The following is a 288,358-nucleotide window of genomic DNA, read 5'->3' on the forward strand; positions in this document are numbered from 1 at the left end:
TTTATGTTAGTTAGCCAATTCTCTATCCATGCTAATATATTGCTCCCAATCCCATGAGCTTTTATCTTGTGCAGTAACCACTTATGTGGCACCTTATCGAATGCCTGCTGGAAATCCAAATACACCACGTCCACAGGCTGCCCCTTATCTACCGTGCTTGTTACATCCTCAATGACCTCCAGCAAATTTATCAAACATGATTTCCCTTTCATAAAACCATGCTGACTCTGTTTGATTGAATCATGCTTTTCCAAATGTCCTGCTACTGCTTCCTTAATAATGGACTCCAGCATTTTCACAACAACAGATGTTCGGCTAACTGGTTTATAGTTTCCTGCTTTTTGTTTGCCTCCTTTTTTGAACATTTGCAATTTTCCAATATGCTAGGACCTCCCCAGAATCCAGGGAATTTTGGTCGATTACAAACAATGCATCCACTATCTCTACAGCCACATTTCTTAAGACCACAGGATGTCAGCCATCAGGCCCAGGGGACCTGTCCACCTTTAGTCCCATTATTTTACCGAGTACTACTTCATTAGTGACAGTGATTGTAATAAGTTCCTCCCTACCTATAACCTCTTGATTGTGCACTTCGATATTACTCACAGTGAGAGTGTTTAAACTAATCTCGGACTGTTTCTGTCAGATATTAACTCCTGCACGGTCCCAGCAAACACTCCCACTCCCTCGTCCCTCCGATGTTTCTGCAGGATTGCTTTGTGAAGACGGGCTCATGGAGAGAGAAACACCCTGCACGGAATGATCCCAAATTGAGCATCTCCAAGGGACAAGGCTCCCAGCTTGAATCATTCTCTGTCCTTTCCCCCCAGGCGCAGTTCCTTTGTCAGATTCTGATAAAAGTAAATTGGGAAAGGTGCACTTTGATTTTTACAGCCTGAATTATTGCAGAGAGCTGCGCATGCGCGGCTCAGCCCCGCCCCCTGTGTCGATTCATAGTGTGCAGATGAGCGCATGCGCCCTCCCCTCCCCCAGTCCTGCCTGTGATCGCCATTCACTCAGTGAGCGAAAGAAAATGGTTTCAAACAGCCGGGAATGGAGAGCCCGCGGCCCCGGGGTAAGGCAGCGAGCAGCAGCCTCCTTACAGCAGCGCAGCGCTTTGGGAGCGTGTTCGCAGATGGGCTCAGAGACCGGCACTGAGTCCGGGGGGAGTTCAGGGGCTGTGTGTAAGGGGCGGAGTGGAGCAAGAACCAGTGTCAGTGCGTGGTGTGAGTCGGGGGAGGGAGAGGCCATTCTCGGGCTGTGTGTGGACAGTGTGTGTCCAGGTGAAAGGGAGACAGAATGGGCAGAATCTGCTGTTTACAATCATTGCTGCTTTCTCTCTCCTAACCAGGAGTGAACGTTCCTGGTTTAATTCCGTCGGGGGCTGTTTGTTTGTCAGAGGCAGAGTGGAGCAGGAACTAGTTCTGGAACATGGAGTGAGTGGGGGAAGGGAGAGGCCATTCTCGGGCTGTGTGTGGACAGTCTCTTACTTTCTACTTGAGGATAAAATGGTCCTCTGATGACTCTGGTTGTAAGCAGTACTTACAGTAGCATCTCATGGTTCTCCGGAGGCCGTTGCACATGAACCAATGAACGTTACTTGTCAGAGTTTGCTTAATGCTCCTGCATAAGGATGACACTCGTTAATCGTTTGCACTTCAGTCCCCCGCTCCTGATCTTTGGGCCCCCTGTGCGGAGGGGAGCGGGCAGATCGGAAGGCCTCCTCGTAGGACTGCTCCTGGGCGTGGCCAAGGTAGGCATTAACTGGTCCAGGCCACGGGCGGTCGAGGGGGTGTTCAGCCCGACTGCCTGCCTCTCTTCCACGGTTATGTTCGTGCCAGGGTGTCCCTGGAGATGGAGCACGCGGTGTTCACCGGTACGCTCGTGGCCTTCCATGAGTGGTGGGCGCCAGAGGGACTGGAGTGCATCATCACCCCTGGGAACCAAATTTTATTTTGATCCATTTAATGCCAAAGTTAAATTTGTCTGTTTTAATGCCCCTTTAATAAGGGGGCACTTGATTTATTGTTTTACTAAAATAGTTGTGTATACAGTGTGGGGTAACAGTGAAAGTAAATCACCTCGCTCTTTCAAATTATTGCTGCTTTCTTTCCCCAAATTAGTAGTGAATGTTCCTGATTCAGTCCCAATCTCACCGTGTCTGTTGTTCTTGGACAGTGAACAGTGGAAAACAGCCTGACGGTGAGGATGTGAGGAGTTTCACAAAGTTTATCTATTGCAGACACCAGGTGAGGAGTGTGGGAGAAGACATTTCAAGCATCGGTTATTTTGTTTTGGTGCATTGAGTTGTCCAGAACCGTGTTGCTGGTGATCGAGAGCCTGTCGCTCCCTCAGATACATCAGGATCCAGGCTCTGTGACATTCTGTTAACTACACAGGCCCTCAACTTGGTTTCAAAAGTCTGAAAACAATTGTTGTACAGCCCAGGTACTATAGTTATATTCCAGGAAGAGATTCAGAATTTTACAAGTAGTCCCATGGGAGTGGGAGATATAAACCTGAACTGTTTCAATCGGGTGGTCCTATTCATGGACCAGTGCTGTTTGTATCGTGGTTTCCCCTCTCCAGATACTTTACTTTATTATAAACAAACATGTTAATTATAACTTTACTTTTTATAGTCTCCCACTCACCTGTTCATATCATAACTAATATTGTTCTCGTATTATTATTCTCAGAGAAGTACTTCACTGAGCCTGAATAAATGTGATCTTTCCTCCACCCAGAACACAAGGAACAGTGCTGTCAGCACCTTCTCACTCACAGTAAGTATATTTTCACTTACAGAGCGCAGAGACACAAAACTGGTCTCAATCCTATTGTCATAGGCAGCAGAAGCTGTCAGTCCCACAGTGATCCGAATTTCCAGAGTTACATTATGAATCCCACAATCACTTGGAGCAGTACAATAAGATGTTGTTTCAAAGTCCAAACATATCGCACTGAGAGACAGATCCATTTTCACTCACTTACTCACAAACACAGGAACAGATAGACACTGACACAGTGTCAATCCACACTGCTGGCATACACGGACTGTCAACCAGTGCAGGCAGCTCCTTCTCACACACAGTAAGTACATTATCACTCAGAGCGCAGAGACACAGAACTGGCCTCAATCCTATTATCACAGGCAGCAGAAGCAGTCAGTCCCACAGTAATCCAGAGTACAAGAGTTACATTGTGAATCTTACAAGGAGCAGTAGAATCAGACGCTGTTTCACCATTGAAACAGATCAAACTGACATGTAGATTAAACACCCGCACTCACTTGCCAGAAACTGGCAGGTAGAGAATAAAACACACAATCACATACCTTAATATATAAGTTAGAAAGTAAAAACCATACTCTCATATCAGAAGCTGACGGGTACAGAGCAAAAGCAATAATCACATATCAGGAAAGGAGAGATTCAGTATTAAGCCATCTCGAATATACCAGAAAATGACAGGTGCAGAATAAAACCCACACTCCCGTACCATAGACTGACAGATACAATCTACAACCCACACCCACATAGATGAAAGTGACACGCACAGAGTAAACTTCACACGCCCAGAGAGTGACAGGTAGAGTGTAAATCCCAGAGTCACATGTCAGAAAACAGAGGTAAAAAGTAAAACTGATACTTGCATTGCAGAATCTGACAGTTTCTGAGCTAAAGACATATTGCCATCTCATAAACTGGCAGATGCAGAGTGAAACCCACACACACCTATCAGAAAGGTAAAACCTTTACTCACATATCAGACAAATTCAGGTAGAACATAAAACAGATATTCACGTTCACATACCAGAGACGGGCAGATACAGAGTAAATCCCCGCTCATATAGCAGGAACTGACAGGTACAGTCTAAAACATACACCCAAATTGCAGGAGCTAATAGGTGCTGATTAAACCCAGACTAACACACCAGAAACTGAGAGGCACAGATTAAACCCCCACACACATACCTAAATCTGACAGTTACAGAAATATACACAGACTCGCATATGAGAGACACATACAGTATAAAGCCCATATTCATGTATCATACATAAAAGCTGACAGTTACAAGTTAAACTACCACTCATAAGCCAGAAACTGACAGGTACAGATTAAACCAACACTCACATATCAGAAACTGACAGGTTCAGAATAAAATCCACACTCAGATATGAGAAACTGACAGGTACAGAATAAACCCCACTCTCACATACCAGAAACACCTGGCTCACTTTAATTGCCTTCTGCAGTGTGACCGTAGTGTCCACAGAGAGGAGGCACTCATGGCTGATTCCATTAACAAAGATGTCCCTCAGTGCTTCGGTGAGAGGGCCGCCCAAATCACATGGTGCAGCCATTCGTCTCAGGTCTGCAGCATATTTTGCAATTTCTTGGCCTTCGGGCCACCAGTGGGTGTAGAACAAATGTATGGCTGTGAGGATGCTCTCTTTAGGTTTGAGCTGTTCCTGTATTATTGTTACAAGCTCTGCATACATTTTGATTGTCGTCTTCACTGGGGCTAGTAGGTCCCTGACGAGGCCATGGACTGTGGGCCCACAACTGCTGAGCAGGATAGCTCTGCGCTTATCAGTCAGCGAGATCGGGTCGTCTCCTGCCAGGTCATTTGCAATGAAAACGTGTTCGAGCCTTTCCACAAAGGCATCCCAATCTTCCCCCTCAGCGAATTGTTGAAAGTTGCTAAGGTTAGCCATTTTGTGCATGGAAATTCATAATCTCCTCACGAGATGTTATGTGTGTAAGCACTCTAGTAAGGTAACACAAGGTAAGGTATTGTACTTGAACTGTTGTGACTGTGGAAGAAAGAATCTATGAACACCTGGCTTAATTTAGAGGGAAGGGTTAAATTCTGTTTTTTGCTATGCTTAAAGAAATAATAAGACTAGAAAAATAGCCACGCTTTTTAGCCTTGAAACTTAGAGATGCAATTAGGTGACCATCTGGTATTAAAAGGGAGTCTCCTTTTGCCTTTGCTTATCAGACTGTGAACAGAGAGAAACTATGCAAGGACAGATAGAGTGTGTACCTCCCGAGACGACCTTTGTACTCGCGGGACAAATGAATAAGATTCTTTTTCTATTTCTGTATTCAATTTCTGTATAAAGATAAGTGCAATTTGCTTGTACGACAGAGTTTTGCCTTGGTACAGTCCAAGCAGGCTCTCCGAGATATATCTTGCTTTTTAAAATAAATTCTCTCGAAGTGCAGTTCTGAAAGTCTCCGCCTGAGTTAATTTAAGCTAAATATTTCCTCGACAGTGACCTTTGTTCATTTATTGTAGCTCCTGAGTAAGGATACAGTGAGGTGCGCTCCCTTTTATACTTGGTTACCTGCAGTGTGCAGGTGAGCCTTAGGTCTCCACCAGTAGCACCCTCTGGTGGTACAGGTATAATGTATACAGTGTGAAGATACATTCAGTGGTCTAATCTTACAGTACATACTTTATACATACACAACAGTTTTGGTCTCCGCAATTAAGGAAGGGTATACTTCCATTGGAGGCTGTTCAGAGTTCTCTCGGTTGATTCCGGAGATCAAGGGGTTGACTTATGAAGATAGGTTGAGTAGTTTGGGCCTATACTCATTGGAGTTCAGAAGAATGAGAGGTGATCTTATTGAAACATGTAAGATAATGAGGGGGCTCGACAAGGTGGATGCAGAGACGATATTTCCACTCATAGGGGAAAATAAAACCAGAGGACATAATCACACAATAAGGGGCCGCCCATTTAAAACTGAGATGATGAATTTCTTCTCTCTGAGGGTTGTAAATCTGTGGAATTCGCTGCCCCAGAGAGCTGTGGAAGCTGGGACACTGAATATGTTTAAGGCGGAGATGGACAGATTTTTGAGCGATAAGGGAATAAAGGGTTTTGGGGAGCGGGCAGGGAAGTGGAGCTGAGTCCATGATCAGATCAGCCGTGATCTTATTGAATGGCGGAGCAGGCTCGAGGGGCTGTATGGCCTACTCCTGCTTATGTTCTTATATAAAAAGTAACTACCAAAATTACCAACAGGTAGGTGGGCCCATTACCAAACTTTACATAAACGGCAATTACTGAATTACCAACAATAGTGGGGTGTATCATTAATCTTTATATAAAAAGTAATTGCTGCAATTACCAACAGGGAGAAGGGCCCATCACCAATATTTATATCAACAGAGACACAAATATAGACACACGTGTACACAGACACACATATATAACAGACATATATCACACACACAGGTAGAGACATCCCCCAAACACACACACAGCCCGTACACAGACATATATCACACACACAGGTAAACGCACCAACCGCCATCCTGTGGGCTCGCGGCCATCCACGCCCCTGGTGCCAGCTTACGTGACGTCACACAGACGGGTTGCCAGGTTACCGACGTCACACAGCTTGCGTTGCTGGGTTACGGACGTCACTTGCGGTCAGACGGGTAAAATGCGGCGCGGATTCAAATCGGGAGCCACGTGGCTAGGATCGGCCCCGCCTCTGACTGTGGGAGTGGGCGGGGCGCCTGGCCAGCTGTGCCGGGCCGCGATTGGTGCGGCGAGCTATCCATCAGCTACTTGCACCCAATAGCAGCGATGGATCACGATTGACTCGCTGAACGAGCATGTCCCGGATCTTGACGGTTGGTGAAGGAAAAATCAAAATGGCGGATAGCAAGCGAAGGCAGCGCGGTCGGAGGCTGAGGGTGAATGTCCCGGGGAGAGAGAGCCGGGGGCTGAGGGTGAGTGTCCCGGGGGGAGAGGGAGCCGGGGGCTGAGGGTGAATGTCCCGGGGGCTGAGGGAGCCGGGGGCTGAGGGTGAGTGTCCCGGGGGAGAGAGAGCCGGGGGCTGAGGGTGAGTGTCCCGGGGGGAGAGGGAGCCGGGGGCTGAGGGTGAGTGTCCCGGGGGAGAGAGAGCCGGGGGCTGAGGGTGAGTGTCCCGCGGGGAGGGGGAGCCGGAGGCTGAGGGTGAGTGTCCCGGGGGGAGAGAGAGCCGGGGGCTGAGGGTGAGTGTCCCGGGGGGAGAGGGAGCCGGGGGCTGAGGGTGAGTGTCCCGGGGGAGAGAGAGCCGGGGGCTGAGGGTGAGTGTCCCGGGGGGAGAGAGAGCCGGGGGCTGAGGGTGAGTGTCCCGGGGGTGAGGGAGCCGGGGGCTGAGGGTGAGTGTCCCGGGGGGGAGAGGGAGCCGGGGGCTGAGGGTGAGTGTCCCGGGGGGGAGAGGGAGCCGGGGGCTGAGGGTGAGTGTCCCGGGGGGGAGAGGGAGCCGGGGGCTGAGGGTGAGTGTCCCGGGGGGGAGAGGGAGCCGGGGGCTGAGGGTGAGTGTCCCGGGGGGAGAGAGAGCCGGGGGGAGAGAGAGCCGGGGGCTGAGGGTGAGTGTCCCGGGGGGAGGGGGAGCCGGGGGCTGAGGGTGAGTGTGCCGGGGGGAGAGGGAGCCGGGGGCTGAGGGTGTGTGTCCCGGGGGCTGAGGGTGAGTGTCCCTGGGGGAGAGAGAGCCGGGGGCTGAGGGTGAGTGTCCCGGGGGCTGAGGGTGAGTGTCCCGGGGGGAGAGGGAGCCGGGGGCTGAGGGTGTGTGTCCCGGGGGCTGAGGGTGAGTGTCCCTGGGGGAGAGAGAGCCGGGGGCTGAGGGTGAGTGTCCCGGGGGGGAGAGGGAGCCGGGGGCTGAGGGTGAGTGTCCCGGGGGGAGAGGGAGCCGGGGGCTGAGGGTGAGTGTCCCGGGGGGAGAGGGAGCCGGGGGCTGAGGGTGAGTGTCCCGGGGGGAGAGGGGGCTGAGGGTGAGTGTCCCGGGGGGAGAGGGAGCCGGGGGCTGAGGGTGTGTCCTGGGATGGGGTGTGGGGTGAAGAGGGAGCCGACACTTGCTCTAGTGCTAGAGACTGGCGGGTACAGAATATAACCAACACTCACATACCAATTACTGACAGTTACAGCTTTAATCCACACTCACAAACCAGATACTGACAGGTACATATTGAGCACCACACTTATCTACCTGAAACTGAGAGATGCAGAATAAAACCCACACTCTTACATCAGAAACTGACAGGTACTGAGTCTTAAGAGAAGTAGCGACAGGGATAGTGGAACGCATTGGTTGTAATTTACCAAAATTCCCTGGATTCTGGGGAGGTCCCAACAGATTGGAAAACTGCAAATTTAACGTCCCTATTTAAAAAAAGGAGGCAGACAAAAAGCAGGAAGCTATAGACCAGTTAGCCCAACATCTGTGGTTGGGAAAATGTTGGAGTCCATTATTAAAGAAGCAATCGCAGGATATTTGAAAACGCATATATTCAGTCAGACAGAGTCAGCATGGATTTATGAAGGGGAATTCATGTTTGACAAATTTTCTGGCATTCTTTGAGGATGTAACGAACAGGGTGGTAAAGGGGAACCAGTGGATGTGGTGTATTTGGACTTCCAGAAGGCATTTGACAAGGTGCCGCATAAAAGATTACCGCACAAGATAAAAGTTCACGGGGTTGAGGATAATATATTAGCATGGATAGAGGATTGGCTAACTAGAGAGTCGGGATAAATGGTTCATTCTCGGGTTGGCAACCAGTAACTAGTGGGGTGCCACAGGGATCAGTGCTGGGGCCCCACTATTTACACTCTATATTAACGACTTGGAAGAAGAGACCGAGTAGAACATAGTCAAGTTTGCTGACGATACAAAGTTGGGAGGAAAAGATGTGTGTGATAAGTACACAAAAAACCTGCAAAAGGACATAGACAGGCTAAGTGAGTGGGCAAAAATTTGGCAGATGGAGTATAATGTTGGAAAGTGTGAGGTTATGCACTTTGGCAGAAAAAAATTGAAGAACAAGTTCTTATTTAAATGGAGAAAAATTGTAAAGTGCTGCAGTACTGGGGGTCCTGGTGCATGAAATCAAAAGGTTATTATGCAGGTACAGCAAGTGATCAGGAAGGCCAATGGAATGTTGGCCTTTATTGCAAAGGGGATGGAGTATAAAAGCAGGGAAGTCTTGCTGCAGTTATATTGGTGAAGCCACACCTGGAATACTGCATACAGTTTTGGTTTCCATATTTAAGAAAGGATATACTAGTTTTGGAGGCAGTTCAGTGAAGGTTCACTAGGTTGATTCTGGAGATGAGGGGGTTGACTGATGAGGGAACGTTGGCCTCTACTCCTTGGAATTGAGAAGAATGAGAGGTGATCTTTTCAAAATGTATAAGATTATGAGGGGGCTTGACAAGGTGGATGCAGAGAGGATGTTTCCACTGATAGGGGAGACTGGAACTTGGGGGCATAGAAACAGAAAATAGGTGCAGGAGTAGGTCATTTGGCCATTCGAGTCTGCACCACCATTCAGATGGCTGATCATTCCCTCAGTACCCCTTTCCTGCTTTCTCTCCATACCCCTTGATCCCTTTAGCCACTCCCTCTTGATCATATCCAATGAACTGGCATCAACAACTCTCTGTGGCAGGGAATTCCACAGGTTAACAACTCTCTGAGTGAAGAAGTTTCTCCTCATCTCAGTAAATTTAAGACAATTTCTTAACCGATAAGTGATTATGGGACGCGGGGAGGGAAGTGAAGCTGAGTCCATGAACGGATCAGGCAGGATCGTATTAAATGGCGGAGCAGGCTCGAGGGGCCGTATGGCCTACTCTTTCTCCTATTTCTTATGTAGACAGATACACACTCCCATACCAGAGACAGACTTGCACAGAGATAGATATACACTCCCGTAGTAGACACTGATGGGCACAGAAATAGATACCTATTCCCATACCAGAGACTGACAGGCAAAGAGATAGATACATACTCCCATACCATGACCAGCACACAGATAGATATATACTACCATACCAGAGATTGACAGCACAGTGACTGATACATACTCCCATTCACGACTCTGACTGGCACAGAGAATAGACTATTACTCCCATAGCAGACTCGACAGCACTGATTGATAAAGACTTGCATACCAGAGACCTACCGGCACAGAGATAGATACATACTCCCTACCAGAAACTGATCGGCACATGGATAGATACATAGTCCCATACTGGACACCACCGGACACACAGATAGTTACATTCTCCCACATCAGCGACTGACAGCACAGAGATATACACATACTCCTATACCAGAGAATAACGGGCACAGAGATAGATACAAACTCCCATACCCGAGATTGACAGGCACACAGATAGATACATACTCCCATACAAGAGACTGACAGGCACACAGATAGATACATACTCCCATACCAGAGACTGACAGGCACAGTGATAGATACATGCCTGCATACCAGGCACAGATAGATATATAGTCCCACACCAGACACTGACTTGCACAGAGATAGATACATATTCTCATACCAGACACTGACTGGCACAGATACATAGTCCCATAATACGGAGACTGACAGTACACAGATGGATACATACTCGCACACCCGACACTGGCACAGAGATAGATACATACTCCCAGACCAGAGAATGACAGGCACAGAGATAGAAACATAGAAAATAGGTGGAGGAGTAGGCCATTCGGCCCTTCGAGCCTGCACCGCCATTCAATAAGATCATGGCTGATCATTCCTTCATTACCCCTTTCCTGCTTTCTCTCCATACCCCTGGATCCCCTTAACCCTAAGAGCCATATCTAACTCCCTCTTGAATATATCTAATGAACTGGCATAAACAACTCTCTGCGGCAGGGAATTCCACAGGTCAACAACTCTGAGTGAAGAAGTTTCTCCTCATCTCAGTCCTAAATGGCCTACCCCTTACCGTAAGAATGTGGCCCCTGGTTCTGGACTTCCCCAACATCGAGAACATTCTTCCCGTACCGAACCTTATGTGTTTCTATATGAGATCCCCTCTCATCCTTCTAAACGCCAGTGAATAAAGGCCCAGTTGATCCAGTCTCTCCTCATATGACAGCCCAGCCATCCATGGAATCAGTCTGGTGAACCTTCGCTGCACTCCCTCAATAGCAAGAACATCCTTTCTCAGACTAGGAGACCAAAACCGTGCACAATATTCCAGGTGAGGCCTCACTAAGGCCCTGTACAATTGCAGTAAGACCTCCCTGCTCCTATATTCAAATCCCCTAGCTATGAAGGCCAACATACCATTTGCCTTCTTTACCGCCTGCTGTACCTGCGTGCCCACTTTCAGTGACTGATGAACCATGACACCCAGGTCTCGTTGCAGCTCCCCTTTTTGTAGTCTGCCACCATTCAAATATTCTGCCTTCATGTTTTTGCCCCCAAAATGGATAACCTCACATTTATCCACATTATACTGCATCTGCCATGTATTTGCCCACTCACCTAATCTGTCCAAGTCACCCTTCAACCTCTTAGCGTCCTCCTCACAGCTCACACCGCCACCCAGTTTAGTGTCATCCGCAAACTTGGAGATATTACACTCAATTCCTTCATCCAAATCGTTCATGTATATTGTAAAGAGCTGGGGTCCCAGCACTGAGCCCTGCGGCACCCCACTAGTAACTGCCTGCCATTCTGAAAAGGACCCGTTTATCCCGACGCTCTGCTTCCTGTCTGCCAACCAGTTCTCTATCCACGTCAGTACATTACCCCCAATACCATGCGCTTTGATTTTGTACACCAATCTTTTGTGCGGGACCTTGTCAAAAGCCTTTTGAAATAGATACTTACTCCCATACCAGAGAGTGAGAGGCGCAATGATAGACACATACTCCCATACCAGAGAATGACAGGCTCAGAGATAGATACATACTCCCATACTAGAGACTGACAGGCACACAGATAGATACATACTCCCATAATAGAGACTGACAGGCATGGAGATAGATACATACTACCATCATCGTCATAGGTAGTCCCTCGAGTCGAGGATGACTTGCTTCCACACCAAAAAGTTCAAAGGTGTTTCAATGAAGGACATAATATTCCAAGTCCCGAACTAAATCTTAAAAGGTGAAAGATTGCTGTGCGTGGATATTTTTAATGTTTGGTGACTGTTGCACACCAGCCGCCACACGGACATGACAGAGCTAGGTCTTGGTCCAGTGGCAAGATGACTGGAGACCAGCTCTGGTTCAAAGACATATTGCGCACACATATTGCAGTGTGGGCTGGCCCATGCTGCCCCTGGGCCCTCGCCTCTTCTGGGGCGATACTCCCATACCAGAGACTGTCTTGCACACAGATAGATACATACTCGCGTACCAGAAACTGACAGGCACAGTGATAGATGCATACTCCCATACCAGTGAATGGAAGACACAAAGATAGATACGTACTCCCATACCAGAGATTGACAGGCATAGAGATAGATACATACTGCCATACGCGACACTGACTGGCAAACAGAAAGATACATACGCCCAGATCAGAGAATGAAAGACACATAGATACATTCCCCCAGACCAGAGACTGACATGCACAGAGATAGATACATACCACCATACCAGACACTGACAGAGATAGATACATACACCCATACCGGAGACTGATGGGCACACAGATAGATACTTAATCCCATACCAGGCACTGGCAGGGACAGAGAGAGATACATACTGACAGGCGCAGAGATCGATGCATGCTCCCAGACCAGAGACTGACTTGCACACAGATAGATACATAATCCCATATCAGAGATTGTAGGCGCAGAGATAGATACATACTCCCATACCAGAGAATGGCAGGCACAGAGATAGATACATATGCTCATTCCAGACACTGACTGGCACAGAGATAGATACATACTCCCATACCAGAAAATGACAGGCACACAGATAAATACATATTCCCATACCAGAGAATAGCAGGCACAGAGATAGATACGTACTCCCGTACCAGAGACTGACCGCATAGAGATAGATAAATACTCCCACACCAGACACTGACAGGCACAGTGAAAGATACATACTCCCATACCAGAGATTGACAGGCATAGAGATAGATACATACACCCATACCGGACATTGACAGCACACAGATAGATACATAGACAAAGATGAAATAGCAGCACATTTGGAAAGCAGTGACAGAATCGGTCCAAGTCAGCATGGATTTATGAAAGGGAAATCATGCTTGACAAATCGTCTGTAATTTTTTGAGGATGTAACTAGTAGAGTGGACATGGGAGAACCAGTGGATGTGGTGTATTTGGACTTTCAAAAGGCTTTTGACAAGGTCCCACACAAGAGATTGGTGTGCAAAATTAAAGCACATGGTATTGGGGTAATGTACTGACATGGATAGAGAACTGGTTGGCAGACAGGAAGCAGAGAGTCGGGATAAACGGGTCCTTTTCAGATGACAGGCAGTGACTAGTGGGGTGCCGGAGGGCTCGGTGCTGGCACCCCAGCTATTAACATTAATGATTGAGATGAAGGAATTGAGTGTAATATTTCCAAGTTTGCAGATGACACTAAACTGGGTGGCGGTGTGAGCTGTGAGGAGGACGCTAAGAGGCTGCAGGGTGACTTGGACAGGTTAGGTGAGTGGGCAAATGCATGACGGATGCAGTACAATGTGGATAAATGTGACGTAATCCACTTTGGGGGCAAAAACACGAAGGCAGAATATTATCTGAATGGTGGCAGATTAGGAAAAGGAGAGGTACAACGAGAGCTGGGTGTCATGGTACATCAGCCATTGAAAGTTGGCATGCAGGTACAGCAGGTGGTGAAGAAGGCAAATGGTATGTTGGCCTTCGTAGCTAGGGGTTTTGAGTATGGGAACAGGGAGGTCTTACTGCAGTTGTACAGAGCCTTGGTGAGGCCTCACCTGGAATATTGTGTGCAGTTTTGGTGGTCTAATCTGAAGAAGGACGTTCTTGCTATTGAGGGAGTGCAGCGAAGGTTGACCAGACTGATTCCCAGGATGGCTGGACTGATATGAGGAGCCATGACCTTGTTGAATGACGGAGCAGGCTTCAGGGGCTAGATGGCCTACTCCTGTTCCTAATTCTTATGTTCTTATGAGAGACTGGATCGACTGGGCCCGTATTCACTGGAGTTTCGAAGGATGAGAGGGGATCTCATGGAAACATAAAATTCTGACGGGACTGGACTGGACAGGTTAGATGCAGAAGGAATGTTTCCGATGTTGGGGATGTCCCGTACCAGAGACTGACAGGCACAGAGATAGATGCATACTCCCATACCAGACACTGACAGGCACAAAGATAGATACATACTCCCATACCAGACACTGACAGGCATAGATAGATACATACTCCCAGACCAGAGACTGGGGATGTCCAGAACCAGAGGACATAGTCTTAGGATAAGGGGTAGGCCATTTAGGACTGAGATGAGGAGAAACTTCTTCACTGAGAGAGTTGTTGACCTGTGGAATTCCCTACCGCAGAGAGTTGTTGATGCCAGTTCATTGGATATATTCAAGAGAGAGTTAGATATAGCCCTTACGGCTAAATGAATCAAGGGGTATGGAGAGAAAGCAGGAAAGGGGTACTGAGGTGAAGGATCAGCCATGATCTTATTGAATGGTGGTGTAGGCTCGACCGGCCGAAAGGCCTACTCCTGCACCTATTTTCTATGTTTCTATAGTCCCATATCAGAGACTGCCAGGCACAGAGATAGATACATACTCCCATCATCATCATAGGCAGTTCCTCAAGTCGAGGATGACTTGCTTCCACACCATAAAGTTCACAGGTGTTTGAATGAAGGACCTAATATTCCAGGTCCTGAACTAAATCTTGAAGGGTGGAAGATGCCTGTGCGTGGATTTTTTTATCGTGTGGTGGACTTGACAGAGCTGGGTCTTGGTCTAGTGGCAAGGATTAACCAAGGCGACTGGAAACCGCCTCTGCTGCAAGGACATCGTGCGCACACATATCGCAGTGTGGGCTGGCCCGTGCTGCCTCTGGGCCCTCGCCTCTTCTGGGGCGATACTCCCAAACCAGAGACTGACAGCACACCGATAGATACATACTCCCATACCAGACACTGACAAGCATAGAGATAGATACATACTCCCACATTTGCCACTAACAGGCACAGAGACAGATACGTACTCCCATACCAGATCGTGTAGGCACAGAGACAGATACGTACTCCCGTACCAGATCGTGTAGGCACAGAGACAGATACGTACTCCCATACCAGAGATTGTAGGCACAGAGACAGATACGTACTCCCATACCAGAGATTGTAGGCACAGAGACAGATACATACTCCCATACCAGACACTGACAGCGCAGAGATAGTTACGCAGTCCCATATCAGAGACTGACAGATACAGTGATAGACGCATACTCCCATACCTGAAACTGACGGGCACAGAGTTAGATACAAACTCCCATACCCGACACTGTCAGGCACACAGATTGCTACATACTCCCATACCAGCAACTGACAGGCACAGAGAAAGTTACTTGCAGTCGGATTCAGGTGAATTTATAATGAGGAACAAAGAAATGGCAGATCAATTGAACAAATACTTCGGTTCTGTCTTCACGAAGGAAGACACAAATAACCTTCCGAATGTACTTGGGGATAGTGGGGCTAGCGAGAAGGAGGAACTGAAGGATATCCTTATTAGGCGGGAAATTGTGTTGGGGAAATTGATGGGATTGAAGGGCAATAAATCCCCGGGGCCTGATCGTCTGCATCCCAGAGTACTTAAGGAAGTGGCCCTAGAAATAGTGGATGCATGGTGATCATTTTCTAACATTCTACTGACTCTGGATCAGTTCCTATAGACTGGAGGGTAGCTAATGTAACACCACTTTTTAAAAAAGGAGGGAAAGAGAAAACAGGGAATTATAGACTGGTTATCCTGACGTCGGTGGTGGGGAAAATGTTGGAATCAATGATTAAGGATGAAATAGCAGCGTATTTGGAAAGCAGTGACAGGATCGGGCCAAGTCAGCATGGATTTATGAAAGGGAAATCACGCTTGATGAATCTTCAAGACTTTTTTGAGGATGTAACGAGTAGAGTGGACAAGGGAAAACCAGTGGATGTGGTGTATTTGGACTTTCAAAAGGCTTTTGACAAGGTGCCGCACAAGAGATTGGTGTGCAAAATCAAAGCACATGGTATTGAGGGTAATGTATTGACGTGGATAGAGAACTGGTTGGTAGATAGGAAGCAGAGAGTCGGGATAAACGGGTCCTTTTCAGAATGGCAGGCAGTGACTAATGGAGTGCCGCAGGGCTCAGTGCTGGGACCCCAGCTCTTTACAATATACATTAACGAATTAGATGAAGGAATTGAGTGTAATATCTCCAAGTTTGCAGATGACACTAAACTGGGTGGTGGTGTGAGCTGTGACTTGGACAGATTAGGTGAGTGGGCAAATGCATGGCAGATGCAGTATAATGTGGATAAATGTGAGGTTATCCATTCTGGGGGCAAAAGCACGAAGGCAGAATATTATCTGAATGGCGGCAGATTAGGAAAAGGGGAGCTGCAACGAGACCTGGGTGTCATGGTTCATCAGTCATTGAAAGTTGGCATGCAGTTACAGAAGTCGGTGAAGAAGGCAAATGGTATGTTGGCCTTCATAGCTAGGGGATTTGCGTATAGGAGCAGGGAGGTCTTACTGCAGTTGTACAGGGCCTTGGTGAGGCCTCACCTGGAATATTGTGTTCAGTTTTGGTCTCCTAATCTGAGGAAGGACAATCTTGCTATTGAGGGAGTGCAGCGAAGGTTCACCAGACTGATTCCAGGGATGGCTGGACTGACCTATGAGGAGGGACTGCATTAACTGGTCCTTTATTCACGCAGTTTAGAAGGATGAGAGGGGATCTCATAGAAACGTATAAGATTCTGATGGGACTGAACAGGTTAGACGCAGGAAGAATGTTCTCGATGTTGGGGAAGTCAAGAACCAGGGGACACAGTCTTAGGATAAGGTCTAGGCCATTTAGGACTGAGATGAGGAGAAACTTCTTCACTCAGAGTTGTTAACCTGTGGAATTCCCTACCGCAGAGAGTTGTTGATGCCAGTTCATTGAATGTATTCAAGAGGGATTTAGATATGGCCCTTACAGCTAAAGGGATCAAGTGGTATGGAGAGAAAGCAGGAAAGGGGTACTGAGGGAATGATCAGCCATGATCTTATTGAATGGCAGTGCAGGCCCTTAGTGCCAAATGGCCTACTCCTTCACCTATTTTCTATGTTTTTATGTACATATTGACAGGCACATGTAGATAGATACATACTCCCATGCCAGAAAGTGACACCACAGATAGATACATACTCCCATACCAGAGACTGACAGGCACACAGTTGGAAACATTCTTACCAGACAAACTGGCACAGATAGATACATACTCCCATACCAGAGACTGACAGGGACAGAGTTAGACTAATACTTCCATACCAGGCACTGACGGGCGCAGAGTTGGATACATAATCCCACACCAGAGATTGTCGGCACAGAGATCGATACATGCTCCCATACTAGACACTGACAGATTCAAAATAAAAACAACTCTCGCATACCAGAAACTGCCTGGTAGAATAAAACCAGCGAATGACAGTGTAAATTACTAACTTCCTTACTTGAAATCAATAGATGCAGAATAAAACCCACACTCCTACCAAAAACTGACAGGTAGAGTAAATCCCACAATATCATAACAGATACTGACAGATACAGAATAACTACCAACCTCACTTACCAGTAATTGACATGCACAGGGTAATAACTTCTCTTCCATACCAGACACTGACCGGCACACCGATAGATACATACTCCCATACCAGACACTGACCGGCACACCGATAGATACATACTCCCATACCAGGGACTGACAGATTCAAAGGAAAACCATCTCGGAATTAGGTCAAAAGTGGCAGTTTATAGCATAAGACCCACAATAATAAATCAGCAGCTGATAAGTCCAGAATAAAATCCAGACTCCCATAACAGACAGTGCTCGATATGAGTAAAGCCCACACGCACATACCGGAGACAGATAGATACAGAGTGATACTCTCGCTCACGTACCAGAGACTGAGAGAAACAGACTAAAACCCACAATCACAAAGCTGAAAATGGTAGATACAAAGTAGTCCCCTCAATTCCGTATCAATAATTGACAGTTAGAAAGGAAAATGAATACTGGTATATCATAAAGATATTGCTGGAAATCCGAGGAACAGAGTTTATGTTTCAGGTGGATGAGCCTTTATCATCGAACTGAAACGTTCTCACTCACTCACTCACTCACTCACTCCACAGAATGTGGATTAAAATTTGACTGGATCCTACGGCCGTTAATTGAACCCAGATCAACTAGCTTGGAAGGCAGCTGTGCTCACCACTCTACCACCATCACACGCATCAAGCGGGAAAGCATCGCTTTCTGTTTTTACATGTGCCTGTCAATCCCACACTGACACACTGTACCAGACAGTGACAGATAGTGTCTTTACTATACTCCCAGTCAATCCCACACTGATACACTGTAACAGACAGTGACAGATAGTGTCTTTACTATACTCCCAGTCAATCCCACACTGACACACTGTACCAGACAGTGACAGATACAGTATCTATCCTACACTGACCAGTGAATCCCACATTAGCACACAGAACCTGAGTGACAGAGGCAGTGCCTGTCCCACATTCGATGATTAACCCCAGCACAGTAGACCGCTCTGCAAAGACACGTTTGGTTGAGTGTTGGATAGACATTACTGGGCAATCCATTTCAGTGATTAACCCACTCGTCACACTAGAATTGGGTGAGCGCCTCCACCTGCTTTTAATGATTGTTTGGAGTTTTCAGCCGGACCAATAAAATACTTTGCGATCATTTAAGCTGAACATAAACATGGTTCTGAGCGATCTCTGGAATTTAAAATGGGTTCTGCTAAATGATTGTCACTTGTTGCGCACTCACTTTCAGCCAGGAGATGGCAGCAACCTCTAACAGTTAGGAGTATGCAGGTTGTGTCCACACATCTAGACGGGCATTAGTCTGGCACTGCCCGGGGAGCTGGCCAAGCACACCAGCTCGAAGTAAATCTCCACAAATTACTGACAAAAAAACAGAAAACACCACGATTCACATACAAGAAACTGACAGATGCAGGTTAAATCCCAACTCCAGTGATTCACAACCCTCAGTGAACAAATTTTTGCATGTGGAATTTTTTGTGGATGTAACTAGTAGAGTGGACAAGGGAGAACCAGTGGATGTGGTGTATTTGGACTTTCAAAAGGCTTTTGATAAGGTCCCGCACAAGAGATTGGTATACAAAATCAAAGCACATGGTATCTGGGGTAACGTACTGACGTGGATAGAGAACTGGTTGGCAGACAGGAAGCAGAGAGTCGGGATAAAAGGGTCCTTTTCAGAATGGCAGGCAGTGACTAGTGGAGTGCCGCAGGGCTCAGTGCTGGGACCTCAGCTCTTTACAATATACATTAACAATTTGGATGAAGGAATAGAGTGTAATATTTCCAAGTTTGCGGATGAGACTAAACTGGGTGGTGGTGTGAGCTGTGAGGAGGACGCTAAGAGGCTACAGGGTGACTTGGACAGATTAGATGAGTGGGCAACTACATAGCAGATGCAGTATAATGTGGATAAATGTGAGGTTACCTATTTTGGGGGCAAAAAAATGAAGGCAGAATATTATCTGAATGGCGGCAGACTAGAAAAAGGGGAGGTGCAACGAGACCTGGGTGTCATGGTTCATCAGTCACTGAAAGTGGGCACACAGGTACAGCAGGCGGTAAAGAAGGTAAATGGTATGTTGGCCTTCATAGCTAGGGGATTTGAATATAGGAGCAGGGAGGTCTTACTGCAATTGTACAGGGCCTTAGTGAGGCCTCACCTGGAATATTGTGTTCGGTTTTGGTCTCCTAGTCTGAGGAAGGACGTTCTTGCTATTGAGGGAATGCAGCGAAGGTTCACCAGACTGATTCCAGGGATGGCTGGGCTGTCATATGAGGAGAGACTGGATCAACTGGGCCTTTATTCACTGGCGTTTAGAAGGATGAGAGGTGATCTCATAGAAACATATACGATTTTGACGGGGCTGGACAGGTTAAGTGTGGGAAAAATATTCTCGATGTTGGGGAAGTCCAGAACCAGGGGACATAGTCTTAGGATAAGGGGTAAGCCATTTAGGAGTGAGATGAGGAGAAACTTCTTCACTCAGAGAGTTGTTGACCTGTGGAATTCCCTGCCGCAGAGAGTTGTTGATGCCAGTTCATTGGATATATTCAAGAGGGAGTTAGATATGGCCCTTACGTTTAAGGGGATCAAGGGGTATAGAGAGAAAGCAGGAAAGGGGTACTGAAGCAATGATCAGCCATGATCTTATTGAATGGCGGTGCAGGCTTGAAGGTCCGAATGGCCTACTCCACCTATTTTCTATATTTCCATACTCCCATAGCAGAGACTGACGGGCACACAGATAGATACTTACTCCCATACCCGACACTGACAGGGCACAGATAGAAACATACTCTCATACCTGAGGCTGACACGCACACAGATAGATACATACTCCCACACCAGCGACTGACGGGTACAGAGATAGATACATACTTCCACACCAGCGACTGACAGCGCACAGATAGATACATACTCCCATACCAGAGACTGACAGGCACAGAGATAGATACATACTCCCATACCCGACACTGACAGGCACAGAGGTGGATACATACTACATAACAGCTTCTGACAGGTACAGACATATATACGTGCTCCCATACCAGTGACTGACAGGCACAGAGACAGATACATGCACCCATACCAGACATTGACAGATTCAAAATAAAAATGACTCTTGCATACAATAACTGCCTGGTAGAATAAAACCAGCGAATGACACATACATTGTAAATTAATAACTCACTTACTTGAAATCAACAGATACAGAATAAAACCCACACTCGCATACCAAAAACTGACAGATACAGAGTAAAGGCCAACCTCACTTACCAGTAATTGCCATGTACAGGGTAATAACCTCTCTTCCATACCAGGCACTGACAGACACACCGATAGATACATACTCCCATACAAGACACTGACAGATTCAAAGGAAAACCATCTCTGAATTAGGTAGAAACTGGCAGTTATAGGATAAGACCCAGACTAATAAATTAGAAGATGACAAGTACAGAATAAAATCCAGACTCCCATAACAGACACTGCCAGATACAGAGTAAAGTCCACACGCACATACCAGGGACCGATAGATACAGAGCGACGCTCACGTACCAAAGACTGAGAGAAACAGACTAAAACCCACAATCGCAAAGCTGAAAATGATAGATACAGAGTACTCCCCTCTATTCTGTTTCAATAATTGACAGGTAGAAAGGAAAATGAATACTGATATATCATAAAGAAAATGCTAGAAATCTCAGCGGGTCAGGCAGCATCAGTGGAGAGAGGAACAGAGTTAATGATTCAGGTGGATGAGCGTTTGTCATCGAACTGAAACGTTAACTCTCTCTCTCTCTGCACAGATGCTGCCTGACCCGCTGAGATTTCCAGCATTTTCTGATTATTTCCGATTCCAGCATCCACAGTATTTTGCTTTTATACTCGACTATCATAATAAACATAAGAACAGAAGAAATAGGAGCAGGACTGGTACGGAATAAAACACACCGTCATATCAAACACTGACAGATACAGAGTAAAAGTCATCATCACATACCAGAGGTGGGCTGATGCAGAATAAAGTCCATAGCCACAAACCCGGTTCCAATACAGTACATAGAAACCCCCCACAATAATCAGAGAATGTGTGTAAAGATTAAAATCCACACTCACAAACCAGAAATTCACAGGTATTGATTAAAACGTTCACTTATATATCCCAAACAGAAAGTGGATTAAAATTTGACTGGATCGTACGGCCGTGAATTGAACCCAGATCAACTAGCTTGGAAGGCAGCTGTGCTCACCACTCTACCACCATCACACGCATCAAGCGGGAAAGCATCGCTTTCTGTTTTTACATGTGCCTGTCAATCCCACACTGACACACTGTACCAGACAGTGACAGATAGTGTCTTTACTATACTCCTCAGTCAATCCCACACTGACACACTGTACCAGACAGTGACCGATAGTGTCTTTACTATACTCCCAGTCAATCCCACACTGACACACTGTACCAGAGAGTGACAGATAGTGTCTTTACTATACTCCCAGTCAATCCCACACTGACACACTGTACCAGAGAGTGACAGATAGTGTCTTTACTATACTCCCAGTCAATCCCACACTGACACACTGTACCAGACAGTGACAGATACAGTGTCTTTACTCTACTCCCAGACAATCCCAAACTGACACACTGTACCAGACAGTGACAGATACAGTGTCTTTACTATACTCCCAGTCAATCACACACTGACACACTGTACCAGACAGTGACAGATACAGTATCTATCCTACACTGACCAGTGAATCCCACATTAGCACACAGTACCTGAGTGACAGAGGCAGTGTGTAGTGTCTCTGCACCTTGTTACAAACTCGCACGAGGCATGGATATATCAGACACGGTCACTCTATGACCTTCACTTTATTCCCAGGACTTAAGATTGTTGATCCTGGGTCGGACCTCCCCTTTTGTACCTGGAAGCCCAGGTGAGGAGCTAATTCCCTCTGGTCAGGGTGTGCATTACAAGGGTACAGATACAGTATGCGTGAGTTACAGTTACATACTTATAGCCATTGCAAGATGGTGAAATACATGACACAGTGTCTGTCCCACACTCAATGATTAACCCCAGCACAGTAGACGGCTCTGCAAAGGCACGTTTGGTTGAAATGGATTGCCCAGTAATGTCTATCCCACACTCGGTGATTAACCCTTCTGTTCACACTAGAATTGGGTGAGCGCCTCCACCTGCTTTTAATGCTTGTTTGGAGTTTTCAGCCGGACCAATAAAATACTTTGCAATAGTTTAAGCTGAACACAAACATGGTTCTGAGCAATCTCTGGAATTTAAAATGGGTTCTGCTGAATGATTGTCACTTGTTGCAGCACTCACTTTCAGCCAGGAGATGGCAGCAACCTCTAACAGTTAGTGTGCAGATTGTGTCCACACATCTCGATGTTCATGAGTCTGGTACTGCCTGGGGAGCTGGCCAAGCACACCAGCTCGAAGTAAATCTCCACAAATTACTGACAAAAAAAACCCAGAAAACACCACGATTCACATACAAGAAATTGACAGATGCAGGTTAAAATCCCAACTCCTGGTCCGGAAACTGGCAGGTACTGATTAAAACCCACACTCGCATAGTAGAAACAGACAGGTTGAGCAGAAAACCCATATTTATGTAACAGAGATTGACAGGTACAGATAAAATCCACATTCCCTGACAAGACACTGGCAGGTACTGATTAAAACCGTTACTCATTCATATAACAGAAATGTACAGGTACAGCACAAAACTCAGACTAAGGTATCACAACCTGACAGGTACACAGTGAAAAAAAGCACAATCACATCCCAGAAACTGCTAATACAGTGTAAGATTCACATAACAGAAACGGAGAGGTGCAGAATGAAACACCACTCAAATACCAGAAACTGACAGATACAGTGCATAACCTACATTCGTATACCAGAAACAGGGAGTAAAACACATGCTCACATCCCAGAGATTGGAAGGTGCAAATAAAACCCAACACATATACCAGAAACTGACAGGTTCAGAGTGAAACTCACACTCTCATACCAGAGATGCATAATACAGAGTAAAACCCTAACTAACACACCACAAACTGAAGATAGTGGGGGAAAAACATTCACATATCAGAGACAAACAGATGAAGATTGAAACCCACACTCATGCACCATGCACTTCGAGATTCAGAGTAAACCCTTCTCAGCAGAAATTGACAGGTAGAAAGGAAACCCCACACTCCTGTATCAGAAACTGACTAATAGAGTAAAACCAATATTTGCATACCAGAGACCGACGGGTGGAGAGAAGAATCCACGTTCACAATACAGACACTGACTGATGCAGAGTAAAATTCACACCCACATACCAGAGACAACTATGCAGTTGAAGTGGTGTACATGGATTTCCAAAAGGCGTTCGACAAAGTGCCACATATTAGGTTTACAAGCAAAGTTGAAGCCCATGGAATAAAAAGGACAGTGGCAGCATGGATAAGAAATGAGGTAAGTGACAGGAGTGAGAAGGGTTTTATTTTGGACTGGAGGAAGGTACACAGTGATGTTCCCCAAGGGTCAGTATTGGACCAGTGCTTTGCTTGATACATATTAATGACTTGGATGTGTGTGTACAGGGCACAATTTCAAACCTTGCAGATGACCACAAAACTTGGAAATATAGTGAACAGTGAGAAGCACAGTGATAGACTTCAGGATGACATAGGCAGGTTGGTAGAATGGGCGGACACGTGGCAGATGAAATTTAACGCAGAAACGTGTGAATGATACATTTTGGTAGAAAGAGCGAGGAGAAGCAATATAAACGACAGTACAATTCTAAAGTGGGTGCATGAACAGAGACCTGGGGGTATATGTGCACAGATTGTTGGACATGGCAGGGCAGGTTGAGGAAGTGGTTAAAAAAGCTTACGGGACCCAGAGCTTCATGAATAGAGGTATACAGTACAAAAGCGTGGAACATATAATGAACCTGTATAAAACACTGGTTCGGCCTCAACTGGGAACCATAATTTAGGAAGGATGTGAAGGCCTTGGAGAGGGTGCAGCAAAGATTAACGAGAATGATTCCAGGGATCAGGGACTTCAGTCACGTGGATAGACTAGAGAAGTTGGCGTTGTTCTCCATGGAGCAAAGTAGATTGGGAGAAGATGTGATAGAGGTCTTCAAAATCACGAGGGATCTGGACAGAGTAGATAGAGGGAAACTGTTCCCAGTGGCATAAGGGTCGAGAACCAGAGGACACAGATTTAAGCTGATAGACAAATGAACCAAAGGCACCATTAGAAAAAACATGTTTAAACTGCGAGTGGTCAACATCTGGAATGCACTGCCAGAAAGGGTGGTGGAGGCAGACTCAATCATACTCCCATACCAGACACTGACATGCACACAGATAGATACATACTCCCATACCAGAGACTGACAGGCACACAGATAGATACATACACCCAGGCCAGATACTGACAGGCACAGAGATAGATACATACACCCATACCAGACACTGCCACGCACACAGATAGATACATACTCCCATACCAGAGACTGACAGGCACAGAGATAGATACATACACCCAGACCAGATACTGACAGGCACACAGATAGCTACATACTCCCATACCAGAGACTGACAGGCACACAGATAGATACATACTCCCATACCAGAGACTGACAGGCACAGAGATAGATACATACACCCAGATCAGACACTGACACGCACACAGATAGATACATACTCCCATATCAGATACTAACAGGCACACAGATAGATACATACTCCCATACCAGAGACTGACAACACAGAGATAGATACATACTCCCATACCAGACACTGACACGCACACAGATAGATACGCAGTCAAATACCAGAGACTGGCAGCCACAGAGATAGATACACGATCCAATACCAGAGACTGACTTGCACAGAATTAGATACATACTCTCATACCAGGTACTGAAAGCACACAGATAGCTACATACTCCCAGACCAGACACGGACAGCCCTGATCGATACATACTCCTCTACCAGAGACTGACAGGGACAGAAATAGATACATACTCACATACAGAGACTGATGGGCACACATATAGATATATACTTCCATACTAGAGAATGATAGGCACAGAGATATATACATACTCCCATCCAGAAACTAATGCCACAGATCGTACATACTCCCATGCCAGAAACTGACAGGCACAGAGATAGATACCTACTCCTATACCAGAGACTGACGGACACAGAGTTGGATACATACTCCCACACCAACGACCGACAGGCACAGAGGTAGATACAAACTCCCATACCAGAGACTGACAGCACACAGATAGATACATACTCCCATACCGGACAGGGACAGAGATAGATACATACTCCCATACCTGAGACTGACAGGCACACAGATAGATACATACTCCCATACAAGACACTGACAGGCACACAGATAGATACATACTCCCATACCAGAGACTGACAGTTTGAAAGGAAAACCATCTCTGAATTAGGTAGAAACTGGCAGTTATGGATAAGACCCAGACTAATAAATCAGAAGATGACAAATACAGAATAAAATCCAGACTCCCATAACAGACACTGCCAGATGTAGAGTAAAGTTCACACGCACATACCAGAGACAGGTAGATACAGAGCGAAACTCACGCTCATGTACCAGAGACTGAGAAAAACAGACTAAAACCCACAATCGCAAAGCTGAAAATGACAGATACAGAGTACTCCCCACTATTCTGTATCAATAATTGACAGGTGGAAAGGAAAATGAATACTGGTGCATCAAAGAAAATGCTGTAAATCTCAGCGGGTCAGGCAACATCAGTGGAGAGAGGAACAGAGTTAATGTTTCAGGTGGATGAGCCTTTGTCATCGAACTGAAACGTTAACTCTCTCTCTCTCTCTCCCTCCCCAGGTGCTGCCTGACCCGCTGAGATTTCCAGCATTTTCTGTTTTTATTTCCGATTCCAGCATCCACAGTATTTTGCTTTTATACTCGACTATCATAATAAACATAACATGAGAAATAGGAGCAGGACTGGTACGGAATAAAACACACTGTTATATCAAACACTGACAGATACAGAGTAAAAGTCATCATCACATACCAGAGGTGGGCTGATACAGAATAAAGTCCATAGCCACAAACCCGGTTCCAATACAGTACATAGAAACCCCCCACAATAATCAGAGAATGTGTGTAAAGATTAAAATCCACACTCACAAACCAGAAATTCACAGGTATTGATTAAAACACTCACTTATATATGCCAAACAGAAAGTGGATTCAAATTTGACTGGATCCTACGGCCGTGAATTGAACCCAGATCAACTAGCTTGGAATGCAGCTGTGCTCACCACTCTACCACCATCACACGCATCAAGCGGGAAAACATCGCTTTCTGTTTTTACACGTGCCTGTTAATCCCACACTGACACACTGTACCAGCCAGTGACAGTGACAGATACAGTGTCTTTACTATACTCCCAGTCAATCCCACACTGACACACTGTACCAGACAGTCAGAGATAGTGTCTTTACTATACTCCCCAGTCAATCCCACACTGACACACTGTACCAGACAGTGACAGATACAATGTCTTTACTATACTCCCCAGTCAATCCACACTGACACACTGTACCAGACAGTGACAGATACAGTGTCTTTACTGTACTCCCAGTCAATCCCACACTGACACACTGTACCAGACAGTGACAGATACAGTGTCTTTACTATACTCCCCAGTCAATCCACACTGACACACTGTACCAGACAGTGACAGATACAGTGTCTTTACTGTACTCCCAGTCAATCCCATACTGACACACTGTACCAGACAGTGATAGATACAGTGTCTTTACTATACTCCCTAGTCAATCCCACACTGACACACTGTACCAGACATTGATAGATACAGTGTCTTTACTATACTCCCAGTCAATCACACACTGACACACTGTGTCCCTGACAGCCACTTCACTGATATGTGAGTGTGGGTTTTATGGTGTATTGTTCAGACTCTGAGGTGTGTGTGTGTGGATTTTATTTTATATGAATGAAACTAACTTTTTTTTAAAAGAGAAAGACTAGTAAATGTTATTGAGTGGAATTTGAGTGTTCTTGTACATGAATTGCAGAAAGTTAACATGCAATTACAGCAAACAATTAGGAAGATAAATGGTATGTTAGCCCTTAATGCAAATGGGTTGGAATAAGGTAGCGTTGGTACAATTAAATAGAACTGAGATTGGGAGAAATTTGTTCACTCAGAGGGTTGTGAATCACTGGAGTTGGGATTTTAACCTGCATCTGTCAGTTTCTTGTATGTGAATCGTGGTGTTTTCTGTTTTTTTGTCAGTAATTTGTGGAGATTTACTTCGAGCTGATGTGCTTGGCCAGCTACCCAGGCAGTACCAGACTCATGGACGTCGAGATGTGTGGACACAGTCTGCACACTCCTAACTGTTAGAGGTTGCTGCCATCTCCTGGCTGAAAGCGAGTGCTGCAACAAGTGACAATCATTCAGCAGAACCCATTTTAAATTCCACAGATCGCTCAGAACCATGTTTATGTTCAGCTTAAACTATTGCAAAGTATTTTATTGGTCCGGCTGAAAACTCCAAACAACCATTAAAAGCAGGTGGAGGCGCTCACCCGATTGTAGTGTGAACAGTGGGTTAATCACTGAGTGTGGGATAGACATTACTGGGCAATTCATTTCAACCAAACGTGCCTTTACAGAGCCGTCTACTGTACTGCGGTTAATCATTGAGTGCGGGACAGGCACTGCCTCTGTCACTCAGGTGCTGTGGGATTCTCTGGTACAGTGTGTCAGTGTGGGATTGACTGGGAGTAGAGTAAAGACACTATCTGTCACTCTCTGGTACAGTGTGTCAGTGTGGAATTGACTGGGGAGTATAGTAAAGACACTGTATCTGTCACTCTCTGTACAGTGTGTCAGTATGAGATTAACTGGGAGTATAGTAAAGACACTGTATCTGTCACTGTCTGGTACAGTGTGTCAGTGTGGAATTGACTGGGGAGTATAGTAAAGACACTGTATCTGTCACTCTCTGTACAGTGTGTCAGTATGGGATTAACTGGGAGTATTGTAAAGACACTGTATCTGTCACTGTCTGGTACAGTGTGTCTGTGGGATTGACAGGCACGTGTAACAACAGAAAGCGATGCTTTCCCACTTGATGCGTGTGATGGTGGTAGAGTGGTGAGCACAGGTGCTTTCCAAGCTCTTCAATCAATTCCAGTTGATCTGGGTTCAATTCACGGCCATTGGATCCAGTAAAATTTTAATCCACGTTCTGTTTGGGATATATGAGTGAGTGTTTTAATCAATACCTGTGAATTTCTGATTTGTGAGTGTGGATTTAATCTTTACACACATTCTCTGATTATTGTGGGGGGTTTCTATGTACTGTATTGGAACCGGGTTTGTGATTATGGACTTTATTCTGAATCAGCCCACCTCTGGTATGTGATGATGACTTTTACTCTGTATCTGTCAGTGTTTGATATGATGGTGTGTTTTATTCCGTACCAGTCCTGCTCCTATTTCTCATGTTATGTTTATTATGATAGTCGGGTATAAAAGCAAAATACTGTGGATGCTGGAATCGGAAATAAAAACAGAAAATACTGGAAATTTCAGCGGGTCAGGCAGCATCTGTGGAGAGAGAGAGAGAGAGAGTTAACATTTCAGTTCGATGACAAAGGCTCATCCACCTGAAACATTAACTCTGTTCCTCTTTCCACTGATGCTGCCTGACCCGCTGAGATTTACAGCATTTTCTTTATGATATACCAGTATTCATTTTCCTTTCTGTCTGTCAATTATTGATACAGAGTAGAGGGGAGTACTCTGTATCTATCATTTTCAGCTTTGCGATTGTGGGTTTTAGTCTGTTTCTCTCAGTCTCTGGTACGCGAGCGTGAATTTCGCTCTGTATCTACCTGTCTCCGGTATGTGCGTGTGAACTTTACTCTATATCTGGCAATGTCTGTTATGGAAGTCTGGATTTTATTCTGTACTTGTCATCTTCTGATTTATTAGTCTGGGTCTTATCCATAACTGCCAGTTTCTACCTAATTCAGAGATGGTTTTCCTTGGAATCTGTCAGTCTCTGGTATGGGAGTATGTATCTATCTGTGTGCCTGTCAGTCTCTGGTATGGGAGTATGTATCTATCTGTGTGCCTGTCAGTCTCAGGTATGGGAGTATGTATCTATCTCTGTCCCTGTCCGGTATGGGAGTATGTATCTATCTCTGTGCCAGTCAGTGTCGGGTGTGGGAGTATGTATCTATCTGTGTGCTGTCAGTCTCTGGTATGGGAGTTTGTATCTATCTCTGTGCCTGTCGGTCATTGGTGTGAGAGTATGTATCTAACTCTGTGCCCGTCAGTCTCTGGTATAGGAGTAGGTATCTATCTCTGTGCCGGTCAGTTTCTGGCATGGGAGTATGTACGATCTGTGCCATTAGTTTCTGGATGGGAGTATGTATATATCTCTGTGCCTATCATTCTCAAGTATGGAAGTATATATCTATATGTGTGCCTGTCAGTCTCTGGTATAGGAGTATGTATCCATCAGTGCTGTCCGTGTCTGGTCTGGGAGTATGCAGCCATCTGTGCGCTTTCAGTACCTGGTATGAGAGTATGTATCTAACTCTGTGCAAATCAGTCTCTGGTATTGGATCGTGTATCTATCTCTGTGCCTGCCAGTCTCTGGTATTCGATTGTGTATCTATCTGTGTGCTGTCAGTCTCTGGTCTGGGAGTATGTATCTATCTCTGTGCCTATTGGTCTCTGGCATGGGAGTATGTACTATCTGTGCTGTCAGTTTCTGGTTTGGGAGTATTTATATATCTCTATGCCCGTCAGTCTGATGTGGGAGTATGTATCTATCTGTATGCGTGTCAGTGTGTGGTATGGGAGTATTTATATATCTCTGTGCCTGTCAGTGTCTGGTATGGGAGTATGTATCTATCTGTGTGCGTGTCAGTGTCTGGTCTGGGTGTATGTATCTATCTCTGTGTCTGTCAGTCTCTGGTATGGGAGTATGTATCTATCTGTGTGCCTGTCAGTCTCTGGTATGGGAGTATGTATCTATCTGTGTGCATGTCAGTGTCTGGTATGGGAGTATGATTGAGTGTGATTGAGTCTGCCTCCACCACCCTTTCTGGCAGTGCATTCCAGATGTTGACCACTCGCTGTTTAAATATGTTTTTTCTAATGGTGCCTTTGGTTCATTTGTCTATCAGCTTAAATCTGTGTCCTCTGGTTCTCGACCCTTATGCCACTGGGAACAGTTTCCCTCTATCTCCTCTGTCCAGATCCCTCATGATTTTGAACACCTCTATCACATCTTCTCCCAATCTACTCTGCTCCATGGAGAACAACGCCAACTTCTCTAGTCTATCCACGTGACTGAAGTCCCTGAACCCTGGAATCATTCTCGTTAATCTTTGCTGCACCCTCTCCAAGGCCTTCACATCCTTCCTAAATTGTGGTTCCCAGTTGAGTCCCAACCAGTGTTTTATACAGGTTCATCATATGTTCCACGCTTTTGTACTGTATACCTCTATTCATGAAGCTCTGGGTCCCGGAAGCTTTTTTAACCACTTTCTCAACCTGCCCTGCCATGTCCAACAATCTGTGCACATATACCCCCAGGTCTCTGTTCATGCACCCACTTTAGAATTGTACTGTCGTTTATATTGCTTCTCCTCGCTCTTTCTACAAAAATGTATCATTCACACGTTTCTGCATTAAATTTCATCTACCACATGTCCGCCCATTCTACCAACCTGCCTATGTCATCCTGAAGTCTATCACTGTGCTCCTCACTGTTCACTATATTTCCAAGTTTTGTGTCATCTGCAAGTTTTGAAATTGTGCCCTGTACACTCACATCCAAGTCATTAATATGTATCAAGCAAAGCACTGGTCCAATACTGACCCTTGGGGAACATCACTGTGTACCTTCCTCCAGTCCAAAATAAAACCCTTCTCACTCCTGTCACTTACCTCATTTCTTATCCATGCTGCCACTGTCCCTTTTATTCCATGGGCTTCAACTTTGCTTGTAAACCTAATATGTGGCACTTTGTCGAACGCCTTTTGGAAATCCATCTACACCACTTCAACTGCATAGTTGTCTCTGGTATGTGGGGGTGAATTTTACTCTGCATCAGTCAGTGTCTGTATTGTGAACATGGATCCTTCTCTCTACCCGTCAGTCTCTGGTATGCTAATATTGGTTTTACTCTATTAGTCAGTTTCTGATACAGGAGTGTGGGGTTTCCTTTCTACCTGTCAATTTCTGCTGAGAAGGGTTTACTCTGGAAGTGCATGGTGCATGAGTGTGGGTTTTAATCTTCATCTGTTTGTTTCTGATATGTGAATGTTTTTCCCCCACTATCTTCAGTTTGTGGTATGTTAGTTCGGGTTTGACTCTGTATTGTGCATCTCTGGTATGAGAGTGTGAGTTTCACTCTGAACCTGTCAGTTTCTGGTATATGTGTTGGGTTTTATTTGCACCTTCCAATCTCTGGGATGTGAGCATGTGTTTTACTCCCTGTTTCTGGTATACGAATGTGGGTTATGCACTGTATCTCTCAGTTTCTGGTATTTGAGTGGCGTTTCATTCTGCACTTCTCAGTTTCTGTTATGTGAATCTTACACTGTATTAGCAGTTTCTGGGGTGTGATTGTGCTTTTCACTGTGTACCTGTCAGGTTGTGATACCTTAGTCTGAGTTTTCTGCTGTACCTGTACATTTCTGTTTTATGAATGAGTAAGGGTTTTAATCAGTACCTGCCAGTGTCTTGTCAGGCTCAACCTGTCTGTTTCTGCTATGCGTGTGTGAGTTTTAATCAGTACCTGCCAGTTTCCGGCCCTGGAGTTGGGATTTTAACCTGCATCTCTCAGTTTCCTGTATGTGAATCGTGGTGTTTTCTGTTTTCTTGTCAGTAATTTGTGGAGATTTACTTGGAGCTGGTGTGCTTGGCCAGCTCCTTGGGCAATACTAGACTCATGGCCGTCTAGATGTGTGGACACAATCTGCACACTCCTAACTGTTAGAGGTTGCTGCCATCTCCTGGCTGAAAGTGAGTACTGCAACAAGTGACAATCATTCAGCAGAACCCATTTTAAATTCCAGAGATTGCTCAGAACCATGTTTGTGTTCAGCTTAAACTATTGCAAAGTATTTTATTGGTCCGACTGAAAACTCCAAACAAGCATTAAAAGCAGGTGGAGGCGCTCACCCGATTCTAGTGTGAACAGAAGGGTTAATCACCGAGTGTGGGATAGACATTACTGGGCAATCCATTTCAAACAAACGTGCCTTTGCAGAGCCGTCTACTGTGCTGGGGTTAATCATTGAGTGTGGGACAGACACTGTGTCATGTATTTCATCTTGCAATGGCTATAAGTATGTAACTGTAACTCATGCATACTGTACCTGTACCCTTGTAATGCACACCCTGACCACAGAGAGTTAGCTCCTCACCTGGGCTTCCAGGTACAAAAGGTGAGGTCCCACCCAGGATCAACAATCTTTAGTCTTGGGAATAAAGTGAAGGTCACAGAGTGACTGTTTCTGATATATCCATGCCTCGTGCGAGTTTGTAACAAGGTGCAGAGACACTACACACTGCCTCTGTCACTCAGGTACTGTGTGCTAATGTGGGATTCACTGGTCAACGTAGGATAGATACTGTATCTGTCACACTCTGGTACAGTGTGTCAGTGTGGAAGTGACTGGGAGTATAGTAAAGACACTGTATCTGTCACTGTCTGGTACAGTGTGTCAGTGTGGGATTGACTGGGGAGTATAGTAAAGACACTGTATCTGTCACTGTCTGGTACAGTGTGTCAGTGTGGATTGACTGGAGTATAGTAAAGATACTGTATCTGTCACTGTCTGGTACAGTGTGTCAGTGTGGATTGACTGGAGTATAGTAAAGATACTGTATCTGTCACTGTCTGGTACAGTGTGTCAGTGTGGATTGACTGGAGTATAGTAAAGATACTGTATCTGTCACTGTCTGGTACAGTGTGTCAGTGTGGGATTGACTGGGAGTATAGTAAAGACACTGTATCTGTCACTGTCTGGTACAGTGTGTCAGTGTGGGATTGACTGGGAGTATAGTAAAGACACTATCTGTCACTCTCTGGTACAGTGTGTCAGTGTGGGATTGACTGGGAGTATAGTAAAGACACTATCTGTCACTGTCTGGTACAGTGTGTCAGTGTGCGATTGACAGGCACGTGTAAAAACAGAAAGCGATGCTTTCCCGCTTGATGCGTGTGATGGTGGTAGAGTGGTGAGCACAGCTGCCTTCCAAGCTCGTTGATCTGGGTTCAATTCACGGCCGTAGGATTCAGTCACATTTTAATCCACTTTCTGTTTGGGATATATTAGTGAGTGTTTTAATCAATACCTGTGAATTTCTAGTTTGTGAGTGTGGATTTAATCTTTACACACATTCTCTGATTATTGTGGGGGGTTTCTATGTACTGTATTGGAACCGGGTTTGTGATTATGGACTTTATTCTGTATCAGCCCACCTCTGGTATGTGATGATGATTTTTACTCTGTATCTGTCAGTGTTTGATATGATGGTGTGTTTTATTCCGTACCAGTCCTGCTCCTATTTCTTATGTTATGTTTATTATGATAGTCGAGTATAAAAGCAAAATACTGTGGATGATGGAATCAGAAATAAAACCAGAAAATGCTGAAAATCTCAGCGGGTCAGGCAGCATCTGAGGAGAGAGAGAGAGAGAGAGAGAGAGAGAGAGAGAGAGAGTTAACGTTTCAGTTCGATGACAAAGGCTCATCCACCTGAAACATTAACTCTGTTCCTCTCTCCACTGATGCTGCCTGACCCGCTGAGATTTACAGCATTTTCTTTATGATATACCAGTATTCATTTTCCTTTCTACCTGTCAATTATTGATACAGAGTAGAGGGGAGTACTCTGTATCTGTCATTTTCAGCTTTGGGATTGTGGGTTTTAGTCTGTTTCTCTCTGGTACGTGAGCGAGAGTGTCGCTCTGTATCTATCGGTCCCTGGTATGTGCGTGTGGACTTTACTCTGTATCTGGCAGTGTCTGTTATGGGAGTCTGGATTTTATTCTGTACTTGTCATCTTCTGATTTATTAGTCTGGGTCTTATCCTATAACTGCCAGTTTCTGACTAATTCAGAGATGGTTTTCCTTTGAATCTGTCAGTCTCTGGTATGGGAGTATGTATCTATCTGTGTGCCAGTCAGTGTCGGGTATGGGAGTATGTATCTCTTGGTGTGCCTGAAAGTCTCTGGTATGGAAGAGAGGTTATTACCCTGTACATGGCAATTACTGGTAAGTGAGGTTGGTCTTTACTCTGTATCTGTCAGTTTTTGGTATGCGAGTGTGGGTTTTATTCTGTATGTGGTGATTTCAAGTAAGTGAGTTAGTAATTTACAATGTATGTGTCATTCGCTGGTTTTATTCTACCAGGCAGTTTATTGTATGCAAGAGTCATTTTTGTTTTGAATCAGGCAGTGTCTGGTATGGGTGTATGTATCTGTCTCTGTGCCTGTCATTCACTGGTATGGGAGCACGTATATATGTCTGTACCTGTCAGAAGCTGTTATGTCGTATGTATCCACCTCTGTGCCTGTCAGTGTCTGGTATGGGAGTATGTATCTATCTCTATACCTGTCGGTCGCTGGTGTGGGAGTATGTATCTATCTCTGTGCCTGTCGGTCGCTGGTATGGGAGTATGTATCTATCTCTGTGCCTGTCGGTCGCTGGTGTGGGAGTATGTGCCTATCTGTGTGCTTGTCAGTGTCAGGTATGGGTGTATTTATCTATCTGTGCGCTGTCAGTGTCTGGTATTGGAGTATGTATCTATCTTTATGCCCGTCAATCTCTGGTATGGGAGTATGTATCTATATGTGTGCTGCAATGTCTGATATGGATGTATGTATCCATCTTTGCGCTGTCAGTGTCTGGTATGGGAGTATGTATCTATCTCTGTGCCTGTCAATCTCTGGTGTGGAAGTATGTATCTATCTGTGTGCCTGTCAGCCTCGGGTGTGAGAGTATGTTTCTATCTGTGCCCTGTCAGTGTCGGGTATGAGAGTAAGTATCTATCTGTGCGCTGTCAGTGTCGGGTATGGGAGTATGTATCTATCTGTGCGCTGTCAGTGTCGGTATGGGAGTAAGTATCTATCTGTGTGCCCATCAGTCTCTACTATGGGAGTATAGAAACATAGAAAATAGGTGCAGGAGTGGGCCATTCGGCCCTTCGAGCCTGCACCTGCATTCAATAAGATCATGGCTGATCATTGCTTCAGTACCCCTTTCCTGCTTTCTCTCCATACCCCTTGATCCCCTTAAATGTAAGGGCCATATCTAACTCCCTCTTGAATATATCCAATGAACTGGCATCAACAACTCTCTGCGGCAGTGAATTCCATAGGTCAACAACTCTCTGAGTGAAGAAGTTTCTCCTCATCTCAGTCCTAAATGGTCTACCCCTTATCCTAAGTCTATGTCCCCTGGTTCTGGACTTCCCCAACATCGAGAACATTCTTCCCACACCTAACCTGTCCAGTCCCGTCAGAATCTTATATGTTTCTATGAGATCACCTCTCATCCTTCTAAACGCCAGTAAATAAAGGCCCAGTTGATCCAGTCTCTCATCATATGACAGCCCAGCCATCCCTGGAATCAGTCTGGTGAACCTTCGCTGCACTTCCTCAATAGCAAGAACGTCCTTCCTCAGACTAGGAGACCAAAACCGAACACAATATTCCAGGTGAGGCCTCACTAAGGCCCTGTACAATTGCAGAAAGACTTCCCTGCTCCTATATTCAAATCCCCTAGCTATGAAGGCCAACATAACATTTGCCTTTTTTACCGCCTGCTGTACCTGTGTGCCCACTTTGTGACCATGACACCCAGGTCTCGTTGCACCTCCCCTTTTTCTAGTCTGCCACCATTCAGATAATATTCTGCCTTCGTGTTTTTGCCCCAAAAATGAATAACCTCACATTTATCCACATTATACTGCATCTGCTATGTATTTGCCCACTCACCTAATCTGTCCAAGTCACCCTGCAGCCTCTTAGCGTCCTCCTCACAGCTCACACCGCCACCCAGTTTAGTCTCATCCGCAAACCTGGAGATTTTACACTCTATTCCTTCATCCAAATTGTTAATGTATATTGTAAAGAGCTGAGGTCCCAGCACTGAGCCCTGCGGCACCCCACTAGTCACTGCCTGCCATTCTGAAAAGGACCCGTTTATCCCGACTCTCTGCTTCCTGTCTGCCAACCAGTTCTCTGTCCACATCAGTACATTACCCCCAATACCATACGCCTTGATTTTGTACACAAATCTCTTGTGCGGGACCTTGTCAAAAGCCTTTTGAAAGTCCAAATACATCACATCCACTGGTTCTCCCTTGTCCACTCTACTAGTTACATCCTGAAAAAATTCCAGAAGATTCGTCAAGCATGATTTCTCATTCATAAATCCATGCTGACTCGGTCCGATCCTGTCACTGCTTTCCAAATGGGCTGCTATTTCATCCTTAATGATTTATTCCAACATTTTCCCCACTACTGATGTCAGGCTAACCAGTCTATAATTATCCGCTTTCTCTCTCCCTCCTTTTTAAAAAAGTGGCGTTACATTAGCTACCCTCCAGTCCATAGGAACTGATCCAGAGTCGATAGATTGTTGGAAAATGATCATCAATGCATCCACTATTTCTACGGCCACTTCCTCAAGTAATCTGGGATGCAGAGTATCAGGACCTGGGGATTTATCGGCCTTTAATCCCATCAATTTCCCTAGCACAATTTCCCGCCTAATAAGGATATCTTTCAGTTCCTCATTCTCACTAGACCCACTGTCCCCTAGTACATTCGGAAGGTTATTTGTATCTTCCTTTGTGAAGACAGAACCGAAATATTGGTTCAATTGGTCTGCCATTTCTTTGTTCCCCATTATAAATTCACCTGAATCCGACTGCAAGGGACCTTTTTCTCTTCACATATTTATAGAAGCTTTTGCAGTCAGTTTTCATGTTCTCTGCAAGCTTCCTCTCATACTCTATTTTCCCTTCCTCTCGTACTCTATTTCCCCTTCTTAGTCCTCCTCTGTTGAATTCTAAATATCTTCCAATCGTCCGGTTTGTTGCTTTTTCTAGCCAATTTATATGCCTCTTCCTTGGTTTCTAAAAGGACAGAGGGTGTTAAAAAAACAAGCCTTAAGGCTTTGTGTCTTAATGCAAGGAGTATCCGCAATAAGGTGGATGAATTAACTGTGCAAATAGATGTTAACAAATATGATGTGATTGGGATTACGGTGACGTGGCTCCAGGATGAGCAGGGCTGGGAACTCAACATCCAGGGGTATTCAACATTCAGGAAGGATAGAATAAAAGGAAAAGGAGGTGGGGTAGCATTGCTGGTTAAGGAGGAGATTAAGGCAATAGTTAGGAAGGAAATTAGCTTGGATGATGTGGAATCTATATGGGTAGAGCTGCAGAACACCAAAGGGCAAAAAACGTTAGTGGGAGTTGTGTACAGACCTCCAAACAGTAGTAGTGATGTTGGGGAGGGCATCAAACAGGAAATTAGAGGTGCGTGCAATAAAGGTGCAGCAGTTATAATGGGTGACTTTAATATGCACATAGATTGGGCTAACCAAACTGGAAGCAATACGGTGGAGGAGGATTTTCTGGAGTGCATAAGGGATGGTTTTTTAGACCAATATGTTGAGGAACCAACTAGGGGGGAGGCCATCTTAGACTGGGTGTTATGTAATGAGAGAGGATTAATTAGCAATCTCGTTGTGCGAGGCCCCTTGGGGAAGAGTGACCATAATATGGTGGAATTCTGCATTGGGATGGAGAATGAAACAGTTAATTCAGAGACCATGGTCCAGAACTTAAAGAAGGCTAACTTTGAAGGTATGAGGCGTGAATTGGCTGGGATGGATTGGCGAATGATACTTAAGGGGTTGACTGTGGATGGGCAATGGCAGACATTTAGAGACCGCATGGATGAATTACGACAATTGTACATTCCTGTCTGGCATAGAAATAAAAAAGGGAAGGTGGCTCAACCGTGGCTATCAAGGGAAATCAAGGATAGTATTAAAGCCAAGGAAGTGGCATACAAATTGGCCAGAAATAGCAGCGAACCTGGGGACTGGGAGAAATTTAGAACTCAGCAGAGGAGGACAAAGGGTTTGATTAGGGCAGGGAAAATGGATTATGAGTAGAAGCTTGCAGGGAACATTAAGACGGATTGCAAAAGTTTCTATAGATATGTAAAGAGAAAAAGGTTAGTAAAGACAAACGTAGGTCCCCTGCAGTCAGAATCAGGGGAAGTCATAACGGGGAACAAAGAAATGGCGGACCAATTGAACAAGTACTTTGGTTCGGTATTCACGAAGGAGGACACGAACAACCTTCCGGTTATAAAAGGGGTCTAGTAAGGAGGAGGAACTGAGGGAAATCCTTATTAGCCGGGAAATTGTGTTGGGGAAATTGATGGGATTGAAGGCCGATAAATCCCCAGGGCCTGATGGACTGCATCCCAGAGTACTTAAGGAGGTGGCCTTGGAAATAGTGGATGCGTTGACAGTCATTTTCCAACATTCCATTGACTCTGGATCAGTTCCTATGGAGTGGAGGGTAGCCAATGTAACCCCACTTTTTAAAAAAGGAGGGAGAGAGAAAACAGGGAATTATAGACCGGTCAGCCTGACATCGGTAGTGGGTAAAATGATGGAATCAATTATTAAGGATGTCATAGCAGTGCATTTGGAAAGAGGTGACATGATAGGTCCAAGTCAGCATGGATTTGTGAAAGGGAAATCATGCTTGACAAATCTTCTGGAATTTTTTGAGGATGTTTCCAGCAGAGTGGATAAGGGAGAACCAGTTGATGTGGTATATTTGGACTTTCAGAAGGCGTTCGACAAGGTCCCACACAAGAGATTGATGTGCAAAGTTAGAGCACATGGGATTGGGGGTAGTGTACTGACATGGATTGAGAACTGGTTGTCAGACAGGAAGCAAAGAGTAGGAGTAAATGGGTACTTTTCAGAATGGCAGGCAGTGACTAGTGGGGTACCGCAAGGTTCTGTGCTGGGGCCCCAGCTGTTTACACTGTACATTAATGATTTAGATGAGGGGATTAAATGTAGTATCTCCAAATTTGCGGATGACACTAAGTTGGGTGGCAGTGTGAGCTGCGAGGAGGATGCTGTGAGGCTGCAGAGCGACTTGGATAGGTTAGGTGAGTGGGCAAATGCATGGCAGATGAAGTATAATGTGGATAAATGTGAGGTTATCCACTTTGGTGGTAAAAACAGAGAGACAGACTATTATCTGAATGGTGACAGATTAGGAAAAGGGGAGGTGCAAAGAGACCTGGGTGTCATGGTACATCAGTCATTGAAGGTTGGCATGCAGGTGCAGCAGGCGGTTAAGAAAGCAAATGGCATGTTGGCCTTCATAGCAAGGGGATTTGAGTACAGGGGCAGGGAGGTGTTGCTACAGTTGTACAGGGCATTGGTGAGGCCACACCTGGAGTATTGTGTACAGTTTTGGTCTCCTAACCTGAGGAAGGACATTCTTGCTATTGAGGGAGTGCAGCGAAGGTTCACCAGACTGATTCCCGGGATGGCGGGACTGACCTATCAAGAAAGACTGGATCAACTGGGCTTGTATTCACTGGAGTTCAGAAGAATGAGAGGGGACCTCATAGAAACATTTAAAATTCTGACGGGGTTAGACAGGTTAGATGCAGGAAGAATGTTCCCAATGTTGGGGAAGTCCAGAACCAGAGGTCACAGTCTAAGGATAAGGGGTAAGCCATTTAGGACCGAGATGCGGAGGAACTTCTTCACCCAGAGAGTGGTGAACCTGTGGAATTCTCTACCACAGAAAGTTGTTGAGGCCAATTCACTAAATATATTCAAAAAGGAGTTAGATGAGGTCCTTACTACTAGGGGGATCAAGGGTTATGGCGAGAAAGCAGGAATGGGGTACTGAAGTTGAATGTTCAGCCATGAACTCATTGAATGGCGGTGCAGGCTAGAAGGGCCGAATGGCCTACTCCTGCACCTATTTTCTATGTTTCTATGTTTCTATGTTAACACTATCCTTAATTTCCCTTGTTAGCCATGGTTGAGGCACCTTCCCAGTTTTATTTTTACTCCAGACAGGGATGTACAATTGCTGAAGTTCATCTATGTGATCTTTAAATGTTTGCCATTGCTTATCCACCGTCAACCCTTTAAGTATTCTCAGCCAGTCTATTCTAGCCAATTCACATCTCATACCGTCGAAGTTACCTTTCCTTAAGTTCAGGAGCCTAGTTTCCGAATTAACTTTGTCACTCTCCATCTTAATAAGGAATTCTACCATATTATGGTCATTTTTCCCCAAAGGGCCTTGCACAACAAGATTGCTAATTAGTCCCTTCTCATTACACATCACCCAGTCGAGGATGGCCAGCTCCCTGGTTGGTTCCTCGACATATTGGTCTAGAAAGCCATCCCTAATACACTTCAGGAAATCCTTCTCCACTGCATTGCTATCAGTTAGGTTAGCCCAATCTATATGTAGATTAAAGTCACCCATGATTACTGCTGTACCTTTATTGCACACATCCCTTATTTCTTGTTTGATGCTGTCCCCAACCTCACTACTACTATTTGGTGGTCTATAGACAACTCCCACTAGCGTTTTCTGCCCTTTGGAATTCCGCAGCTCCACCCATACCGATTCCACATCATCCAGGCTAATGTCCTTCCTTACTATTGCATTGATTTCCTCTTTAACCAGCAACGCCACCCCGCCTCCTTTTCCTTTCTGTCTTTCCTTCCGAAATGCTGAATACCCTTGGATGTTGAGTTCCCAGCCTTGGTCACCCTGGAACCATGTCTCCGTGATGCCAATCACATCGTACCCGTTAATTGCTATCTGCGCAGTTAATTCATCCACCTTATTCTGAATACTCGTCACATTGAGGCACAGAGCCTTTAGGCTTGTCTTTTTAACACACTTTGCACCTTTTGAATCTTGCTGTAATGTGGCCCTTTTTGCTTTTTGCCTTGGGTTTCTCTGCCTTCCACTTTTAATATTCTCCTTTCCATCCTTTGCTTCTGCCCTCCTTCTATTTCCCTCTGTCTCCCTGCATAGGTTCCCATCCCCCTGCCACATTAGTTTAACTCCTCCCCAACAGCACTAGCAAGCACTCCCCCGAGGACATTGGTTCCGATCTTGCCCAGGTGCAGACCGTCCGATTTGTACTGGTCCCACCTCCCCCAGAACCGGTTCCAATGTCCCAGTGTTGATTCCTGGATTCTTTTACCTCAATCTGGTTAAGCAAAATTACTGAAACAAATACCGTTTGTGCTTTAAACAAAGCAAGCTTTTATTTAAAAAGCAAATCCCGATCGGGGACTTTCATCAGACAGAAGGAATGCAAGTCTGTTCGAACGCACTCACTTCCTACGGACAAAGTGACGTTACATTGTCAAGGCACGATGGTTATACATTTTCGGCAAAAGATAAGATAGGGCTAGAGTGACATCCCAGCACAGCCCATCTCTTTTGATCCCTCCTTCCCTTTGTCCACTCATAAGCCGACCCAAGCATGGTCCGATTTTAAACAAAGACCTTCTGTCAATGTTTCAGGTTAATAACATGATTTAATAAGACCTTGAGGTTTTTCTGCAAGCTGTGGATTTTGTTTCAATATGTGTTGGTGTTGTAATATTTCGCAGTCTCGAGTCTGAGATGTCATGGCTATTCCTCCATGAATTGTTTGTTAGCTTATACTGTCCCTATACAATTCCCACGTTCTCAACTTCAATGTCTCTATACATTTTTAAACATTCACATTCCCCCCTTTTATCATTCCATGATAACACTTAGGATCATTCTAGGAGCATCGCATTCATCCGTTCACATTCTATTTCCTGAATCATATTGTTGTTAGTGTCGAGTAGTTCTTTAGTTCGTTGGATCATAACTCGGGAGCCCTTGACCACAAGAGGATTTGCTAACCTTGCCATCATTACTTTAAAACAAAGGTTAAGGCAACCAACAATTAGATAGGATCTCTAAGATCCATCTGATAGCCAATCAAACCAGCTAGATCCTTCTGCTGGTGTGGATAACTTCTTCACCTTCCTTCTTATGTGATCAGCGAGATTGGTTATGTTTTCTGAACTATCAGGAATGTAAGTGCAACATTCAGATCCTATCTGGGCACACGTTCCCCCTTTCTCAGCTAACAGGTAATTGAGGGCCATTCGGTTTTGTAATGCTACGGTCCTTATTGCTACCATTTCAGCTGTGATGCCCTCCAGAGCTTCAGCAGTATTGCATTGGCCCCCCTCCTCTCGTGATAGTTCGGCTCTGAATCCATCTGACAGTCTCAGTTAGGGTTAGTGGAACTCCCCCTTTGGAATGTGTAGGGAATGTATAGGGAATGTGAACACACCCAACATCTAGAAAAGTTCCCATTTTGCGCATAAACATAAGACATGTAGCTCTCGTCTCTGTCTCCCCTCCCATGCACTGAAACTGTCATATATCAACACTATTATACAGACTGTGGCATACAGACAGTTTCATCTTATGGCTCAGGATTCAGATAAATAGTCCAATTATTTTGCTGATTAAAAGAGTTCAGTTTTCCCGTCTCTCTTCTCAGGTCACGGTCGGTGTAGCTGGCTGTCTATCACTACGGGTAAAAGTTCAAACTGGTCCACATTCCAATTAGGATGCCAACGGCCTTGTTCAGCTATGGAGAAGAGGAAGTCTGGAACAGAAACAGGAGTTAGAATAACCAGTAAAATAGGTTCGTTAGAAGGTGGTGAGCTTGCAGTGGTGCAGGTGAACCCAGGCACTTTTCCCCTCAACCTTGGCTGCAGTGGGGGTAGTGAGTAACACCTGAAAAGGCCCCTCCCATTGTGGCTCTAATCCCTTCCGAATCCATACTTCCGTGGTGCCACGAGGGACAATTCAGGTAAAACTGGGAGGTCGAGGTGAGCATCTTGAACCTGGTTGTGAGCTAGTCACAGAGCCTGAGTCAGAGAAAGAACATAGGTGGTCATCAGTCGAGCTGAGATACCATATCTAGGAACAATTTCCCTCATTAACACCTTAACAACAGTTTGAGCCTTATTGTCCAGGGTAGGGTAGGCTTCAATCCATCTGCTAAACACATCTACTATTACTAACACATATTTGTAACACTGAACTTTTTGCAACTCAATGTAGTCCAACTGAAATGTCTCAAAGGGACCTTCGGGTAGGGGCGTTTTACCCCAATCACAGGGGACTCCCTTTCCTGGATTATGTTGCTGGCAAACCAAGCAACGACTACTGATGTTCTGGGTGAGCGCCTGGAGTCTAGGGTGCCACCAAGTAGCCAAAAGTGTGTCACTCGTGGTCCTTGCTCCACAATGAGTAGCAAAATGCATACATTCAATAACCCATCGAGCCAACTCGTCAGACATGCAAGTCTGTTCCGCGGGAGTGGTCCAGAGTTTAGAAACATTGTCATAAGTACATGCATAATATTTCCACAACAGTTTATCTTTTTCAGGAGCGTCCTCCTGTGCTTTTATAACATCTTGGATGGTTGGCATTGGTTTTTCCGAGGCTAACTTATCCTTCGTAGGATTTTTAGTCTGACTCATAATTTTGGGCACGACCATCTGTTGGTCACGAGAGGCCTATTTGGCCTCTTGGTCAGCACAACGATTCCCTATATCAACCAGAGAATTTCCGGTAGTGTGGGCAGTACATTTGACAATGGCAATGCATTTGGGGAACATGAGGGCTCGCAACAAATCAGATACTAGCTGTTTATGGGATATCTCATTCCCCTGTGAGGTTAAGAATCTCCTATTTTTCCATAATTGTCCGAAATCATGGGCCACCCCAAAGGCATACCTAGAGTCGGTATAGATATTGACTTTGAGATCTTTGGCCAAGATACAGGCTCGGGTGAGGGCGAATAGTTCAGCTTGTTGAGCAGAATAGGCGGTTTCAAAAGCGGCAGATTCCAAGACCTGATTCTCCTGGTTTACTGTGGTGTATCCTGAGATTCATGTATCTTCTGGATTAATTCCGTCAACATACATAATACAGTCTGGATCTTCAATTGGCACATCAACAAAATCTTCCCTGACTGATGTGGCCTCTTAAATTAAAGATAAACAATCATGACTGGGTTCTTCCTCATCTTGGGGCGGCTCAGTAAGAAAACAGGCCGGATTAATTGCAGTACAGTGCCGAAAGGTCAGCTTAGGATTGTTTAGTAAGTAGATCTCATATCTGCTTTGCCTGGCCATGGTAAGGTGTTGAGTCTGCAGTTGGCCCAGGAGATGTGTTAAGACAACGGTAGCACAGTGTTTCAGAATTGTACAATACAGTTGAAAGGGCCGGTCATAGAGGGGCCGGCCCAAAGCCAGAGCTTGCAGCAGGGCTGTCTTTAGTTCCTTAAAGGCTTGGACGTCTATGGTTTCTATTTCAAAGCTGCCTTACTTATTTGTATACGGGGTGAGGTGCTTAGTCATCAGGGCAACATTAGGGATCCAGGATCTGCAGTAATTGATCATCCCCAAACACTGTCGCATTTGTTTAGCCGTGCTAGGGACTGGAAACTGGCAAATTGGTTCGACTCAGCTAGCCTCCAATGCTCGGTGGATACTCAGTATTGCCTGTGATAACCCACTTGGGAGGGGTCCTCTGCCCACACATGAGGATCCACATAGTCAGGTATGTCAGAGCCAGTATGATGCTGCAGAGTCGTTAAGACCTTCTCGGGGTCCCCGTGGAATTTGCACATCCCGGCTGGTAGGGTCAGCCTCATCTATAGCCTGGCGCACCATAACTTCCAAATCTTTAGCGTGGTGGGGAGGTAATACTTCACGAGTAATATGTGGTGCCACCGTTGGGGGCTGTCCATTTCCACAAAATCTGCCTTCCCTTCCGGTCCAGTCACTCTAGCCCTTAATAGAATTTCCTTCACTTCCCCTTCGTGATCCTGATAAAAGTTCTGCAGGTCCTGATTCTTTCCACTGGGATCGTATGCTAGGGTCACGTGATAGGGTGCCTGCGGCAGGTCCAGAGACCAACACTGAGGGGTTCTAGTGGTATAATACTGCCGCTTAAGGGTTCCCTGTTTTACAATAATCCCATCATCTCCACACTCCAAATGCAACTGGAATTTGCAGAGGGGGTCTCTAGCCATCAAGTTACAGTCCAGATTGGTTGTGATAACAAATCGATGTTCCACCGATTCTTCCTGGTAACCCATTTTAACCGGTTCTGACACCGGGAATGTAGAGACTTGTCCCAGGAATCCTGACAGTTCCTGTGTTTCAGTAGAGGCAGGGAGTTTAAGCTTTGATTGTACAGAAGGCATGAAGGCTCCCGTATCTATCAAAAAGGGTTGCCAATCATTCAGAATTTTTAACAATATCATTGGTTCATCGTCTGGGGAGGATCCCTGCACAATCAGGCTGCATAGTCAATCGGGGGACAATTGACCAAAGGGGTTGTTCTGGGAGAAGTTAGTGCAAGATCCTCCTTTCCCCCCTTGCCCCCCTCCTCTTCCTTTTCCATGCTGACGGTAGGGGCAATTTTTATTCCAATGTCCTTCCTGCCCACAATTAAAACAGTCAATTCCTCTTACCCAGTCCCGGCCTCTTCCCATACCATGCCGGGGACAATAGGGAGGTTTATTAGCAGGGCTCGGGCCATTTGGTTGTTTAGTATAACCGTATCCTTGCTTATCCATCCAATCCTGTATGCAACACTGCGGTTCTATTGATCCTTCCTCCCGAGATGGCTCTTCCTTTCTAGTCACGTATTCAGTCTTGACCCGGGTTGGGGGTGCACCTCCCCCTCCCCTTTCTTTTCCTGCCAATAATATCTAACTGCCCTTTCCATTTGTCCGGATAGCGTGAGCAATCGAATAGTTGTTCGAAGATCACATAGACATCTATAGTGCGGTGGTCTGCAGCTTGTTGTGCATCAGGGTTTGGCATTGGTCTGACAGGGAATTGGTGTCGGGATTTTGGGATCTTGGAAATCATTTCTAGGTCGGAGGATGTTTCGGAGCTGTCTGACTGCTTGACAGTTCTGCGTCTCGATCGGCGGGGGTGTTTGCTATGTCTTTCACAACTTGGACTGGTAGATTGACTAGAAGATTTACGGGACTGTCTGTGATATCGGGATATAGTTCTGCCCTTTCGAGTGTGAGATCTGGTCCTTTCGGCTATATTGCTTGTGAACTGGGGATCCGAATCGCTATCAGAGGATGAGGAGTCAGTTTGGGTTTGTTGCTTTGGTGGTATGGGGTTATTTTTAACTCCTCTCGCCGGAGTGTAAGGTGGAGGGTGTTGGGAAGAGGACTGGAGCAAGGGGCCAGGGGGTGCGGGAGGTGCCGTTGGGCGCTGAGTCAGTGACCACTCATCAATTTCATCATCAGCCTCGGTTAACACAAAGCCAGCCATTTGACTACGTAGTCTGTCAATACCTTTCTCAGAGGTCCCAGAGGATCTCTTAGTAAGTTTGTCGTGCGCAAATTCTTTTTTTTTTTTTAAAGACGTCTACAGTTTTAACATGTGTTCCCTCTGTCAATGAGAGTCCCAATTTAATAGCATTTATTTGCCAACTTGACAGAAGTGATGCATCTTTTAATTTTTGACAATCCCTGTGCTTTTTTTGCTACCTCTATGCTTCTAGTGCCACCTAGAGGCCACTGGTCATCCCCTAATAATTTGTTCAGGGCTCCTGATAATTTTCTAAAGTCTTCAGCTCTTTCAGGGAATTCCTCACATAACTTTTGTAGCGGACTGTCCGCATCCGTTGTTTTATCCAACTGATTACCCATTTTCACGCTGCCCCTCGTATTACCGTGTCGTTACGCGTTCGTGTCGTCGTGCAATTTGAACAAACTTAAAATAAACACAGACTTTACTGAAACTAACACTGACTTTGAACAAACTCAAAATAAACAGACTTTACTAAATCTAACACTGATCCGCGTCGCCCCGCGGTTCGCGTCGCCGCACGATTTAAAACACTTAAAATAAACAAAGACTTACTGACACCAGCACTGACTTTGATATCACCCCGCGGTTCGCGTTGCCGCGCGTTCGCGTCGTCCCACGTTCACTCGGCCGAGCGCTCGTGCCGCCGCACGTCCTGCGCCGCCATGCGTTCCACGCTGCTGCGCGTCTACGTCAGCCCTCCTTCACTTGGCCGCACGCTCACACCGCCGCACGTCTCGCGTCGGCCCTACCTTTCGAGTTGCTGCATGATTTAAATACAATCAGTGCCTAGACGGGCCAAGTGATATACGAGGTCGATGTCACACCTGGCTTGAACACCTATCCTCTATTTAATTCCCCATAAGCCTTACTTAATTCCCTGTGAGCCTAATTTTCTAAATTTGATTTCTTATGAGCCTTATTTAATTTCTTTTAGTCTCCAAATTTCCCTATCCTTTCGCGTCACTGCGCAGTTTAAATCCAATCAGTCAATGAAAGCCCTAATTTAATGGAGTTTTTCTGCCAACTGGACAGGAGTGATTTTTTTTTTTAAGACTGCAGTGGAATTTTTCTCATAATTTAAAATCTCAGAACATTTTTTTTTCAGCACCTATTTAGTACGTTACTTTTTTTTGTCTTTTCCATAACTAGAGGGAAGTCTGGCACGTAGGCTGTGGACTGCTTTTCGTTATCTCAATTGTTCCAGCCTCAAGGTCGTGTTATTTAATATAATATATATTTTTTTGAATCCTTTTGAATCCATCTCAGTTGTTTTGCTGTGCCTTCTCTGAATGTTTTCTTTCGACAAGTAAGTGAGCATGTTAAATCCTTTTTTTTTAACCACCGGGACCATGTAATTTTTTCTTTTTTTTTAAACTCAACAAACCTATCCTTTGTGCATTTCCTGGCTCCGTAACTTATCATCTGAATATACGTAATTCAATAAGGTTCACACTCTTAAACTTCCCACATACAGGACAACACTATGAAGGGTTAAAAAAAACTTTCATTCTGTTTGAAAAAGTAGGTGGAGATAAAACAAACCACAACTCCCCGGCTTTTTTTTTAAACAGTAAAAATCACAGAAGCATTTCTCATTTAAACAGACGTTCACAAGAGTCTCTTTTCTTTCCTATTAATTTTTGGATCCATGATTGATCATCTATCCCTATCTAGCTCTAACTATAACCTATCTTTCCAAGTCGCCGCTTGGTTTGCGTCATCGCACAATTTCCCTATCTCTATCCCTATTCTAAGTTTGAAAGGTATTCACCAGATTGTCCTGGATCTCGTTCAGACACTACCTGAGAACCAGTGAGTGGCTAAACTTTCCTCAGACTTTTGAAACCGGGGGAAACTGGAACAGTATTGAAATCATACTCACTCCAGTGGCCACTTTCCCCTCGTCTCGTCCAAGGCTAGTCTGGCTCTTAATTCGCAAGTTTTCGGCAGTCGTCCGTTGAGATCCCACTTCTGACACCAAATGTTGATTTCTGGATTCTTTTACCTTAATCTGGTTCAGCAAAATTACTGAAACGAATACCGTTTGTGCTTTAAACAAAGCAAGCTTTTATTTAAAAAGCAAATCCCAATCGGGGACTTTATCAGACAGAAGGAATGCAAGTCTGTTCGAACGCACTCACTTCCTACGGACAAAGTGACGTTACATTGTCAAGGCATGATGGTTATACATTTTCGGCAAAAGATAACAAGATAGGGCCAGAGTGACATCCCAGCTCAGCCCATCTCTTTTGATCCCTCCTTCCCTTTGTCCACTCATAAGCCGACCCAAGGTCCGATTTTAAACAAAGACCTTCTGTCAATGTTTCAGGTTAATAACATGACTTAATAAGACCTTGAGGTTTTTCTGCAAGCTGTGGGTTTTGTTTCAATATGTGTTAGTGTTGTAACATTTCGCAGTCTCGAGTCTGAGATGTCATGGCTATTCCACCATGAATTATTTGTAAGCTTATACTGTCCCTATACAATTCCCACGTTCTCAACTTCAATGTCTCTGTACATTTTTAAACATTCACACCAGGATGGATGTATCTATCCTTGTGCTGCCAGCATCTGGTATGGGTGTATGTATCTATCTGTGCCTGTCAGTCTGTGTTATGGGAGTATGTATTTATCACCGTACCTGACAGATACTGTTATGGGAGTATATATCTATCTGTGTGCCAGTCAATCTCTGGTATGGGAGTATGTATCTATCTCTGTGCCTGTCAGTGCATGGTATGGGAGTATGCATCTATCTGTGCCTGTCAGTCTCTGATATGGGCGTATATATCTATATGTGCGCTGCCAATGTCTGGTATGGGTGTATGTATCTTTCTCTGTGCCAGTTAGTGTCTGGTAAGGATGTTTCCAGTTATGTGAATGTCAATCTCTAGTATGGGAGTATGTATCTATCTCTGTGCCTGTCAGTCGCTGGTGTCGAAGTATGTATCTATTTGTGTACCTGTCAGTCTCTGGTATGGGCGTATGTATCTATCCATGCGCTGTCAGTGTCGGGTATGAGTGCATGTGTCTATCTCTGTGCTGTCAGTATCTGGTATGGGTGTATGTATCTATCTGTGCGCTGTCAATCTCTGGTATGGGAGTATGTATCTATCTCTGTCCCTTTCAGTCGCTAATATATACCTGTCAGTTTCTGGCATGTGAGTGAGCGGTTTAATATATACCTATCAGTTTCTGGTATGTGAGTGTGGAGTTTAATCTGCACCTATTGGTTTCTGGTACATTAGTATGTATTTTATCTGTCCCTGTCAATCTGTGGTATACGAGTGTGTGTTTAATTTGTATATGTCAGTTTCTGGTACGCGAGTGTGGGTTTTAGTCTTTATCTGTCAGTCTCCGGTGTGTGACTGTTTTTTCTTCTTTCTATCTGTCAGTTTCTGGGATGTGAGTGTGGATTTTATTTCATACCTATCAGCCATATGTGAGTGTGTGTTTCACTCTGTATCTGTCTGTCTCGGGTTTGTGAGTATGGTCTTTTCTCTGTATCTGTCAGTTTCTGTTATGAGACTCTGGGTCTTATTCTGTACATGTCATGTTCTGGTATGTGAGTGTGGGGGGTTACTCTGTACCTGTCAGTTTCTGTTATGGGAGTGTGAAAAGCAGAATATTTATTAAAAGGTGAGAGACTAGTCAATGCTGTTATTGTGAGGGCTTTGAATGTCTCAGTAAACACATCACAGAAAGTTAATGTGCAGGAACAGGAAGCAATTAGGAAGGTAAAAGTTTTGGGCCTATACCCTTGGAGATGAGAAGAATGAGAGGTGATCTCAATAAAACATCAGATTCTGAGGGGGATTTACAGGGTAGATGCTGAGAGGCTGCTTCCCCTGGCTGGAGTGTAGAACTAGGAGCGAAAGACTCACGATAAGGGCTCGGCCATTTAGGACTGAGATGAGGAGACACTTGTTCACTCAGAGGGGTGTGAATCTTTGGAATTCTCTACTGCAGAGGGCAGCGGATGCTCCAGTCGATGACTGTATTCAAGACTGAGATCGGGAGGTTTTTGGGCACTAAGGGTTATGGGGATAAGGTGGGTAAATGGAGCTGAGATAGAAGTTCAGTTCAGGTGTTATTGAAAGATAGAGCTGGCTCGAGGGGCTGCATGACGTATTATTGCTGTTATTTCTTATTTTATTTTAGCTGTCACTCCCTGGGTTGTGAATGTGAGTTTTAATCTGTATCTGTTAGACTCTAATATGTGAGTGTGGGATTTACTTTATAGCTATCTGTCTCTTCGATGCGAGTGTGGGGTTTAATCTATACCTCTGTTAGTCTCTGCTATGTGAGTGTGAGGTTTATTCTGTACCTGTCAGTTTCTGGTATGTGAGTGTGGTGCTTAATCTCTGCTTGTCAGTTTCTGATATGTGAATGTATGTTTTATTCTGTACTCGTCAGTCTATTGTCAGTATGTGAATGTGTGTTTCATAGAAACATAGAAATTAGGTGCAGGAGTAGGCCATTCGGCCCCTCGAGCCTGCACCGCCATTCAATAAGATCATGGCTGATCTTTGAACCTCAGTACCCCTTTCCTGCTTTCTCTCTATACCCCTTGATCCCTTTGGCCATAAGGGCCATATCTAACTCCCTTTTGAATATATCTAACGAACTGGCCTCAATAACTTTTTGCAGTAGAGAATTCCACAGGTTAACCACTCTCTGAGTGAAGAAGTTGCTCCTCATCTCAGTCTTAAATGGCTTACTAACCCTTATTCTTGGTTCTGGAACTCCCCAGCAACAGGAACATTCTTCCTGCCTCTAACCTGTCCAATCCCGTCAGAATTTTACATGTTTCTGTGAAATCCCCTCTCATTGTTCTAAACTCCAGTGGATACAAGCCCAGTTGATCCAGTCTCTCCTCATATGTCAGTCCTGCCATCCCAGGAATCAATCTGGTGAACCTTCGCTGTACTCCCTCAATCATAAGACCATCCTTCCTCAGATTAGGGGACCAAAACTGAACACAATATTCCAGGTGAGGCCTCACCAAGGCCCTGTACAACTGTAGTAAGATCTCCCTGCTCCTATACTCAAATCCTCTAGCTGTGAAGGCCAACATACCACTTGCCTTCTTCACTGCCTGCTGTACCTGCATGCCAAACTTCAATAACTGATGTACCATGACACCCAGGTCTCGTTGCATCTCCCCTTTTCCTAATCTGTCACCATTCAGATAATATTCTGTCTTCCTGTTTTTGCCACCAAAGTGGATAACCTCACATTTATCCACATTATACTGCATCTGCCATGTATTTGCCCACTCACCTAACCTGTCCAAGTCACCCTGCAGCCTCTTAGCATCCCCTCACAGCTCACACCGCCACCCAGCTTAGTGTCATCTGCAAACTTGGCGATATTACATTCAATTCCTTCATCTAAATCATTGATGTATATTGTAAATAGCTGGGGTCCCAGCACTGAACCAATGCATGCACTATCTTTGTCGCCACTTCTTTTAAGACGCTAGGATGTAAGCCATCAGATCCAGGGGACTCGTCTGCCTTTAGTCCCATCACTTCATCGAGCACCACTTTAGTGACAGTGATTGTACTGAGCTCCTCTCTCCCCATAGTCCCTTGACTATCCACTATTGGGTCATCTTCAGTATCCTCCACCATGAAGACTGACACAAAATATTTGTTCAACGTCTGCCATTTCCCTGTTCTCCAATATTAATTCCCCAGTCTCATCCTCTCGGGGACCAACATTTACTTTAGCCACTCTTTTCCTTTTTATATATCTGTAGAAACTCTTACTATCTATCTGTTTTTATGTTCCTTGCTAGTTTACTTTCATAATCTATCTTCCCTCTCTCTTATTTTTTTAGTCGTTCTTTGCTGGCTTTTAAAAGTTTCTCAATCCTCTGGCCTCCCACTAGTCTTGGCCCTCGTTTTCAATTTGATACCATCCCTTATTTTGCCAAGGATGGTTATCTCTTCTCTTACAGTCTTTCCTTCTCATTGGGATATATTTTTTTGGCGAGTTATGGAATATCTCCTTAAATGTCTGCCACTGCTCATCAACCGTCCCATTTTTTAGTCTATTTTCCCAGATCAATTTAGCCAACTCTGCCCTCATACCTTTATAGTCTCCTTTATTTAAGCTTAGGACACTGGTTTGAGATCCAACTTTCTCACCCTCCAACTGAATTTGAAATTCAACCATGCTATGGTCACTCATTCCTAGAGGATCCTTTACTGGAAGATAATTTATTAATCCTGTCTCATTACACAGTACCAGAGCTAAGATAGCCTGATTCCTGGTTGGTTCAAGGAAACTATCCCGAATACACTCTATGAACTCTTCCTCAAGGCTACCCTGGCCAATTTGCTTTGTCCAATCAATATGAAGGTTAAAATCGCACATGTAAAAAAGGAACGACAATAATCAAGACTCCATTATTTCTTGATACTGTTCATCTCCGGAATCAACCTCGTGAACCTTCTCTGACTGCCTCCAACGCAAGTATATCTCTCCTTAAATAAGGAGACCAAAACTGTACGCAGTTCTGGCCTTGCTAACAACGCCCACATACCGTGAATAAATAAAATTTTTAAATGCAAGATTGTTCACCCTTGATCGAGACTCCATCAGAGGAAATAGTTATTTTGTATCTACCCTATCAAATACTTCAACCGTCTAAACTCAAGGGAATGCACACTAAGTTTATGTAACCTTTCTTCATAATTTAACCCTTTAAGCACGAGCATCATTCTGGTGAATCTGCAATGTACCCATTCCAAAGCCAATATATCCTTACTGAGTACAAACGCTTCAGATAATGTCTGACCAAGGTCTGTACAACTGTTTCAATCTGTACTTGTCTGTTTCTGGTATGTGGGTGAATGGGGTTTATTCTGTACCTGTAGTTTGTGGCATGTAAGAGGAGGATTTAATCTGTATCTGTCAGTTTCTGGTATGTGAGTGTGGGCTTTAATCTGTACCTGTTAGTCTCTGTTATGGGAGTATGGGGTTTATTCTGTACCTGTCATTTTCTGGTATTTGAGTGTAGGTCTATTTGGTACCCGTCCGTTTCTGGTCTGTGAGTGTAGGATTCAATCTGTACTTGTCCATTTCTGGTATGTGAGAGTGGGGTTTATTCTGTACTTGTCAGTTTCTGATGAGTGTGGTATTTCATAAGAACATAAGAATTAGGAACAGGAGTAGGCCATCTAGCCCCTTGAGCCTGCTCCGCCACAACGAGATCATGGCTGATCTGGCCATGGAATCAGCTCCACTTACCCGCCCACTCACCATAAGCCTTAATTCCCTTATTGGTTAAAAATCTATCTATCTGTGATTTGAATACATTCAATGAGCTAGCCTCAACTGCTTCCCTGGGCAGAAAATTCCACAGATTCACAACCCTCTGGGAGAAGAAATTCCTTCTCAACTCGGTTTTAAAATGGCTCCTCTGTATTTTGAGGCTGTGCCCCCTAGTTCTAGTCTCCCCGACCAGTGGAAACAACCCCTCTGTCTCTATCTTGTCTCTCCCTTTCATTATTTTAAATTTTTCTATAAGATCACCCCTCATCCTTCTGAACTCCAACGAGTAAAGAATCGGTCTACTCAATCTATCATCATAAGGTAACCCTCTCATCTCCGGAATCAGCCTCGTGAATCGTCTCTGTACCCGCTCCAAAGCCAGTATATCCTTCCTTAAGTAAGGTGACCAAAACTGCACGCAATTACTCCAGGTGCAGCCTCACCAATACCCTGTACAGTTGCAGTCGGTCCTCCCTGCTTTTGTACTCCATCCCTCTCGCAATGAAGGCCAACATTCCATTCGCCTTCCTGAATACCTGCTGCACCTGCAAACTAACTTTTTGGGATTCATGCACAAGGATGAGCTGACCGGTGCCCTCGACCGGCTCTCGAGAGGAAAATCCCCGGGGCTGGACGGGCTGACCGTGGAGTTCCACAAGGCGTTCTGGGACGTCCTGGGGGGCGACTATGCGCGGGTCCTGGGGGAAAGTCTGGCGACCGGGGAGATGCCCCTCTCTTGGCGCAGGGCAGTCATCGTCCTGCTGCGTAAGAAGGGTGATCTCCGCCTCCTTAAGAACTGGTGCCCGGACTCCCCCCTCAGCACGGACTACAAAATCTTCACCAGGGCGATGTCTGCTCGCCTTGGTGCCGTGCTGGACCACATGATCCACCCCGACCAGTCCTACACGGTCCCGGGCCGGACAATCCACGATAACATCCATCTGGTCCGGGACCTCATCCATTGTTCCCAGGAGGCTGGTCTGTCGGTCGCCTTCCTATCCCTCGACCAAGAGAAGGCGTTCGACAGGGTGGATCACGACTATCTGCTCGGAACTCTGCGCGCTTTCGGGTTTGGGACGCATTTCGTCGCCCGGATCCGACTTTTGTACACCGCCGCGGAGTGTCTGATTAAGGTTAACAGGTCCTTGACGGCGCCCCTTCGCTTTAGGAGAGGGGTGCGCCAGGGATGCCCCATGTCCGGCCAGTTATACGCCGTTTGCATGGAGCCTTGCCTCTTGCGGACGAGGTTGACGGGACTGGCTCTGCAAGGGCCGGGCGTGGAGGTCGTCCTCTCGGCTTACGCCGATGACGTGCCCCTCGCGGTAGAGGATCCCGCTGACCTGCGGAGGATGCGTGAGTGCCAGGAGATTTACTCGGCCGCGTCCTCCGCCAGGATCAACTGGGAGAAATGTTCCGGACTCCTGGTGGGTCAGTGGCGGGTGGACTCCCTGCCGGAGGAGCTCAGGCCTTTTGCCTGGAGCACGACCCATCTCCTCTATCTGGGAGTCTACCTTAGCCCCGACGAGGGAGCCTGGCCGGCGAACTGGCAGGAGCTGGAGGCCAAGGTCGCCGCTCGCCTAGGGCGCTGGACAGGACTGCTCCGAGTGCTGTCCTACAGGGGTCGAGCGCTAGTCATAAACCAGCTGGTGGCCGCAATGCTGTGGTACCGGCTGGTCACTTTGACCCCTCCCCCTGCGTTTGTCGCCAAGATACAGAAGAAGCTGGTGGACTTCTTCTGGAACAACAGGAAGCACTGGGTCTCTGCCGCGGTCTTGAGTCTCCCGCTTGAGGAGGGCGGTCAGTCGTTGGTGTGCGTCAGCGCCCAGCTCGCGACTTTCCGTCTTCAGACCCTGCAGAGATACCTTTACGTTGAGCCCCCTCCTAGGTGGTGCGCTCTGGCGAGGTATTTCTTCCGCCAGCAGCTCGACCTCAATTATGACACGCAGCTCCTGTTTGTGAACTTGGGGGGTGCCAGGACCGCCCTCCGGGAGCTGCCTGTCTTTTACAGGGAACTCATCAGGGTCTGGAACAAAGTCTCCACCAAGCGCAGCTCTCCGCCGGCTGGAGTGGCGGCCGTCCTGCAGGAGCCGCTGCTCGGGAATCCGTACCTCCACGGCCGAGGCTTCATGTGGCGGTCGGAAGAGAGGGCTGTGGCTGGTGAGGTGACCAGGGTCAGGGACCTGCTCGATGGCGGAGGAGCGGGCTGGATGGCGCCAGACACGCTGGCGCGGCGCCTAAACTCTGCCAACATCCGCCACGCGGCCGATGCCATCGAGTCGCTAAAAACAGCTCTGGGCCCTGACCCCGTTAGGTGCATCGAGGAGGCTCAAGCACGTGGGGAGATCCCGTCCGAACTGACCCCCGTCCGGACGGAATTCCTCATCGGCGCCAAACCCCGGAACCTCCCTCGGGGGCCGGCGCCTCACAACTTGAGCCGCCTCGGGGAAATCCCCTCCGTGCCTTTCAGTTCCGCGCGGAGGGGTTTCCTGTACGGGCTGCTCCTGCACACCCTCAACTTTGCCATCCTCGCCGGCCGTCCGGACACGCCATGGCGTACCATCTTGCCGTCCGGAGGAGGCGGGGGTCCCCGATGGAGGGCACTCTACGCAGGGGTCCTCCCACTATTCATCGGGGACTTGGCCTGGAGGGTGGTGCACGGAGCAGTGCCGTGCAACAAATTTTTAAGCCGGTTCACGGACTCCCAGGCCGCCTGCAATTTCTGCGGTCTGGAGGAGTCCGTGTTCCATGTTTTTATTGAGTGCACAAGGTTGCAGCCCCTGTTCCATTATTTGAAGGGGCTGCTCCTGAAATTCTGGCTGCACTTCAGTCCCACTCTCCTGATCTTTGGGCACCCTGTGCGGAGGGGAGCGGGTAGGTCCGAAGGCCTCCTCGTAGGACTGCTCCTGGGCACGGCCAAGGGTGCCATCAGCCGGTCCAGGCAGCGGGCGGTCGAGGGGGTCGTTCAACCTGACTGCCTGCCTCTCTTCCGCTCTTACATCCGGTCCAGGGTGTCCTTGGAGATGGAGCACGCGGTGTCCACCGGTACGCTCGCGGCCTTCCGCGAGAGGTGGGCACCGGAGGGACTGGAGTGCATCATCACGCCCGGCAACCAAATTTTAATTTGATTTTACGTTTTAAAGTTAATTTGTTTTAATTGCCGGTGCTTTTAGTGTCCCCTTCCCTTTTATAGGGGGCACTGGGGAAAATTTGTGATTTTAGTGCCCAAAAAAAAAAAAAAAAAAGAAAAGAAAAAACACAAAAAAAAACAAAAAAACAAAAAAAAGGGGGGGAAAAAAGGGCCTTGTAAATGTCTGGAGTGTCACCCAGGTCGGGTGGCACCGTTTAATGTTTTTATGTTTTGCAGGTAAACTCAAAAGAGTTTTCATGCACAAGGATGAGCTGACCGGTGCCCTCGACCGGCACTCGAGAGGAAAATCCCCGGGGCTGACCGTGGAGTTCCACAAGGCGTTCTGGGACGTCCTGGGGGGCGACTATGCGCGGGTCCTGGGGGAAAGTCTGGCGACCGGGGAGATGCCCCTCTCTTGGCGCAGGGCAGTCATCGTCCTGCTGCGTAAGAAGGGCGATCTCCGCCTCCTTAAGAACTGGTGCCCGGACTCCCCCCTCAGCACGGACTACAAAATCTTCACCAGGGCGATGTCTGCTCGCCTTGGTGCCGTGCTGGACCACATGATCCACCCCGACCAGTCCTACACGGTCCCGGGCCGGACAATCCACGATAACATCCATCTGGTCCGGGACCTCATCCATTGTTCCCAGGAGGCTGGTCTGTCGGTCGCCTTCCTATCCCTCGACCAAGAGAAGGCGTTCGACAGGGTGGATCACGACTATCTGCTCGGAACTCTGCGCGCTTTCGGGTTTGGGACGCATTTCGTCGCCCGGATCCGACTTTTGTACACCGCCGCGGAGTGTCTGATTAAGGTTAACAGGTCCTTGACGGCGCCCCTTCGCTTTAGGAGAGGGGTGCGCCAGGGATGCCCCATGTCCGGCCAGTTATACGCCGTTTGCATGGAGCCTTGCCTCTTGCGGACGAGGTTGACGGGACTGGCTCTGCAAGGGCCGGGCGTGGAGGTCGTCCTCTCGGCTTACGCCGATGACGTGCCCCTCGCGGTAGAGGATCCCGCTGACCTGCGGAGGATGCGTGAGTGCCAGGAGATTTACTCGGCCGCGTCCTCCGCCAGGATCAACTGGGAGAAATGTTCCGGACTCCTGGTGGGTCAGTGGCGGGTGGACTCCCTGCCGGAGGAGCTCAGGCCTTTTGCCTGGAGCACGACCCATCTCCTCTATCTGGGAGTCTACCTTAGCCCCGACGAGGGAGCCTGGCCGGCGAACTGGCAGGAGCTGGAGGCCAAGGTCGCCGCTCGCCTAGGGCGCTGGACAGGACTGCTCCGAGTGCTGTCCTACAGGGGTCGAGCGCTAGTCATAAACCAGCTGGTGGCCGCAATGCTGTGGTACCGGCTGGTCACTTTGACCCCTCCCCCTGCGTTTGTCGCCAAGATACAGAAGAAGCTGGTGGACTTCTTCTGGAACAACAGGAAGCACTGGGTCTCTGCCGCGGTCTTGAGTCTCCCGCTTGAGGAGGGCGGTCAGTCGTTGGTGTGCGTCAGCGCCCAGCTCGCGACTTTCCGTCTTCAGACCCTGCAGAGATACCTTTACGTTGAGCCCCCTCCTAGGTGGTGCGCTCTGGCGAGGTATTTCTTCCGCCAGCAGCTCGACCTCAATTATGACACGCAGCTCCTGTTTGTGAACTTGGGGGGTGCCAGGACCGCCCTCCGGGAGCTGCCTGTCTTTTACAGGGAACTCATCAGGGTCTGGAACAAAGTCTCCACCACGCGCAGCTCTCCGCCGGCTGGAGTGGCGGCCGTCCTGCAGGAGCCGCTGCTCGGGAATCCGTACCTCCACGGCCGAGGCTTCATGTGGCGGTCGGAAGAGAGGGCTGTGGCTGGTGAGGTGACCAGGGTCAGGGACCTGCTCGATGGCGGAGGAGCGGGCTGGATGGCGCCAGACACGCTGGCGCGGCGCCTAAACTCTGCCAACGTCCGCCACGCGGCCGATGCCATCGAGTCGCTAAAAACAGCTCTGGGCCCTGACCCCGTTAGGTGCATCGAGGAGGCTCAAGCACGTGGGGAGATCCCGTCCGAACTGACCCCCGTCCGGACGGAATTCCTCATCGGCGCCAAACCCCGGAACCTCCCTCGGGGGCCGGCGCCTCACAACTTGAGCCGCCTCGGGGAAATCCCCTCCGTGCCTTTCAGTTCCGCGCGGAGGGGTTTCCTGTACGGGCTGCTCCTGCACACCCTCAACTTTGCCATCCTCGCCGGCCGTCCGGACACGCCATGGCGTACCATCTTGCCGTCCGGAGGAGGCGGGGGTCCCCGATGGAGGGCACTCTACGCAGGGGTCCTCCCACTATTCATCGGGGACTTGGCCTGGAGGGTGGTGCACGGAGCAGTGCCGTGCAACAAATTTTTAAGCCGGTTCACGGACTCCCAGGCCGCCTGCAATTTCTGCGGTCTGGAGGAGTCCGTGTTCCATGTTTTTATTGAGTGCACAAGGTTGCAGCCCCTGTTCCATTATTTGAAGGGGCTGCTCCTGAAATTCTGGCTGCACTTCAGTCCCACTCTCCTGATCTTTGGGCACCCTGTGCGGAGGGGAGCGGGTAGGTCCGAAGGCCTCCTCGTAGGACTGCTCCTGGGCACGGCCAAGGGTGCCATCAGCCGGTCCAGGCAGCGGGCGGTCGAGGGGGTCGTTCAACCTGACTGCCTGCCTCTCTTCCGCTCTTACATCCGGTCCAGGGTGTCCTTGGAGATGGAGCACGCGGTGTCCACCGGTACGCTCGCGGCCTTCCGCGAGAGGTGGGCACCGGAGGGACTGGAGTGCATCATCACGCCCGGCAACCAAATTTTAATTTGATTTTACGTTTTAAAGTTAATTTGTTTTAATTGCCGGTGCTTTTAGTGTCCCCTTCCCTTTTATAGGGGGCACTGGGGAAAATTTGTGATTTTAGTGCCCAAAAAAAAAAAAAAAAGAAAAGAAAAAACACAAAAAAAAACAAAAAAAAGGGGGGGAAAAAAAGGGCCTTGTAAATGTCTGGAGTGTCACCCAGGTCGGGTGGCACCGTTTAATGTTTTTTATGTTTTGCAGGTAAACTCAAAAGAGTTTTCATGCACAAGGATGAGCTGACCGGTGCCCTCGACCGGCTCTCGAGAGGAAAATCCCCGGGGCTGGACGGGCTGACCGTGGAGTTCCACGGGACGTCCTGGGGGGCGACTATGCGCGGGTCCTGGGGGAAAGTCTGGCGACCGGGGAGATGCCCCTCTCTTGGCGCAGGGCAGTCATCGTCCTGCTGCGTAAGAAGGGCGATCTCCGCCTCCTTAAGAACTGGTGCCCGGACTCCCCCCTCAGCACGGACTACAAAATCTTCACCAGGGCGATGTCTGCTCGCCTTGGTGCCGTGCTGGACCACATGATCCACCCCGACCAGTCCTACACGGTCCCGGGCCGGACAATCCACGATAACATCCATCTGGTCCGGGACCTCATCCATTGTTCCCAGGAGGCTGGTCTGTCGGTCGCCTTCCTATCCCTCGACCAAGAGAAGGCGTTCGACAGGGTGGATCACGACTATCTGCTCGGAACTCTGCGCGCTTTCGGGTTTGGGATGCATTTCGTCGCCCGGATCCGACTTTTGTACACCGCCGCGGAGTGTCTGATTAAGGTTAACAGGTCCTTGACGGCGCCCCTTCGCTTTAGGAGAGGGGTGCGCCAGGGATGCCCCATGTCCGGCCAGTTATACGCCGTTTGCATGGAGCCTTGCCTCTTGCGGACGAGGTTGACGGGACTGGCTCTGCAAGGGCCGGGCGTGGAGGTCGTCCTCTCGGCTTACGCCGATGACGTGCCCCTCGCGGTAGAGGATCCCGCTGACCTGCGGAGGATGCGCGAGTGCCAGGAGATTTACTCGGCCGCGTCCTCCGCCAGGATCAACTGGGAGAAATGTTCCGGACTCCTGGTGGGTCAGTGGCGGGTGGACTCCCTGCCGGAGGAGCTCAGGCCTTTTGCCTGGAGCACGACCCATCTCCTCTATCTGGGAGTCTACCTTAGCCCCGACGAGGGAGCCTGGCCGGCGAACTGGCAGGTGCTGGAGGCCAAGGTCGCCGCTCGCCTAGGGCGCTGGACAGGACTGCTCCGAGTGCTGTCCTACAGGGGTCGAGCGCTAGTCATAAGCCAGCTGGTGGCCGCAATGTTGTGGTACCGGCTGGTCACTTTGACCCCTCCTCCTGCATTTGTCGACAAGATACAGAAGAAGCTGGTGGACTTCTTATGGAACAACAGGAAGCACTGGGTCTCTGCCGCGGTCTTGAGTCTCCCGCTTGAGGAGGGCGGTCAGTCATTGGTGTGCGTCAGCGCTCAGCTCGCGACTTTCCGTCTTCAGACCCTGCAGAGATACCTGTACGTCGAGCCCCCTCCTAGGTGGTGTGCTCTGGCGATGTATTTCTTCCGCCAGCAGCGCAACCAAAAATAAAAACACAAAAAAAAAGGGGAAAAAAAGGGCCTTATAAATGTCTGGTGTGTCATCCAGGTCGGGTGGCACGGTTTAATGTTTTATGTTTTTACAGGTAGACTCTAAAAGAGTTTCATGCACAAGGACCCCCAGGTCCCTCTGCACCGCAACATGTTGTAATTTCTCCCCATTCAAATAATATTCCCTTTTACTGTTTTTTTTTTTTCCCCCAAGGTGGATGACCTCACATTTTCCAACATTGTATTCCATCTGCCAAACCTTAGCCCATTCACTTACCCTCTCTAAATCTCTTTGCAGCCTCTCTGTATCGTCTACACAACCCGCTTTCCCACTAATCTTTGTGTCATCTGCAAATTTTGTTACACTACATTCTGTCCCCTCTTCCAGGTCATCTATGTATATTGTAAACAGTTGTGGTCCCAGCACCGATCCCTGTGGCACACCACTAACCACTGATTTCCAACCCGAAAAGGACCCATTTATCCCGACTCTCTGCTTTCTGTTAGCCAGCCAATTCTCGATCCATGCTAATACATTTCCTCTGACTCCGCGTACCTTTATCTTCTGCAGCAACCTTTTGTGTGGCACCTTATCGAATGCCTTTTGGAAATCTAAATACACCACATCCATCGGTACACCTCTATCCACCATGCTCGTTATATCCTCTATGTGAGTGTGGGGTTTAATATATAGCTATCAGTTTCTGGTATGTGAGTGTGGGGTTTAATCTGCACCTGTCAGTTTCTGGTACATGAGTGTGTATTTTATCTGTCCCTGTCAATCTATGGTTTATAAGTGTGGGTTTAATTTGTATATGTCAGTTTCTGGTATACGAGTGTGGGATTTAATCTGCAGCTTTCAGTCTCTGGTATGTGAATGTGTGTTTTAATCTGTACAAGTAAGTTTCAGGTATGTGAGTGTGCGTTGCATCTGTACCTGTCAATTTCTGGTGTCTGAGAGTGGGTTTTAATCTGTACCTGTCAGTTTCTGGTATTTGACTGTGTTTTATCCTCTACCTGTCAGTTTCTGGATGTGAGTGTGGGATTTAATCTGTACCTTTTAGTCTCTGTTATGTGAATGTGTGTTTTAATCTGTAGAAGTTTCAGGTATGTGAGTGTGTCTTGCATCTATACCTGACAGTTTCTGGATGCAAGTGTGGGTTTTATTCTGTACCTGTCAGTTTCTGGTACGTGTGTGTGGGTTCATTCTGTTCAAGTCAGTCTCTAATTTGCCAGTGTGGGTTTATTCAGTACTTGTCAGTTTCGGTTTTGAATGTGTATTTTATTCTGTACCTGTCAATCTCTGATATGAGATATCTGATACCTTTCATTTTCTGTTTTGTGTGTTTTGATTTTAACATGTATCGGTCAGTTTCTGATATGTGAGTGTGCATTTAATCTGTACCTGTCAGTTTCTGGTTTAACCTGTACCTGTCAGCTTCTATGTATGATACATGAATGTATACTGTATGTGTCTCTGATATGCGAGTGTGTGTATATTTCTCTAACGATCAGATTTAGGTATGTGTGTGGGGGTTTAATCTGTGTCTCTCAGTTTCTGGTGTGTTACTCTGGGTTTAATCTGAACCTCTTCGTCCTGCAATTTGGGTCTGTGTTTTCGACTGTATCTGTCAGTTCCTGCTATATGAGCGGGGATTTACTCTGTATCTGCCCATCTCTGGTATGCGAACATGAATATCTGTTTTATGTTCTACCTGAATTTTCCTGATATGTGAGTAAAGGTTTTACCTTTCTGATAGGTGTGTGTGGGTTTCACTCTGCATCTGCCAGTTTATGAGATGGTAATATGTCTTTAGCTCAGAAACTGTCAGATTCTGCAATGCAAGTATCAGTTTTACTTTTTACCTCTGTTTTCTGACATGTGACTCTGGGATTTACACTCTACCTGTCACTCTCTGGTGTGGAGTTTACTCTGTATGTGTCACTTTCATCTATGTGGGTGTGGGTTGTATACTGTATCTGTCAGTCAATGGTACGGGAGTGTGGGTTTTATTCTGCACCTGTCATTTTCTGGTATGTTCGAGGTGGCTTAATACTGAATCTCTCCTTTCCTGATACGTGATTATTGATTTTGCTCTGTACCCGTCAACTTCTGATATGCGAGTACAGTTTTTACTTTATAACTTCTAATTTAAGGGATGTGATTGTGTGTTTTATTCTCTAACTCCCTGTTTCTGGCAAGTGAGTGTGGGTGTTTAATCTACATGTCAGTTTGATCTGTTTCAATGGTGATTCTACTGCTCCATGTAAGATTCACAATGTAACTCTGATACTGTGGATCACTGTGGGACTGACTGCTTCTGCTGCCTGTGATAATAGGATTGAAGCCAGTTCTGTGTCTCTGCGCTCTGTGAATGATAACGTACTTACTGTGTGTGGGAAGGAGCTGCCTGCACTGGTTGACAGTCCGTGTATGCCAGCAGTGTGGATTGACACTGTGTCAGTGTCTATCTGTTCCTGTGTTTGTGAGTAAGTGAGTGAAAATGGATCTGTCTCTCAGTGCAATATGTTTGGACTTTGAAACAACATCTTATTGTACTGCTCCAAGCGACTGTGGGATTCATAATGTAACTCTGGAAATTCGGATCACTGTGGGACTGACAGCTTCTGCTGCCTATGACAATAGGATTGAGACCAGTTTTGTGTCTCTGTGCTCTGTAAGTGATAATATACTTACTGTGAGTGAGAAGGTGCTGACAGCACTGTTCCTTGTGTTCCGAGTGGAGGAAAGATCACATTTATTCAGGCTCAGTGAAGTACTTCTCTCTGAGAGTAATAATACGAGAACATTATTAGTTATGATATGGACAGGTGAGTGGGAGAATATAAAAAATAAAGTTATAATTAACATGTTTGTTTATAATAAAGTAAAGTATCTGGAGAGGGGAAACCGCGATACAAACAGTGTCATTGTCTGACCTCACTGCAATACAGTGGCACTGAGATTCTCCACACCAGGTGTGTCGGACAGTTCTATAGTAAGTTATCAGCATCCAGACACAACCCAAACCCAGCACTGGTCCATGAATAGGACCACCCGATTGGAACAGTCCAGGTTTATATCTCCCACTCCCATGGGACTATTTGTAAAATTCTGAATCTTTTCCTGGAATATAACTATAGTACCTGGGCTGTACAACAATTGTTTTCAGTCGGTTGAAACCGAGTTGAGGGCCTGTGTAGTTAACAGAATGTCACAGGGCCCAGATCCTGATGTATCTGAGGGAGCGACAGGCTCTCGATCACCAGCAACACGGTTCTGGACAACTCAATGCACCAAAACAAAATAACCGATGCTTGAAATGTCTTCTCCCACACTCCTCACCTGGTGTCTGCAATAGATGCACTTTGTGAAACTCCTCACAACCTCACCATCAGGCTGTGTTTCCACTGTTCACTGTCCAAGAACAACAGACATGGTGAGATTGGAACTGAATCAGGAACATTCACTACTGATTTGGGGAAAGAAAGCAACAATGATTTGAAAGAGCGAGGTGATTTACTTTCACTGTTACCTCACGCTGTATACACAACTATTTTAGCAAAACAATAAATCAAGTGCCCCCTTATTAAAGGGACATTAAAATAGACAAATTAAACTTTGGCATTAAATGGATCAAATTAAAATTTGGTTCCTAGGGGTGATGATGCACTCCAGTCCCTCTGGCGCCCACTTCTCACGGAAGGCCACGAGCATACCGGTGAACACCGTGTGCTCCATCTCCAGGGACACCCTGGCATGAACATAACCGCGGAAGAGAGGCAGGCAGTCGGGCTGAACACCCGCTCGACCGCCCGTGGCCTGGACCGGTTAATGGCCACCTTGGCCATGCCCAGGAGCAGTCCTACGAAGAGGCCTTCCGATCTGCCCGCTCCCCTCCGCACAGGGGGCCCAAAGATCAGGAGCAGGGGACTGAAGTGCAAACGATTAACGAATGTCATCCTTATGTAGGAGCCATCAAGCAAACTCTGCCAAGTAACGTTCATTGGTTCGTGTGCAACGGCCTGCGGAGAACCATGAGATGCTACTGTAAGTACTGCTTACAACCAGAGTCATCAGAGGTCCATTTTATCCTCAAGTAGAAAGTAAGAGACTGTCCAGACACAGCCCGAGAATGGCCTCTCCCTTCCCCCACTCACTCCATGTTCCGGAACTAGTTCCTGCTCCACTCTGCCTCTGACAAACAAACAGCCCCCGACGGAACTAAACCAGGAACGTTCACTCCTGGTTAGGAGAGCGAAAGCAGCAATGATTGTAAACAGCAGATTCTGCCCATTCTGTCTCCCTTCCCCCTGGACACACACTGTCCACACACAGCCCGAGAATGGCCTCTCCATCCCCCCACTCACTGACACTGGTTCTTGCTCCACTCCGCCCCTTGCACACAGACCCCGACTCTCCCCGGACTCAGTGCCGGTCTCTGAGCCCATCTGCGGACACGCTCCCAAAGCGCTGCGCTGCTGTAAGGAGGCTGCTGCTCGCTGCCTTACCCCGGGGCCGCGGGCTCTCCATTCCTGGCTGTTTGAAACCATCTTCTTCCGCTCACTGAGTGAATGGCGATCACAGGCAGGACTGGGGGAGGGGAGGGCGCATGCGCTCTTCTGCACTGGGAATCGACACAGGGGGCGGGGCTGGACCGCGCATGCGCAGTTCTCTGTAATAATTCAGCCTGTAAAAATCAAAGTGCACTTTTCCCAATGTATTTTTTATCAGAATCTGACAAAGGAACTGGGCCTGGGGGGAAAGGACAGAGAATGATTAAAGCTGGGAGCCTTGTCCCTTGGAGATGCTCAATTTGGGATCATTCCGTGCAGGGTGTTTCTCTCTCCATGAGCCGTCTTCACAAAGCAATCCTGCAGAAACATCGGAGGGACGAGGGAGTGGGACTGTTTGCTGGGACCGTGCAGGAGTTAATATCTGACAGAAAGAGTCCGAGATTAGTTTAAACACTCTCACTGTGAGTAATATCGAAGTGCATAATCAAGAGGTTATAGGTAGGGAGGAACTTATTACAATCACTGTCACTAATGAAGTAGTACTCGGTAAAATAATGGGACTAAAGGCGGACAAGTCCCCTGGACCTGATGGCTTACATCCTGTGGTCTTAAGAAATGTGGCTGTAGAGATAGTGGATGCATTGTTTGTAATCTACCAAAATTCCCTGGATTCTGGGGAGGTCCTAGCAGATTGGAAAATTGCAAATGTTCAAAAAAGGAGGCAAACAAAAAGCAGGAAACTATAGACCAGTTAGCCGAACATCTGATGTTGTGAAAATGCTGGAGTCCATTATTAAGGAAGCAGTAGCAGGACATTTGGAAAAGCATGATTCAATCAAACAGAGTCAGCATGGTTTTATGAAAGGGAAATCATGTTTGATAAATTTGCTGGAGGTAATTGAGGATGTAACAAGCACGGTAGATAAGAGGCAGCCTGTGGATGTGGTGTATTTGGATTTCCAGCAGGCATTTGATAAGGTGTCACATAAGTGGTTACTGCACAAGATAAAAGCTCATGGGATTGGGAGCAATATATTAGCATGGACAGAGAATTGGCTAACTAACAGAAAACAGAGAATCAGGATAAATGGGTCATTTTATGGTTGGCAAACAGTGATGAGTGGGGTGCCACAGGGATCGGTGCTGGGTCCTCAACTATTTACAATCAATATTAATGACTTGGATGAAGGGGCCGAGTTTAATTTAGCCAAGTTTGCTGATGATACAAAGATGGGTGGGAAAGCAAATTGTGATGAGGACACAGTAGATATGCAAAGGGATCTCGACAGGCTAAGTGAGTGTGCAAACATTTGGCAGATAAGAGCATAAGAAATAGGAGCAGGAGTAGGCCATATGGCCCCTCGAGCCTGCTCCACCATTTAATACAATCATGGCTGATCCGATCATAGACTCAGGTCCACTTCCAGATGGAATATAATGTGGGAAAATGAGAGGTTATCCATTTTGGCAGAAATAATAGAAAATAAAATTATAATTTAAATGGAGAAAAATTGCAACGTGCAGCAGTACAGAGAGCCCTGGGGGTCCTTGTGTGGATATCTGAACGGAATATATGGAATTAAGGACAGTAAAGTAAACGGGATATATGAAAATGTATAAGCTATGGAAGAATAGCTGGGAGAATGTCAGATTGCAAATAGTGCAACATCAGCATAGCTAACAGTCTGTCTCAAGGTTTCAAGTCACTAATCCTGCCAATAATATATAATTGTAACATGAAATACATCTGCAGAATTGCAAGGTCTCAGTAAATAGTCACACCATTAGATTGAAACATTTAGAGGCAATACTTGAGCTTTCAAGAAGAACATCTCATATAGATTGACTAATGAGTGGCTGAGTTAGACTGTCAATCCATTTGTATTTTGTTATCTGATTTCAAAACTGTATAACTGTTAACGCTTTACGATGTAACTTCACCTATCCGTAGGGAGTGTGTACGCTCTATCCAGAGAGTATATCTTCTGTCTGATAGGTCTTACTGGCCGGTAATAAAGACTGCTTTGTTCAAAGCACAAGAGGTATTCGACTCAGTAATTTTACTGAACCAGATTGAGGTAAAAGAATCCAGGAATTTACACTTGTACATGAAACACAAAAAGTTTGCATGCAGGTACAGCAAGTAATCAGGAAGTCAAATGGAAAGTTGGCCTTTATTGCAAGGGGGATAGAGTCTAAAAGCAGAGAAATCCTGCGACAACTGTACAGGGTATTGGTAAGGCCACACCTGGAGTACTGTGTACAGTTTTGGTCTCCGTATTTAAGGAAGGATATACTTACATTGGAGGCTGTTCAGAGAAGGTTCACTTGGTTGATTCCGAAGATGAGGGGGTTGACTTATGAGGATAGATTTGAGTAGGTTGGGTCTGTACACATTGGTGATCAGAAGAATGAGAGGTGATCTTATTGAAACTTATAAGATAATGAGGGGGCTTGACAAAGTGGATGCAGAGAGGATATTTCCACATGGGGCAACTAAAACTAGGTTACATAGTCTTAGAATAAGGGGCCGCCCATTTAAAATTAGGATGAGGAGGAATTTCTTCTCTCAGAGGGTTGGAAATCTATGGAATTATCTGCCCCAGACAACTGTGAAGGCTGTGCCATTGAATATATTTAAGGTGGCGATAGACAGATTTTTGAGCGATAAGGGAGTAAATAGTTATGGGGAGGGGGCAGGGAAGTGGAGCTGAGTCCATGATCAGATCAGCCATGATCTTATTGAATGGCAGAGCAGGCTCGAGGAGCCAAATGGCCTACTCCTGTTCCGATTTGTTATGTTCTTATGGCCCTGAGCTGCAAGATTGCAGATAGTTCAACAGGCAAGCGAGTGATAAATGTGTGACATTGTTTCTCTCACTCTCTGACACTGTCCCGCAGTGTGGGATTAATAACGCATCCGTCTCTGGTACAATATCAGTGAGAGAGGAGACTGCATCTTCTGTCTCTTTAAAGGGATCTTTCAGAATAAAACGGGACTTCACCGGTCAGTCTGGAACTGATACTTTGCATGTGCCGGTCTTCGGGACAGAAAGAGGCCAGTCTGCGAATGTGGAGGGCCCGAGTTGAATTGGAATCGGAGAGTTAGTGAGGAGAGAGAAACACAGAGAGGCTGGAGGGGCCGGGAGCTGACAGCAGGATGTCTCCACCCCGTCCGCTCGCTGCCTTTAAGTTGCTCTGTGTCGCCGCCTCTCGTTTCATTTCTGACCCAACTCTGACTGTCAGAGAGATTTTCCAGAGTCGCCGACATGACTGATACTGCAGCCGCCGAAACGGCTCCTCCTGCCGTCGTCGCTCAAACCAAGGCTCCCAGCAAGAAGAAGAAGGCGGCTCCCCGCTCCGGGCCAGCTGGTCCCAAGTTGGGTGACCAGATCCTCAAGGTTGTGGCCGATGGCAAGGATCGCAGGGGAATGTCCCTGGCCGCGATAAAGAAGGCTCTGGCGGCCAAAGGCGTCGATGTGGAGAAGCGCGGCTTCCAGATCAGGTCCAGTATCAAGAAGAATGTGATGAATGGGTCCCTGAAGCAGATCAAGGGCACGGGCGCCTCGGGCTCATTCAAAATCGCTAATACAGATCCCCAGGGGAAAGTGGGAAAGAAGGTGAAGAAGCCAGCAGCCAAGAAATCTCCAGCACAGAAGCCAGCAGCCACGAAATCTCCAGCAAAGGAAGCAGCAGCCAAGAAAACAAGCACCAAGAAGGCGCCAACAGCAAAAAAAAGACAGTGAAAGGGCCGGCTGGGAAGAAGGCGGCGGCGAAAAACCTCAAGTGCCCCAAGAAAGTGAAGGCGGCCAAAAAGGTGGAGAACCCGAGGGTCAAGGCCACGCCCACATCAGCAAAGGTGTGGAAAGCAGCGCCCAAAAAGTAAATAAAAAGGCAACTTCTAAACATTTTAACCCAAAAAGCTCTTCTCAGAGCCATCCAGGACTCTCACAAAAGGGCGGATCCCGGAATCAAATAATCCCTGTCCCGGGCTCAGATTCCAGATAGAAATCATTGAAAATGACCCCGGGATCCCGAGTGACTCGTTGGCATTGGCTGCACCCTGCCCTCCCCCCGTGTCCGCACCCGCCCCTCCCCCAGTGCCTTCAATAAAACACAGAGAATGGGATGTCCGGCCCGGGCCTCAGTGTAACTGCGGTTTGAGTCCGGCTCCAGTCTCAGTTCCTGGTCATTGTCATTTCACAGATTCAGGGGGAAGAGTCTCTGTGAGACGGTGGGACTGGCGGCGATACCCCGCCTCACAACTCAACCCCCAAACTCCAGATTCTCCAAATCAGCTGGAATAAGGTGTTTGTAAAGTGCTGAACCAGTCTGTGAGAGGAGATGGAATAAGGTCTGAGATTGACAGGGAACGGACTATATAGGCGGGAATATTCCTGATTGTTAATTGTACCGGGCCCTTATTTAAAAGCTTCTGGTCCCTGGAAGCCTTGAATATGAATTCCGAGTCTGTAAGGGTTTGTGCGGAGCGCTGTGTATCGGTTGTATTGTGGAGAAAACATTTTGAAATTGGCGGTTGCAGAAAGCTGGAGGTGGAGCTGGAAGATCAGAGGCCGCGCTCTGCTCTGTCTCTCAATCTTGATTCTGTCTCCTCCCCTGCCGCGCTCTCTGTTTAATCTCTCACTCTGTCTCCTGCCCTTCCCGCCTCTCTCACTCTGCGCTTTCTCAGTCAGGTCGGGGCTGGCTCTAAAAAAAGGAGCCAAGAGCAGTTGGTTCCTCATTCAGCGACAGTTTGAGTGAAGAATCATCATGTTTGGACGAGGTAAAGGAGGCAAAGGACTGGGCAAAGGCGAAGCAAAGTGCTCCGTGATAACATCCAGTGCATCGCCAAACCCGCCATTTGCCGCCTGGCTCGCCGTGGCGGTGTCAAGCGGATCTCGGGCCTGATCTACGAGGAGACCCGCGGGGTGCTGAAGGTTTTCCTGGAGAATGTCATCAGGGACGCTGTCACCTGCACCGAGCACGCCAAGCGCAAGACGGTCACTGCCATGGATGTGGTGTACGCTCTCAAACGCCAGGGCCGCACTCTCTATGGATTCGGCGGCTGAACAACTCCACCCTTTCCACCCAGCACAACACAAAGGCTCTTTTAAGAGCGACCCACCGCCTCACAGAGAGAGCAGTGACCTGGGAATGGCAGTGTGGACAGTTTGTTAGGAAATTATTTCAGCTATTTAATTAATGGAAAGAAACACTTGGATTTATATAGCGCCTTACACGGCCATCGGACTTCTCAAAGGCAATTAAGTACTTTTCCAGTGTAGTGGTTGTAGGAATATGGGAATTATTAAATATTCACTATTTTAATGTGATCAGGAACTCCTGGTGTACCGGTCACAATGAGCGGGCGGGGGGATACACAGTCTCCGTCTGTTTTGTATTTCTCGGAAGCCAGTCGCCCTCTATATTAAATCACTGATCCGAATATCGGCTAATAGCAAACATGCGGCACTGTTTGAAAATCCACACTTCTAAATGGTTATGCTTATAACTAAGAACGTCTGAGGCTCATTTCTGATAAGAAAACTTCCAGCTTAATTATAGTGAAGTATGTTAAATTAAATCTGGGACAGTTGTTATCCACAGAACAGAAAGCAGCCCTTTCACAGATACTGTGGGTGGCTCTGAAAAGAGCCTTTGGGTTATTAGATTAAATCCTGTCCGCTTTACTTGCTCTTGGCCGCACTGGCGGTTTTCTTGGGCAGCAGCACAGCCTGGATATTAGGCAGCACCCCGCCCTGAGCGATGGTCACCTTTCCCAGCAGCTTGTTGAGCTCCTCGTCGTTGCGGATGGCCAGCTGCAGGTGTCTGGGGATGATGCGGGTCTTCTTGTTGTCGCGGGCCGCGTTGCCGGCCAGCTCCAGGATTTCAGCGGTCAGATACTCGAGCACAGCAGCCATGTAGACCGGGGCTCCGGCACCCACACGCTCAGCGTAGTTTCCCTTTCGCAGATGCCTGTGAACACGGCCCACAGGGAACTGCAGTCCGGCCCGCGAGGAGCGAGACTTCGCCTTGGCCCGAACTTTACCGCCAGTTTTTCCTCTCCCAGACATTTCCACAATCCACACGTTCAGAGAAAGAATGAGAAACTCCTCCCACATCTGCCTTTCTTATACCTTCTGGAGGAATGCAGGGAGCGAATTTGTGATTGGTCGCTCGGTGGTGAATTTCATTGGTCTTTTCAGGTGACCAATCACAGTCTGTTTAGCCCACCAATGGAAGTAGGGCGGAAATTACTGTCTCCAACAGTCAGAATAACGATTTTTAATTCAAAAACCCCGCCAAGATATTTAAAAATAGCGGATTATGTTAATATAAATTCACCATTAGTCAAAGATTTCCCAACACATTGTAATTAATTTTGTCTTTTACATATTCCCCTTGCAAGTTCCAGGCTGTTACAATCAGGATTAAATTCGGGTACTATTTCAAACTGTCTAATGGGCGGGAATCAATCCCCACCGATTCTGTAACGGGACACATTCCAACTTAATCTTTGTAAAAGTTGGGTTTCACAGATTATCGATCGATCCCCTGCAAAGGCGGGAGTGAGCCCAGAACTGGGAGTTCTTCTGTGAAAAGAGAAGAGGGACAGAGTGTTCAAACTGCCCCGGTTCTGATCTCTGTAAGAACTCCCATTCTGGGTTGTTACACTGCGGGGAGTGTCGGCTGAATAAACGGACTGACCCGCAACAGGAATTGAAAAATAAACTTAAAAAGGGCTTGCGAGAGAGAATGTGTGACTGAAATCTGAGTCTCAGCCCCAAAACAAGCTCTTAATTCGGCAGGTGGTGTAAATGAACGGGTCTGAGAGCAAAGGGCGAACAGGGACTGTGTTTATAGTTGGCGGAAAATTCCAGCTAAGGTGGAACCGGACAGTGAAACTGATATCTGAGAATTCAAAATTAAATCTACAGCTGGAAGTGTAAAAGTTCTCAAATATACTTGTTCAGGAAATAATTACAGTAAACAGAGTGTAAAGGGAGATGCGTTTGTGCAGCTCTTTCAGAGAGGTTGTGGGTGGCTCTTAAAAGAGCCGTTGTGTTTGGGGTTTGATCTGTCAGGACAGCGGGCAGTCTCACTTGGAGCTGGTGTACTTAGTCACCGCCTTTGTCCCTTCCGACACGGCGTGCTTGGCCAGCTCCCCGGGCAGCAGCAGGCGCACGGCGGTCTGGATCTCCCGGGAACTGATGGTGCGGCGCTTATTGTAATGGGCCAGGCGGGAAGCCTCACCCGCGATGCGCTCGAAAATATCGCTCACAAACGAGTTCATGATGCCCATGGCCTTGGAGGAGATGCCGGTGTCGGGGTGAACCTGCTTCATCACTTTGTAGATGTAGATGGCGTAACTCTCCTTCCTCGACTTTCTGCGCCTCTTGCCGCTCTTCGCTGGGGTTTTCTTGATTACTTTCTTGGCGCCTTTCTTGGCGGGACCTGTTTTCTTTTCGTCAGCCATCGTCTCGTTCAGTCAGGCGCAGATTTGGGGAAACTCTGCTCCGAGCCCGAATTATATCGGCAGCCCCACACTCCGCCCACAGCCCTATGCTAATGAGGGATGGGCGAAGGCAATGGTTGTGATTGGCTTGTCAATATCCATTGTTCTGTATCTCTCTGATTGGATGTTTAAAGAGACCAATCAGATTTGTTGGTCGTCACAATCTCAAATTCTTGAATGAGGTCATCTGTTACAAACCCTCCTGATTTGTATCTGTTCTTTGTGTGTTTCTGTTCAGTTATCAGGCAAAAATCTTATGAGGAAGGTTCATAAATCTTTTAGTATATATTCAATAATCTGAACAGCAAACTCGCTGCTCTGTTTATCGATCTGGATTTTTACATGTTCAACGGACATTGACCGGTTTATAACCGAGATTGACTGAGGGTGACTTCTGGTCAGGAATCTCCCAGTTTATCAACCGTAGGGATTTAATATCAAGTAGAGAAATAGTGACCTGGATTTATATTGCGCCTTTCATGACCATCAGACTTCCGAACGTGCTTCGCAGCCAATGAAGTGCTTTTTGAAGTGTAGACACTGTAGTAATGTAGGAACGGCGGCAGACATTTCGCGCACAGCAAGCTCCCACAAACAGCAATGTGATAATGATCAGATAATCCATTGTGTTGTGTTGATCGAGGGATAAGTATTGGCCGGGACACCTGCTCTTCTTCAAAATAGTGGCCGTGGGATCTATTACATCCACCTGAGAGAGCGACGGACCTCGGTTTAACGTCTCTTCCAATAGATGGCGCCTCCGACAGTGCAGCACTCCCTCATCACTGCACTAATATGTCAGCCTAGATTTTTGTGCTCAAGTCCCTGGAGTGGGATTTGAACCCACAACCTTCTGACTCAGAAGCGAGGGTGCTACCAACTGAAGCACAGCTGATAAGATTGTGATGAATAGATCAGTTTCTTCAGACAGTAACCAGCCCTTTCACAGACAGAGTGCGTGGCTCTGAAAAGAACCAACGTGGTATTAGTTTAAATCTTGTCCACTTTACTTGCTCTTGCTGGGCCCAGCATTGGATTTCTTTGTCAGGGTAACCGCGTGGATTTTTGGCTGTTCAACCATGATCCTATTGAATTGTGGAGCAGGTTCGAGGGGCCTTATGGCCTTCTCCCATTTCTAACAGCTGAATTTGATTACACCATTGTGTTAAGTGATTAAATATTTATTTAGACTTGCAAGTCAAGGAATTTCTCAAACGTAAGGGATATTTACTTGACACAGCTCGACAAAGGCGCACCTAAGTTTGATAAACATATTTGAAAATATGATTTACGTGAGTGTTGTTTTTTCTTCAGTTTCTGCTCGGCGAATTTGGGTTTCATTATACACCTGTCAGCTTCGAGTATGTGAGTGTGATTTTCACATTGTCTCGCTGTCTCTGGGATGTGTGTGTGGGTTTTATTCTGTACCTGGTCAGTTTCTGTTATGCAAATGCATGTTTTACTCTCTACTTGTCAGTTTCTGTTATGTGAGTGTGTTTTACTCTGTCCCTGACAGTCACTGATATGTGAGTGTGGGTTTTATTGTGTATTGTTCAGACTTTGAGATGTGAGTGTGAATTTTACTTTATATGAATGAAAAAACTGACTTTATTTAAAAGAGAAAGACTAGTAAATGTTATTGAGTGGAATCTGAGTGTCCTTGTACATGAATCACAGAAAGTTAACATGCAGTTACAGTAAACAATTAGGAAGATAAATGGTATGTTAGCCCTTAATGCAAATGGGTTGGAGTATAAGAGTAAGGCAGCGTTGGTACAATAATATCGAACTGAGATTGGGAGAAATTTGTTCACTCAGAGGGTTGTGAATCACTGGAGTTGGGATTTTAACCTGCATCTGTCAGTTTCCTGAATGTGAATCGTGGTGTTTACTGGGTTTTTTTGTCAGTAATTTTGGAGATTTACTTGGAGCGAATGTGCTTGGCCAGCTCTCCGGGTAGTACCAGACTCATGGCCTTCGAGATGTGTGGACACAATCTGTACACTCCTAACTATTAGAGGTTGCTGCCATCTCCTGGCTGAAAGCGAGTGCTGCAACAAGTGACAATCATTCAGCAGAACCCATTTTAAATTCCACAGATCGCTCAGAACCATGTTTATGTTCAGCTTAAACTATTGCAAAGTGTTTTATTGGTCCGGCTGAAAACTCCAAACAACCATTAAAAGCAGGTGGAGGCGCTCACCCGATTGTAGTGTGAACAGTGGGTTAATCACTGAGTGTGGGATAGACATTACTGGGCAATTCATTTCAACCAAACGTGTCTTTGCAGAGACGTCTACAGTGCTGGGGTTAATCATTGAGTGTGGGACAGACACTGCCTCTGTCACTCAGCTACTGTGTGCTAATGTGGGATTCACTGGTCAGTGTAGGATAGATACTGTATCTGTCACTGTCTGATACAGTGTGTCAGTGTGGGATTGACTGGGAGTATAGTAAAGACACTGTATCTGTCACTGTCTGGTACAGTGTGTCAGTGTGGGATTGACTGGGAGTATAGTAAAGACACTATCTATCACTCTCTGGTACAGTGTGTCAGTGTGGGATTGACTGGGAGTATAGTAAAGACACTGTATCTGTCACTGTCTGGTACAGTGTGTCAGTGTGGGATTGACTGGGAGTATAGTGAAGACACTGTATCTGTCACTGTCTGGTAGTGTGTCAGTGTGGGATTGACCGGCACGTGTAAAAACAGAAAGCGATGCTTTCCCGGTTGATGCGTGTGATGGTGGTAGAGTGGTGAGCACAGCTGCCTTCCAAGCTAGTCGATCTGGGTTCAATTCATGGCCATAGGATCCAGTCAAAATTTAATCCACTTTCTGTTTGGGATATATAAGTGAGTGTTTTAATCAGTACCTGTGAATTTCTCGTTTGTGAATGTGGATTTTAATCTTTACACACATTCTCTAATTATTGTGGGGGGTTTCTATGTACTGTATTGGAACCGGGTTTGTGGTTATGGACTTTATTCTGTATCAGCCCACCTCTGGTATGTGATTATGACTTTTACTCTGTATCTGTCAGTGTTTGATATGACAGTGTGTTTTATTCCGTCCTGCTATTTTTTATGTTCTTATTTTTATTATGATATACAAGTATAAAAGCAAAATACTGTGGATGCTGGAATTGGAAATAAAAACAGAAAATGCTGGAAATTTCAGCGGGTCAGGCAGCATCTGTGGAGAGAGAGAGAGAGAGTTAACGTTTCAGTTCGATGACAAAGGCTCATACACCTGAAACATTAACTCTGTTCCTCTCGCCACTTTTATTGATATGGAATAGAGGGGAGTACTCTATATCTGTCATTTTCAGCTTTGCGATGGTAGGTTTTAGTCTGTTTCTCTCAGTCCCTGGTACGTGAGCGTCGCTCTGTATCTATTGGTCCCTGGTATGTGCGTGTGGACTTTACTCTGTATCTTGCAGTTTCTGTTATGGGAATCTGGATTTTATTCTGTACTTGTCATCTTCTGATTTATTAGTGTGGGTCTTATCCTATAACTGTTAGTTTCTACCTAATTCAGAGATGGTTTTCCTTTGAATCTGTCAGTCTCTAGTATGGGAGTATGTATCTATGTGTGCTGTCCGTGTCTAGTATGGGAGTATGTTACTATCTCTGTGCCTGTCAGTGTCTGGTATGGGAGTACATATCTATCTCTGTACCTGTCGATCGCTGGTGTGGGACTATGTATCTTTCTGTCCCTGTCAGTGTCTGCTATGGGAGTATGTATCGATCCGTGCAGTCCGTGTCTGTTATGGGAGTCATCATCGTCATAGGCAGTCCCTCGAGTCGAGGATGACTTGCTTCCATGCCAAAAAGTTCACAGGTGTTTCAATGAAGGACCTAATATTCCAGGTCCCGAACTACATGTTAAAGGGTGAAAGGTATCTGTGCGTCGATTTTTTTTTAAACATGTGGTGGCAGTTGCACACCAGCCACCACACGGACTTGACAGAGCTAGGTCTTGGTCCAGTGGCAAGGGTTATCCAAGACGACTGGAGACCAGCTCTGCGGCACTGATCTGGTGCGCACACATATCGCAGTGTGGGCTGGTCCATGCTGCCCCTGGGCTCTCGCCACTCCTGGGCCCCGAACTCAAGCCTCTCCTTGGCCCTGATCTACCCATCTGGTACTCCCATCTGTATGTATCTGTGTACCTCAGTCTCTGGTATGGGAGTATGTATCTATCTCTGTCTCTGCTACTCTCTGGTATGGAGTATGTATCTATCACTTTGCCTGTCAGTCTCTGGTGTGGGAGTATGTATCTTTCTGTGCCTGTCATTCACTGGTCTGGGAGTATGTATCTATTGCTGTCCCTGTCAGTCTCTGGTGTAGAAGTATGTATCTATCTGTGCCTGTCAGTCTCTGGTATGGGAGTAAGTATCTATCTCTGTTCTGTCACCCTCTGGTATAGGACTATGTATCTCTGTCTCTGCCACTCTCTGGTATGGAGTATGTATCCAACTCTGTGCCTATCAGTGCTTGGAATGGAAGTATATATCTATCTCTGTGCCTGTCAGTCTCTGGTATGGAACTATGTATCTATCTCTGTGCCTGTCAGTCTCGTGAGGGAGAATGTATCTATCTCTGTGCCTGTCAGTCTCAGGTATGGGAGTATGTATCTATCTGTGCCAGTCAATCTCTGGTATGGGAGCACCTATTTATGTCTGTACCTGTCAGATGCTGGTATGGGCGTATGTATCCACCTCTGCCCGTCAGTCTCTGGTATGGGAGAACGTATCAGTCTGTGCCTGTCGGTGTCGGGTATTTGAGTATGTATCTATCTCTGTGCCTGTCAGTCTCTGGTATGGGAGTATGTATCTATCTCTGTGCCCGTCAGTGTCCGGTATACAATTATGTAACTATCTCTGTGCTGTCAATCTCTGGTGTGGGAGTATGTATATATGTGTGTGCCTGTCACTGTCTGGTATGGGAGTATCTCTGGGCCGGGTGTGGGAGTATGTATCTATCTCTGTGCTGTCAGTGTCTATTATGGGAGTAAGTATCTGTGTGCCCATCAGTCTCTGTTATGAGAGTATTTATCTATTTCTGGCCCAGTCAATCGCTGGTATGGGTGTATGTATCTATCTGTGTGCCTGTCAGTGTCCGGTATAGAAGTATGTATCTATCTCTGTCCCAGTCAATCTCTGGTATGGCTGTATATATATATATATATATATATGTGTGTGTGCCTGTCACTGTCTGGTATGGAAGTATGTATCTAACTCTGTGCAAGTCAGACTCTGGTATGGGAGTATGTATCTATCTCTGTGCTGTCAGTTTCTGTTTTTTCTGGAATTTTCTAATTTACTGGAATTCTTTGAGGATATAACGAGCATGGTGGATAGAGGTGTACCGATGGATGTGGTGTATTTAGATTTCCAAAAGGCATTTGATAAGGTGCCACACAAAAGGTTACTGCAGAAGATAGAGGTACGCGGAGTCAGAGGAAATGTATTAGCATGGATAGAGAATTGGCTGGCGAACAGAAAGCAGAGAGTCGGGATAAATGGGTCCTTTTCGGGTTGGAAATCGGTGGTTAGTGGTGTGCCACAGGGATCAGTGCTGGGACCACAACTGTTTACAATATACATAGATGACCTGGAAGAGGTGACAGAGTGTTGTGTTACAAAATTTGCAGATGACACAAAGATTAGTGGGAAAGCGGGTTGTGGAGAGGACACAGATTGGCTGCAAAGAGATTTAGATAGGTTAAGCGAATGGGCTCAGGTTTGGCAGATGGAATACAATGTCGGAAAGTGTGAGGTCATCCACCTTGGGGAAAAAAAACAGTAAAAGGGAATATTATTTGAATGGGGAGAAATTACAACATGCTGAGATGCAGAGGGACCTCGGGTTCCTTGTGCATGAAACTCTTTTGGAGCAAACAAAAACATTAAACCGTGGCCCCCTGATCTGGGAAATGCACCAAACATTTACAACGCCCATTTTTCGTTTTTTTTTTGGCACTTAAATAATATTATTTTTCCTAAGTGCCCCCTATAAAAGGGGAGGGGGACACTAAAAAACACCGGCAATTAAAACAAATTAAACTTTAAAACATAAAATCAAATTAAAATTTGGTTGCCGGGCGTGACGATGCACTCCAGTCCCTCTGGTGCCCACCTCTCGCGGAAGGCCGCGAGCGTACCGGTGGACACCGCGTGCTCCATCTCCAAGGACACCCTGGCGCGGATGAACGCGCGGAAGGGAGGCAGGCAGTCAGGTTGAACGACCCCTCGACCGCCCGCTGCCTGGACCGGCTGATGGCACCCTTGGCCGTGCCCAGGAGCCGTCCTACGAGGAGGCCCTCGGACCTACCCGCTCCCCTCCGCACAGGGTGTCCAAAGATCAGGAGTGTGGGACTGAATTGCAGCCAGAATTTCAGGAGCAGCCCCTTTAAATAATAAAACAGGGGCTGCAACCTCGTGCATTCCATAAAAACATGGAACATGGACTCTTCCAGACCGCAGAAATTGCATGCGGCCTGGGAGCCCGTGAACCGGCTAAAAAATTTATTGCACGGGACTGCTCCGTGCACCACCCTCCAGGCCAAGTCCCCGATAAATACTGGGAGGACTCCCATGTACAGTGCCCTCCATCGGGGACCCCCGCCTCCTCCGGACGGCAAGATGGTATGCCATGGCGTGTCCGGACGGCAGGCGAGGATGGCAAAGTTGAGAGTGTGCAGGAGCAGCCTGTACAGGAAACCCCTCCGCGCGGAACTGAAAGGCACGGAGGGGATTTCCCCGAGGCGGCTCAAGTTGTGAGGCGCTGGCCCCCAAGGGAGGTTCCGGGGTTTGGCGCCGATGAGGAATTCCGTCCGGACGTGGGTCAGTTCGGACGGGATCTCCCCACGTGCTTGAGCCTCCTCGATGCACCTAATGGAGTCGGGGCCCAGAGCTCTTTTTAGCGACTCGATGGCATCGGCCGCGTGACGGACGTTGGCAGAATTTAGGCACCGCGCCAGCGTGTCTGGCGCCATCCAGCCCGCTCCTCCGCCATCGAGCAGGTCCCTGACCCTGGTCACCTCACCAGCCACAGCCCTCTCGTCCGACCGCCACCTAAAACCTCGGTCGTGGAGGTACGGATTCCCGAGCAGCGGCTCCTGCAGGACGGCCGCCACTCCAGCCGGTGGAGAGCTGCGCTTGGTGGAGACTTTGTTCCAAACCCTGATGAGTTCCTTGTAAAAGACAGGCAGCTCCCGGAGGGCGGTCCTGACGCCCCCCACACTCACAAACAGGAGCTGCGTGTCGTAGTTGAGGCCGTGCTGCTGGCGGAAGAAATACGTCGCCAGAGCACGCTACCTAGGAGGGGGCTCGACGTAAAGGTATCTCTGCAGGGTCTGAAGACGGAAAGTCGCGAGTTGGGCGCTGACGCACACCAACGACTGACCGCCCTCCCCAAGCGGGAGCCTCAAGACCGCGGCAGAGACCCAGTGCTTCCTGTTGTTCTAGAAGAAGTCCACCAGCTTCTTCTGTATCTTGGCGACGGCAACATGGGGCATCCCTGGCGCACCCCTCTCCCAAAGCGAAGGGGCGCCGTCAAGGACCCGTTAACCTTAATCAGACACTCCACGGCGGCGTACAATAGTCGGATCCGGGCGACGAAATGCGTCCCGAACCCGAAAGCGTGCAGAATTCCGAGCAGATAGTCGTGATCCACCCTGTCGAACGCCTTCTCTTGGTCGAGGGATAGGAAGGCGACCGACAGAGCAGCCTCCTGGGAATAATGGATGAGGTCCCGGACCAGATGGATGTTATCGTGGATTGTCCGGCCCGGGACCGTGTAGGACTGGTCGGGGTGGATCATGTGGTCCAGCACGGCACCAAGGCGAGCAGACATCGCCCTGGCGAAGATTTTGTAGTCCGTGCTGAGGAGGGAGCCCGGGCGCCAGTTCTTAAGGAGGCGGAGATCGCCCTTCTTAGGCAGCAGGACGATGACTGCCCTGCGCCAAGAGAGGGGCATCTCCCCGGTCGCCAGACTTTCCCCCAGGATTCGCGCGTAGTCGCCCCCCAGGATGCCCTGTGGATCTCCACGGTCAGCCCGTCCAGCCCCGGGGCTTTTCCCCTCGAGAGCCGGTCGAGGTCGCCGGTCTGCTCCGCCAGACTTAGTGGAGCTTCCAGATTTTCGGCGCCCTCCAGGCTGACCTTCGGCAGGTCCTCCCACAAAACTCTACGCGCTTCCTCGCTGGACAGCTCCGGAGAGAACAGGGCCCCGTAATATTCACGGGCCCTTTTGTTGACGCCCTCCGGATCCGAGACGAGAGAGCCGTCGTCGGCCAGCAGCGTCAAGAGCTGCTTACGGACACTCTTTCTTTTTTCCAGCGAGTAGAAGAAGGGGGAGCCGCGGTCCAGATCCCGCAGGAACCGGATCCGCGACCTCACGAACGCGCCTCGGGACCCGACGAGCTGCAGGTCCTCCAGCGCGGCCTTCTTCACTTCGTACACCGTCCGCAGGGCCAGGTCCCCGACGACTTGACCGAGACGGGACTCCAGGTCGAGCACCTCTTTTTCTAGACGCCCGACCCTGGCCGCCCGCCTCTTGGTCGACCCCCTCGTGTACTCTTGACAGAAAACGCGGACGTGAGCCTTGCCCACGTCCCACCATAGCCTCAAGGAGGGGAAGCCCCCCTGCTTCCTTCTCCAGTCGGCCCAGAATCGACGGAACGAATCCTGGAACCGCACGTCCTCCAGCAGCCGGTTGTTAAAATGCCAGTACGCGGACCCCATCCTCGCACGGAGCGAACGAGCTCCGCCCACACCAGGTGGTGGTCCAAACACGGCACCGGCCACAAGGAGGCCGTCGGGACGCAGGAAACGTATGCCCGAGACACGTAAAGGCGGTCGACTCTGGACCATCCTACTCCAGGCCTCACTCAAGTAAAGGCGCTGGAGTCGGGATGGAGATTTCGCCAGACGTCCACCAAGTCGAAGGACCCGACCAGGTCCCTCAACTTCTCCATCGCCGTCATGCTCTGCGGGGCACCGGAGCGGTCCCTCGCCTCGAGGGTGCAGTTAAAATCCCCCCCGAGGACAATGCAGTCGCCGACGCCGACGGAGCCAAGAAGAGCGGACACCTCTTCGAAGAAGCGCATTTGCTGCGGGCCGGGCTGAGGGGCGTATACGTTCACGAGATGGAGCGGCACGTCCCCCAGGTGAACCGTTACGTGCAGCAAGTGGCCTGGCATGGGCTCCTCGACCCCCAAGATCTCCGGCTGAAAATGCGAGGCCAGCAAGATGGCCACTCCACTAGAAGTGGCGGTGAGGTGGCTCATGCGGACCTCTCCTTGCCATTCCAGGAGCCACGTGGCTTCGTCTCCCGGAACGGTGTGGGTTTCTTGCAGGAAGCACACCGCATATTTCCCCTCCCGCAGGAGCGAAAAATTGTTAAATCTACGGCGTGCCTCTCTGCCGCCGTTGATGTTGAGGCTGGCTATGGTTATCTTCATGACAAGAGCATAGTGCAACCTCTACCTAACCTATTGTGGGGGGGGAGTGGAGTCGTTTGTTGACCTCCACTTCTTCAGCAGCCCAGCGAGGAACTTTTTGAGCCAGCGCAGCTCAAGGCCTTGCGCCTTTGATAAGGGCCCGCCCGCGGCCATGGTTTTAGCGGTGACGCGGACAGAAGCGATGAGCAGCCCCGGCTCGGACCATCTTTCCCGGGCGAGATGGGTTCGGTTGCGGTGACCCTGGCTCTGGACCAAAAAGTCCCGGAGTTCCTCTACGGGAATGAGGGGGGACTCAGCGGCGGGCACGAGGAGATCCACCGCCTCACTGGCGATGGACTCGAGATCTTCACCCGCGTCCTCCACCGAGTCCCCGTCCTCCTCCGGGAGGTCGCCGCTAGCAACCGTCCCGTCGACCACACGAGGTACGGCAAACGGCCCGGCCGCTCCATCTGGCCCTGGCTCCGCCCCGATCCCACCCCCAGGATCGTTGGCAGAGGAGTCCCCACTGGGCTCTTTTAAAATTGGTGCTGGGTCGGGAAGCGACAGCGGAAGGGGTTCCTCCTCCGCCCCAGGAACCGGGGAACACGGAGAGACCTGGTCAAAGTAATGTTCCAGGTCCACCAAGTACCGCAGCTCCAAAGTAGGGGGCAAGGGTTGTTGTTCTTCCCCCTCCCCGCCACCACCCCCCGGCCCAGCGTGTACAGACTCGTTAAAATCATTCATTGCCGTTTCTTCCGGGCCCAGCGACACCCGGGGGAAGTTGGATAATAGCCGGACGGTCTCAGGTACGGCCTTTTCGGCTCCGCCCGCTTCAGTCCCCGGGATGCTCGACCCGGCAGCAACGCATTCCTCCGCTGGCCCCACGCCCCCCACGACAGGCAGATCTTTCACGCCATCCCCGGGAGGCAGCGGCTGGGCAGCCTCGACTGTCTCACCCTCCCCGGGGACAGATTCCTCGCGCCTACGGCGTGGTTTGGGGGCGCCGGTGGGGGACGCGGGACAAGCGGCGGGCACCGACTCCTCCGCGGAGGGATGTTGTTCCCCCTCCGCCTCATTGGAGTGGCGCCTCCTTTTGTTCCGGGGGGTGCGCGGAGGCAGGGAGACCTCCATGTCTGCCGAGGCCTCCCGCTCCGCCCCCCCCTTTTTCTTATCTTGCCCGCGCCCGAGCCCCTCTGCGGTATTGGTCAAGGGCTCGGGCACGGGCTCAGGGCACCCCGCGCTCGCCGATGACTGGGTTGGGCTGAGCGCGGTGGTCAAACTTTCAGGCGCACTGAGGGGACCCGCCACGAGATGTTTCGCATTCCTCCGCACCTTCTTTCCGATCGGACGCTCACCCTCCCCCCCGCCAGAGGCCGTGAAAACAAAGGCCCCCGACGATGCCCGCGCACCTACGGCTACCGGCACACGGACGCTACTAGGGGGAGGGGTGGTGGCGGCGGCGCCAGCCTTGGCCGCCTTCGGTGGTTTGGCGGCCTTGGAGGCGGGGCAGTTCTTGCGAACGTGCCCCACCTCCCTACAGGCATGGCACCGCACGCCGTCCGACGTCCAGAAGTCGCGGTAGGCAGTCCACTCATGCACCACATTGAAATTCCCCTCCGTCCTCTCCTCCCGTGACAGCCGGACAACGAGCTGGCGGCGGAAGGAGAACACATGGCGCAGGCTGCTCTCCCTGAGGCCGAGCGATATGGGGTAGATCCCCGACCTTACCTCCCCCAGTTGGTGTAGGTGAGGGAGGAGGAGCTCAGCGGGAACAAAGGGCGGGACGTTCGATATGATGACCCTCTGCGCGGTGGCCTCGAGAGGGTCCACCGGCAGGAAAGTCCCGCCCACCGTGAGCCCCTTTTCAAGGGCCAGGGACACCGCCCGCTCCAACCCCAGGAAGAACACGGCCTTCCCTGACATCTTGGAGGCTGCAACAATGGCCGAGGGGCCAGCTACCCCGGCCATCGCCCGCACGCACTCCTCAATGCTCATTGTGGGGTGAGTGCAGCTCTTGACCCCGTGTTTCTTTGTCATCAGTCTGAACGGTGGCAGGGCAGCAGGTGGCGCAGGAGGTGCCGTGGACGTGGATGCCGCCTGCGCATATGTCCTTGCTGGCCCTGCCACCGGCGTGGATGGGGTCGCCATCACGGGGTCCCTTTAAGGGCTACACCCACCCCAAAGTCACAGGCCTTAATGGTCTTTATTGGCCTCGTTGGTGTTTGAGCAGAGGGAGCTCTGAAAGAGGCACACCTCTCCCCTTGTTAATGATTGGGAAGGGGCCTTGTTCCCTCTGCTCAGTGTCTTAATTGTTTTTTTTTTAATTAGGAGAAAGGGGCCTCAGAGAGAGAGGGGAGAAACAGAGTAACAGAGAAAGAGAGAAGGGGGTGGGAAGGGGGGGGGGAACTGCGAGGGCAGGTCTCCCCTCGCAGCTGTGGGTGGGTGCACTCCCCAGATGGCAAAACACAAAAAACACAGTCCTTGGGGTGGGTCTTCAGGTGGGGGGAGAAGACGTCTTCACCTGGGGCAGCTAGAGCCACCAGGCACACACTCCTAACGATGTTAATAGGGTAAATGAGAAAAATCTTCAGCCTGGTAGCTCCAGCTATCCCAGGCTAGGCAATTGGGGGGGGGGGAGGGGGGTTCAATTGTGGGGGGGGCCTAGTTGTAAGCAAGGCCCCCACACACACTACCACACACACACACACCCCCCGCGATGTTCCGGCCCTCAGTGGTCTTCTTTCCTCCCCCCACCGATACAACAAAGTCTGTTTGGGAAATGCACCCACACCCACCTGTAGAATGGTAGAATCCCCCTCCTTCCACACTGGATGTTGTTGTTGTTGGTCTTTTCCCCCTCTCTCCAACTCCTTGCAGAAATGGTAAAGAGTTGTTAAAAGTTTTCTGTTCTCCTCCTCTCCCTCTGGGTGAAAGTTGGTGGTGAAGCCCCTTCCTTCCTTCTCTTCCTGGGCTGTTCTCAGGGCCTTCCAGGCAGGAGCTAAAGTTGATAGCTGCTCTCCTCACTGCTCACAGCTCGAACTGAGCAGGACACGCCTCCACTGCTCCACGATTGGTTCCTTGTGCATGAAACTCCAAAAAGTTAGTTTGCAGGTGCAGCAGGTAATCAGGAAGGCGAATGGAATGCTGGCCTTCATTGCAAGAGGGATGGAGTACAAAAGCAGGGAGGTCCTGCTGCAACTGTATAGGGTATTGGTAAGGCCGCACCTGGAGTACTGCGTGCAGTTTTGGTCCCCTTACTTAAGGAAGGATATACTGGCTTTGGAGCAGGTACAGAGACGATTCACTAGGCTGATTCCGGAGATGAGGGGGTTACTTTATGATGATAGATTGAGTAGACTGGGTCTTTACTCATTGAAGTTCAGAAGGATGAGGGGTGATCTTATAGAAACATTTAAAATAATGAAAGGGATAGACAAGATAGAGGCGGAGAGGTTGTTTCCACTGGTCGGGGAGACTAGAACTTGGGGGCACAGCCTCAAAATACGGGGGATCCAATTTAAAACCGAGTTGAGAAGGAATTTCTTCTCCCAGAGGGTTGTGAATCTGTGGAATTCTCTGCCCAAGGAAGCAGTTGAGGCTAGCTCATTGAATGTATTCAAGTCACAGATAGATAGATTTTTAACCAATAAGGGAATTAAGGGTTACAGGGAGCGGGCGTGTAAGTGGAGCTGAGTCCACGGCCAGCTCAGCCATGATCTTATTGATTGGCGGAGCAGGCTCAAGGGGCTAGATGGCCTACTCCCGTTCCTAATTCTTATGTATTGGTCTGGAAGGATGCATCTATCTGTGTGCCTGTCAGTCCCTGGTATGGGAGTTTGCATCTATCTGTGCTGTCACTTTCTGGTCTGGGAGTATGTATCTATCTCTGTGCCCGGTGTGGGAGTATGCATCTATCTCTGTGCTGTCAGTCTGTGGTATGGGAGTATGTATCTATCTGTGTGCCTGTCAGTGACCGGTATAGAAATATGTATCTATCTCTGTGCTCGTCAGTGTCTGGTCTGGAAGTATATATCTATCTCTGTCCCTGTCAGTCTTTGGTATAGAAACATAGAAAATCGGTGCAGGAGTAGGCCATTCAGCCCTTCGAGCCTGCACCGCCATGTTGGCTGAACATGCAACTTCAGTACCCCATTCCTGCTTTCTCGCCATACCCCTTGATCCCCCTAGTAGTAAGGACTTCATCTAACTCCTTTTTGAATATATTTAGTGAATTGGCCTCAACAACTTTCTGTGGTAGAGAATTCCACAGGTTCACCACTCTCTGGGTGAAGAAGTTTCTCCTCATCTCAGTCCTAAATGGCTTACCCGTTATCCTTAGACTGTGACCCCTGGTTCTGGACTTCCCCAACATTGGGAACATTCTTCCTGCATCTAACCTGTCTAAACCCATCAGAATTTTAAACGTTTCTATGAGGTCCCCTCTCATTCTTCTGAACTCCAGTGAATACAAGCCCAGTTGATCCAGTCTTTCTTGATAGGTCAGTCCCGCCATCCCGGGAATCAGTCTGGTGAACCTTCGCTGCACTCCCTCAATAGCAAGAATGTCCTTCCTCAAGTTAGGAGAACAAAACTGTACACAATACTCCAGGTGTGGCCTCACCAAGGCCCTGTACAACTGTAGCAACACTTCCCTGCTCCTGTACACAAATCCCCTCGCTATGAAGGCCAACATGCCATTTGCTTTCTTAACCGCCTGCTGTACCTGCATTCCAACCTTCAATGACTGATGTACCATGACACCCAGGTCTCGTTGCACCTCCCCTTTTCCTAATCTGTCACCATTTAGGTAATATTCTGCCTTCCTGTTTTTGCCACCAAAGTGGATAACATCACATTTATCCACATTATACTGCATCTGCCATGCATTTGCCCACTCACCTAACCTGTCCAAGTCACCCTGCAGCCTCTTAGCTTCCTCCTCACAGCTCACACTGCCACCCAGCTTAGTGTCATCTGCAAATGTAGGGATATTACATTCAATTCCTTTGTCTAAATCATGAATGTATATTGTAAATAGCTGGGGTCCCAACATAGAAACATAGAAAATAGGTGCAGGAGTAGGCCATTCGGCCCTTCAAGCCTGCACCACCATTCAACAAGATCATGGCTGATCAGCCACCCCAGCACCTCCCCGCCACGCCCCCTCCACAACCCCCGACCCCCCCAGCCGCATGGCACCTTCCAGCACCCCACCAGTCACTGCCTGCCGTTCTGAAAAGAACCCGTTTGTTCCTACTCTTTGCTTCCTGTCTGCCAACCAGTTCTCTATCCATGTCAATACATTACCCCCAATACCATGTGCTTTAATTTTGCACATCTCTTGTGAAGGACCTTGTCAAAAGCCTTTTGAAATTTGAAATACACCACATCCACTGGTTCTCCCTTATCCACTCTATTAGTTACATCCTCAAAATATTCTGGAAGATTGGTCAAGCATGACTAATCTCTCCACATAATTGAAGTCTCAGGTATCATCCTGGTAAACCTCCTCTGTACCCTCTCCAACACCTTGGCATTCTTCCTAATGTGTGTTGCTCAGAATTGTACACAATACTCCAGCCTCACCACTGATTTGTAATGGGTTAGCATTGAACTCCTTGTTTTTATGTTTAGTGCTCCATTTAAAAAGTGAAAGATGCCATACACTCTCTTAAATGTCTTATCAGCTTACCCTTCCATCTTCAAACATTTGTGGATATTTACCTCCAGGTCTCTGCTCTTACATCCCCTCAAAATAGTACCGTCTGCATTATACTGCCTCTCCATGTTGAACTTCCCAAAGTGTATCATTTCACATTGAGCTATAATAAATTGCATCTGCCATGTTTCAGTCCAGTTCACCAGTCTGTCTGTGCCTTTCTAAAGTCTGCTGCGATCCTGCTCACCATTTACTACAATCAACTTTCTTGCCCTCAGCAAACCTCGAAGGTCCACTTCCGATAGCGAAGACCAGGTCATTTAAAATATAACCAGAAAAGCAAAGGCATCAATTGCGACACCTGGTTGACCCAATGTAAACTTCTCCGCAGTTGGAGAAACATTGGTCCACCACTGCTCTCTGACCCCTGTCCCTCAGCTAATGACAGATCCAATTTACCACTGTCCCTTTAACACCATGTGCTTGAATTTTACAAACAAGTCCATTATGTGATACTTTATCAAATGGCTTTTGAAAGTCCATGTATACAACCTCTACTGCACTTTCCTCAACACTGTGATACTTAATTTACTCTAAAAACACACACGATTCAATGTGACTGTGTGTTCAGAGACAGAAACTGATCTTATTTCAAGTCCCACTGCACGACCTCCTGCTGGATAATTGTGCTCGGTGGTCAGACTCTCACAATCTCATTCCCATCATTTCCTGCCTTACCTTGTAATCTTTGTGTACTGTCTGCAGGACCAGTGTGTATCTGAGTCAATGGGGCTCTCTCTGACCTTTCTCCCCAGTCCATCTCCAGTGTGTATCTGAATCAATGGGACTCTCTCTGACCTTTCTCCCCAGTCCATCCCCAGGACCAGTGTGTATCTGAATCAATGGGACTCTCTCTGACCTTTCTCCGCAGTCCATCCCCAGGACCAGTGTGTATATGAGTCAATGGGACTCTCTCTGACCTTTCTCCTCAGTCCATCCCCAGGACCAGTGTGTATATGAATCAATGGGACTCTCTCTGACCTTTGTCCTCAGTCCATCCCCAGGACCAATGTTTATCTGAGTCAATGGGACTCTCTCTTACCATTCGCCCCTGTCGATCTATGGAAGCTCTTTGAATCAGAAGGGTTATCTCTGGTTGGTGCTCTCACAATCCTGTGCTGGTTCACCGGCCATTGTTCCTCAGTCTACAGTCCCTGTTTCCTTCCACCTGTGGAACTTTCTCACTCACTCCATCATTCACCAGAAGATCTAATAATGGCAGGGCAGAAAATGAGACAAATATTGACAGTGTGAAGTGGAATGTAATGTATACTTTTCTGACACTTAATAAAACTGCAAGTTCAGGATCGAGTATTCTTGTTGGAGTTTGTCATTTCCCTGGCAAGCCCACTGGAGCATCACACAAATCGCCAGAGTTCTTGACAAAACTGCGGAAGTTACTGTCTCTTGCTTAGACAAACCGGTACTGTGTGATCTCATTGAGTCCATCCTCCCCGGGTTACACACTGTCTGATCTCACTGGGTCCCCAGGTTACACACTGTCTGATCTCACTGGGCCCATCCTCCCCGGGTTACACACTGTCTGATCTCACTGGGCCCATCCTCCCCAGGTTACATACTGTCTGATCTCACTGGGCCCATCCTCCCCGGGTTACACACTGTCTGAACTCACTGAGCCCATCCTCCCCGGGTGACACCAGTCTGATCTCACTGGGCCCCGGGCTTATACACTGTCATGATCTCACTGGGTCCCTGGGTTACACACTGTCTGATCTCACTGGGCCCATCCACCCCGGGTTACACACTGTCTGATCTGACTGGGCCCTGGGGTTACACACTGTCTGATCTCACTGGGCCCATACTGTGTGATCTCATTGAGTCCATCCTCCCCGGGTTACACACTGTCTGATCTCACTGGGTCCCCAGGTTACACACTGTCTGATCTCACTGGGCCCATCCTCCCCGGGTTACACACTGTCTGATCTCACTGGGCCCATCCTCCCCGGGTTACACACTGTCTGATCTGACTGGGCACCCGGGTTACACACTGTCTGATCTCACTGGGCCACCAGGTTACACACTGTCTGATCTCACTGGGCCCCCGGGTTACACACTGTCTGATCTCACCGGGTCCCCGGGTTACACACTGTCTGATCTCACTGGGCCCATCCTCCCCAGGTTACACACTGACTGATCTCACTGGGCCCCCGGGTTACGCACTGTCGGATCTCACTGGGCCCCCGGGTTACACACTGTCTGATCTCACTGGGCCCATCCTACCCGGGTTACACACTGTCTGATCTCACTGGGCCCATCCTCCCCTGGTTACACCAGTCTGATCTCACTGGGCTTCCGGGTTACATTGAAACAAAACATAGAAAATAGGTGCAGGAGTAGGCCATTCGGCCCTTCATTCAATGAGTTCATGGCTGAACATGCAACTTCAGTACCCCATTCCTGCTTTCTCGCCATACCCCTTGATCCCCCTAGTAGTAAGGACTTCATCTAACTCCTTTTTGAATATATTTAGTGAATTGGCCTCAACAACGTCTGTGGTAGAGAATTCCACAGGTTCACCACTCTCTGGGTGAAGAAGTTTCACCTCATCTCACTCCTAAATGACTTACCCCTTATCCTTAGACTGTGTCCCCTGGTTCTGGACTTCCCCAACATTGGGAACATTCTTCCTGCATCTAACCTGTCTAAACCCATCAGAATTTTAAACGTTTCTATGAGGTCCCCTCTCATTCTTCTGAACTCCAGTGAATACAAACCCAGTTGATCCAGTCTTTCTTGATAGGTCCGTCCCGCCATCCCGGGAATCAGTCTGGTGAACCTTCGCTGCACTCCCTCAATAGCAAGAATGTCCTTCCTCAAGTTAGGAGACCAAAACTGTACACAATACTCCAGGTGTGGCCTCACCAAGGCCCTGTACAACTGTAGCAACACTTCCCTGCCCCTGTACTCAAATCCCCTCACTATGAAGGCCAACATGCCATTTGCTTTCTTAACCGCCTGCTGTGGAATTCTCTACCACAGAACGTTGTTGAGGCCAATTCACTAAATATATTCAAAAAGGAGTTCGATGAAGTCCTTACTACTAGGGGAATCAAGGGGTATGGTGAGAAAGCAGGAATGGGGTACTGAAGTTGCATGTTCAGCCATGAACTCATGCAATGGCGGTGCAGGCTAGAAGGGCCGAATGGCCTACTCCTGCACCTATTTTCTATGTTTCTATGTTTCTATGTTTACCTGCATGCCAACCTTCAATGACTGATGTACCATGACACCCAGGTCTCGTTGCACCTCCCCTTTTCCTAATCTGTCACCATTCAAATAATAGTCTGTCTCTCTGTTTTTACTACCAAAGTGGATAACCTCACATTTATCCACATTATACTTCATCTGCCATGCATTTGCCCACTCACCTAACCTATCCAAGTCACTCTGCAGCCACATAGCATCCTCCTCGCAGCTCACACTGCCACTCAACTTAGTGTCATCCGCAAATTTGGAGATACTACATTTAATCCCCTCGTCTAAATCATTAATGTACAGTGTAAACAGCTGGGGCCCCAGCACAGAACCTTGCAGTACCCCACTAGTCACTGCCTGCCATTCTGAAAAGTACCCATTTACTCCTACTCTTTGCTTCCTGTCTGACAACCAGTTCTCAATCCATGTCAGCACACTACCCCCAATCCCATGTGCTTTAACTTTGCACATTAATCTCTTGTGTGGGACCTTGTCGAAAGCCTTCTGAAAGTCCAAATATACCACATCAACTGGTTCTCCCTTGTCCACTCTACTGGAAACATCCTCAAAAAATTCCAGAAGATTTGTCAAGCATGATTTCCCTTTCACAAATCCATGCTGACTTGGACCCATCATGTCACCTCTTTCCAAATGCGCTGCTATGACATCCTTAATAATTGATTATATCATTTTACCCACTAGTGAGGTCAGGCTGACCAGTCTATAATTCCGTTTTCTCTCTCCCTCCTTTTTTAAAAAGTGGGGTTACATTGGCTACCCTCCACTCGATAGGAACTGATCCAGAGTCAATGAAATGTTGGAAAATGACTGTCAATGCATCCGCTATTTCCAAGGCCACCTCTGTAAGTACTCTGGGATGCAGTCCATCAGGCCCTGGGGATTTATCGGGCTTCAATCCCATCAATTTCCCCAACACAATTTCCCGACGAATAAGGATTTCCCTCAGTTCCTCCTCCTTACTAGACCCTCTGACCCCTTTTATATCCGGAAGGTTGTTTGTGTCCTCCTTAGTGAATACCGAACCAAAGTACTTGTTCAATTGGTCTGCCATTTCTTTGTTCCCCGTTATGACTTCCCCTGATTCTGACTGCAGGGGACCTATGTTTGTCTTTACTAACCTTTATCTCTTTTCATATCTCTAGAAACTTTTGCAATCCGTCTTAATGTTCCCTGCAAGCTTCTTCTCGTACTCCATTTTCCCTGCCCTAATCAAACCCTTTGTCCTCCTCTGCTGAGTTCTAAATTTCTCCCAGTCCCCGGGTTCGCTGCTATTTCTGGCCAATTTGTATGCCACTTCCTTGGCTTTAATACTATCCCTGATTTCCCTAGATAGCCACGGTTGAGCCAACTTCCCTTTTTTATTTTTACGCCAGACAGGAATGTACAATTGTTGTAGTTCATCCATGCGGTCTCTAAATGTCTGCCATTGCCCATCCACAGTCAACCCCTTAAGTATCATTCGCCAATCTATCCTAGCCAATTCACGCCTCATACCTTCAAAGTTACGCTTCTTTAAGTTCTGGACCAGGGTCTCTGAATTAACTGTTTCACTCTCCATCCTAATGCAGAATTCCAGCATATTATGGTCACTCTTCCCCAAGGGGCCTCGCACAACGAGATTGCAAATTAATCCTCTCTCATTACACAACACCCAGTCTAAGATGGCCTCCTCCCTAGTTGGTTCCTCGACATATTGGTCTGGAAAACCATCCCTTATGCACTCCAGGAAATCCTCCTTCACCGTATTGCTTCCAGTTTGGTTAGCCCAATCTATGTGCATATTAAAGTCACCCATTATAACTGCTGCACCTTTATTGCATGCACCCCTAATTTCCTGTTTGATGCCCTCCCTAACATCACTACTACTGTTTGGAGGTCTGTACACAACTTCCACTAACGTTTTTGCCCTTTGGTGTTCTGCAGCTCGACCCATATAGATTCCATATCATCCAAGCTAATGTCCTTCCTAACTATTGCATTAATCTCCTCTTTAACCAGCAATGCTACCCCACCTCCTTTTCCTTTTATTCTATCCTTCCTGAATGTTGAATACCCCTGGATGTTGAGTTCCCAGCTCTGATCATCCTGGAGCCACGTCTCTGTAATCCCAATCATATCATATTTATTAACATCTATTTGCACAGTTAATTCATCCATCTTATTACGGATACTCCTTGCATTAAGACACAAAGCCTTCAGTCTTGTTTTTTTAACACCCTTTGTCCTTTTAGAATTTTGCTGTACAGTGGCCCTTTTTGTTCTTTGTCTTGGGTTTCTCTGCCCTCCACTTTTCCTCATCTCCTTTCTGTCTTTTGCTTTTGTCTCCTTTTTGTTTCCCTCTGTCTCCCTGCATTGGTTCCCATTCCCCTGCCATATTAGTTTAACTCCTCCCCAACAGCACTAGCAAACACTCCCCCTCGGACATTGGTTCCGGTCCTGCCCAGGTGCAGACCGTCCGGTTTGTACTGGTCCCACCTCCCCCAGAACCGGTTCCAATGCCCCAGGAATTTGAATCCCTCCCTGCTGCACCACTGCTCAAGCCACGTATTCATCTGCGCTATCTTGCGATTCCTACTCTGACTAGCACGTGGCACACACTGTCTGATCTCACTGGGCCCCAGGGTTACACACTGCCTGATCTCACTGGGCCCCCGGGTTACACACTGTCTGATCGCATTGGGCCCACCCCCGGGTTACACACTGTCTGATCTCACTGGGCCCCCGGGTTACACACTGTCTGATCTCACTGGGCCCCCGGGTTACACACTGTCTGATCTCACTGGGCCCACCCCCGGGTTACACACTGTCTGATCTCACTGGGCCCACCCCCGGGTTACACACTGTCTGATCTCACTGGGCCCCGGGTTACACACTGTCTGATCTCACTGGGCCCACCCCCGGGTTACACACTGTCTGATCTCACTGGACCCACCCCCGGGTTACACACTGTCTGATCTCACTGGGCCCACCCCCGGGTTACACACTGTCTGATCTCACTGGGCCCACCCCCGGGTTACACACTGTCTGATCTCACTGGGCCCCCGGGTTACACACTGTCTGATCTCACTGGGCCCACCCCCGGGTTACACACTGTTTGATCTCACTGGGCCCCCGGGTTACACACTGTCTGATCTCACTGGGCCCCGGGGTTACACACTGTCTGATCTCACTGGGCCCACCCCGGGTTACACACTGTCTGATCTCACTGGGCTCCGGGTTACACACTGTCTGATCTCACTGGGCCCCCGGTTTACACACTGTTTGATCTCACTGGGCCCCCCGGTTACACACTGTCTGATCTCACTGGGCCCACCCCTGGGTTACACACTGTCTGATCTCACTGGGCCCTCGGGTTACGCACTGTCTGATCTCACTGGGCCCCAGGGTTATACACTGTCTGATCGCACTGGGCCCCCGGGTGACACACTGTCTGATCTCACTGGGCCCCGGGTTACACACTGTCTGATCTCACTGGGCCCCCGGGTTACACACTGTCTGATCTCACTGGGCCCCGGGTTACACACTGTCTGATCTCACTGGGCCCACCCCCGGGTTACACACTGTTTGATCTCACTGGGCCCCCGGGTTACACACTGTCTGATCTCACTGGGCCCCGGGGTTACACACTGTCTGATCTCACTGGGCCAACCCCCGGGTTACACACTGTCTGATCTCACTGGGCTCCGGGTTACACACTGTCTGATCTCACTGGGCCCCCGGTTTACACACTGTTTGATCTCACTGGGCCCCCGGGTTACACACTGTCTGATCTCACTGGGCTCCGGGTTACACACTGTCTGATCTCACTGGGCCCCCGGGTTACACACTGTTTGATCTCACTGGGCCCCCGGGTTACACACTGTCTGATCTCACTGGGCCCCGGGGTTACACACTGTCTGATCTCACTGGGCCCACCCCCGGGTTACACACTGTCTGATCTCACTGGGCCCACCCCTGGGTTACACACTGTCTGATCTCACTGGGCTTCGGGTTACGCACTGTCTGATCTCACTGGGCCCCAGGGTTATACACTGTCTGATCGCACTGGGCCCCGGGTTACACACTGTCTGATCTCACTGGGCCCACCCCCGGGTTACACACTGTCTGATCTCACTGGCCCCACCCCCGGGTTACACACTGTCTGATCTCACTGGGCCCACCCCCGGGTTACACACTGTCTGGGTCAGCACATTCCCCGGGACCTGATGATGACAGTAATCTAACCTCGGTTTCTGTGCTCACTTACAAACACTTTAATTTAAACTTTAAAGTCCCGCCCTGTGTGACAGCAAACATCAGATCTGACACTTCCGCATTTTCCCTCATGTAGATGGCAATGCGCCATTTTCTGTGCAGTTACAAAGCGGCACTGTTACACTTTAAAGTCCCTCCCGGTGTTTGTTCAGCTCTCGGGCTGAGCCGCCCGCTCTCAGTCCGTGAGCCCAGTTCCCCCAGTGACAGAGCGCGGCCCCGGTAACCCTGGCTGCACACAGGAGATTGACAGCCCCTTGCACCAATCCCAGTTCCGCTCCACCACAGAGCCCCGCCCAGAGGACTGCAGAAGGAACCACGCGGGGTCACGTGGCTCCTGATTTGAACCCGGGGCAGTTGAACTGTCACTTCGCGAGCCCGGCAGCGCGCGGGACATGGCCCCGCCCGCCGTGTGTGACGTCAGGGCCCGCCCACACAGCCCCTGAGCTCAGCAGCGGGAATGCTGCAATCTGAGAGAATAAAGACAGAAGGTGCTGGAAACACTCAGCCGCTCAGGCAGCTTGTGTGGGGGGATAGAGAGAGAATTAACCTGAGGGAAGCTCATTGTTATTGCCCTGACATTCAGGGGCACGCTGCTTTACCTGCTGTTGGGGGAAGTGCAGCTGAAAGATTTATTGACAATATACAGGACTGTTTCCTGACTCAACATGTTAATGAAGTAACTGGGGAAAGTTATATATTGGACCTGGTGTTTAGTAGTGAGCCTGACCTGGTGTGGGGGAACATCTGGGCAACACTGATCACATTATACGCTCCCAATTGGCCGGGAGAACCAAAGGGACTGAGAACCTGCGACTCGCACCACATTTCAGACGGGCAAACTTCTCCAAAATGGCAGAGGACTTGCAACAGGTAAATTGGCCAACCCCCCTCGGTGCTGATGCGACCGATGTTGAATATAAATGGAAAGTTTTTAAGAATACGATTAAAAATGTTGAAAACCAACATGTAGACAAAATCAAAAGATAGACATGTGGTGAGAAAAAGCCAAGGTGGCCGACTGGCTCTGTACAAAGACAAATCAGATATAAACAGAAATGTCTCTATAAATTAAATCATTTAACACTCAAATAAATAGGGTGAATACAAGGAACAACTAAAGAAAACGAAGGCTGCTATTCGATCAGCAAAAAGGCTAATGGGAAAAAGGATTGTGGACAACTGTGGCAGTCACGGGAAGAGCTTTTTGAGTTATGTGAAGAGTCAGAGAACTATCAAAGACTGTTTTGGGCCACTGAAGGGTGTTCAAGGACAGGTTACAAAGGACTCACTGAGTATGGCGGAAATATTAAATGAGTACTTTGCATCAGTATTCACCCTTGAAAATCATGCTCAAATATTAGAATTTAATAATACTAGTTTTATCAGTAACATTAACTTATATAACCAGATTGTTTTAGAAAAAATTAAGAACTTGAAAATAGATCGAGCAGCAGGGCCGGATAATACCCCCCCGAGGGTCCTCCGGGAGATGGGACATGTGCTGTGCGAGCCCCTGGCCTGTATTTTAAATAGCTCACTGCAATCTGGAATGGTTCCTACAGACTGGAAGGAGGCTAAGGTAGTCCCCATTTAAAAAAATTGTGACAAGGCAGACCCGGGTAACTATAGGCCCATCAGTTTAATATCAGCAATAGGTAAGATGCTTGAATCATAAGGGATGCAAGATATGAATACTTGAATAGGGAGGGACATATTGGGGACACCCAACATGGCTTCATAAAAAAAGAGTTCATGTCTCACAATTTTAATTATATTTTTTGAAAAAGTTACAAAGTTGGTGGATGAGGGAAGCCCAGTAGACATTGTCTACTTAGATTTTCAAAAAGCTTTTGAGAGGATACCACACAAGAAGCTTCTCTGTGAGATGGGAGCCTCCGGTATTAGTGGAAATATATTGAGCTGGATTCAGATCTGGCTGGCAGGATGCCGGAAAAGAGCAGTTATAGATGGATTTGGATCTGTTGGAGACCGGTCACCAGTGGTGTCCTGCAGGGATCAGTGCTGGGACCGTTGCTTTTCACTAATTATATTAAGGATCTGGATTTTGGGGTTGGGGGCACAGTTTGCAAATTTGGAAATGATACCAAGATCTGTGCAAGTGCTAGAACTGTGGAAGAGGCTCGTCTGATTCAGGCAGATCTTAAAGTGTTGGGAGTCTGGCCTCATGACTGGAAAATGATGTATAACTTAGATAAGTTCAGTGTTATGCATGTGGGCAGGGCAAATGCTCAACATTCGTAAACCCTCTCGGGAAAGGCATTAAAGATGGTGGAGATAGAAAGAGATTTGGGCATTCTAGTGCATACATCCTTAAAGGTACATGAGCAATGCTGTGCAGCGATAGCAAGAGCAAATAGGGTGTTGGGTGTATCCATAGGACAATGGAGTATAAGACGAGGCGTACTGTTTTGTCCTGATACAATACCTTAGTCAGGCTGCACTTGGAAAACTGTGTCCAGTTTTGGTCTCCTTACATGGTGGGTGATATTGAGGCTCTGGAAAAGGTGCAGAAGAGGGCCACTAGACTAATTCCAAGTCTAAAGTATCTTAGTTATCAAGATAGGTTAAAAGAGTTGGGACTCTTTTCCTTAGAGTAGCGTAGACTTAGGGGGATATGATTGAGGTTTATAAGATAATGAACGTGAAAGTGTTCCAGCTGACTGTTTATTTCAATGAAGTAGGTTAGGCAGGACCAGGGGCACAAATTTAAATTGTATAAGGCTACATCTAGGTTAGATGTCAGGAGGTGGTTCTTTTCCCAGAGAATAGTAGAACTCTGGAACAAGCTGCCCTCTCATGTGGTGGATACAGACTCACTGAATTCCTTCAAGCAAAAGCTGGATTTGTTTGTGGATGCGGCGGAGATTAACACTTACAGAAGGTAGGTACTGCAGAGAATTTAATGGCCAGAGTGATCTCCTGGACTAGTTTCGATCGCTTAGATGGGTCGGAGAGGAATTTCCCATATTTTATTTTCCCAAATTGGCCTGGGTTTTTTAAATGTTTTTTTGCCTCTCCCAGGAGATCACATGGATTCGGGTGGAGTGGAGTGTATATGCTGTGATATATCGCAATTGTGTGGGACAGGCTTGATGGACCAGATGGTCTTTCCCTGTCCGTCATTTTTCATATGTATTGAAACACTTCCTCGACACCTTCCTGTCGAAGACTACCAGAGCAGGTACAGCACTGGTTAAATTCAGAGTAAAGCTCCCTCTACACTATCTCATCAAACAATCCCAGGGCAGGTACAGCACAGTTCAGATACAGATAAATCTCAGAACCCAAATTAGAGCCCTCATGCCCCATGGTGACAGGCCCGGGTGAGCAGGGTCACTGGCCGCCATCTTGCACAGGGCGGGATCAGGGCGCATGCATGGCCATCTTGGTTCAGGAACAGAGAATGGACGGGGCTTCAGGGTCTCTGTTCCCAACTGGGTCCCAGTGCCCGGGAGATGGAGCATCCTGGGTAACAGGTTTTTCTTCATCTTAGAATCAGAGACTGGTTACAACACGGAAGGAGGCCGTTTTGCCCATCGAGCCCATGCCGGCTATCTGCAAGAGCGTCAGCTAATCCCACTCCATCCAGACCCTTCATGATTTTGAATACCTGTCAAATCTCCTCTCAATCTTCTCTGCCCTGAGGAGAACAACCCCAGCTTCTCCAGACTATCCACGTAACTGAAGTCCCTCATCCATGAATCATTCTCACCCTCTTCAAAGCCTTCACATACTTGCTAAAATGCGGTACCCAGAATTGCTCCATCTCAGTCAACAAGCTCCTCGCTGGAGTGGAACTAAACTACAGAACCAGTGGGAACCTGTTCAACTTTCGTCGTCTCCAGGCCAGGTCCAAGACCACGCCAACCTCGGTCGTCGAGCTACCATACCCGGACGATGCCTGTGTCTGCGCACATACAGAGGCTGAACTTCCAAATCATAGTCAACGTATTTACTGAGGCATACGAAAGCATGGGCTTTACGCTAAACATCCGTAAGACAAAGGTCCTCCACAAACCTACCCCCCCGCCCCCCAGTCATCAAGGATCCACGGTGCGGTCCTGGACAATGTGGACCATACGGGAACCTCTTATCAACAAGAGCAGACATTGACGAAATTCAACACTGCCTCCAGTGCAGCCTTCGGCCGCCTGAGGAAAAGTGTGTTTGAAGACCAGGCCCTCAAATTTGTGACATAACTCATGGTCTACAGGACTGTAGTAATACCTGCCCTCCTGTATGTCACAGAGACATGGACCATGTACAGTAGACACCTCAAGTTGCTGGAGAAATACCACCAACGATGTCTCCGCAAGATCCTACAAAGCCCCTGGGAGGACAGATGCACCAACATTAGCGTCGTCGACCAGGCCAACATTCCTAACACTGAAGCATTGACCACACTTGATCAACTCCGCTGGGCAAGCCACATTGTTCGCATGCCAGACATGAGACTCCCAAAGCAAGCGCTCTACTCGGAACTCCTTCACGAGCCAAAGGTGGGCAGAGGAAATGTTACATGGACATCCTCAAAGCCTCCCGGAAAAAGTGCAACATCCCCACTGACACCTGGGAGTCCCTGGCCAAAGACCGCACTAAGTGGAGGCAGTGCATCCGGGAGGGCACTGAGCACCTCGAGTCTCATCGCTGAGAGCACACAGAAATCAAACGCAGGCATGGGAAAGAGCGTGCGGCAAACCTGTCACACCCACCCTTTCCCTCAACGACTATCTGTCCCACCTGTGACAGGGACTGTGGTTCTCATATTGGACTGTTCAGCCACCTAAGGATTCATTTTTAGAGTGGAAGCATGTCTGCCTCGATTCAGAGGGGCTGCCTATGAAGATGACCCAGAATTGGACACAATATTCCAGTTGAGGCCGAACCAGTATTTTATGCAGGTTCAACATAATATCCACACTTCTGTACTCTATACTTCTATTCATGAAGCCTAGGATCCCATAAGCCTTTCTAACTGCTTTCTCAACCTGCGCTGCCACTTTCAGCGATTGGTGCACATATACTCCTCGGTCTCTCTGTTCATGCACCCCTTTAAAATTGTATTCTTTAGTTTATATTTCCACTCCTCTTTCTTCCTACCAAAATGTATCACTCTTGAACTTTTCGATGTTAAATTTCATCTGCCACATGTCCATCCATTCCACCAGCCTGTATATGTCTTTCAAGATCTATCACTATCCTCCTCACTGTTCACTGTACTTCCAAGTTTTGTGTCATCTGCAAATTTGGAAATTGTGCCCTGTACACCCAGTCTAAGTCATTAATATAGATCAAAAAAAGCAGTGGCCCCAGTACTGACCCCTGGGGAACTCCACTTCCTCCAGTCTGAAAAACAACCGTTCACCACTACTCTGTTTGTGTCACTTAGCCACTTTCATATCCATGCTGCACTATCCCGATTTTGCTGGTATTGGTAACACGCCCAGGCTCACTAAACACAAAATCTAGTCTGTTAATCACTTTCAGCTACTGAAAGTACCTCACAGCATCTCTTCTACCTCCAATATGTGAATAGAGCATCACGCCTGCAAACCTTGCATAAGTTTATATCCACTCAGCAAATCTATTTAAGAAAAGCCTGCAGACCGATGAGACACTGTTAAGGTGCCAGTGTGCTGCTGGTTTGCTCGGCATTTTGCCTGTAATGGACTCTGTATTTTGGTCTCTGTATTTAAGGAAGGATATACTTGCATTGGAGGCTGTTCAGTGAAGGCTCACTAAGTTGATTCCAGAGATGAGGGGGTTGACTCATCAAGAAAGGTTGAGTAGGTTGGGCCTATACAAATTGGAGTTCAGAAGAATTGTTAATTCCTGGATTCTTTTACTTCAATCTGGTTCAGTAAAATTACTGAGTCGAATACCTCTTGTGCTTTGAACAAAGCAGTCTTTATTACCAGCCAGTAAGACCTATCAGACAGAAGATATACTCTCTGGATAGAGCGTACACACTCCCTACGGATAGGTGAAGTTACATCGTAAAGCGTTAACAGTTATACAGTTTTGAAATCAGATAACAAAATACAAATGGATTGACAGTCTAACTCAGCCACTCATTAGTCAATCTATATGAGATGTTCTTCTTGAAAGCTCAAGTATTGCCTCCAAATGTTTCAATCTAATGGTGTGACTATTTACTGAGACCTTGCAATTCTGCAGATGTATTTCATGTTACAATTATATATTATTGGCAGGATTAGTGACTTGAAACCTTGAGACAGACTGTTAGCTAAGCTGATGTTGCACTATTTGCAATCTGACATTCTCCCAGCTATTCTTCCATGGCTTATACATTTTCATATATCCCGTTTACTTTACTGTTCTTAATTCCATATATTCCGTTCAGATATCCACATCCCCCCTTTTATCATTCTATGATAACATTTAGGATCATTCTATGAGTATTGCATTGTTGAGTAGTTCTCTAGTTTGTTGGATCATAACCCGGGAACCCTTGACCACAAGAGGGTCTGCTAACCTTGTCATTGCTTTACAGCAGAGGTTAAGGCAACCAACAATCAAACAGCAGGTAATTATTATGATGAGAACAATTGCGCCATGTATTAGATAGGATCTCCAAGATCCACCCAGAAACCAATCAAACCTGCTAAGTTCTTTTGCTGGTGTGGATAACTTTTTCACCTCCCTCCTTATGTGATCGGCAAGGTGGGTTATGTTTTCTGAACTATCAGGAATGTAAGTGCAACATTCAGATCCTATCAGGGCACACGTTCCCCCTTTCTCAGCTAACAGGTAATCGAGGGCCATTCGGTTTTGTAATGCTACGGTCCTTATCGCTACCATTTCAGCTGTGATGCCCTCCAGAGCCTCAGCAGTGCGGTTAGCTACCTGTTCCAATATCGTTTCTTTGAATCCATCTAACAGTCTCAGTTAGGGTCAGGGGAACGGTGCGCAAAGGAATTCCCCCTTTGGAATGTATAGGGATATGTGAACACACCCAGCATCTAGTGAAGTGCCCTTTTTCCGCATAAACGTAAGACATAAACAAAAAGGTGTTTACATGGAGCTCTCGCCTTTGTCTTCCTTCCCGTGCACCAAAACTGTCATATATCAACACTATTATGCAGACAGTAGCATACAGACACAGTCTCATCTTATAAATAGTCCAATTATTTAGCTGATAAAAAGAGTTCTGTTTTCACGTTTCCCTTCAGGTTTCCGTCAGTGTATTTGGCTGTCTGACAGGTAAGAGTTCAAACTGATCCTCCTTCAACTGCATTGTTCAGCTATAGGGAGGAGGAGATCTGGAACAGAAACAGGAATTAGACTAACCAGCAAAATTTGTTTAAATGGTGATGAGCTTGCAGTGGTGCAGGTGAACCCAGGCACTTTTCCCCTCAACCTTGGCTGCAGTGGGGGTAGTGAGTGACACCTGAAAAGGCCCCTCCCATTGTGGCTCTAATCCCTTCCGAATCCATACTTCCCTGGTGCCACGAGGGACAATTCGGGTAAAACTGGGAGGTCGAGGTGAGCATCTTGAACCTGGTTGTGAACTAGTCGCAGAGCCTGAGTCAGAGAAAGAACATAGGTGGTCATCAGTCTAGCTGAGATCTCATATCTAGGAACAATTTCCCTCATTAACACCTTAACAACAGTCTGAGTCTTATTGTCCAGGTTAGGGTAGGCTTCAATCCATCTGCTAAACACATCTACTATTACTAACACATATCTGTAACACTGAACTTTTTGCAACTCAATGTAGTCCAACTAAAATGTCTCAAAGGGACCTTCGGGTAGGGGCGTTTTACCCCAATCACAGGGGACTCCCTTCCCTGGAATATGTTGCTGGCCAATCAGGCAATGACTACTGATGTTCTGGGTGAGCGCCTGGAGTCTAGGGTGCCACCAAGTAGCCAAAAGTGTGTCACTCGTGGTCCTTGCTCCACAATGAGTAGCAAAATGCAGACATTCTATAACCCATGAAACCAACTCGTCAGACATGCAAGTCTGTTCCGCGGGAGTGGTCCAGAGTTTAGAAACATTGTCATAAGTACATGCATAATATTTCCACAACAGTTTATCTTTTTCAGGAGCGTCCCCCTGTGCTTTTATAACATCTTGGATGGTTGGCATTGGTTTTTCCGAGGCTAACTTATCCTTCGCAGGATTTTTAGTCTGACTCATAATTTTGGGCACTACCATCTGTTGGTCACGAGAGGCCTGTTTGGCCTCTTGGTACAATGGCAATGCGTTTGGGGAACATGAGGGCTTGCAACAAATCAGATACTAGCTGTTTGAGATATCTCATTCCCTTGTGAGGTTAGGAATCCCCTATTTTTCCATAATTGTCCGAAATCATGCGCCACCCCAAAGGCATACCTAGAGTCGGTATAGATATTGACTTTGAGATCTTTGGCCAAGATGCAGGCTCGGGTGAGGGCGAATAGTTCAGCTTGTTGAGCAGAATAGGCGGTTTCAAAGTGGCAGATTCCAAGACCTGATTCTCCTGGTTTACTATGGCGTATCCTGAGATTCGTGTATCTTCTGGATTAATAGAAGTACTTCCGTCAACATACATAAACAATCATGACTGGGTTCTTCCTCATCTTTGGTTGGCTCAGTAAGAATACAGTCTGGATCTTCCATTGGTACATCAACTAAATCTTCCCTGACTGATGTGGCCTCTTAAATTAAAGATAAGCAATCATGACTGGGTTCTTCCTCATCTTGGGGTGGCTCAGTAAGAAAACAGGCCGGATTAATTGCAGTACAGTGCCGAAAAGTCAGTTTAGGATTGCCTGTGATTTCAGTGGGTTCTGTCGGATAGAGGGCCAGTCCACATTGCCCTGCACTGGGATCTCAATTAATGGGAGTATAACCCACTTGGGAGGGGTCCTCTGCCCACACATGAGGATCCACATAGTCAGGTATGTCCGAGCCAGTATGATGCCATAGAGTTGTTAATACTTTCTCGGGGTCCCCATTAAATTGGACTGTTCGGCCATGTTTTATTTGCACATCCCGGCTGGTAGGGTCAGCCTCATCTATGGCCTTGCGTACCATAACTCCCAAATCTTTAGCATGGTGAGGGGCTAATACTTCACGAGCAATATGCGGTGCCATTGTTAGGGGCTGTTTCCACAGATTCTTATCCACTTCCACAAAATCTGCCTCTCTTTCCAGTCCAGTCACTCTAGCCCTTAATAGAATTCCCTTCATTTCCCCTTCGTGATCCTGATAAAAGTTCTGCAGGTCCTGATTCTTTCCACTGGGATCGTATGCTAGGGTCACGTGATAGGGTGCCTGCGGCAGGTCCAGAGACCACCACTGAGGGGTTCTAGTGGTATAATACTGCCGCTTAAGGGTTTCCTGTTTTACAATAATCCCATTATCTCCACACTCCAAATGCAACTGGAATTTGCAAAGGAGGTCTCTAGCCATCAAGTTACAGTCCAGATTGGTTGTGATAACAACTCGATGTTCCACCGATTCTTCCTGGTAACCCATTTTAACCGGTTCTGACACTGGGAATGTCGAGATTTGTCCCAGGAATCCTGAAAGTTCCTGTGTTTCAGTAGAAGCAGGGAGTTTAAGCTTTGATTGTACAGAAGACATGAAGGCTCCCGTATCTATCAAAAAGGGTTGCCACTCATTCAGAATGGGTTCGTCGTCCGGGGAGGATCCCTGCACAATCAAGCTGCGTAGTCAATCGGGGGACAATTGACCAAAGGGGTTGTTCTGGGAGAAGTTAGTGTAAGATCCTCCTCTCCCCCCTTGCCCCCCTGTTCTTCCTCCTCTTCCTTTTCCATGCTGACGGTAGGGGCAATTTTTATTCCAATGTCCTTCCTGCCCACAATTAAAACAGTCAATTCCTCTTACCCAGTCCCGGCCTCTTCCCATACCATGCCGGGGACAATAGGGAGGTTTATTAGCAGGGCTCGGGCCGTTTGGTTGTTTAGTATAACCGTATCCTTGCTTATCCATCCAATCCTGTATGCAACACTGCGGTTCTATTGATCCTTCCTCCCGAGATGGCTCTTCCTTTCTAGTCACGTATTCAGTCTTGACCCGGGTTGGGGGCGCACCTCCCCCCTCCCCTTTCTTTTTCTGCCAATAATATCTAACTGCCCTTTCCATCTGTCCGGATAGCGTGAGCAATCAAATAGTTGTTTGAAGATCACAGACATCTATAGAGAGGTGGTCTGCAGCTTGTTGTGCATCAGAGTTTGGCATTGGTCTGACAGGGAATTGGTGTCGGGACTTTGGGATCTTGGAAATCATTTCTAGGCCGGAGGATGTTTCAGAGCTGTCTGACTGCTTGACAGTTCTGGGTCTCGATCGGCGGGGGTGTTTGCTATGTCTTTCACAACTTGGACTGGTAGGTTGACTAGAAGATTTACGGGACTGTTTGTGATGTTGAGATATAGTTCTGCCCTTTCGAGTGTGAGATCTGGTCCTTTCGGCTGTATTGCTTGTAAACTGGGGATCCGAATCGCTATCAGAGGATGAGGAGTCAGTTTGGGTTTGTTGCTTTGGTGATATGTGGTTGTTCCTAACTCTTTTTTACTGGAGTGTTAGGTGGAGGGTGTTGGGAAGAGGACTGGAGCAAGAGGCCAGGGGGTGCGGGAGGCGCCGTTGGGCGCTGAGTCAGTGGCCACTCATCAATTTCATCATCAGCCTCGGTTAACACAAAGCCAGCCATTTTAACTTGTAGTTGATCAATACCTTTCTCAGAGGTCCCAGAGGATCTCTTAGCAAGTTTCTCGTGCGCACATTCATTCTTTTTTTTTTTAAAGACGTCTACAGTTTTAACATGTGTTCCCTCTGTCAATGCAAGTCCTAATTTAATAGCATTGTTTGCCAACTCGATAGAAGTGATGCATCTTTTAATTTCTGACAATAATGTCGCCAGGTTGCAATTAAATTTTTTTATCCCCTTTTCCTCGTCCCCTTCTCCAAATTAATCCCTGTGCTTTTTTTTTACCTCTACGCTTCTAGTGTCACTGGTCATCCCCTAATAATTTGTTCAGGGCTCCTGATAATTTTCTAAAGTCTTCAGCTCTTTCAGGGAATTCCTCACATAACTTTTGTAGCGGACTATCCGCATCCGTGGTTTTATCTAACTGATTTCCCATTTTCACACTGCCCCTCGTATTACTGTGTCGCTACGCGTTCGTGTCGTCGTGCAATTTAAACAAACTTACAAATAGACACAGACTTTACAGAACTAACACGGACTTTAACTAACTCCAAATCTAACACTTACCCGCATCACCGCACGGTCCGCGTCGCCGCACGATCTTAATACTAAACTACCACGTCGCCTCGCAGTTCACGTCGCCCCGCAATCCGCGTTGCCTCGCAGTTCACGTCGCCGCGCAATCCGCGTCGACCCGTGGCTCGCGTCGCCGCGCGAGTTAAGATACTTTAACTTTACTTTAAACACTTACCCGCATCGCCGCACGGTCCGCATAGCCGCGCGATCTACAAAATAGACAAAGACTTCTAACACGTACCCGCATCACCGCACGGTCCGCATAGCCGCACGATCTACAAAATTACCCGCATCACCGCACGGTCCGCATAGCCGCACGATCTACAAAATTACCCGCATCACCGCACGGTCCGCATAGCCGCACGATCTACAAAATTACCCGCATCACCGCACGGTCCGCATAGCCGTGCGATCTTAATACTAAACTTAAAACTCTAAACACTTTAAGACTTACAGACTTACTGCCATTAGCACTGACTTTCGCGATTCGCGTTGCTGCGCCTCTGCGTCACTGCGCGTCTACGTCACTGCGCGTTGACGTCACTGCGCGTTCGCTTCACTGCGCGTTTACGTCACTGCGCGTTCGCTTCGGCCCTACTTTCCGAGTTGCTGCGGGGGTTGTTTTTTTTTTAAATTCAATCAGAGCCTAGACGGGCCAAGTGATATACAAGGTCGACGTCGTACCTGAGTTGAACACCTATCCTCTATTTAAATCCCCATTTTATTCCCTGTGAGCCTAATTTCTAATTTTGATTTCTTATGAGCCTCAATTAATTTCTTTTAGTCTCCAAATTTCCCTATCCTTTCGCGTTACTGCGCAGTTTAAATTCAATCAGTCAATGAAAGCCCTAATTTAATGGAGTTTTTCTGCCAATTGGACAGGAGTGATTTTATATTTTTCATAATTTAAAATCTCAGAACATTTTTTTTTTCTTTCGGCACCTATTTAGTACGTTACTTTTTTTTTATAACTAGAGAGAAGTCTGGCACGTAGGCTGTGGACTGCTTTTCGTTATCTCAATTGTTCCAGCCTCAAGGTCGTGTTATTTAATATAATTTTTTTTTTCCTTTTGAATCCATCTCAGTTGTTTTGCTGTGCCTTCTCTGAATGTTTTCTTTCAACAAGTTTTTCTTTTTTTTTAAACCACCGGGACCATGTAATTTTTTCTCTTTTTAACAAATCTATCCTTTGGGCATTTCCTGGCTCCGCAACTTATCATCCGAATATACGTAATTCAATAAGGTTCACACTCTTAAACTTCCCACATACAGGACAACACTACGAAGGGTTAAAACAAACTTTCATTCTGTTTGAGATAAAACAAACCACAACTCCCCGGCTTTTTTTTTACAGTAAAAGTCACAGAAGCATTTCTCATTTAAACAGACATTCATAAGAGTCTCTTTTCTTTCCTATTAATTTTTTTTTTTTGGATCCATGATTGATCATCTATCCCTATCTAGCTCTAACTATCTTTCCAAGTCGCCGCTTGGTTTGCATCATCGCACAATTTCCCTATCTCTATCCCTATTCTAAGTTTGAAAGGTATTCACCAGATTGTCCTGGATCTCGTTCAGACACTACCTGAGAACCAGCGAGTGGCTAAACTTTCCTCAGACTTTTGAAACCGGGGGAAACTGGAGCAGTATTGAAATCATACTCACTCCAGTGGCCATTTTCCCCTCGTCTCGTCCAAGGCTAGTCTGGCTCTTAATTCGCAAGTTTTCGGCAGTCGTCCGTTGAGATCCCACTTCTGACACCAAATGTTAATTCCTGGATTCTTTTACTTCAATCTGGTTCAGTAAAATTACTGAGTCGAATACCTCTTGTGCTTTGAACAAAGCAGTCTTTATTACCAGCCAGTAAGACCTATCAGACAGAAGATATACTCTCTGGATAGAGCGTACACACTCCCTACGGATAGGTGAAGTTACATCGTAAAGCGTTAACAGTTATACAGTTTTGAAATCAGATAACAAAATACAAATGGATTGACAGTCTAACTCAGCCACTCATTAGTCAATCTATATGAGATGTTCTTCTTGAAAGCTCAAGTATTGCCTCCAAATGTTTCAATCTAATGGTGTGACTATTTACTGAGACCTTGCAATTCTGCAGATGTATTTCATGTTACAATTATATATTATTGGCAGGATTAGTGACTTGAAACCTTGAGACAGACTGTTAGCTAAGCTGATGTTGCACTATTTGCAATCTGACATTCTCCCAGCTATTCTTCCATGGCTTATACATTTTCATATATCCCGTTTACTTTACTGTTCTTAATTCCATATATTCCGTTCAGATATCCACAGAATGAGAGGTGATCTTATCAAAACATATAAGATGATGAGGGGGCTCAATAAGGTGGATGCAGAGAGGATATTTCCACTCATACGGGAAACTAAAACTAGGGGACATAGTCTTAGAATAAGGGGCCGCCCAATTAAAATTGAGGTGATGAATTTCTTCTCTGATGGGTGTAAATCTATGGAATTCTCTGCCCAAGAGAGCTGTGGAGGCTGGGTCTTTGAATATATTTAAGGCAGAGATAGACAGATTTTTGAGTGATAAGGGAGTAAAAGGTTATGGGGAGTGGGCAGGGAAGTGCAGCTGAGTCCATGATCAGATCAGCCATGGTCTTATTGAATGGCGGAGCAGGCCTGAGGGGCCAAGTGGCCTACTCCTGCTCCGATTTCTTATGTTCTTATGTTCTAACTGAACATTTCTCCCAGTGTAACCTTGTCTGTAATGAAATGTGTCTTTCAATAAGCCTCAGGTCCTTGCTCATGTCTGCTGTAGATTCCGGAGATGAGGGGGGTCGACTTATGACGATAGGTTGGGCCTATACACATTTGAGTTCAGAGGAATGAAGTGATCTTAGTGTGGACCTGAAAGAATGTGTCCAGGCTGAAATTCTGTTCCCCTGTATGATCCTCCCCCCAGATTGTCCTTTCTCAGCTCCAGCCAGGTGATGCTAAACATTCAGGTGGGAAAGACAAAAATCCACAGCAATGTGTTAACACTAATTTATGTGTCTATATATCAAATATTAAATTCCAGTCCAGCTACAGGAGTTATTAACATTAGCGTTACAAGAGATATAAACTCCAACTGTCAGAATGAACACAATTCAGTCCAGGATGTGATTAACAGCAGCAACAGCAGAATCCAACCCCTGCAGTCACTTGTGAACTCGCTGGTGGCTCAGCAGGTTGGATGATCGAATGAATCCCTTCCCACACTCTGAGCAGGTGAACGGCCTCTCCCCAGTGTGAATTCGCTGGTGTCTCAGCAGGTGGGCTGACCGAGTGAATCCCATCCCACATTCAGAGCAGCTGAACGGCCTCTCCCCTGTGTGAATTCGCTGGTGTCTCAGCAGGTGGTATGACAGAGTGAATCCCTTCCCACACTCTGAGCAGGTGAACGGCCTCTCCCCAGTGTGAAGTCGCTGGTGTATCAGCAGGTGCTGTTTGCTTTTAAAACTCTTCTCACAGTGAGAACATTTAAAAGGCCTCTCCCCAGTGTGAACTCGCTGGTGTGTCAGGAGTTGCTGTTTGCTTTTAAAACTCTTCTCACAGTTAGAACATTTAAAAGGTCTCTCCTCAGTGTGAACTCGCTGGTGTCTCAGCAGGGCGAATAACTGAGTGAATCCCTTCCCACAGTCGGAGCAGGAGAACGGTCTTTCCCCAGTGTGAACTTGCTGGTGTATCAGCAGGCTGGATGATACAGTGAAACCCTTCCCACACTCCACGCAGGTGAACGGCCTCTCCCCGGTGTGAACTTGCTGGTGTATCAGCAGGCTGGATGACTGAGTGAATCTCTTCCCACACTCGGAGCAGGTGAACGGCCTCTCCCCAGTGTGAACTCGCTGGTGTGTCAGGAGTTGCTGTTTGCTTTTAAAGCTCTTCTCACAGTCAGAACATTTAAAAGGTTTCTCCCCAGTGTGAACTCGCTGGTGTCTCAGTAGGGCGGATAACTGAGTGAATCTCTTCCCACAGTCGGAGCAGGTGAATGGCCTCTCCCCAGTGTGAACTCGCTGGTGTGTCAGCAGTCTGGATGATACAGTGAATCCCTTCCCACACTCCGTGCAGATGAACAGCCTCTCCCCAGTGGGAACTTGCTGGTGTGTCAGCAGGTGGGATGATGCAGTGAATCCCTTCCCACAGTCGGAGCAGGTAAACGGCTGGTGCATTTTCAGCTGGGTTGGGTAGTTGAATAGTTTCCCACAGTCCTCACATTTACATGGTTTCTCCCCAATGTGACTGCGCTTGTGTCTCTCCAGGTTGGATGATTGGCTGAAGCCTTGTCCACACACAGAGCACGTGTACCATTTCTCCCCACTGTGAACGGTGCCTTCTGCTTCCATGGTCAAAAGCTGATGATATTCCGGTCCCGATGTATCGAGTGACTGTCAGATCTTGAAGTGATGTTTGGTTTGAGCTTCCAGTCTACAAATCCTCCCCTTTTAATACCCTATAAAGTGAATTTCAAACAGGAAAAAGGGAGTGTGAGAGAGAACCCACAAAAAAACAAAGGCAGGTTGTGAAATTGAGCTTGATGAATCTGGTCATTTGTGGGGCCAGCACGAGAAAAAAGTGACAATGAAAGCTGCCGGATTGTCATAAAAACACATCTGGGTCACGACTGTCCTTCAGGGAAGGGAACCCACACCTCCCGTGACAGTCCCACATGGGAAATTGTTGTTCCCACTGGGCCCAGAAGTACTGGGGGTGAAACCCAGCAGCTTCTCCCTCCTCCCCACTCCAGCTCAAACTGATGCAACAAACAGACCCACACAGGAGGTCAGGGAGAGACTTCCACATCCAGCACCCTCCCTGATAGAGCAACTGGGAATTGCTGGGCCTGCTGCATAAATGCAAGTGGTGTGCGGGTGGCACTGCCCCCGGGGTTTGCTGGTGCCAGGCTTGGCGGCTCTGACTCGGGGCCTGAGAGCTGCACTCAGTGTTACCCGGGGCCTGAGAGCTGCACTGGGTGTTACCCGGGGCCTGAGAGCTGCACTGGGTGTTGCCCGAGGCCTGAGAGCTGCACTGGGTGTTGCCCGGGGCTTGAGAGCTGCACTGGGTGTTACCCGGGGCCTAAGAGCTGCACTGGGTGTTGCCCGGGGCCTGAGAGCTGCACTGGGTGTTACCTGGGGCCTGAGAGCCGCACTCGGTGAAAAAACAGGCAGACAAAAAGCACGAAACTGTCGACCAATTAGCCGTACATCTGTTGTTGGAAAAATGTTGGGAGTCCATTATTAAAGAAGCAGTAGCAGGACATTTGGAAAAGCAAAATTCAGTCAGGCAGAGTCAGCAAGGATTAATGAAGGGGAAATTAAGTTTGACAAATTTTCTGGAATTCTTTGAGCATGTAATGAACAGGGTGGATAAAGTGGATGTGGTGTAACTGGACATCCAGAAGGTATTTGACAAGGTGCCACATAAAAGGTTACTGCACAAGATAAAAGTTCACGGGGTTGGGGGTAATATATTAGCATGGATTGAGGATTGGCTAACTAACAGAAAACATAGAGTCGGGATAAATGGTTCATTCTCGGGTTGGCAATCAGTAACTAGTGGGGTGCCACAGGGATCAGTGCTGGGACCCCAACTATTTACAATCTATATTAACGACTTGGAAGAAGGGACTGAGTGCAACGTAGCCAAGTTTGCTGATGATACAAAGATGGGAGGAAAAGTAATGTGTGAGGAGGACACAAAGAATATGCAAAAGGACACAGTGAGTGGGCAAAAATTTGGCAGATGGAGTATAATGTTGGAAAGTGTGAGGTCATGCACTTTGGCAGAAAAAAAATCAAAGAGCAAGTTATTATTTAAATGGAGAAAGATTGCAAAGTGCTGCAGTACAGCGGGACCTGGGGGTACTTGTGCATGAAACACAAAAGGTTAGTATGCAGGTAAAGCAAGTGATCAGGAAGGCCAATGGAATCTTGACCTTTATTGCAAAGGGGCTGGAGTATAAAAGCAGGGAAGTCTTGCTACAGTTATACAGGTTATTGGTGAGGCCACACCTGGAATACTGCGTGCAGTTTTGGTTTCCATATTTATGAAAGGATATAGATGCTTTGGAGGCAGTTCAGAGAAGGTTCATTAGGTTGATTCCGGAGATGAAGGGATTGACTTATGAGAAGAGGTTGGGCCTCTACTCATTGGAATTCAGAAGAATGAATGAGAGGTGATTTATCGAAATGTATAAGATTATGAGGGGGCTTGACAAGGTGGATGCAGAGAGAATGTTTTCACTGATAGGGGGGACTAGAACTAGGAGGCATAATCTTAGAATAAGGGGATACCCATTTAAAACTGAGATGAGGAGGAATTTCTTCTCTGAGGGTGGTAAATCTGTGGAATTCACTGCCTCAGCGAGCTGTGGAAGCTGGGATATTGAATATATTTAAGATCGAGATAGACAGTTTATTAACCGATAAGGGAATAAGAGGTTATGGGGAGCAGGCATTGAATTGGGCCTGAGTCCATGATCGGATCAGTCATGATCGTATTAAATGGCGGAGCAGGCTTGAGGGGCCGTATGGCCGACTCCTGCTCCTATTTTTTTATGTTCTTATATTGTGGGTGTCTGGTATATGAATGTGGATTGACTCTGTATCTGCCCATCTCTGGTATGTGGATGAGCGTTTTACTGTGTGTGTCAGTTTCTAATACGAGAGTGTGGGTTTTATCCTGTACCTGTCAATTTCTGGTAATTGCCTGTGGGTTTCATTCTGTATCTTTCCATTCCTGGTGTGTGAGTGTGTGTGTTTTGTGCTCTATCTGTCCATCTCTGTTTCGTGAATGTGAGTTCTACTTCATACCCGTCATTCTCCAGTATGTTAGTATTGTTTTACTGTGTACCACCAATTCCTGATAGGGTATTCGTTTTACTTTCTGTCAATTTTTGTTATGGAGGTGAGTGTTTATGCTGAATCTGTCATTCTCTGGTAAATGAGTCTGAGTTTCACTCTGTATCTATCTGTCTCTGGTATGTGAGTGTGGGCCTTTCTCTGTATCTCTCCTATTCTGTTATGGGAGTCTGGGTTTTATTCTGTACCTGTCAAGTTCTGATATGTGATTGTGGGCCTTACTCTACACCTGCCAGTTTCTGCTTAATTGAGTGGGCTTTTCTTTGTACCTGTCAGTTTCTGCTATGGAAGAGATGTCTTTACTCTGTACCTGTCAAGTACTGATAAGTGAGTATGGCATTTCACTGTGTCTGTCAATTTATGTTATGGGAATGTGGATTTTAATATGTCAGCCTCTGATATGTGAGTGTGGGTTTTATATTATATCTCAGCCTCTGATATGTGAGTGTGGGTTTTATACTGAATCCTCAGTCTCTGATGTGCGAGTGTGTGTATTATTCTGTACCTGTCAGGTTTTGGTATGTGTGTTGAGGTTTAATCTGTGCCTCTAAGTTTCTGCTATGTTGGTCTGGGTTTAATCTGTACCTATTTGTTCCTGCTACTTGATTGTGTGCTTTAGTCTGTACCTGTCAGTTCCTGCTGTGAGAGTGTGGAATTTACTCTGTATCTGGTATGTGAACGTGAGGATCAATTTTACTTTTTACCTGTATTTCTCTGATATGGGAGTGAAGATTTTGCCTTCTACCTTCATTTTTCTGGTGTGTGCGTGTGGGTTTTACTCTGCCCCTCTCAGTTTCTGCGATGCAAGTACCAATTTTACTTACTGCCTTTCAGTTTTTGGATATGTGCACATGGGATTTACACTTTACTTGTCACTCTCTGGTGTGCAAGTGCGGATTTTATTCTGTTACTGTCACTTCCATGTATGTGTGTGTGTGTGTGTGTGTTGTATACTGTATCTGTCAGTCTATGGTACAGGAATGTGGGTTTTATTCTGCACCTGTCATCTCCTGGTATGTTCTGGGGGTTAAATACTGAATCCGTCAGATTCTTAAACTTGAATATGGCTTTTGCTCTGTACCCATCAGCTTCTGATATGAGAGTACGATTTATACTATCTATGTTATTTGTTCCGATAGGGGTTTTATTCTCTACCTGCCAGTTTCTGGCAAGTGAGTGTGGGTGTTTCATGTACCTGCCAGTGTGATCGGTTTCAATGGTGAAACAGCATCTGATTCTACTGCTCCATGTGGCTGCAAAATTCACAGTGTAACTCTGCCACTTCAGATCACTGTGGGACTGACTGATTCTGCTGCCTGTGATAATAGGATTGAGGCCAGTTCTGTGTCCCTACGCTCTGTGAGTGATAATGTACTTAATGTGTGGGAGAAGGAGCTGCCTGAACTGTTCCTCGTGTTCCGGGTGGAGGAAAGCTCACATTTGTTCTGGCTGGTTGAAGAATATTGCTCTGAGAATAATCATACAAGAACAATATTAGTCACAAGATGCAGGTGAAGATTATGATGGATCTGAGAGAAGAACAATGTATCTCTCGATCACCAGCAACACGGTTCTGGAGAACTCAATGCACCAGACAATATAACCAGTTTTAAAGTATTTTCTCCCACACTCCTCTCCTGCAATAGATGCACTTTGTGAAACTCCTCACATCCTCACTGCCAGGTTATGTTTCCACTGTTCACTGTTGAAGAACAACAGACACGGTGAGATTGGAACTGAATCAGGAACATTCACTACTGATTTGGGGAAAGAAAGCAGCAACGATTTGAAAGAGCGAGGTGATTTACTTTCTCTGTTATCTTACATTGTCCACACACAGCCCGAGAATGGCCTCTCCCTTCCCCCACTCACTCCATGTTCCGGAACTAGTTCCTGCTCCACTCTGCCTCTGACAAACAAACAGCCCCCGACGGAACTAAACCAGGAACGTTCACTCCTGGTTAGGAGAGAGAAAGCAGCAAAGATTGTAAACAGCAGATTCTGCCCATTCTGTCTCCCTTCCCCCTGGACACACACTGTCCACACACAGCCCGAGAATGGCCTCTCCCTCCCCCCACTCACACCACGCACTGACACTGGTTCTTGCTCCACTCCGCCCCTTACACACAGCCCCTGAACTCCCCCCGGACTCAGTGCGGGTCTCTGAGCCCATCTGCGGACACGCTCCCAAAGCGCAGCGCTGCTGTAAGGAGGCTGCTGGTCGCTGCCTTACCCCGGGGCCGCGGGCTCTCCATTTCCGGCTGTTTGAAACCATCTTCTTCCGCTCACTGAGTGAATGGTGATCACAGGCAGGACTGGGGGAGGGGAGGGCGCATGCGCTCTTCTGCTCACTGGGACTCGACACAGGGGGTGGGACTGAGCCGCGCATGCGCAGCTCTCTGCAATAATTCAGTCTGTAAAAATCAAAGTGCACTTTTCCCAATTTACTTTTATCAGAATCTGAACAAAGGAACTGGGCCTGGGGGGAAAGGACAGAGAATGATTAAAGCTGGGAGCCTTGTCCCATGGAGATGCTCAATTTGGGATCATTCCGTGCAGGGTGTTTACATAACATAAGAACATAAGAATTAGGAACATGAGTGGGCCATCTTGCCCCTCGAGCCTGCTCCGCCATTCAAAAAGATCATGGCTGATCTGGCCGTGGAATCAGCTCCACTTACCCGCCCGCTCCCCATAACCCTTAATTCCCTTATTGGTTAAAAATCTATCTATCTGTGATTTGAATACATTCAATGAGTTAGTCTCAACTGCTTCCTTTGGCAGAGATTTCCACAGATTCACAACCCTCTGGGAGAAGAAATTCCTTCTCAACTCGGTTTTAAATTGACTCCCCCGTATTTCGAGGCTGTGCCCCCTAGTTCTAGTCTCCCTGACCAGTGGAAACAACACCTCCGCCTCTATCTTGTCTATCCCTTTCATTATTTTAAATGTTTCTATAAGATCACCCCTCATCCTTCTGAACTCCAACGAGTAAAGACCCAGTCTACTCAATCTATCATCATAAGGTAACCCCCTCATCTCCAGAATCAGCCTAGTGAATCGTCTCTGTACTCTCTCCAAGGCTAGTATATCTTTCCTTAAGTAAGGTGACCAAAACTGCACGCAGTACTCCAGGTGCGGCCTCACCAATACCCTATACAGTTGCAACAGGACCTCCCTGCTTTTGTACTCCATCCCTCTCACAATGAAGGCCAGAATTCCATTCGCCTTCCTGATTACCTGCTGCACCTGCAAACTAACCTTTCCAGATGCCCCCTCAGAGTTGTTCATGTTGCACAACTAATCATTCTGAGTGTAAGCCTCATGGCGCAATGGTAACGCGTCTGACTTCAGATCAGAAGGTTGCGTGTTCAAACCACCTGGGGTTCACTGTTCTTTCAGAATTAATATTTTACCCAAAAAGAGTTTCATGCACAAGGACCAATGATGGAGCTTTGGAGGCGTGGCCTAATGAGTTGGAGCCGTGAGCAGTGAGAGAAGGAGCTGCTGCTTTTGCTCCTGTCTGGGAGGCCTTTGAGAGCCCTGAGACCAGCCCAGGAAGAGGAGGAAGAAAGGGGCTTCATTACCATTCATCCAGAGTGAGAGGAGGAGAGCAGAAGACTGCAACAACTTGATTAATTCTACAAAGAGTTGGAGAGAGGGGGAATAAAGAACAACTTACCAGTGTGGAAGGAGGGAAAGACTTCTTCAGCCAAAGGTGGGTGTGTTTTGGTGCATTCCCCAAAAAGACTTTGTTGTATCGGTGGGGGGAGGAAAGAAGACCAATCGAGGGCCGGAACATCGCGGGGGGTGTGTGTGTGTGTGGAAGTGTGTGTGGGGGTCTTGACTACAGCTAGGCCCACACACCACTGAAGCACCCCTCCCCCATTGCCTAGCCTGGGATAGCTGGAGCTACCAGGCTGAAGAAACTCAATCACCCTAATTAACATCGTTGGAAGTGTGTACCTGTGTGGCTCCAGCTGCCCCAGGCGAAGACATCTTCTCCCCCACCCGAAGACCACCCCAAAGACTGTTTTGTTTGACATCTGGGGAGTGCACCCACCCATCGCTGTGAGGGGAGACCTGCCCTCGCAGCTTCCCTCTTTCCCAGCCCCTTTCTCTGTCTCTCCCCTCTCTCTCTGAGAGCCCTTTCCTCCTAATTTCTTTAAAAAAAAACAATTAAGACAACTGAGCAGAGGGAGCAAGGCCCCTCCCCAATTGCCAACTAGGGGAGAGGTGTGCCTCTTTCAGAGCTCCTCTGCTCATACATTCAAACGAGGCCAATTTAAGACCATTAAGGCCTGTGACTTTGGGGTGGGTGTAGCCTTTAAAGGGACCCCGTGATGGCGACCCCATCCACACCGGTGGCAGGGCCAGCTAAGACTTATGCGCAGGCGGCGTCCACATCCATGGCGTCTCCTGCGCCTCCTGCTGCCCTGCCACCATTCAGACTTATAACCAAGAAACACGGGGTCAAGAGCTACACTCACCCCACAATGAGCATTGAGGAGTGCGTGCAGGCGATGGCTGGGGTAGTCGACCACTCGGCCATTGTCGCAGCCTCCAAGATGTCTGGAAAGGCCATGTTCTTCCTGGGGTCGGAGCGAGCGGTGTCCCTGGCCATTGAAAAGGGGCTCACGGTGGGCGGGGCGTTCCTGCCGGTGGACCCTCTCGAGGCCACCGCGCAGAGGGTCATTCTATCGAACGTCCCGCCCTTTGTTCCCGCTGAGCTCCTCCTCCCTCACCTACACCAACTGGGGGAGGTAAGGTCGGGGATCAACCCCATACCGCTCGGCCTCAGGGAGAACAGCCTGCGCCATGTGTTCTCCTTCCGCCGCCAGCTCTTTGTCCGGCTGGTGCGGGAGGAGACAACAGAGGGCAATTTTAATGTGGTGCACGAGGGGACTGCCTATCGCATCTTCTGGACGTCGGAAGGCGTGCGGTGCCATGCCTGCAGGGAGTTGGGGCACGTTCGCATGAACTGCCCCGCCTCTAAAGCCGGCAAACCACCGAAGGCGCCGCCGCCACCCCTCCCCCTAGTTGCATCCACGTGCCGGGAGCCGTAGGTGCGCGGGCATCGTCGGGGGCCTTTGTTTTCACGGCCTCTGGTGGGGGGGAGGGAGAGCATCCGACCGGAAAGATGGTGCGCAAGAAGACGAAACATCTAGAGGCGGGTCCCCTCGGTGCGCAAGACAATCTGTTTACCGCGCTCGGCCCAACCCCGTCACCGGCGAGTGCGGGGTGCCCTGAGCCCGTGCCCGAGCCCTTGACCAGTATCACAGAGGGGCTCGGGCGCGGGCAAGAAAAGAAAAAGGGGGGGTGGAGCGTGAGGCCTCGGCAGACATGGAGGTCTCCCTGCCTCCGCGCCCCCCCAGGAACAAAAGGAGGCGTCGTTCCAATGAGGCGGAGGGGGAACAACATCCCTCCGTGGAGGAGTCGGTGCCCGCCGCGTGTCCCGCGTCCCCCACCAGCGCCCCCAAACTGCGCCGTAGGCAGGAGGAATCTGTCCCCGGGGAGGGTGAGACAGTCGAGGCTGCCCAGCCTCTGCCTCCCGGGGATGGCATGGAAGATCTGCCTGTCGTGGGGGGCGTGGGGCCAGCGGAGGAATGCATTGCCTCCGGGACGAGTGTCCCGGGGACTGAGGCGGGCGGGGCCGAAAAGGCCGAATCTGAGCCCGCCCAGCTATTAAACAACTTCCCCCGGGAGTCGCTCGACCCGGCAGAAACTGAAATTATGAATAATTTTAAAGATTCTGTACACGCTGGGCCGGGGGGGTGGCGGCGGGGAGGGGGAAGAACAACAACCCTCGCCCCCTACTTTGGAGCTGGGGTACTTGGTGGACCTGGAACATTACTTTGACCAGGTCTCTCCGCCTTCCCCGGCTCCTGGGGCGGAGAAGGAACCCCTTCCGCTGTCGCTTCCTGACCCAGCACCAATTTTAAAAGAGCCCAGTGGGGACTCCTCTGTCGACGATCCTGGGGGTGGGATCGGGGCAGAGCCAGGGCCGGATGGAGCGGCCGGGCCATTTGCCGTACCTCGTGCGGTCGACAGGCCGGCTGCTAGCGGTGACCTCCCGGAGGGGGACGGGGACTCGGTAGAGGACGCGGATGAAGATCTCGAGTCCATCGCCAGTGAGGCGGTGGATCTCCTCGTGCCCGCCGCTGAGTCCCCCCTCATTCCCGTAGAGGAACTCCGGGACTTTTTGGTCCAGAGCCAGGGTCGCCGCAACCGAACCCATCTGGCCCGGGAAAGATGGTCCGAGCCGGGGCTGCTCATCGCTTCCGTCCGCGTCGCCGCTAAAACCATGGCCGCGGGCGGGCCCTTATCAAAGGCGCAAGGCCTTGAGCTGCGCCGGCTCAAAAAGTTCCTCGCTGGGCTGCTGAAGGAGTGGAGGTCTACAAACGACTCCACTCCCCCCCCCCCCACAATAGGTTATGTAGAGGTTGCACTATGCTCTTGTCATGAAGATAACCATAGCCAGCCTCAACATCAACGGCAGCAGAGAGGCACGCTGTAGATTTAACAATTTTTCGCTCCTGCGGGAGGGGAAATATGTGGCGTGTTTCCTGCAAGAAACCCACACCGTTCCGGGAGACGAAGCCACGTGGCTCCTGGAATGGCAAAGAGAGGTCCGCATGAGCCACCTCACCGCCACTTCTAGTGGGGTGGCCATCTTGCTGGCCCCGCATTTTCAGCCGGAGATCTTGGGGGTCGAGGAGCCCATGCCATGCCGCTTGCTGCACGTAATGGTTCGCCTGGGGGATGTGCCGCTCCATCTCGTGAACATGTACGCCCCTCAGCCCAGCCCGCAGCAAACGCGCTTCTTCGAAGAGGTGTCCGCTCTTCTTGGCTCCGTTGACGTCGGCGACTGCATTGTCCTCGGGGGGGATTTTAACTGCACCCTCGAGGCGAGGGACCGCTCCGGTGCCCCGCAGAGCATGACGGCGATGGAGAAGTTGAGTGACCTGGTCGGGTCCTTCGACTTGGTGGACGTCTGGCGAAATCTCCATCCCGACTCCAGCGCCTTTACTTGGGTGAGGCCTGGAGTAGGATGGTCCAGAGTCGACCGCCTTTACGTGTCTCGGGCATACGTTTCCTGCGTCCCGGCGTCCTCCGTGAGGCCGGTGTGGGCGGAGCTCGCTTCGCACCGCGCGAGGACGGGGTCCGCGTACTGGCATTTTAACAACCAGCTGCTGGAGGACGTGCGGTTCCAGGACTCGTTCCGTCGTTTCTGGGCCGACTGGAGAAGGAAGCAGGGGGGCTTCCCCTCCTTGAGGCTATGGTGGGACGTGGGCAAGGCTCACGTCTGCATCTTCTGTCAAGAGTACGCGAGGGGGTCGACCAAGAGGCGGGCGGCCAGGGTCGGGCGCCTAGGAAAAGAGGTGCTCGACCTGGAGTCCTGTCTCGGTCAAGTCGTCGGGGACCCGGCTCTGCGGACGGTGTACGAAGCGAAGAAGGCCGCGCTGAAGGACCTGCAGCTCGTCGGGTCCCGAGGTGTGTTCGTGAGGTCGCGGATCCGGTTCCTGCGGGATCTGGACCGCGGCTCCCCCTTCTTCTACTCGCTGGAAAAAAGACAGGGTGTCCGTAAGCAGCTCTTGACGCTGCTGGCCGATGACGGCTCTCTCGTCTCGGATCCGGAGGGCGTCAACAACAGGGCCCGTGAATATTACGGGGCCCTGTTCTCTCCGGAGCCGTCCAGCGAGGACGCGCATAGAGTTTTGTTGGAGGACCTGCCGAAGGTCAGCCCGGAGGGTGCCGAAAATCTGGAAGCTCCACTAAGCCTGGCGGAGCTGACCGGCGACCTCGACCGGCACTCGGGGGGAAAAACCCCGGGGCTGGACGGGCTGACCGTGGAGTTCCACAGGGCGTTCTGGGACGTCCTGGGTGGCGACTACACGCGGGTCCTGGGGGAAAGTCTGGCGACCGGGGAGATGCCCCTCTCTTGGCGCAGGGCAGTCATCGTCCTGCTGCCTAAGAAGGGCGATCTCCACCTCCTTAAGAACTGGCACCCGGTCTCCCTCCTCAACACGGACTACAAAATCTTCGCCAGGGTGATGTCTGCTTGCCTTGGCGCCGTGCTGGACCACATGATCCACCCCGACCAGTCCTACACGGTCCCGGGCCGGACAATCCACGATAACATCCATCTGGTCCGGGACCTCATCCATTACTCACAGGAGGCTAGTCTGTCGGTCGCCTTCCTATCCCTTGACCAAGAGAAGGCGTTTGACAGGGTGGATCACGACTATCTGCTCGGAACTCTGCGCACTTTCGGGGTAGGGACGCATTTCGTCGCCCGGATCCGACTTTTGTACGCCACCGTGGAGTGTCTGATTAAGGTTAACGGGTCCTTGATGGCGCCCCTTCGCTTTGGGAGAGGGGTGCGCCAGGGATGCCCCATGTCCGGCCAGTTATATGCCGTCTGCGTGGAGACTTTCCTGCGCCTCCTGCGGACGAGGTTGACGGGACTGGCTCTGCAAGGGCCGGGCGTGGAGGTCGTCCTCTCGGCTTACGCCGATGACGTGCTCCTCATGGTAGAGGATCTCGCTGACCTGCGGAGGATGCGTGAGTGCCAGGAGATTTACTCGGCCGCATCCTCCACCAGAAACAACTGGGAAAAATGTTCCGGACTCCTGGTGGGTCAGTGGCAGGTGGACTCCCTGCCGGAGGAGCTCAGGCCTTTTGCCTGGAGCACGACCCATCTCCTCTATCTGGGAGTCTACTTTAGCCCCGACGAGGAAGCCTGGCCGGCGAACTGGCAGGAGCTGGAGGCCAAGGTCGCCGCTCGCCAAGGGCGCTGGACAGGACTGCTCCGAGTGCTGTCCTACAGGGGTCGAGCGCTAGTCATAAACCAGCTGGTGGCCGCCATGTTGTGGTACCGGCTGGTCACTTTGACCACTCCCCCTGCAATTGTCGCCAAGATACAGAAGAAGCTGGTGGACTTCTTCTGGAACAACAGGAAGCACTGGGTCTCTGCCGCGGTCTTGAGTCTCCCGCTTGGGGAGGGCGGTCAGTCGTTGGTGTGCGTCAGCACCCAGCTCGCGACTTTCCGTCTTCAGACCCTGCAGAGATACCTTTACGTTGAGCCCCCTCCTAGGTGGCATGCTCTGGCGACGTATTTCTTCCGCCAGCAGCACGGCCTCAACTACGACACGCAGCTCCTGTTTGTGAGTGTGGGGGGCATCAGGACCGCCCTCCGGGAGCTGCCTGTCTTTTACAAGGAACTCATCAGGATCTGGAACAAAGTCTCCACCAAGCACAGCTCTCCACCGGCTCGGGAATCCGTACCTGCATGACCGAGGTTTTTTGTGGCGGTTGGATGAGAGGGCTGTGGCTGGTGAGGTGACCAGGGTCAGGGACCTGCTCGATGGCAGAGGAGCGGGCTGGATGGCGCCAGACATGCTGGTGCGGCGCCTAAATTCTGCCAACGTCCGCCACGCGGCCGATGCCATCAAGTCGCTAAAAAGAGCTCTGGGCCCTGACTCCATTAGGTGCATCAAGGAGGCTCAAGCACGTGGGGAGATCCCGTCCGAACTGACCCCCGTCCGGACGGAATTCCTCATCGGCGCCAAACCCCGGAACCTCCCTTGGGGGCCGGCGCCTCACAACTTGAGCCACCCTGCCTTTCAGTTCCGCGCGGAGTGGTTTCCTGTATGGGCTGCTCCTGCACACTCTCAACTTTGCCATCCTCGCCTGCCGTCCGGACACGCCATGGCGTACCATCCTGCCGTCCGGAGGAGGCGGGGGTCCCCGATGGAGGGCACTCTATGCAGGGGTCCTCCCACTATTTATCGGGGACTTGGCCTGGAGGGTGGCGCACGAAGCAGTGCCGTGCAATAAATTTTTAAGCCGGTTCACGGGCTCCCAGGCCACCTGCAATTTCTGCGGTCTGGAAGAGTCCGTGTTCCATGTTTTTATTAAGTGCACGAGGTTGAAGCCCCTGTTTTGTTATTTAAAGGGGCTGCTCCTGAAATTCTGGCTGCACTTCAGTCCCACACTCCTGATCTTCGGGCACCCTGTGCGGAGGGGAGTGGGTAGGTCCGAGGGCCTCCTCGTAGGACTGCTCCTGGGCATGGCCAAGGGTGCCATCAGCCGGTCCAGGCAGCGGGCAGTCGAGGGGGTCGTTCAGCCAGACTGCCTGCCTCTCTTCCGCGCATACATCCGGTCCAGGGTGTCCTTGGAGATGGAGCACGCAGTGTGCACCGGTACGCTCGCGGCCTTCCGCGAGAGGTGGGCACCGGAGGGACTGGAGTACATCATCATGCCCGGCAACCAAATTTTAATTTGATTTTATGTTTTTAAGTTAATTTGTTTTAATTGCCGGTGCTTTTAGTGTGCCCCTCTCCTTTTATAGGGGGCACTTGGAGGAAAAAAAAGGAAAAAAAAAGCGCCTTGTAAATGGTTGGTGTTTCCCCCAGATCGGGGGGGCACGGTTTAATGTTTTTTGTTTGCTCCCAAAAAGAGTTCCATGCACAAGGACCCCCACGTCCCTCTGCACCGCAGCATGTTGCAATTTCTCCCCATTCAGCTGTCTTCACAAAGCAATCCTGCAAAAACTTCGGAGGGACGAGGGAGTGGGAGTTTTTGCTGAGACCGCGCAGGAGTTAATATCTGACAGAAATAGTTTGAGATTAGTTTAGTTAGAGAAACTTCTTCACCCAGAGAGTGGTGAACCTGTGGAATTCTCTACCACAGAAAGTTGTTGAGGCCAATTCACTAAATATATTCAAAAAGGAGTTAGATGAAGTCCTTACTACTAGGGGGATCAAGGGGTATTGCGAGAAAGCAGGAATGGGGTACTGAAGTTGCATGTTCAGCCATGAACTCAGTGAATGGCGGTGCAGGCTGGAGGGGCCGAATGGCATACTCCTGCATCTATTTTCTATGTTTCTATGTTTCGATTAGAGTCAAACACTCGGTCACTGAGAGTAATATCGAAGTGGATAATCAAGAGGTTGTATGTTGGGAGGAACTTATTACAATCACTATCACAAATGAAGTAGTACTCGGTGAAATAATGGGACGAAAGACGGACAAGTCATCTGAAATTGATGGCTTACATCCTGTGGTATTATGAAATGTGGCTGTAGAGATAGTGGATGCATTGTTTGTAATCTACCAAAATTCCCGGGATTCTGGGGTGGTCCCAGCAGATTGGAAAACCGCAAATGTAACACCCTTATTTAAAAAAGGAGGCAGACAAAAAGCAGGAAACTATCACCCAGTTAACCTAACATCTATCATTGGGAAAATGCTGGAGTCCATTATTAAGGAAGCAGTAGCAGGACATTTGGAAAAGCATGATTCAATCAAGCAGAGTCAGCATGGTTTTATGAAAGGGAAATCATGTTTGACAAATTTGCTGGAGTTCTTTGAGGATGGAACGAGCATGGGTGGATAAGGGGGAACCAGTGGATGTGGTGTATTTGGATTTTCAGAAGGCATTCGATAAAGTGCCACATAAGAGGTTACTGCACAAGATAAAAGCTCATGGGATTGGGAATAATATATGCTTGGATAGAGGATTGACTAATGAACAGAAAACAGAGAGTCGAGATAAATGGGTCATTTTCCGGTTGGCAAACAGTAACTAGTGGGGTGTCGCAGGGATTGGTGCTGGGTACTCAACTATTTACAATCAATATTAATGACCTGGATGACGGGATCGAGTTTAATTTAGCTAAGTTCGCCGGTGATACAAAGATGGGTGGGAAAGCAAATTGTGAGGAAGACACAAAAAATCTGCAAAGGAATATAGACAGGCTAAGTGAGTGGGCATAAATGTGGCCCATAAGAACATAAGAAATAGGAGCAGGAGTAGGCCATATAGTCCCTCGAGCCTGGTCCGCCATTTAGTGTGATCATGGCTAATAGGTGATCATGACTCAGGTCCACTTCCAGATGGAGTATAATGTGGGAAAATGTGAGGTTATCCACTTTGGCAGAAATAATAGAAAAGCAAATTATAATTTAATTAAAGAAAAATTGCAAAGTGCAGCAGTACAAAGCGATCTGGGGATCCGTGTGCATGAAACACAAAACATTTGCATGCAGGTACAGCAAGTAATCAGGAAGGCAAATGGAATGTTGGCCTTTATTGCAAGGGGGATAGAGTATAAAAACAGAGAAGTCCTGCTACTACTGTACAGGGTATTGGTGAGGCCACATCTGGAGTACTGTGTACAGTTTTGGTCTCCGTATTAAAGGAAGGATATACTTGCATTGGAGTCTGTTCAGAGAAGGTTCACTCAGTTGATTCCGAAGATGAGGCGATTGACTTATGAGGATAGGTTTGAGTAGATTGGGCCTAAAAACATTGGAGTTCAGAAGAATGAGAGGTGATCTTATTGAAACTTATAAGATAATGAGGGGACTTGACAAGGTGGATACAGAGAGGATATTTCCACTCATAGGGGCAACTAAAACTTGGGGACATAATCTTAGAATTAGGGGCTGCCCATTTAAAACTGGGAAGAGGAGGAATTTCTTCTCTCAGAGGGTTGTAAATCTATGGAATTATCTGCGCCAGAGAGCTGTGGTGCCTGGGTCATAGAATATATTTAAGGCGGAGATCGTCAGATTTTTGAGCGATAATGGAGTAAAGGTGTTGTGTGTGGAGAAAGAGTCAGACTGAACACTGTGAGCTCAAAGTAAAGTGTGACCTTTGTCTTTGATTGCAGGTCTCCAGAGTGCCTCTCCAACCTGGGAAGCCTCCTTAAATACCTGTGCTCCCAAAGAATTATGGGATCCTTGGGTCTCCAGGGGATGAGCCCTCTGGTGGCTGTACAGAGTAAATACAAGTATACAGATATAACAAAACGGTTATGCGGAGCGGGCAGGGAAGTGGAGCTGAGTCCATGATCAGATCAGCTATGATTTTATTGAATGGCAGAGCATGCTTGAGGGATCAAATGGCCTACTCCTGCTCTGATCACAGCCAAGCAAGTGATAAATGTGGGACACTGTTTCTCTAACTCTCTGACACTGTCCTGCAGTGTGGGATTCATAATGTGTCTGTCTCTGGTACAATATAGTGAGAGAGGAGACTTCATCTTCTGTCTCTCCAGAATAAAACGGGACTTCACAGGTCAGTCTGGAACTGATACTGTGCATGTCTTTCTGTGTCTCACCACCCTACCTCGCACTCTCCTGTCTCTCGCTCACACCTCTCCCCTCTCTCTGCCTCTCTGTTGCTATCCGCTCTCTCTTGTACTGGTTGTGAAGGCGGGATAATGTGATTGAGCATGATGTGGAAACACTGTTGGAAGTGCAAGACGGATAATGTCTCTGTTTCTCTCTCTGGTGCAATACGTGAAGGTGTAACACTGTTACTGAGCGTATTATGGAGACACTGATACAAAGTGTAAAACTGATACTGTATCTGTCTGTCTCTGGGCGACCAACATCCTCAAGGTTGTGGCCGATGGCAAGGATCGCAGAGGAATGTCCCTGGCCACGATAAAGAAGGCTCTGGCGGCCAAAAGCGTGGATGTGGAGAAGCGCGGGTCCCAGATCAGATTCAGTATTAAGAAGAATGTGATGAATGGCTCCCTGAAGCAGATCAAGGGCACGGGCGCCTCGGGCTCCTTCAAAATCGCTAATACAGATCCCCAGGAGAAAGTGGGAAAGAAGGTGAAGAAACCAGCAGCCAAGAAATCTCCAGTAAAGAAAGCAGCAGCTAAGAAAACGAGCACCAAGAAGGCACCAACAGCAAAAAAGACAGTGAAAGGGCCGGCTGGGAAGAAGGCGGCGGTGAAGAAGCCCAAGAGTCCCAAGAAAGTGAAGGCGACCAAAAAGGTGGAGAACCCGAGGGTCAAGGCCACGCCCAAATCAGCAAAGGCCAAGAAAGCAGCACCCAAAAAGTAAATAAAAAGGCAACTTCTAAACATTTAAACCCAAAGGCTCTTCTCAGAGCCACCCACGCCTCTCAGAAAAGAGCTGATCCCGGAATCAAATAATCCCTGTCCCGAACTCAGATTCCAGATAGAAATCATTGAAAATGACCCCGGGATCCCTCGTGACTCGTTGCCATTGGCTGCACCCAACCCCGCCCCCCTCAGTGTCTGCACCCACCCTCCCCCAGTGTCTGCACCAGCCCCTCCCCCAGTGCCTGCACCCACCCCTCCCCCAGTGCCTGCACCCATCCCTCCCCCAGTGTCTGCACCCACCCCTCCCCCAGTGTCTGCATCCACCCCTCCCCCAGTGTCTGCACCCGCCCCTCCCCCAGTGCCTGCACCCACCCCTCCCCCAGTGCCTGCACCCACCCCTCCCTCAGTGTCTGCACCCACCCCTCCCCCAGTGTCTGTACCTGCCCCTCCCCCAGTGTCTGCACACACCCCTCCCCCAGTGCCTACAATAAAACACAGAGAATGGGATGTCCGGCCCGGGCCTCACTGTAACTGGGGTTTGAGTCCGGCTCCAGTCTCAGTTCCTGGTCAGTCATTTCACAGATTCAGGGGGAAGAGTCTCTGTGAGACGATGGGACTGGCGGCGATACCCCGCCTCACAACTCAACCCCCAAACACCAGATTCTCCAAATCAGCTGGAATAAGGTGTTTCCAAAGTGCTGAACCGGTATGTGAGAGGAGATGGAATAAGGTCTGAGATTGACAGGGAACGGACTATATAGGCGGGAATATTCCTGATTGTGAATTGTACCGGGACCTTATTTAACAGCTTCTGGTCCCTGGAAGCCTTGAATATGAATTCCGAGTCTGTAAGGGTTTGTGCGGAGCGCTGTGTATCGGTTGTATTGTGGAGAAAACAATTTGAAATTGGCGGTTGCAGAAAGCTGGAGGTGGAGCTGGAAGATCAGAGGCGGCGCTCTGCTCTGTCTCTCAATCTTGATTCTGTCTCCTCCCCTGCCGCGCTCTCTGTTTAATTTCTCACTGTCTCCTGCCCTTCCCGCCTCTCTCACTTTGCGCTTTCTCAGTCAGGTCGGGGCCGGCTCTATAAAAAAGGAGCCAGGAGGAGTTGGTTCCTCATTCAGCGACAGTTTGAGTGAAGAATCATCATGTCTGGACGAGGAAAAGGAGGCAAAGGACTGGGCAAAGGCGGAGCCAAGCGGCACCGTAAAGTGCTCCGTGATAACATCCAGGGCATCACCAAACCCGCCATCCGCCGCCTGGCTCGCCGTGGCGGTGTTAAGCGGATCTCGGGCCTCATCTACGAGGAGACACGCGGGGTGCTGAAGGTTTTCCTGGAGAATGTCATCAGGGACGCCGTCACCTACACCGAGCACGCCAAGCGCAAGACGGTCACTGCCATGGATGTGGTGTACGCTCTCAAACGGCAGGGCCGCACTCTCTATGGATTCGGCGGCTGAACAACTCCACCCTTTCCACCCAGCACAACACAAAGGCTCTTTTAAGAGCCACCCACCGCCTCACAGAGAGAGCAGTGACCTGGGGATTGCAGTGTGGACGGTTTGGTTGGGAAATTATTTCAGCTATTTAATTAAAGGAAAGAAACACATGGATATATATTGTGCCTTACACGGCCATCGGACTTCTCAAAGCCAATGAAGTACTTTTGCATTGTAGTCGCTGTAGGAATATGGGAACTATTAAATATTTTAGAACAATAGTTTAATATGAGATCAGAAACTCCGGGTGTCCCGGTCACAATAAGCGGGCGTGGATACACAGTCTCCTTTAACCGACATTACAGTCTCCCCTCACAGATAATCCTGTCATGTTGTGAGCTTTGTGTGAGAATCGGTGAAACGGGACGGCACTGGTCGGATGGATGCGAGACTTTGTATTTACAGGATGCAGTGACCGGGTAATTATTCCCGCCCGCTACAGACCCATCAGGGAATGGGACAGAATTCAAACCGGAATGTTAAAGAGAATGGGATTGGTGATTTATAATGGGGCACCATCGAGGTTATAAAGAGCCGGATTCTTAAATTGCTGGCGGGAAATTAGAGTTTCTTTAATTTCTGTTTGTTGAGACTCTGAAATTGGCGGGCTGTTTGAAATTGACGAACTTGTCAGTTTCATTTCAGTCAATCATGGCCCAGTAATCCCCGCCCTTTCCTTTCGCTCTCGGTGATTGGTTGAAACATGATTGGCGGTCGGGTTATGACCAATCACAGTCCAGGGGCGGGCCCTGATAGACACTTTAAAAGGACCATTCCCAGTCCGTGTGTCCCAGATTGTGTTGAGATCCGTTCAGAAGATGGCCAGGACCAAGCAGACAGCGCGCAAATCGACCGGAGGGAAAGCTCCTCGCAAACAGCTGGCGACCAAAGCAGCCCGGAAGAGCGCTCCGGCCACGGGCGGAGTGAAGAAGCCTCATCGCTACAGACCCGGCACCGTGGCTCTGAGGGAGATCCGCCGCTACCAGAAATCCACCGAACTGCTGATTCGCAAGCTGCCCTTCCAGCGCCTGGTGCGGGAGATCGCTCAGGACTTCAAGACTGACCTGCGCTTCCAGAGCTCGGCCGTCATGGCTCTGCAGGAGGCCAGCGAGGCTTACCTGGTGGGGCTCTTTGAGGACACCAATCTGTGCGCCATCCACGCCAAGCGAGTCACCATCATGCCCAAAGACATCCAGCTGGCCCGCCGCATCCGCGGGGAGCGTGCCTAGACTTCCCCTGCCCGGGCTCCAAGCTTTCGCATCAAGTGCAACAACGGCTCTTTTCAGAGCCACCAAATCAGCAAAGGAAAGAGCTGCGACCGGCTCTAGGCAAACTGTCATGTGTACACATCGTGCACGTCTTGTGTTACTACAACTGGGGCTTTATGCAGTACAGGCGGTGAATATCTGACGGTGTGGCTTTGATCCAGGTTTCAATGCGAGTCAGATTCCCAGTGTACCGACTACACCCGCCCAGTGTGGGTCGCGAACTATAAGTGGGAGATCTGATAGTGAATTAATCCCACTGCACATACCAGGATAGATTCCAGAGCTGCCTGCAATCTGTATCTTACCTTTAACCCAGTTCTTAATGCGGGGTTAGGTTGGAAACTATTTGTAATATTTTACATTAACCATGAGCTGGAATTCCATCCTCTACGCAAATTTAAAATGGGTAAAAAGTCCGTATGTATCAATGTGTTCAGAATGTATATATTTCTCCCTATGGAATTATTGCCCCTCTAAAAGACAGTGAGCCCATCAACCGCTCATTCCTTTATACTCGGCTCTTATCCGGTTCAGATACGGCTGTCCCAACATGTTCAATGACTAGCGGTCTCACGTTCAGCTTCCGTCTGTTTTGTATTAAATTAGATCAGGGACAATTGTGATCCATAGAACAGAAAGCAGCCCTTTCACAGATACTGTGGGTGGCTCTGAAAAGAGCCTTTGGTTTATTAGATTAAATGCTGTCCGCTTTACTTGCCCTTGGGCGCACTGGCGGTTTTCTTGGGCAGCAGCACAGCCTGGATATTAGGCAGCACTCCGCCCTGAGCGATGGTCACCTTTCCCAGCAGCTTGTTGAGCTCCTCGTCGTTGCGGATGGCCAGCTGCAGGTGTCTGGGGATGATGCGGGTCTTCTTGTTGTCGCGGGCCGCGTTGCCGGCCAGCTCCAGGATTTCAGCGGTCAGATACTCGAGCACAGCAGCCATGTAGACCGGGGCTCCGGCACCCACACGCTCAGCGTAGTTCCCCTTTCGCAGGAGCCTGTGAACACGGCCCACAGGGAACTGCAGTCCGGCCCGGGAGGAGCGAGACTTGGCCTTGGCCCGAACTTTACCGCCTGTTTTTCCTCTCCCAGACATTTCCACAATCCACACGTTCAGAGAAAGAATGAGAAACTCCTCCCACATCTGCCTTTCTTGTACCTTCTGGAGGAATGCAGGGAGCGAACTTGTGATTGGTCGCTCAGTGGTGCATTTCATTGGTCATCTGAAAAGACCAATTACAGTCTGTTTAGCCCACCAATGAAAGTAGGGCGGAAATTACTTTCTCCAACAGTCAGAATATCGATTTTAATTCAAAATCCCGCCAAGAAATTTTTAAATTAGCGGATTATGTGAATAAAGTCACCATTCGTCAAAGATTTGTGGTGGGTATAGGGGCACGAGATCCTATAGTGGTGGGTATTGGGGGACAGAACAGTATATGGTGGGTATAGGGGCACCCCTAAAATGTAGGTATAGGGGCACGGGACACTATAAGGTGGATAATAGGGGGCACAGGACCCTAAAGGTGGGTAAAGGGGCGCAGGACCCTATAGGATTGAGTATAGGGAGCACGGGACCCTATAGGATGGCTATAGTGGGCATTGGACCCTATATTGGATGTACAGGAGCACAAGAGCTTATAGGGCTGGGTATAGGGGGCACGGGATCCTAAAGGGTAGGTTTCGGGTCACGTCTGCGGAAAAGAGTGTTTGAAGACCAGGCCCTCAAATCTACCACCAAAATCATGGTCTACTGGGCTGTAGTAATACCCGCCCTCCTGTATGTGTCTGAGGAATGGACAATGTATAGAAGGCACCTCAAGACGCTGGAGATATATCGCCAACGATGTCTCCGCAACATCCTGCAAATCTCCTGAGAGGACAAGCGCACCAACATCAGTGTCCTCGTCCAGGCTAACATCCCCAGTGTTGAAGTACTGACCACACTCGATCAGCTTCGCTGGGCAGGTCACATAGTCAGCATGCCAGATACGAGACTCCCTAAACAAATGCTTTATGCGGAACTCCTTCGTGGTAAACGAGCCAAAGGAGGTCAACGGAAACGTTATAAGGGCACCCTCAAAGCCTCCCTGGTAAAGTGCGACATCACCACTGACACTTGGGAGACCCTGGCCGAAGACCGCCCGAGATGGAGAAAGTCCATCCGGGAGGGTGTTGAGCTCTGCGGCTCGATGCAAGGAGCATGAAGAGGCCAAGCGCAGGCAGCGGAAGGAGCGCACGGCAAACCAGCCCCACCGACGCCTTCCCCCGATGAATGTCTGTCCCGCCTGTAACAGGGTCTGTGGCTCTCACATCAGACTGTTCAGCCATCAGAGAACTCACTTTGGGAGTGGAAGCAAGTCCTCCTCGATTCTGAGGGACTGCCTATGATGAGGGTCACGGGACCCTATGGACGTGGGCATAGGGGCACAGCATGCTATAGGAGTGGGTATAGGGGGAACGGGATGCTAAAGGGTGGGTAGAGGGCACAGGACCCTATAAGGTTGGGTATAGGGGAACGGGACACTATAGCAGTGGGTATAGGTAGCACTGGACCCGAAATGGTGGGTATAGGTGCATAGAACCCTATAGGGGTGGGTATAGGGGCAAAGGACCCTATAGCAGTGGGTATAGGGGGCACTGGACCATATAAGGTGCACAGGACCCTATAGGGGTGGGTTTAGGGGCACAGGACCCTATAGCAGTGGGTATAGGGGGCACAGAACCATATAGGGTTGGATATAGGGGCACTGGACCCTAAACAGGTGTGTATAGGGGGCATTGGAACCTGTAGTGGTGGGTATAGGGGCATGGGTACCTATCGGGTTGGGTATAGAGGCACGGTACCCTATAGGGTTGGTATAGGGGGCATAGCACCCTATAGGAGTGGGTATTTGGGCACAGGATCATAAAGGGGTGGTATCGGGAGCACGGTACTCTAAGGTGTAGGTATATGGGTACGGGACCCTATAGAATGGGTATAGCGGTACTGGACCCTATAGGGGACCCGAAAAGGGTGGCTATATTGGGCATGGGACCCTATAGGTGTGGGTGCAGGGGCACGGGATCCTATTGGGTGTATGGTGGAATGGCAACTTATCAGAGTGGGCATTTGGGCACGGGATCCTATAGTGGTGGCTATACGGGGCACAGCACCCTATAGTGTGGGAATATGGGCACGGGACCCTGTAGGATGTGTATATGGGCATGGGACCCTACGGGGGTGAGTATAGGGGCACAAGACCCTATAGAGGTGGCTATAGGGGCACAGGACCATACAGGGGGCATGGGACCCGAAAGGAATGGGTAAAGAGCCCATGAACGAAGGCCAGCAGACTTATAAGGTGATGTAACGGCACTGAGAATGCAGGGCAGCGTTTCTTGTTTTCCCCGAAACTGTGGGTCAGGGAGTGAATTCTGACCATGTGAAAGTGAAAGTGAAAGAGGCGAGTCAGCACAGCACAGTACAGCTTCCTTCCCTTAGCACGGCACTGTATCGCTCGGCACTGCCTGGGACGTTCTCACTACTGGTGAGAGTTCGGGCAGAAAGTGAGGACTACTGTCAGAGGGTCAGTACTGAGGGTGCACTGCACTGTCAGAAGAGCAGTACTGAGGGAGTGCCGCACTGTTGGAGGGGCATTACTGAGGGAGCGCCTCATTGTTGGAGGGTCAGAACTGAGGGAGCACTGCACTGTCAGAAGATCAGAACTGAGGGAGCACTGCACTGTCAGAGGGGCAGTACTGAGAGAGAGCTGGACTGTCGGAGGGGCAGTACTGAGGGTGCGCTGCACTGTCAGAGGGGCAGTACTGAGGGAGTGCAGCACTGTCAGAGGGTCTGTACTGAGGGAGCGCTGGACTGTCAGAGGGGCAGTACTGAGGGAGTGCTGCACTGTCAGAGGGGCAGTACTGAGGGACTGCTGCACTGATGGAGGGGCAGTACTGAGAGCGCTGCACTGATGGAGGGGAAGTACTGAGGGAGTGCAGCACTGTCAGAGGGTCTGTACTGAGGGAGCGCTGGACTGTCAGAGGGGCAGTACTGAGGGAGCGCTGCAATGATGGAGGGGCAGTACTGAGGGAGTGCTGCACTGTCAGGGGGGCAGTACTGAGGGAGTGCTGCACTGATGGAGGGGAAGTACTGAGGGAGTGCTGCACTGATGGAGGGGCAGTACTGAGGGAACGCTGCACTGATGGAGGGGCAGTACTGAGGGAGCACTTCACTGTCAGAGGGGCAGTACTGAGGGAGCACTGCACTGATTGAGAGGCAGTACTGAGGGAGTGCTGCATTGTCAGATGGGCAGTACTGAGGGAGTGCTGCACTGATGGAGAGGCAGTACTGAGGGAACGCTGCACTGATGGAGGGGCCACATTTCCTGTGAATCATTAAACAGATGGCTCTGTTTGCTCACTCACAACACTTTTGGAAGAAGAGCAGCGGAATTCTCGGCAGTTCCTTGAGCAGTATGTAATGGAACCAACCAAAGGGCAGGCTATCTTAGATCTGGTCCTGTGTAATGAGTCAGGATTAATAAACAATCTCCTATTAAAGGATCCCCTTGGAATGAGTGATCATAGCATGGTAGAATTTCAAATTCAGATGGAGGGCGAGAAAATTGGATCTCAAACCAGCGTACAAAGCTTAAATAAAGGAGACTACAAAGTTATGAGGGCAGAGTTGGCTAAAGTGGACTGGGAAAATAGATTAAAGTATAGGACGGTTGATAAACAGTGGTGTACATTTATGGAGATATTTCATCACTCTCGAGTAAAATATCTGCAGTGAGGAGGAAAGTGTGTAAATGAAAGGATAGTCATCCATGGCTAACTAAAGAAAAAAAGTATAGTCTCCAATTAAAAACAAGGGCATTCAAAGTGGCCAAAACTAGTGGGAGGACAGAAGATTGGGAAGCTTTTAAAAGCCAGCAAAGACCGACTAAAAAAATGATTAAGGAAGGGATGATAGACTATGAAAGTAAACTAGCACGAAATATAAAAACAGATAGGAAGTGTTTCTACAGATATATAAAAAGGAAAAGAGTGGCTAAAGTAAATAGAGGACAAGACCGGGGAATTAGTGATGGAGAACATGGAGATGATAGAAACTCTGAACAAATATTTTGTTTCAGTCTTTACGGTAGAGGGCACTAAAAATATCTTAACAGTGGATAGTCAAGGGGCTATAGCAGGGTAGGAACTTAACACAATCACAATCACTAAGGAGGTGGTACTCAGTAAGATATTGGGATTAAAGGCGGATAAATCCCCTGGACCTGATGGCTTGCATCCTAGGGTTTTAAGAGAAGTAGCGGAAGGGATACTGAATGTATTGGCTGTAATATGCAAAAATACCCTGGATTCTGGGGAGGTCCCAGCAGATTGGAAAACTGCAAATGTAACGCCCCTATTTAAAAAAGGAGGCAGACAAAAAGCAGGAAACTATAGACCTCTTAGCTTAGCATCTGTGGTTGGGAAAATGTTGGAGTCTATTATTAAAGAAACAGTAGCAGGACATTTGGAAAAGCATAATTCAGTCAGGCAGAGTCAGCATAGATTTATGAAGGGGAAGTCATGTTTGACAAATTTGCTGGAATTCTTGGAGCATGTAATGAACAGGGTGGATAAAGTGGATGTGGTGTATTTGAACTTCCAGAAGGTATTTGACAAGGTGCCACATAAAAGGTTACTGCACAAGATAAAAGTTCACAGGATTGGGGGTAATATATTAGCATGCATAGAGGATTGGCTAACTAACAGAAAACAGAGAGTCGGGATAAATGGTTCATTCTTGGGTTGGCAATCAGTAATTAGTGGGGTGCCACAGGGATCAGTGCTGGGACCCCAACTATTTACAATCTATATTAACGACTTGGATGAAGGGACCAAGTGTAATGTAGCCAAGTTTGCTGATGATACAAAGATGGGAGGAAAAGCAATCTGTGAGGAGGACACAAAAAACCTGCAAAAGGGCATAGACAGGCTAAGTGAGTGGGCGAAAATTTGGCAGATGGAGTATACTGTTGTAAAGCGTGAGTTTTGGCAGAAACAAGTCGAAATACTGCAGCACTTTGCAATTTTTCTCCATTTCTCCACCTAGGGGTCCTGGTGCATGAAACACAAAAGGTTAGTATGCAGGTACAGCACGTAATCAGAAAGGCCAATGGTATCTTGGCCTTTATTGCAAAGGGGATGGAGTATAAAAGCAGGGAAGTCTTGCTGCAGTTATATTGGTGAGGCCACACCTGTAATACTGCATATAGATTTGGTTTCCATATTTAAGCAAGGATATACTTGCTTTGGAAGCAGTTCAGATAAGGTTCACTAGGTTGATTCTGGAGATGAGGTGGTTGACTTATGAGGAAAGTTGAGTAGGTTGGGCCTCTACTCATTGGAATTCAGAAGAATGAGAGGTGATCTCATTGAAACGTATAAGATTATGAGGGGGCTTGACAAGGTGGATGCAGAGAGGATGTTTCCACTGAAAGGGGAGACGAGAACTAGGGGGCATAATCTTAGAATAAGGGGCCGCCCATTTAAAACTGAGATGAGGAGGAATTTCTTCTCTCAGAGGGTTGTAAATCTGTGGAATTCACTGCCTCAGAGAGCTGTGGAAGCCTGGACATTGAATATATTTATACAGAGATAGACAGTTTCTTAATCGATAAAGGGTTAAGTGGTTATGGGGCGCGGCAGGGAAGTGGACCCGAGTCCATGATGTGATCAGCCATGATCAGATTAAATGGCGGAGGGGGCCATATGGCCTACTCCTGCTCCTATTTCGTATCTTATCTTCTTGTGTTCAATATTTATCCCTCAACCAACGTCACTAAAAAACAGATGATCTGGCCTTTTTCATTGAATTAGAGAAATTTACAGCACGGAAGAAGGCCATTCAGCCCATCGTGTCCGTGCCGGCCGACCAAGAGCTACCCAGCCTAATCCCACTTTCCAGCTCTTGGTCTATAGCCCTGTAGGTTACGGCACTTTAAGTGTACATTTAACTATTTTTTTAAATGTGGTGAGGGTTTCAGGCAGTGAGTTCCAAGCCCCCACCACCCTCTGGGCGAAGAAATTTCCACTCAAAACCTCCGCCCAGTTACTTTAAATCTATGTCCCCTGGTTGTTGACCCCTGTGCCAAGGGAAATTGGTCCCTCCTATCCACTCTATCCAGGCCTCCAATAATTTTAAACACCTCAAATCTCCCCTCAGCCTCCTCTGTTCCAAACATTGCTGTTTGTGGGATCTTACTGTGTGCAGCTTTGTTGCCGGGTTTCCACATGACAATAGTGACTACACTCCAAAAGTGCTTCATTGGCTGTAAAGCGCTTTGAGACGTGCTGAGGTTGTTAAAAGCGCTATATAAATGTCTGACTATAGCGTAAGATGTTTGGGATTCCACACGGGCTGTATTCCTTGTGGGCTGCAGCACAGAAAACAGGCAATGACCAATCAGCAGCCCATTTTACCCCCTGCACGATATTCGCTTCCATTGAAGCCACCCAAAGTCTGAGATGAATTTTACCCCTCCATGGTCTTCTGGGGTGGCCAACCAATGAATGATGGTGTGGGCCACACAAACAGACAGGTTGACGGAAACAGGGGGCCAAATTTCCTCAGGCTTTTCCTGCACCGCTGTGGTAAACGGGGCTTTGATCCGGCGATGGAGTGGGAGATACCTCGAGGGAATTTACCCCCATGGTAGGCAAACAGGCCAGCTCAGGCTGGTGGCTTTATGTTTGAGCTTTGGGAGTTATGGAATTACGTGCTGATTCTAGCAATGCAAAAATACAAGTGTAAGAATTCAAGGCATTTTGTGCCACGCTGACCTTCTGTCTCCACTTACAGATCCACAATGGCCGGTGTCACTGAAGAACAAGAATTAAAGGCACTGTACGACAGAGGTGGGCTGGGCGCGGTCATTCAGCAACTACAGTCATACTTGGGAAAATCCGAGCGTATCACCCTTGATATCGCAGTGACAGGAGGATCTGGTACTAGTAAATCAACCTTGGTCAATGCTTTACGGGGTATTGGTGATGGTGAACCATGGGCAGCTCCAACAGGGGAAACAGAAACAACAATGGAACCAACAATGTATCAATACCCGAACAAAGACACGATCAAAATCTGGGACCTCCCTGGGATTGGAACCCCAAACTTTCAAGCCAGTAACTATTTCAAGCACGTTAAGTTTGAGCGATACGATTTCTTCATTATCCTCAGTGCGCCTCGCTTTACAGAGAATGATTTGTTTCTGGCCAAGGAAATTCAGCAGAGGAAGAAGAAATTTTATTTTGTCCATAGCAAAATAGCCCAGGAGCTGGGATCAGGCAATTATCGTGAGAAGTCCCGTTACGATGAGAACAAAACTCTGGAGAAACTCCGGAATGCCAGCATGGAGAGTTTGAAGAAGTGGGGTGGGGGATAGAATCTCCACAAGTGTTCCTCATTTCTGGTTGGAACCTGGAGAAGTTTGACTTTGAGAAACTGCAGGAGGTTCTGAAAGAGGATCTTCCTGCTCTGAAGAGACGAGTCGTGTTGTTGTCTCTCTCCAACATCATCTTATCCATCATAGACAAGATGAAAGAAGCCAAGATGGGTGAAATTGAGAAGGTTGCCCACGAGTCGGCTGTTTCCGCATGGCCGATCGTAAGACCCTTTAATGGGATTAATATTATTCGGTTGGTCGATTTTCTCACCTCCTGCCGCACACACTTCAGTTTGGATGATGAGTCCCTCTGGAAAATGGCGGAGTGTGCAGGGAAAACAAGGGTGCAGATAAGATCCGCAGTAACGTCCACGTTTGGGCTGAAGGTGTCAGAGAAGGACGTCGAGAAGGGGTTGGAAGAGATTGAAAACAAGGAGCACGTGATATTCAGATTTTTTAAATATGTGCCATTCCTTGGAGCTCCCATCGGCGCCAAAATCTCCAAGACCTCCCGATACACCCTGCTGGAGACGGCTGTATGGGAGATGGTGGAGGATAGCAAGAGGGTGCTGGAGAAGGCCTTCCCCTTGTCGGACAAGAGGAAATGGAGCTGATCCACTTCCCAGCTCCTGATTGTCTGGAATACAGGAATACTCACACACACACACAAACACACACTCACACTCACACCTGACACACACACACACAAACACACACTCACACTCACACCTGACACACACACACACACACACACACACACTCACTCGCACGGTCACACACACACACACTCATGCACTCACTCACACATACACACACACATGAATACATGGCTTGAGGAGTGGTGCAGGGATTCAAATTCCTGGGACATTGGAACTGGTTCTGGGGAGGTGGGACCAGTACAAACCTGACGGTCTGCAGCTGGGCAGGACTGGAACCAATGTCCTAGGGAGAATGTTTGCTAGTGCTGTTGGGGAGGGGTTAAACTAATATGGCAGGGGGATGGGAACCTATGCAGGAAGACAGAGGGAAGTAAAATGGGGGAAGTAACAAAAGATAGAAAGAAGAAAAGTAAAAATGGAGGGCAGAGAAACCCCAGGCAAAAATCAAAAAGGGCCACATTACAGCAAAAATCTAAAGGGAAAAAATGTGTTAAAAAGACAAGCCTGAAGGTTCTGTGCCTCAATGTGAGGAGTATTCATAATAAGATGGATGAATTAACTGCGCAGGCAGCGATTAACGAATCTGATATAATTGGGATTACGGAGACATGACTCCAGCGTGACCAAGGCTGGGAACTCAACATCTAGAGATATTCAACATTCAGGAAGGACAGACAGAAAGGGAAAGGAGTGGAGTAGCGTTGCTGGTTAAAGAGGAAATTAACGCAATAGTAATGAAGGACATTAGCTTGGATAATATGGAATCTGTATGGGTAGAGCTGCGGAATACCAAAGGGCAGAAAACGCTAGTGGGATTTGTGTACAGACCACCAAACAGTAGTAGGAAGGTTGGGGACAGCATCAAACTAGAAATTAGGGATGCGTGCAATAAAGGTACAGCAGTTATCATGGGCGACTTTAATCTACATATAGATTGGACTAACCAAACTGGTAGCAGTACGGTGGTTGAGGATTTCCTGGAGTGTATTAGGGATGGTTTTCTAGACCAATATGTTGAGGAACCAACTAGAGGGCTAGCCATCCTAGACTGGGTGATGTGTAATGAGAAAGGACTAATTAGCAATCTTGTTGTGCAAGGCCCCTTGGGGAAGAGTGAGCATAATATGGTAGAATTCTTTATTAAGATGAAGAGTGCCACAGTTAATTCAGAGACTAGGATGCTGAACTTAAGGAAAGTTAACTTCGGTGGTATGAGATGTGAATTGACTAGAATAGACTGGCGAATGATACTGAAAGGGTTGACGGTGGATAGGCAATGACAAACATTTAAAGATCACATGGATTGAACTTCAACAATTGTACTTCCCTGTCTGGAGTAAAAATAAAACTGGGAAGGTGGCTCAACCAAGGCTAACAAGGGAAATTAGAGATAGTGTTAAATCCAAGGAAGAGGCAAATAATTGGCTAGAAAAAGCAGGAAACCTGAGGACCGGGAGAAATTTATAATTCAGCAGAGGAGGACAAAGGGTTTAATTAGGAGGAGGAAAATAAGAGTACGAGAGAAAGCTTGCTGGGAACATAAAAACTGACTGCAAAAGCTTCTACAGATATGTGAAGAGAAAAAGATTAGTGAAGACATATGTAGGTCTTTTGCAGTCAGAATCAGGTGAATTTATAATGGGGAATAAAGAAATGGCAGACCAATTGAACAAATACTTTGGTTCTGTCTTCACGAACGAAGACACAAATAACCTTCCAGAAATACTAGGGGACCGAGGGTCTAGCAAGAAGGAGGAACTGAAGGAAATCCTTATTAGTAAGGAAATTGTGTTAGGGAAATTGATGAGATTGAAGACCGATAAATCCCCAGGGCCTGATAGTCTGCATCCCAGAGTACTTAAGGAAGTGGCCCTAGAAATAGTGGATGCATTCGTGATCATTTTCCAACAGTCTATCAACTCTGGATCAGTTCCTATGAACTGGAGGATAGCAAATGTAACATCACCTTTTTAAAAAGGAGGGAGAGAAAACGGGGAATAGCAGACTGGTTAGCCTGACCATCAGTAGTGGGGAAAATGTTAGAATCAATTATTAAAGATGTAATAGCAGCGCATTTGGAAAACAGTGACAGGATCGGTCCAAGTCAGCATGGATTTATGAAAGGGAAATCATGCTTGACAAATCTTCTAGAATTTTGAGGATGTAACTAATAGAGTGTACAAGGGAGAACCAGTGGATGTGGTGTATTTGGACTTTCAAAAGACTTTTGACAAGGTCCCACACAAGAGATTAGTGTGTAAAATTAAAGCACATGGTATTGGGGGTAATGTACTGACGTGGATAGAGAACTGGTTGGCAGATAGGAAGCAGAGAGTCGGGATAAACGGGTCCTTTTCAGAATGGCAGGCAGTGACTAGTGAATTGAGTGTAAGATCTCCAAGTTTGCAGATGACACTAAACTGGGTGGTGGTGTGAGCTGTGAGCAGGATGCTAAGAGGCTGCAGGGTGACTTGGATAGGTGAGTGGGCAAATGCAGTATAATATGGATAAATGTGAGGTTACCCACTTTGGTGGCAAAAACAGGAGGGCAGAATATTATCTGAATGGCGACAGATTAGGAAAAGGGGAGGTGCAACAAGACCTGGGTGTCATTGTACATCAGTCATTGAAAGTTGGCATGCAGGTACAACAGGCGGTGAAGAAAGCAAATGGCATGTTGGTCTTCCTAGCTAGGGGATTTGAGTATAGGAACAGGGAGTTCTTACTGCAGTTGTACAGGGCCTTGGTGAGGCCTCACCTGGAATATTGTGTTCAGTTTTGGTCTCCTAATCTGAGGAAAGACATTCTTGCTATTGAGGAAGTGCAGCGAAAGTTCACCAGACTGATTCCCGGGAGGGCAGGACTGACATATGAGGAGAGACTAGATCGACTGGGCCTGTATTCACTGGAGTTTAGAAGAATGAGAGGGGATCTCATAGAAACATACAAAATTCTGACGGGACTGGACAGGTTAGAGGCAGGAAGAATGTTCCCGATACTGGGGAAGGCCAGAACCAGGGGTCACAGTCTAAGGATAAGGGGTAAGCCAGTTAGGACCGAGATGAGGAGAAACTTCTTCACTCAGAGAGTTGTTAAGCTATGGAATTCTCTACTGCAGAAAGTTGATGAGGCCAGTTCATTAGATATATTCAAGGGGGAGTTAGATATGGCCCTTACGGCTAAAGAGATCAAGGTGTATGGAGACAAAGCAGGAAAGAGGTACTGAGGTGAATGATCAGCCATGATATTGAATGGTGGTGCAGGCTCAAAGGGTCGAATGGCCTACTCCGGCACCTATTTTCTATGTTTCACACACTCGCACAACCTCACATGCACACATGCACACACTCACTCACAGACTCACAAACTCAACATACACTCACACACACTCTCACACCCACTCATTCAATAATACATTCTCACACACAAACTCACTCACAAAACACACACATTCACTCACTGTCACAATCATACATAGACAAACTCACACTCACATACCTCCATACTCAAAAATCTAATACTTACACTCTCACTCAGTCACTCACACAAACACACAATCATACTCAGAAACTCACACAATCCATACTCACACACCTCACACTAAATCCTACACATAGACACACACGCTCACACACCTCACTCACACACTCATACACACACCTCACTCACACACTGATACTCACACTCCCAGAAATATTCACCCTCTCATACATACTCATACTCATTTACATTAATAATCACGCACTTATGCACAGACACACAGACAAACAAATGCTGCACACACTGACATATGCACATACACATCATGTTGTTAAGATTAACATGTTTGAATATCTCTGTAATTAAAATTCTACAATCATTTTGGTGTATCAGAGCGGAGCCAGCTGAGGGAAAGAATGAGAAGCAGGGAGAATGAAACTCAACGAGAGAGGGACTGGGGCACGGTGGGAGAGAGGTTATGGGGCACTGAGGGAGAGAGGGAATGAGACAGAGGGAGAGAGGGACTGGGGCACGGAGGGAGAGAGCAAATGAGACACTGAGGGAGAGAGGAATGAGACACTGAGGGAGAGAGTGAATGAGACACTGAGGGTGAGAGGGACTGAGACACTGAGGGAGAGAGAAATGGTTTTACCGAGGATAGATTACTCACTATCTGGGCCTCACAAGAGTGCTGAGCTGTGAATGATCAGACTGTGTGTGGGGAGAGGGGATTCAATGTCTGAATTCTCTGGATATTTAAGATAAAAGTGCCCATGACTGGGGAGGGGGAAGAGAAGGGCAGATAACTGGCATCAATACAACTCCAAGCTGAAGGTTAGTCCTTAGCTCTAATTTAGACTATCTAACGTGACATTCCTTGTCTTTGACTGTTGCTGAATGTATCGAAGCTTTACTCCTCAGCCCTTTATGTTGAAACACGGGAAGTTGTGAGTGAGAAAACCAGTACCTTTAACCAGCATGCTTTGGGAAATGGGTTAAGTTGCACAGCAAAGGTCCATGGGACGTGACTTAAAACGACCAGCACATCAGCAACCTACAGGGGGAAAGGGAGGCTTATGTTCTCTGTCTCAAGGTCTGCTCTACAAGTTCAACATCATGTGAAGGCCTTGGGACTGGACGCATCCCTTGCCCTGGTGGGTCGAATCATCATAACTGTACACCCAGTATATACAATGTCCGATATAAGACATTAGGACAAACATCTCTCGAGCACAGAATGATACTGTAGAGGGCTGCAAGGTGGGGTTATTGACCAGAAACGTAACTGGACCAGTCACATAAATACGGTGACTACAAGAGCAGGTCAGAGGCTGGATATTCTGTGGTGAATGTCTCACCTCCTGACTCTCCAAAGCCTTTCCACCATCTACAAGACACATGTCAGGAGTGTGATAGAACACTCTCCACTTGCCTGGATGAGTGCAGCTCCAACAACACTCAAGAAGCTGAAAATCATCCAGGACAAAGCAGCCCACTTGATTGCCCCCCCCATCCACCACCTTAAACATTCACTCCCTCCACCACCAGTGCACCGTGGCTGCAGTGTGCACCATCTACAAGATGCACTGCAGCAACTCGCCAAGGCTTCTTCGGCAGCACCTCTCAAATCCGGGACCTCTACCACCTAGAAGGACAAAGGCAGCAGGTGCATGGGAACACCATCACCTCCACGTTCCCCTCTGAGTCACACACCATCCTGACTTGGAAATATATCGGCAGTTCCCTCATTGTCTGTGGGTCAGAATCCTGGAACTCCCTTCCTGACAGCACTGTGGGAGCACCTTCACCATACGGACTGCAGCGGTTCAAGAAGGCGGCTCACCACCACCTTCTCAATGGTGATTAGGGATGGCCAATAAATGCTGGCCTTGCCAGCGACGTCCATATTCCAGGAACAAATTACAATAATATGTTTAATGCATGGCTTGTATTTGGTAGTAACATTTATGGTTAATACACTGCGTTTAATTGGTAGCAACATTTATATTTAAGTAGGTCAATAAAACTTTCTCCATCGAGTCGAGTGACAGAACTATTCATTTAATCGATACCGATTGGGCGAGTAAGGATAAAGCTTACATATTGGCATACTGAACATGGTACTCAAGGAGATGGGGATAACTAGGATATCCCCCGAAAACGGGTGTGGGATCGCCTTGGACGATTAATCTACACCCGTTTCTTTATTGCTGGTAAATTGGTGCTGCCTGCAGTTTGAAATGATTGCAGTGTGCAGCCAGCGCTTTCCGCACTGTTTATTGCCTGCACGCATCAGCAAAGGCCCCGATATTGCAAGTGCCTGGCGCTACTCAAAGCTAGCCTGCACCTGTTAAAGGGGAGGTGCATTGTGGCTGCAGGAAGTGGTGGGAGGCATTTCAGAAGTGAATCTGTGCTGTGAAAGAGTGAAGAATGGCTGACCATGCGAGAGAGCGTGTACCAAGGGTTTCTGACACCACACTGCAGGCCTTGCTGGAGGAGGTGGAATGGAGGAGAGTTGACAATATTTGCAGGGGGGAGGGGTGGGCAGAAGGCCCTCCAGACACATGATCAGGAGGCAGTGGGAAGAAGCAGTGGGGAGGTCAATGCCAGGAATGTTGCTCCTGGAACCTGGATGCAGTGCAGGAAGAAGTTCAATGATCTCACATGAGTAGGCAAGGTGAGTGAGTTCATCATCAAATGGTAAATACGACCAACTGCACCACTAGCCTCATCCACTGCTCCATCCACTACACCCCCATCACCCACCTCCCAATAATCTCCATCAATCCGTGCTCAACACTAACATTCATATGTTTTACCTCACCCTCACACAATTAGCACTGTTGCAAGCCTTGCTCCCACAATTCACAGCTCGCACACACTGGTAGCTATTCAACCATGACAGCCACACCACCCCAACATATTGCACGACACTCACTGACACAATCTTTCTTGCAGAATGTGGAACATAACAACAGGCAGCAGGAAAGATGTGGAGGACAAGCACACCTGCATGGTTTAAGCCCCATGGAAGAGACAGTGCTGGCCTTCATGGGAAGGAGTCCTGCTGATACTGTGCCCAGTGACAGGGCTGCAAGGATCGATGGTGAGGGTATCAGCAGACCTAATCCTCCTTCCCTCATCTCACTTCACCCTATTCCCTCAATCTCTTCTGAGTGAGAGGCTGCAGAGGTTGTAAGCAGCACTTCTTACTGTCTCCTGTCCCCTCACCCAACCCAACCCTTCTCCCTTTCTCATTTCACACACCCAGGAACTGGAAGCTGCCCAGTCAGTGGAGACTCCATCACTCAATCCTACATTCGCAGCCACATGCTCAGTGACTGACACGGCACAGATTCTAGAGCTTCCACTGCGACACAAACAGCTTCCATTAAAGGGCTGAGGACTCAAAATCCCCTTTAGCGCCTCCGGGCGCACTAATTGGTTGCAAAACACCTTCGCCCGGGGTGGGGAGGGGGGATGGGGAGCATTTACCAGTTCCTGCAAAATTCCGCAGAAGTCAGCAGAGTCGCTGCCACAGTAGCACCGCGGAGCAACCCCTTTCCGTCCCGCGGCAGATATTGCTCTGCGCTCCCCAAGTACTGCCCCTCCAACAGTGCAGTACCACCCCTCCAACTGTGCAGTGCTCCCTCAGTACTGTCCCTCTGACAGTGCGACACTCCTACAGTACTGCCCCTCCCACAGTGCGGTGCTCCCCCAGTACTGCCCCTCTGACAGTGCAGCGCTCCCTCAGTACTGACCCTCCGACAGTGCAGCGCTTCCTCAGTACTGCCCCTCTGACAGTGCAGCGCTCCCTCAGTACTGACCCTCCGACAGTGCAGCGCTTCCTCAGTACTGCCCCTCTGACAGTGCAGCACTTCCTCAGTACTGACCCTCCGACAGTGCAGCGCTTCCTCAGTACTGCCCGTCCAACAGTTTGAGATGGTGAGGGTGTGAGATGGTGAGCGTGTGAGATGGTGAGAAGACAGGTGTAAGGGAGCGCTGTACTGTCAGAGTGCCAGTACTGAAGGAGTGCTGCACTGTCAGAGGTGCAATATTTACAATGAGACATTAAACTGAGGCCCCGTCTGCCCCCTCAGGTGGATATGAAAAATCCCACGACCAGTATTTCAAAGAAGAGCAGAGGTTGTTCTCCCCGGTATTCTGGGGAAAATATTTATCCCTCAACAACATCTGAAACAGATTCTCTGGTCATTTATCTCACTGCTGTTTGTGGGACCTTGCTGTGTGTAAATTGGTGTGAGAGACACCCTATAAAGGCAAGTCTGTTTATGTGGGAACCATCTTGAAATGATGGGAGAAAACTGAAAAGTGAAGTTACCTTTCCGAGATGCAGTGGACTGTTGTTTGGGGGTCTCTCCTCATGCTGCTTTGATTTGGGAGATGTTTGACGGTCCGTGTGGCCTCAAGACACACTGCTTTTGATTACTCTGTAAATTCCTGGATTCTTTTACCTCAATCTGGTTCAGTAAAATTACTGAGTCGAATACCTCTTGTGCTTTGAACAAAGCAGTCTTTATTACCAGCCAGTAAGACCTATCAGACAGAAGATATACTCTCTGGATAGAGTGTACACACTCCCTACGGATAGGTGAAGTTACATCGTAAAGCGTCAACAGTTATACAGTTTTGAAATCAGATAACAAAATACAATTGGATTGACAGTCTAACTCAGCCACTCATTAGTCAATCTATATGAGATGTTTTTTTCTTGAAAGCTCAAGTATTGCCTCTAAATGTTTCAATCTAGTGGTGTGACTACTAACTGAGACCTTGCAATTCTGCAGATTTATTTTATGTTACAATTAGATGGTATTGGCAGGATTAGTGACTTGAAACCTTGAGACAGACTGTTAGCTATGCTGATGTTGCACTATTTGCAATCTGACATTCTCCCAGCTATTCTTCCAAGGCTTATACATTTTCATATATCCTGTTTACCTTACTGTCCCTAATTCCATATATTCCGTTCAGATATCCACATCCCCCCTTTTATCATTCTATGATAACATTTAGGATCATTCTAGGAGTATTGCATTCATCCGTTCGCACTCCCTTTCCAGAATCATATTATTGTTGAGTAGTTCTCTAGTTTGTTGGATCATAACCCGGGAACCCTTGACCACAAGAGGGTCTGCTAACCTTGTCATCATTACTTTACAGCAGAGGTTAAGGCAACCAACAATCAAACAGCAGGTAATTATTACTACGATGAGAACAATTGCCCCATGTATTAGATAGGATCTCCAAGATCCACCCAGAAACCAATCAAACCTGCCAAGTTCTTTTGCTGGTGTGGATAACTTCTTCACCTCCCTCCTTATGTGATCGGCAAGGTGGGTTATGTTTTCTGAACTATCAGGAATGTAAGTGCAACATTCAGATCCTATCAGGGCACACGTTCCCCCTTTCTCAGCTAACAGGTAATCGAGGGCCATTCGGTTTTGTAATGCTATGGTCCTTATCGCTACCATTTCAGCTGTGATGCCCTCCAGAGCCTCAGCAGTGCGGTTAGCTACCTGTTCCAATATTGTTTCTAAGTTCTGTACTTCATCCATGAGACGTTTTATCCCCACTGGGAATATCAGGACCCCAAAGAACTTGTCGGCGGGGGTGATGGCTCGCTTAACTTGTACGGAGGCATGTACTTCCGCCAAGGTACGTACTTGTCGCATAAATGGCACCACATATCCCATATAGCAGGACCCTGTCCATCGCCTGGGCAACCAAGGATATGCCTTATGACCGCACACGAAATACGTGCCGTTAAAGGCTGCTTTCTGGTATATTGCGTCCGGATCCCAGGACTGGGCCCACACCCTCCCGTCTGTGTTATTTGGATTATGAGAGTGAAGGGTAACCCGTGTACCTGTGGTGAGGTTGAGACTCTGTGGGCAATTGCTATACCCTACGACATGTCCCCTGGTACTGGTATCATTTCGAATTAGACATATGCCCCCTGTTGGCCTCCCAATCCCTGAGATATTGATCAGAGCTATGAATGGGGTTCCTTTTCCCGGTTGTAGGTTGGTTGGTACCATCCCTGGAACGTCTGACTACTGGGATCTCCAATACTCTCCCACTTGGTGACCTCACCATGTTCGTTCAGGTGGTAACGGTATGTTACCCCTCCTGGTCTCCGTATCCCTCTTTTGACCCGCCTTTCATCATTCGTACTAGTATTGGTCCCCCTCCTTTTATTATGGTTTGGCTTTGAATCCATCTAACAGTCTCAGTTAGGGTCAGTGGAATGGTGCACAAAGGAATTCCCCCTTTGGAATGTATAGGGATATGTGAACACACCCAGCATCTAGTGAAGTGCCCTTTTTCCGCATAAACGTAAGACATATACAAAAAGGTGTTTACATGGAGCTATCGCCTTTGTCTTCCTTCCCGTGCACCAAAACTGTCATATATCAACACTGTTATGCAGACAGTAGCATACAGACACAGTCTCATCTTATAAATAGTCCAATTATTTAGCTGATAAAAAAAATTCTGTTTTCACGTTTCCCTTCTTCAGGTCTCCGTCAGTGTATTTGGCTGTCTTACAGGTAAAAGTTCCAACTGATCCTCCTTCAACTGCCTTGTTCAGCTATAGGGAAGAGGAGATCTGGAACAGAAACAGGAATTAGACTAACCGGCAAAATTTGTTTAAATGGTGATGAGCTTGCAATGGTGCAGGTGAACCCAGGCACTTTTCCCTTCTACCTTAGCTGCCGTAGGGGTAGTGAGTAACACCTGAAAAGAGCCCTCCCATCTCGGCTCCAATCCTTTTTGAACCCATTTCTTAATCAGAACATACTTTCCTGGAACCACGAGGGATGATTCGGGTAAAACTGGGAGGTCAAGGTGAGCCCCTCGAACCTGGTTGTGGGCTTCTCGCAGAGCCTGAGTTAAGGAAAGAATGTATGTGGTCATCTCCTCAGTCATGTGGTGGAATTGGACAGTGGAGGGGACATTCTGATTCCAAGGGGTCCTTAAGGGCTTACCATAAATGATTTCAGTGGGGGTCAGCTTAGTTTTACCAGTTGGGGTAGTGTGTATCTGGAATAGGGCTATGGGAAGGAGTTTAAGCCAGTTTAGTCCAGTTGATGCTACTAGTTTTGCAAGTTTGTTTTTCAGAGTTTGATTAGCACGCTCAACCAGTCCCGCAGCTTGGGGTCAGTAGGCGCAATGTAGTTGCTGGTTGATGTGCATCTGGGAGCAGAATTCTTTGTTAACTTGGCCAATAAAGTGAGGGTCATTATCGGAACTCAGTCGCGCAGGGATACCATATCTAGGAACAATTTCCCTCATTAACACTTTAACAACAGTTTGAGCTTTATTGTCTAGGGTAGGATAAGCTTCAATCCATTTGCTGAATACATCCACTATTACTAACACATATTTATAACACTGCACCCTTTGCAACTCAATGTAGTCCAACTGCAAGGTCTCAAAGGGACCTTCTGGTAGGGGCGTCTTACCCCAATCACAGGGGACTCCCTTCCCTGAATTGTGCTGTTGGCAAACAAGGCAACGGCTACTAGTTTTCTGGGCCAACGCCTGAAGTCTTGGGTGCCACCAAGTAGCCAAAAGCGTATCACTTGTTGCCCTTGCTCCACAATGAGTAGCAAAATGCAGACATTCTATAACCCATGAGGCCAACTCATCAGACATGCAAGTCTGTTCCGCGGGAGTGGTCCAGAGTTTAGAGACATGGTCATAGGTACATCCATAATCTTTCCACAACAGTTTATCTTTTTCAGGAGCGTCCTCCTGTGCTTGTATAACATCTTGGATGGTTGGCATTGGTTTTTCCGAGGCTAACTTATCCTTTGCAGGATTTTTAGTCTGACTCATCATTCTGGGCACTACCATCTGTTGTTCACGAGAGGCCTGTTTGGCCTCTTGGTCAGCACAACGATTCCCTCTATCAACCAGAGATTTTCCGGTAGTGTGGGCGGTACATTTGACAATGGCAATGCGTTTGGGGAACATGAGGGCATGCAATAAATCAGATACTAACTGTTTATGAGATATCCCACTCCCCTGTGAGGTTAGGAATCCCCTATTTTTCCATAATTGTCCGAAATCATGGGCTACCCCAAAGGCATACCCAGAGTCGGTATAGATATTAACCTTGAGGTCTTTAGCCAGGATACAGGCTCTGGTAAGGGCGAATAGTTCAGCTTGTTGGGCAGAATAGGCGGTCTCAAAGGTGGCAGATTCCACGATCTGATTCTCCTGGTTTACTATGGCGTATCCAGAATTTTATCTGCCTTCTGGGTCAATGGAAGAACTTCCGTCTACATACATAATACAGTCTGGATCCTTCATTGGTACATCAACTAAATCCTCCCTGACCGATGTGGTCTCCTGAATTAAGGATAAACAATCATGACTGGGTTCTTCCTCATCTTGGGGTGGCTCGATAAGAAAACAGGCCGGATTGATGGCAGTACAGTACCGAAAGGTCAGCCTTGGATGATTTAGTAGGTAGATCTCATATCTACTTTGCCTAGCCATGTTAAGATGTTGAGTTTGCAGTTGGCCCAAAAGGGCAGCGACGGAGTGAGAAGTATATACAACAATATCTTGCTGAAGGGTAAGGTTGGCGGCAGATTGTAGGCTATTGTAGATAGCAGTTAATATTTGAGTACATACGGGGTGTCCCAAGGCAACGGGATCTATCTTAGAAGAGTAGTAAGCAACAGGCCTGTGTTTATCCCCGTGTTTGAGTTAAAACAGCAGTAGCACAATCTTCCATGATTGTGCAATACAATTGAAAGGGACGGTCGTAGAGGGGCCGTCCCAAAGCCGGAGCTTGCAGCAGAGCTGTTTTTAGTTCCTTAAAGGCTTGGATGTCTGTAGTTTCTAATTTAAAGTTGCCTTCCTTGGTAGTGTATGGTGTGAGCTGTTTGGTCATCAGGGCAGCATTAGGAATCCAGGATCTACAGTAATTTATCATCCCCAACCACTGCCGCATTTGTCTAGCCGTGCTAGGGACTGAAAACTGGCAGATAGGTTTGATTCGACATGACTCCAAGGCTCGGTGGGTGCCTGTTAAAATGATCCCAAGAAATTTTACTTGTGACTGGCCAATTTTGACCTTTGACGGGGATACTATGTATCCCAGGGAGGACAAGTGATTCAATAACTGATTAGCATCCTCTCTATTACTTGGTTCATCTACGCTGGATACCAGTAAATCGTCCACATACTGAATTAAAGTAGATCCCTTAGTCAGCGTGAGAGACTGTAACTGTTTCTGCAGGCAGCTTGAGAATAAGATTGGGGAGTGGATGAACCCTTGGGGAAGTCTCGTCCAGGTATATTGCTGTCCCTGGTAAGTGAAGGCAAATAGGTACTGACTCGCCTGGGCTAGCGGTAAAGCGAAGAAGGCATGTTGGAGGTCTATTATTGTGAACATCTTGGCGTCTGCTGGGATTAAAGACAGTATCTGTGCTGGGTTAGGAACCAGAGCATGCAGGGGCTGGACGATAGCATTGATAGCTCGAAGGTCTTGGACCAAACGGTATTAGTTTGGTCTGCCTGGCTTAGGTATTGCCAGTATAGGAGTATTACATGGGGACTGACATCGGACCAAAATCCCCTGTTCCATTCACCCCTTAATCAATCGGTGGATACTTGGTATTGTCTGTGATTTCAGTGGGTACTGTCGGATAGAGGGCCAGTCCACATTGCCCTTCACTGGAATCTCAATCGGATCAATGGGAGTATAACCCACTTGGGAGGGGTCCTCTGCCCACACATGAGGATCCACATAATCAGGTATGTCCAAGCCAGTATGATGCCGCAGAGTTGTTAATATTTTCTCGGGGTCCCCATGAAATTGGACGGTTCAGCCATATTTTACGATTTGCACATCCCGGCTGGTAGGGTCAGCCTCATCTATGGCCTTGTGTACCATAACTCCCAAATCTTTAGCATGGTGAGGGGCTAATACTTCACGAGCAATATGCGGTGCCACTGTTAGGGGCTGTTTCCACAGATTCTTATCCACTTCCACAAAATCTGCCTCTCCTTCCGGTCCAATCACTCTAGTCCTTAATAGAATTCCCTTCACTTCCCCTTCGTGATCCTGATAAAAGTTCTGCAGGTCCCGATTCTTTCCACTAGGATCATATGCTAGGGTCACGTGATAGGGTGCCTGTGGCAGGTCCAGAGACCACCACTGAGGGGTTCTAGCGGTATAATACTGCCGCTTAAGGGTTTCCTGTTTTACAATAATCCCATCATCTCCACACTCCAAATGCAACTGGAATTTGCAGAGGAGGTCTCTAGCCATCAAGTTACAGTCCAGATTGGTAGTGATGACAAATCGATGTTCTACCAATTCTTCTTGGTAACCCACTTTAACTAGTTCTGACACCGGGAATGTCGAGATTTGTCCCAGGAATCCCGAAAGTTCCTGTGTTTCAGTAGAGGCAGGGAGTTTAAGCTTTGATTGTACAGAAGACATGAAGGCTCCCGTATCTATCAAAAAGGGTTGCCATTCATTCAGAATTTTTAACTATATCATTGGTTCGTCGTCCGGGGAGGATCCCTGTACAATCAAGCTGTGTAGTCAATTGGGGGACAAGTGAACAAAGGGGTTGTTCTGGGAGAAGTTAGTGTAAAATCCTCCTCTCCCCCCTTGCCCCCCTCCTTTCCCTCCTCTTCCTCTTCCACGCTGATGGTAGGGGCAATTTTTAATCCAATGTCCTTCCTGCCCACAATTAAAATATCCATCTCTCCTTTCCCAGTCCCAACCTTTTCCCATACCAGGCCGGGGACAGTAGGGTGGTCCATAATTAGCAGGGCCTGGGCCATTTGGGTGTTCGATATAACCGTATCCCTGCTTATTCACCCAACCAGGCACGCAATACTGCGGTTCCATCTGGTATCCCCTTGGGTCGGGTTTTGGTCCTTCCACCTGAGGCGGCTCTTCCCTTCTAGTCATGTATTCAGTCTTGACTCGGGTTGGGGGCGCACCTCCCCCCTCCCCTTTCTTTTCCTGCCAATAATATCTAACTGCCCTCTCCATCTGGGCTTTACTGTTATCTGCCCAATTCATATTATTTGTCCGAATAGCGTGAGCAATCGAATAGGGCAAGCACTGAAGTAGGATAGCACAGAATTGAGGAGAATCCTCTCCTGCCCTGAAGGCATTATCTCCGGATTGACTCCCGTATATTTCAATAAATCTTTCCATAAATTCATCGGGAGTTTCTTCACGCTTGGGTTTAGTTTCTAATACTGTGGCCATACTGATGGGCTTCTGAAGGGTTGTGGTGAGAGCATTAAAGATATCGTTTAGGCGATCCTGGACATCGTTAGGGTGAGCAATCAATAATGCATCATGAGTAGCACGTCCTAGGTGAGTTAGAAATCGGGTGTGTTCAGTTGGGCTCAAGGTTTGCTTTACTAAGGACCACAGGTCCCTTGATTCTGCATTATAAACTGAAATAGTTGTTCGAAGATAATTTCTAAACTTGATAGGTTCTTTTTTTCGATCAGGTAGGTTGGCCATAAGGGACATAATTTCGTTCGGTTTCCAGGGCACATAGACATCTATAGTGGGGTGATCTGCAGCTTGTTGTGCATCAGGATTTGGCATCGGTCTGACAGGGAATTGGTGCCGGGACTTTGGGATCTTGGAAATTTCTAGGTCGGAGGATGTTTCAGAGCTGTCTGACTGCTTGACAGTTTTGCGTCTCGATCGGCGTGGGTGTTTGCTATGTCTTTCACAACTTGGACTGGTAGATGGACTAGAAGATTTACGGGACTGTTTGTGATGTCGAGGTACAGTTCTGCCCTTTTGAGTGTGAGATCTGGTCCTTTCGGCTATATTGCTTGTAAACTGGGGATCCGAATCGCTATCAGAGGATGAGGAGTCAGTTCGGGTTTGTTGCTTTGGTGGTATGGGGTTAGTTTTCACTCCTCTTTTTACCGGAGTGTTAGGTGGAGGGTGTTGGGAAGAGGACTGGAGCAAGAGGCCAGGGGGTGCGGGAGGCGCCGTTGGGCGCTGAGTAAGTGGCCACTCATCAATTTCATCATCAGCCTCGGTTAACACAATGCCAGCCATTTTAACTCATAGTTGATCAATACCTTTCTCAGAGGTCCCAGAGGATCTCTTAGCAAGTTTCTCGTGCGCACATTGTTTTTTTAAGACGTCGACAGTTTTAACATGTGTTCCCTCTGTCAATGAAAGTCCTAATTTAATAGCATTTGTTTGCCAACTTGACAGAAGTGATGCATCTTTTAATTTTTGACAATAATGTCGCCAGGTTGCAATTAAATTTTTATCCCCTTTTCCTCGTCCCCTTCTCCAAATTAATCCCTGTGCTTTATTTGCTACGTCTACGCTTCTAGTGCCACCTAGAGGCCACTGGTCATCCCCTAATAATGTGTTCAGGGCTCCTAATAATTTTCTAAAGTCTTCAGCTCTTTCAGAGAATTCCTCACATAGCTTTTGTAGCGGACTATCCGCATCCGTGGTTTTATCCAACTGATTACCCATTTTCACGCTGCCCCTCATATTACCGTGTCGTTATGCGTTCGTGTCGTCGTGCAATTTAAACAAACTTAAAAATAGACACAGACTTTACAGAAACTAACACTGACTTTTAACCAACTCCAAATAAACAAACTTTACTAATGCTAACACTGATCCGCGTCGCCGCGCGGTTCGTGTCGCCGCACGATTTAGAACACTTAAGACTCCCACGTCGTCCCGCAGTTCACGTCGCCGCGCAATCCGCGTTGCCTCGCAGTTCATGTCGCCACGCAATCCGCGTCGCACCGTGGCTCGCGTCGCCGCACGATTAGAATACTTAAGATTTAAAACACAAGATAAACAAAGACTTCTAACACTGATCCGCGTCGCCGCACGGTTCACGTCGCCGCGCGATTAGAATACTTAAGACTTTAAAACACTTAAAACTAACAAAGACTTACTGACACTAGCACTGACTCTCGCGGTTCGCGTTGCTGCGCCTTCGCGTCGGCCCACGTTTACTCGGGTGCGTGCTGCCGCACGTCCCACGTCACCACGTGTTCATGCTGCCGTGTGTCTGCGTCAGCCCTCCTTTACTCGGCCGCACTCTTGCGCCGCTGCGCGTCTGCGTCACTGCGCGTTCGCTTCAATACGCGTTAGCGTTGCTGCGCGTTTGCGTCACTGCGCGTTTGCGTCACTACGCGTTAGTGTCGCTGCGCGTTCGCGTCGGCCCTTCTCCTCTCGGCCGCACGCTCACGCCGCTGCGTGTCTCGCGTCGTTTGCGCATCTGCGCCGCTGCGCGTTCACGTCGGCCCTACCTTCCGAGTTGCTGCGGGTTTTTTAATTCAATCAGAGCCTAGACAGGCCAAGTGATATACAAGGTCGATGTCGTACCTGAGTTGAACACCTATTTCTAATTTTAGAAGGTATTCGCCAAATTGTTATGAATCTCGTTCAGACACTACCCGAGAACCAGCGAGTGGCTAAACTTTTCTCAGACTTATGAAACTGGGGGAAACTGGAACAGTATTGAAATCATACTCACTCCAGTGGCCACTTTCCCCCTGTCTCGTCCAAGGTTAGTCTGGCTCTTAGTTCGCAAGTTTTCGGCAGTTGTCCGTTGAGATCCCACTTCTGACACCAAATGTAAATGTTGATTCTTTTCTCCCAATCTGGTTCAGTAAAATTACTGAGTCAAATACCTCTTGTGCTTTGAACAAAGCAGTCTTTATTACCGGCCAGTAAGACCTATCAGACAGAAGATATACTCTCTGGATAGAGCGTACACACTCCCTATGGATAGGTGAAGTTACATCGTAAAGCGTCAACAGTTATACAGTTTTGAAATCAGATAACAAAATACAATTGGATTGACAGTCTAACTCAGCCACTCATTAGTCAATCTATATGAGATGTTTTTTCTTGAAAGCTCAAGTATTGCCTCTAAATGTTTCAATCTAGTGGTGTGACTACTAACTGAGACCTTGCAATTCTGCAGATTTATTTTATGTTACAATTAGATGGTATTGGCAGGATTAGTGACTTGAAACCTTGAGACAGACTGTTAGCTATGCTGATGTTGCACTATTTGCAATCTGACATTCTCCCAGCTATTCTTCCATGGCTTATACATTTTCATATATCCCGTTTACCTTACTGTCCTTAATTCCATATATTCCGTTCAGATATCCACAACTCCAGGATCGACTCGACCTTCCTCATTGTTGTGACTGAGTTTACTTCAGTGTCCAGGACACACCGAATCCTCCATTGGTTGCTGCTGGGCTTGTTCCAGTATCTGAGACACAGTGAACCCCCTCATGGTTGGGGCTTTTTCAACACACACTCTCACTTTACCTCTTTATTACCATCCCTACTTGTTTCCTCTACCCCGGCGAGCGGAGGCGAGAATTCCAGTCTCTGAATCCTGGGTTGACATCCAGCGAGGTCCTGGTGTCTGATGGGAGCGGACTGTCAACCCGCCCCCCCCATCGAATCTAGCCGGACCCTCCTGGTCGGGCGGTGTTCATCAGGCTGAGGACCCGAAGGTGTAAAAATAAAAAGGGGAAGGTGACTCAACTATGGCTAACAAGGGAAATTAGGGATAGTGTTCAATCCAAGGAAAGGCATATAAATTGGCCAGAAAAAGCAGCAAACCTGAGGACTGGGAGAAATTTAGAATTCAGCAGAGGAGAACAAAGGGGTTAATTATGAGGGGGGAAATTGAATATGAGAGGAAGCTTGCTGGAACATAAAAACTGACTACAAAAGCTTCTATTGCTATGTTAAAAGAAAAGGATTAATGAAGACAGATGTAGGTCCCTTGCAGTCAGAATCAGGTGAATTTATAACGGGGAGCAAATAAATTGCAGACCAATTGAACGAATACTTTGGTTCTGTCTTCACTAAGGAAGACACAAATAACCTGGAAACAGCAGGGGACCGAGGGGCTAGCGAGAAGGAGGAACTGAAGGAAATCCTTATTAGCCAGGAAATTATGTTGAGCAAATTGATGGGATTGAAGGCCGATAAATCCCTAGGGCCTGATAGTCTGCATCCCAGAGTACTTAAGGAAGTGGTCGTAGAAATAGTGGATGCATTGGTGGTCATTTTCCAACATTCTATAGACTCTGGATCAGTTCCTATGGATTGGAGGGTAGCTAATGTAACCCCACTTTTTAAAAAAGGAGAGAGAAGGAATTATAGACCGGTTAGCCTGACATCGGTAGTGGGGAAAATGTTGGAATCAATTATTAAAGATGTAATAGCAGCGCATTTGGAAAGCAGTGACAGGATCGGTCCAAGTCCACATGGATTTATGAAAGGGAAATCATGCTTGACAAATGTTCTGGAATTTTTTTGAGGATGTAACTAGTAGAATGGACAAGGGAGAACCAGTGGATGTGGTGTATTTGGACTTTCAAAAGGCTTTTGACAAGGTCCCACACAAGAGATTAGTGTGCAAAATCAAAGCACATGGTATTGGGGGTAATGTATTGACGTGGATGGAGAACTGGTTGGCAGACAGGAAGCAAAGAGTTGTAATAATCAGGTCCTTTTCAGAATGGCAGGCAGTGACTAGTGGTGTACTGCAAGATTCAGTGCTGGGCCCCTAGCTATTTACAATATACATTAATGATTTGGACAAAGGAATTGAATGTAATATCTCCAAGTTTGCAGATGACACTAAGCTGGATGGCAGTGTGAGCTGTGAGGAGGATGCTAAGAGGCTGCAGGATGACTCGGACAGATTCGGTGAATGGGCAAATGCATGGCAGTTGCAGAATAATGTAGATAAATCTGAGATTATCCACTTTGGTGGCAAATACAGGAAGGCAGAAAATTATCTGAATGGTGACAGATTAGGAAAAGGGGAGGTGCAACGAGACCTGGGTGTCATGGCACATCAGTCATTGAAAGTTGGCATGCAGGTACAGCAGGCGGTAAAGAAGACAAATGGCATGTTGGTCTTCATAGTGAGAGGATTTGAGTATAGGAGCAGGGAAGTCTTACTGCAGTTGTACAGAGCCTTGGTGAGGCCTCACCTGGAATAGTATGTTCAGTTTTGGTCTCCTAATCTAAGGAAGGACATTCTTGCTATTGATGGAGTGCAGTGAATGTTCACCAGACTGATTCCTGGGATGGCAGGACTGACATATGAAGAAAGACTGGATGGACTAGGGTTATATTCACTGGAATTTAGAAGAATGAAAGGGAATCTCATAGAAACATATAAAATTCTGACGAGATTAGACAGGTTAGATGCAGGAAGAATGTTCCCGATGTTGGGGAAGTCCAGAACCAGGTGTCACAATCTAAGGATAAGGGGTAAGCCATTTAAGACTGAGATGAGGAGAAACTTCTTCACTCAGAGAATTGTGAACCTGTTGAATTCTCTACCACAGAAAGTTGTTAAGGCCATTTCGTTAGATATATTCAAAAGGGAGTTAGATGTGGCCCTTGCGGCTAAAGGGTTCAAGGGGTATAGAGAGAAAGCAAGAATGGGGTACTGAAGTTGCATGATCAGCCATGATCATATTGAATGGTGGTACAGGCCTACTCCTACACATATTTTCGATGTTTCTATGTCCCAGCTGCCTGCTTCGTGGTCGTTGTTCCTTTGATCTACTGTTCTGAGGTGTTTCTTCTTCCTTTATCCTGTTGTTCCTCAGAGCTGTTGTTCTCAGCTCTTACATATATATCCATTTGATGAATACATCTCCTGCTGGGCTGCTTTCAGTTCATGCATCTGGATGAGTCTCGATGGCTGTGATGATGGGTCTGGATCTGTTTGGATGGCCACAATTCACACACGGAATCGACAGGCAAAAGATAACTCTTTTTCTTTTGTGTCCCGTTATCCAAAAATGCATGCCTTGTGTGATCCTTTGTGGAACTGGATTTTCACAGACTTGTAGTCTCCATAGGAAACAGTTTTTTCTCCTCCGACCAATTAATCCATGGGCTCCTCTGCTTGATTGTATCAAAACCCCTTGTCTCGATGTTAATCGGGTCTCACTCCTGACCCCAGAAATTGTATTAATCAGTTTATGAGTCACCACCTGCCCCAGGCTGGCGTTCTTTCTCCCGCCCAACAGTCCCATAGGTTTTCTTTAAACCATTTTAGCCCGTGGCCTCTTGCTGTGCCTTGATCATGAAATGTGTAAACCTTACAGATACAAACATCAAAGGCTCCGGTGGACAAAGAATTTTGTCGGCAGATGAAGCGGCAGCTTTCGACAGACTTGACGGCAGCACCAAAATCGTCAACTACGTCTAATCCATTCACCTGGGATGAACTAAATGCAGCACTATCGACAACCTAATCTGGAAAAGCTGCTGGTCTAGATGGTGTTTACCCATAATTCGTAAATGCACTGGGATCCAAATTGAAGAGATGGTTGGCCTCCTTCTTCTCTGGTACTGGCAACTGGTAAAGTTCCAACTATTTGGAGGGAGACTAAAATAATTGCCCTCCTGAAGCAGGGGAAGAATGCTTGTGAAGCCTCCAGCTATTGCCCAATCTCCTTACTTTGTACTTGTCATAAAGTGCTGGAGAGGCTACTACTCCACAGACTAGCCAACCATTCCTAAGGAGCAAGTGGGCTTCCGGAGTGGCTGGAACAGCTGCGACCAAGTGGTAGCTTTACTAACATACATCGAAGCAGGCTTCCAGTGCCAGTTTAAGACTGCCGTAGCACTCGTGGACCTGTCAGTGGGGTGTGACACAGTATGGAAGCATGCACTGCTTTTCAAGCTCTGCATCATTTTACCCTGCACAACAACGATCCATCTCCTCAACTCCATGCTTAGCAACCGACACTTCCATGTGTACTCTGGCACTCAGAAGCGCAGATGTAGGACATTGAACAATGGACTCCCACAGGGTTGTGTCCTGGCACCCATGTTATTCAAACGTTTACACCAGAGATCTGCCCGAAACAGAGCCCCGCAAGTTCATATACGCTGATGACATTGCCTTGGCCACGCTAAACACAAATCTGTCCAGCAGTGATTTACAGAGGATGGAGGCCTACTTCTCTTGATGGCGACTCCGGCCAAACCCGAAAAAGGCAGTCACCTCGACAGCCATCAAGCAAACCAAGCTTTGAAAGTCTCCTTTTGCGGCGCAGAGGTAAACCATGCCAAAAACTCTTCCTATTTAGGAGTCACGCTTGATCGTACCCTGTCATATATACAACATCTCCAGAACCTTTGGAAGAAACTAAAGAGTCAGGTCAACTTGATCCAGAAACTCACCGGATCCACATGGGGAGCAGATGCTCAAACCCTTTGTATGTCAGCACCTCTACACCAGCAAAGACATGTCGATCCAGGCCGACTTGAACAACCTACCACCAGCCCGTCTCACATCTAGAAGGCCATTTTGGACCGTCACTGAAGCCCTTCAGCGATCTCCCCTCAGCTTTGATGACCGATGGTGAAATGCCTGGAAGAACTAGACATACGGAATGTATTCCTTACATAACACCACAGAGTATACCCTGAAGGATCAAACATTCCTCGCAAACATTGGGCAACCATCAACCGCCTCAGAACTGGTCATCGTAGATGCTGCCACCTTCTCCATAGGTGGAAGAGTAAAGCATCCCCATCATGTGACTGTGGAGCTCCTAATCAGGTCATGGAGCAAATCATTGAGTACTGCCCTCAGAGGAAATTTGCAGGAAGCCTACAAGATATCCATGCAGTTACATCGGAAGCTTTGGCCTGGGTAACCAACTTGGAAATTGACGTTTGATTTGCTTTGCTGCTACCATACGAAAAAAGAAGACTGGACTCATAACTAGCAGAAAGGAAGATGTTTGTGGTTATTGGAGGTCAATCATCTCAGCCCCAGGACATCGCTGCAAGAGTTCCTCAGGGCAGTGTCCTAGGCCCAACACTCTTCAGCTGCTTCATCAATGACCTTCCCTCCATCATAAGGTCAGAAGTGGGGATGTTCACTGATGATTGCACAGAGTTCAGTTCTATTCGCAACTCCTCAGATAATGGAGCAGCAAGAGCTGGGCGACATTCAGGTTCGAGCTGATAAGTGGCAAGTAACTTTCACGCAAAACATGTATCAGGAAATGACTACCTCCAACAAGCGACAGTCTACTGGCCCTTGACAGTCAACTTCATTAACAGCGCAGAATCCCCCACCATCAATATCCTGGGGGTCACCATTGACCAGAAACTTAACTCGAGCAGCCACGTAAATACTGTGGCAACAAGAGCGGGTCAGAGGCTGGGTATTCTGCAGCGAGTGTCTCACTCCTAACTCTCCAAAGCCTTTCCACCATCTACAAGGCACCATCTACAAGTGTGTGATGGAATACTCTCCAATTGCCTGGATGAGCACAGCTCCAACAACACTTGGGAAGCTCGACACCATCCAGGACAAAGCAGCCCGCTTGATTGACACCCCATCCACCACCTTAAAACATCAACTCCCTCCATCACTGGCACAACTTGGCTGCAGTGTGTAACATCTACAAGATGCACTGCAGCAACTCACCAAGGCTTCTTCGCCAGCACCTCCCAAACCAGCGACCTCTACCACCTAGAAGGACAAGGACAACAGGTGCATGGGAACACCACCATCTCCATGTTCCACCTCCGAGTCACACACCATCCTGACTTGGAAATATATCGGCCGTTCCTTCATAGTCACTGGGACAAAATCCTGGAACTCCCTCCCTAACAGCACTGTGAGAGCACCTTCACCACACGGACTGCAGCGGTTCAAGAAGGCGGCTCACTTTCACCTTCTCAGGGGCGATTAGGGATGGGCAATAAATGCTGGCCTGGAGAGCGCCACCCACATCTGGAGAACGAATAAAGAAAGGAATCAAATTCATGAGAATGCACCAAATTAAAGTGACAACTCAGCACTTTCTGGGGAAGTGATTGGCCCAGGCATATTGGTACGGAATCGTATTTAGAAAGGTACGGATAAAGGGGCAGGGGGAGCACAGATACAAACAGAGACACAAATATGGACACACGCGTACACACAGACACACATATAAGCACAGGTAGAGACATCCCCTCAAACACAGACACAAGCACGTGTACAGGCATAATCATCACAGGCAGTCCTGCGGAATCGGGGAAGACTTCCAATCTAAAAATGAGTCCTAAGGCAATTGAACAGTTCAATACGAGAACCACAGTCCCTATCACAGGTGGGACAGGTTTTCCGCACGCTCTTTCCGCTGCCTGCGTTTGATTTCTGTGTGCTCTCGGCGATGAGACTCGGGGTGCTCAGCGCCCTCCCGGATTTGCTTCCTCCACTGAGGGCGATCTTTGGCCAGGGTCTCCTGGGTGTCAGTGGGGATGTTGCACTTTCTCAGGGAGGCTTTGAGGGTGTCCCTGTAATGTTTCCTCTGCCCACCTTTGGCTCATTTGCTGTGAAGGAGTCCCGAGTAGAGCGCTTGCTTTGGGAGTCTAGTGTCAGGCATGCGAACTATGTGGCCTGCCCAGCGGAGCCGGTCGAGTGTTGTCAGTGCTTCGATGCTGGGGATGTTGGCCTGATCAAGAACATTGACGTTGGTGCGTCTGTCCTCCCAGGGGATTTGTAGGATGTTGCGGAGACATCGTTGGTGGTATTTCTCCAGCGACTTGAGGTGTCTACTGTACATAGTCCATGTCTCTGAGCCATACAGGAGAGCGGGTATTACTACAGCCCTGTAGACCATGAGCTTGGTGGTGGATTTGAGGGCCCGGTCTTCAAACACTCTTTTCCTCAGGCGGCCGAAGGCTGCACTGGCGCACTGGAGGCGGTGTTGGATCTCGTCGTCAATGTCTGCTCTTGTTGATAGGAGGCTCCCGAGGGATTGGTACTGAATAGTATTTAGAAAGGTCCGGATAAAGGGGCCGGGAGAGCACAGATACAGAGACACAAATATAGACACACGTGTACACACAGACACACATATATAACAGACATATATCACACACACAGGTAGAGACATCCCCCAAACACACACACAGCCCGTACACAGACATATATCACACACACAGGTAAACGCACCAACCGCCATCCTGTGGGCTCGGGCCCTCCCCGCCCCTGGTGTCAGTTTACATGACGTCACACAGACTGCGTTGCCAGGTTACCGGCGTCACACAACTGGCGTTGCTGGGTTACGGACGTCACTTGCGGTCAGACCGGGAAAGTGCGGCGCGGATTCAAATCAGCAGCCACGTGACTGGGAGCGGCCCCGCCTCCGCTGTGGGAGTGGGCGGGGCGCTTGTCGAGCTGTGCCGGGCCGCGATTGGTGCGGCGAGCTGTCAATCCGTTGCTTGCACCCAATAGTCGCGACGGATCACGATTGACTCGCAGAGCGCGCTCTGCGCATGTCCCGCATCCCCGGAAATTGATGGTTGGTAAAGAAAAAAATCAAAATGGCGGAAAGTGAGCGTGGCCGGGGGTTGAGGGTGAGTGTCCCGGGGGGAGAGGGAGCCGGGGGCTGAGGGTGTGTCCTGGGATGGGGTGCGGGGTGAAGAGGGAGCCGGGACACTTGCTCTAGTGCTAGAGACTGGCGGGTACAGAATATAACCAACACTCACATACCAATTACTGACAGTTACAGCTTTAATCCACATTCACAAACCAGATACTGACAGGTACATATTGAGCACCACACTTATCTACCAGAAACTGAGAGATGCAGAATAAAACCCACACTCGCGTACCGGGAAATTACAGGTACAGATTAAACCCACACTCGCATATCAAACTGGAAGGTGCTGATTAATCCCACACTGACATATCAGAAACTGACAGGTACAGAATAAAATACACACTCACATACCAGAAACTGACAGGTACACATCATACCCATACTCACATACCAGAAACTGACAGGTACAGATTCATCTGCTAGAAACTGACAGGTCTTGAGTCTCAAGAGAAGTAGCGGCAGGGATTGCGGATACATTGGTTGTTACTTACCAAAATTCCTTGGATTCTGGCAAGGACCCAGCAGATTGGAAAACTGCAAATGTAACGACCCTATTTTTTTTAAAATGAAGCAGACAAAAAGCAGGAAGCTCTAGAACAGTTAGCCCAACATCTGTGGTTGGGAAAATGTTGGAGTCCATTATTAAAGAAGCAGTAGCAGGACATTTGGAAAAGCATAATTCAGTCTGGCAGAGTTAGCATCGATTTATGAAGGGAAATTCATGTTTGACAAATTTTCTGGAATTCTTTGAGGATGTAACGAACAGGATGGTAAAGGGGAACCAGTGGATGTGGTGTATTTGGACTTCCAGAAGGCATTTGACAAAGCGCCACATAAAAGGTTACTGCACAACAGAAAAGTTCACGGGGTTGGGGGTAATACATTAGCATGGATAGAGGATTGGCTAACTAACAGAAAACAGAGCATCGGGATAAATGGTTCATTCTCGGGTTGGCAATCAGTAACTAATGGGGTGTCGCAGGGATCAGTGCTGGGACCCCGCTATTTACAATCTATTAACGACGTGGATGAAGGGACCGAGTGTAACGTAGTCAAGTTTGCTGACGATACAAACATGGGAGGAAAAGCAATGTGTGAGGAGCACACAAAAAACATGCAAAAGGACATAGACAGGCTAAGTGGGCAAAAATTTGGCACATGGAGTATAATGTTGGAAAGTGTGAGGTTATGCACTGGCAAAAAAAAATCAAAGAGCAAGTTATTATTTAAATGGAGAAAAATTGCATCGTGCTGCAGTACTGGGGGTTCTGGTGCATGAAATATAAAAGGTTAGTATGCAGGTACAGCAAGTGATCAGGAAGGCCAATGGAATCTTGGTCTTTATTGCAAAGGGGATGGAGTATAAAAGCAGGGAAGTCTTGCTGCAGTTATATTGGTGAGGCCACACCTGGATTTCTGCATACAGTTTTGGTTTCCATATTTAAGAAAGGATATCCTTGAGTTGGAGGCTGTTCCGAGAAGGTTCAATAAGCTGATTCCGGAATTGAGGGGGTTGACTTCTGAGGGAAGTTTGGGCCTCCAATCATTATAATTCAGAAGAATGAGAGGTGATCTTATCGAAACGTATAAGATTATGAGGGGACTTGACAAGGTGGATGCAGAGAGGATGTTTCCACTGATGGGGGAGAGTAGAACTCGAGGGCATAAACGTAGAATAAGGGGCCGCCCATTTAAAACTGAGATGAGGAGGAATTTCTTCTCTGAGGGTTGTAAATCTGTGGAATTTGTTGCTTCAGAGAGCTGTGGAAGCTGGGTCATTGAACAAATTTATGACAGAGATAGACAGTTTCTTAACCGATAAGGAGTTATGGGGAGCAGGCAGGGAAGTGGAGCTGAGCGCATGAACGGATCAGCCATGACCGTATTAAATGGTGGAGCAGGCTCGAGGGGCTGTGTGGCCTACTCCTGCTCCTATTTCTTATGTCGACAGATACATACTCCCATACCAGAGACAGACTTGCATTGAGATAGATATACACACCATAGCACAGACTGACAGGCACAGAGATAGACACATACTCTCATACCAGAATCTGACAGGCACACAGATAGATACATACTCCCATACCAACGACTGACAGCACAGAGGTGGATACATACTTCCATACCAGGGACTGAGAGGCACACAGTTAGATACATACTTCTATACCGGACACTGACAGGCACAGAGATAGACACATACACCCATATCAGAGATTGACTGGGCCAGAGATAGATACAAACTTCCATACCAGAGACTGACAGGCACAGAGATAGATACATACTCCCATACCAGAAACTGACAGCACTCGATACATACTTCCATACCAGAGACTGATGGGCACATTGATAGATACTTACTGACATGCACACGGATAGATACATACTCCCATACCACAGACAAACAGGCACAGAGATAGATACATACTCTCATGCCAGAGACAGACACGCACAGTGATAGATACATGTTCCCATCGCAGAGACTGACGGGCACAGAGATAGATATATACTTCCATACCAGAGAATAATACGCACAGAGATAGATACGTACTCCCATACCACAGATTGACTGGGCCAGAGATATATACATACACCCATACCAGAGACTGACAGGCACAGTGATAGGTACATATTCCCATGCCAATGACTGACAGGCACAGATAAATACATACTCCCATAGCAGAGTGACAGGCACACAGATAAGATACATACTCCCAGACCAGAGACTGACAGGCATACAGCTAGATACACACTGCCACACCAGAGACTGACAACACAGAGATAGATACATACTCCCATACCAGAGAGTGACAGGCACAGATAGATACATACTCCCATTCCAGAGACTGACAGTAAACAGATAGATAAATACTCCCATACCAGAGAGTGACAGGCACAGATAGATACATACTCCCATACCAGAAACGGACAGGCACACAGATAGATACATAATCCCATATCAGAAATTGACTGGTACAGAGATAGATATATACTCCCATACCAGATACTGACAAGCACAGAGATAGATACAAACTTCTATACCGGACACTGACAGGCACAGTGATAGATACATACTCCCATATTAAAGCCAAGGAAGTGGCATACAGAAATAGCAGCGAACCCGGGGACTGGGAGAAATTTAGAACTCAGCAGAGGAGGACAAAGGGTTTGATTAGGGCAGGGAAAATTGAGTAGAGAGGAAGCTTGCAGGGAACATTAAAACGGACTGTAAAAGCTTCTATGGATATGTAAAGAGAAAATGATTTGTAAAGACAAACGTAGCTCCCCTGCAGTCAGAATCAGGGGAAGTCATAACGGGGAACAAAGAAATGGCAGACCAATTGAACAATTACTTTGGTTCGGTATTTTCACTAAAGAGGACACAAACAACCTTCCGGATATAAAAGGGGCCAGAGGGTCTAGTAAGAAGGAGGAACTGAGGGAAATCCTTATTAGTCGGGAAATTGTGTTGGGGAAATTGATGGGATTGAAAGCCGATAAATCCCCAGGGCCTGATGGTCTGCATCCCAGAGTACTTAAGGAGGTGGCCTTGGAAATAGTGAATGCATTGACAGTCATTTTCCAACATTCCATTGACTCTGGACCAGTTCCTATGGAGTGGAGGGTAGCCAATGTAACCCCACTTTTTTAAAAAAGGAGGGAGAGAGAAAACAGGGAATTATAGACCGGTCAACCTGACATCGGTAGTGGGTAAAATGATGGAATCAATTATCAAGGATGTCATAGCAGCGCAGTTGGAAAGAGGCGACATGATAGGTCCAAGTCAGCATGGATTTGTGAAAGGGAAATCATGCTTGACAAATCTTCTGGAATTTTTTGAGGATGTTTCCAGTAGAGTGGACAAAGGAGAACCGGTTGATGTGGTGTATTTGGACTTGCAGAAGGCTTTCAACAAGGTCCCACACAAGAGATTAATGTGCAAAGTTAAAGCACATGGGATTGGAGGTAGTGTGCTAATGTGGATTGAGAACTGGTTGTCAGACAGGAAGCAAAGAGTAGGAGTAAATGGATACTTTTCAGGATGGCAGGCAGTGACTAGTGGGATACCGCAAGGTTCTGTGCTGGGGCCCCAGCTGTTTACATTGCACATTAATGATTTAGACGAGGGGATTAAATGCAGTATCTCCAAATTTGCGGATGACACTAAGTTGGGTGACAGTGTGAGCTGCGAGGAGGATGCTATGAGGCTGCAGAGTGACTTGGATAGGTTCGGTGAGTGGGAAAATGCATGGCAGATGAAGTATAATGTGGGTAAATGTGAGGTTATCCACTTTGGTGGTAAAAACAGAGAGACAGACTATTATCTGAATGGTGACAGATTAGGAAAAGGGGAGGTGCAACGAGACCTGGGTATCATTGTACATCAGTCATTGAAGGTTGGCATGCAGGTACAGCAGGCGGTTAAGAAAGCAAATGACATGTTGGCCTTCATAGCGAGGGGATTTGAGTACAGGGGCAGGGAGGTGTTACTACAGTTGTACAGGGCCTTGGTGAGGCCACACCTGGAGTATTGTGTACAGTTTTGGTCTCCTAACTTGAGGAAGGACATTCTTCCTGTTGAGGGAGTGCAGCGAAGGTTCATCAGACTGATTCCCGGGATGGCGGGACTGACATGTCAAGAAAGACTGGATCAATTGGGCTTGTATTCACTGAAGTTCAGAAGAAAGAGAGGGGATCTCATAGAAATGTTTAAAATTCTGATGGGTTTAGATAGGTTAGATGGAGGAAAAATGTTTCCAATGTTGGGGAAATCCAGAACCAGGGGTCATAGGACCGAGATGAGGAGAAACTTCTTCACCCAGAGAGTGGTGAACCTGTGGAATTCTCTACCACAGAAAGTTGTTGAGGCCAATTCACTAAATATATTCAAAAAGGAGTTAGATGTAGTCCTTACTACGAGGGGGATCAAGGGGTATGGCGAGAAAGCAGGAATGGGGTACTGAAGTTGCATGTTCAGCCATGAACTCATTGAATGGCGGTGCAGGCTCGAAGGGCTGAATGGCCTACTCCTGCACCTATTTTCTATGTTTCTATACCAGAGACTGACAAGAACAAACATAGATACATGCTCCCATACCAGAGACTGACTTGCACACAGATAGATACATAATCCCATACCAGAGACTGACAGGCACACAGATAGATACATAATCCCATACCAGAGACTGACAGGGACAGAGATAGATATGTACTTCCAGACCAGACACTGACGAGCACAGAGATAGATACATACTTCCATACCAGAGACTGACAAGGACACAGCTAGCAGATTGGTACATATTCCCATACCAGAGACTGACAGGCACAGAGATAGATACATACTTCCATACCAGAGACTGACAAGGACATAGATAGATACACACTCCCACACCAGAGACTGACAGCACAGAGATAGATACATACTCCCACAACCGGCACAGAGATAGATACATACTCCCATACCAGACAGTGACAGGTACAGATACTCAAATTACATTACATACTCCCATTCCAGAGACTGACAGCACACAGATTGATACATGCTCCCATACCAGAGACTGACTGGCACAGAGATAGATACATACTCCCATACCAGAGAATGATGGGCACAGATAGATACATACACCCCTTCCAGAGACTGTCAGGCACACAGATAGATACTCCCATACCTGGCACAAAGATAGATACATACTCCTATACCAGAGATTGACAGGCACAGTGATAGATATATACTTCCATACCAGATACTGACAAGCACACAGATAGATACATACTTCTATACCGGACACTGACAGGCACACAGATCGATACATAATCCCATACCAGAGACAGAGGCATACAGCTAGATACACACTCCCACACCAGAAACTGAGAGCACAGAGATAGATACATACTCCCACACCTGGCCAGAGATGGATACATACTCCCATTCCAGAGACTGACAGGCATACAGCTAGATACATGCTCCCACACCCGGCACTGGCTGGCACATAGATAGATACATACTCCCATACCAGAGAATGACAAGCAAAGATATTATTCATACTCCCATACCAGAGACCGACTTGCACTCAGATAGGTACATACTCCGATAGCAGAGACTCTCAGGCACACAGATAGATACATACTCCCATACCAGAGACTCTCAGGCACACAGATAGATACATACTCCCATACCAGAGACTGACAGGCAAAGAAATAGATACATACACCCATACCAGACAGCGACAGTACAGATTGATACATAATCCCATAGCAGACACTGATGAGCACAGAGATAGATATATAATTCCATACCAGAGACTGACAGGAACAGAGATAGATACATACTCCCGTACTTGACACTGACAGCACAGATAGATACATCCTCCCATACCAGACACTGACTGGCACAGCGATAGATACATACTCCCAAAGCAGAGACTGACAGGCACAGAAATATATACATACTCCAATACCAGAAACAGACAGCACAGCGATAGATACAAATTCACATACGAGACACGGACAGCACACAGATAGATACATACTCCCATACTAGAGACTGACAGGCACAGAAAGATACATACACCCATACCAACACTGACAGCCACAGAAATAGATGCACACTGCCATTCTGAAGACTGACAGCACAGAGATAGATACCTACACCCATACCAGACGCTGACAGCACAGAGATAGATAGACATTCGCATACATGACGAACAGGCACAGAGATAGATACATACTCCCATACCAGACTGACAGGCACAGAGATCGATACTCCCATACCAGACACTGACAGCACACAGATATATACATACTCCCATACCAGAGACTGACAGCACACAGATATATACATACTCCCATACCAGAGACTGACAGCACAGAGATAGAAACATACTCCCATACCAGAGATAGACAGCACAGAGATAGATAGGTAGTCCCATACCAGACACTGACTTGCACAGAGATAGATACATTTTTCCACACCAGACAATGACAGGGACAGATATAGATATATACTTCCACACCAGATACTGACAGGCACAGAGATAGACACATACTCCCATAACAGAGACTGACAGGCACAGAGATAGACACATACTCCCAGCCCAGAGACTAACTTGCACAAAGTTAGATACATACTCCCATACCAGAGATTGACAGCACACAGATCAATACATACTCCCATACCAGACACTGACAGGCACACAGATAGATACATACTCCCATTCCAGAGACCGACAGCACACAGATAGATACATACTCTCATACCAGAGATTGCCAGGGACAGAGATAGATATATACTTCCAAACCAGACACTGACGGGCACAGAGATAGATACATACTCCGATACCAGAGACTCTCAGGCACACAGATAGATACATACTCCCATACCAGAGAATGACAGGCAAAGAAATAGATACATACTCCCATACCAGAGAATGACAGGCAAAGAAATAGATACATACACCCATACCAGACAGCGCCAGCACAGATTGATACATAATCCCATAGCAGACACTGATGGGCACAGAGATAGATATATAATTCCATACCAGAGACTGACAGGAACAGAGATAGATACATCCTCCCATACCAGACACTGACTGGCACAGCGATAGATACATACTCCCAAAGCAGAGACTGACAGGCACAGAAATATATACATACTCCAATACCAGAAACAGACAGCACAGCGATAGATGCAAACTTACATACGAGACACTGACAGCACACATAGATACATACTCCCATACTAGAGACTGACAGGCACAGAGATAGAAACAAAGAAAATAGGTGCAGGAGTAGGCCATTCGGCCCTTCTAGCCTGCACCGCCATTCAATGAGTTCATGGCTGAACATGCAACTTCAGTACCCCATTCCTGCTTTCTCACCATACCCCTTGATTCCCCTAGTAGTAAGGACTTCATCCAACTCCTTTTTGAATATATTTAGTGAATTGGCCTCAACAACTTTCTGTGGTAGAGAATTCCACAGGTTCACCACTCTCTGGGTGAAGAAATTCCTCCTCATCTCGGTCCTAAATGGCTTCCCCCTTATCCTTAGACTGTGTTCCCTGGTTCTGGACTTCCCCAACATTGGGAACATTCTTCCTGCATCTAACCTGTCCAACCCCGTCAGAATTATAAACGTTTCTATGAGGTCCCCTCTCATTCTTCTAAACTCCAGTGAATACAAGCCCAGTTGATCCAGTCTTTCTTGATAGGTCAGTCCCGTCATCCCGGGAATCAGTCTGGTGAACCTTCGCTGCACTCCCTCAATAGCAAGAATGTCCTTCCTCAGGTTAGGAGACCAAAACTGTACACAATACTCCAGGTGTGGCCTCACCAAGGCCCTGTACAATTGTAGCAACACCTCCCTGCCCCTGTACTCAAATCCCCTCGCTATGAAGGCCAACATGCCATTTGCTTTCTTAACCGCCTGCTGTACCTGCATGCCAACCTTCAATGACTGATGTACCATGACACCCAGGTCTCTTTGCACCTCCCCTTTTCCTAATCTGTCACCATTCAGATAATAGTCTGTCTCTCTGTTTTTACCACCAAAGTGGATAACCTCACATTTATCCACATTATACTTCATCTGCCATGCATTTGCCCACTCACCTAACCTATCCAAGTCGCTCTGCAGCCACATAGCATCCTCCTCGCAGCTCACACTGCCACCCAACTTAGTGTCATCCGCAAATTTGGAGATACTACATTTAATCCCCTCGTCTAAATCATTAATGTACAGTGTAAACAGCTGGGGCCCCAGCACAGAACCTTGCGGTACCCCACTAGTCACTGCCTGCCATTCTGAAAAGTCCCCATTTACTCCTACTCTTTGCTTCCTGTCTGCCAACCAGTTCTCAATCCATGTCAGCACACTACCCCCAATCCCATGTGCTTTAACTTTGCACATTAATCTCTTGTGTGGGACCTTGTCGAAAGCCTTCTGAAAGTCCAAATATACCACATCAACTGGTTCTCCCTTGTCCACTCTACTGGAAACATCCTCACAAAATTCCAGAAGATTTGTGAGGCCCTTTCACAAATCCATGCTGACTTGGACCTATCATATTACCTCTTTCCAAATGCACTGCTATGACATCCTTAATAATTGATTCCATCATTTTACCCACTACCGATGTCAGGCTGACCGGTCTATAATTCCCTGTTTTCTCTCTCCCTCCTTTTTTAAAAAGTGGGGTTACATTGGCTACCCTCCACTCCATAGGAACTGATCCAGAGTCAATGGAATGTTGGAAAATGACTGTCAATGCATCCACTATTTCCAAGGCCACCTCCTTAAGTACTCTGGGATGCAGTCCATCAGGCCCTGGGGATTTATCGGCCTTCAATCCCATCAATTTCCCCAACACAGTTTCCCGACTAATAAGGATTTCCCTCAGTTCCTCCTTCTTACTATACCCTCCGACCCCTTTTATATCTGGAAGGTTGTTTGTGTCCTCCTCAGTGAATACCGAACCAAAGTACTTGTTCAATTGGTCTGCCATTTCTTTGTTCCCCGTTATGACTTCCCCTGATTCTGACTGCAGGGGACCTACGTTTGTCTTTACTAACCTTTTTCTCTTTACATATCTATAGAAACTTTTGCAATCCGTCTTAATGTTCCCTGCAAGCTTCTTCTCGTACTCCATTTTCCCTGCCCTAATCAAACCCTTTGTCCTCCTCTGCTGAGTTCTAAATTTCTCCCAGTCCCCGGGTTCGCTGCTATTTCTGGCCAATTTGTATGCCACTTCCTTGGCTTTAATACTATCCCTGATTTCCCTAGATAGCCACGGTTGAGCCACCTTCCCTTTTTTATTTTTACGCCAGACAGGAATGTACAATTGTTGTAGTTCATCCATGCGGTCTCTAAATGTCTGCCATTGCCCATCCACAGTCAACCCCTTCAGTATCATTCGCCAATCTATCCTAGCCAATTCACGCCTCATACCTTCAAAGTTGCCCTTCTTTAAGTTCTGGACCATGGTCTCTGAATTAAGTGTTTCATTCTCCATCCTAATGCAGAATTCCACCATATTATGGTCACTCTTCCCCAAGGGGCCTCGCACAACGAGATTGCTAATTAATCCTCTCTCATTACACAACACCCAGTCTAAGATGACCTCCCCCTAGTTGGTTCCTCGACATATTGGTCGAAAAAACCATCCCTTATGCACTCCAGGAAATCCTCCTCCACCGTATTGCTTCCAGTTTGGTTAACCCAATCTATGTGCATATTAAAGTCACCCATTATAACTGCTGCACCTTTATTGCACGCACCCCTAATTTCATGTTTGATGCCCTCCCCAACATCATTACTACTGTTTGGAGGTCTGTACACAACTCCCACTAACGTTTTTTGCCCTTTGGTATTCTGCAGCTCTACCCATATAGATTCCACATCATCCAAGCTAATGTCCTTCCGAACTATTGCATTAATCTCCTCTTTAACCAGCAATGCTACCCCACCTCCTTTTCCTTTTATTCTATCTTTCCTGAATGTTGAATATCCCTGGATGTTGAGTTCCCAGCCCTGATCATCCTGGAGCCACATCTCCGTAATCCCAATCACATCATATTTGTTAACATCTATTTGCACAGTTAATTTACCCACCTTATTGCGGATACTCCTTGCATTAAGACACAAAGCCTTCAGGCTTGTTTTTTTAACACCCTTTGTCCTTTTAGAATTTTGCTGTACAGTGGCCCTTTTTGTTCTTTGCCTTGGGTTTCTCTGCCCTCCACTTTTCCTCATCTGCTTTCTGTCTTTTGCTTTTGCCTCCTTTTTGTTTCCCTCTGTCTCCCTGCATTGGTTCCCATCCCCCTGCCATATTAGTTTAACTCCTCCCCAACAGCACTAGCAAACACTCCCCCTAGGACATTGGTTCCGGTCCTGCCCAGGTGCAGACCGTCCGGTTTGTACTGGTCCCACCTCCCCCAGAACCGGTTCCAATGCCCCAGGAATTTGAATCCCTCCCTGCTACACCACTGCTCAAGCCACGTTTTCATCTGCGCTATCCTGCGATTCCTACTCTGACTATCACGTGGCACTGGTAGCAATCCCGAGATTACTACTTTTGACGTCCTACTTTTTAATTTAGCTCCTAGCTCCTTAAATTCGTTTCGTAGGACCTCATCCCTTTTTTTTAAACCTATGTCGTTGGTACCAATGTGCACCACGACAACTGGCTGTTCTCTCTCTCTTTTTAGAATGTCCTGCACCCGCTCTGAGACATCCTTGACCCTCGCACCAGGGAGGCAACATACCATCCTGGAGTCTCGGTTACGGCCGCAGAAACGCCTATATATTCCCCTCACCATTGAATCCCCAATCACTATTGCTCTCCCACTCTTTTTCCTGCCCTCCTGTACAGCAGAGCCAGCCATGGTGCCATGAACTTGGCTGCTGCTGCCCTCCCCTGATGAGTCATCCCCCTCAACAGTACCCAAAGCAGTGTATCTGTTTTGCAGGGGGATGACCACATGGGACTCCTGCACTACCTTCCTTGCACTGCTCATCCTGTTGGTCTTCCATTCCCTATCTGGCTGTGGACCCTTTCCCTGCGGTACGACCAACTCGCTACACGTGATACTCACGTCATTCTCAGCATCGTGGATGCTCCAGAGTGAATCCACCCTCAGCTCCAACTCCGCAACGCGGACCGTCAGGAGCTTGAGGTGGATACACTTCCTGCAGATATAGTCGTCAGGGACACTGGTGTCGTCCCTGAGTTCCCACATGGTGCAGGAGGAGCATAACACCCGACCGAGCTCTCCTGCCATGACTTAACCCTTAGATACACTTAAATTGGCAACAACAATGTTAAAAGTTACTCACTGATATAGAAGAGAAAAAAGAAAAACTACTCACTAATCACCAGCCAATCACTTACCCTCTTGGCTGTGACGTCACCTTTTGATTTCTTTCTACTTTTTTGCCTTCTCCCTGTAGCTGCACAAGTACGCCTTTTATAGGCCTCTCCACGCACCTCCTCGACGCTGCTCCCGACTGCCGCTGACTCCCATACCAGAGACTGAGAGCACAGAGATAGATACATGCTCCCAGATGAGAGACTGACTTGCACTCAGGTAGATACATACTCCGATACCAGAGACTGACGGGCAAAGAGATAGATTCATACTCCCGTACCAGAGAATGGCAGGCAAAGAGAGAGATTCATGTTCCCATACCAGAGACTGACAGCACACAGATAGATACATACTCCCATACCAGAGACTGACATGCACACAGATAGATACATACTCCCATACCAGAGACTGACATGCACACAGATAGATACATAATCCCATACCAGAGAATGAAGGCACACAGATAGATACATACTTCCATACGGGAGACTGACGAGGGCAGAGATAGATACATACTCCCATACCTGACACTGACTGGCAAACAGATAGGTACATGCTCCCAGACCAGAGAATGACAGGCACAGAAATAGATACATACTCCCATACCAGGGACTGACGAGGACAGAGATAAACACATACTCCCATACCAGACGCTGACTGGGACAGCGATAGATACATACTCCCATGCCAGACACAGAGATAGGTATCCCATACCAGAGACTGACTGCACAGCTAGATACATACTCCCATACCAGACACTGACAGGCACACAGATAGGTACATACTCCCATACCAGAAACTGACAGGCACAGAGGTAGATACATACTCCCAGACCAGAGAATGACAGGCGCAGAATTAGATACCTCTATTGTTGCTTGTACTGTATCTTTGCTGTGGTCTAGAGATCGCCACCCACAACTCCCTCTGAAGTTTGCTGCATTATTAGAGGCTCCATCTATCTCAGCCCATGCTTCTTTTACCCGCAAACACAGTAGAGGACGTGGCTGAACGACGCTAGTCAAGCCAGCTGGAATGATTGCTATATCGGTGTTCGATTCGCGAACAGCTTTCACAGCAAAATCCACTCGATGTTTCATGATTCGGTTGTTAAGGTCTGTATTCGATCGTTGTTATGTGTTAGGGTACTTGTTACGTGTTGGGTACTTGTTAAACTTGTTTGAAAGCCTAGCCTAGTGGCATCTGGTATCTCAAAAAAGTGACTCGCATGATACATGAGATATATGATAAAATCATGTTTTGGGGACGAAATTTTAGGGGTCGCATGATACGCGAGATCGTAGGATACGCGAGTATATACGGTACATACTTCCATACCTCACACAGACTTGCACAGAGATAGATACATATTCCCATACCAGAGATTGACAGCACAGAGATAGATACATACTCCCATATCAGAGACTGACAGGCACAGAAGGGCATACATACTCCCATACCAGAAACTGACAGCCCAGATAGTACATACTCCCATACCAGAGACCGACAGGCACAGAACAAGAGACATACTCCCATACCCGAGACTGACAGCACAGAGATAGATACATACTCCCATACCAGAGACTGACAGGCACAGAGCTAGATACATACTCCCATACTAGAGACTGACAAGGACACAGATAGATACATACTCCCATACCAGAGACTGACAGGCACAGAGCTAGATTCATACTTCCATACTAGAGACTGACAAGGACACAGATAGCAGATAGGTACATATTCCCATACCAGAGACTGACAGGCATAGAGATAGATGCATACTTCCATACCAGAGACTGACAAGGACACAGATAGATACATACTCCCATACCAGAGACTGACAGGCACAGAGATAGATACATACTTCCATACCAGACACTGACTGGCACAGATATAGATACATACTCCCTCACATGAGACTGACAGGCACACAGATAGATACTTACTCCCATATCAGAGACCGACAGGCACAGAGATGGATATATACTTCCATTCCAAACACTGATAGGCACAGAGTTGGATACATACTCCATACCAGAGAGTGACAGAGATAGATACATAGTCCCATACCAGAGGGTGACAGAACAGAGACAGATACTTACTCCCATACCAGAGACTGACAGGCACACAGATAGATACAGACTCCTATACCAGAGACTGACAGGGACAGCGTTAGATACATACTCCCAGACCAGTGAATGACAGGCACAGAAAGATACATACTCCCACACCAGAGACTGACAGGCACAGTGATAGATACATACTCCCATACCAGAGACTGACAGGCACAGTGATGGATACATACTCACATACCAGAGACGGACAGGGACAGAGATAGATACATACTCCCATACCAAACACGGACAGCATGGATCAATACATACTCCCGTACTTGACACTGACCGGGACAGGCAGAAATGGATACATACTCCCATACCAGAGACTGACAGGTACACAAATAGATACAGATGGGGGTACCAGATGGGTAGATCAGGGCCAAGGAGAGGCTTGAGTTCGGGGCCCAGGAGAGGCGAGGGCCATGGGGCAGCATGGACCAGCCCACACTGCGATATGTGTGCGCACTAGGTCAGTACCGCAGAGCTGGTCTCCAGTCGTCTTGGATAACCCTTGCCACTGGACCAAGACCTAGCTCTGTCAAGTCCGTGTGGTGGCTGGTGTGCAACTGCCACCACATGTTAAAAAAAAATCGACGCTTTAACATGTAGTTCAGGACCTGGAATATTAGGTCCTTCATTGAAACACCTGTGATCTTTTTGGCATGGAAGCAAGTCATCCTCGACTCGAGGGACTGCCTATAACGATGATGACTCCCACAACAGACACGGACTGCACGGATCGATACATACTTTCATAGCAGACACTGACAGGGACAGAAAGATACATAGTCCCACACCAATGACAGACAGGTACAGAGATAGATACGTACTCCCATACCAGATATTGACCAGCACACAGATGGAAACACCATTAGCAGACACTAACTGGCACAGAGAAAGATACATACTCCTGTACCTGACACTGACAGGGACAGAGATAGATACATACTCACACACCAGCGACTGAAAGGGACAGAGATAGATACATACTCCCATACCAGAGAATGGCAGGCACAGAGATGGATACATACTTCCAAAGCAGAGACTGACAGGTACACAGATAGATATTACTCCCATACCGGACACTGACAGGCACAGAGATAGATACATACTCCTACCAGAGACTGACAGGCACAGAGATAGTTACATACTCCCATACTAGACACGGATAGCACAGATAGATACATACTCCATACCAGAGACTGACTTGCACACAGATACATACATACTCCCATACCAGAGACTGACCGATTCAAAGGAAAGCCATCTCTGAATTGGGTAGAAACTGGCAGTTATAGGATAAGACCCAGACCAATAAATCAGAAGATGACAAGTACAGAATAAAATCCAGACTCCCATAACAGACACTGCCAGATACAGAGTAAAGTCCACACGCACACACCAGGGACCGATAGATACAGAGCGACGCTCACGTACCAGGGACTGAGAGAAACAGACTAAAACCCACCATCGCAAAGCTGAAAATGATAGATATAGAGTAGTCCCCTCTATTCCGTATCAATAATTGACAGGCAGAAAGGAAAATGAATACTGGTATATCATAAAGAAAATGCTGTAAATCTCAGCGGGTCAGGCAGCATCAGTGGAGAGAGGAACAGAGTTAATGTTTCAGGTTGATGAGCCTTTGTCATCGAACTGAAGCGTTATCTCTCTCTCTCTCTCTCTCTCCACAGATGCTGCCTGACCCGCTGAAATTTCCAGCATTTTCTGTTTTTATTTCCGATTCCAGCATCCACAGTATTTTGCTTTTATACTTGTATATCATAAACGTAAGTCATAATCACATACCAGAGGTGGGCTGATTCAGAATAAAGTCTATAATCACAAACCCGGTTCCAATACAGTACATAGAAACCCCTCACAATAATCAGAGAATGTGTGTAAAGATTAGAATCCACATTCACAAACGAGAAGTTCACAGGTATTGATGAAAACACTCACTTATATATCCCAAACAGAAAGTGGATTAAAATTTGACTGGATCCTACGGCCGTGAATTGAACCCAGATCAACGAGCTTGGAAGGCAGCTGTGCTCACCACTCTACCACCATCACACGCATCAAGCGGGAAAGCAGTGCTTTCTGTTTTTACACGTGCCTGTCAATCCCACACTGACACACTGTACCAGAGAGTGACCGATAGTGTCTTTACTATACTCCCAGTCAATCCCACACTGACACACTGTACCAGACAGTGACAGATAGTGTCTTTACTATACTCCCAGTCAATCCCACACTGACACACTGTACCAGACAGTGACAGATACAGTATCTATCCTACACTGACCAGTGAATCCCACATTAGCACGCAGAGTGACAGAGGCAGTGTCTGTCCCACACTCAATGATTAACCCCAGCACTGTGGACGTCTCTGCAAAGACACGTTTGGTTGAAATGGATTGCCCAGTAATGTCTATCCCACACTCAGTGATTAACCCACTGTTCACACTAGAATCGGGTGAGCGCCTCCACCTGCTTTTAATGGTTGTTTGGAGTTTTCAGCCGGACCAATAAAATACTTTGCAATAGTTTAAGCTGAACATAAACATGGTTCTGAGCGATCTGTGGAATTTAAAATGGGTTCTGCTGAATGATTGTCACTTGTTGCAGCACTCGCTTTCAGCCAGGAGATGGCAGCAACCTCTAACAGTTAGGAGTGTACAGATTGTATCCACACATCTCGACGGCCATGAGTCTGGTACTACCCGGAGAGTTGACCAAGCACACTCGCTCCAAGTAAATCTCCACAAATTACTGACAAAAAAACCCAGAAAACACCACGATTCACATACAGGAAACTGACAGATGCAGGTTAAAATCCCAACTCCAGTGATTCACAACCCTCTGAGTGAACAAATTTCGCCCAATCTCAGTTCTATTTCATTGTACCAACGCTACCTTACTCTTATACTCCAACCCATTTACATTCAGGGCTAACATATCATTTATCTTCCTAATTGTTTGCTGTAACTGCATGTTAACTTTCTGTGATTCATGTACAAGGACACTCAGATTCCACTCAATAACATTTACTAGTCTTTCTCTTTTAAATAAAGTCAGTTGTTTAATTCATATAAAGTAAAATTCACACTCACATCTCAAAGTCTGAACAATACACAATAAAACCCACACTCACATATCAGTGACTGTCAGGGACAGAGTAAAACACACTCACATAACAGAAACTGACAAGTAGAGAGTAAAACATGCATTTGCATAACAGAAACTGACCAGGTACAGAATAAAACCCACACACACATCCCAGAGACAGCGAGACAATGTGAAAATCACACTCACATACTCGAAGCTGACAGGTGTATAATGAAACCCAAATTCGCCGAGCAGAAACTGAAGAAAAAACAACACTCACGTAAATCATATTTCCAAATATGTTTATCAAACTTAGGTGCGCCTTTGTCGAGCTGTGTCAAGTAAATAGCCCTTACGTTTGAGAAATTCCTTGACCTGCAAGTCTAAATAAATATTTAATCACTTAACACAATGGTGTAATCAAATTCAGCTGTAAGAAATGGGAGAAGGCCATAAGGCCCCTCGAACCTGCTCCACAATTCAATAGGATCATGGTTGAACAGCCAAAAATCCACGCGGTTACCCTGACAAAGATATCCAATGCTGGGCCCAGCAAGAGCAAGTAAAGTGGACAAGATTTAAACTAATACCACGTTGGTTCTTTTCAGAGCCACGCACTCTATCTGTGAAAGGGCTGATTACTTTCTGAAGAAACTGATCTATTGATCACAATCTTATCAGCTGTGCTTCAGTTGGTAGCACCCTCGCTTCTGAGTCAGAAGGTTGTGGGTTCAAATCCCACTCCAGGGACTTGAGCACAAAAATCTAGGCTGATATATTAGTGCAGTGATGAGGGAGTGCTGCACTGTCGGAGGCGCCATCTATTGGAAGAGACGTTAAACCGAGGTCCGTCGCTCTCTCAGGTGGATGTAATAGATCCCACGGCCACTATTTTGAAGAAGAGCAGGTGTCCCGGCCAATACTTATCCCTCGATCAACACAACACAATGGATTATCTGATCATTATCACATTGCTGTTTGTGGGAGCTTGCTGTGCGCGAAATGTCTGCCGCCGTTCCTACATTACTACAGTGTCTACACTTCAAAAAGCACTTCATTGGCTGCGAAGCACGTTCGGAAGTCTGATGGTCATGAAAGGCGCAATATAAATCCAGGTCACTATTTCTCTACTTGATATTAAATCCCTACGGTTGATAAACTGGGAGTTTCTTGACCAGAAGTCACCCTCAGTCAATCTCGGTTATAAACCGGTCAATGTCTGTTGAACATGTAAAAATCCAGATCGATAAACAGAGCAGTGAGTTTGCTGTTCAGATTATTGAATATATACAAAAAAAATTTATGAACCTTCTTCATAAGATTTTTGCCTGATAACTGAACAGAAACACACAAAGAACAGATACAAATCAGGAGGGTTTGTAACAGATGACCTCATTCAAGAATTTGAGATTGTGACGACCAACAAATCTGATTGGTCTCTTTAAACATCCAATCAGAGAGATACAGAACAATGGATATTGACAAGCCAATCACAACCATTGCCTTCGCCCATCCCTCATTAGCATAGGGCTGTGGGCGGAGTGTGGGGCTGCCGATATAATGCGGGCTCGGAGCAGAGTTTCCCCAAATCTGCGCCTGACTGAACGAGACGATGGTTGACGAAAAGAAAACAGGTCCCGCCAAGAAAGGCGCCAAGAAAGTAATCAAGAAAACCCCAGCGAAGAGCGGCAAGAGGCGCAGAAAGTCGAGGAAGGAGAGTTACGCCATCTACATCTACAAAGTGATGAAGCAGGTTCACCCCGACACCGGCATCTCCTCCAAGGCCATGGGCATCATGAACTCGTTTGTGAGCGATATTTTCGAGCGCATCGCGGGTGAGGCTTCCCGCCTGGCCCATTACAACAAGCGCCGCACCATCAGTTCCCGGGAGATCCAGACCGCCGTGCGCCTGCTGCTGCCCGGGGAGCTGGCCAAGCACGCCGTGTCGGAAGGGACAAAGGCGGTGACCAAGTACACCAGCTCCAAGTGAGACTGCCCGCTGTCCTGACAGATCAAACCCCAAACACAACGGCTCTTTTAAGAGCCACCCACAACCTCTCTGAAAGAGCTGCACAAACGCATCTCCCTTTACACTCTGTTTACTGTAATTATTTCCTGAACAAGTATATTTGAGAACTTTTACACTTCCAGCTGTAGATTTAATTTTGAATTCTCAGATATCAGTTTCACTGTCCGGTTCCACCTTAGCGTCGCTGGAATTTTCCGCCAACTATAAAACACAGTCCCTGGTCGCCCTTTGCTCTCAGACCCGTTCATTTACACCGCCTGCCGAATTAAGAGCTTGTTTTGGGGCTGAGACTCCGATTTCAGTCACACATTCTCTCTCGCAACCCCTTTTCAAGTTTATTTTTCAATTCCTGTTGCGGGTCAGTCCGTTTATTAAGCCGACACTCCCCGCAGTGTAACAACCCAGAATGGGAGTTCTTCCAGAGACCAGAACCGGGGCAGTTTGAACACTCTGTCCCTCTTCTCTTTTCACAGAAGAACTCCCAGTTCTGGGCTCACTCCCGCCTTTGCAGGGGATCGATCGATAATCTGTGAAAGCCAACTTTTACAAAGATTGAGTTGGAATGTGTCCCGTTACAGAATCGGTGGGGATTGATTCCCGCCCATTAGACAGTTTGAAATAGTACCCGAATTTAATCCTGATTGTAACAGCCTGGAACTTGCAAGGGGAATATGTAAAAGACAAAATTAATTAAAACGTGTTGGGAAATATTTGACTAATGGTGAATTTATATTAACATAATCCGCTATTTTAAAATTTCTTGGCGGGGTTTTTGAATTAAAAATCGTTATTCTGACTGTTGGACAGTAATTTCCGCCCTACTTTCATTGGTGGGCTAAACAGACTGTGATTGGTCACCTGAAAAGACCAATGAAATTAACCACCGAGCGACCAATCACAAATTCGCTCCCTGCATTCCTCCAGAAGGTATAAGAAAGGCAGATGTGGGAGGAGTTTCTCATTCTTTCTCTGAACGTGTGGATTGTGGAAATGTCTGGTAGAGGAAAAACCGGTGGTAAAGTTCGGGCCAAGGCCAAGTCTCGCTCCTCGCGGGCCGGACTGCAGTTCCCTGTGGGCCGTGTTCACAGGCATCTGCGAAAGGGAAACTACGCTGAGCGTGTGGGTGCCGGAGCCCCGGTCTACATGGCTGCTGTGCTCGAGTATCTGACCGCTGAAATCCTGGAGCTGGCCGGCAACGCGGCCCGCGACAACAAGAAGACCCGCATCATCCCCAGACACCTGCAGCTGGCCATCCGGAACGACGAGGAGCTCAACAAGTTGCTGGGAAAGGTGACCATCGCTCAGGGCGGGGTGCTGCCTAATATCCAGGCTGTGCTGCTGCCCAAGAAAACCGCCAGTGCGGCAAAGAGCAAGTAAAGCGGACAGGATTTAATCTAATAACCCAAAGGCTCTTTTCAGAGCCACCCACAGTATCTGTGAAAGGGCTGCTTTCTGTTCTGTGGATAACAACTGTCCCAGATTTAATTTAACATACTTCACTATAATTAAGCTGGAAGTTTTCTTATCAGAAATGAGCCTCAGACGTTCTTAGTTATAAGCTTAACCATCTAGAAGTGTGGATTTTCAAACAGTGCCGCATGTTTGCTGTTAGCCGATATTCGGATCAGTGATTTAATATAGAGGGCGACTGGCTTCCGAGAAATACAAAACAGACGGAGACTGTCATGTCTGGGTAAAGGAGACTGCATCCCCCCCGCCCGCTCATTGTGACCGGTACACCAGGAGTTCCTGATCGCATTAAAATAGTGAATATTTAATAATTCCCATATTCCTACAACCACTACACTGGAAAAGTACTTAATTTGAGAAGTCTGATGGCCGTGTAAGGCGCTATATAAATCCAAGTGTTTCTTTCCTTTAATTAAAGAGCTGAAATAATTTCCCAACAAACTCCACACTCCCATCCCCAGGTCACTGCTCTCTCTGTGAGGCGGTGGGTGGCTCTTAAAAGAGCCTTTGTGTTGTGCTGGGTGGAAAGGGTGGAGTTGTTCAGCCGCCGAATCCATAGAGAGTGCGGCCCTGGCGTTTGAGAGCGTACACCACATCCATGGCAGTGACCGTCTTGCGCTTGGCGTGCTCGGTGTAGGTGACGGCGTCCCTGATGACATTCTCCAGGAAAACCTTCAACACCCCACGGGTCTCCTCGTAGATCAGGCCCGAGATCCGCTTGACACCGCCACGGCGAGCCAGGCGGCGGATGGCGGGTTTGGTGATGCCCTGGATGTTATCACGGAGCACTTTGCTTCGCCTTTGCCCAGTCCTTTGCCTCGGCGGCAGTCGGGAGCAGCGTCGAGGAGGTGCGTGGAGAGGCCTATAAAAGGCACAGCAGGGAGTGCGGGGCCCACCGTCGGCGGCAGTCGGGAGCAGCGTCGAGGAGGTGCGTGGAGAAGCCTATAAAAGGCGTACTTGTGCAGGCAAAAAAGTAGAAAGAAATCAAAAGGTGACGTCACAGCCAAGAGGGTAAGTGATTGGCTGGTGATTAGTGAGTAGTTTTTCTTTTTTCTCTTCTATATCAGTGAGTAACTTTTAACATTGTTGTTGCCAATTTAAGTGTATCTAAGGGTTAAGTCATGGCAGGAGAGCTCGGTCGGGTGTTATGCTCCTCCTGTACCATGTGGGAACTCAGGGACACTTCCGGTGTCCCTGGCGATTACGTGTGCGGGAAGTGTATCCGCCTCCAGCTCCTGACAGACCGCGTTGCGGAGTTGGAGCTGAGGGTGGATTCACTCTGGAGCATCCACGATGCTGAGAATGACGTGATTATCACGTGTAGCGAGTTGGTCGTACCATAGGGAAAGGGTCCACAGCCAGATAGGGCATGGAAGACCAACAGGAAGAGCAGTGCAAGGAAGGTAGTGCAGGAGTCCCCTGTGGTCATCCCCTGCAAAACAGATACACTGCTTTGGGTACTGTTGAGGGGGATGACTCATCAGGGGAGGGCAGCAGCAGCCAAGTTCATGGCACCGTGGCTGGCTCTGCTGCACAGGAGGGCAGGAAAAAGAGTGGGAGAGCAATAGTGATTGGGGATTCAATGGTGAGGGGAATAGATAGGTGTTTCTGCGGCCGCAACCGAAACTCCAGGATGGTATGTTGCCTCCCTGGTGCAAGGGTCAAGGATGTCTCGGAGCGGGTGCAGGACATTATAAAAAGGGAGGGAGAACAGCCAGTTGTTGTGGTGCACATTGGTACCAACGACATAGGTAAAAAGAGGGATGAGGTCCTACGAAACGAATTTAAGGAGCTAGGAGCTAAATTAAAAAGTAGGACCTCAAAGTAGTAATCTCGGGATTGCTACCAGTGCCACGTGATAGTCAGAGTCGGAATCGCAGGATAGCACAGATGAATACGTGGCTTGAGCAGTGGTGCAACAGGGAGGGATTCAAATTCCTGGGGCATTGGAACCGGTTCTGGGGGAGGTGGGACCAGTACAAACCGGACGGTCTGCACCTGGCAGGACCGGAACCAATGTCCTAGGGGGAGTGTTTGCTAGTGCTGTTGGGGAGGATTTAAACTGATATGGCAGGGGGATGGGAACCAATGCAGGGAGACAGAGGGAAACAAAAAGGAGGCAAAAGCAAAAGACAGAAAGGAGATGAGGAAAAGTGGAGGGCAGAGAAACCCAAGGCAAAGAACAAAAAGGGCCACTGTACAGCAAAATTCTAAAAGGACAAAGGGTGATAAAAGAACAAGCCTGAAGGCTTTGTGTCTTAATGCAAGGAGTATCCGCAATAAAGTGGATGAATTAACTGTGCAAATAGATGTTAACAAATATGATGTGATTGGGATTACAGAGACGTGGCTCCAGGATGATCAGGGCTGGGAACACAACATCCAGGGGTATTCAACATTCAGGAAAGATAGAATAAAAGGAAAAGGAGGTGGGATAGCATTGCTGGTTAAGGAGCAAATTAAGGCAATAGTTCGGAAGGACATTAGCTTGGATGATGTGGAATCTATATGGGTAGAGCTGCAGAATACCAAAGGACAAAAAACGTTAGTGGGAGTTGTGTACAGACCTCCAAACAGTAGTAGTGATGTTGGGGAGGGCATCGAACATGAAATTAGGGGTGCATGCAATAAAGGTGCAGCAGTTATAATGGGTGACTTTAATATGCACATAGATTGGGTTAACCAAACTGGAAGCAATACGGTAGAGGAGGATTTCCTGGAGTGCATAAGGGATGGTTTTTTAGACCAATATGTCGAGGAACCAACTAGGGGGGAGGCCATCTTAGACTGGGTGTTGTGTAATGAGAGAGGATTAATTAGCAATCTCGTTGTGCGAGGCCCCTTGGGGAAGAGTGACCATAATATGGTGGAATTCTGCATTAGGATGGAGAATGAAACAGTTAATTCAGAGACCATGGTCCAGAACTTAAAGAAGGGTAACTTTGAAGGTATGAGGCGTCAATTGGCTAGGATAGATTGGCGAATGATACTGAAGGGGTTGACTGTGGATGGGCAATGGCAGACATTTAGAGACCGCATGGATGAACTACAACAATTGTACATTCCTGTCTGTCGTAAAAATAAAAAAGTGAAGGTGGCTCAACCGTGGCTATCAAGGGAAATCAGGGATAGCATTAAAGCCAAGGAAGTGGCATACAAATTGGCCAGAAATAGCAGAGAACCAGGGGACTGGGAGAAATTTAGAACTCAGCAGAGGAGGACAAAGGGTTTGATTAGGGCAGGGAAAATGGAGTACGAGAAGAAGCTTGCAGGGAACATTAAGAGGATTGCAAAAGTTTCTATAGATATGTAAAGAGAAAAAGGTTAGTAAAGACAAACGTAGGTCCCCTGCAGTCAGAATCAGGGGAAGTCATAACGGGGAACAAAGAAATGGCGGACCAATTGAACAAGTACTTTGGTTCGGTATTCACTGAGGAGGACACAAACAACCTTCCGGATATAAAAGGGGTCGGAGGGTCTAGTAAGGAGGAGGAACTGAGGGAAATCCTTATTAGTCGGGAAATTGTGTTGGGGAAATTGATGGGATTGAAGACCGATAAATCCCCAGGGCCTGATGGACTGCATCCCAGAGTACTTAAGGAGGTGGCCTTGGAAATAGTGGATGCATTGACAGTCATTTTCCAACATTCCATTGACTCTGGATCAGTTCCTATGGAGTGGAGGGTAGCCAATGTAACCCCACTTTTTAAAAAAGGAGGGAGAGAGAACACAGGGAATTACAGACCGGTCAGCCTGACATCAGTAGTGGGTAAAATGATGGAATCAATTATTAAGGATGTCATCGCAGTGCATTTGGAAAGAAGTAATATGATAGGTCCAAGTCAGCATGGATTTGTGAAAGGGAAATCATGCTTGACAAATCTTCTGGAGTTTTTGAGGATGTTTCCAGTAGAGTGGACAAGGGAGAACCAGTTGATGTGGTATATTTGGACTTTCAGAAGGCTTTCGACAAGGTCCCACACAAGAGATTAATGTGCAAAGTTAAAGCACATGGGATTGGGAGTAGTGTGTTGACATGGATTGAGAACTGGTTGTCAGATAGGAAGCAAAGAGTAGGAGTAAATGGGGACTTTTCAGAATGGCAGGCAGTGACTAGTGGGGTACCGCAAGGTTCTGTGCTGGGGCCCCAGCTGTTTACACTGTACATTAATGATTTAGACGAGGGGATTAAATGTAGTATCTCCAAATTTGCGGATGACACTAAGTTGGGTGGCAGTGTGAGCTGCAAGGAGGATTCTATGAGGCTGCAGAGCGACTTGGATAGGTTAGTTGAGTGGGCAAATGCATGGCAGATGAAGTATAATGTGGATAAATGTGAGGTCATCCACTTTGGTGGTAAAAACAGAGAGACAGACTATTATCTGAATGGTGACAGATTAGGAAAAGGGCAGGTGCAAAGAGACCTGGGTGTCATGGTACATCAGTCATTGAAGGTTGGCATGCAGGTACAGCAGGCGGTTAAGAAAGCAAATGGCATGTTGGCCTTCATAGCAAGGGGATTTGAGTACAAGGGCAGGGAGGTGTTGCTACAATTGTACAGGGCCTTGGTGAGGCCACACCTGGAGTATTGTGTACAGTTTTGGTCTCCTAACCTGAGGAAGGACATTCTTGCTATTGAGGGAGTGCAGCGAAGGTTCACCAGACTGATTCCCGGGATGGCGGGACTGACCTATCAAGAAAGACTGGATCAACTGGGCTTGTATTCACTGGAGTTCAGAAGAATGAGAGGCGACCTCATAGAAACGTTTAAAATTCTGACGGGGTTAGACAGGTTAGATGCAGGAAGAATGTTCCCAATGTTGGGGAAGTCCAGAACCAGGGGACACAGTCTAAGGATAAGGGGGAAGCCATTTAGGACCGAGATGAGGAGGAATTTCTTCACCCAGAGAGTGGTGAACCTGTGGAATTCTCTACCACAGAAAGTTGTTGAGGCCAATTCACTAAATATATTCAAAAAGGAGTTAGATGAAGTCCTTACTACTAGGGGAATCAAGGGGTATGGTGAGAAAGCAGGAATGGGGTACTGAAGTTGCATGTTCAGCCATGAACTCATTGAATGGCGGTGCAGGCTAGAAGGGCCGAATGGCCTACTCCTGCACCTATTTTCTATGTTTCTATGTTTCCTTTACCTCGTCCAAACATGATGATTCTTCACTCAAACTGTCGCTGAATGAGGAACCAACTGCTCTTGGATCCTTTTTTTATAGAGTCGGCCCCGACCTGACTGAGAAAGCGCAGAGTGAGAGAGGCGGGAACGGGAGGAGACAGAGTGAGAGATTAAACAGAGAGCGCGGCAGGGAAGGAGACAGAATCAAGATTGAGAGACAGAGCAGAGCGCCGCCTCTGATCTTCCAGCTCCACCTCCAGCTTTCTGCAACCGCCAATTTCAAATTGTTTTCTCCACAATACAACCGATACACAGCGCTCCGCACAAACCCTTACAGACTCGGAATTCATATTCAAGGTTTCCAGGGACCAGAAGCTTTTAAATAAGGGCCCGGTACAATTAACAATCAGGAATATTCCTGCCTATATAGTCCGTTCCCTGTCAATCTCAGACCTTATTCCATCTCCTCTCACAGACCGGTTCAGCACTTTACAAACACCTTATTCCAGCTGATTTGGAGAATCTGGTGTTTGAGTTGTGAGGCGAGATATCGCCGCCAGTCCCACCGTCTCACAGAGACTCTTCCCCCTGAATCTGTGAAATGACAATGACCAGGAACTGAGACTGGAGCCGGACTCAAACCCCAGTTACAGTGAGGCCCGGGCCGGACATCCCATTCTCTGTGTTTTATTGTAGGCACTGGGGGAGGGGTGGGTGCACACACTGGGAGAGGGGTGGGTGCACACACTGGGAGAGGGGTGGGTGCACACACTGGGAGAGGGGTGGGTGCACACACTGGGAGAGGGGTGGGTGCACACACTGGGAGAGGGGTGGGTGCACACACTGGGAGAGGGGTGGGTGCACACACTGGGAGAGGGGTGGGTGCACACACTGGGGGAGGGGTGGGTGCAGACACTGGGGGAGGGGTGGGTGCAGACACTGGGGGAGGGGCGGGTGCAGGCACTGGGGGAGCGGCGGGTGCACACACTGGGGGAGGGGTGGGTGCAGACACTGGGGGAGGGGCGGGTGCGGACACGGGGGGAGGGGAGGGTGCGGACACGGGGGGAGGGGTGTGGTGGGGTGCAGCCAATGGCAACGAGTCACTCGGGATCCCGGGGTCATTTTCAATGATTTCTATCTGGAATCTGAGCCCGGGACAGGGATTATTTGATTCCGGGATCCGCCCTTTTCTGAGAGTCGTGGGTGGCTCTGAGAAGAGCTTTTGGGTTAAAATGTTTAGAAGTTGCCTTTTTATTTACTTTTTGGGCGCTGCTTTCCATACCTTTGCTGATTTGGGCGTGGCCTTGACCCTCGCGTTCTCCACCTTTTTGGCCGCCTTCACTTTCTTGGGGCACTTGAGCTTTTTCGCCGCCGCCTTCTTCCCAGCCGGCCCTTTCACTGTCTTTTTTTTGCTGTTGGCGCCTTCTTGGTGCTCGTTTTCTTGGCTGCTGCTACCTTTGCTGGAGATTTCGTGGCTGCTGCTTTCTTTACTGGAGATTTCTTGGCTGCTGGCTTCTTCACCTTCTTTCCCACTTTCCCCTGGGGATCTGTATTCGCGATTTTGAATGAGCCCGAGGCGCCCGTGCCCTTGATCTGCTTCAGGGAGCCATTCATCACATTCTTCTTGATACTGGACCTGATCTGGAAGCCGCGCTTCTCCACATCGACGCCTTTGGCCGCCAGAGCCTTCTTTATCGCGGCCAGGGACGTTCCCCTGCGATCCTTGTCATCGGCCACAACCTTGAGGATCTGGTCGCCCAACTTGGGACCGGCTGGCTCGGAGCGGGGAGCCGCCTTCTTCTTCTTGCTGGGAGCCTTGGTTTGAGCGACGGCGGCAGGAGGAGCCGTTTCGGCGGCTGCAGTATCAGTCATGTCCGCGACTCTGGAAAATCTCTCTGACAGTCAGAGCTGGGTCAGAAATGAAACGAGAGGCGGCGACACAGAGCAACTTAAAGGCAGCGAGCGGACGGGGAGGAGACATCCTGCTGTCAGCTCCCGGCCCCTCCAGCCTCTCTGTGTTTCTCTCTCCTCACTAACTCTCCGATTCCAATTCAACTCGGGCCCTCCACATTCCCAGACTGGCCTCTTTCTGTCCCGAAGACCGGCATATGCAAAGTATCAGCTCCAGACTGACCGGTGAAGTCCCGTTTTATTCTGAAAGATCCCTTTAAAGAGACAGAAGATGCAGTCTCCTCTCTCACTGATATTGTACCAGAGACGGATGCGTTATTAATCCCACACTGCGGGACAGTGTCAGAGAGTGAGAGAAACAATGTCGCACATTTATCACTCGCTTGCCTGTTGAACTATCTGCAATCTTGCAGCTCAGGGCCATAAGAACATAACAAATCGGAACAGGAGTAGGCCATTTGGCTCCTCGAGCCTGCTCTGCCATTCAATAAGATCATGGCTGATCTGATCATGGACTCAGCTCCACTTCCCTGCCCCCTCCCCATAACTATTTACTCCCTTATCGCTCAAAAATCTATCGCCACCTTAAATATATTCAATGGCACAGCCTTCACAGTTGTCTGGGGCAGATAATTCCATAGATTTCCAACCCTCTGAGAGAAGAAATTCCTCCTCATCCTAATTTTAAATGGGCGGCCCCTTATTCTAAGACTATGTAACCTAGTTTTAGTTGCCCCATGTGGAAATATCCTCTCTGCATCCACCTTGTCAAGCCCCCTCATTATCTTATAGGTTTCAATAAGATCACCTCTCATTCTTCTGATCTCCAATGTGTACAGACCCAACCTACTCAAATCTATCCTCATAAGTCAACCCCCTCATCTCCAGAATCAACCGAGTGAACCTTCTCTGAACAGCCTCCAATGTAAGTATATCCTTCCTTAAATACGGAGACCAAAACTGTACACAGTACTCCAGGTGTGGCCTTACCAATACCCTGTACAGCAGGACTTCTCTGCTTTTAGACTCTATCCCCCTTGCAATAAAGGCCAACATTCCATTTGACTTCCTGATTACTTGCTGTACCTGCATACTAACTTTTTGTGTTTCATGTACAAGGACCCCCAGGGCTCTCTGTACTGCTGCACGTTGCAATTTTTCTCCATTTAAATTATAATTTTCTTTTCTATTATTTCTGCCAAAATGGATAACCTCTCATTTTTCCACATTATATTCCATCTGGAAGTGGACCTGAGTCTATGATTGGATCAGCCATGATTGTATTAAATAGCGGAGCAGGCTCGAGGGGCCATATGGCCTTCTCCTGCTACTATTTCTTATGCTCTTATCTGCCAAATGTTTGCACACTCACTTAGCCTGTCGAGATCCCTTTGCATATCTACTGTGTCCTCATCACAATTTGCTTTCCCACCCATCTTTGTATCATCAGCAAACTTGGCTAAATTAAACTCGGCCCGTTCATCCAAGTCATTAATATTGATTGTAAATAGTTGAGGACCCAGCACCGATCCCTGTGGCACCCCACTCATCACTGTTTGCCAACCATAAAATGACCCATTTATCCTGATTCTCTGTTTTCTGTTAGTTAGCCAATTCTCTGTCCATGCTAATATATTGCTCCCAATCCCATGAGCTTTTATCTTGTGCAGTAACCACTTATGTGGCACCTTATCGAATGCCTGCTGGAAATCCAAATACACCACATCCACAGGCTGCCCCTTATCTACCGTGCTTGTTACATCCTCAAAGACCTCCACCAAATTTATCAAACATGATTTCCCTTTCATAAAACCATGCTGACTCTGTTTGATTGAATCATGCTTTTCCAAATGTCATGCTACTGCTTCCTTAATACTGGACTCCAGCATTTTCACAACAATAGATGTTCGGCTAACTGGTCTATAGTTTCCTGCTTTTTGTTTGCCACCTTTTTTGAACATTTGCAATTTTCCAATCTGCTAGGACCTCCCCACAATCCAGGGAATTTTGGTAGATTACAAACAATGCATCCACTATCTCTACAGCCACATTTCTTAAGACCACAGGATGTAAGCCATCAGGTCCAGGGGACTTGTCCGCCTTTAGTCCCATTATTTTACCGAGTACTACTTCATTAGTGACAGTGATTGTAATAAGTTCCTCCCTACCTATAACCTCTTGATTGTACACTTCGATATTACTCACAGTGAGAGTGTTAAACTAATCTCGGACTGTTTCTGACAGATATTAACTCCTGCACGGTCCCAGCAAACACTCCCACTCCCTCGTCCCTCCGATGTTTCTGCAGGATTGCTTTGTGAAGACGGGCTCATGGAGAGAGAAACACCCTGCACGGAATGATCCCAAATTGAGCATCTCCAAGGGACAAGGCTCCCAGCTTTAATCATTCTCTGTCCTTTCCCCCCAGGCCCAGTTCCTTTGTCAGATTCTGATAAAAAATAAATTGGGTAAAGTGCACTTTGATTTTTACAGACCGAATTATTAGAGAACTGCGCATGCGCGGCTCAGCCCCGCCCCCTGTGTGTCGATTCCCAGTGAGCAGAAGAGCGCATGCGCCCTCCCCTCCCCCAGTCCTGCCTGTGATCGCCATTCACTCAGTGAGCGGAAGAAGATGGTTTCAAACAGCCGGGAATGGAGAGCCCGCGGCCCCGGGGTAAGGCAGCGAGCAGCAGCCTCCTTACAGCAGCGCAGCGCTTTGGGAGCGTGTCCGCAGATGGGCTCAGAGACCGGCACTGAGTCCGGGGGGAGTTCAGGGGGAGTCGGGGGCTGTGTGTAAGGGGCGGAGTGGAGCAAGAACCAGTGTCAGTGCGTGGTGAGAGTCGGGGGAGGGAGAGGCCATTCTCGGGCTGTGTGTGGACAGTGTGTGTCCAGGGGGAAGGGAGACAGAATGGGCAGAATCTGCTGTTTACAATCATTGCTGCTTTCTCTCTCCTAACCAGGACTGAACGTTCCTGGTTTAGTTCCGTCGGGGGCTGTTTGTTTGTCAGAGGCAGAGTGGAGCAGGAACTAGTTCCGGAACATGGAGTGAGTGGGGGAAGGGAGAGGCCATTCTCGGGCTGTGTGTGGACAGTCTCTTACTTTCTACTTGAGGATAAAATGGTCCTCTGATGACTCTGGTTGTAAGCAGTACTTACAGTAGCATCTCATGGTTCTCCGCAGGCCGTTGCACATGAACCAATGAACGTTACTTGGTAGAGTTTGCTTAATGCTCCTGCATAAGGATGACACTCGTTAATCGTTTGCACTTCAGTCCCCCGCTCCTGATCTTTGGGCCCCCTGTGCGGAGGGGAGCGGGCAGATCGGAAGGCCTCCTCGTAGGACTGCTCCTGGGCATGGCCAAGGTAGCCATTAACCGGTCCAGGCCACGGGCGGTCGAGCGGGTGTTCAGCCCGACTGCCTGCCTCTCTTCCGCGGTTATGTTCATGCCAGGGTGTCCCTGGAGATAGAGCACGCGGTGTTCACCGGTACGCTCGTGGCCTTCCGTGAGAGGTGGGCGCCAGAGGGACTGGAGTACATCATTACCCCCAGGAACCAAATTTTAATTTGATCCATTTAATGCCAAAGTTTAATTTGTCTGTTTTAATGCCCCTTTAATAAGGGGGCACTTGATTTATTGTTTTACTAAAATAGTTGTGTATACAGCGTGAGGTAAAAGTGAAAGTAAATCACCTCGCTCTTTCAAATCATTGCTGCTTTCTTCCCCCAAATCAGTAGTGAATGTTCCTGATTCAGTTCCAATCTCACCGTGTCTGTTGTTCTTGGACAGTGAACAGTGGAAACACAGCCTGACGGTGAGGATGTGAGGAGTTTCACAAAGTGCATCTATTGCAGACACCAGGTGAGGAGTGTGGGAGAAGACATTTCAAGCATCGGTTATTTTGTTTTGGTGCAGTGAGTTGTCCAGAACCGTGTTGCTGGTGATCGAGAGCCTGTCGCTCCCTCAGATACATCAGGATCTGGACTCTGTGACATTCTGTTAACTACACAGGCCCTCAACTCGGTTTCAATAGACTGAAAACAATTGTTGTACAGCCCAGTTACTGTCGTTATATTCCAGGAAGTGATTCAGAATTTTACAAGTAGTCCCATGGGAGTGGGAGATATAAACCTGGACTGTTCCAATCGGGTGGTCCTATTCATGGACCAGTGCTGGGTTTGGGTTGTGTCTGGATGCTGATAACTTACTATAGAACTGTCCTACACACCAGATGTGGAGAATCTCAGTGTCACTGTACTGCAGTGAGGTCAGACAATGACACTGTTTGTATTGCGGTTTCCCCTCTCCAGATACTTTACTTTATTATAAACAAACATGTTAATTATAACTTTATTTTTTATATTCTCCCACTCACCTGTCCATATCATAACTAATATATTGTTCTCGTATTATTACTCTCAGAGAGAAGTACTTCACTGAGCCTGAATAAATGTGATCTTTCCTCCACCTGGAACACAAGGAACAGTGCTGTCAGCTCCTTCTCACTCACAGTAAGTATATTATCACTTACAGAGCGCAGAGACACAAAACTGGTCTCAATCCTATTGTCATAGGCAGCAGAAGCTGTCAGTCCTACAATGATCCGAATTTCCAGAGTTACATTATGAATCCCACAGTCACTTGGAGCAGTACAATAAGATGTTGTTTCAAAGTCCAAACATATCACACTGAGAGACAGATCCATTTTCACTCACTTACTCACAAACACAGGAACATATAGACACTGACACAGTGTCAATCCACACTGCTGGCATACACGGACTGTCAACCAGTGCAGGCAGCTCCTTCTCACACACAGTAAGTACATTATCACTCACAGAGCGCAGAGACACAGAACTGGCCTCAATCCTATTATCACAGGCAGCAGAAGCAGTCAGTCCCACAGTGATCCACAGTACCAGAGTTACATTGTGAATCTTACATGGAGCAGTAGAATCACCATTGAAACAGATCAAACTGACATGTAGATTAAACACCCACACTCACTTGCCAGAAACAGGCAGTTAGAGAATAAAACACACAATCACATCCCTTAAATTAGAAGTTATAAAGTAAAAACTGTACTCGCATATCAGAAGTTGACGGGTACAGAGCAAAATCAATAATCACATATCAGGAAAGGAGAGGTTCAGTATTAAGCCACCTCGAACATACCAGAAAATGCCAGGTGCAGAATAAAACCCACACTCCCGTACCATAGACTGACAGATACAGTATACAACCCACAACCACATAGATGAAAGTGACACATACAGAGTAAACTCCACACCAGAGAGTGACAGGTAGAGTGTAAATCCCAGAGTCACATGTCAGAAAACAGAGGTAAAAAGTAAAACTGATACTTGCATTGCAGAATCTGACAGTTTCTGAGCTAAAGACATATTACCATCTCATAAACTGGCAGATGCAGAGTGAAACCCACACACGCCTATCAGAAAGGTAAAACCTTTACTCACATATCAGGCAAATTCAGGTAGAACATAAACCAGATATTCATGTTCACATACCAGAGACAGGCAGATACAGAGTAAATCCCCACTCATATAGCAGGAACTGACAGATACAGTCGAAAACACAGACCCAAATTGCAGGACCAAGAGGTTCAGATTCAACCCAGAGTAACACACCAGAAACTGAGAGACACAGATTGAACCCCCACACACATACCTAAATCTGATCGTTGGAGAAATATACACACACTCGCATATCAGAGACACATACAGTATACATTCATGTATCATACATAGAAGCTGACAGGTACAGGTTAAACCAGAAACTGACAGGTACAGATTAAATGCACACTCACATATCAGAAACTGACTGATACATGTTAAAATCAGATATCTCATATCAGAGATTGACAGGTACAGAATAAAATACACACTCAAAACCGAAACTGACAAGTACTGAATAAACCCACACTGGCAAATTAGAGACTGACTTGAACAGAATGAACCCACACACACGTACCAGAAACTGACGGGTACAGAATAAAACCCACACTCACATCCAGAAACTGTCAGGTATAGATGCAAGACACACTCACATACCTGAAACTTCTACAGATTAAAACACACATTCACATAACAGAGACTAAAAGGTATAGATTAAACCCCACACTCATATACGAGAAACTGACAGGTACAGAATAAATCCCACACTCACATCCAGAAACTGACAGGTAGAGGATAAAACACAGTCAAATACCAGAAACTGACATATACAAATTAAACCCACACTCATACCACAGATTGACAGGGACAGATAAAATACACACTCATACCAGAAATTGACAGGTACAGATTAAGCACCACACTCATCTACCAGAAACTGACAGGTACAGATTAAAACCCACTCTCAGACACCAGAAATTGACAGGTACAGATGCAACACACACTCACATACCTGAAACTTACTTGTACAGATTAAAACACACATTCACATACCAGAGACTGAAAGCTGCAGATTAAATCCCACACTCATATACCAGAAACTGACATATACAAATTAAACCCACACTTATACACCACAGATTGACAGGGACAGATAAAATACACACTCATATACTAGAAACTGACAGGTGCAGATTAAACCCCACACTCATATACCAGAAACTGACAGGTGCAGATTAAACCCCACACTCACATACCAGAAACTGATAGGTATATATTAAACCCCACACTCACATAGAGGATATAACGAGCATGGTGGATAGAGGTGTACCGATGGATGTGGTGTATTTAGATTTCCAAAAGGCATTCGATAAGGTGCCACACAAAAGGTCGCTGCAGAAGATAAAGGTACGCGGAGTCAGAGGAAATGTATTAGCATGGATCGAGAATTGGCTGGCTAACAGAAAGCAGAGAGTCGGGATAAATGGGTCCTTTTCGGGTTGGAAATCAGTGGTTAGTGGTGTGCCACAGGGATCGGTGCTGGGACCACAACTGTTTACAATATACATAGATGACCTGGAAGAGGGGACAGAGTGTAGTGTAACAAAATTTGCAGATGACACAAAGATTAGTGGGAAAGCGGGTTGTGTAGACGATACAGAGAGGCTGCAAAGAGATTTAGAGAGGGTAAGTGAATGGGCTAAGGTTTGTCAGATGGAATACAATGTTGGAAAATGTGAGGTCATCCACCTTGGAAAAAAAATTAGTAAAAGGGAATATTATTTGAATGGGGAGAAATTACAACATGTTGCGTGCAGAGGGACCTGGGGGTCCTTGTGCATGAAACTCTTTTAGAGTCTACCTGTAAAAACATAAAACATTAAACCATGCCACCCGACCTGGATGACACACCAGACATTTACAAGGCACTTTTTTTTTCCTTTTTTTTTGTGTTTTTCTTTTTTTTTGGTTTTTTTTTGGGCACTAAAATCACATTTTTTCCCCAGTGCCCCCTATAAAAGGGAAGGGGGACACTAAAAGCACCGGCAATTAAAACAAATTAAACTTTAAAACATAAAATCAAATTAAAATTTGGTTGCCGGGCGTGATGATGCACTCCAGTCCCTCCGGTGCCCACCTCTCGCGGAAGGCCGCGAGCGTACCGGTGGACACCGCGTGCTCCATCTCCAAGGACACCCTGGACCGGATGTAAGAGCGGAAGAGAGGCAGGAAGTCAGGTTGAACGACCCCCTCGACCGCCCGCTGCCTGGACCGGCTGATGGCACCCTTGGCCGTGCCCAGGAGCAGTCCTATGAGGAGGCCCTCGGACCTACCCGATCCCCTCCGCACAGGGTGCCCAAAGATCAGGAGAGTGGGACTGAAGTGCAGCCAGAATTTCAGGAGCAGCCCCTTCAATGGAACAGGGGCTGCAACCTCATGCACTCAATAAAAACATGGAACACGGACTCCTCCAGACCGCAGAAATTGCAGGCGGCTTGGGAGTCCGTGAACCGGCTTAAAAATTTGTTGCACGGCACTGCTCCGTGCACCACCCTCCAGGCCAAGTCCCCAATGAATAGTGGGAGGACTCCCGCATAGAGTGCCATCCATCGGGGACCCCCGCCTCCTCCGGACGGCAAGTTGGTACGCCATGGCGTGTCCGGACGGCCGGCGAGGATGGCAAAGTTGAGAGTGTGCAGGAGCAGCCCATACAGGAAACCCCTCCGCGCGGAACTGAAAGGCACGGAGGGGATATCCCCGAGGCGGCTCAAGTTGTGAAGCGCCGGCCCCCGAGGGAGGTTCCGGGGTTTGGCGCCAATGAGGAATTCCGTCCGGAAGGGGGTCAGTTCGGACGGGATCTCCCCATATGCTTGAGCCTCCTCGATGCACCTAACAGAGTCAGGGCCCAAAGCTGTTTTTAGCGACTCGATGGCTTCGGCCGCGCGGCGGACGTCGGCTGAATTTAGGCGCCGCACCAGTGTGCCTGGCGCCATCCAGCCCGCTCCTCCGCCATCGAGCAGGTCCCTGACCCTGGTCACCTCACCAGCCACAGCCCTCTCTTCCGACTGCCACCTAAAACCTCGGTCGTGGAGGTACGGATTCCCGAGCAGCGGTTCCTGCAGGACAGCCGCCACTCCAGCCGGCGGAGAGCTGCGCTTGGTGGAGACTTTGTTCCAGACCCTGATGAGTTCCTTGTAAAAGACAGGCAGCTCCTGGAGGGCGGTCCTGACACCCCCCAAGTTCACAAACAGGAGCTGCGTGTCATAATTGAGGTCGCGCTGCTGGCGGAAGAAATACAGAGCACACCACATTGGAGGGGGCTCGACGTAAAGGTATCTCTGCAGGGTCTGAAGACGGAAAGTCGCGAGCTGGGCGCTGACGCACACCAACGACTGACCGCCCTCCTCAAGCGGGAGACTCAAGACCGCGGCAGAGACCCAGTGCTTCCTGTTCCAGAAGAAGTCCACGCAGGAGGAGGGGTCAAAGTGACCAGCCGGTACCACAACATTGCGGCCACCAGCTGGTTTATGACTAGCGCTCGACCCCTGTAGGACAGCACTCGGAGCAGTCCTGTCCAGCGCCCTAGGCAAGCGGCGACCTTGGCCTCCAGCTCCTGCCAGTTCGCCGGCCAGGCTCCCTCGTCGGGGCTAAGGTAAACTCCCAGATAGAGGAGATGGGTCGTTCTCCAGGCAAAAGGCCTGAGCTCCTCCGGCAGGGAGTCCACCCGCCACTGACCCACCAGGAGTCCGGAACATTTCTCCCAGTTGATTCTGGCGGAGGATGCGGCTGAGTAAACCTCCTGGCACTCACGCATCCTCCGCAGGTCAGCGGGATCCTCTACCGCGAGGAGCACGTCATCGGCGTAAGCCGAGAGGACGACCTCCACGCCCGGCCCTTGCAGAGCCAGTCCTGTCAACCTCGTCCGCAAGAGGCGCAGGAAAGGCTCCACGCAGACGGCATATAACTGGCCGGACATGGGGCATCCCTGGCGCACCCCTCTCCTAAAGCGAAGGGGCGCCGTCAAGGACCCGTTAACCTTAATCAGACACTCTGCGGCGGCGTACAAAAGTCAGATCCGGGCGACGAAATGCGTCCCGAACCCGAAAGCGCGCAGAGTTCCGAGCAGATAGTCGTGATCCACCCTGTCGAACGCCTTCTCTTGGTCGAGAGATAAGAAGGCGACCGACAGACCAGCCTCCTGGGAATGATGGATGAGGTCCCGGACCAGATGGATGTTGTCGTGGATTGTCCGGCCCGGGACCGTGTAGGACTGGTTGGGGTGGATCATGTGGTCCAGCACGGCACCAAGGCGAGCAGACATCGCCCTGGTGAAGATTTTGTAGTCCGTGCTGAGGAGGGATACCGGGCGCCAGTTCTTAAGGAGGCGGAGATCGCCCTTCTTAGGCAGCAGGACGATGACTGCCCTGTGCCAAGAGAGGGGCATCTCCCCGGTTGCCAGATTTTCCCCCAGGACCCGCGCGTACTCGCCCCCCAGGACGTCCCAGAACGCCCTGTGGAACTCCACGGTCAGCCCGTCCAGCCCCGGGGATTTTCCTCTCGAGAGCCGGTCGAGGGCACCGGTCAGCTCATCCTTGTGCATGAAACTCTAATCCCAAAAAGTTAGTTTGCAGGTGCAGCAGGTAATCAGGAAGGCGAATGGAATGTTGGCCTTCATTGCGAGAGGGATGGAGTACAAAAGCAGGGAGGACCGACTGCAACTGTACAGGGTATTGGTGAGGCCGCACCTGGAGTAATTGCGTGCAGTTTTGGTCACCTTACTTAAGGAAGGATATACTGGCTTTGGAGCAGGTACAGAGACGATTCACTAGGCTGATTCCGGAGATGAGAGGGTTACCTTATGATGATAGATTGAGCAGACCGATTCTTTACTCGTTGGAGTTCAGAAGGATGAGGGGTGATCTTATAGAAAAATTTAAAATAATGAAAGGGATAGACAAGATAGAGGCAGAGAGGTTGTTTCCACTGGTCGGGGAGACTAGAACTAGGGGGTACAGCCTCAAAATACAGAGGAGCCATTTTAAAACCGAGTTGAGAAGGAATTTCTTCTCCCAGAGGGTTGTGAATCTGTGGAATTTTCTGCCCAGGGAAGCAGTTGAGGCTAGCTCATTGAATGTATTCAAATCACGGATAGATAGATTTTTAACCAATAAGGGAATTAAGGCTTATGGTGAGCGGGCGGGTAAGTGGAGCTGATTCCATGGCCAGATCAGCCATGATCTCGTTGAGTGGCGGAGCAGGCTCGAGGGGCTAGATGGCCTACTCCTGTTCCTAATTCTTATGTTCTTATGAAATACCACACTCATCAGAAACTGACAAGTACAGAATAAATCCCACTCTCACATACCAGAAATGGACAAGTACAGATTGAATCCCACACTCACAGACCAGAAACGGACGGGTACCAAATAGACCTACACTCAAATACCAGAAAATGACAGGTACAGATGTAACCCACACTCCTATACCAAACACTGATAGGTACAGATTAAAGACCACACTGAAATGCCAGATTCTGACCGCTAGATAGGAAAACCATGCTCACATACCAGAAACTTTCAGGTACAGAATAAACCCCATACTCCCATAACAGAGACTAACAGGTACAGATTAAACCCCACACTCACATACCAGAAACTGACAGATTAAATCCTCCTCTTACATGCCACAAACTACAGGTACAGAATAAACCCCATTCACCCACATACCAGAAACAGACAAGTACAGATTGAAACAGTTGTACAGACCTTGGTCAGACATTATCTGAAGCGTTGTACTCGGGAAGGATATATTGGCTTTGGAATGGGTACATTACAGATTCACCAGAATGATGCTCGTGCTTAAAGGGTTAAATTATGAAGAAAGGTTACATAAACTTAGTGTGCATTCCCTTGAGTTTAGACGGTTGAAGTATTTGATAGGGTAGATACAAAATAACTATTTCCTCTGATGGAGTCTCGATCAAGGGTGAACAATCTTGCATTTAAAACATTTTATTTATTCACGGTATGTGGGCGTTGTTAGCAAGGCCAGAACTGCGTACAGTTTTGGTCTCCTTATTTAAGGAGAGATATACTTGCGTTGGAGGCAGTCAGAGAAGGTTCACGAGGTTGATTCCGGAGATGAACAGTATCAAGAAATAATGGAGTCTTGATTATTGTCGTTCCTTTTTTACATGTGCGATTTTAACCTTCATATTGATTGGACAAAGCAAATTGGCCAGGGTAGCCTTGAGGAAGAGTTCATAGAGTGTATTCGGGATAGTTTCCTTGAACCAACCAGGGATCAGGCTATCTTAGCTCTGGTACTGTGTAATGAGACAGGATTAATTAATGATCTTCCAGTAAAGGATCCTCTAGGAATGAGTGACCATAGCACGGTTGAATTTCAAATTCAGTTGGCGGGTGAGAAAGTTGGATCTTAAACCAGTGTCCTAAGCTTAAATAAAGGAGCCTATAAAGGTATGAGGGCAGAGTTGGCTAAATTGATCTGGGAAAATAGACTAAAAAATGGGACGGTTGATGAGCAGTGGCAGACATTTAAGGAGATATTCCATAACTCGCCAAAAAAATATATCCCAATGAGAAGGAAAGACTGTAAGAGAAGAGATAACCATCCTTGGCGAAATAAGGGATGGTATCAAATTGAAAACGAGGGCCAAGACTAGTGGGAGGCCAGAGGATTGAGAAACTTTTAAAAGCCAGCAAAGAACGACTAAAAAAATAAGAGAGAGGGAAGATAGATTATGAAAGTAAACTAGCAAGGAACATAAAAACAGATAGATAGTAAGAGTTTCTACAGATATATAAAAAGGAAAAGAGTGGCTAAAGTAAATGTTGGTTCCCGAGAGGATGAGACTGGGGAATTAATATTGGAGAACAGGGAAATGGCAGACGTTGAACAAATATTTTGTGTCAGTCTTCATGGTGGAGGATACTGAAGACGACCCAATAGTGGATAGTCAAGAGACTATGGGGAGAGAGGAGCTCAGTACAATCACTGTCACTAAAGTGGTGCTCGATGAAGTGATGGGACTAAAGGCAGACGAGTCCCCTGGATCTGATGGCTTACATCCTAGCGTCTTAAAAGAAGTGGCGACAAAGATAGTGGATGCATTGGTTCAGTGCTGGGACCCCAGCTATTTACAATATACATCAATGATTTAGATGAAGGAATTGAATGTAATATCTCCAAGTTTGCAGATGACACTAAGCTGGGTGGCGGTGTGAGCTGTGAGGGGACGCTAAGAGGCTGCAGGGTGTCTTGGACAGGTTAGGTGAGTGGGCAAATACATGGCAGATGCAGTGTAATGTGGATAAATGTGAGGTTATCCACTTTGGTGGCAAAAACAGGAAGACAGAATATTATCTGAACGGTGACAGATTAGGAAAAGGGGAGATGCAACGAGACCTGGGTGTCATGGTACATCAGTCATTGAAGTTTGGCATGCAGGTACAGCAGGCGGTGAAGAAGGCAAGTGGTATGTTGGCCTTCACAGCTAGAGGATTTGAGTATAGGAGCAGGGAGATCTTACTACAGTTGTACAGGACCTTGGTGAGGCCTCACCTGGAATATTGTGTTCAGTTTTGGTCCCCTAATCTGAGGAAGGATGGTCTTGCTATTGAGGGAGTACAGCGAAGGTTCACCAGATTGATTCCTGGGATGGCAGGACTGACATATGAGGAGAGACTGGATCAACTGGGCTTGTATCCACTGGAGTTTAGAAGAATGAGAGGGGATTTCACAGAAACATGTAAAATTCTGACGGGATTGGACAGGTTAGAGGCAGGAAGAATGTTCCCGTTGCTGGGGAGTTCCAGAACCAAGAATAAGGGTTAGTAAGCCATTTAAGACTGAGATGAGGAGCAACTTCTTCACTCAGAGAGTGGTTAACCTGTGGAATTCTCTACTGCAAAAAGTTATTGAGGCCAGTTCGTTAGATATATTCAAAAGGGAGTTAGATATGGCCCTTATGGCCAAAGGGATCAAGGGGTATAGAGAGAAAGCAGGAAAGGGGTACTGAGGTTCAAAGATCAGCCATGATCTTATTGAATGGCGGTGCAGGCTCGAGGGGCCGAATGGCCTGCTCCTGCACCTAATTTCTATGTTTCTATGAAACACACATTCACATACTGACAATAGACTGACAAGTAGAGAATAAAACATACATTCACATATCAGAAACTGACAAGCAGAGATTAAGCACATACCAGAAACTGACAGGTACAGAATAAACCCCACACTCACATACCAGAGACTAACAGAGGTATAGATTAAACCCCACACTCGCATCGAAGAGACAGATAGCTATAAAGTAAATCTCACACTCACAAATTAGCGTCTAACAGATACAGACTAAAACTCACATTCACAACCCAGGGAGTGACAGCTAAAATAAAATAAGAAATAACAGCAATAATACGTCATGCAGCCCCTCGAGCCAGCTCTATCTTTCAATAACACCTGAACTGAACTTCTATCTCAGCTCCATTTACCCACCTTATCCCCATAACCCTCAGTGCCCAAAAACCTCCCGATCTCAGTCTTGAATACAGTCATCGACTGAGCATCCACTGCCCTCTGCAGTAGAGAATTCCAAAGATTCACACCCCTCTGAGTGAACAAGTGTCTCCTCATCTCAGTCCTAAATGGCCGAGCCCTTATCGTGAGTCTTTCGCTCCTAGTTCTACACTCCAGCCAGGGGAAGCAGCCTCTCAGCATCTACCCTGTAAATCCCCCTCAGAATCTGATGTTTCATTGAGATCACCTCTCATTCTTCTCATCTCCTAGGGTATAGGCCCAAAACTTTTACCTTCCTAATTGCTTCCTGTTCCTGCAAATTAACTTTCTGTGATGTGTTTACTGAGACATTCAAATCCCTCACAATAACAGCATTGACTAGTCTCTCACCTTTTAATAAATATTCTGCTTTTCACACTCCCATAACAGAAACTGACAGGTACAGAGTAACCCCCCACACTCACATACCAGAACATGACATGTGCAGAATAAGACCCAGAGTCTCATAACAGAAACTGACAGATACAGAGAAAAGACCATACTCACAAACCCGAGACAGACAGATACAGAGTGAAACACACACTCACATATGGCTGATAGGTATGAAATAAAATCCACACTCACATCCCAGAAACTGACAGATAGAAAGAAGAAAAAACAGTCACACACCGGAGACTGACAGATAAAGACTAAAACCCACACTCGCGTACCAGAAACTGACATATACAAATTAAACACACACTCGTATACCACAGATTGACAGGGACAGATAAAATACATACTCATGTACCAGAAACCAATAGGTGCAGATTAAACTCCACACTCACATACCAGAAACTGATAGGTATATATTAAACCGCTCACTCACATACCAGAAACTGACAGGTATATATTAGCGACTGAAAGGGACAGAGATAGATATATACTCCCATACCAGAGATTGACAGCGCACAGATAGATACATACACCCATACCAGATACTGACAGCACAGAGATAGACACATGCACTCATACCCGACACTGACAGCGCATGGATAGATACATATGCCCATACCAGAGACTGACAGGTACACAAATAGATACATACTTCGACACCAGCGACCGACAGGCACAGAGATAGATACATACTCCCATACCAGAGATTGACATTCACATAACTGGAAACATCCTTATCAGACACTAACTGGCACAGAGAAAGATACATACACCCATACCAGACATTGGCAGCGCACATATAGATATATACGCCCATATCAGAGACTGACAGGCACAGATAGATGCATACTTCCATACCATGCACTGACAGGAACAGAGATAGATACATACTCCCATACCAGAGATTGACTGGCACACAGATAGATATATACTCCCATAACAGTATCTGTCAGGTACGGTGATAAATACATACTCCCATAACACAGACTGACAGGCACAGATAGATACATACACCCATACCAGATGCTGGCAGCACAAGGATAGATACATCCATCTTGGTGTGAATGTTTAAAAATGTACAGAGACATTGAAGTTGAGAACGTGGGAATTGTATAGGGACAGTATAAGCTGACAAACAATTCATGGAGGAATAGCCATGACATCTCAGACTCGAGACTGCGAAATGTTAAAACGCTAACACATATTGAAACAAAATCCACAGCTTGCAGAAAAACCTCAAGGTCTTATTAAATCATGTTATTAACCTGAAACATTGACAGAAGGTCTTTGTTTAAAATCGGACCATGCTTGGGTCGGCTTATGAGTGGACAAAGGGAAGGAGGGATCAAAAGAGATGGGCTGAGCTGGGATGTCACTCTGGCCCTATCTTGTTATCTTTTGCCGAAAATGTATAACCATCGTGCCTTGACAATGTAACGTCACTTTGTCCGTAGGAAGTGAGTGCGTTCGAACAGACTTGCATTCCTTCTGTCTGATAAAGTCCCCGATCGGGATTTGCTTTTTAAATAAAAGCTTGCTTTGTTTAAAGCACAAACGGTATTCGTTTCAGTAATTTTGCTGAACCAGATTGAGGTAAAAGAATCCAGGAATCAACATTTGGTGTCAGAAGTGGGATCTCAACGGACGACTGCCGAAAACTTGCGAATTAAGAGCCAGACTAGCCTTGGACGAGACGAGGGGAAAGTGGCCACTGGAGTGAGTATGATTTCAATACTGTTCCAGTTTCCCCCGGTTTCAAAAGTCTGAGGAAAGTTTAGCCACTCGCTGGTTCTCAGGTAGTGTCTGAACGAGATCCAGGACAATCTGGTGAATACCTTTCAAACTTAGAATAGGGATAGAGATAGGGAAATTGCGCGATGACGCAAACCAAGCGGCGACTTGGAAAGATAGGTTATAGTTAGAGCTAGATAGGGATAGATGATCAATCATGGATCCAAAAATTAATAGGAAAGAAAAGAGACTCTTGTGAACGTCTGTTTAAATGAGAAATGCTTCTGTGATTTTTACTGTTTAAAAAAAAAAGCCGGGGAGTTGTGGTTTGTTTTATCTCCACCTACTTTTTCAAACAGAATGAAAGTTTTTTTTAAACCCTTCATAGTGTTATCCTGTATGTGGGAAGTTTAAGAGTGTGAACCTTATTGAATTACGTATATTCAGATGATAAGTTACGGAGCCAGGAAATGCACAAAGGATAGGTTTGTTGAGTTTAAAAAAAAAAGAAAAAATTACATGGTCCCGGTGGTTTAAAAAAAAAGGATTTAACATGCTCACTTACTTGTCGAAAGAAAACATTCAGAGAAGGCACAGCAAAACAACTGAGATGGATTCAAAAGGATTCAAAAAAATATATATTATATTAAATAACACGACCTTGAGGCTGGAACAATTGAGATAACGAAAAGCAGTCCACAGCCTACGTGCCAGACTTCTCTCTAGTTATGGAAAAGACAAAAAAATGTAACGTACTAAATAGGTGCTGAAAAAAAAATGTTCTGAGATTTTAAATTATGAGAAAAATTCCACTGCAGTCTTTAAAAAAAAAAAATCACTCCTGTCCAGTTGGCAGAAAAACTCCATTAAATTAGGGCTTTCATTGACTGATTGGATTTAAACTGCGCAGTGACGCGAAAGGATAGGGAAATTTGGAGACTAAAAGAAATTAAATAAGGCTCATAAGAAATCAAATTTAGAAAATTAGGCTCACAGGGAATTAAGTAAGGCTTATGGGGAATTAAATAGAGGATAGGTGTTCAAGCCAGGTGTGACATCGACCTCATATATCACTTGGCCCATCTAGGCACTGATTGTATTTAAATCATGCAGCAACTCGAAAGGTAGGGCCGACGCGAGACGTGCGGCGGTGTGAGCGTGCGGCCAAGTGAAGGAGGGCTGACGTAGACGCGCAGCAGCGTGGAACGCATGGCGGCGCAGGACGTGCGGCGGCACGAGCGCTCGGCCGAGTGAACGTGGGACGACGCGAACGCGCGGCAACGCGAACCGCGGGGTGATATCAAAGTCAGTGCTGGTGTCAGTAAGTCTTTGTTTATTTTAAGTGTTTTAAATCACGCGGCGGCGCGACGCGAGAGTCTGTGTTTATTTTAAGTGTTTTAAATCGCGCAGCGACGCGAACCGCGGGGCGACGCGGATCAGTGTTAGATTTAGTAAAGTCTTTGTTTATTTTAAGTGTTTTAAATCGCGCGGCGACGCGAACCATGGGGCGACGCGGATCAGTGTTAGATTTAGTAAAGTCTGTTTATTTTGAGTTTGTTCAAAGTCAGTGTTAGTTTCAGTAAAGTCTGTGTTTATTTTAAGTTTGTTCAAATTGCACGACGACACGAACGCGTAACGACACGGTAATACTAGGGGCAGCGTGAAAATGGGTAATCAGTTGGATAAAACAACGGATGCGGACAGTCCGCTACAAAAGTTATGTGAGGAATTCCCTGAAAGAGCTGAAGACTTTAGAAAATTATCAGGAGCCCTGAACAAATTATTAGGAGATGACCAGTGGCCTCTAGGTGGCACTAGAAGCGTATAGGTAGCAAAAAAAGCACAGGGATTGTCAAAAATTAAAAGATGCATCACTTCTGTCAAGTTGGCAAATAAATGCTATTAAATTGGGACTCTCATTGACAGAGGGAACACATGTTAAAACTGTAGACGTCTTTAAAAAAAAAAATAATAATAATTTGCGCACAACAAACTTACTAAGAGATCCTCTGGGACCTCTGAGAAAGATATTGACAGACTACGTAGTCAAATGGCTGGCTTTGTGTTAAACGAGGCTGATGATGAAATTGATGAGTGGTCACTGACTCAGCGCCCAACGGCGCCTCCCGCACCCCCTGGCCCCTTGCTCCAGTCCTCTTCCCAACACCCTCCACCTTACACTCCGGCGAGAGGAGTTAAAAATAACCCCATACCAACAAAGCAACAAACCCAAACTGACTCCTCATCCTCTGATAGCGATTCAGATCCCCAGTTCACAAGCAATATAGCCGAAAGGACCAGATCTCACACTCAAAAGGGCAGAACTATATCCCGATATCACAGACAGTCCCGTAAATCTTCTAGTCAATCTACCAGTCCAAGTTGTGAAAGACATAGCAAACACCCCCGCCGATCGAGACGCAGAACTGACAAGCAGTCAGACAGCTCCGAAACATCCTCCGACCTAGAAATGATTTCCAAGATCCCAAAATCCCGACACCAATTCCCTGTCAGACCAATGCCAAACCCTGATGCACAACAAGCTGCAGACCACCCCACTATAGATGTCTATGTGATCTTCGAACAACTATTCGATTGCTCACGCTATCCGGACAAATGGAAAGGGCAGTTAGATATTATTGGCAGGAAAAGAAAGGGGAGGGGGAGGTGCGCCCCCAACCCGGGTCAAGACTGAATACGTGACTAGAAAGGAAGAGCCATCTCGGGAGGAAGGATCAATAGAACCGCAGTGTTGCATACAGGATTGGATGGATAAGCAAGGATACGGTTATACTAAACAACCAAATGGCCCGAGCCCTGCTAATAAACCTCCCTATTGTCCCCGGCATGGTATGGGAAGAGGCCGGGACTGGGTAAGAGGAATTGACTGTTTTAATTGTGGGCAGGAAGGACATTGGAATAAAAATTGCCCCTACCGTCAGCATGGAAAAGGAAGAGGAGGGGGGCAAGGAGGATCTTGCACTAACTTCTCCCAGAACAACCCCTTTGGTCAATTGTCCCCCGATTGACTATGTAGCCTGATTGTGCAGGGATCCTCCCCAGACGACGAACCAATGATATTGTTAAAAATTCTGAATGATTGGCAACCCTTTTTGATAGATACGGGAGCCTTCATGCCTTCTGTACAATCAAAGCTTAAACTCCCTGCCTCTACTGAAACACAGGAACTTTCAGGATTCCTGGGACAAGTCTTGACATTCCCGGTGTCAGAACCGGTTAAAATGGGTTACCAGGAAGAATCGGTGGAACATCGATTTGTTATCACAACCAATCTGGACTGTAACTTGATGGCTAGAGACCTCCTCTGCAAATTCCAGTTGCATTTGGAGTGTGGAGATGATGGGATTATTGTAAAACAGGGAACCCTTAAGCGGCAGTATTATACCACTAGAACCCCTCAGTGGTGGTCTCTGGACCTGCCGCAGGCACCCTATCACGTGACCCTAGCATACGATCCCAGTGGAAAGAAAGAATCAGGACCTGCAGAACTTTTATCAGGATCATGAAGGGGAAGTGAAGGAAATTCTATTAAGGGCTAGAGTGACTGGACCGGAAGGGAAGGCAGATTTTGTGGAAATGGACAGCCCCCAACGGTGGCACCACATATTACTCGAAGTATTACCTCCCCACCACGCTAAAGATTTGGAAGTTATGGTGCGCCAGGCTATAGACGAGGCTGACCCTACCAGCCGGGATGTGCAAATTCCACGGGGACCCCGAGAAGGTCTTAACGACTCTGCAGCATCATACTGGCTCTGACATACCTGACTATGTGGATCCTCATGTGTGGGCAGAGGACCCCTCCCAAGTGGGTTATCACAGGCAATACTGAGTATCCACCGAGCTTTGGAGGCTAGCTGAGTCGAACCAATTTGCCAGTTTCCAGTCCCTAGCATGGCTAAACAAATGCGACAGTGTTTGGGGATGATCAATTACTGCAGATCCTGGATCCCTAATGTTGCCCTGATGACTAAGCACCTCACCCCGTATACAAATAAGTAAGGCAGCTTTGAAATAGAAACCGTAGACGTCCAAGCCTTTAAGGAACTAAAGACAGCCCTACTGCAAGCTCTGGCTTTGGGCCGGCCCCTCTATGACCGGCCCTTTCAACTGTATTGTACAATTCTGAAACACACTGCTACCGTTGTCTTAACACATCTCACTCCGTAGCTGCCCTCCTGGGCCAACTGCAGACTCAACACCTTACCATGGCCAGGCAAAGCAGATATGAGATCTACTTACTAAACAATCCTAAGCTGACCTTTCGGCACTGTACTGCAATTAATCCGGCCTGTTTTCTTACTGAGCCACCCCAAGATGAGGAAGAACCCAGTCATGATTGTTTATCTTTAATTTAAGAGGCCACATCAGTCAGGGAAGATTTTGTTGATGTGCCAATTGAAGATCCAGACTGTATTATGTATGTTGATGGAATTAATCCAGAAGATACACGAATCTCAGGATACGCCACAGTAAACCAGGAGAATCAGGTCTTGGAATCTGCCGCTTTTGAAACCGCCTATTCTGCTCAACAAGCTGAACTTTTCGCCCTCACCCGAGCCTGTATCTTGGCCAAAGATCTCAAAGTCAATATCTATACCGACTCTAGGTATGCCTTTGGGGTGGCCCATGATTTTGGACAATTATGGAAAAATAGGAGATTCCTAACCTCACAGGGGAATGAGATATCCCATAAACAGCTAGTATCTGATTTGTTGCAAGCCATCATGTTCCCCAAAGGCATTGCCATTGTCAAATGTACTGCCCACACTACCGGAAATTCTCTGGTTGATATAGGGAATCGTTGTGCTGACAAAGAGGCTAAACAGGCCTCTCGTGACCAACAGATGGTCGTGCCCAAAATTATGAGTCAGACTAAAAATCCTACGAAGGATAAGTTAGCCTCGGAAAAACCAATGCCAACCATCCAAGATGTTATAAAAGCACAGGAGGACGCTCCTGAAAAAGATAAACTGTTGTGGAAATATTATGCATGTACTTATGACAATGTTTCTAAACTCTGGACCACTCCCGCGGAACAAACTTGCATGTCTGACGAGTTGGCTCGATGGGTTATTGAATGTATGCAGTTTGCTACTCATTGTGGAGCAAGGACCACGAGTGACACACTTTTGGCTACTTGGTGGCACCCTAGACTCCAGGTGCTCACCCAGAACATCAGTAGTCGTTGCTTGGTTTGCCAGCAACATAATCCAGGGAAGGGAGTCCCCTGTGATTGGGGTAAAACACCCCTACCCGAAGGTCCCTTTGAGACATTTCAGTTGGACTACATTGAGTTGCAAAAAGTTCAGTGTTACAAATATGTGTTAGTAATAGTAGATGTGTTTAGCAGATGGATTGAAGCCTACCCTACCCTGGACAATAAGGCTCAAACTGTTGTTAAGGTGTTAATGAGGGAAATTGTTCCTAGATATGGTATCTCAGCTCGACTGATGACCACCTATGTTCTTTCTCTGACTCAGGCTCTGTGACTAGCTCACAACCAGGTTCAAGATGCTCACCTCGACCTCCCAGTTTTACCCGAATTGTCCCTCGTGGCACCAGGGAGTATGGATTCGGAAGGGATTAGAGCCACAATGGGAGGGGCCTTTTCAGGTGTTACTCATTACCCCCACTGCAGCCAAGGTTGAGGGGAAAAGTGCCTGGGTTCACCTGCACCACTGCAAGCTCACCACCTTCTAACGAACCTATTTTACTGGTTATTCTAACTCCTGTTTCTGTTCCAGACTTCCTCTTCTCCATAGCTGAACAAGGTTGGCATCCTAATTGGAATGTGGACCAGTTTGAACTTTTACCCGTAGTGATAGACAGCCAGCTACACCGACGGTGACCTGAGAAGAGAGACGGGAAAACTGAACTCTTTTAATCAGCAAAATAATTGGACTATTTATCTGAATCCTGAGCCATAAGATGAAACTGTCTGTATGCCACAGTCTGTATAATAGTGTTGATATATGACCGTTTCGGTGCATGGGAGGGGAGACAGAGACGAGAGCTACATGTCTTATGTTTATGCGCAAAATGGGAACTTTTCTAGATGTTGGGTGTGTTCACATTCCCTATACATTCCCTACACATTCCAAAGGGGGAGTTCCACTAACCCTAACTGAGACTGTCAGATGGATTCAGAGCCGAACTATCACGAGAGGAGGGGGGCCAATGCAATACTGCTGAAGCTCTGGAGGGCATCACAGCTGAAATGGTAGCAATAAGGACCGTAGCATTACAAAACCGAATGGCCCTCGATTATCTGTTAGCTGAGAAAGGGGGAATGTGTGCCCAGATAGGATCTGAATGTTGCACTTACATTCCTGATAGTTCAGAAAACATAACCAATCTCGCTGATCACATAAGAAGGAAGGTGAAGAAGTTATCCACACCAGCAGAAGGATCTAGCTGGTTTGATTGGCTATCAGATGGATCTTGGGGATCCTATCTAATTGTTGGTTGCCTTAACCTTTGTTTTAAAGTAATGATGGCAAGGTTAGCAAATCCTCTTGTGGTCAAGGGCTCCCGAGTTATGATCCAACGAACTAAAGAACTACTCGACACTAACAACAATATGATTCAGGAAATAGAATGCGAACGGATGAATGCGATGCTCCTAGAATGATCCTAAGTGTTATCATGGAATGATAAAAGGGGGGAATGTGAATGTTTAAAAATGTATAGAGACATTGAAGTTGAGATCGTGGGAATTGTATAGGGACAGTATAAGCTAACAAACAATTCATGGAGGAATAGCCATGACATCTCAGACTCGAGACTGCGAAATGTTACAACACTAACACATATTGAAACTAAATCCACAGCTTGCAGAAAAACCTCAAGGTCTTATTAAATCATGTTATTAACCTGAAACATTGACAGAAGGTCTTTGTTTAAAATCGGACCATGCTTGGGTCGGCTTATGAGTGGACAAAGGGAAGGAGGGATAAAAAGAGATGGGCTGTGCTGGGATGTCACTCTAGCCCTATCTTGTTATCTTTTGCCGAAAATGTATAACCATCGTGCCTTGACAATGTAACGTCACTTTGTCCGTAGGAAGTGAGTGCGTTCGAACAGACTTGCATTCCTTCTGTCTGATAAAGTCCCCGATCGGGATTTGCTTTTTAAATAAAAGCTTGCTTTGTTTAAAGCACAAACGGTATTTGTTTCAGTAATTTTGCTTTACCAGATTGAGGTAAAAGAATCCAGGACTCAACACTGGGACATTGGAACTGGTTCTGGGGGAGGTGGGACCAGTACAAATCGGACGGTCTGCACCTGGGCAAGATCGGAACCAATGTCTTCGGGGGAGTGCTTGCTAGTGCTGTTGGGGAGGAGTTAAACTAATGTGGCAGGGGGATGGGAACCTATGCAGGGAGACAGAGGGAAATAGAAGGAGGGCAGAAGCAAAGGATGGAAAGGAGAATATTAAAAGTGGAAGGCAGAGAAACCCAAGGCAAAAAGCAAAAAGGGCCACATTACAGCAAGATTCAAAAGGTGCAAAGTGTGTTAAAAAGACAAGCCTGAAGGCTCTGTGCCTCAATGTGACGAGTATTCAGAATAAGGTGGATGAATTAACTGCGCAGATAGCAGTTAACGGGTACGATGTGATTGGCATCACGGAGACATGGTTCCAGGGTGACCAAGGCTGGGAACTCAACATCCAAGGGTATTCAGCATTTCGGAAGGAAAGACAGAAAGGAAAAGGAGGCGGGGTGGCGTTGCTGGTTAAAGAGGAAATCAATGCAATAGTAAGGAAGGACATTAGCCTGGATGATGTGGAATTGGTATGGGTGGAGCTGCGGAATATCAAAGGGCAGAAAACGCTAGTGGGAGTTGTCTATAGACCACCAAATAACAGTAGTGAGGTTGGGGACAGCATCAAACAAGAAATAAGGGATGTGTGCAATAAAGGTACAGTAGTAATCATGGGTGACTTTAATCTACATATAGATTGGGCTAACCTAACTGATAGCAATGCAGTGGAGAAGGATTTCCTGGAGTGTATTAGGGATGGCTTTCTAGACCAATATGTCGAGGAACCAACCAGGGAGCTGGCCATCCTCGACTGGGTGATGTGTAATGAGAAGGGACTAATTAGCAATCTTGTTGTGCAAGGTCCTTTGGGGAAAAGTGACCATAATATGGTAGAATTCCTTATTAAGATGGAGAGTGACAAAGTTAATTCGGAAACTAGGGTCCTGAACTTAAGGAAAGGCAACTTCGACGGTATGAGGTGTGAATTGGCTAGAATAGACTGGCCGAGAATACTTAAAGGGTTGACGGTGGATAAGCAATGGCAAACATTTAAAGATCACATAGATGAACTTCAGCAATTGTACATCCCTGTCTGGAGTAAAAATAAAACTGGGAAGGTGCCTCAACCATGGCTAACAAGGGAAATTAAGGATAGTGTTAAAACCAAGGAAGAGGCATATAAATTGGCTAGAAAAAGCAACAAACCGGACGATTGGAAGATATTTAGAATTCAACAGAGGAGGACTAAGAAGGGGAAATAGAGTATGAGAGGAAGGGAAAATAGAGTAAGAGAGGAAGGGAAAATAGAGTACGAGAGGAAGCTTGCAGAGAACATGAAAACTGACTGCAAAAGCTTCTATAAATATGTGAAGAGAAAAAGATTAGTAAAGACAAACGTAGGTCCCTTGCAGTCGGATTCAGGTGAATTTATATTGGGGAACAAAGAAATGGCAGACCAATTGAACCAATATTTCGGTTCTGTCTTCACAAAGGAAGATACAAATAACCTTCCGAATGTACTATTGGACAGTGGGTCTAGTGAGAATGAGGAACTGAAAGATATCCTTATTAGGCGGGAAATTGTGCTAGAGAAATTGATGGGATTAAAGGCCGATAAATCCCCGGGTCCTGATACTCTGCATCCCAGATTACTTGAGGAAGTGGCCGTAGAAATAGTGGATGCATTGATGATCATTTTCCAACAATCTATCGACTCTGGATCAGTTCCTATGGACTGGAGGGTAGCTAATGTAACGCCACTTTTTTAAAAAGGAGAGAGAGAGAAAGCAGATAATTATAGACTGGTTAGCCTGACATCAGTAGTGGGGAAAATGTTGGAATAAATCATTAAGGATGAAATAGCAGCCCATTTGGAAATCAGTGACAGGATCGGACCGAGTCAGCATGGATTTATGAAAGAGAAATCATGCTTGACGAATCTTCTGGAATTTTTTCAGGATGTAACTAGTAGAGTGGACAAGGGAGAACCAGTGGATGTGGTGTATTTGGACTTTCAAAAGGCTTTTGACAAGGTCCTGCACAAGAGATTGGTGTACAAAATCAAGGCGTATGGTATTGGGGGTAATGTACTGATGTGGACAGAGAACTGGTTGGCAGACAGGAAGCAGAGAGTCGGGATAAACGGGTCCTTTTCAGAATGGCAGGCAGTGACTAGTGGGGTGCCGCAGGGCTCAGTGCTGGGACCTCAGCTCTTTACAATATACATTAACAATTTGGATGAAGGAATAGAGTGTAAAATCTCCAAGTTTGCGGATGAGACTAAACTGGGTGGTGGTGTGAGCTGTGAGGAGGACGCTAAGAGGCTGCAGGGTGACTTGGACAGATTAGGTGAGTGGGCAAATACATAGCAGATGCAGTATAATGTGGATAAATGTGAGGTTATGCATTTTGGGGGCAAAAACACGAAGGCAGAATATTATCTGAATGGTGGCAGACTAGAAAAAGGGGAGGTGCAACGAGACCTGGCTGTCATGGTCACAAAGTGGGCACACAGGTACAGCAGGCGGTAAAAAAGGCAAATGTTATGTTGGCCTTCATAGCTAGGGGATTTGAATATAGGAGCAGGGAGGTCTTACTGCAATTGTACAGGGCCTTAGTGAGGCCTCACCTGGAATATTGTGTTCGGTTTTGGTCTCCTAGTCTGAGGAAGGATGTTCTTGCTATTGAGGGAGTGCAGCGAAGGTTCACCAGACTGATTCCAGGGATGGCTGGGCTGTCATATGATGAGAGACTGGATCAACTGGGCCTTTAGTTACTGGCGTTTAGAAGGATGAGAGGTGATCTCATAGAAACATATAAGATTCTGACAGGACTGGACAGGTTAGGTGCGGGAAGAATGTTCTCGATGTTGGGAAGTCCAGAACTAGGGGACATAGACTTAGGATAAGGGGTAGACCATTTAGGATTGAGATGAGGAGAAACTTCTTCACTCAGAGAGTTGTTGACCTATGGAATTCCCTGCCTCAGAGAGTTGTTGATGCCAGTTCATTGGATATATTCAAGAGGGAGTTAGATATGGCCCTTACGTTTAAGGGGATCAAGGGGTATGGAGAGAAAGCAGGAAAGGGGTACTGAAGCAATGATCAGCCATGATCTTATTGAATGCCGGTGCAGGCTCGAAGGGCCGAATGGCCCACTCCTGCACCTATTTTCTATGTTTCTATACTCCCATAGTAGAGACTGATGGGCACACGGATAGATACTTACTCCCATACCGACACTGACAGCGCACAGATAGATACATACTCCCATACCCGACACTGACAGGGCACAGATAGAAACATACTCTCACACCCGAGGCTGACAGGCACACAGATAGATACATACTTCCACACCAGAGATTGACGGGCATAAAGATAGATACATACTCCCATACCAGACACTGACAGCGCAAAGATAGATAAATACACCCATACCTGACACTGACAAGCACACAGATAGGCACATACTCCCACACCAGCGACCGACAGGCACAGAGATAGATACATACTCCCATACCAGTGACCGACAGGCACAGAGATAGATACATACTCCCACACCAGCGACCGACAGGCACAGAGATAGATACATACTCCCATACCAGACACTGACAGGCACAGAGGTGGATACATACGACATAACAGCTTCTGACAGGTACAGACATATATACGTGCTCCCATACCAGTGAATGACAGGCACAGAGACAGATACATACACCCATACCAGACACTGCCTGATTCTAAATAAAAATGACTCTTGCATACAATAAACTGCCTGGTAGAATAAAACCAGCGAATGACACATACATTGTAAATTACTAACTCACTTACTTGAAATCACCACATACAGAATAAAACCCACACTCGCATACCAAAAACTGACAGATACAGAGTAAAGACCAACCTCACTTACCAGTAATTGCCATGTACAGGGTAATAACCTCTCTTCCATACCAGAGACTTTCAGGCACACCAAGAGATACATACTCCCATACCAGACACTGACGGGCACACAGATAGATACATACTCCCATACCAGAGACTGACAGATTCAAAGGAAAACCATCTCTGAATTAGTCAGAAACTGGCAGTTATAGGATAAGACCCAGACTAACAAATCAGAAGATGACAAGTACAGAATAAAATCCAGACTCCCATAACAGACACTGCCAGATACAGAGTAAAGTCCACACGCACATACCAGGGATCGATAGATACAGAGCGACACTCTCGCTCACGTACCAGAGAGAAACAGACTAAAACCCACAATCGCAAAGCTGAAAATGACAGATACAGAGTACTCCCCACTATTCTGTATCAATAATTGACAGGTGGAAAGGAAAATGAATACTGGTACATCATAAAGAAAATGCTGTAAATCTCAGCGGGTCAGGCAGCATCAGTGGAGAGAGGAACAGGGTTAATGTTTCAGGTGGATGAGCCTTTGTCATCAAATTGAAACGTGATCTCTCTCTCTCTCTCTCCCCACAGATGCTGCCTGACCCGCTGAGATTTCCAGCATTTTCTGGTTTTATTTCTGATTCCATCGTCCACAGTATTTTGCTTTTATACTCGACTATCATAATAAACATAAGAACATAAGAAATGGGAGCAGGACTGGTACGGAAAGAAACACACCGTCATATCAAACACTGACAGATACAGAGTAAAAGTTATCATCACATACTAGAGGTGGGCTGATACAGAATAAATTCCATAATCACAAACCAGGTTCCAATAAAGTACATAGAAACCCCCCCCCCCCACAATAATCAGAAAATGTGTGTAAAGATTAAAATCCACACTCACAAATGAGAAATTCACAGGTAATGATTAAAACATTCACTTATATATCCCAAACAGAGAGTGGATTAAAATTTGACTGGATCCGACTGGATCCTACGGCCATGAATTGAAATCAGATCAACTAGCTTGGAAGGCAGCTGTGCTCACCACTCTACCACCATCACACGCATCAAGCGGGAAAGCATCGCTTTCTGTTTTTACACGTGCCTGTCAATCCCACACTGACACACTGTACCAGACAGTGACAGATACAGTGTCTTTACTATACTCCCAGTCAATCCCACACTGACACACTGTACCAGAGAGTGACAGATACAGTGTCTTTACTATACTCCCAGTCAATCCCACACTGACACACTGTACCAGACAGTGACAGATAGTGTCTTTACTATACTCCCCAGTCAATCCCACACTGACACACTGTACCAGAGAGTGACAGATAGTGTCTTTACTATACTCCCCAGTCAATCCCACACTGACACACTGTACCAGACAGTGACAGATAGTGTCTTTACTATACTCCCAGTCAATCCCACACTGACACACTGTACCAGAGAGTGACAGATACAGTGTCTTTACTATACTCCCAGTCAATCCCACACTGACACACTGTACCAGACAGTGACCGATAGTGTCTTTACTATACTCCCAGTCAATCCCACACTGACACACTGTACCAGACAGTGACAGATACAGTGTCTTTACTATACTCCCAGTCAATCCCACACTGACACACTGTACAGACAGTGACAGATACAGTGTCTTTACTATACTCCCAGTCAATCCCACACTGACACACTGTACCAGACAGTGATGATAGTGTCTTTACTATACTCCCAGTCAATCCCACACTGACACACTGTACCAGAGAGTGACAGATACAGTGTCTTTATTATACTCCCAGTCAATCCCACACTGACACACTGTACCAGAGAGTGACAGATACAGTGTCTTTACCATACTCCCAGTCAATCCCACACTGACACACTGTACCAGACAGTGACAGATACAGTGTCTTTACTATACTCCCAGTCAATCCCACACTGACACACTGTACCAGACAGTGATGATAGTGTCTTTACTATACTCCCAGTCAATCCCACACTGACACACTGTACCAGAGAGTGACAGATACAGTGTCTTTATTATACTCCCAGTCAATCCCACACTGACACACTGTTCCAGAGAGTGACAGATACAGTGTCTTTACTATACTCCCAGTCAATCCCACACTGACACACTGTTCCAGAGAGTGACAGATACAGTGTCTTTACTATACTCCCAGTCAATCCCACACTGACACACTGTACCAGACAGTGACAGATAGTGTCCTTACTATACTCCCAGTCAATCCCACACTGACACACTGTACCAGAGAGTGACAGATAGTGTCCTTACTATACTCCCAGTCAATCCCACACTGACACATGGAGAGAAATCAGGAAAGGGGTACTGAAGCAATGATCAGCCATGATCTTATTGAATGCCGGTGCAGGCTCGAAGGGCCGAATGGCCTACTCCTGCACCTATTTTCTATGTTTCTATACTCCCATAGTAGAGGCTGACGAGCACACAGATAGATACTTACTCCCATACCGACATTGACAGCACACAGATAGATACGTACTCCCATACCAGAGATTGACAGGCACAGAGATAGATACGTACTCCCATACCAGAGATTGACAGGCACAGAGATAGATACTTACTCCCATACCAGACACTGACAGCGCACATATAGATACATACTCCCATACCAGAGACTGACAGGTACAGTGATAGATACATACTCCCTTGCCAGAGCTTGACAGGTACACTCATAGATACATGCTCCCCATACCTGACACTGACAGGCACAGATAGGCACATACTCCCACACCAGCGACCGACAGGGACAGAGATAGATACATACTCCCATACCAGAGACTCACAGTCACACAGATAGATATATACGCCCATACCAGTGACTGACAGGCACAGAGACAGATACAGACACCCATACCAGATACTGACAGATTCAAAATAAAAATTACTCTTGCATACAATAAACTGCCTGGTAGAATAAAACCAGCGAATGACACATACATTGTAAATCACTAACGCACTTACTTGAAATCACCAGATACAAAATAAAACCCACACTCGCATACCAAAAACTGACAGATACAGAGTAAAGACCAATCTCACTTACCAGTAATTGCCATGTAATAACCTCTCTTCCATACCAGGCAATGACAGACTCACCGATAGATGCATACTCCCATACCAGAGACTGACAGGCACACAGATAGATACATACTCCCATACCCGACACTGACTGGCACACAGATAGATACATACTCCCATACCAGAGACTGACAGATTCAAAGGAAAACCTGAATTAGGTAGAAACTGGCAGTTTTAGGATAAGACCCAGAATAATAAATCAGAAGATGACAAGTACAGAATAAAATCCAGACTCCCATAACAGACACTGCCAGATACAGAGTAAAGTCCACACGCACATACCAGGGACCGATAGATACAGAGCGACACTCTTGCTCACGTACCAGAGAGAAACAGACTAAAACCCACAATCCAAAAGTTGAAAATGACAGACACAGAGTACTCCCCTCTATTCTGTATCAATAATTGACAGGTAGAAAGGAAAGTGAAAATTGGTATATCATAAAGAAAATGCTGTAAATCTCAGCGGGTCAGGCAACATCAGTGGAGAGAGGAACAGAGTTACTGTTTCAGGTGGATGAGCCTTTGTCATCGAACTGAAACGTTATCTCTCTCTCTCTCTCTCACTCCTCAGATGCTGCCTGACCCACTGAGATTTCCAGCATTTTCTGGTTTTATTTCTGATTCCATCATCCACAGTATTTTGCTTTTATACTCGACTATCATAATAAACATAACATAAGAAATGGGAGCAGGACTGGTATGGAATAAAACACACCATCATATCAAACACTGACAGATACAGAGTAAAAGTCATCATCACATACTAGAGATGGGCTGATACAGAATAAATTCCATAATCACAAACCCGGTTCCAATAAAGTACATAGAAACTCCCCCCACAATAATCAGAGAATGTGTGTAAAGATTAAAATCCACACTCACAAACCAGAAATTCACAGGTAATGATTAAAACATTCACTTATATATCCCAAACAGAGAGTGGATTAAAATTTGACTGGATCCAACTGGATCCTACGGCCATGAATTGAAATCAGATCAACTAGCTTGGAAGGCAGCTGTGCTCACCACTCTACCACCATCACACGCATCAAGCGGGAAAGCATCGCTTTCTGTTTTTACACGTGCCGGTCAATCGCACACTGACACACTGTACCAGACAGTGACAGATAGTGTCTTTACTATACTCCCAGTCAATCCCACACTGACACACTGTACCAGACAGTAACAGATAGTGTCTTTACTATACTCCCAGTCAATCCCACACTGACACACTGTACCAGACAGTGACAGATAGTGTCTTTACTATACTCCCAGTCAATCCCACACTGACACATTGTACCAGAGAGTGACAGATAGTGTCTTTACTATACTCCCAGTCAATCCCACACTGACACACTGTACCAGACAGTGACAGATAGTGTCTTTACTATACTCCCAGTCAATCCCACACTGACACACTGTACCAGACAGTGACAGATAGTGTCTTTACTATACTCCCAGTCAATCCCACACTGACACACTGTACCAGACAGTGACAGATAGTGTCTTTACTATACTCCCAGTCAATCCCACACTGACACACTGTACCAGACAGTGACAGATAGTGTCTTTACTATACTCCCAGTCAATCCCACACTGACACACTGTACCAGACAGTGACAGATAGTGTCTTTACTATACTCCCAGTCAATCCCACACTGACACACTGTACCAGACAGTGACAGATAGTGTCTTTACTATACTCCCAGTTAATCCCACACTGACACACTGTACCAGACAGTGACAGATAGTGTCTTTACTATACTCCCAGTCAATCCCACACTGACACACTGTACCAGACAGTGACAGATAGTGTCTTTACTATACTCCCAGTCAATCCCACACTGACACACTGTACCAGAGAGTGACAGATAGTGTCCTTACTATACTCCCAGTCAATCCCACACTGACACACTGTACCAGACAGTGACAGATAGTGTCTTTACTATACTCCCAGTCAATCCCACACTGACACACTGTACCAGAGAGTGACAGATAGTGTCCTTACTATACTCCCAGTCAATCCCACACTGACACACTGTACCAGACAGTGACAGATACAGTGTCTTTACTATACTCCCAGTCAATCCCACACTGACACACTGTACCAGACAGTGACAGATACAGTGTCTTTACTATACTCCCAGTCAATCCCACACTGACACACTGTACCAGAGAGTGACCAATAAAGTGTCTTTACTATACTCCCAGTCAATCCCACACTGACACACTGTACCAGACAGTGACAGATAGTGTCCTTACTATACTCCCAGTCAATCCCACACTGACACACTGTACCAGAGAGTGACAGATAGTGTCCTTACTATACTCCCAGTCAATCCCACACTGACACATGGAGAGAAATCAGGAAAGGGGTACTGAAGCAATGATCAGCCATGATCTTATTGAATGCCGGTGCAGGCTCGAAGGGCCGAATGGCCTACTCCTGCACCTATTTTCTATGTTTCTATACTCCCATAGTAGAGGCTGACGAGCACACAGATAGATACTTACTCCCATACCGACATTGACAGCACACAGATAGATACGTACTCCCATACCAGAGATTGACAGGCACAGAGATAGATACGTACTCCCATACCAGAGATTGACAGGCACAGAGATAGATACTTACTCCCATACCAGACACTGACAGCGCACATATAGATACATACTCCCATACCAGAGACTGACAGGTACAGTGATAGATACATACTCCCTTGCCAGAGCTTGACAGGTACACTCATAGATACTTGCTCCCCATACCTGACACTGACAGGCACAGATAGGCACATACTCCCACACCAGCGACCGACAGGGACAGAGATAGATACATACTCCCATACCAGAGACTCACAGTCACACAGATAGATATATACGCCCATACCAGTGACTGACAGGCACAGAGACAGATACATACACCCATACCAGACACTGACATATTCAAAATAAAAATTACTCTTGCATACAATAAACTGCCTGGTAGAATAAAACCAGCGAATGACACATACATTGTAAATCACTAACGCACTTACTTGAAATCACCAGATACAGAATAAAACCCACACTCGCATAACAAAAACTGACAGATACAGAGTAAAGACCAATCTCACTTACCAGTAATTGCCATGTAATAACCTCTCTTCCATACCAGGCAATGACAGACACACCGATAGATACATACTCCCATACCAGAGACTGACAGGCACACCGATAGATACATACTCCCATACCAGAGACTGACAGGCACACAGATAGATACATACTCCCATACCCGACACTGACTGGCACACAGATAGATACATACTCCCATACCCGACACTGCCTGGCACACAGATAGATACATACTCCCATACCCGAGACTGACAGATTCAAAGGAAAACCATCTCTGAATTAGGTAGAAACTGGCAGTTTTAGGATAAGACCCAGAATAATAAATCAGAAGATGACAAGTACAGAATAAAATCCAGACTCACATAACAGACACTGCCAGATACAGAGTAAAGTCCACACGCACATACCAGGGACCGATAGATACAGAGCGACACTCTCGCTCACGTACCAGAGAGAAACAGACTAAAACCCACAATCCCAAAGCTGAAAATGACAGATACAGAGTACTCCCCTCTATTCTGTATCAATAATTGACAGGTAGAAAGGAAAGTGAATATTGGTATATCATAAAGAAAATGCTGTAAATCTCAGCGGGTCAGGCAGCATCAGTGGAGAGAGGAACAGAGTTAATGTTTCAGGTGGATGAGCCTTTGTCATCGAACTGAAACGTTAACTCTCTCTCTCTCTCTCTCTCTCCTCAGATGCTGCCTGACCCGCTGAGATTTCCAGCATTTTCTGGTTTTATTTCTGATTCCATCATCCACAGTATTTTGCTTTTATACTCGACTATCATAATAAACATAACATAAGAAATAGGAGCAGGACTGGTACGGAATAAAACACACCATCATATCAAACACTGACAGATACAGAGTAAAAGTCATCATCACATACCAGAGGTGGGCTGATACAGAATAAATTCCATAATCGCAAACCCGGTTCCAATAAAGTACATAGAAACCCCCCACAATAATCAGAGAATGTGTGTAAAGATTAAATCCACACTCACAAACCAGAAATTCACAGGTATTGATTAAAACACTCACTCATATATCCCAAACAGAAAGTGGATTAAAATGTGACTGGATCCTACGGCCGTGAATTGAACCCAGATCAACGAGTTTGGAAGGCAGCTGTGCTCGCCACTCGACCACCATCACACGCATCAAGCGGGAAAGCATCGCTTTCTGTTTTTACACGTGCCTGTCAATCCCACACTGACACACTGTACCAGACAGTGACAGATAGTGTCTTTACTATACTCCCAGTCAATCCCACACTGACACACTGTACCAGACAGTGACAGATAGTGTCTTTACTATACTCCCAGTCAATCCCACACTGACACACTGTACCAGACAGTGACAGATACAGTGTCTTTACTATACTCCCAGTCAATCCCACACTGACACACTGTACCAGAGAGTGACAGATACAGTGTCTTTACTATACTCCCAGTCAATCCCACACTGACACACTGTACCAGACAGTGACAGATACAGTGTCTTTACCATACTCCCAGTCAATCCCACACTGACACACTGTACCAGACAGTGACAGATAGTGTCTTTACCATGCTCCCAGTCAATGCCACAATGACACACTGTACCAGACAGTGACAGATACAGTATCTTTACTATACTCCAGTCAATCCCACACTGACACACTGTACCAGACAGTGACAGATACAGTGTCTTTACTATACTACCAGTCAATCCCACACTGACACACTGTACCAGACAGTGACAGATACAGTGTCTTTACTATACTCCCAGTCACTCCCACACTGACACACTGTACCAAAGTGTGACAGATACAGTATCTATCCTACATTGACCAGTGAATCCCACATTAGCACACAGTACCTGAGTGACAGAGGCAGTGTGTAGTGTCTCTGCACCTTGTTACAAACTCGCACGAGACATGGATATATCAGACACGGTCACTCTGTGACCTTCACTTTATTCCCAGGACTAAAGATTGTTGATCCTGGGTGGGACCTCACCTTTTGTACCTGGAAGCCCAGGTGAGGAGCTAACTCTCTGTGGTCAGGGTGTGCATTACAAGGGTACAGGTACAGTATGCATGAGTTACAGTTACATACTTATAGCCATTGCAAGATGGTGAAATACATGACACAGTGCCTGTCCCACACTCAATGATTAACCCCAGCACAGTATACGGCTCTGCAAAGGCACGTTTGGTTGAAATGGATTGCCCAGTAATGTCTATCCCACACTCGGTGATTAACCGCACTGTTCACACTAGAATCGGGTGAGCGCCTCCACCTGCTTTTAATGATTGTTTGGAGTTTTCAGTCGGACCAATAAAATACTTTGCAATAGTTTAAGCTGAACACAAACATGGTTCTGAGCAATCTCTGGAATTTAAAATGGGTTCTGCTGAATGATTGCCACTTGTTGCAGCACTCACTTTCAGCCAGGAGATGGCAGCAACCTCTAATAGTTAGGAGTTTGCAGATTGTGTCCACACATCTAGACGGCCATGAGTCTGGTACTGCCCAAGGAGCTGGCCAAGCACACCAGCTCCAAGTAAATCTCCACAAATTACTGACAAGAAAACAGAAAACACCACGATTCACATACAGGAAACTGACAGATGCAGGTTAAAATCCCAACTCCAGGGCCGGAAACTGGCAGGTACTGATTAAAACCCACACACGCATAGCAGAAACAGACAGGTTGAGCCTGACAAGACACTGGCAGGTACTGATTAAATCCCTTACTCATTCATAAAACAGAAATGTACAGGTACAGCAGAAAACTCAGACTAAGGTATCACAACCTGACAGGTACACAGTGAAAAGCACAATCACATCCCAGAAACTGCTAATACAGTGTAAGATTCACATAACAGAAACTGAGAAGTGCAGAATGAAACGCCACTCAAATACCAGAAACTGAGAGATACAGTGCATAACCCACATTTGTATACCAGAAACAGGGAGTAAAACACATGCTCACATCCCAGAGATTGGAAGGTGCAAATAAAACCCAACACATATACCAGAAACTGACAGGTTCAGAGTGAAACTCACACTCTCATACCAGAGATGCACAATACAGAGTCAAACCCGAACTAACATACCACAAACTGAAGATATTGGGGGAAAAACATTCACATATCAGAAACAAACAGATGAAGATTAAAACCCACACTCATGCACCATGCACTTCCAGAGTAAACCCTTCTCAGCAGAAATTGACAAGTAGAAAGGAAACCCCACACTCCTGTATCAGAAACTGACTAATAGAGTAAAACCAATATTAGCATACCAGAGACCGACGGGTGGAGAGAAGAATCCACGTTCACAATACAGACACTGACTGATGCAGAGTAAAATTCACCCCCACATACCAGAGACAACTATGCAGTTGAAGTGGTGTACATGGATTTCCAAAAGGCGTTCGACAAAGTGCCACATATTAGGTTTACAAGCAAAGTTGAAGCCCATGGAATAAAAGGGACAGTGGCAGCATGGATAAGAAATGAGGTAAGTGACAGGAGTGAGAAGGGTTTTATTTTGGACTGGAGGAAGGTACACAGTGATGTTCCCCAAGGGTCAGTATTGGACCAGTGCTTTGCTTGATACATATTAATGACTTGGATGTGAGTGTACAGGGCACAATTTCAAAACTTGCAGATGACACAAAACTTGGAAATATAGTGAACAGTGAGGAGCACAGTGATAGACTTCAGGATGACATAGGCAGGTTGGTAGAATGGGCGGACATGTGGTAGATGAAATTTAACGCAGAAACGTGTGAATGATACATTTTTGTAGAAAGAACGAGGAGAAGCAATATAAACGAGAGTACAATTCTAAAGTGGGTGCATGAACAGAGACCTGGGGGTATATGTGCACAGATTGTTGAACATGGCAGGGCAGGTTGAGAAAGTGGTTAAAAAAGCTTACGGGACCCAGAGCTTCATGAATAGAGTAATATAGTACAAAAGCGTGGAACATATGATGAACCTGTATAAAACACTGGTTCGGCCTCAACTGGGAACCACAATTTAGGAAGGATGTGAAGGCCTTGGAGAGGGTGCAGCAAAGATTAACGAGAATGATTCCAGGGATCAGGGACTTCAGTCACATGGACAGACTAGAGAAGTTGGCGTTGTTCTCCATGGAGCAGAGTAGATTGGGAGAAGATGTGATAGAGGTCTTCAAAATCGTGAGGGATCTGGACAGAGGAGATAGAGGGAAACTGTTCCCAGTGGCATAAGGGTCGAGAGCCAGAGGACACAGATTTAAGCTGATAGACAAATGAACCAAAGGCACCATTAGAAAAAACATGTTTAAACAGCAAGTGGTCAACATCTGGAATGCATTGCCAGAAAGGGTGGTGGAGGCAGACTCAATCACACTCAATCATACTCCCATACCAGACACTGACACGCACACAGATAGATGCATACTCCCATACCAGAGACTGACAGGGACAGAGATAGATACATACTCCCATACCAGAGACTGACAGACACAGAGATAGATACATACACCCAGACCATACACTGACACGCACACAGATAGATACATACTCCCATACCAGACACTGACATGCACACAGATAGATACATACTCCCATACCAGACACTAACATGCACACAGATAGATACATACTCCCATACCAGACACTGACAGGCACAGAGATATATAAATACTCCCATACCACACACTGACACGCATACAGATAGATACATACTCCCACATCAGAAACTGACAGGCACATAGATAGATACATACTCCCATAACAGACTGACGGGCACAGAGATATATACATACTCCCATACCAGAAACTGACAGCACAGATAGTACATACTCCCATGCCAGAGACCAATAGGCACAGAGATAGATACATACTCCCAGACCAGAGACTGACAGCACACAGATAGATACACAATCGAATACCAGAGACTGGCAGGCACAGAGATAGATACACGATCCAATACCAGAGACTGACTTGCACAGAGTTAGATACATACTCTCATACCAGGTACTGAAAGCGCACAGATGGCTGCATACTCCCAGACCAGACACGGACAGCACTGATGGATACATACTCCTATACCAGAGACTGACAGGCACACATATAGATATATACTTCCATACTTGAGAATGATTTGCACAGAGGTATATACATACTCCCATCCAGAAACTAATGGCACAGATCGTACATACTCCCATGCCAGAAACTGACCGGCACAGAGATAGATACCTACTCCTATACCAGAGACTGACGGGCACAGAGTTAGATACATACTCTCACACCAACGACCGACAGGCACAGAGATAGATACAAACTCCCATACCAGAGACTGACAGCACACAGATAGATACATACTCCCACACCCGACACTGACTGGCACAGAGATAGATACATACTCCCATACCGGACAGGGACAGAGATAGATACATACTCCCATAACGGACAGGGACAGAGATAGATACATACTCCCATACCTGAGACTGACAGGCACACAGATAGATACATACTCCCATACAAGACACTGACAGGCACACAGATAGATACATACTCCCATACCAGAGACTGACAGATTCCAAGGAAAACCATCTCTGAATTAGGTAGAAACTGGCAGTTATGGATAAGACCCAGACTAATAAATCAGAAGACGACAAGTACAGAATAAAATCCAAACTTCCATAACAGACACTGCCAGATATAGAGTAAAGTCCACACGCACATACCAGGGACCGATAGATACAGAGCGAGATTCACGCTCGCATACCAGAGACTGAGAGAAACAGACTAAAACCCACAATCGCAAAGCTGAAAATGATAGATACAGAGTACTCCCCTCTACTCTGTATCAATAATTGACAGGCAGAAAGGAAAATGAATACTGGTACATCATAAAGAAAATGCTGTAAATCTCAGCGGGTCAGGCAGCATCAGTGGAGAGAGGAACAGAGTTAATGTTTCAGGTGGATGAGCCTTTGTCATCAAACTGAAATGTTAACTCTCTCTCTCTCTCTCTCTCCACAGATGCTGCCTGACCCGCTGAGATTTCCAGTATTTTCTGTTTTTATTTCCGATTCCAGCATCCACAGTATTTTGCTTTTATACTCGACTATCATAATAAACATAACATGAGAAATAGGAGCAGGACTGGTACGGAATAAAACACATCATCATATCAAACACTGACAGATACAGAGTAAAAGTCATCATCACATACCAGAGGTGGGCTGATACAGAATAAAGTCCATAACCACAAACCCGGTTTCAATACAGTACATAGAAACCCCCCACAATAATCAGAGAATGTGTGTAAAGATTAAATCCACACTCACAAACCAGAAATTCACAGGTATTGATTAAAACACTCACTCATATATCCCAAACAGAACGTGGATTAAAATTTGACTGGATCCAATGGCCGTGAATTGAACCCAGATCAACTGGAATTGATTGAAGAGCTTGGAAGGCACCTGTGCTCACTACTCTACCACCATCACACGCATCAAGTGGGAAAGCATCGCTTTCTGTTGTTACACGTGCCTGTCAATCCCACACTGACACACTGTACCAGACAGTAACAGATACAGTGTCTTTACTATACTCCCAGTTAATCCCATACTGACACACTGTACAGAGAGTGACAGATACAGTGTCTTTACTATACTCCCCAGTCAATTCCACACTGACACACTGTACCAGAGAGTGACAGATACAGTGTCTTTACTATACTCCCCAGTCAATTCCTTCTGACACACTGTACCAGAGAGTGACAGATAGTGTATTTACTCTACTCCCAGTCAATCCCACACTGACACACTGTACCAGAGAATCCCACAGCACCTGAGTGACAGAGGCAGTGCCTGTCCCGCACTCAATGATTAACCGCAGTACAGTAGACGGCTCTGTAAAGGCACGTTTGGTTGAAATGGATTGCCCAGTAATGTCTATCCCACACTCAGTGATTAACCCCACTGTTCACACTAGAATCGGGTGAGCGCCTCCAACTGCTTTTAATGGTTGTTTGGTGTTTTCAGCCGGACCAATAAAATACTTTGCAATAGTTTAAGCTGAAAATAAACATGGTTCTGAGCAATCTGTGGAATTTAAAATGGGTTCTGCTGAATGATTGTCACTTGTTGCAGCACTCGCTTTCAGCCAGGAGATGGCAGCAACCTCTAACAGTTAGGAGTGTGCAGACTGTGTCCACACATCTCGACGGCCATGAGTCTAGTACTACCCGGGAAGCTGGCCAAGCACATCAGCTCCAAGTAAATCTCCACAAATTACTGACAAAAAAACAGAAAACACCACGATTCACATACAAAAAACTGACAGATGCAGGTTAAAATCCCAACTCCAGTGATTCACAACCCTCTGAGTGAACAAATTTCTCCCAATCTCAGTTCTATTTAATTGTACCAACGCTACCTTATTCCAACCCATTTGCATTAAGGGCTAACATACCATTTATCTTCCTAATTGTTGCTGTAACTGCATGTTAACTTTCTGCAATTCATGTACAAGAACACTCAAATTCCACTCAATAACATTTACTAGTCTTTCTCTTTTAAAAAAAAGTTAGTTTCATTCATATAAAATAAAATCCACACACACACACCTCAGAGTCTGAACAATACACCATAAAACCCATACTCACATATCAGTGAAGTGACTGTCAGGGACACAGTGTGTCAGTGTGTGATTGACTGGGAGTATAGTAAAGACACTGTATCTATCACTGTCTGGTACAGTGTGTCAGTGTGGGATTGACTGGGAGTATAGTAAAGACACTATCTGTCACTCTCTGTACAGTGTGTCAGTGTGGGATTGACTGGGAGTATAGTAAAGACACTGTATCTGTCACTGTCTGGTACAGTGTGTCAGTGTGGGATTGACTGGGAGTATAGTAAAGACACTATCTGTCACTCTCTGGTACAGTGTGTCAGTGTGGGATTAACAGGCACGTGTAAAAACAGAAAGCGATGTTTTCCCGCTTGATGCGTGTGATGGTGGTAGAGTGGTGAGCACAGCTGCCTTCCAAGCTGGTTGATCTGGGTTCAATTCACGGCCGTAGGATCCAGTCAAATTTGAATCCACTTTCTGTTTGGCATATATACGTGAGTGTTTTAATCAATACCTGTGAATTTCTGGTTTGTGAGTGTGGATTTTAATCTTTACACACATTCTCTGATTATTGTGGGGGGTTTCTATGTACTTTATTGGAACCGGGTTTGTGGCTATGGACTTTATTCTGTATCAGCCCACCTCTGGTATGTGATGATGACTTTTACTCTGTATCTGTCAGTGTTTAATATGATGGTGTGTTTTATTCCGTACCAGTCCTGTTCCTATTTCTCATGTTATGTTTATTATGATAGTCGAGTATAAAAGCAAAATACTGTGGATGCTGGAATCGGAAATAAAAACAGAAAATGCTGGAAATCTCAGCGGGTCAGGCAGCACCTGGGGAGGGAGAGAGAGAGAGAGAGTTAACGTTTCAGTTCGATGACAAAGGCTCATCCACCTGAAACATTAACTCTGTTCCTCTCTCCACTGATGCTGCCTGACCCGCTGAGATTTACAGCATTTTCTTTATGATATACCAGTATTCATTTTCCTTTCTACCTGTCAATTATTGATATAGAGTAGAGGGGAGTACTCTGTATCTATCATTTTCAGCTTTGCGATTGTGGGTTTTAGTCTGTTTTTCTCAGTCTCTGGTACATGAGCGTGAGTTTCGCTCTGTATCTACCTGTCTCTGGTATGTGCGTGTGAACTTTACTCTATATCTGGCAGTGTCTTTATGGGAGTCTGGATTTTATTCTGTACTTGTCATCTTCTGATTTATTAGTCTGGGTCTTATCCATAACTGCCAGTTTCTACCTAATTCAGAGATGGTTTTCCTTTCAAACTGTCAGTCTCTGGTATGGGAGTATGTATCTATCTGTGTGCCTGTCAGTGTCTTGTATGGGAGTATGTATCTATCTGTGTGTTTGTCAGTCTCAGGTATAGGAGTATGTATCTATCTCTGTCCCTGTCCGGTATGGGAGTATGTATCTATCTGTGTGCTGTCAGTCTCTGGTATGGGAGTTTGTATCTACCTCTGTGCCTGTCGGTCGTTGGTGTGGGAGTATGTATCCAACTCTGTGTCCGTCAGTCTCTGGTATAGGAGTAGGTATCTATCTCTGTGCATGTCAGTTTCTGGCATGGGAGTATGTACGATCTGTGGCATTAGTTTCTGGATGGGAGTATGTATATATCTCTGTGCCTATCATTCTCTAGTATGGAAGTATATATCTATATGTGTGCCTATCAGTCTCTGTATGTGAGTATGTATCTATTTCTGTCCCTGTCAGTCTCTGGTATAGGAGTATGTATCGATCAGGGCTGTCCGAATCTTACACTGTATTAGCAGTTTCTGGGATGTGATTGTGCTTTTTTTCACTGTGTACCTGTCAGGTTGTGATACTTTAGTCTGAGTTTTGTGCTGTACCTGTACATTTCTGTTATATGAATGAGTAAGGGTTTTAATCAGTACCTGCCAGTGTCGTCAGGGAATGTGGATTTTATCTGTACCTGTCAATCTCTGTTACATTATGAATGTGGGTTATGCACTGTATCTGTCAGTTTCTGGTATTTGAGTGGCGTTTCATTCTGCACCTCTCAGTTTCTGTTAATCAGTACCTGCCAGTTTCCGGACCAGGAGTTGGGATTTTAACCTGCATCTGTCAGTTTCTTGTATGTGAATCATGGAGTTTTCTGTTTTTTTGTCAGTAATTTGTGGAGATTTACTTGGAGCTGGTGTGCTTGGCCAGCTCCCCAGGCAGTACCAGACTCATGGACGTCGAGATGTGTGGACACATACTGTACACTCCTAACTGTTAGAGGTTGCTGCCATCTCCTGGCTGAAAGTGAGTGCTGCAACAAGTGACAATCATTCAGCAGAACCCATTTTAAATTCCAGAGATTGCTCAGAACCATGTTTGTATTCAGCTTAAACTATTGCAAAGTATTTTATTGGTCCGGCTGAAAACTCCAAACAAGCATTAAAAGCAGGTGGAGGCGCTCACCCGATTCTAGTGTGAACAGTGGGGTTAATCATGGAGTGTGGAATAGACATTACTGGGCAATCCCATTTCAACCAAATGTGCCTTTGCAGAGCCGTCTACTGTGCTGGAGTTAATGATTGAGTGTGGGACAGACATTGTGTCATTTATTTCACCATCTTGCAATGGCTATAAGTATATAACTGTAATTCACGCATACTGTACCTGTATCCTTGTAATGCACACCCTTACCAGAGGGAATTAGCTCCTCACCTGGGCTTCCAGGTACAAAAGGGGAGGTCCGACCCAGGATCAACAATCTTAAGTCCTGGGAATAAAGTGAAGGTCACAGAGTGAACGTGTCTGATATATCCATGCCTCGTGCGAGTTTGTAACAAGGTGCAGAGACACTACACACTGCCTCTGTCACTCAGGTACTGTGTGCTAATGTGGGATTCACTGGTCAGTGTAGGATAGATACTGTATCTATCACTGTCTGGTACAGTGTGTCAGTGTGGGATTGACTGGGAGTATAGTAAAGACACTATCTGTCACTCTCTGGTACAGTGTGTCAGTGTGGGATTGACTGGGAGTATAGTAAAGACACTATCTGTCACTGTCTGGTACAGTGTGTCAGTGTGGGATTGACTGGGAGTATAGTAAAGACACTATCGGTCACTCTCTGGTACAGTGTGTCAGTGTGGGATTGACAGGGAGTATAGTAAAGACACTATCTGTTACTGTCTGGTGCAGTGTGTCAGTGTGGGATTGACTGGGAGTATAGTAAAGACACTGTATCTGTCACTGTCTGGTACAGTGTGTCAGTGTGGGATTGACAGGCACGTGTAAAAACAGAAAGCGATGCTTTCCCGCTTGATGCGTGTGATGGTGGTAGAGTGGTGAGCACAGCTGCCTTCCAAGCTAGTTGATCTGGGTTCAATTCACGGCCGTCTGATCCAGTCAAATTTTAATCCACTTTCTGTTTGGGATATATAAGTGAGTGTTTTAATCAATACCTGTGAATTTCTGGTTTGTGAGTGTGGATTTTAATCTTTACACACATTCTCTGATTATTGTGGGGGGTTTCTATGTACTGTATTGGAACCGGGTTTGTGGCTATGGACTTTATTCTGTATCAGCCCACCTCTGGTATGTGATGATGACTTTTACTCTGTATCTGTCAGTGTTTGATATGACGGTGTGTTTTATTCCATACCAGTCCTGCTCCCATTTCTTATGTTCTTATGTTTATTATGATAGTCGAGTATAAAAGCAAAATACTGTGGATGCTGGAATCGGAAATAATCAGAAAATGCTGGAAATCTCAGCGGGTCAGGCAGCATCTGTGCAGAGAGAGAGAGAGAGAGAGTTAACGTTTCAATTCGATGACAAACGCTCATCCACCTGAAACATTAACTCTGTTCCTCTCTCCACTGATGCTGCCTGACCCGCTGAGATTTCCAGCATTTTCTTTATGATATATCAGTATTCATTTTCCTTTCTACCTGTCAATTATTGAAACAGAATAGAGGGGAATACTCTGTATCTATCATTTTCAGCTTTGCGATTGTGGGTTTTAGTCTGTTTCTCTCAGTCTTTGGTACGTGAGCGTCGCTCTGTATCTATCGGTCCCTGGTATGTGCTCACACCACCACCCAGTTTAGTCTCATCTGCAAACTTGGAGATATTACACTCTATTCCTTCATCCAAATTGTTAATGTATATTGTAAAGAGCTGAGGTCCCAGCACTGAGCCCTGCGGCACTCCACTAGTCACTGCCTGCCATTCTGAAAAGGACCCTTTTAGACCGACTCTCTGCTTCCTGTCTGCCAACCAGTTCTCTATCCACGTCAGTATATTACCCCCAATACCATGTGCTTTGATTTTGTACACCAATCTCTTGTGCGGGACCTTATCAAAAGCCTTTTGAAAGTCCAAATACACCACATCCACTGGTTCTCCCTTGTCCACTCTACTAGTTACATCCACAAAAAATTCCACATGCAAAAATTTGTTCACTGAGGGTTGTGAATCACTGGAGTTGGGATTTAACCTGCATCTGTCAGTTTCTTGTATGTGAATCGTGGTGTTTTCTGTTTTTTTGTCAGTAATTTGTGGAGATTTACTTCGAGCTGGTGTGCTTGGCCAGCTCCCCGGGCAGTGCCAGACTAATGCCCGTCTAGATGTGTGGACACAACCTGCATACTCCTAACTGTTAGAGGTTGCTGCCATCTCCTGGCTGAAAGTGAGTGCTGCAACAAGTGACAATCATTTAGCAGAACCCATTTTAAATTCCAGAGATCGCTCAGAACCATGTTTATGTTCAGCTTAAATGATCGCAAAGTATTTTATTGGTCCGGCTGAAAACTCCAAACAATCATTAAAAGCAGGTGGAGGCGCTCACCCAATTCTAGTGTGACGAGTGGGTTAATCACTGAAATGGATTGCCCAGTAATGTCTATCCAACACTCAACCAAACGTGTCTTTGCAGAGCGGTCTACTATGCTGGGGTTAATCATCGAATGTGGGACAGGCACTGCCTCTGTCACTCAGGTTCTGTGTGCTAATGTGGGATTCACTGGTCAGTGCAGGATAGATACTGTATCTGTCACTGTCTGATACAGTGTGTCAGTGTAGGATTGACTGGGAGTATAGTAAAGACACTATCTGTCACTGTCTGGTACAGTGTGTCAGTGTGGGATTGACTGGGAGTATAGTAAGGACACTGTATCTGTCACTGTCTGGTACAGTGTGTCAGTGTGCGATTGACTGGGAGTATAGTAAAGACACTATCTGTCACACTCTGGTACAGTGTATCAGTGTGGGATTGACAGGCACATGTAAAAACAGAAAGCGATGCTTTCCCGCTTGATGCGTGTGATGGTGGTAGAGTGGTGAGCACAGCTACCTTCCAAGCTCGTTGATCTGGGTTCAATTAACGGCCGTAGGATCCAGTCAAATTTTAATCCACTTTCTGTGAAGAGAGAGAGAGAGAGAGAGAGAGAGAGAGAGAGAGAGAGAGAGTGAGTTAGTTAACGTTTCAGTTCGATGATAAAGGCTCATCCACCTGAAACAGTAACTCTGTTCCTCTCTCCAGTGATGCTGCCTGACCCGCTGAGATTTCCAGCAATATCTTTATGATATCCCAGTATTCATTTTCCTTTCTAACTGTCAATTATTGATACGGAATTGAGGGGACTACTTTGTATCTACCATTTTCAGCTTTGTGATTGCGGGTTTTAGTCTGTTTCTCTCAGTCTCTGGTACGTGAGCGAGAGTGTCACTCTGTATCTATCGGTCCCTGGTATGTGCGTGTGGGCTTTACTCATATCTCGCAGTGTCTGTTATGGGAGTCTGGATTTTATTCTGTACTTATCAGCTGCTGATTTATTATTGTGGGTCTTATGCTATAACTGCCACTTTTGACCTAATTCCGAGATGGTTTTCCTTTGAATCTGTCAGTCCCTGGTATGGGAGTATGTATCTATCGGTGTGCCGGTCAGTGTCTGGTATGGAAGAGAAGTTATTACCCTGTGCATGTCAATTACTGGTAAGTGAGGTTGGTAGTTACTCTGTATCTGTCAGTATCTGTTATGATATTGTGGGATTTACTCTACCTGTCAGTTTTTGGTAGGAGTGTGGGTTTTATTCTGCATCTATTGATTTCAAGTAAGGGAGTTAGTAATTTACACTGTCATTCGCTGGTTTTATTCTACCAGGCAGTTTCTGGTATGCGAGAGTTGTTTTTATTTTGAATCTGTCAGTGTCTAGTATGGGAGCATGTATCGATCTCTGTGCCGACAATCTCTGGTGTGGGATTATGTATCCAACTCTGCGCCCGTCAGTGCCTGGTATGGAAGTATTAGTCTAACTCTGTCCCTGTCAGTCTCTGGTATGGGAGTATGTATCTATCTGTGCCAGTTTGTCTGGTAAGGATGTTTCCAACTGTGTGCCTGTCAGTCTCTGGTATGGGAGTATGTATCTATCTGTGGTGTCACTTTCTGGCATGGGAGTATGTATCTATCTACATGTGCCTGTCAATATGTACATAAAAACATAGAAAATAGGTGAAGGAGTAGGCCATTTGGCACTAAGGGCCTGCACTGCCATTCAATAAGATCATGGCTGATCATTCCCTCAGTACCCCTTTCCTGCTTTCTCTCCATACCCCTTGATCCCTTTAGCTGTAAGGGCCATATCTAAATCCCTCTTGAATATATTCAATGAACTGGCATCAACAACTCTCTGCGGTAGGGAATTCCACAGGTTAACAACTCTGAGTGAAGAAGTTTCTCCTCATCTCAGTCCTAAATGGCCTACCCCTTATCGTAAGACTGTGTCCCCTGGTTCTTGACTTCCCCAACATCGAGAACATTCTTCCCGCGTCTAACCTGTTCAGTCCCGTCAGAATCTTATACGTTTCTATGAGATCCCCTCTCATCCTCCTAAACTGCGTAAATAAAGGACCAGTTAATGCAGTCCCTCCTCATAGGTCAGTCCAGCCATCCCTGGAATCAGTCTGGTGAACCTTCGCTGCACTCCCTCAATAGCAAGATTGTCCTTCCTCAGATTAGGAGACCAAAACTGAACACAATATTCCAGGTGAGGCCTCACCAAGGCCCTGTACAACTGCAGTAAGACCTCCCTGCACCTATACGCAAATCCCCTAGCTATGAAGGCCAACATACCATTTGCCTTCTTCACCGACTTCTGTAACTGCATGCCAACTTTCAATGACTGATGAACCATGACACCCAGGTCTCGTTGCACCTCCCCTTTTCCTAATCTGCCGCCATTCAGATAATAATCTGCCTTCGTGCTTTTGCCCCCAAAATGGATAACCTCACATTTATCCACATTATACTGCATCTGCCATGCATTTGCCCACTCACCTAACCTGTCCAAGTCACAGCTCACACCACCACCCAGTTTAGTGTCATCTGCAAACTTGGAGATATTACACTCAATTCCTTCATCTAAATCGTTAATGTATATTGTAAAGAGCTGGGGTCCCAGCACTGAGCCCTGCGGCAATCCATTAGTCACTGCCTGCCATTCTGAAAAGGACCTGTTTATCCCGACTCTCTGCTTCCTATCTACCAACCAGTTCTCTATCCACGTCAATACATTACCCTCAATACCATGTGCTTTGATTTTGCACACCAATCTCTTGTGCGGCACCTTGTCAAAAGCCTTTTGAAAATCCAAATACACCACATCCACTGGTTTTCCCTTGTCCACTCTACTCGTTACATCCTCAAAAAAGTCTTGAAGATTCGTCAAGCGTGATTTCCCTTTCATAAATCCATGCTGACTTGGCCCGATCCTGTCACTGCTTTCCAAATACGCTGCTATTTCATCCTTAATCATTGATTCCAACATTTTCCCCACCACCGACGTCAGGATAACCAGTCTATAATTCCCTGTTTTCTCTTTCCCTCCTTTTTTAAAAAGTGGTGTTACATTAGCTACCCTCCAGTCTATAGGAACTGATCCAGAGTCAGTAGAATGTTGGAAAATGATCACCATGCATCCACTATTTCTAGGGCCACTTCCTTAAGTACTCTGGGATGCAGACGATCAGGCCCCGGGGATTTATTGCCCTTCAATCCCATCAATTTCCCCAACACAATTTCCCGCCTAATAAGGATATCCTTCAGTTCCTCCTTCTCGCTAGCCCCACTATCCCCAAGTACATTCGGAAGGTTATTTGTGTCTTCCTTCGTGAAGACAAAACCGAAGTATTTGTTCAATTGATCTGCCATTTCTTTGTTCCTCATTATAAATTCACCTGAATCCGACTGCAAGTAACTTTCTCTGTGCCTGTCAGTTGCTGGTATGGGAGTATGTAGCAATCTGTATGCCTGACAGTGTCGGGTATGGGAGTTTGTATCTAACTCTGTGCCCGTCAGTCTCAGGTATGGGAGTATGCGTCTATCACTGTATCTGTCAGTCTCTGATATGGGACTGCGTAACTATCTCTGCGCTGTCAGTGTCTGGTATGGGAGTATGTATCTGTCTCTGTGCCTACAATCTCTGGTATGGGAGTACGTATCTGTCTCTGTGCCTACAATCTCTGGTATGGGAGTACGTATCTGTCTCTGTGCCGACACGATCTGGTACGGGAGTACGTATCTGTCTCTGTGCCTACACGATCTGGTATGGGAGTACGTATCTGTCTCTGTGCCTGTTAGTGGCAAATGTGGGAGTATGTATCTATCTCTATGCTTGTCAGTCTCTGGTATGGGAGTATGTATCTATCTCTATGCTTGTCAGTCTCTGGTATGGGAGTATGTATCTATCGGTGTGCTGTCAGTCTCTGGTTTGGGAGTATCGCCCCAGGAGAGGCGAGGGCCCAGAGGCAGCACGGGCCAGCCCACACTGCGATATGTGTGCGCACGATGTCCTTGCAGCAGAGGCGGTTTCCAGTCGCCTTGGTTAATCCTTGCCACTAGACCAAGACCCAGCTCTGTCAAGTCCACCACACGATAAAAAAATCCACGCACAGGCATCTTCCACCCTTCAAGATTTAGTTCAGGACCTGGAATATTAGGTCCTTCATTCAAACACCTGTGAACTTTATGGTGTGGAAGCAAGTCATCCTCGACTTGAGGGACTGCCTATGATGATGATGGGAGTATGTATCTATCTCTGTGCCTGGCAGTCTCTGATATGGGACTATAGAAACATAGAAAATAGGTGCAGGAGTAGGCCTTTCGGCCCGTCGAGCCTACACCACCATTCAATAAGATCATGGCTGATCCTTCACCTCAGTACCCTTTTCCTGCTTTCTCTCCATACCCCTTGATTCCTTTAGCCGTAAGGGCCATATCTAACTCTCTCTTGAATATATCCAATGAACTGGCATCAACAACTCTCTGCGGTAGGGAATTCCACAGGTCAACAACTCTCTCAGTGAAGAAGTTTCTCCTCATCTCAGTCCTAAATGGCCTACCCCTTATCCTAAGACTATGTCCTCTGGTTCTGGACATCCCCAGTCTCTGGTCTGGGAGTATGCATCTATCTCTGTGCCTGTCAGTCTCTGGTACGGGACATCCCCAATATCGGAAACATTCCTTCTGCATCTAACCTGTCCAGTCCAGTCCCATCAGAATTTTATGTTTCCATGAGATCCCCTCTCATCCTTCGAAACTCCAGTGAATACGGGCCCAGTCGATCCAGTCTCTCATAAGAACATAAGAATTAGGAACAGGAGTAGGCCATCTAGCCCCTGAAGCCTGCTCCGTCATTCAACAAGGTCATGGCTCCTCATATCAGTCCAGCCATCCTGGGAATCAGTCTGGTGAACCTTCGCTGCACTCCCTCAATAGCAAGAACGTCCTTCTTCAGATTAGACCACCAAAACTGCACACAATATTCCAGGTGAGGCCTCACCAAGGCCCTGTACAACTGCAGTAAGACCTCCCTGTTCCCATACTCAAAACCCCTAGCTACGAAGGCCAACATAACATTTGCCTTCTTCACCACCTGCTGTACCTGCATGCCAACTTTCAATGGCTGATGTACCATGACACCCAGCTCTCGTTGTACCTCTCCTTTTCCTAATCTGCCACCATTCAGATAATATTCTGCCTTCGTGTTTTTGCCCCCAAAGTGGATTACGTCACATTTATCCACATTGTACTGCTTCCATCATGCATTTGCCCACTCACCTAACCTGTCCAAGTCACCCTGCAGCCTCTTAGCGTCCTCCTCACAGCTCACACCGTCACCCAGTTTAGTGTCATCTGCAAACTTGGAAATATTACACTCAATTCCTTCATCTCAATCATTGTTAATAGCTGGGGTCCCAGCACCGAGCCCTCCGGCACCCCACTAGTCACTGCCTGTCATCCGAAAAGGACCCGTTTATCCCGACTCTCTGCTTCCTGTCTGACAACCAGTTCTCTATCCATGTCAGTACATTACCCCAATACCATGTGCTTTAATTTTGCACACCAATCTCTTGTGTGGGACCTTGTCAAAAGCCTTTTGAAAGTCCAAATACATCACATCCACTGGTTCTCCCATGTCCACTCTACTAGTTACATCCTCAAAAAATTACAGACGATTTGTCAAGCATGATTTCCCTTTCATAAATCCATGCTGACTTGGACCGATTCTGTCACTGCTTTCCAAATGTGCTGCTATTTCATCTTTGTCTATGTATCTGTGTGCTGTCAATGTCCGGTATGGGTGTATGTATCTATCTCTATGCCTGTCAATCTCTGGTATGGGAGTATGTATCTTTCACTGTGCCTGTCAGTGTCTGGTGTGGGAGTATGTATCTATCTCTATGCCGGTCAGTCTCTGGTACGGGAGTACGTATCTATCTCTGTGCCTGCTATTCTCTGGTATGGGAATATGTATTTATCTGTGTGCCTGCCATTTTCTGGTATGGGAGTATGTATCTATCTCTGTGCCAGTCAGTGTCTGGAATGAGCATATGTATCTATCTCTGTGCCTGCCATTCTCTGGTATGGGAGTATGTATCTATCTCTGCGCCTACAATCTCTGATATGGGATTATGTATCTATCTGTGTGCAAGTCAGTCTCTGGTCTGGGAGTATGCATCTATCTCTGCGCCTGTCAGTGTGTATCTCTCTCTGTCCCTGCCAGTGCCTGGTATGGGATTAAGTATCTATCTGTGTGCCCATCAGTCTCCGGTATGGGAGTATGTATCTATCTCTGTCAGTGTCTGGTATGGTGGTATGTATCTATCTCTGTGCATGTCAGTCTCTGGTCTGGGGGAATGTATCTATGTGTCTTTCATTCTCTGGTCTGGGCGTATGTATCTTTCTATTTGCCAGTCAGTGTCGCGTATGACAGTATGTATCTATCTCTATGCCTGTCAATCTCTGGTATGGGAGTACGTATCTATCTTTGTGTCTTCCATTCACTGGTATGGGAGTACGTATCTATCTGTGTGCCTGTCAGTCCCTGGTATGGGAGTATGCATCTATCACTGTGCCTGTCAGTTTCTGGTACGCGAGTATGTATCTATCTGTGTGCAAGGCAGTCTCTGGTATGGGAGTATCACCCCAGAAGAGGCGAGGGCCCAGGGGCAGCATGGGCCAGCCCACACTGCAATATGTGTGCGCAATATGTCTTTGAACCAGAGCTGGTCTCCAGTCATCTTGCCACTGGACCAAGACCGAGCTCTGTCATGTCCGTGTGGCGGCTGGTGTGCAACAGTCACCAAACATTAAAAATATCCACGCACAGCAATCTTTCACCTTTTAAGATTTAGTTCGGGACTTGGAATATTATGTCCTTCATTGAAACACCTTTGAACTTTTTGGTGTGGAAGCAAGTCATCCTCGACTCGAGGGACTACCTATGACGATGATGGTAGTATGTATCTATCTCCATGCCTGTCAGTCTCTAGTATGGGAGTATGTATCTATCTGTGTGCCTGTCAGTCTCTAGTATGGGAGTATGTATCTATCTCTGAGCCTGTCATTCTCTGGTATGGGAGTATGTGTCTATCATTGCGCCTCTCACTCTCTGGTATGGGAGTAAGTATCTATTTCAAAAGGCTTTTGACAAGGTCCCGCACAAGAGATTGGTGTACAAAATCAAAGCGCATGGTATTGGGGGTAATGTACTGACGTGGATAGAGAACTGGTTGGCAGACAGGAAGCAGAGCATCGGGATAAATGGGTCCTTTTCAGAATGGCAGGCAGTTACTAGTGGGGTGCCGCAGGGCTCAGTGCTGGGACCCCAGCTCTTTACAATATACATGAACGATTTGGATGAAGGAATTGAGTGTAATATCTCCAAGTTTGCGGATGACACTAAACTGGGTGGCGGTGTGTGCTGTGAGGAGGACGCTAAGAGGCTGAAGGGTGACTTGGACAGATTAGGTGAGTGGGCAAATACATGGCAGATGCAGTATAATGTGGATAAATGTGAGGTTATCCATTTTGGGGGCAAAAACATGAAGGCAGAATATTTGAATGGTGGCAGACTACAAAAAGGGGAGCTGCAACTAGACCTGGGTGTCATGGTTCATCAGTCACTGAAAGTGGGCACGCAGGTACAGCAGGCGGTAAAGAAGGCAAATGGTATGTTGGCCTTCATAGCTAGGGGATTTGAATATAGGAGCAGGGAGGTCTTACTGCAATTGTACAGGGCCTTAGTGAGGCCTCACCTGGAATATTGTGCACGGTTTTGGTCTCCTAGTCTGAGAAAGGATGTTCTTGCTATTGAGGGAGTGCAGCGAAGATTCACCAGACTGATTCCATGGATGGCTGGGCTGTCATATGAGGAGAGACTGGATCAACTGGGCCTTTATTCACTGGCGTTTAGAAGGATGAGAGGCGATCTCATATAGAAACACATAAGGTTCGGACGGGACTGGACAGGTTCGATGCGGGAAGAATGTTCTCGATGTTGGGGAAGTCCAGAACCAGGGGCCACATTCTTACGGTAAGGGGTAGGCCATTTAGGACTGAGATAAGGAGAAACTTCTTCACTCAGAGTTGTTGACCTGTGGAATTCCCTGCCGCAGAGAGTTGTTTATGCCAGTTCATTGGATATATTCAAGAGGGAGTTAGATATGGCTCTTAGGGTTAAGGGGATCCAGGGGTATGGAGAGAAAGCAGGAAAGGGGTAATGAAGGAATGATCAGCCATGATCTTATTGAATGGCGGTGCAGGCTCGAAGGGCCGAATGGCCTACTCCTCCACCTATTTTCTATGTTTCTATCTCTGTGCCTGTCATTCTCTGGTCTGGGAGTATGTATCTATCTCTGTGCCAGTGTCGGGTGTGGGAGTATGTATCCATCTGTGTACTGTCAGTCTCCGGTATGGGACTATGTATCTGTGCCAGTCAGTGTCTGGTATGAGAATATGTATCTATCTCTGTGCAAGTCAGTGTCTGGTGTGGGACTATATATCTATCTGTGCCTGGTATGCAGGCATGTATCTATCACTGTGCCTGTCAGTCTCTGGTATGGGAGTATGTATCTATCTGTGTGCCTGTCAGTCTTGTATGGGAGTATGTATCTATCTGTGTGCCTATCAATCTCGGGTCTGGGAGTTTGTATCTATCTCTGTGCCCGTTATTCTCTGGTATAGGAGTATGTGTATATATCTGTGCTGTCAGTCGCTGATGTGGGAGAATGTAACTATCTGTGTGTCCGGTGGTGTCCAGTATGGGACTATGTATCTATCCATGTGCCGATCAGTTTCTGGTAGGGAGTATGTATCTATCTCTGTGCCGGTAAGTCTCTGGTATGCAAGTCTGTATCATTCAGTGCTGTCGAGTCTGCTATGGGAGTAATAGTCTATTCTCTGTGCCAGTCAGAGTCGTGAATGGGAGTATGTATCAGTCACTGTGCTGTCAATCTCTGGTATGGGAGTATATATCTATCTGTGTGCTGGTCATGGTATGGGAGTATGTATCTATCTCTTTGCCTGTCAGTCTCTGGTATGGGAATAGGTATCTATTTCTGTGCCCATCAGTGTCTACTACGGGAGTGTATATCTATCTCTGTGCAAGTCTGTCTCTGGTATGGGAGTGTGTATCTGTCTACATAAGAAATAGGAGAAAGAGTAGGCCATACGGCCCCTCGAGCCTGCTCCGCCATTTAATACGATCCTGCCTGATCCGTTCATGGACTCAGCTTCACTTCCCTCCCCGCGTCCCATAATCACTTATCGGTTAAGAAATTGTCTTAAATTTACTGAGATGAGGAGAAACTTCTTCACTCAGAGAGTTGTTAGCCTGTGGAATTCCCTGCCACAGAGAGTTGTTGATGCCAGTTCATTGGATATGATCAAGAGGGAGTTAGATATGGCCCTTATGGCTAAAGGGATCAAGGGGTATGGAGAGAAAGCAGGAAAGGGGTACTGAGGGAATGATCAGCCATCTGAATGGTGGTGCAGACTCGAATGGCCAAATGACCTACTCCTGCACCTATTTTCTGTTTCTATGCCCCCAAGTTCCAGTCTCCCCTATCAGTGGAAACATCCTCTCTGCATCCACCTTGTCAAGCCCCCTCATAATCTTATACATTTTGATAAGATCACCTCTCATTCTTCTCAATTCCAAGGAGTAGAGGCCAACGTTCCCTCATCAGTCAACCCCCTCATCTCCAGAATCAACCTAGTGAACCTTCTCTGAACTGCCTCCAAAACTAGTATATCCTTTCTTAAATATGGAAACCAAAACTGTATGCAGTATTCCAGGTGTGGCTTCACCAATATAACTGCAGCAAGACTTCCCTGCTTTTATACTCCATCCCCTTTGCAATAAAGGCCAACATTCCATTGACCTTCCTGATTACTTGCTGTACCTGCATAATAATCTTTTGATTTCATGCACCAGGATCCCCAGTACTGCAGCACTATACAATTTTTCTCCATTTAAATAAGAACTTGTTCTTCAATTTTTTTCTGCCAAAGTGCATAACCTCACACTTTCCAACATTATACTCCATCTGCCAAATTTTTGCCCACTCACTTAGCCTGTCTATGTCCTTTTGCAGGTTTTTTGTGTACTTATCACACACATCTTTTCCTCCCAACTTTGTATCGTCAGCAAACTTGACTATGTTCGACTCGGTCTCTTCTTCCAAGTCGTTAATATAGAGTGTAAATAGTGGGGCCCCAGCACTGATCCCTGTGGCACCCCACTAGTTACTGGTTGCCAACCCGAGAATGAACCATTTATCCCGACTCTCTAGTTAGCCAATCCTCTATCCATGCTAATATATTATCCTCAACCCCGTGAACTTTTATCTTGTGCGGTAATCTTTTATGCGGCACCTTGTCAAATGCCTTCTGGAAGTCCAAATACACCACATCCACTGGTTCCCCTTTACCACCCTGTTCGTTACATCCTCAAAGAATACCAGCAAATTTGTCAAACATGAATTCAACTTCATAAATCCATGCTGACTCTGTCTGACTGAATTATGCGTTTTCAAATATCCTGCGATTGCTTCTTTAATAATGGACTCCAACATTTTCCCAACCACAGATGTTGGGCTAACTGGTCTATAGCTTCCTGCTTTTTGTCTGCCTCCTTTTTTTAAATAGGGACATTAAATTTGCAGTTTTCCAATCTGCTGGGACCTCCCCAGAATCCAGGGAATTTTGGTAAATTACAACCAATGCATTCCACTATCCCTGTCGCTACTTCTCTTAAGACTCAGTACCTGTCAGTTTCTGATGTAAGAGTGTGGGTTTTATTCTGCATCTCTCAGTTTCTGGTAGATAAGTGTGGTGCTCAATATGTACCTGTCAGTATCTGGTTTGTGAGTGTGGATTAAAGCTGTAACTGTCAGTAATTGGTATGTGAGTGTTGGTTATATTCTGTACCCGCCAGTCTCTAGCACTAGAGCAAGTGTCCCGGCTCCCTCTTCACCCCACACCCCATCCCAGGACACACCCTCAGCCCCCGGGACACACACCCTCAGCCCCCGGCTCCCTCTCCCCCCGGGACACTCACCCTCAGCCCCCGGATCTCTCTCCCCCAGGGACACTCACTCTCAGCCCCCGGCTCTCTCTCCCCCCGGGACACTCACCCTCAGCCCCCGGCTCCCTCTCCCCTCGGGACACTCACCCTCAGCCCCCGGCTCCCTCTCCCCCCGGGACACTCACCCTCAGCCCCCGGCTCTCTCTCCCCCCCGGGACACTCACCCTCAGCCCCCGGCTCTCTCTCCCCCCGGGACACTCACCCTCAGCCCCCGGCTCCCTCTCCCCCCGGGACACTCACCCTCAGCCCCCGGCTCCCTCACCCCCGGGACACTCACCCTCAGCCCCCGGCTCCCTCTCCCCCTGCACCCCATCCCAGGACACACCCTCAGCCCCCGGGACACTCACCCTCAGCCCCCGGCTCTCTCTCCCCGGGACACTCACCCTCAGCCTCCGGCCGCGCTGCCTTCGCTTGCTTTCCGCCATTTTAATTTTTCCTTCTCCAACTGTCAAGATCCGGGACATGCGCAGAGCGCGTTCAGCGAGACAATCGTGATCCATCGCTGCTATTGGGTGCAAGTAGCTGATGGACAGCTCGCCGCACCAATCGCGGCCCGGCACAGCTGGACAAGCGCCCCGCCCACTCCCACAGTCGGGGGTGGGGCCGATCCTAGCCACGTGGCTCCCGATTTGAATCCTCGCCGCATTTTACCCGTCTGACCGCAAGTGACGTCCGTAACCCAGCAACGCAAGCTGTGTGACGTCGGTAACCTGGCAACCCGTCTGTGTGACGTCATGTAACCCGGCACCAGGGGCGTGGATGGCCGCGAGCCCACAGGATGGCGGTTGGTGCGTTTACCTGTGTGTGTGATATATGTCTGTGTACGGGCTGTGTGTGTGTTTGGGGGATGTCTCTACCTGTGTGTGTGATATATGTCTGTTATATATGTGTGTCTGTGTGTACGTGTGTGTCCATATTTGTGTCTCTGTTGATATAAATATTGGTGATGGGCCCTTCTCCCTGTTGGTAATTGCAGCAATTACTTTGTATATAAAGATTAATGATACACCCCACTATTGTTGGTAATTCAGTAATTGCCGTTTATGTAAAGTTTGGTAATGGGCCCACCGACCTGTTGGTAATTTTGGTAGTTACTTTTTATATAAGAACATAAGAAATAGGAGCAGGAGTAGGCCATACAGCCCCTCGAGCCTGCTCCGCCATTCAATAAGATCACGGCTGATCTGATCATGGACTCAGCTCCACTTCCCTGCCCGCTCCCCATAACCCTTTATTCCCTTATCGCTCAAAAATCTGTCCATCTCCGCCTTAAACATATTCAGTGTCCCAGCTTCCACAGCTCTCTGGGGCAGCGAATTCCACAGATTTACAACCCTCAGAGAGAAGAAATTCATCATCTCAGTTTTAAATGGGCGGCCCCTTATTGTGTGACTATGTCCTCTGGTTTTATTTTCCCCTATGAGTGGAAATATCGTCTCTGCATCCACCTTGTCGAGCCCCCTCATTATCTTACATGTTTTAATAAGATCACCTCTCATTCTTCTGAACTCCAATGAGTATAGGCCCAAACTACTCAACCTATCTTCATAAGTCAACCCCTTGATCTCCGGAATCAACCGAGAGAACTCTGAACAGCCTCCAATGGAAGTATACCCTTCCTTAAATGCGGAGACCAAAACTGTTGTGTATGTATAAAGTATGTACTGTAAGATTAGACCACTGAATGTATCTTCACACTGTATACATTATACCTGTACCACCAGAGGGTGCTACTCGTGGAGACCCAAGGCTCACCTGCACACTGCAGGTAACCAAGTATAAAAGGGAGCGCACATCACTGTATCCTTACTAAGGAGCTACAATAAATGAACAAAGGTCACTGTCGAGGAAATATTTAGCTTAAATTAACTCAGGCGGAGACTTTCAGAACTGCACTTCGAGAGAATTTATTTTAAAAAGCAAGATATATCTCGGAGAGCCTGCTTGGACCGTACCAAGGCAAAACTCTGTCGTACAAGCAAATTGCACTTATCTTTATACAGAAATTGAATACAGAAATAGAAAAAGAATCTTATTCATTTGTCCTGCGAGTACAAAGGTCGTCTCGGGAGGTACACACTCTATCTGTCCTTGCATAGTTTCTCTCTGTTCACAGTCTGATAAGCAAAGGCAAAAGGAGACTCCCTTTTAATACCAGATGGTCACCTAATTGCATCTCTAAGTTTCAAGGCTAAAAAGCGTGGCTATTTTTCTAGTCTTATTATTTCTTTAAGCATAGCAAAAAACAGAATTTAACCCTTCCCTCTAAATTAAGCCAGTTGTTCATAGATTCTTTCTTCCACAGTCACAACAGTTCAAGTACAATACCTTACCTTGTGTTACCTTACGAGAGTGCTTACACACATAACATCTCGTGAGGAGATTATGAATTTCCATGCACAAAATGGCTAACCTTAGCAACTTTCAACAATTCGCTGAGGGGGAAGATTGGGATGCCTTTGTGGAAAGACTCGAACACGTTTTCATTGCAAATGACCTGGCAGGAGACGACCCGATCTCGCTGGCTGATAAGCGCAGAGCTATCCTGCTCAGCAGTTGTGGGCCCACAGTCCATGGCCTCGTCAGGGACCTACTAGCCCCAGTGAAGACGACAATCAAAATGTATGCAGAGCTTGTAACAATAATACAGGAACAGCTCAAACCTAAAGAGAGCATCCTCACAGCCATACATTTGTTCTACACCCACTGGTGGCCCGAAGGCCAAGAAATTGCAAAATATGCTGCAGACTTGAGACGAATGGCTGCACCATGTGATTTGGGCGGCCCTCTCACCGAAGCACTGAGGGACATCTTTGTTAATGGAATCAGCCATGAGTGCCTCCTCTCTGTGGACACTACGGTCACACTGCAGAAGGCAATTAAAGTGAGCCAGGTGTTTCTGGTATGTGAGAGTGGGGTTTATTCTGTACCTGTCAGTTTCTCATATCTGAGTGTGGATTTTATTCTGAACCTGTCAGTTTCTGATATGTGAGTGTTGGTTTAATCTGTACCTGTCAGTTTCTGGCTTATGAGTGGTAGTTTAACTTGTAACTGTCAGCTTTTATGTATGATACATGAATATGGGCTTTATACTGTATGTGTCTCTCATATGCGAGTCTGTGTATATTTCTGTAACTGTCAGATTTAGGTATGTGTGTGGGGGTTTAATCTGTGCCTCTCGGTTTCTGGTGTGTTAGTCTGGGTTTAATCAGCACCTATTAGCTCCTGCAATTTGGGTGTATGTTTTAGACTGTACCTGTCAGTTCCTGCTATATGAGCGGGGATTTACTCTGTATCTGCCCGTCTCTGGTATGTGAACGTGAATATCTGTTTTATGTTCTACCTGAATTTGTCTGATATGTGAGTAAAGGTTTTACCTTTCTGATAGGTGTGTGTGGGTTTCACTCTGCATCTGCCAGTTTATGAGATGGCAATATGTCTTTAGCTCAGAAACTGTCAGATTCTGCAATGCAAGTATCAGTTTTACTTTTTACCTCTGTTTTCTGACATGTGACTCTGGGATTTACACTCTACCTGTCACTCTCTGGTGTGGAGTTTACTCTGTGCGTGTCACTTTCATCTATGTGGGTGTGGGTTGTAGATTGTATCTGTCAGTCTATGGTACGGGAGTGTGGGTTTTATTCTGCCCCTGTCATTTTCTGGTATATTCGAGATGGCTTAATACTGAATCTCTCCTTTCCTGATATGTGATTATTGCTTTTGCTCTGTACCCGTCAGCTTCTGATATGAGAGTATGGTTTTTACTTTCTAACTTATATATTAAGGTATGTGATTGTGTGTTTTATTCTCTACCTGCCAGTTTCTGGCAAGTGAGTGCGGGTGTTTAATCTACATGTCAGTTTGATCTGTTTCAATGGTGAAACAGCGTCTGATTCTACTGCTCCTTGTAAGATTCACAATGTAACTCTTGTACTGTGGATTACTGTGGGACTGACTGCTTCTGCTGCCTGTGATAATAGGATTGAGGCCAGTTCTGTGTCTCTGCGCTCTGTGAGTGATAATGTACTTACTGTGTGTGGGAAGGAGCTGCCTGCACTGGTTGACAGTCCGTGTATGCCAGCAGTGTGGATTGACACTGTGTCAGTGTCTATCTGTTCCTGTGTTTGTGAGTAAGTGAGTGAAAATGGATCTGTCTCTCAGTGCGATATGTTTGGACTTTGAAACAACATCTTATTGTACTGCTCCAAGTGATTGTGGGATTCATAATGTAACTCTGGAAATTCGGATCACTGTGGGACTGACAGCTTCTGCTGCCTATGACAATAGGATTGAGACCAGTTTTGTGTCTCTGCGCTCTGCAAGTGAAAATATACTTACTGTGAGTGAGAAGGTGCTGACAGCACTGTTCCTTGTGTTCTGGGTGGAGGAAAGATCACATTTATTCAGGCTCAGTGAAGTACTTCTCTGAGAATAATAATACGAGAACAATATTAGTTATGATATGAACAGGTGAGTGGGAGACTATAAAATAAAGTTATAATTAACATGTTTGTTTATAATAAAGTAAAGTATCTGGAGAGGGGAAACCACGATACAAACAGCACTGGTCCATGAATAGGACCACCCGATTGAAACAGTTCAGGTTTATATCTCCCACTCCCATGGGACCACTTGTAAAATTCTGAATCTCTTCCTGGAATATAACTATAGTACCTGGGCTGTAGAACAATTGTTTTCAGACTTTTGAAACTGAGTTGAGGGCCTGTGTAGTTAACAGAATGTCACAGAGCCCGGATCCTGATGTATCTGAGGGAGCGACAGGCTCTCGATCACCAGCAACATTGTTCTGGACAACTCAATGCACCAAAACAAAATAACCGATGCTTGAAATGTTTTCTCCCACACTCCTCACCTGGTGTCTGCAATAGATAAACTTTGTGGAACTCCTCACATCCTCACCGTCAGGCTGTTTTTCACTGTTCACTGTCCAAGAACAACAGACACGGTGAGATTGGGACTGAATCAGGAACATTCACTACTGATTTGGGGAAAGAAAGCAGCAATAATTTGAAAGAGCGAGGTGATTTACTTTCACTTTTACCTCACGCTGTATACACAACTATTTTAGTAAAACAATAAATCAAGTGCCCCCTTATTAAAGGGGCATTAAAACAGACAAATTTATCTTTGGCATTAAATGGATCAAATTAAAATTTGGTTCCCGGGGGTGATGATGCACTCCAGTCCCTCTGGCGCCCACCACTCATGGAAGGCCACGAGCGTACCGGTGAACACCGCGTGCTCCATCTCCAGGGACACCCTGGCAAGAACATAACCGTGGAAGAGAGGCAGGCAGTCGGGCTGAACACCCCCTCGACCGCCCGTGGCCTGGACCGGTTAATGCCTACCTTGGCCATGCCCAGGAGCAGTCCTACGAGGAGGCCTTCCGATCTGCCCGCTCCCCTCCGCACAGGGGGCCCAAAGATCAGGAGCGGGGGACTGAAGTGCAAACGATTAACGAGTGTCATCCTTATGCAGGAGCATTAAGCAAACTCTACCAAGTAATGTTCATTGGTTCATGTGCAACAGCCTCCGGAGAACCATGAGATGCTACTGTAAGTACTGCTTACAACCAGAGTCATCAGAGGACCATTTTATCCTCAAGTAGAAAGTAAGAGACTGTCCAGACACAGCCCGAGAATGGCCTCTCCCTTCCCCCACTCACTCCATGTTCCGGAACTAGTTCCTGCTCCACTCTGCCTCTGACAAACAAACAGCCCCCGACGGAATTAAACCAGGAACGTTCACTCCTGGTTAGGAGAGAGAAAGCAGCAATGATTGTAAACAGCAGATTCTGCCCATTCTGTCTCCCTTCCCCCTGGACACACACAGCCCGAGAATGGCCTCTCCCTCCCCCCACTCACACCACGCACTGACACTGGTTCTTGCTCCACTCCGCCCCTTACACACAGCCCCTGAACTCCCCCCGGACTCAGTGCCGGTCTCTGAGCCCATCTGCGGACACGCTCCCAAAGCGCTGCACTGCTGTAAGGAGGCTGCTTCTCGCTGCCTTACCCCGGGGCCGCGGGCTCTCCATTCCCGGCTGTTTGAAACCATTTTCTTTCGCTCACTGAGTGAATGGCGATCACAGACAGGACTGGGGGAGGGGAGGGCGCATGCGCTCATCTGCACACTGGGAATCGACACAGGGGGCGGGGCTGAGCCGCGCATGCGCAGCTCTCTGCAATAATTCAGCCTGTAAAAATCAAAGTGCACCTTTCCCAATTTACTTTTATCAGAATCTGACAAAGGAATTGCGCCTGGGGGGAAAGGACAGAGAATGATTCAAGCTGGGAGCCTTGTCCCTTGGAGATGCTCAATTTGGGATCATTCCGTGCAGGGTGTTTCTCTCTCCATGAGCCCGTCTTCACAAAGCAATCCTGCAGAAACATCGGAGGGACGAGGGAGTGGGAGTGGGAGTGTTTGCTGGGATCGTGCAGGAGTTAATATCTGACAGAAAGAGTCCGAGATTAGTTTAAACACTCTCACTGTGAGTAATATCGAAGTGCACAATCAAGAGGTTATAGGTAGGGAGGAACTTATTACAATCACTGTCACTAATGAAGTAGTACTCGGTAAAATAATGGGACTAAAGGTGGACAGATCCCCTGGGCCTGATGGCTGACATCCTGTGGTCTTAAGAAATGTGGCTGTAGAGATAGTGGATGCATTGTTTGTAATCGACCAAAATTCCCTGGATTCTGGGGAGGTCCTAGCAGATTGGAAAATTGCAAATGTTCAAAAAAGGAGGCAAACAAAAAGCAGGAAACTATAAACCAGTTAGCCGAACATCTGTTGTTGTGAAAATGCTGGAGTCCATTATTAAGGAAGCAGTAGCAGGACATTTGGAAACGCATGATTCAATCAAACAGAGTCAGCATGGTTTTATGAAAGGGAAATCACGTTTGATAAATTTGCTACAGGTCATTGAGGATGTGACAAGCACGGTAGATAAGGGGCAGCCTGTGGACGTGGTGTATTTGGATTTCCAGCAGGCATTCGATAAGGTGCCACATAAGTGGTTACTGCACAAGATAAAAGCTCATGGGATTGGGAGCAATATATCAGCATGGATAGAGAATTGGCTAACTAACAGAAAACAGAGAGTCAGGATAAATGGGTCATTTTATGGTTGGCAAACAGTGATGAGTGGGGTGCCACAGGGATCGGTGCTGGGTCCTCAACTATTTACAATCAATATTAATGACTTGGATGAACGGGCCGAGTTTAATTTAGCCAAGTTTGCTGATGATACAAAGATGGGTGGGAAAGCAAATTGTGATGAGGACACAGTAGATATGCAAAGGGATCTCGACAGGCTAAGTGAGTGTGCAAACATTTGGCAGATAAGAACATAAGAACATAAGAAATAGGAGCAGGAGTAGGCCATATGGCCCCTCGAGCCTGCTCCACCATTTAATACAATCATGGCTGATCCGCTCATAGACTCAGGTCCACTTCCAGATGGAGTATAATGTGGGAAAATGAGAGGTTATCCATTTTGGCAGAAATAATAGAAAAGAAAGTTATAATTTAAATGGAGAAAAATTGCAACGTGCAGCAGTACAGAGAGCCCTGGGGGTCCTTGTACATGAAACACAAAAAGTTTGTATGCAGGTACAACAAGTAATCAGAAAGTCAAATGGAATGTTGGCCTTTATTGCAAGAAGGATAGAGTCTAAAAGCAGAGAAGTCCTGCTGTACAGGGTATTGGTAATGCCACACCTGGAGTACCGTGTACAGTTTTGGTCTACGTATTTAAGGAAGGATATACTTACATTGGAGGCTGTTCAGAGAATGTTCACTCAGTTGATTCTGGAGATGAGGGGGTTGAGTTATGAGGATAGGTTTGAGTAGGTTGGATCTGTATACATTGGAGATCAGAAGAATGAGAGGTGATCTTATTGAAACTTATAAAATAATAAGGGGGCTTGACAAGGTGGATGCAGAGAGGATATTTCCACATGGGGCAACTAAAACGAGGTTACATAGTCTTAAAATAAGGGGCCGCCCATTTAAAATTGGGATGAAGAGTAATTTCTTCTCTCAGAGGGTTGTACATCTATGGAATTATCTGCCCCAGACAACTGTGAAGGCTGTGTCATTGAATATATTTAAGACGGAGATAGACAGATTTTTGATCGATAAAGGAGTAAATGGTTATGGGGAGGGAGCAGGGAAGTGGAGCTGAGTCCATGATCAGATCAGCCGTGATCTTATTGAATGGCAGAGCAGGCTCGAGGAGCTAAATGGCCTACTCCTGTTCCGATTTGTTATGTTCTTATGGCCCTGGGCTGCACGATTGCAGATAGTTCAACAGGCAAGCGAGTGATAAATGTGGGACATTGTTTCTCTCACTCTCTGACACTGATTCTCTCACTCTCTGACATTAATAATGTGTCTGTCTCTGGTACAATATCAGTGAGAGAATAGACTGCATCTTCTGTCTCTCCAATGGTAACTTTCAGAATAAAACGGGACTTCACAGGTCAGTCTGGAACTGATACTGTGCATGTCTTCTCTGTCTCACCGCCCTACTTCGCACTCACCTGTCTCTCGCTCAGCCCTCTCCCCTCTCTCTGCCTCTCTGTTGCTATCCCTCTCTCTTGTACTTTTTGTGAAGGCGGGATACTGTTATTTAGCGTGATGTGGAAACACTGTTGGAAGTGCAAGACTGATAATGTCTCTGTTTCTCTCTGGTGCAATACGTGAAGGTGTGACACTGTTACTGAGCGTATTATGGAGACACTGATACAAAGTGTAAAACTGATACTGTATCTGTCTCTGTGTCTTTTCCGCTGGTGCTGTACATTAATGTGTGATAATATTATTGAGAGTAATATGGAGACACAGTTCGGTAGTTTAAGATTGATACTGTGTCTGTCTCTCTGCCGCTCTCACTGATAGCCATCTCTGGGTGTTGAGTATGGGATGGATAGGGCACCATTTACTGTTATATGTCCCTCATTTTCTGAGGAGAGAGAGACAAAGAGAGGCTGCAGGGGCGGTGAGCTCATAATTTGTATTTTCATGTTAGTCAAACATATTTCTGCATTCGAACAATACAACAACTTAAAAGCAGATATGGGTTAAGCCAGCCACAGCTGTGATTGGCTCCTGCCCCTGAATCTGGGAACAGACACTGTGAGGAGCGCCGGCCTCAGAGTGTTTAACACTTACTGAGCTGGGAAACGACAACTGACCCGAGAATCGGCAGCACAGCCGAGCGGAGAGGAAAACCTGTGCTGGGAACTGTAAATCTGGGAACAGTTTGTGCTGTGAATGTGCAGATTTCAACATTGTGTGAGCGAGAGTGTGTTAAAGGGGCGGGCGTGTTAGACTAATGTCACTGTGTTTGTGTGTCCGCTCTCATCGCCGGATTTCAGAGTCCCTCTTGTGTAAAATTCAAAGATTTCCCTGTCACAGGATCGCCCTGCTGCCCTGCTCAGGCCTGAAGTGGGAATGAATCAGAAAGTTTGATTTGATTTCAAATTTCAGTCAAAAACAGAGAAAATATCCGCGATCGGCTGAGAGAGCGCGACCAGTGCAGCAATGAAACGGGTTTAAATCGAAATTGCTGCCTTCAATTCGGATGGAACTTTCTCGGCAGCAAACATCCCGGTCTTCGGGACAGAAAGAGGCCAGACTGGGAATGTGGAGGGCCCGAGTTGAATTGGAATCGGAGAGTTAGTGAGGAGAGAGAAACACAGAGAGGCTGGAGGGGCCGGGAGCTGACAACAGGATGTCTCCTCCCCGTCCGCTCGCTGCCTTTAAGTTGCTCTGTGTCGCCGCCTCTCGTTTCATTTCTGACCCAGCTCTGACTGTCAGAGAGATTTTCCAGAGTCGCCGACATGACTGATACTGCAGCCGCCGAAACGGCTCCTCCTGCCGTCGTCGCTCAAACCAAGGCTCCCAGCAAGAAGAAGAAGGCGGCTCCCCGCTCCGGGCCAGCCGGTCCCAAGTTGGGCGACCAGATCCTCAAGGTTGTGGCCGATGACAAGGATCGCAGGGGAACGTCCCTGGCCGCGATAAAGAAGGCTCTGGCGGCCAAAGGCGTCGATGTGGAGAAGCGCGGCTTCCAGATCAGGTCCAGTATCAAGAAGAATGTGATGAATGGTTCCCTGAAGCAGATCAAGGGCACGGGCGCCTCGGGCTCATTCAAAGTCGCTAATACTGATTCCCAGGGGAAAGTGGGAAAGAAGGTGAAGAAGCCAGCAGCCAAGAAATCTCCAGCAAAGAAAGCAGCAACCAAGAAATCTCCAGCAAAGAAAGCAGCAGCCAAGAAATCTCCAGTAAAGAAAGCAGCAGCCAAGAAATCTCCAGCAAAGAAAGCAGCAGCCAAGAAATCTCCAGTAAAGAAAGCAACAGCCAAGAAATCTCCAGCAAAAAAAGCAGCAGCCAAGAAAACGAGCACCAAGAAGGCGCTAACGGCAAAAAAGACAGCGAAAGGGCCGGCTGGGAAGAAGGCGGCGGCGAAGAAGCCCAAGAGCCTCAAGAAAGTGAAGGCGGTCAAAAAGGTGGAGAACCCGAGGGTCAAGGCCACGCCCAAAGCAGCAAAGGCCAAGAAAGCAGCGCCCCCCAAAAAATAAAAAGGCAACTTCGAAACATTTCAACCCAAAGGCTCTTTTCAGAGCCACCCACGCCTCTCAGAAAAGAGCTGATCCCGGAATCAAATAATCCCTGTCCCGGGCTCAGATTCCAGATAGAAATCATTGAAAATGACTCCGGGATCCCTGGTGACTCGTTGGCATTGGCTGCACCCACCGCGCCCGCAGTGTCTGCACCCACCCCTACCTCAGTATCTGCACCCGGCCCTCCCACACTGTCTGCACCCGGCCCTCCCCCAGTTTCTGCACCCACCCCTCCCCCAGTGTCTGCACCCACCCCTCCCCCAGTGCCTTCAATAAAACACAGAGAATGGGATGTCCGGCCCGTGCCTCACTGTAACTGGGGTTTGAGTACGGCTCCAGTCTCAGTTACTGGTCATTGTCATTTCACAGATTCAGGGGGAAGAGTCTCTGTGAGACGATGGGACTGGCGGCGATATCTCGCCTCACAACTCAAACCCAAACTCCAGATTCTCCAAATCAGCTGGAATAAGGTGTTTGTAAAGTGCTGAACCGGTCTGTGAGAGGAGATGGAATAAGGTCTGAGATTGACAGGGAACGGACTATATAGGCGGGAATATTCCTGATTGTTAATTGTACCAGGACCTTATTTAAAAGCTGGTCCCTGGAAGCCTTGAATATGAATTCCGAGTCTGTAAGGGTTTGTGCGGAGCGCTGTGTATCGGTTGTATTGTGGAGAAAACAATGTGAAATTGGCGGTTGCAGAAAGCTGGAGGTGGAGCTGGAAGATCAGAGGCGGCGCTCTGCTCTGTCTCTCAATCTTGATTCTGTCTCCTTCCCTACCGCGCTCTCTGTTTAACCTCTCATCCTGTCTCCTCCCCTTCCCGCCTCTCTCACTCTGGGCTTTCTGAGTCAGGTCGGGGCCGGCTCTATAAAAAAGGAGCCAGGAGGAGTTGGTTCCTCATTCAGCGACAGTTTGAGTGAAGAATCATCATGTCTGGGCGAGGTAAAGGAGGCAAAGGACTGGGCAAAGGCGGAGCCAAGCGGCACCGTAAAGTGCTCCGTGATAACATCCAGGGCATCACCAAACCCGCCATCCGCCGCCTGGCTCGCCGTGGCGGTGTGAAGCGGATCTCGGGCCTGATCTACGAGGAGACCCGTGGGGTACTGAAGGTTTTCCTGGAGAATGTCATCAGGGACGCCGTCACCTACACCGAGCACGCCAAGCGCAAGACGGTCACTGCCATGGATGTGGTGTACGCTCTCAAACGCCAGGGCCGCACTCTCTATGGATTCGGCGGCTGAACAACTCCACCCTTTCCACCCAGCACAACACAAAGGCTCTTTTAAGAGCCACCCACCGCCTCACAGAGAGAGCAGTGACCTGGGAATGGGTGTGTGGACAATTTGGGTGGGAAATTATTTTAGTTATTTATTTAATGGAATGTAACACGTCGAGTTATGTAGCGCCTTACACGGCAATCGAACTTGTCAAAACCAATAAAGTACTTTTGCAGTGTAGTCGCTTTAGGAATATAGGAATTATTAAATATTTTAGAACAATAGTGTAATATGAGGTCAGAAACTCCGGGTGTCCCGGTCACAATCAGCGGGCGGGGATATACAGTCTCCCCTCACAGATAATCCTGTTATGTTGTGAGCTTTGTGTAAGAATCGGTGAAACCGGACGGCACTGGCGGGATGGATGCGGGACTTTGCGTTTACAGGATGCAGTGACCGGGGAATTATTCCCGCCCGCTACAGACCCATCAGGGAATGGGACAGAATTCAAACCGGAATGTTAAAGAGAATGGGATTGGTGATTTATAATGGGGCACCATCGAGGTTAGAAAGAGCCGGATTCTTAAATTGCTGGCGGGAAATTAGAGTTTCTTTAATCTCTGTTCGTTGAGACTCTGAAATTGGCGGGCTGTTTGAAATTGACGAACTTGTCAGTTTCATTTCAGTCAATCATGGCCCAGTAATCCCCGCCCTTCCCTTTCGCTCTCGGTGATTGATTGAAACATGATTGGCGGTCGGGTTATGACAAATCACAGTCCAGGGGCGGGCCCTGATAGACACTTTAAAAGGACCATTCCCAGTCCGTGTGTCCCAGATTGTGCTGAGATCCGTTCAGAAGATGGCCAGGACCAAGCAGACAGCGCGCAAATCGACCGGAGGGAAAGCTCCTCGCAAACAGCTGGCGACCAAAGCGGCCCGGAAGAGCGCTCCGGCCACGGGCGGAGTGAAGAAGCCTCATCGCTACAGACCTGGCACCGTGGCTCTGAGGGAGATCCGCCGCTACCAGAAATCCACCGAGCTGCTCATCCGCAAGCTGCCCTTCCAGCGCCTGGTGCGGGAGATCGCTCAGGACTTCAAGACCGACCTGCGCTTCCAGAGCTCGGCCGTCATGGCCCTGCAGGAGGCCAGCGAGGCTTACCTGGTGGGGCTGTTTGAGGACACCAACCTGTGCGCCATCCACGCCAAGCGAGTCACCATCATGCCCAAAGACATCCAGCTGGCCCGCCGCATCCGCGGGGAGCGCGCCTAGACTCCCCCTGCCCGGGCTCTAAGATTTCGCACCAAGTGCAACAACGGCTCTTTTCAGAGCCACCAAATCAGCAAATCAAGAGCTGCGACCGGCTCCAGGCAAACTGTCCTGTGTACACTCCGTGCTCGTCTTGTGTTACTACAACTGGGGCTTTTTGTAGTGCAGGCGGTGATTATCTGGCTTTGATCCAGGTATCAATGCGAGTCAGAAGCCCAGTATACCGACTGCACCCGCCCAATGTGGGGCGCTAACTATAAGTGGGAGATATTCCACCGATTCTTCCTGGTAACCCATTTTAACCGGTTCTGACACCGGAAATGTAGAGACTTGTCCCAGGAATCCTGACAGTCCCTGTGTTTCAGTGAAGGCGGGGAGTTTAAGCTTTGATTGTACAGACTGACTCATTTTGGGCACTACCATCTGTTGGTCACGAGAGGCATGTTTAGCCTCTTTGTCAGCACAGTGGTTCCCTATATCAACCGGGGATTTTCCGGTGGTGTGGGCGATACATTTAACAACAGAAATGTGCTTGGGGAGCATGAGGGCTTGCAACAAATCAGATCATGGGCCACCCCAAAGGCATACCTAGAGTCGGTATGGATATTGACTTTGAGGTCTTTGGCCAAGATACAGGCTCGGGTGAGGGCGAATAGTTCAGCTTGTTGGGCAGAATAGGCGGTTTCAAAAGTGGCAGATTCCAAGATCTGATTCTCCTGGTTTACTATGGCGTATCCTGAGATTCGTGTACCTTCTAGATTAATAGAAGATCTTCCGTCAACATACATAATACAGTCTGGATCTTCAATTGGTACATCAACAAAATCTTCCCTGACTGATGTGGCCTCTTAAATTAAAGATAAACAATCATGACTGGGTTCTTCCTCATCTTGGGGTGGCTCAGTAAGAAAACAGGCCGGATTAATTGCAGTCCAGTGCTGAAAGGTCAGTTTAGGATTGCCTGTGATTTCAGTGGGTTCTGTCGGAATAGAGGGCCAGTCTACATTGCCCTGCACTGGGATCTCAATCGGATCAATGGGAGTATAACCCACTTGGGAGTGGTCCTCTGCCCACACATGAGGATCCACATAGTCAGGTATGCCAGAGCCAGTATGATGCTGCAGAGTCGTTAAGACCTTCTCGGGGTCCCCGTGGAATTGGACTGTTCGGCCATGTTTTACAATTTGCACATCCCGGCTGGTAGGGTCAGCCTCGTCTATAGCCTGGCGCACCATAACTTCCAAATCTTTAGCGTGATGGGGAGGTAATACTTCGAGTAATATGTGGTGCCACCGTTGGGGGCTGTCCATTTCCACAAAATCTGCCTTCCCTTCCGGTCCAGTCACTCTAGCCCTTAATAGAATTTCCTTCACTTCCCCTTCGTGATCCTGATAAAAGTTCTGCAGGTCCTGATTCTTTCCACTGGGATCGTATGCTAGGGTCACGTGATAGGGTGCCTGCGGCAGGTCCAGAGACCACCACTGAGGGGTTCTAGTGGTATAATACTGCCGCTTAAGGGTTCCCTGTTTTACAATAATCCCATCATCTCCACACTCCAAATGCAACTGGAATTTGCAGAGGAGGTCTCTAGCCATCAAGTTACAGTCCAGATTGGTTGTGATAACAAATCGATGTTCCACCGATTCTTCCTGGTAACCCATTTTAACCGGTTCTGACACCGGGAATGTAGAGACTTGTCCCAGGAATCCTGACAGTCCCTGTGTTTCAGTGAAGGCGGGGAGTTTAAGCTTTGATTGTATAGAAGACATGAAGGCTCCCGTATCTATCAAGAAGGGTTGCCACTCATTCCGAATTTAACTATCATCGGTTCGTCATCCGGGGAGGGTCCCTGCACAATCAAGCTGCGTAGTCAATACGAATAATCGGGGGACGGTTGGCCAAAGGGGTTGTTCTGGGAGAATTTAGTGCAAGATCCCCGTCCTCTCCCCCCTTGCCCCCCTCCTCTTCCTCCTCTTCCTTTTTCGTGCTGACGGGAGGGGCAATTTCTATTCCAATGTACTTCTTGCCCACAAATAAAGCATCCATCTCATCTTTCCCAGCCCCGACCTCTTCCCATACCAGGCTGGGGACAGTAGGGCGGTCCGTAATTAGCAGAGCCCGGGCCATTTGGGTGTTTGATATAACCGTATCCCCGTTTATCCACCCAACCCTGCACGCAATACTGCGGTTCCATCTGGTATCCCCTTGGGTCAGATTTTGGTCTTTCCACCCGAGGCGGCTCCATACTGATGGGCTTCTGAAGGGTCGTGGTGAGAGCATTAAAGATAGCGTTTAGGCGATCTTGGACATCGTTAGGGTGAGCAAGCACCAATGCATCATGAGTAGCACGTCCTAGATGAGTTAGAAATCGGGCATGCTCAGTTGGGCTCAGGGTTTGCTTTACAAGCACCCACAGGTCCCTTGATTCTGCATTATATCCATGCATGTCGAGGTCACTCCGTGAAATCGGAGGTCAGGGTTAAGTTGGGTTTGTGGATCCCTTTCAGCTTATTTATCTTAGCCTTTTAACTCTTCAATTTGTTTTGTTTGGGTATCTTTCTTTATTGTATCAGGCAAGTATTATTACATAAGCTAGTTCTGTTTTTATTTTTATTCTGACTGTCGCACTATTCCTCTGTTAGGTGAGTCTTTTTTCTATTAAGAAATCTAAATTGATAATGTTCAGCATGAAACGGCTGTCAATGGAAAGGGTTAACTCCTTTACAGGTTTGTAAGATGACCTGATGTCATTACGTGACTTCACATAACCATCTGAAAAAAAAATCTTTTCATCAGGAAAGGCAGCATTTGATAACACTCCAATTCAACTATTTGCCCAAGATATTTTTTTTAAATTGATTTAAAACGAGACCACACATTTTTAATAGCTATTTGTTTACTGAAATTCAATTTCGTCATCAGCCTTGGTCAATGCAAAGCCAACCATTTTAACTTCTCAGAGGTCCCAGTGGACTCTAAGACGTCTACGGTTTTTAATATGTCCTCCTTCTGTCAATGAAAGCCCTAATTTAATGGAATTTTTCTGCCAACTCGACAGGATTGATGCATTTTTTTTTTAAGACTGCAATGGAACTTTTCTCATAATTTAAAATCTTAGAACATTTTTTTTTCTTTCAGCACCTATTTAGTACGTTACTATTTTTTTTTGTCTTTTCCATAGCTAGAGGGAAGTCTGGCACGTAGGCTGTGGACTGCTTTTCGTTATCTCAATTGTTCCAGCCTCAAGGTCGTGTCATTTAATATAATATTTTTTTTGAATCCTTTTGAATCCATCTCAGTTGTTTTGCTGTGCCTTCTCTGAATGTTTTCTTTCGACAAGTAAGTGAGTATGTCAAATCCTTTTTTAACCACCGGGACCATGTATTCAATAACCTTCACACTCTTAAACTTCCCACATACAGGACAACACCACGAAGGGTTAAAAAAAACTTTCATTCTGTTTGAAAAAGTAGGTGGAGCTAAAACAAACCACAACTCCCCGGCTTTTTTTTTTACACAGTAAAAATCACAGAAGCATTTCTCATTTAAAACAAACGTTCACAAGAGTCTCTTTTCTTTTCTATTAATTTTTGGATCCATGATTGATCATCTATCCCTATCAAGCTCTAACTATCCCTACTTTCCGTGTCACCGCACGGATCTACTTGGGCCTCGAACCCACACAGACACTGGGCCTCGAACCCAGGCAGGCTCTGGGCCTCGAACCCAGGCAGACTTACCTATTCTAACCTATCTTTCCAAGTCGCCGCTTGGTTTGCGTCACCGCGCAAGACTTACCTATTCTAACCTATCTTTCCAAGTCGCCACTTGGTTTGCGTCACCGCGCAATACTTAGCTATTCTAACCTATCTTTCCAAGTCGCCGCTTGGTTTGTGTCACCGCGCAATTTCCCTATCTCTATCCCTATTCTAAGTTTGAAAGGTATTCACCAGGTTGTCCTGGATCTCGTTCAGAAACCACCTGAGAACCAGCGAGTGGCTAACCTTTCCTCAGACTTTTGAAACCGGGGGAAACTGGAGCAGTATTGAAATCATACTCACTCCAGTGGCCACTTTCCCCTCATCTCGTCCAAGGCTAGTCTGGCTCTTAATTCGCAAGTTTTCGGCAGTCGTCCATTGAGATCCCACTTCTGACACCAAATGTTGATTTCTGGATTCTTTTACCTCAATCTGGTTCAGCAAAATTACTGAAACGAATATCGTTTGTGCTTTAAACAAAGCAATCTTTTATTTAAAAGGCAAATCCCGATCGGGGACCTTATCAGACAGAAGGAATGCAACTCTGATAGAACGCACCCACTTCCTACGGACAAAGTGACGTTACATTGTAAAGGGATGACGGTTATACATTTTTGGCAAAAGATAACAAGATAGGGCTAGAGAGACATCCTAGTCCAGCCTATCTCTTTTCATCCCTCTTTCCCTTTGTCCACTCATAAGCCGACCTAAGTATGGTCTGATCTTAAACAAAGACCTTCTGTTAATGTTTCAGGTTAATAACATGATTTAATAAGACCTTGAGGTTTTTCTGCAAGCTGTGGGTTTTGTTTCAATATATGTTAGTGTTGTAACATTTTGCAGTCTCGAGTCTGAGATGTCATGGCTATTCCACCATGAATTCTTTGTTAGCTTATACTGTCCCTATACAATTCCCACGTTCTCAACTTCAATGTCTCTATACATTTTTAGACATTCACATCAACATCCAGGGCATCACCAAACCCGCCATCCGCCGCCTGGCTCGCCGTGGCGGTGTCAAGCGGATCTCGGGCCTGATCTACGAGGAGACCCGCGGGGTGCTGAAGGTTTTCCTGGAGAATGTCATCAGGGACGCCGTCACCTATACCGAGCACGCCAAGCGCAAGACGGTCACTGCCATGGATGTGGTGTACGCTCTCAAACGGCAGGGCCTCACTCTCTATGGATTCGGCGGCTGAACAACTCCACCCTTTCCACCCAGCACAACACAAAGGCTCTTTTAAGAGCCCCCCACCGCCTCACAGAGAGCAGTGACCTGGGGATGGCAGTGTGGACAGTTTGGTTGGGAAGTTATTTCAGCTATTTAATTAATGGAAAGAAAGACTTTGATGTTTCTAGTGCCTTACACGGCCATCGGACTTCTGCGGCAGTTTGAAAATCCACACTTCTAGATGGTTAACCTTATAACTAAAAACATCTGAGGCTCATTTCTGATCAGCAAACTTCAAGCTTAATTATAGTGAAGTATGTTAAATTAAATCTGGGACTATTGTTATCCACAGAACAGAAAGCAGCCCTTTCATAGATAGTGTGGGTGGCTCTGAAAAGAGCCTTTGGGTTATTAGATTAAATGCTGTCCGCTTTACTTGCCCTTGGACGCACTGGCGGTTTTCTTGGGCAGCAGCACAGCCTGGATATTAGGCAGCACCCCGCCCTGAGCGATGGTCACCTTTCCCAGCAGCTTGTTGAGCTCCTCGTCGTTGCGGATGGCCAGCTGCAGGTGTCTGGGGATGATGCGGGTCTTCTTGTTGTCGCGGGCCGCGTTGCCGGCCAGCTCCAGGATTTCAGCGGTCAGATACTCGAGCACAGCAGCCATGTAGACCGGGGCTCCGGCACCCACACGCTCAGCGTAGTTCCCCTTTCGCAGATGCCTGTGAACACGGCCCACAGGGAACTGCAGTCCGGCCCGCGAGGAGCGAGACTTGGCCTTGGCCCGAACTTTACCGCCGCTTTTTCCTCTCCCAGACATTTCCACAATCCACACGTTCAGAGAAAGAATGAGAAACTCCTCCCACATCTGCCTTTCTTGTACCTTCTGGAGGAATGCAGGGAGCGAATGTGATTGGTCGCTCGGTGGTGAATTTCATTGGTCTTTCCAGGTGACCAATCACAGTCTGTTTAGCCCACCAATGAAAGTAGGGCGGAAATTGCTGTCTCCAAGTCAGAATAACGATTTTTAATTTAAAAACCCTGCTAAGAAATTTTAAAATAGCGGATTATGTTAATATAAATTCACTATTAGTCAAAGATTTCCCAACACGTTTGAATTAATTTTGTCTTTTACATCTTCCCCTTGCAAGTTTCAAGCTGTTACAATCAGGATTAAATTCGGGTACTATTTCAAACTGTCTAATGGGCGGGAATCAATCCCCACCGATTCTGCAATGGGACACATTCCAACTTAATCTTTGTAAAAATTGGGTTTCACAGATTATCGATCCTGCAAAGACGGGAGTGAGCCCAGAACTGGGAGTCCTTCTGTGAAAAGAGAAGAGGGACAGAGTATTCAAACTGCCCCGGTTCTGGTCTCGAAGAACTCCCATTCTGGGTTGTTACACTGCGGGGAGTCTCGGGTTAATAAACAGACTGACCTGCAACAGGAATGGAAAAATAAACTTGAAAAGGGCTTGCGAGAGAGAATGTGTGACTGAAATCTGAGTCTCAGTCCCTAAACAAGCTCTTAATTTGGCAGGCGGTGTAAATGAACGTGTCTGAGAGCACAGGGAAACAGCGACCAGGGACCGTGTTTGTAGTTGGCGGAAAATTCCAGCGACGCTAAAGTGGAACGGGACAATGAAACTGATATCTGAAAATTTAAAACTAAATCTACAACTGGAAGTGTTAAAGTTCTCAAATATACTTGTTGAGGAAATAATTACAGTAAACAGAGTGTAAAGGGAGATGCGTTTATGCAGCTCTTTCAGAGAGGTTGTGGGTGGCTCTTAAAAGAGCCGTTGTGTTTGGGGTTTGATCTGTCAGGACAGCGGGCAGTCTCACTTGGAGCTGGTGTACTTGGTCACCGCCTTTGTCCCTTCCGACACGGCGTGCTTGGCCAGCTCCCCGGGCAGCAGCAGGCGCACGGAGGTCTGGATCTCCCGGGAACTGATGGTGTGGCGCTTGTTGTAATGGGCCAGGCGGGAAGCCTCACCAGCGATGCGCTCGAAAATATCGCTCACAAACGAGTTCATGATGCCCATGGCCTTGGAGGAGATGCCGGTGTCGGGGTGAACCTGCTTCATCACTTTGTAGATGTAGATGGCGTAACTCTCCTTCCTCGACTTTCTGCGCTTCTTGCCGCTCTTCGCTGGGGTTTTCTTGATTACTTTCTTGGCACCTTTCTTGGCGGGACCTGTTTTCTTTTCGTCAGCCATCGACTCGTTCAGTCAGGCGCAGATTTGGGGAAACTCTGCTCCGAGCCCGCATGATATCGGCAGCCCCACACCCTATGCTAATGAGGGATGGGCGAAGGCAATGGTTGTGATTGGCTTGTCAATATCCATTGTTCTGTATCTCTCTGATTGGATGTTTAAAGAGACCAATCAAATTTGTGCTCGCCACTATCTAAAAGTCATGAATGAGGTCATGTGTTGCAACACCTCCTGATTTATACTCTGTTCTGCTATCAGGCAAAAACTTTATGAGCAAGGTTCATAAATCTTTTAGTATATATTCAATAATCTGAAGAGCAAACTCACTGCTCTGTTTATCGATCTGGATTTTTACATGTTCAACAGACATTGACCGGTTCATAACCGAGATTGACTGAGGGTGATTTCTGGTCAGGAAACTCCCAGTTTATCAACCATAGGGATTTAATATCAAGTAGAGAAATAGTGACCTGGATTTATATTGCGCCTTTCACGACCATCGGACTTCTGAACGTGCTTCGCAGCCAATTAAGTGCTTTTTGAAGTGTAGACACTGTAGTAATGTAGGAACGGCGGCAGACATTTCGCGCACAAGCTCCCACAAACAGCAATGTGTAATGACCAGATAATCCATTGTGTTGTGTTGATCGAGGGATAAGTATTGGCCAGGACACCGGGCATAATTGACCTGCTCTTCTTCAAAATAGTGGCCGTGGGATCTATTACATCCACCTGAGAGAGCGACGGACCTCGGTTTAACGTCTCTTCCTATAGATGGCACCTCCAACAGTGCAGCATTCCCTCATCACTGCACTGGTATGTCAGCCTCGATTTTTGTGCTCAAGTCCCTGGAGTCTGACTCAGAAGCGAGGGTGCTACCAACTGAAGCACAGCTGATAAGATTGTGATCAATAGATCAGTTTCTTCAGACAGTAACCAGCCCTTTCACAGTTAGAGTGCGTGGCTCTGAAAAGAACCAACGTGGTATTAGATTAAATCTTGTCCATTTTACTTGCTCTTGCTGGGCCCAGCATTGGATTTCTTTGTCAGGAGCACCACGTGGATTTTTGGCTGTTCAACCATGATCCTATTGAATTGTGGAGCAGGCTCGAGGGGCCTTATGGCCTTCTCCCATTTCTTGCAGCTGAATTTGATTACATCATTGTGTTAAGTGATTAAATATTTATTTAGACTTGCAGGTCAAGGAATTTCTCAAACGTAAGGGCTATTTACTTGACACAGCTCGACAAAGGCGCACCTAACTTTGATAAATATATTTGGAAATATGATTTATGTGAGTGTTGTTTTTTCTTCAGTTTCTGCTCGGCGAATTTGGGTTTCATTATACACCTGTCAGCTTCGAGTATGTGAGTGTGATTTTCACATTGTCTCGCTGTCTCTGGGATGTGTGTGTGGGTTTTATTCTGTACCTGGTCAGTTTCTGTTATGCAAATGCATGTTTTACTCTCTACTTGTCAGTTTCTGTTATGTGAGTGTGTTTTACTCTGTCCCTGACAGTCACTGATATGTGAGTGTGGGTTTTATTGTGTATTGTTCAGACTTTGAGATGTGAGTGTGAATTTTACTTTATATGAATGAAAAAACTGACTTTATTTAAAAGAGAAAGACTAGTAAATGTTATTGAGTGGAATCTGAGTGTCCTTGTACATGAATCACAGAAAGTTAACATGCAGTTACAGCAAACAATTAGGAAGATAAATGGTATGTTAGCCCTTAATGCAAATGGGTTGGAGTATAAGAGTAAGGTAGCGTTGGTACAATAATATCGAACTGAGATTGGGATAAATTTGTTCACTCAGAGGGTTGTGAATCACTGGAGTTGGGATTTTAACCTGCATCTGTCAGTTTCCTGTATGTGAATCGTGGTGTTTTCTGGGTTTTTTTGCCAGTAATTTGTGGAGATTTACTTGGAGCTAGTGTGCTTGTCCAACTCTCCGGGTAGTACCAGACTCATGGCCGTCGAGATGTGTGGACACAATCTGTACACTCCTAACTGTTAGAGATTGCTGCCATCTCCTGGCTGAAAGCGAGTGCTGCAACAAGTGACAATCATTCGGCAGAACCCATTTTAAATTCCACAGATCGCTCAGAACCATGTTTATGTTCAGCTTAAACTATTGCAAAGTAATTTATTGGTCCGGCTGAAAACTCCAAACAACCATTAAAAGCAGGTGGAGGCGCTCACCCGATTGTAGTGTGAACAGTGGGTTAATCACTGAGTGTGGGATAGACATTACTGGGCAATTCATTTCAACCAAACGTGTCTTTGCAGAGACGTCTACAGTGCTGGGGTTAATCATTGAGTGTGGGACAGACACTGCCTCTGTCACTCAGCTACTGTGTGCTAATGTGGGATTCACTGGTCAGTGTAGGATAGATACTGTATCTGTCACTGTCTGGTACAGTGTGTCAGTGTGGGATTGACTGGGAGTATAGTAAAGACACTGTATCTGTCACTCTCTGGAACAGTGTGTCAGTGTGGGATTGACTGGGAGTATAGTAAAGACACTATCTGTCACTGTCTGGTACAGTGTGTCAGTGTGGGATTGACTGGGAGTATAGTAAAGACACTATCTGTCACTCTCTGGTACAGTGTGTCAGTGTGGGATTGACTGGGAGTATAATAAAGACACTGTATCTGTCACTGTCTGGTACAGTGTGTCAGTGTGGGATTGACTGGGAGTATGGTAAAGACACTATCTGTCACTGTCTGGTACAGTGTGTCAGTGTGGGATTGACTGGGAGTATAGTAAAGACACTGTATCTGTCACTGTCTGGTACAGTGTGTCAGTGTGGGATTGACTGGGAGTATAGTAAAGACACTGTATCTGTCACTGTCTGGTACAGTGTGTCAGTGTGGGATTGACAGGCACGTGTAAAAACAGAAAGCGATGCTTTCCCGCTTGATGCGTGTGATGGTGGTAGAGTGGTGAGCACAGCTGCCTTCCAAGCTAGTTGATCTGGGTTCAATTCATGGCCGTAGGATCCAGTCAAAATTTAATCCACTTTCTGTTTGGGATATATAAGTGAGTGTTTTAATCAATACCTGTGAATTTCTCGTTTGTGAGTGTGGATTTTAATCTTTACACACATTCTCTGATTATTGTGGGGTGTTTCTATGTACTGTATTGGAACCGGGTTTGTGATTATGGACTTTATTCTGTATCAGCCCACCTCTGGTATGTGATTATGACTTTTACTCTGTATCTGTCAGTGTTTGATATGACAGTGTGTTTTATTCCATACCAGTCCTGCTCCTATATTTTATGTTCTTATTTTTATTATGATATACAAGTTTAAAAGCAAAATACTGTGGATGCTGGAATTGGAAATAAAAACAGAAAATGCTGGAAATTTCAGTGGGTCAGGCAGCATCTGTGGGGAGAGAGAGAGAGAGAGAGAGAGAGAGAGAGAGTTAACGTTTCAGTTCGATGACAAAGGCTCATACACCTGAAACATTAACTCTGTTCCTCTCTCCACTTTTATTGATATGGAATAGAGGGGAGTACTCTGTATCTGTCATTTTCAGCTTTGCGATGGTAGGTTCTAGTCTGTTTCTCTCAGTCCCTGGTACGTGAGCGTCGCTCTGTATCTATCGGTCCCTGGTATGTGCGTGTGGACTTTACTCTGTATCTGGCAGTGTCTGTTATGGGAATCTGGATTTTATTCTGTACTTGTCATCTTCTGATTTATTAGTGTGGGTCTTATCCTATAACTGCCAGTTTCTACCTAATTCAGAGATGGTTTTCCTTTGAATCTGTCAGTCTCTGGTATGGGAGTATGTATCTATCGGTGTGCCTGTCAGTCTCTGGTATGGGAGTATGTTACTATCTCTGTGCCTGTCAGTGTCTGGTATGGGAGTATGTATCTATCTCTGTGCCTGTCAGTCTCTGGTATGGGAGTACGTATCTATCTGTGTGCATTCAGTGACTGGTATGGGAGTAATATCTATCTGTGTGCCTGTCAGTCTCTGCTTTGGGAGTTTGTATCCATCTCTGTGCCTGCCATTCTCTGGTATGGAAGTATGTATCTATCTCTGTCCCTTTCAGTCGCTGGTGTGTGAGTATGTATCTATCTCTCTCCCTGTCAGTGTCAGGTACAGGAGTATGTATCTTTCTCTGTGCCAGTTAGTGTCTGCTAAGGGTGTTTCCATCTGTGTGCCGGTCAATATCTGGTATGGGAGTACGTATCTATCTCTGTACCTGTCGATCGCTGGTGTGGGACTCTGTATCTTTCTGTCCCTGTCAGTGTCTGTTATGGGAGTATGTATCGATCCGTGCAGTCCGTGTCTGTTATGGGAGTCATCATCGTCATAGGCAGTCCCTCGAGTCGAGGATGACTTGCTTCCATGCCAAAAAGTTCACAGGTGTTTCAATGAAGGACCTAATATTCCAGGTCCCGAGCTACATGTTAAAGGGTGAAAGGTACCTGTGCGTCGATTTTTTTTTTTAACATGTGGTGGCAGTTACACACCAGCCACCACACGGACTTGACAGAGCTAGGTCTTGGTCCAGTGGCAAGGGTTATCCAAGACGACTGGAGACCAGCTCTGCGGCACTGACCTAGTGCGCACACATATCGCAGTGTGGGCTGGTCCATGCTGCCCCTGGGCCCTCGCCTCTCCTGGGCCCCGAACTCAAGCCTCTCCTTGGCCCTGATCTACCCATCTGGTACTCCCATCTGTATCTATCTGTGTACCTCAGTCTCTGGTATGGGGGGATGTATCCATTTCTGCCTGTCCCGGTCAGTGTCAAGTACGGGAGTATTTATCAATCCATGCTGTCCGTGTTTGGTATGTGAGTATGTATCTATCTCTGTCCCTGTCAGTCTCTGGTACGGGAGTATGTATCTATTTTTGTGCCTGTCGGTCGCTGGTGTGGGAGCATGTATCTATCTCTGTGCCAGTTAGTGTCTGGTAAGGATGTTTCCATCTGTGTGCCTGTCAGTCTCTGGTATCGGAGTATATATCTATCTCTGTCTCTGTCACTCTCTGGTATGGAGTATGTATCTATCACTGTGCCTGTCAGTCTCTGGTGTGGGAGTATGTATGTATCGCTGTCCCTGTCAGTCTCTGGTATGGGACTATGTATCTCTGTCTCTGCCACTCTCTGGTATGGAGTATGTATCCAACTCTGTGCCTATCAGTGCTTGGAATGGAAGTATATATCTATCTCTGTGCCCGGTGGGGGAGTATGTATCTATCTGTGCCTGTCACTGTCTGATATGGGAGTATGTATCTATCTCTGTGCCCGGTGTGGGAGTATGTATCTATCTCTGTGCTGTCAGTCTGTGGTATGGGAGTATGTATCTATCTGTGTGCCTGTCAGTGACCGGTATAGAAGTATGTGTCTATCTCTGTGCTCGTCAGTGTCTGGTCTGGAAGTAGATATCTATCTCTGTCCCTGTCAGTCTCTGGTATGGGATTATGTATCTATCTGTGTGCCTGTCCGTCTCTGGTATGGGAGTATTTATCTATCTGTGTGCAAGTCAGTCTCTGATATGGGAGTATGTATCTATCTTTGTTCCTGTCAGTCTTTGGTATAGAAACAGAGAAAATAGGTGCAGGAGTAGGCCATTCGGCCCTTCGAGCCTGCACCGCCATTCAATGAGTTCATGGCTGAACATGCAACTTCAGTACCCCATTCCTGCTTTCTCGCCATATCCCTTGATCCTCCAAGTAATAAGGACTTCATCTAACTCCTTTTTGAATATATTTAGTGAATTGGCCTCAACAACGTTCTGTGGTAGAGAATTCCACAGGTTCACCACTCTCTAGGTGAAGTTTCTCCTCATCTCAGTCCTAAATGGCTTACCCCTTATCCTTAGACTGTGTCCCCTGGTTCTGGGAACATTCTTCCTGCATCTAACCTGTCTAAACCCATCAGAATTTTAAACGTTTCTATGAGGTCCCCTCTCATTCTTCTGAACTCCAGTGAATACAAGCCCAGTTGATCCAGTCTTTCTTGATAGGTCAGTCCCGCCATCCCGGGAATCAGTCTGGTGAACCTTCGCTGCACTCCCTCAATAACAAGAATGTCCTTCCTCAAGTTAGGAGACCAAAACTGTACACAATATTCCAGGTGTGGCCTCACCAAGGCCCTGTACAACTGTAGCAACACTTCCCTGCCCCTGAACTCAAATCCCCTCGCTATGAAGGCCAACATGCCATTTGCTTTCTTAACCGCCTGCTGTACCTGCATGCCAACCTTCAATGACTGATGTACCATGACACCCAGGTCTCGTTGCACCTCCCCTTTTCCTAATCTGTCACCATTCAGGTAATATTCTGCCTTCCTGTTTTTGCCACCAAAGTGGATAACATCACATTTATCCACATTATACTGCATCTGCCATGCATTTGCCCACTCACCTAACCTGTCCAAGTCACCCTGCAGCCTCTTAGCTTCCTCCTCACAGCTCACACTGCCACCCAGCTTAGTGTCATCTGCAAATGTAGGGATATTACATTCAATTCCTTTGTCTAAATCATGAATGTATATTGTAAATAGCTGGGGTCCCAGCATAGAAACATGGAAACATAGAAAATAGGTGCAGGAGTAGGCCATTCGGCCCTTCAAGCCTGCACCACCATTCAACAAGATCATGGCTGATCAGCCACCCCAGCACCTCCCCGCCACGCCCCTTCCACAACCCCCGACCCCCCCCGGTTGCATGGCACCTTCCAGCACCCCACCAGTCACTGCCTGCCGTTCTGAAAAGAACCCATTTGTTCCTACTCTTTGCTTCCTGTCTGCCAACCAGTTCTCTATCCATGTCAATACATTACCCCCAATACCATGTGCTTTAATTTTGCACATCTCTTGTGTGGGACCTTGTCAAAAGCCTTTTGAAATTCGAAATACACCACATCCACTGGTTCTCCCTTATCCACTCTATTAGTTACATCCTCAAAAAATTCTGGAAGATTGGTCAAGCATGACTAATCTCTCCACATAATTGAAGTCTCAGGTATCATCCTGGTAAACCTCCTCTGTACCCTCTCCAACACCTTGGCATTCTTCCTAATGTGTGTTGCTCAGAATTGTACACAATACTCCAGCCTCACCACTGATTTGTAATGGGGTAGCATTGAACTCCTTGTTTTTATGTTTAGTGCTCCATTTATAAAGTGAAAGATCCCATACACTCTCTTAAATGTCTTATCAGCTTACCCTTCCATCTTCAAACATTTGTGGATATTTACCCCCAGGTCTCTCTGCTCTTACATCCCCTTAAAATAGTACCGTCTGCATTATACTGCCTCTCCATGTTGAACTTCCCAAAATGTATCATTTCACACTGGGCTATAATAAATTGCATCTGCCATGTTTCAGTCCAGTTCACCAGTCTGTCTGTGCCTTTCTAAAGTCTGCTGCGATCCTGCTCACCATTTACTACAATCAACTTTCTTGCCCTCAGCAAACCTCGAAGGTCCACTCCCGATAGCAAAGACCAGGTCATTTAAAATATAACCAGAAAAGCAAAGGCATCAATTGCGACACCTGGTTGACCCAATGTAAATTTCTCCGCAGTTCGAGAAACATCGGTCCACCACTGCTCTCTGACCCCTGTCCCTCAGCTAATGACAGATCCAATTTATCACTGTCCCTTTAACACATGTGCTTCAATTTTACAAACCAGTCCATTATGTGATACTTTATCAAATGGCTTTTGAAAGTCCATGTATACAACCTCTACTGCACTTACCTCAACACTGTGATACTTAATTTACTCTAAAAACACACACGATTCAATGTGACTGTGTGTTCAGAAACAGAAACTGATCTTATTTCATGTCCCACTGCATGACCTCCTGCTGGATAATTGTGCTCGGTGGTCAGACTCTCCCAATCTCATTCCCATCATTTCCTGCCTTACCTTGTAATCTTTGTGTACTGTCTACAGGACCAGTGTGTATCTGAGTCAATGGGGCTCTCTCTGACCTTTCTCCCCAGGCCATCTCCAGTGTGTATCTGAATCAATGGGACTCTCTCTGACCTTTCTCCCCAGTCCATCCCCAGGACCAGTGTATATCTGAATCAATGGGACTCTCTCTGACCTTTCTCCCCAGTCCATCCCCAGAACCAATGTGTATCTGAGTCAATGGGACTCTCTCTGACCTTTCTCCGCAGTTCCCCAGGACCAGTGTGTATCTGAGTCAATGGGATTCTCTCTGACCTTTCTCCTCAGTCCAGCCCCAGGACCAATGTTTATCTGTGTCAATGGGACTCTCTCTGACCTTTCTCAGTGGTCCATCCCCAGGACCAGGGTGTATCTGGGTCAATGGGACTCTCTCTTACCTTTCGCCCCTGTCGATCTATGGAAGCTCTTTGATTCAGAAGAGTTATCTCTGGTTGGTGCTCTCACAATCCTGTGCTGGTTCACCGGCCATTGTTCCTCAGTCTACAGTCCATGTTTCCTTCCACCTGTGGAACTTTCTCAATCACTCCATCATTCACCGGAAGATCTAATAATGGCAGGGCAGAAAATGAGACAAATATTGACGGTGTGCAGTGGAATGTAATGTATACTTTTCTGACGCTTAATAAAACTGAAAGTTCAGGGTCGAGTATTCTTGTTGGAGTTTGTCATTTCCCCGGCAAGCCCACGGGAGCATCACACAAATTGCCAGAGTTCTTGACAAAACTGCGGAATTTACTGTCTATTGCTGAGACAAACCGGCACTGTGTGATCTCACTGAGTCCATCCTCCCCGGGTTACACACTGTCTGATCTCACTGGGTCCCCGGGTTACACACTGTCTGATCTCACTGGGCCCATCCTCCCCGGGTTACACACTGTCTGATCTCACTGGACCCATCCTCCCCGGGTTACACACTGTCTGATCTCACTGGGCCCCGGGCTTATACACTGTCGTGATCTCACTGGGCCCCCGGGTTACACACTGTCTGATCTCACTGGGCCCATCCTCCCCGGGTTACACACTGTCTGATCTCACGGGGTCCCCGGGTTACACACTGTCTGATCTCACTGGGCCCATCCTCCCCAGGTTACACACTGTCTGAACTTACTGGGCCCATCCTCCCCTGGTTACACCAGTCTGATCTCACTGGGCTTCCGGGTTACATAGAAACAAAACATAGAAAATAGATGCAGGAGTAGGCCATTCGGCCCTTCTAGCCTGCACCGCCATTCAATGAGTTCATGGCTGAACATGCAACTTCAGTACCCCATTCCTGCTTTCTCGCCATACCCCTTGATCCCCCGAGCAGTAAGGACTTCATCTAACTCCTTTTTGAATATATTTAGTGAATTGGCCTCAACAACGTTCTGTGGTAGAGAATTCCACAGGTTCACCACTCTCTGGGTGAAGAAGTTTCTCCTCATCTCAGTCCTAAATGGCTTACCCCTTATCCTTAGACTGTGTCCCCTGGTTCTGGATTTCCCCAACACTGGGAACATTCTTCCTGCATCTAACCTGTCTAAACCCATCAGAATTTTAAACGTTTCTATGAGGTCCCCTCTCATTCTTCTGAACTCCAGTGAATACAAGCCCAGTTGATCCAGTCTTTCTTGATAGGTCAGTCCCGCCATCCCGGGAATCAGTCTGGTGAACCTTCGCTGCACTCCCTCAATAGCAAGAATGTCCTTCCTCAAGTTAGGAGACCAAAACTGTACACAATACTCCAGGTGTGGCCTCACCAAGGCCCTGTACAACTGTAGCAACACTTCCCTGCCCCTGAACTCAAATCCCCTCGCTATGAAGGCCAACATGCCATTTGCTTTCTTAACCGCCTGCTGTACCTGCATGCCAACCTTCAATGACTGATGTACCATGACACCCAGGTCTCGTTGCACCTCCCCTTTTCCTAATCTGTCACCATTCAGGTAATATTCTGCCTTCCTGTTTTTGCCACCAAAGTGGATAACATCACATTTATCCACATTATACTGCATCTGCCATGCATTTGCCCACTCACCTAACCTGTCCAAGTCACCCTGCAGCCTCTTAGCTTCCTCCTCACAGCTCACACTGCCACCCAGCTTAGTGTCATCTGCAAATGTAGGGATATTACATTCAATTCCTTTGTCTAAATCATGAATGTATATTGTAAATAGCTGGGGTCCCAGCATAGAAACATAGAAAATAGGTGCAGGAGTAGGCCATTCGGCCCTTCAAGCCTGCACCACCATTCAACAAGATCATGGCTGATCAGCCACCCCAGCACCTCCCCCCCCCACGCCCCTTCCACAACCCCCGACTCCCCCCCAGCCGCATGGCACCTTCCAGCACCCCACCAGTCACTGCCTGCCGTTCTGAAAAGAACCCGTTTGTTCCTACTCTTTGCTTCCTGTCTGCCAACCAGTTCTCTATCCATGCCAATACATTACCCCCAATACCATGTGCTTTAATTTTGCACATCTCTTGTGTGGGACCTTGTCAAAAGCCTTTTGAAATTCGAAATACACCACATCCACTGGTTCTCCCTTATCCACTCTATTAGTTACATCCTCAAAAAATTCTGGAAGATTGGTCAAGCATGACTAATCTCTCCACATAATTGAAGTCTCAGGTATCATCCTGGTAAACCTCCTCTGTACCCTCTCCAACACCTTGGCATTCTTCCTAATGTGTGTTGCTCAGAATTGTACACAATACTCCAGCCTCACCACTGATTTGTAATGGGTTAGCATTGAGCTCCTTGTTTTTATGTTTAGTGCTCCATTTAAAAAGTGAAAGATGCCATACACTCTCTTAAATGTCTTATCAGCTTACCCTTCCATCTTCAAACATTTGTGGATATTTACCCCCAGGTCTCTCTGCTCTTACATCCCCTTAAAATAGTACCGTCTGCATTATACTGCTTCTCCATGTTGAACTTCCCAAAGTGTATCATTTCACACTGAGCTATAATAAATTGCATCTGCCATGTTTCAGTCCAGTTCACCAGTCTGTCTGTGCCTTTCTAAAGTCTGCTGCGATCCTGCTCACCATTTACTACAATCAACTTTCTTGCCCTCAGCAAACCTCGAAGGTCCACTCCCGATAGCGAAGACCAGGTCATTTAAAATATAACCAGAAAAGCAAAGGCATCAATTGCGACACCTGGTTGACCCAATGTAAACTTCTCCACAGTTCGAGAAACATCGGTCCACCACTGCTCTCTGCCCTATGTCCCTCAGCTAATGACAGATCCAATTTACCACTGTCCCTTTAACACCATGTGCTTCAATTTTACAAACAAGTCCATTATGTGATACTTTATCAAATGGCTTTTGAAAGTCCATGTATACAACCTCTACTGCACTTACCTCAACACTGTGATACTTAATTTACTCTATAAACACACACGATTCAATGTGACTGTGTGTTCAGAGACAGAAACTGATCTTATTTCATGTCCCACTGCACGACCTCCTGCTGGATAATTGTGCTCGGTGGTCAGACTCTCCCAATCTCATTCCCATCATTTCCTGCCTTACCTTGTAATCTTTGTGTACTGTCTACAGGACCAGTGTGTATCTGAGTCAATGGGGCTCTCTCTGACCTTTCTCCCCAGTCCATCTCCAGTGTGTATCTGAATCAATGGGACTCTCCCTGACCTTTCTCCCCAGTCCATCCCCAGGACCAGTGTGTATCTGAATCAATGGGACTCTCTCTGACCTTTCTCCCCAGTCCATCCCCAGGGCCAGTGTGTATCTGAATCAATGGGACTCTCTCTGACCTTTCTCCCCAGTCCATCCCCAGGACCAATGTGTATATGAGTCAATGGGACTCTCTCTGACCTTTCTCCGCAGTTCCCCAGGACCAGTGTGTATCTGAGTCAATGGGATTCTCTCTGACCTTTCTCCTCAGTCCATCCCCAGGACCAATGTTTTTCTGAGTCAATGGGACTCTCTCTGACCTTTCTCAGTGGTCCGTCCCCAGGACCAGGGTGTATCTGGGTCAATGGGACTCTCTCTTACCTTTCGCCCCTGTCGATCTATGGAAGCTCTTTAAATCAGAAGGGTTATCTCTGGTTGGTGCTCTCTCAATCCTGTGCTGGTTCACCGGCCATTGTTCCTCAGTCTACAGTCCCTGTTTCCTTCCACCTGTGGAACTTTCTCAATCACTCCATCATTCACCAGAAGATCTAATAATGGCAGGGCAGAAAATGAGACAAATATTGACAGTGTGAAGTGGAATGTAATGTATACTTTTCTGACGCTTAATAAAACTGAAAGTTCAGGGTCGAGTATTCTTGTTGGAGTTTGTCATTTCCCCGGCAAGCCCACTGGAGCATCACACAAATCGCCAGAGTTCTTGACAAAACTGCGGCATTTACTGTCTCTTGCTTAGACAAACCGGCACTGTGTGATCTCATTGAGTCCATCCTCCCCGGGTTACACACTGTCTGATCTCACTGGACCCATCCTCCCCGGGTTACACACTGTCTGATCTCACTGGGCCCATCCTCCGCAGGTTACACACTGTCTGATCTCACTGGGCCCATCCTCCCCGGGTTACACACTGTCTGAACTCACTGAGCCCATCCTCCCCGGGTGACACCAGTCTGATCTCACTGGGCCCCGGGCTTATACACTGTCATGATCTCACTGGGTCCCCGGGTTACACACTGTCTGATCTCACTGGGCCCATACATCCCGGGTTATACACTGCCTGATCTGACTGGGCCCCCAGGTTACACACCGTCTGATCTCACTGGGCCACCGGGTTACACACTGTCTGATCTCACCGGGTCCCCGGGTTACACACTGTCTGATCTCACTGGGCCCATCCTCCCCAGGTTACACACTGTCTGAACTTACTGGGCCCATCCTCCCCTGGTTACACCAGTCTGATCTCACTGGGCTTCCGGGTTACATAGAAAATAGGTGCAGGAGTAGGCCATTCGGCCCTTCTAGCCTGCACCGCCATTCAATGAGTTCATGGCTGAAAATGCAACTTCAGTACCCCATTCCTGCTTTCTCGCCATACCCCTTGATCCCCCTAGTAGTAAGGACTTCATCTAACTCCTTTTTGAATATATTTAGCGAATTGGCCTCAACAACGTTCTGTGGTAGAGAATTCCACAGGTTCACCACTCTCTGGGTGAAGAAGTTTCTCCTCATCTCAGTCCTAAATGGCTTACCCCTTATCCTTAGACTGTGTCCCCTGGTTCTGGAGTTCCCCAACATTGGGAACATTCTTCCTGCATCTAACCTGTCTAAACCCATCAGAATTTTAAACGTTTCTATGAGGTCCCCTCTCATTCTTCTGAACTCCAGTGAATACAAGCCCAGTTGATCCAGTCTTTCTTGATAGGTCAGTCCCGTCATCCCGGGAATCAGTCTGGTGAACCTTCGCTGCACTCCCTCAATAGCAAGAATGTCCTTCCTCAAGTTAGGAGACCAAAACTGTACACAATACTCCAGGTGTGGCCTCACCAAGGCCCTGTACAACTGTAGCAACACATCCCTGCCCCTGTACTCAAATCCCCTCGCTATGAAGGCCAACATGCCATTTGCTTTCTTAACCGCCTGCTGTACCTGCATGCCAACCTTCAATGACTGATGTACCATGACACCCAGGTCTCGTTGCACCTCCCCTTTTCCTAATCTGTCACCATTCAAATAATAGTCTGTCTCTCTGTTTTTACTACCAAAGTGGATAACCTCACATTTATCCACATTATACTTCATCTGCCATGCATTTGCCCACTCACCTAACCTATCCAAGTCACTGCAGCCTCATAGCATCCTCCTCGCAGCTCACACTGCCACCCAACTTAGTGTCATCCGCAAATTTTGAGATACTACATTTAATCCCCTCGTCTAAATCATTAATGTACAGTGTAAACAGCTGGGGCCCCAGCACAGATCCTTGCGGTACCCCACTAGTCACTGCCTGCCATTCTGAAAAGTACCCATTTACTCCTACTCTTTGCTTCCTGTCTGACAACCAGTTCTCAATCCATGTCAGCAAACTACCCCCAATCCCATGTGCTTTAACTTTGCACATTAATCTCTTGTGTGGGACCTTGTCGAAAGATTTCTGAAAATCCAAATATACCACATCAACTGGTTCTCCCTTGTCCACTTTACTGGAAACATTCTCAAAAAATTCCAGAAGATTTGTCAAGCATGATTTCCCTTTCACAAATCCATGCTGACTTGGACCTATCATGTCACCTCTTTCCAAATGCGCTGCTCTGACATCCTTAATAATTGATTATATCATTTTACACACGACTGAGGTCAGGCTGACCGGTCTATAATTCCGTTTTCTCTCTCCCTCCTTTTTTAAAAAGTGGGGTTACATTGGCTACCCTCCACTCGATAGGAACTGATCCAGAGTCAATGGAATGTTGGAAAATGACTGTCAATGCATCCGCTATTTACAAGGCCACCTCTGTAAGTAGTCTGGGATGCAGTCCATCAGGCCCTGGGGATTTATCGGGCTTCAATCCCATCAATTTCCCCAACACAATTTCCCGACTAATAAGGATTTCCCTCAGTTCCTCCTCCTTACTAGACCCTCTGACCCCTTTTATATCCGGAAGGTTGTTTGTGTCCTCCTTAGTGAATACCGAACCAAAGTACTTGTTCAATTGGTCTGCCATTTCTTTGTTCCCCGTTATGACTTCCCCTGATTCTGACTGCAGGGGATCTATGTTTGTCTTTACTAACCTTTTTCTCTTTACATACCGATAGAAACTTTTGCAATCTGTCTTCATGTTCCCTGCAAGCTTCTTCTCGTACTCCATTTTCCCTGCCCTAATCAAACCCTTTGTCCTCCTCTGCTGAGTTCCAAATTTCTCCTAGTCCCCGGGTTCGCTGCTATTTCTGGCCAATTTGTATGCCACTTCCTTGGCTTTAATACTATCCCTGATTTCCCTTGATAGCCACAGTTGAGCCACCTTCCCTTTTTTATTTTTACGCCAGACAGGAATGTACAATTGTTGTCGTTCATCCACGCGGTCTCTAAATGTCTGCCATTGCCCATCCACAGTCAACCCCTTAAGTATCATTCGCCAATCTATCCTAGCCAATTCACGCCTCATACCTTCAAAGTTATGCTTCTTTAAGTTCTGGACCATGGTCTCTGAATTAACTGTTTCACTCTCCATCCTAATGCAGAATTCCACCATATTATGGTCACTCTTCCCCAAGGGGCCTCGCACAACGAGATTGCTAATTAATCCTCTCTCATTACACAACACCCAGTCTAAGATGGCCTCCCCCCTAGTTAGTTCCTCGACATATTGGTCTAGAAAACCATCCCTTATGCACTCCAGGAAATCCTCCTCCACCGTATTGCTTCCAGTTTGGTTAACCCAATCTATGTGCATATTAAAGTCACCCATTATAACTGCTGCACCTTTATTGCATGCACCCCTAATTTCCTGTTTGATGCCCTCCCTAACATCACTACTACTGTTTGGAGGTCTGTACACAACTTCCACTAACGTTTTTTGCCCTTTGGTGTTCTGCAGCTCGACCCATATAGATTCCATATCATCCAAGCTAATGTCCTTCCTAACTATTGCATTAATCTCCTCTTTAACCAGCAATGCTACCCCACCTCCTTTTCCTTTTATTCTATCCTTCCTGAATGTTGAATACCCCTGGATGTTGAGTTCCCAGCCCTGATCATCCTGGAGCCACGTCTCTGTAATCCCAATCACATCATATTTATTAACATCTATTTGCAGAGTTAATTCATCCATCTTATTATGGATACTCCTTGCATTAAGACACAAAGCCTTCAGGCTTGTTTTTTTAACACCCTTTGTCCTTTTAGAATTTTGCTGTACAGTGGCCCCTTTTGTTCTTTGCCTTGGGTTTCTCTGCCCTCCACTTTTCCTCATCTCCTTTCTGTCTTTTGCTTTTGTCTCCTTTTTGTTTCCCTCTGTCTCCCTGCATTGGTTCCCATCCCCCTGCCATATTAGTTTAACTCCTCCCCAACAGCACTAGCAAACATTCCCCCTCGGACATTGGTTCCGGTCCTGCCCAGGTGCAGACCGTCCGGTTTGTACTGGTCCCACCTCCCCCAGAACCGGTTCCAAAGCCCCAGGAATTTGAATCCCTCCCTGCTGCACCACTGCTCAAGCCACGTATTCATCTGCGCTATCCTGCGATTCCTACTCTGACTAGCACGTGGCACACACTGTCTGATCTCACTGGGCCCCAGGGTTACACACTGTCTGATCTCACTGGGCCCCCGGGTTACACCCTGTCTGATCTCACTGGGCCCACCCCCGGGTTACACACTGTCTGATTTCACTGGGCCCATCCTCCTCGGGTTACACACTGTCTGATCTCACTGGGCCCCCGGGTTACACACTGTCTGATCTCACTGGGCCCCCGGGTTACACACTGTCTGATCTCACTGGGCCCCCGGGTTACACACTGTCTGATCTCACTGGGCCCACCCCCGGGTTACACACTGTCTGATCTCACTGGCCCCCGGGTTACACACTGTCTGATCTCACTGGGCCCCCGGGTTACACACTGTCTGATCTCACTGGGCCCACCCCCGGGTTACACACTGTCTGATCTCACTGGGCCCATCCTCCTCGGGTTACACACTGTCTGATCTCACTGGGCCCCCGGGTTACACACTGTCTGATCTCACTGGGCCCACCCCCGGGTTACACACTGTCTGATCTCACTGGCCCCCGGGTTACACACTGTCTGATCTCACTGGGCGCACCCCCGGGTTACACACTGTCGGATCTCACTGGGCCCACCCCCGGGTTACACACTGTCTGATCTCACTGGGCCCACCCCCGGGTTACACACGGTCTGATCTCACTGGGCCCCCGGGTTACACACTGTCTGATCTCACTGGGCCCCCGGGTTACACACTGTCTGATCTCACTGGGCCCCGGGTTACACACTGTCTGATCTCACTGGGCCCCAGGTTACACACTGTCTGATCTCACTGGGCCCCCGGGTTACACACTGTCTGATCTCACTGGGCCCCCGGGTTACACACTGTCTGATCTCACTGGGCCCACCCCCGGGTTACACACTGTCTGATCTCACTGGGCCCATCCTCCTCGGGTTACACACTGTCTGATCTCACTGGGCCCCCGGGTTACACTGTCTGATCTCACTGGGCCCCCGGGTTACACACTGTCTGATCTCACTGGGCCCCGGGTTACACACTGTCTGATCTCACTGGGCCCCCCGGGTTACACACTGTCTGATCTCACTGGGCCCCCGGGTTACACACTGTCTGATCTCACTGGGCCCCCGGGTTACACACTGTCTGATCTCACTGGGCCCACCCCCGGGTTACACACTGTCTGATCTCACTGGGCCCCCGGGTTACACACTGTCTGATCTCACTGGGCCCACCCCCAGGTTACACACTCTCCGGGTCAGCACATTCCCCGGGACCTGATGATGACAGTAATCTAACCTCGGTTTCTGTGCTCACTTACAAACACTTTAATTTAAACTTTAAAGTCCCGCCCTGTGTGAGAGCAAACATCAGATCTGACACTTCCGCATTTTCCCTCATGTAGATGGCAATGCGCCATTTTCTGTGCACAGTTACAAAGCGGCACTGTTACACCTTAAAGTCCCTCCCGGTGTTTGTTCAGCTCTCGGGCTGAGCCGCCCGCTCTCAGTCCGTGAGCCCAGTTCCCCCAGTGACAGAGCGCGGCCCCGGTAACCCTGGCTGCACACAGGAGATTGACAGCCCCTTGCACCAATCCCAGTTCCGCTCCACCACAGAGCCCCGCCCAGAGG

At 47.2% G+C, this 288,358-nt stretch overlaps 7 protein-coding genes, 3 long non-coding RNA genes and 1 pseudogene across 17 annotated transcripts; 7 read left to right on the forward strand and 4 right to left on the reverse strand.

Moving 5' to 3' along the window:
* Positions 1-2,238: 2,238 nt before the first annotated feature.
* LOC139248294 (uncharacterized) lies at positions 2,239-216,517 on the forward strand. 4 transcript variants are annotated; one of them, XR_011591048.1, is made up of 4 exons: positions 2,239-2,252; positions 2,703-2,789; positions 210,465-210,698; positions 215,146-216,517. It is a non-coding gene; the product is annotated as an uncharacterized lncRNA (long non-coding RNA). The 4 variants fall into 4 exon arrangements; XR_011591046.1 differs by having other exon boundaries at positions 210,491-210,698; XR_011591045.1 differs by lacking the exons at positions 2,239-2,252; positions 2,703-2,789 and adding exons at positions 195,857-195,935; positions 197,682-197,770 and having other exon boundaries at positions 210,491-210,698.
* Positions 42,167-66,707, reverse strand: LOC139248293 (uncharacterized). Of its 2 annotated transcripts, XR_011591043.1 has the most exons (5): positions 66,626-66,707; positions 65,460-65,586; positions 64,812-64,900; positions 47,843-48,050; positions 42,167-43,539 (listed from the first exon to the last, which is right to left on the reverse strand). It is a non-coding gene; the product is annotated as an uncharacterized lncRNA (long non-coding RNA). The 2 variants fall into 2 exon arrangements; XR_011591044.1 differs by lacking the exon at positions 65,460-65,586.
* On the reverse strand, positions 72,241-72,705 carry LOC139248219 (histone H2A.J-like). The gene has a single exon (XM_070871967.1). The coding sequence runs from the start codon at positions 72,703-72,705 to the stop codon at positions 72,319-72,321; it is 387 nt and encodes a 128-aa protein (XP_070728068.1). The 3' UTR covers positions 72,241-72,318.
* On the reverse strand, positions 102,673-112,555 carry LOC139248289 (zinc finger protein 84-like). Of its 4 annotated transcripts, none has more exons than XR_011591041.1 (2): positions 108,541-109,737; positions 102,673-104,107 (listed from the first exon to the last, which is right to left on the reverse strand). XR_011591041.1 is itself a non-coding variant. In XM_070872071.1 (2 exons), the coding sequence occupies exon 1, from the start codon at positions 112,446-112,448 to the stop codon at positions 111,264-111,266; it is 1,185 nt and encodes a 394-aa protein (XP_070728172.1). In that variant the 5' UTR covers positions 112,449-112,555; the 3' UTR covers positions 102,721-104,107; positions 109,744-111,263. The 4 variants fall into 4 exon arrangements, 1 of the variants encoding a protein (XP_070728172.1); XR_011591040.1 differs by having other exon boundaries at positions 108,533-109,737; XR_011591042.1 differs by lacking the exon at positions 108,541-109,737 and adding an exon at positions 108,070-108,526.
* LOC139248196 (histone H4) lies at positions 129,976-130,287 on the forward strand. Its single transcript, XM_070871935.1, has one exon. The coding sequence runs from the start codon at positions 129,976-129,978 to the stop codon at positions 130,285-130,287; it is 312 nt and encodes a 103-aa protein (XP_070728036.1).
* On the forward strand, positions 131,145-131,555 carry LOC139248150 (histone H3). The gene has a single exon (XM_070871896.1). The coding sequence runs from the start codon at positions 131,145-131,147 to the stop codon at positions 131,553-131,555; it is 411 nt and encodes a 136-aa protein (XP_070727997.1).
* LOC139248093 (interferon-inducible GTPase 5-like) lies at positions 139,443-140,632 on the forward strand (annotated as a pseudogene).
* Positions 216,518-252,204: 35,687 nt separating the features above from the next.
* Positions 252,205-255,323, reverse strand: LOC139248295 (uncharacterized). Its single transcript, XR_011591049.1, has 3 exons — positions 255,225-255,323; positions 254,690-254,776; positions 252,205-252,468 (listed from the first exon to the last, which is right to left on the reverse strand). It is a non-coding gene; the product is annotated as an uncharacterized lncRNA (long non-coding RNA).
* A 4,889-nt stretch (positions 255,324-260,212) lies between these two features.
* LOC139248341 (histone H1-like) lies at positions 260,213-260,961 on the forward strand. The gene is made up of 2 exons (XM_070872134.1): positions 260,213-260,802; positions 260,869-260,961. Exons 1-2 carry the CDS (start codon positions 260,224-260,226, stop codon positions 260,959-260,961), a joined length of 672 nt encoding a protein of 223 aa, XP_070728235.1. The 5' UTR covers positions 260,213-260,223.
* Positions 260,962-261,858: 897 nt separating this feature from the next.
* On the forward strand, positions 261,859-262,245 carry LOC139248254 (histone H4). The gene has a single exon (XM_070872011.1). It carries the CDS (start codon positions 261,934-261,936, stop codon positions 262,243-262,245), a length of 312 nt encoding a protein of 103 aa, XP_070728112.1. The 5' UTR covers positions 261,859-261,933.
* Positions 262,246-263,080: 835 nt separating this feature from the next.
* On the forward strand, positions 263,081-263,530 carry LOC139248088 (histone H3). Its single transcript, XM_070871837.1, has one exon. The coding sequence runs from the start codon at positions 263,081-263,083 to the stop codon at positions 263,489-263,491; it is 411 nt and encodes a 136-aa protein (XP_070727938.1). The 3' UTR covers positions 263,492-263,530.
* Positions 263,531-288,358: the final 24,828 nt, after the last annotated feature.

This window comes from Pristiophorus japonicus, unplaced genomic scaffold, assembly GCF_044704955.1.
Source record: "Pristiophorus japonicus isolate sPriJap1 unplaced genomic scaffold, sPriJap1.hap1 HAP1_SCAFFOLD_29, whole genome shotgun sequence".
Classification (NCBI taxonomy): Eukaryota; Metazoa; Chordata; class Chondrichthyes; family Pristiophoridae; genus Pristiophorus; species Pristiophorus japonicus.

Coding starts and splice junctions, on each gene's coding strand:
- LOC139248289 (XM_070872071.1), bottom strand. CDS start 112,448: ATGGAAGCAGAAGGCACCGTTCACAGTGGGGAGAAATGGTACACGTGC.
- LOC139248219 (XM_070871967.1), bottom strand. CDS start 72,705: ATGTCTGGGAGAGGAAAAACTGGCGGTAAAGTTCGGGCCAAGGCGAAG.
- LOC139248088 (XM_070871837.1), top strand. CDS start 263,081: ATGGCCAGGACCAAGCAGACAGCGCGCAAATCGACCGGAGGGAAAGCT.
- LOC139248196 (XM_070871935.1), top strand. CDS start 129,976: ATGTCTGGACGAGGAAAAGGAGGCAAAGGACTGGGCAAAGGCGGAGCC.
- LOC139248341 (XM_070872134.1), top strand. CDS start 260,224: ATGACTGATACTGCAGCCGCCGAAACGGCTCCTCCTGCCGTCGTCGCT. Junction 260,803..260,868: donor GCACCAAGAAGGCGCTAACG/GCAAAAAAGACA, acceptor AAGAGCCTCAAG/AAAGTGAAGGCGGTCAAAAA.
- LOC139248150 (XM_070871896.1), top strand. CDS start 131,145: ATGGCCAGGACCAAGCAGACAGCGCGCAAATCGACCGGAGGGAAAGCT.
- LOC139248254 (XM_070872011.1), top strand. CDS start 261,934: ATGTCTGGGCGAGGTAAAGGAGGCAAAGGACTGGGCAAAGGCGGAGCC.